Consider the following 205,440-nt stretch of genomic DNA (forward strand, 5'->3'; position numbering starts at 1 on the left):
TGAAGCACGAGAAACAGACAGACACCATTGGATGGAGAATGAGGGTCTTGTGGGGGGTAGGGGAGCGTGGCCAGGTCTCCTTGGGTCTTCGCTTTTGGCCAGGCCCTTCTGTAGAGCCAGGCTCAGTCAGGGATGGGCTGGGGGCCGACCAGCACAAAGCCTCTGCCCAGAGAATAGAGAGGCCTCTCTCTTCCCTTGCACCTCAGAGCCCCCACTGGGGCTGCTGACACGGGGTGAGGGGAGAGTAAGGGTCTGGGCTGAGGTTGCTGCCCCGGGGGAGAAGGGACTCTGGGCTGGCACCCCTGGTTATTCAGACAAGCTACTGCTGCTGCTGCTGCTGCTGCTGCTGTCACCGCCAACCCAAGGAAGTGGGAGACTGAGCTGACCAAAGGAAAAGGGGGATCTTCTCATTCCTTTTTCAAATAGCAGAATCCCCCCAACACACTGGCTTTCTTTTGGACCAAGGGTAAAGCGATCCCAGCGACAGCAGCCCAGCAGACAGGCTTTCCCTCCAGAAACTTCATCCCTAGACCAGGACGATCAGACCCTGGAGGCCCTGAGGGCACCGACCCAGGCAAGGGTTCCTCTCCACACCAAAACTCAAAAGAAAAAAAAAAGAAATGGGAATGTGTACATGGGCCGGAGACCCTGGGGTTTGACACCAGCTCCCGGACCTGCCAAGGGTGACTCATCCTCCTGGACCTTGGCACTTGAAGGATTCCCTGCTGAAATCCCTGTAACTCGTGTATGTGTAAAGACAGTGCAATGTTGTGCTTCCTGGGCCTGCAGAGCCACCCTGCTGCCCCCTCCCACCTGGGCCAGCCGCATAGCATCTCCCAGAACCTCCCGGATGCCACCTTGGGGAAGCGGCGAATCCCCAACTTTCCGGGGACCCAGCAAGACCCTCAGCCTTGGATTCATACCTAGATGCCCTGGATCCACCAGAAAAGAACAGAGGATCTGTCTGGTTTTCCCCTCACCTCCTCTTTTCCCTACCTAGTGTCTCATGGGCCTTACCTAGTTCCAGAGGGAGCCTCTGGTCTGTCTTTGTAGATCCAAGGTCCAAGATTATCTGGGGCATTAGGGGTAGTGTTTCCAGACCAGCACTCTGCTGGTTGCCATGCACTACAGGTGGAATCCTGGGGCCTCACCCAGCTGCCACATCCAGCTACAATTGCTTGTGGTGGGATTCCCCTGGCACTCGAGTCTTGCTTCTCCTCCCTTGGAGGAGCATTGGGCAGGGCAGAGCCTCCCCTGGGGAGGGCCTGGCCCAGGCTGTGGCAACCAAACAGCATATTCCAGCACTAGCAAGGAGTCTGGAGGGAGGCATTGACTAGGTTCTCACGTGGTTCCGCCCATCTGAAGGAAACCTTTGGCAAACTGGGAAGCCTTTAGGAGTATGCTCTTTAATGTCATTTCTAAGTTCTGTGGTTGGGACCAGGTACAAAAAAACAAAACAAAACACAAAACCCATCCGATTTCGGCCCATTGGCGATGGGCAGAGTGGATCACTCCCTCGTCATTCTTCCCTATGCCCAATGTCCTGGCAGAGGAGGCATCTGTAGCCAAACCTGGATCATGGCTCCCAGGGTGGGGCCCCTGCTGGAGGCCATGGGGGCAATGGGGGCCCCAGAAGAGCACTCTTTGGGAGGAGCAGGAAGGACCTTCAGTCTTCTTTGTGTCATACCTGAGCTTTTCTCAAGACTGGACCTAACTCAGCCAAGACCAGTGGCCCATGTTATGGACAAGAATGTCTTTGAAAAGGTACCAACGTCTGTTTGCAGCATAGATGGGGCAGAGAGCAGGAATGACCAGGAGTCGGGAGAGCACGGCTTAGAAGCATTCTAGGCTCTGGGGGAACTTGCCGGAGACAGATCCTCCTCTGGCTGCTCATTGAGCCCAGGCTCCCAGCACATCCTCACTCAGCAAGAGGGTGAAGGGGCCACCAGAAGCCTCCTGCCCTCCCAGCCTGCCTGGCATCCTGTGCCTGTGTGTGAGGTGGAAAAACTGGCAGCAACATATACACCAAGCCTGTGTCCTCTTAGAAAGCTCCTAAGAAAGAAGAGCCTGGTCTGGGCGCCTCATTCAGCATCTCTTCATGTGCTAGGTCCTGGCGAACACCTGGAATGATTCCCTGGCAGCAGGGATGGAGGAAGTTTGGAGGCACAGAGAGTTGGCTGCCGCCTGAGAGTTGGGCCATGGCTGAGAGTTGGGCCATGAAGGGCACCGGGCGGCATGAGGGGGAGGAGAGGAGCACGGGAGGAGTTACTCAAGCTGTAGCAAGGGTGAAGTCGGTGGTGGTGTGCAGCTTTGGTACAGCATAGGGATGAGCAAGGCTGGACCTGTCAGGGAGCTTTACTAGCTTTCCTGAGTTCTAGGCAATGCCTAAGCCCCCAAACATGTTTTGCCTCTGGAATGATTGGTGTGGATCAGCAGGAAATGGTCCTTGCTGCTCTTGTCTGGGAACGGAACAGTTTGGGAGCTTGGCTCCTTGCTGCTAACCTTATGGGACCAAGGTATGTTGGGCCTGGCACTTAGGGCTGCCTGGAGAGGGGTCCTTGGGACCTCTCCTGATATGACTTTGTAACCCTAGCCAGGAAGGCCAGGCTGCAGGAAGAGGAATGACCCTGTGAGTGCCAGCTGAGGATGTCTAGATGAGGCTGAAGCGATCTCCAGCTTCTCCTGGTGACCATGGCAGAGTCATCCAATAGTAGTGGGAGGCTGCTGCTTCTGGGGACAGAGTTCCAGACTCAAAAAAGGCCAGGAGGAGCTGAGGACATGGCCATGCCCGGATAAGTGCCAGCCAAGCAGGGCAGCCTTGACTGGGCCCCAAAGGCCTTGGTGATGAGCCCAAGCAGAGTCAGAACAACTGTATATCCTATTTTCCTATTTGCCCTTGCCCAGCGAGCTTTTCAGAAGGTGAGGGACCATGGACCCCCCTTGGCCTTCAGTGGTTAGTCCAAGATTAGCCCGCTGCAGGCTCTCTAAACAAGACTGGCTCCTCTCCCCACCTGAAGACCCCCACCCCAGGCTGTCTCCATGGGTAGGCAGTGCACCAACTGGGCTGCCCTGCCCCAGCCCTCCTGGCCCCAGAAGAGAGGGGAGGAGGCAGGAGGGAGGAGGGCCTCCTTCTCTCCCTCTTTCCCCCTCTCCTCCCTCCCCTCCCTCGCTCCCCAACAGAACCGTCGTTCACCTGGGTAAATTCCAGCATGTGACTCCAGCGCCCTGTCTCCCTGTTGTTACTTGTGTAAAATCTCTTCTGTCTTCTTTGATGTAGTCAAGAGAAAATTCATGTAGTTAATGTGAAAAGGAAAAAGCCCAACTGCTTCACAAGGAAACCAGTCAGTCATATGTTAGTGTGCGTGGACAACTCATGCTGTGCGTATGTAGCTGCTAGACCGGTCGTTACAGTTGTACTTGTCCCCACGTGTGCGTGTTGCGACGGCCAGGGGAGGTGCCCTTTGGCCTTTGGGCCAATTTGCTCCAGGTTAAAATGCAATAAACAGTTGCAATAAAGCACATTCCCTGTGTGATGTGGTATGGTGGGCCTGTGGGTATAGACAAGTGAGCCTCGGTAAAAGGGCAAGGTGGAATGTTCTATTGCTCCCCTCACCCCACTGTATCTACAAGGTAGGCTCTAGAGAAAGCGAAGGGCTCTCGATGAAGGTTCTCCACATTGATGACTGTAGGGGAGGCTATGATTCTTGGCAGGGTGAGGGGGACCTCAGGAAGAGACATCATTGGTGTCTTCCGCATATCTGGTTCTGAGGGAGAAAGTGAGGCCGGTGACTTAGCACAGCCCCGCCCCCACTCAAATTCAATACACATACTTGTCGTGGCATCACGTCCCTGATGTCATGGTCTTCAAGAATGAAAGACAAACATCATCATCATCATCATCATCAGGCTAGAAAAGAAGTAGGGACAACCTCTGGGGTCCAGACTCAGAGGAGAGCCTCCCTCCCTCTCTTGAAACTTTCCCATGGGCTGCTTTGGGAAACAAGCAGCCAGAATCAGGACTCAGACGTCCCCCTCTCCTTACAACCAAAAGAATCTCCTAAATACACACCCGGGGTCCCCACTCCCATGTCCTCCTGAATCCTGGGATGGAAGGAGCCCTCTGAGGCCAAATGGTGGGGACATACTAGATTGGGATGGAAAGTTGCCATTCCTCCAATAGAGGCTGGGACTGGAGGAGATGGTTCATACCTGTAAGGAATGATGGGGAGGAAATAGCAAAAGGAGACAAGAACTAGGGCATGGAAGGCATGGGGTGGGGGTAGGAATGGTGCAGGGATTCACCACTTCTCAGCAGAGCACAATTACTGAAGGCAAAGCAGAGGTTTGGCCTTGAATGGGTAGAACTACTTGCCCCAAATCTTTAAAATCAATGTTTTGGGATGGGAGGGGATAAAATCCCTGACTTTGGATAAAACTGCCTACCCAACCCCCAAACCCTTCCCTAGAGACTTTCATTGATTCTCCTAGTGAGGAGGACGTGGAAGGCACTATGAGAGGGGAGGCCAAAGATAGTGGGGCTGGATCTCAGGAACTTTCTCATAATTAGAACTATCCCAAATTCCTTAGGAAGTTGTGAATTCTCACCATCTAAAGGTGCTCATTCTGAGGCTGGATAACCTGGATTCAACTGGATAATCTCTGATTCCAGAATGTTTGAGCAGGAAGGAACCTTCAGAATACAGCATGATCTCCATTATAATTCAGATATTCTGTAACTGTCCCAAATGGGTAAACTAAGACCTATAGAGGAGAAGGATTTTGTCCAGGATTGAGCATCATCTTTCTCCCCAACAATGAATGATGGGAAAGACATGAGAGACTACTGTAAGGAAGGGTTGTGGGGGGACAATAGAATCAGTTCCAGAAGCTGAGCTTTAGGATGCATTTCATATCCACCAGGCTCTAACAGCTAGGTGGCTTAGTAATTAGAACAGTGGTCCTGGAGTCAGGAAAATCTGAGTTCAATCTGGCCTCAGATACTAAATAGCTGTGTGACCCTGGACATGACATTTAACCCTGTCTGTCTCAGTTTCCTCTTCTGTAAAATGAACTGAAGAAGGAAATGGCAAGCTACTCCAGTAATTTTGCCAAGAAAACCCCAAGTGGGGGATACAACTGAAATGGCTGGACAACAAACAAATGGCCCTAATACAGAAGTCCTTAGGATCAAGCAAGCACTAACATCAATCCTACACAAACCCTGAATCCCCTTCCCACTCCCATTGTACACAACTGAATCATGCTGCCTCCAAGGGGAGGGAATCCATGCTGCCTCCTTCCTCTGACTATCCATGATTCACCCCCCCCCCCCAGCAACATGGTTCGGCACCCTCCCTATCACGTCTACTCTGGACTCTGTCCAAACACGGAAGACGAGCAGGTTACACACCTCCAGTTCTGAAGAAGCCCCTTCCCTGCAACCCCCGTTCTCACCTGGGGCCTTGCTGAGCTGCCTGCCCACAGGGAACCACACATCTACAATGCGAGAAGCCCACACACAATCTCATGTGCTCCTAGGCTCAAGCCCACAAGATACCAAATTAAGTGGGAGAAGACACAAGCAGAATGAAAGGACGAGGATCCACAAATGATGCCACTCAGGAGGTCAGATCATGGGGCTCTGATCTCAAAAGGGTGAAAATCAGGATCAATGGGATGGCTCTCAGCTGGAGTCAAACAATACTGATTCCCGAAGCACAAAACCTGAAAAATATATGAGGAGTTTAGGGCAAATCAGGTCAGAAAAACATTAACTGCCTATGCTGAATCAGGCACTGTGCTTGATGCTGAGAGTACAAAGGAAGGCATAAGCCAGTCCCTGCCCTCAAGGAGCTCTGACTCTATTGGAGAAGACAGGCTGCAAACAACGATATACAAACAGATAAATAAGACTAGATAAATGAGAAATGATCAACAGAGGGAAAGCGTTGGAATGAAGGGAAAGTGGGAAAGGTTTCCTGTGCAAAGTTGGGTTTTAGCTGGGACTTGAAGGAAGCCAAGAGAGAGAGAGATGAGTGTGGAGAGTATTCCAGGCATAAGGGACAGGTCAAAGAAAATATCTAAAGTCAGGATAAGAGGGTCTTGGTCAAGGAACAGCAAGGAAACCAGTGAATGTGAGAAAATTGGAAAGGCAGGAGAGGGTTAGGTTGCTATCGGAGATTTCACTGGATCCTGGAAGCCCCTGGAGTTTTCTGAGGAGATAGATGACATGATCAGATCTAACCATACTTGAGGAATATCACCTTGGCAGCTAAGTAGAGGACTGTTGCAATAGTCCAGACAGGAGATGATGAGGACCTGCACTGGGGGGGGGGCACTGTCAGAGGAGCAGGGTATCAGAAAGATGCTGCAGAGGTGAAATCCTGGAGAGATGCTGGTGAAGTGGACAAGAGATGCTGCAGAGGTGAAATCCTGGAGAGATGCTGGTGAAGTGGACAGGAGATGCTGCAGAGGTGAAATCAGAAGGCCTTTAGAATGGCCTGATGGAGGTGAGAGAGAGGGAAAAGTATAGGGTGATGAGTTGGGAGCCCTGGGGACTGAGAAGATGCTGGTACCCTTAACAATAAGGGAAATTAGGAAGAAGGGAGGGTTGGGGGGTGTGTAAGATGTTCCTCATGCATCAGCCATGTGGTAACAAGCAGCTTTGAAAGTTGACACAAACCTGGGCTGCTTAGGAGTCAATAAATCTATCCATCCATGCATCAATATATATATTTATTAAATGCCCCCAGACTCTGGCCATGCAGGTACTGTGCTGAGCATATGCAACGACAGAAGTAAAATGTGACTGTCCCCACAGAACTTATATTCCATCAGGAAAACAAATTTGCACATAAAATAACTAAAAGGTAATTTGGAGGAGTATGGAAGTCAGGGGGAGGCATTAATTGCTGGGAGCTATCAGGTCCCCTCATGTAGGACTGGCATCTTAGCTGATCTTTGGATGAAATGAGGGATTCTACAAGATGGAGTTGAGCAGAGAGTACATTCCAAATGTGGAGGATAGCCTGTGCACAGAGACAGGGAATGAGACCCATTCGGCCTGGGACCCAGGGACCCACTAAGACCCAAATTTAAGGTAAAAGTCTATAAAAGTCTACCCAAATACTACCAAATATAATCCAAAAGTTCTGGAGATTGGAAACCCAAGCCTGGTGAAGCTAGATACTGTGGTAGATAAGAGCACTGGGCCTAGTCAGGATGATCTGAGTTCAAATCCACTCTTAGTTGCCTACTTGCTGTGTGACTTTCTAATCTTCAGCCTCTCCCTATTTATTTGGCTGGCTTCGCTCAAGAAAGGTCCGTCTACTTCCTCTCTTCTCACACTCCAGGTTCCAAACCTCAGCATTTGAATGAAATCATTCTCTCCAAAATTATTAATGATCTCTGAGTGGCCAAATCCAATGGCTTTTTCTCAACCCTCATCTTTCTTTACCGTACTGTAGCCTCTGACACTGTCAACCCCCCCCCCATTCTCTTCTCTCTAGGTTTTTAGAATGGCCCTCTCCCCTGGTTCTCCTCCATTGCAATTATCCTCTAATTAGACTCTAGATTTAAGCCTCTCCTCTTTAATCCTCTCTGTATTCAGCTGCCAAAGAGACCTTCCAAAAGCTTAGGTTTGATATCATTTTCTTTCCCCTCACCCCCAAGTTAGTGAACTCCAATGGCCCCCCCCCCCCCAGGATCACTCACACTGAGATTTTAAAACAATGGCCTTCCTGCTATTCTCTGCACAAGACCCTGCATCTCCAGTCTCTGGACATTTTTTCTGACTGAACCCTACACCTGGAATACCCTCTCTCCTCTTTTCTGCCTTCTGACTTCCTAACTTCCTTCAAGTCACAGCTAAAATACTACCTTTTAGAGGACTTCCCTAATCTCACTTAGTTCTAGTGTCTTCCATTAATTACCTCCAATTTATACTGTCTAAGTCTGTTTAGACTGTGAGCCCCTGGATGGCAGGGGCTGTCTTGAATCTTTCTTTGAACCCCATGGGCTTAGCACAGGCCTAATAAGTACCTAATAGTGACTAGTTGATTCTTCTTTTGTCTGACTCTCTGCAGTGCGCACTCTAGGAGAGGAGGTTGGGGAAGCCTGGATCCCCTGATTTTTTCTATGTGTGCCTCTCTCTCTCTCTGTCTCTTCTCACAGCTGAGTCTGGGGGTCTGGATCCCCTAATTCTATCTCTGTCAGACACACACAGAATGAGGCTGGGGGCCTGGATCCCCTAATTCTATCTGTCACACACACACACACACACACACACATACACACACACATACACAACTGAGGCTGGGGGCCTGGATCCCCTAATTCTATCTCTGTCACACACACACAGAATGAGGCTGGGGGCCTGGATCCCCTAATTCTATCTCTCTCTGTCTCACACAAATACAGAACTAAGGCTGAGGGTCTGGATCCCCTAATTCTATCACCCTGTCACACACACACACACACACCTGAGTCTGGGGCCTGGATCCCCTGACCCTGACTCTATCTCTGTATCACATATATATTTGGGGCTGAGGCCGGGAGGCTGGGGACCCCATGGAGCTGGATCTCTGGATCTAGGGTAGCTGACTCTCTCAAGCACACTGGAGGTGGAGGGACTGTGGGAGTCAGTGACGTCAGCCCCTCCGGGCTATTTCTGGCTTCTGGGCGGTTGATTCCAGCTTCTCTCTTGGCCTCTTTTCCTGAAACCATGTCTAAGCCTGGCCCACTGCCTGGGGTGGCAGGAAGGGTGAAGGTAAGGCCCTAAGAACTGCAGGACCTACCTGCCCCCTCCTAGAAGTCCTCAGATACAGGGCGTAAGGGTGGGGGCAAAGGGGACACCCACTTATCCCTGTGGCCACAAGTTCTTCCTCAGCTCGGGTGGGGGTGACTGCTGCCATTGAGAGACAGTTCTGGCCTCCGGAAGGCCGGTAAGGCTATCCCTGACCCTGTCATTCAAGGTCCGCCGGAGCCCGGCTCCAACTTTCCCACTTGGTCTACTCTAATGTTTGTTGACTGACTTGTATCAAATTGAATGTCCCATACGTGCTTCTAACGCAACACATCCTCAAATGAACTCATCCTCTTCGCCCCCAGACCCTTCCTCCCTCCATCCTCCCAGACATCCAGGCTCCCCCACCAGGTGATGCTTGGACTGGTCCTGCTCCCTCACACTCGCCACGTAGCAGATCTCTTGCCAAATCTTCCTTTCCGCCTTCACAAGATCGGCCAGCCGTGTCCCTTTCTCTTCACACTCAGGGCCAACATCTTAGTTCAGGCCCATGACATCCCAAGCTTGAACTATGGCAGAAATCGCCTTCTCTCTGGTCTCCTCAGCTCTGACTCCTCCCGCCAGGATCCACTGTCCACTCAGCTACCGAAGCATAGGCCTGACCGTGTCAACGCTCTGTCCAAGGTTCAGCAGCTCCCCAACGCCTCTGATAAACTCCCGCCATTAAAACTTTACAATCCGCCTCCAGTGTATCTTTCCAGACATGTCCCACAATTCTTATGTACTCCATGTTCCAGTCAAACTAACCTCTACCTTTCCTGTACATGACATTCCACTTCCCGAGCTGGCCCTTATGCCTCCTCATCCCTGACTCTGAGAATCCCCAGTACCCTTCAAGGTGCAGCTGCCACATCTCCCACATCTTCCTACCACAATTGTCAATGTTCTCCCCATCCCTCCCAGATTTATTTGGTTGTGATGGTGGTCTTAAAGCAGTTAGGTGGCACAGAGGATAGAGTCCCAGGTCAGAAATCATCAAGACCTGAGTTCAAATCCAGCCTCAGACACTAACTAGCTGTGTGACCCAAGCAAATCACTGAACCCTATTTACTCCAGTTTCCTCCTCTGTAATATGACTTGGAGAAGAGCATGGCAAACCACTCCATATCTTTGCCAAGAAAATTCCAAATGTGGCCACAAATAGCTGGACGTGACTGAAATGCCTAAACACTAATGGTCCAGCCAATGAGAGCATGGTCCTAGGAGTATGTACAGTGGAATCACATGGGTGTTTGGTGAGCTTGTTTCTAGAAGGGCATGATGATGCAGAATGAAGGGGTCTGGCCCTCCCCTTCTGAGACTGTGTGGAGATTCAGAGATGATTTACTATTTACTGCAATATGAGTCCCTTTGACGGACTAGGCAAGAACCAAAAATTACTTCAAAAGATATTAACTGACCTAAATGAACTCTTTTTTTCCTACTTATGTCCAAGTGAGGAGGAGGAAATGGTATAAGCCTCCAGGTACACAGAGATTGGGCTGGTGCAAAGATGTAGCCCAGAAGAGAATCAGCCTAGGGGTTCAGACACCATAACCTGCCACAAGGAGCAGCTATGGATTCAAATCTCTTTTCTAGGTTCCACAAACCCATCACTGACAGAGGTTCAGCTATTAGTTTTTCCAGGAACCTAGGATGATATTCATCTGGCCCAGGAGACTTTTTATTTATTCATTCATTCATTCATTCATTCAAGGCACTAGAGCTACCTTTTTCATCTTAATTATCAACTCCCTTTATAATCTTAATTATCTCCTTTTTTAGCCATTCTTAGATCACTCCCATTGGAGAGTTCATTCTTCCTGGCAGAAAAATCAGAAACAATGAGACTCTGGCTCCTTTCTGCTGACAATTATCATTGTCTTCTCCACCCCTAGCAAAGATCTGAGACTTTCCCTAGTCTTCCTTGCCCTCCTGAAAGCTCCTCCTTTGTTTTTCCTTTGCTTCTCTCAGCTCCCCTCACCAACTTCAGTCACTGAGGAAATGAGTGATCTACTAGCAAAATCTCAAAAGAAAATCATAGTTTAGGGATAAATTCAACTAAAATTCCTAGAAGAGGAAAAGGTTTTTTAAAAAGAGTTTTTAGAAGTTTCTTTTTTTAAAAAAATAAAATAAAAGCTCTAGAGGAAAAAATAGAAAATAAATGAGAGCTGTAGAAGAAAGAATTGAAGAGAATCATTTGGTTTTTATGAGTTCAAAATCCTTGCTCAAGTAACAAGATCCCCAACATAATATTCTTATTAGCCCAACTAAAGACCAAAGATATCAATGACTCCATGAAATGAGAAATATCAAAAGAATATATGTTTAAAAGGTTAAAAACTAGAAAATGTAAGGTACATCATAGACTTGAAAACAGATTGAAGCAGGGGGAAGTTTAAGAACATCACACTACCTGAAAGCCATTACCAAGGGGGAAAAAAAAGACCTTACACCATGTTTTGGTGGGGGGAGGGTTGGCAAGGCAATGGGGTTAAGTGACTTGGCCAAAATCACACAGCTAGGTAATTATTAAGTGTCTGAGATTAGATTTGAACTCAGGTCCTCCTGACTCCAGGGCCGGTGCTCTATCCACTGTGCCACCTAGTTGCCCCAATCCAGGAAATCTTAAAAGAAACTACCAAGAGCTCTTAGAACCAAGAAGGAAAATAGAAATCCATCAGTCGCTTCCTGAAGGAAACCTCCAACATTAAAATTCCCAGGAGCGTTATAGACAAAATCTAGAGTTTCCAGATCAAAGAAAAATTACTTTCAACTTCCAGAAAGAATTCAATGACCAATAAGCCACAGTCAGGATCACACGTGATTTAGTCATTATACAGGGGTAGATAGTTTGGTATACCATAGTCCAGAAGGCAAACATATAGGCTTGTTCCCAAAAATAACTTATGCAGTGAAATTGAGTATTATCTTACAGGGAACAAAAATAAATCTTTAATGAAATAAAGGACTTTCAAGTATTCCTGATGAAAAGATGAGAACTGTCTAGAAACTTTGAAGTTCAAACCCAGAAATTAAGAAAAATATTTAAATGTTAATAAGAACAAATAATCATAATGGACTAAATAAGGATAAATTGTTTAATTCAAATATAGCTGAACAAGTTGTGGTCTTGAAGTACAATGTCAATACTGTGTAAAGGGGGTCCTTGACACTTTTCTGGGTCCCAAGAAACTCTTCCAGAAATATAGTTTGCCTAACACCCCTAAGTCTGGGAACATACCGCCAAGGCTCAAATAGTCGACCCTGAGAGTCACGAAATATACCATAAATTTTACCTGAGATACACCTAATGTTCTTTACCTGAGATACACCTAATCCTTTTGCTATTTCTGCAATATTCCTGCTCCTTCCTAAAATGGCCTGCCCCCTCCCCAGGTGCAGCTGGAGCTATGAGATAATAAACTCCCACCCGGCCTACATCTCCCTGGTACATGACTGTCCTGTACCACAGGCAGACTCTGACCCTCTCTCTGGTGCGTGACTGTCCTGTACCACAGGGCACACATTAAGACCTTAGTCAGACCCTGACCCCTTTCTGTCTTTTATTGGCCTCCTATCTATACTATGTCATGTGTATGCAACAGTCTGATGAGGAAATATGTCTAACTGCTATTTCTGCTTCTGTACCTTGCTTGCCCCTCAAAATACTATAAAAAGGGGCACTACCCCTGCTCCTCAAAATACTAGAAATACCTTGCTCATTCTATTCTTGTGGTTGTTAGATTTGGGTTTAGCCCCTAATAACCCCCAGGGAAATAAAAATTGCACTTCTAAATTTCATTTGGTCTCTAACTTGCTTTTTGGGGTACAGCAGTCTGATTATGATGGTAAACTATTGTGCTATAGAAAATGAATTCAATGATATTAGAAAAATCTGAAATATGGAAGAGTGAAATGAGTAGAAACAAGAGAATATTGTATATAGTTCTAGCAATTGAGAATAACTTTGAGCAAATAAGTCGTTTTGACTATTATCATTTCTAGGGTGAGGGAAGAAAAAAAAGACATTTACCTGGTAATTATATTATATATTTAAAAAGAATAACATGTTGTACATAATAGATTTGCAGTTTCATATGAAATCATTTTTTAAAAATTATACTGTGTTATGGAAATGCATGTTTTATTCCATGAATTAAAACTAAGACTAATTAGCTAATTAAATTTAGACGATGGCCTTGGAATGATTCTGTTTATGTTGCATTTGGATGACCTTAAAAGAATGGAAAGGGAAGAGAAGAGAAACACAGTGGGAAAGGAAGAGAAAGGAAGATTAGGGAAAATTGTCTTCTGTGATGGAGGTGCACAAGTAGAAGTCTTATTTGTATTACACAAGGAGAAGGGGTAGGGGAGCAGCTGGAACAATTCTCACTCTCAGTTTCCAAAAAAGGAGGAACATAGAATCGAGTACAGAAATACTTTTCACTAAGCAGGGAAATAGGAGGAAAAGGACATAAGGGAGAAAGGGTAATTAGAGAGAGGAAAGATTAAGGGAGGAATTAATTCTAAACAAAACAGAGAATGAATGTACAAAAATATTTATAGCAGTTCATTTCATGGTGGCAAAGAATTGGAAATTGAAGGGATGCCCATCAATGGGGGAATGGCTGAACAAATTGTGGTATATGGATATGTCTTGATACTACTATGCCACAAGAAATGATGAAGGGGATGATTTCAGAGAAACCTGAAAAGTCTTATATGAACTGATTTAAAATGAAGTGAGCAGAACTAGAAGAACAATATATAAAATAGCAAAACTAAAGGCAAGCAATTTTGAAAGACTTAGGAACTCTGATCATTGTAGTGACCTATCATGACTCCAGAGGGCTAGTGGATGAAATAGTCTATGAACCTGCTGATATAAAGGTGAGGGATGCAGAATGTTGAAGTGCATCTATGTATTTAGACATATATTTATATATATATATACACACAAGGTATATACATCCCTGAGTGCATTCATGTACATGTGTACACATTTGCATGTGTGTATGTGAATACATATATATGTATATTTGTGAATATATGCAAATATGGGTATAATATATACTCTTATATACATGCACACATATCTATCTACATATCTATATGTCTATATTACTATCTAGATCTAGATCTATACCTATCTATCTCTCTTTTTTTTTCTGTGAGTCAGTGGGGTTCAGTGACTTGCCCATGGTCACACAGCTAGTATCAAGTGTCTGAGGACAAATTTGAAGTCCTCCTGACTCCAGACTCAACTAGCTGTCCTTTTATCTATTTCTATATCTCTGAGGAGTGGAAGGGCAGGAGCAGAGGGAGGAGAGAGGAGAACAGGAAGGATAGAAGGAGGGAAAGGGCAGGGGGAGAGGAAGGGTGGTGGGGGAAGGGAAGAGGGGGAGCCCTTGATGTTTGGGCCCTTCCTAGGTCAGGCCAAAGGCTGCCTGGAGTCTTTCTCCCTTCCCCTTTTGGAAGGCAAAGAGGAGAAGGAAGGGAAAGAGTCAAGAAAGGAAGCTAGTCTCCCAGAGATCCAAGCTCCATAATCAGCACAGCATGAGGGAAAGCACCTTGAATGTTTACTACAAGTGAACTTGGTCAAGTCACCAGACCTCATTGGGCCTCAGTTTCCTCATCTGTAAAATGAGAGAGTTGGTCAAGCCCAGGTTTCTAAGCTGGGTTTGTGAATTTGCCATTTTTAATCTGATAATCCCTTCATTTCCAACTAATTGGTTGTTTTTGTAGTCCTAGGTGTTTTATTGGGGTATAGGGTGTGTTCAAGAAAGACATAGATGTGAGGGCTGCTGAGCCCTTTTCAGGGCTGCTTTCTACCTTTGATGTCCACCTAAGTCACCTAACTCTCACCTGTGGCTCCAAGAAGCTGCGGCATGCACAGCAACCATACCCTGGTAAACCATTTCAGCAGGTGGGCTAAACCAGGTTAAGGGTAACTGAGGGAGTCTCAAGTTCATCAGTGAGTAGTGGGGGTTGTCTACCCCAAGCATGTGAAGTCTTCCACTAGTGGAATGGGCGGAGGAGAATATTTCATTCCAACAGCCATGAAGCCAGCTGAAGCAGGTGCTGTGGAGCTTTAGAACTTGGTTATACATCGAAGATGCCAAGGTCATCCACCATATGTAAAGCCATCACCAGTTGTCTTGTCTCTGTCTTGCCATGCTGGATCATGATGACTTTGAGAGAGTGAGGCAGATGACTTCATGTGGCTCTACCTCACTTAAATCCAATTTACACATTCAACAAAAGACATCACCTATAACCATTCCTCAAAGTCCTGTGGCAACAGGCAAGTGACAAAGCAGCAGGTGCAGAGACACTGGGAGCTGCAGTCACAACCCTGCACACAGGCAGCCGAGGTCATAGAATTGTTTCTCCACTGAGAGCAGCAGTGGGATTTGGCAGCCCCCCAAGTGTTTGAGCAGACCCTTTAAGGATCACACTGCTAGGGGGCAGCTAGGTGGCGCAGTGGATAGAGCACCAGCCCTGGAGTCAGGAGGATCTGAGTACAAATCTGCCTCAGAAGCTTGATAAATAATTACCTAGTTGTGTGACCTTGAGCAAGTCACTTAACCCCATTACCTTTAATTAATTAATTAATTAAAAAAAAAAGAATCACACTGCTCACCTCCTGGAAAAAGTGCCCTAAAAACGTCTACTTACCCAAATCTGGTCTGATTACCATGGCAGGCAGTAATCCCACAGTGTGGTCAAGACACAAAAAATTCTACAAAAACTTCTTCAAAGAAGAGTCCACTTATCATCATCAGTTCATGGAATGTGTGCACACTCATAGACAACACAAGATCCAATAGAACTGAAAGACAAACAGCTCTTGTTTCGAGAGAACTCAGCAGGTGTCATAACAAAATAGCAGCCCTGTGGGGGTAGCTAGGTGACCCAGTGGATAGAGCACCAGGCCTGGAGTCAAGAGTCCCTGAGTTCAAATCCGACCTCAGACACTTAATGATTACCTAGCTGTGTGGCCTTGGGCAAGCCACTTAACCCCATTGCCTTGCAAAAAATAATAGCAGCCCTGAGTGAAACAAGGCTGGTAAATGAAGGCCAGCTTATGGAGTGGCCACAGTGAAGGGGAACACCGAGAAGCTGGGGTAGGTTTTGCAATCAAAACTAATATGGTCAACATTCTTGAATGCCTGTCAAAGGAATGAATGACAGGCTCATGACAATGAGACTGCCACCTCCAAGAAAACGCCACACCACCATAATCAGTACCTATGCTTCCTCCATGATGAGCTCTGATGAAGTCAAAGAAAACTTTTATTAAAATCCCCATCAATGTATCAAAAGAGAACAAGCTCATTATTGTGGGTGAAGCCTCAGATTACCAGTCGTGGCAGAGAGTCCTTGGGAAGAATGGAGTTGGAAACAGCAACAGCAATGGTCACTTTCTATTGAAGACTTGTGCTTTTTGTGACCTCATCACAAACGCTGTCTTCCATTTACCTAAATGCAATAAAACTTCCTGGATGCACCCTCATAGACATGCACATCTAATAGACTGCGATTGTAAGGAAAAGAGACAGACAGGATGTGAGAGTAATAAAGGCCATGGGTGGTGCAGAGTGCTGGACTGAACACAGACCCATCCTCTCTAAGCTAAATATTCATATTCAACCAAAGCAGCAGCCCCAAGGCTAAATGACTACTAGAAAAATTAATGGCAAGAGATAAGAGTGTTTCTCTGAGTGGGAACAGTTTATTGCCAACTTGAAGGGAAATCTGAGCCAACACACAGTTGGCACCAGTGGAGCAGAAAAAGAGTGGGCAGCTTTTAGAGATCTGGTGTACAGCACTGCATTTGCTCATCTGGGCCAGAACATTTTGAAATACCAAGACTGGTTTGATGAAAATGATGGGGAAATACAGAAGCTGAAAAATGAAAAATGACAATTCCACAGGGTTTACTAGCAAGATAGTTCATCCATTTCTAAGAAGGCAGCATTTAGTTCCATCAAAAGTAAAGTACAAATGAAGCTTAGAGAGATGCAGGACTCTTGGCTCAGTAAGAAGGCAGATGAAATTCAATTTTATGCAGACAGTAACAAACCAAAATGCTTCTAGGAGGCCCTGAAGGCTATTTATGGGCCAAAGACATACGGTGCATCTCAACTACTCAGTGTTAATGGATCCATGTTGATCAATGATAGGGACATGATCCTAGGGAAATGGGCTGAACTCTTCCATAGTGTTCTGAACAGATGATCATCAGTCAATGCAGAAGCCACTGACTGCTTACCTCAAGTTGAAGTCAATCAGTCCCTAGATGAAGTTCCAACCGAAGAAGAGTTTTTGTGCCATTAGATGCCTTTCAAGTGACAAAGCACCTGGTGCTGATTCTATTCCAGCTGAGATCTACCTGGGTGGGGAGGGGGGGTCCATTGCTTATGCAAAAACTGACTGAAGTTTTTCAGATTATAGGCTTAAAGAGGTTATCCCCCAAGAATTCAAGGATGCCTCCATTGTACATCTCTATAAAGGTAAAGGAATAGATTGTCCTGTATCCTGTGTCACAGGGGTATTTTTTTTTTAATCATTGCTGGTAAGATTCTTGCCAGAGTTCTCCTCAATAGGCTGATCCTTCACCTGGAAGATGGTCACCTCCTTGAAAACCCAATAAGGCTTCAGAAAGGGTTGAAGAACAGTCACTATGTGCTTGCTGCCCGACAACTCCAGGAAAAATGCCAGCAACAGAACAGAGGTCTGTGTACAGCATTTGTAGATCTGACCAACCAAGGTCTTTGATACCATCAGTCATGAGGGTTTATGAAAAATTATGTCAAAATTTGGCTGCCTGGAGTTCATCAGTATTGTATGTCAGTTACATGACAGCTGGCTTGCCTGGGTTCTGGATGGTGGATGATGTTCTTTAGATTTCCCAGTCACCAATGGAGTGAAACAAGGATGTGTCCTTGTTCCCATGTTTTTTAGCATGATATTTTCAGCCAAATTATCAAATGCCTTAACTGAGGATGAACATGACCTCAAGATCAGCTTCTGCACTGAAGACAAATTCTTCAACTTGAAAAGGCTACAAGCCAAGACCAAAGTGGAGGGAGTGTTGGTTCAGGGTCACTTGATGCAGGCTCTGAAACTGAAATGCAGCAAAGTATGAATCAATTCTCTGCTGCTTGAGCTTCTTTAGTTCTAACAATTAATACCAAGAAAATCCAGGTGCTCCATCAGTCAACACCATAGCATCCATATGTGTAACCATCGATTACAGCAAATGGAGAAGTTTGTGGTGGCAAAGAATTGGGAATCAAGTAAATGTCCTTCAATTGGGGAATGGTGGGATTTCAGGGAAGCCTGGAGGAATTTGCATGAACTGATGCTGAGTGAGATGAGCAGAACCAGAAAAACACTGTACATGCTAACAGCAACATGGGGGTGATGTTCAACCTTGATGGACTTGCTCGTTCCACCAGTGCAACAATCAAGGACAATTTGGGGCTGTCTGCAGTGGAGAATCCCATCTGTATCAAGATAAAGAGCCGTGGAGTTTGAACAAAGTTCAAGGACTATTCCCTTTAATTTAGAAAAAAAAACTGCTATCTTATTGTCTGATCTTGCTATCTCTTATACTTTATGTTTCTTCCTTAAGGATGTGATTTCTCTCTCATCACACACAATTTGGATCAATGCACAACATGAAAACAAAGCAAAGACTGACAAATTGCCTTCTGTGGGGGGGGAAGTAAGATGGGGGAAAATTGTAAAACTCAAATAAAATCTTTAATTTAAAAAAATAAAAAAATTTTCTTAGAAAGACTCTGAAGATCACCTGTCAGAAGATTACAGATACTGAGGTCCTTTCTAAAACCAAACTGCCTAGCATTCCAACATTACTATAGAGAATACAACTATGTTGGGCTGGTCATGTTGTTAGAATGCCAGACGTTTGCTTGTCAAAAAACTATTTTATGGAGAATTCACACAAGACAAGGGCTCACAAGGGGGTCAGAAGAAGGGATACTGAGACCTCCTGTAGGCCTCATTGAAGAACTTTAGAATTGATAGTACAGCATGGGAGACACTGGCACAGGATCACCCAGCATGGCGTGCCCTCATCAGTGAGGGGGCTGCACTCCATGAGGAAGGCAGAATTGAAACAGCTCCAAGGAAACATGACATCCCTAAGTTTAGAGTCCCCACCCCAGGTGTTCACATGGACTATTTGTGCCCAACCTGTGGCAGAGCATTCTGAGTTCATACTGGTCTGATCAGTCACAGTCAGACACATTGTCATTTGTCTCAAACACAGTGATGTCATTTTGGTTTTTTTCAATAACGAAGGACGAATAGCAACCAACCAATCAATCTATATCTATATTATCTATTTCTATATCTATGCCTATCTATATCTATCTATACTCTCTATATCTATCTATGATCTTTAACCTGTTTATCTATGATCTCTATCCTGTCTGTCCATCTATCTATCTATGATCTCTGTCCCATTTGTCTGTCTGTCTACCTAGCTATCATCTCTATCCTGTTTATCTGTAGCTATCTACCTATCATCTATCATCTCTATCCTGTCTATCTGCCTATCTAATCTATCTAATCCATCTATCATCTATCTATCTATCTATCATCTTTATCCTGTTTGTCTATTTTTCTATGTGTATTGATGACAGGTGAGGGGAGCAGGGCCTCCCCACACAGGGAGAAAAGGGGTGTACTTAGTGAGGGAAGAGGAGGAGGAAATAGGAGGAAACTAAGGCTCTGTAGACCTTAATCCCTCTCCTTCCCCTGTGAGGCTCTGACCACAGCAGCAGCAGCAGCAGCAGCCTCCGAGGACCCTCCTGACCAGGCACCCCTGTGTCACCGAGTCCTTGGTACCTGGTCCGACGGTCCAGACACTGCCAAAAGCTGAACTTGTCCTTGCATTTGAAAGTGAGCATGGAGTTTAGATGGCTGCCCCTCTCCCCTATCCTCTTCCCCTTTTCCACCCCCACCCCCACCCCAGCTGGAGGCCTAGCCCTAGTCGGGCACCTGAAGACCCTCAGCAAGGAGCTGCCCCTTCACTCAGGAGCCTCCCTCGGTAGCCGCCTTGTTCCCCCACCCACACCCCAGGCAGTGTGGGAATGGGACTGGTGCGTGAATTCTAGTCTTAATGCTTCCTGATGGTCTGGCTGGAGCCTTATCCAAGAAGGGATTGTTTATAGGTATTAATAGCCTAGACAGCGGGCAGGAGTGAGACCTTCAGCATCCTATTCACACATCTAACAATTAGGAACAGGCAGTGAAGATTTTCAAGGCAGCCCAGGGAGAGAGCAAACTGTCTGGAGTCAGAAAGACCAGCATTCAAATTCAGCCTCAGATTCTTTCTATCTGTGTGACCCTGGGCAAGTCACTTAACCTTATTTGCCTCAGTTTCCTCATCTTTAAAGTGAGTTGAAGAAGGAAATGGCCAATCACTCCAATCCATTTGCCAAGAAAAAAGTCAAATGGGATCACAGAGTCAAACACTACTGAGCAACAATGTGTAGTTTATTTATATTGAATGTGACATGTGTACATGTTCATATGTGTCTGTATGTATGTTTCTTTTGGCCATGCCGATATGGAAATGTTTTCTTTGACTAAACGTGTTTGTAACAGGGGTTTTGTTTTTTTAATTCTCATTGGAGGTGGGAGTGGGGGAAAGGTAAACTTTTGCTAGTTTAAAAGATGTTTACTTAAAAAAAAAGACTAAGCTCTTTGCTTGAAGAGATTGTTTCATTCATCATATTCCTCAATAGTTGACTCAGTGATAGGCCCATAATAGGCACTTGATCATTCCGAAATGATTGTGGGAAGAGATTCTGGCTCTTCCTCTGGTCTCATCTTTGAAGGAGCCCCACCCCAGCTCCCCACCTGTCCCCTCCCTCATCATATGTAGCACTTAAAACTCTTAGCTTCAGTCCTCCTCATCTCCCCAAGCATCTCCAAACTTCTCACTGGGAATTCTACAGTAACGACCTAATGTATTCAATTAAGAGGAACTTATTAAACACCTACTATACGTAGGCCGAGTACTGTGCTAGATCTTGGTGACATACAATTAAAAAGAAGACAGGTTCCGAATCTCAAGAAAATTGTATTCTGCTAAGGTGGGGGTGGAAGTGGGGGACAATGCAGGGGACACAAGTGAGTAAATGCAATACACAGGTCCTATCATTTTGAGAGTATGTGCTTGGTAATGACTGGGAAAAAGGCGGGGTGGACCTCCTAAGGAGATGGCACCTGAACTGGGATTCCCAGAGGAGGGACAGAGAAAGAAAGGAAAGAGGGAAGGAGGGAAGAAAGAAGGAAGGAAGAAGGAAGGAAGGAAGGAAGGAAGGAAGGAAGGAAGGAATAAAGAAAGGAGGGAGAGAGGGAAGATGGAAGGAAAGAAGGGAAGGAATGAGGAAGAGAGAGAGGGAGGAAGAAAAGAAGAGAATGAAGGATTGAGGAAGGGAGGGAGAGAGGGAAGGAGGGAAAGAAGGAGGGAAACAAAGAAGGAAAGGAAAGAAGGAAAGAGGTAAGAAAAGGAGGGAGAGACAGGAAGGAAAGAGGAAAAAAGGGGAGAAGGAAGAAAGGAGAAGAGGGGAAGAAGGAAAGAAGAAAGGAAACAGTGCCTTTTAGAATGGGGAGGACTTTTGTTCACAGAGACAGGAGATAGAATGTTGTATCTAGGAGTTAACAAAAAGGCCAATTAATTTAAAATAGAGGGTATAAGAAGGCAGTCATATGAAACATTACTTTAGTTTTGCTCTTATTTCTTTGCCATCTTTAGGGACTTGAGAAAAGCATCCAGTGTATAGTTGTTTGAAAGGGGCGTTTAACAAAAAGGTCATTGCTTAAGGTAATTCTAGCATCCTGCTATGGGGTGAGAGCACATGGAAATTCTTCTGTCTTTGTACAAAGATACAGGGAGATAGAGAAGAGAGTTTGTAGCTATCCAAGGCTCCTTGGATAGCACCAGTAGGGTGCTTCTAGCTCATGGTTCAAAGGACTCTGAAAGAGTCAAAGAAGTCCAGTGGCTATTCCAAGGCCAGATGGGTTCCATCTTGTGGCTTTCCACAAAGCAATGGGCTGAGTGAAGACAGAGATTGTCTCCCATCTATTACCTTTGAAATCAAAATATTTGAGGGGTGATTGCCCACCTGTATGGTTTATCAGGTGCAGAAGAACAAGTGCAGGTCCTGAGGTTCCTCACATTAGCAGGAGGGAAGGCAGAACACCTGCAGGGTTTTAAAGCTTTTCTTGTGAGCTGCATGTTCTTCACCACCTCAGTGAAGAAACTGGAGAGTCATCCTCTGTCTGCATAAATTAGGGCTGCAATGGAGCCAACTTGAACCAGACCATGCTATCCTAGTTGTAAAATTTTCAGTGTGAGCATTTATACCTCAGGAATCAGCCAATATCACAAAGCAGGGCTTGGTTTATTATTCTGTTCGTTGTCTAGACAAGATGACAGAGGAAATGTAAACACTTGGGACAAAATCTTAAAAAGGGTGTTGTGGGCACATTTCCCTACTCCCCACCCCAGCCTGGAGAGCAGATTGTTAAATATACACCAGCACACCAGGTGATGTTTTTTGTTAGTCTGACCACCAATCTATGACCGAGTCATCTTTTGGGGTATTATAAAATTGCGAGGTAGATTAGAACGGCAATAAGATGAGGGCACGAACATCCAAACCCTTCAACTAGACCCAAACCAGAGATGGGCAATAAGGGGAAAAACTGGAAGGGACAAATTGGTCTGCATGGAGACTAGCTAATCCTGGCTACAGGAGCTAGAGCAACGTGAGCTCGGATCTCCACCTGGTGGCCAATGTGGAAACTGCACCCACCAAGAGAAAGGCTTGTCCATTTGCAGAATGAAGACTGGAAAGAGAAGGGAACTAGATTGTGGAGACCCTTGAGGACCAGGTTGGGAGGTCTGTATTTTATCCTAGAGGCAATAGGAAGCTGTCAAAGAATTTATAGTATGGTCAAGCTTGTCCTTTAGGATTATCAATTTGGGTGCTGTCAGAAGAGATTGGAAAGGGAAGGGAGTGGGGTTGGAGAGGAATCAGGAGACTAAGGCAATAATACAGGTTTAGACTAGGATACAGGTGGAAATAATAATATTAATAACATGTGATGATGTTTGTCTTTTGCCTTGAAGAAACCCATGACATCAGGGAGGTGATGCCATGACAAGCAAGTGAATTTGATTTGAGTGAGGGGCTATGTATGCTAATCAGTCCTCCAGAGCCATCTGGGTCCGGGGGCAGATATGAATCAGGAAGACTGAATATGTCCCTGGAGTGGAGGCAATCAGGATTAAGTGATTTGCCCAAGATTGCATAGTTAGGGTCAGTTTCTGAAGTGGGATTTGAACTCAGATCCACTGTACCATGAAGCTGCATTTAAGGTTTGCATAGCACTTTACAAATACCTAATTTGATCCTCATGAAAATCCTTGAGAGGAAGGTTAACATCCCTGTTTTGCAGATGGGCAAACTGAAAGGTTTAAGTGACTTGTCTAGAATCACCCTACTAGTATTTGAGACTGTATTTCAGTTTGATTACAATTTCCATTCTTGGCAAATGACTGGGGGGAGGGGAGAAGGGGAGTGTTGGGGAACTGACCCCAGAGTCTGGTTTTCTGTTCACACTCTGAAGAGACCCAAGACAGAAAAAGGAAAGCAGTCAAGTCCTTGATTTATCTCTAAACGTCATTTTGCTCCCCTCCAGGCTGTTAGAATGGCAACAATAGAAGTTTGTAGTAGTTTTCAATCTGGTGATTCTATGAGGACCCTTTCCCACAACTCATATTTGCCTTGGCTTGTGCCACTCTGGGCTTCCTTGGAGAGAAAATGGGAATCTTTCATAAAAAGTTGTCCAAACCTTTTTTTTTGGATCCACGTTACCCAAAAGTCATTTCTCTAAATCGTTTGACAATTTATAATGATTTAAAAATAACTCGGCAAGTTTTACAAGTAAAACACATTTATTTGAACATACATAAATCCACAGAGGGACCTGCACCTCTCTCTGAAGTTCCCACCCACTCTCTCCTTGGAGAAGAGCACAGGTGGTGGGTCTCCACTGGGAGAGTCTTGCAATCACAGCTTTTTTAGAGGAATTTACACACTATTGGGATTCCAAGTTCTTCTTTAGAACCAGGTCACCCTGGCCACCCATCTGACTGGCCTTTCTGAAGGTTAATCTGATTATATGTTCAGCTACTATCACCATACACAAATGACAGTTTAGGAGCAGGAGACTACAGAGACGGGAGAAAAGGGAAAACTGGCGCTCTGGGTTCAGGACAATGCCACCCAGACCTTGCAAGAAGAAATGCCTCAGTGGAGGCTTGCTTTGCAGGGATGGGCTCTAGGGGCCTCAAGGACCAGGAAACAACTGTACAGTGAGTGACAAATGAGATAAAGAGTGTCTGTCATTCTAAGGAGGTTAGGAAGGAAGCTCCAGGAGGGCAGGGATTAGTTAAGCGCCTGGCCAAGAGGAAGCTAGACAAAGCTTTAGGAAGCCACCCCTTACTGCTCTGATACCATGATCAGGATCTGAGGAACAGGTCTTCCCTCAATTCTGGCTGTCACCCTCGGCCCAAGATTGGGATCCCAAGCCTCTCACGGGGAACCACATGCTTGAAGAACTTAGTGGGCTATTGAGTGGAAGACTCAGAAAAGGACAAACACCAGACTCCAAAAAGGGTTCCTGAACAAGGCATCAAACACCATTCATTCATGGGATCCACTGTGACTCCTGCTCAGTTTTCACAAGCTGTCGGTACTTGGTTAGGAGTCATGTCAGCCCAATGGCTGGCTCCAGCCTGCTGTCCTGCCCGAAGCCTCCCTTGGGGTTTCTATAAGAAACATCATCAAAAATGGTGGAGACACCACATACAGGCTCTGGCTTCATGGTCCCCGTGGACTGTGTGAGGCGACAAAGTCAATGAGAGTGGTTGGATAAGACCCCATGAGCACAGATGTTGTGCAATTGGGAAGGTGAGCAAAGATCAATTCTCTAGAGATCTTGAGGAGACACTAAATGTAGCAGCAGAGGATGCACAATCTCAAGTATTTTTTGGAGGCAACTGGGGTTAAGTGACTTGCCCAGGGTCACACAGCTAAGTGTTTGAAACCAGATTTGAACTTAGGTCCTCCTGACTCCAGGACCCTGCACCATCACCTAGCCGCCCCAAACTCAAGTATTATTGAAAAAAAGACAACTGATTATTAACAGAGATACAAATATTTGCCTCATTTTCCACCTTTGGGCTGGAGGACACTTCCAATCACTCAGTGATCATAGAGGAGCAAACTGGCTTCCACAAGCCCCAGACTATGATGGCCAGCCTTCTCCTTGCCCCTCCCCAACTGGCTAAAAGTTGCAGAACATACAAGACCCTGTGGTGCTACTTCCTGTCCAGTCTCCACGCTTCTGTTTGCCCAGCCTCTAAGCCTGGAATTCCCTCTTTTCACTTCTGCCTCATGGAATCCCCATCTCCAAGACTCAAGCACCATCTTCTAAGAGAAACTTCCTACCACCCCAACCCTCACCCCCAGCCAAAGCCACAAGCATCCTGTCCTGGCTCCCTAAAAATTTTGAATTCTTGTCTAAATTCAGATGGGAGCCCCTTGAGAGCAGGACAGTTCTCTTCTCTCAACCCCCAGCCCTTTTCAAAGTGCCTGGCCACTAGGGAGGCACACATAAATGAAGAAGGCAATGTGGTGTCACAGAGGGACCCTGGCTTGGAAGCTCACCACCTGCCCCTCAGTCAGCTGTGACAACCAGCAAGTCACAACCTGGCTGAGCACCAGGATAAAGGGCTTGGAGCCCAGGACCTTGGACAGAGGAGTCCCCCTGTTCAAGGGAGTCCAAGTCTGGGTCCAAATCCAATCCTGCCGGTGGATGGTGTCCTTCCTAAACTGTGGCTGAACCTCCCACCAGTCTTCCAGTCACTGGGGTAGGGGGGAGACACCTAACCATCCACATAGGTCAGGCCAGACTAGGACAAACTCATCCATCCACATGCTCAGATTCTACTAGGCCCTGAAAGACGAGGAAGAGAATGCACTGGACATGTTGGGCCAATGGCCAACTTTTTTCTCTTCTGGTGGGACAAGAAGTCACAGCTGTCTCTTGCAACTGGAATGGAGAGTAATGGAGGTAATGGGAGAGGAACATGGTCGGGGTGGGGGTAGAGGTGCTGCAGCACATGATATGAAGGAATGTGGGGGGGGGGGGGATCACCTAGTGGGTGAGGGATGACCACAGACAGTTATCTATATTAGTCCCTCTGATTGTCAGGCCAAGGAAAGGCTGGGGTAGTCTGTCTCACTGGGTGGCCACAGGAATCATGTCCTGGGGTGCTTCCTGGTTCCCTGGGCCTCTCAGCTCCGTTGAGGCAGGGACCACTCATCCTGTTCACTTTTTGGGTGCCTTTTCCATACTAGGCACTCCCTTTGAGTAGTGACCCTCCCCCCCCTCCTGAGTAATGCTTACAAAGGCCCTAGGAAGGCGCCATCCCCATCCCCACATCTGGCTTAACTTTAACCTTAAGGTGGTGCGATTCACTGTCTTTTGGCCAACCCAGGATGGTTTGGGGCTCCTAAACTAGACCTGGTTCCTCTAACATTCTGATTCTGAAACCCCAAAGGCCTTATTTTTCTCTGCTTCCCCCTACCCTACTCTTTGCCATCTTCTAGGCCTAAGCACCAGGGCCACTTGAAACCTTGCTTGCATATTTGAAAAAAAAATATTTCATTAAAGGTACAGTCACAGGCAGGTGGATGAGGGAGTTGTGGACCTGTGGGCAGTCTAAAGGGCCAGGGTCTGGGCATCACAAGCCAGGATACACAGCAGAAACCTGCACTCACAAGAGATAGGACCTCACTTAACCCCTTAAACCCAAGGGGTACCCAGAAAAACCCCATGGGGGGACCTACCTGTCCCACTCCTCTTCCTAAAGAGAAGCAACCCCATGCCATGTTCCCCTTTGCCTCCAATACCCACTTCTGCCGAGAGAGCTGGAGAGCCTCCTGTACTATCTTTCAGCTAAACTTTTCTTGAGGCTCCATAAGCCCAGGCTCATCCCGAGACAAATGGGAGCCAGGAAAGCCTCAACCCCACCCCCCAAACCCTTCATCCCCCTCTCCATGGGCCTGCAACTTTGAGGAACCAGCCCTTGGGACACAGGAGAGGAACAAGAGGGTCATGCTTCCTGGAGCTCTGGCTGCCCTGTCTCCCTCTCTCCCTGGGGTTCATCTAGATTTGGGATGGAGGATACAGGTTACCCAGCAGCTCCACTCGACTCAAGACCACTTCTTATAGAGCTTCAAGGGGGATGAGACCTGTGGCCACAGCCCTTACTTGGGGGGCCACAGATGGCACAAATGGATGCTTTGTGGGCCCAAGGGTTAGCATGCCTGCTGCCAGGGGCCCCCATTCTCCCTGCTCCCCACAGAGATAGCAGCACACTAGTCGTTTCCATGAGCATATATTACACAGGTGGGAGGGACAGGGCCCCAGGCCCCGCAGCTACGTTTTTCTTAGGAGGTCCTCATGCGCCAGGGCACAGTCACGGGGCTCGTGCAGGGCTCTCGGGGGCACAGGCTCCTCATGCCCAGGGGGCTGCAGGTGACCTTTGCACTGTGGGGCCTGCTTGCTGTCACCGGCAGCATCAGGCACCTTGGTGCTCCCCAAAGCTAGTTCCTCCTCCTCTGCCCAGGGGCACTTAGACTCCCAAGATGGGCAAGGGGCAGGGCTGAGGCTAGGGGTGCTATAGGCCAGGGACTGGGGAGGGCTGGTAAGCTGTGTGATCAGGGGCTGATTAGGCTTGGAGGGCCCCTCCAGCTTGGATCCAGGTTGAATGCTCAAGGGGGCCTGGGACGAGACAATGTCCCTGCTGTGCCCACCCTCAGTCAGAGTGGGCATCTGTAGGGGCGGAGGCCAAAGCTGGCTTGGGCCTGAGTTGCTCCCAGAGGTTTGCTTTGGGAGAGAACCAAGGCAGGGGAAGGAGCTGGTGGGGAGTGGACTTCCTGATGGCCAAGGGCAAAGTGCTGGTTCAGGATGGGGCTGGGCCTGCCCATCACCTTTGGGGAGTGTGGACTCTGTGGAGGTTACACCCCAAGAACCCCCAGAACTCGAGGAGATCTGAAGAGACACCTGGACACCAAGGGAACTTGGGAGTGCCTTAGCCCCAGGGGCCTGAGTCTTGTCGGACCCCAGTTGTGTCACAGTGCCTGAGGGGGCTTCATCAGTCAGTGTCCTCATCAGGGTCCCAGGGGTGGCTGGGGGGGCACAAGCCCTGCCCCACGGGTCCTGGGACACACAGGGGCTTTCTTTGGCACTCTCTGGGGCCCACTGAGCAGGCAACAACTTGCCTAAATCCCCTCCTTCTGGGGTTGCCCGTGTCAAGGCCTGGCGAGGCCCCTGTCCTTGTCCATCCTGGCTGTTCTCAGAGCCGTCATCATCCGTATCTTCCTCGTCTTCTGATGAGTCTACCTCACGGATGGCCTCCTGCTTCTGCAGGGCTTCCCGACGCTCAGCCCGATCATGCCGGATGGTGCCCAGGCCACGGGAGCCTGCCTTGGGCAGTGGGGCCTTGTCCCCTGGGTCACCGGGCACCACCAGCTCCTTCTTCACCTCACAGGGGGGCAGGTCCAGACTAGGCTTGCGAGAGGCAGACAACTTCTTCTCTGAGGCCCCCAGGACCGCCCCCAGCTTCTCAGCCGACTGGACCCTCTTGAGGAGGGGGGAGCGTGGTGGTTCAGCGCTTTTGGGCCTGGAGATCTGACGGCCCAGGGGGGGAGAGGAGTGCAGCTTTCCTGGGAAGGCCGCAGGGCTGCTGGTCAGGGCATGGCCAGGCAGAGGAGACGGGGAACGCTGGGGAGAGGTGGCCTGAGGGGTGGGTGACGGAGTGTGGGCCAGAGGGGACAGGGGGATGCTGCCGGCCGATTTGCGCCGGGGTGAGCGGTACTGCCGCTGCAGCTTGGGGGCCAGGCCGTGGAGAGAGCTGGGGCGGATGTGGCCTGAGCTGGCTGGAGAGTTGGGCACACTAGAGCTGGGTGAGCTGCTCTGGGAAGAATTTCCACCTACTTTGGAGAAGAGAAAGAGAGAGACAGAGGCCGAGCCTCAGAAACAGGAGGGCTAGAGAGGAGCAGCTCGTCTCTTGCCCAGGGTTTTGCTCCCCACCCTCCAAGCCTGGCCTGAGATGGTACCATGTGGGGCTGCAGTGCCAGCTCTAGGCCTGGCCTTCCCAGGTCAGGGCCTCTTGGGGACAAGGCCAGATAGCAGGTACCTGAATGCACAGCTTCAGGGGCCCCTCGGTAGCCCTGGGTGGGAGAACGTGGGGCCAGGCTGTGGCTGTGGCCATGACCATGAGTGGGGGAGCCAGGTCCGCTCTCCCCAGAAGACAGGGAGCGGCTGAGAGATGACAGGCTGCGGCTCGTGTGCAGCAAAGATGCCTGCTTGGTGATCTTCCGAAACAGGGAGCCCCTCTTCCTGTTGGCAAGAGACAGGCAGCCATTCTATGGGTTTCACATGAAGACGTGTGGATGGGGATGAGGTCCGGGGGTCAACATTCAGGTCTTGGTGGGTGGGGAGTGGCTATGCGAGTGTGTGTGTGTGTGTTTAAGGGCCACAGTAATGAAGGTGAGGGGGAGGATGTGTGGATGGGGACAAGATGGTCCACACACATGTGCATGTCCAGGGCGGGGGGGGGGGGGAGAACCACACCCACCTCTCTGGCCCATCCTTGGTCCTGCTCTTCCGGTCTCTTCGGGCCATCTTGGACTTGTGGCTGCCCTTGCGAGCTGGGCCCACACGGATCGATGTGTTCTCAAAGGGTGTTGTTGAGATTGAGACCTTGTTTCCGCTCTGGGGGGCACAAGGAGGGAGGGGGTGGGTCAGTTGGCAGCAGCACCAATCAAAGAGCAGGTCTCTGACTATCAGGTCAGAGTGGGTCAGGCTCTCAAGAGAGCCCCTTTAAAGCAGTATATGACTAAGGAAGAGACGGAGAACATCACCAAAAACAAACTAGATGATTTCAATTGTTAAATTAAAAAGCTTTTGCACAGACAAAACCACTGTAACCAAGATCAAAAGAAATGTAGTAAATTGGGAAACAATCTTTACAACTAATGTTTCTGACAAAGGACTCATTTCTAAAATATACAAAGAACTGAGTCATATATTATTTTTAAAAAGCCATTCCCCAGTTGACAAATGGTCAAAGGATATGCAAAGGGAATTTACAGATGATCAAAGCAATTCATAGCCATATGAAAAAATGCTCTAAATCACTAACTTATTAGAGAAATGCAAATTAAAGCTTCTCTGAGGTACCACCTCACACCTCTCAGACTGGCCAATATGACCAGAAAGGATAATGATCATTGTTGGAAGGGTTGTGGGAAATCTGGGACACTATTACACTGTTGGTGGAGCTGTGAACTCATCCAACCTTTCTGGAGAGAAATATGGGATTATACCCAAAGGGCAACAAAAATGTGCATAGCCTTTGATCCAGCAATACCACTACTGGGTCTATACCCTGAAGAGATGATGAAAAAGGGTAAAAACATCATTTGTACAAAAATATTCATAGCAGCCCTGTTTGTGGTGGCAAAGAATTGGAAATCCAGTAAATGTCCTTCAATTGGGCAATGGCTTAGCAAACCATGGTATATGTATGTCATGGAACACTATTGTTGTATTAGAAACCAGGAGGGATGGGAATTCAGGGAAGTCTGGAGGTATTTGCATGAACTGATGCTGAGCGACATGAGGAGAACCAGGACACTGTACACCCTAACAGCAACATGGGGGCGATGATCAACCTTGATGGACTTGCTCATTCCATCAGTGCAACAATCAGGGACAATTTTAGGATATCTGCAATGAAGAATACCATTTGTATCCAGAGAAAGAACTGTGGAGTTTGAACAAAGACCAAGGACTATTACCTTTAATTTAGAAAAAAAAAAAAGCTGATATCTTACTGTCTGATCTTGTTATCTCTTATACTTTATGTTTCTTCCTTAAGGATATGATTTCTCTCTCATCACATTCAATTTGGGTCAATGTATACCATGGAAACAATGTAAGGACTGGCAAATTGGCCTTCTGAGGGGGGAACTAAGATTAGGGGAAAATTGTAAAACTCAAAATAAATAAAACCTTTAAAAAAAAGAGAGAGCCCCTTCACTTTACAGAAGGAAAAACAGAGGTCCCCAAAAGGAAAAGTGAAGCCCCAGCTGCCCAGGTGTGCCCCCTCCCAGCCTGGGACTCCACACTCTGCCCCAGTTGCTGAGATGCGTCACACTAGGAAGCCCTGAGGACACTGGCATCAGGAATGGCTGATGCCATTCTAGGCTGCAGAGAGGCCCAGCTCAGTCCATACATCTGGAGTGTTATGGGAGCCATGTTCTAGGATGGTGGCCATGAGAGGAGGGGAACACGGAGCAGCTGGAGGACCTGGGGTGGTCTGGCCTCAGAGGGATCAGGACAGCAAAATTCAGGGTCTTCAGTGGAGCCAGACAAGGACCCGGGGGTGTTTTTCATCCTCTTGATGCTCATCAAAGACAAAGTGTGTAGAGGATTAAAGTTGACTTGGGAGGCAACAACTGCCTCTGAAGGGGAAGTCTGAGAATGATTGGATTAGGAAGTGTAGAGGAGAGCTCCCAACCCAGGCCCGGGGTCCCTGGCAGAGGAAGGCCACCCAACCAAGGCCAGGCAGAATCGATTGCCCTGTAGGCTTGTAAGGTGAAGTAAAGGCTTGGGGAGGAGTTCCTGTGCAAGTCCTCCAAGTTAGAGGCTGGGACCATGAAGGAGGATGGGAAAGACAAAGGGCTGAGATCCCCAGAAGTGTAAGAGAGTCAAAATTCAAGAAAGGAGCCAAGAGAGGAACCTCCAGAGGCTCAACACAATTTCAGGGTCACAGTGACCTCCCAAGGATCACTGAGGGATGCTGAGATACCAGATCTGGCTCCAGAAGAGCACAGAGAAGGGAAAAGATCAGGGAGCATCCATCTAGAAGAGGAGTGCTCCTGAGGAAGTGCAGGGATGGAAGGAGGAAGGAAGGGAAGAAGAGCAGGAATGATTGTCACTACAGACCACCCAGATGGAAAGAGGAAATGGATGAAATTTAACCAACAGCTCAAGGACACTTCCATGATTCCAATTCCTGCTAAAAAGCAGGAAGATGGAGCCCTTGAGAAGGGGAAAGCCTGCTCTGGACCTGAATCTCACCAGCAGGGAGGAGAGAAGTGGGAAATGAGGGAATCTTAAGGGATGGGAACCTCTCTCAAGATGTGGTGAAATACACCACCTCCTCTCCTATGACATGTAGCCGAATGCTGCTGGATCATCGTCATCATCCTCACCACCACCACCACCACCATCATCATCATCATCCTCCTCACCAACATCACCATCATCACCATCATCATCCTCACCACCATCCTCATCCTCACCACCACCACCGCTACCACCACCACCACCACCACCACCACCACCACCACCACCACCATTATCATCATCATCATCATCATCATCATCATCACCATCATCATCATCATCATCATCATCATCATCCCCCACTAACATTACCACAATAGCTTCCATGTGCTAGTCACCAGGCCAAGGACTTTGCAAATATTTTTTCATTTGATCCTCTCAACCCTGGGAGGCAGGTACTGTTATGATACCCATTTTACATATGAGGAAAATGACATAAACAGAGAGTAAGTGCCTTGGCCAGGGGCACCCAAGTATTAAATGAATGAAGTCAGATTTGAGCTCAAGTCATCCTGACTCCAGGCCCTCTCCATCACTAGTTGCTGGGTCCTTTTAGTAAAATAATGCTCTTAATAAAACCTTTTTGCACCTTTACCAGAAGTCTAAATATCTCTAAAGGTTTCATAAAGGGCTTTAAACTAAGAGAGAAGCATCAGGGCAGTGAGCAATGTGCCTGGAGCAAAGTTCAGACTCTGGGAAGGCATCAGGCGGAGCGCCCTCCTCTGCCTGGAGAGCAATATGCTTGGGGCTCTCCAAGGAGGGCTCTGTCCCCTCCCCCATGATAAATTCACCTGAAAAAAAGCCCAAGTCAGAGAGATCTTTGAAGAGCTGTGTGTGTGTGTGTGTGTGTGTGTGTGTGTGTGTGTGTGTGTGTGTGTGTGTGTGTGTGTTTCTGTCTGTCGGTCTCTCTCAGATGAGATCATCAGAATAATTCATTACAAGAACTACTGAGTGGTCTCCGGAAGGCTCATGCCCCAAGGCAGAATTCTTTTTCTTCCCCAGTGGGTACAATGTGGTGCATGGCACCTAGATCTGGGGAAAGATTTCATAGGGTTCTAAGGAAAGACGGGGAGGATCCTGGAAGCCAAAATAAAGAGCTTCATGGTAGGTAGTCAATCCCCCAGTGGCCCAGTGCTCTCCCCAAGACCCCATGGCTTCCCCAACTCTAGCCCAGTCAGGGCCCTTTCCTCACCTTCAGGATCAGCTCTACTACCTCGGTGTGAACCAGCCCATGTACAGGCTCGCCATTGACGTGGGTGATGAGGTCACCCTCTCGCAATCCTGCCTCGCTGGCCGGGCCCCCGTCCTCCACATGCTGCCTCCAAAAAGAGACCATTTCTGAGTTCTGCCCTGCCTCCATCCCCACAGAGCCCTGAGATCCCTCTCTATGATCACCAACAGGTCTGATGGCCTGGGGTGCCTAAGGCTGCCAGGCCAGTCTCGGAAGTACAGCGGGGTAGATGGCCTGGGCCTGTTAGGCACCACCACCACTCCAGGGCCTAGTCCACCCTGCCCTGGGAATCTCCCCTTCCCCTGCGGACCCACCCAGCCCACCTAGTCATACCCAGACCATATGGTGCACAGTGTAGACATCAGTGTCCCCCATGTAGACCCGGATGGCTCGCAGGGTGAAGCCGTACTTCTTGGCAGCTCGGTGGATAACGATGGGGGGCTTCAGGTTGCTGATGGCTGGAGAGAAGTCTCTGCTTGGGGACGAGTCCCGGGATGAAGGATTGGATGACTGGGAGTGAGGGGACATTGGGCTGGCTAAGGGGGAACATCCGTGGTGGTCTGGAACAGAAATATGGGTCTAGTAAGTCATCTTCCTGCCTATCCTCCCTCCTCCTGCACACCTGAGACCATCAGTCACTGCTGCTTACCCCAGGGCCCTCCCTGAGCATGCATGCGTGCGCGCGCGCGCACACACACACACACACACACACACACACACACACACACACACACACAAGGTTTGGCCCCAGACACCAGGCTGCTCTCACCTGAAGGGATGAGAAGGGATAGGGCGGTGGCCGAGGCCGATTTGATGACTTTGTTGGCAGGCCTGGCTGTGCGCTTGTCTCCAGACTCCCCGGAGAGCAGCCGGTGGCGTGCCCGCCGTGCAGCCAGGTCACTGATGGCCTTGGGTGTAGAGCTCTCCAAGCCCTCGTGGCTGTTCCGGCGGCCTTGCCGCGCAGAAACACTGCCAGAACTCCCACCTATGGGGCAGCAGAGAGAGATCAGAGCTCTGCAGCCTGCCTCCACCCCAGCCCTGGGGCAGTTCTCTCACAGGTACCTGATCACCCTCCCCCCACCCTGGCATCTCAGGTAGTTACTGAGGGAGGGGACATGCACCTGGCTCCCGGTGTCCCTGGGTCTTCCGCTCACTTAGCTGCTCAGAAGTGGACGCAGGGCCGCCCTCTCTGGGCTGAGGAGTTGGGAAGGCTGTGCCCTCTGTCAGTTGCTGGCTCTGCCGGGGGCTGCTGCCCACCTCATCATTAGTGTCTGGGAAGCGGGGTGCATCCAGCAGTCCTGAACAGCGCCGCCGCACTCCAAGAGGCGGGCTGGAGTCACTCTCCGTATGGGAGGACTCAGACACCGAGAGCCGCTTTCGCAATCTGTGGGGGAGAACAGAGCCTGGCTGTGGGTTCCTGCCTCCCTCCCTGGGGGCATTCTCTTCCCCACCCTGAGCCCTCACACTCACATCTCGGGGGAGCCGATCACCCAGCCTCGGTCTTTGCCCTTGAGACCACTGAGCCCATCCAGCTTGTCTTCCTTCTCCTCACTGAGGCTGCGCTTTGTAGGGGGTGGGGTCCTTCGCTCCTCCAGCAGGGAGAGTCTCTCCAGGCTGCTGTATACCTATTGGGTGGGAAGACAGAAAAGGGCTCAGGCTGGAGGGCAGAGCATGGGTCAACCAGGTAAGGTGATCCAGGATAAAGCTTTCTGGGTCCACCAGGCAAAGGCACCAAGTGAAGGGTGATGAATGAGGGCCTGCTGTGGGAGTCAGGGAGTGGGATGGGGAGAGGAGGGAAGAGGAGGAGGCAGGGCAATGCAGTTAGCCAGTCATCCGACCAAGTTCTCGGGGTCCTTTGAGCTCTAAATCCTAGGATGCCCAAGAGTGCCAGGCTACCCTCTCCCAGGCCAGGGACAGCAGCTAACCCCAGGCCAACAGTCACTCCTTCCTCTCCCCTCCACTTGGCCTCTGTGCTCCCATTGAACTGGAATCCTCTTCCAGGGCCTTCTGGGTGCCCCTAGCCCATATCCCCCAGTCTGAAGATGACCAGCCCCAACCCCAATACCTTGCTAAATCTTGGTGAGCAGGAAGAGAACTGACGGATTTCCACGTGGTCATCATCATTGGCATCATCATCATCCTCTGAATCCACATGACGGTAACGTTCTGAGCGAGCTGGGATAGACACATGGGCAGGCTAGGTTGAGGAAGGGTTCTGTCCTCCGGGAGGCACCCCTGAGGGCTGGAGGCACCCTGGGCTCTGACCCCAATCCTAGAAGCATTTGGGGAAGGGGGTGCAGCTACAGGGAGAGGGTGTGGAGAGCCAGATTCTTGTCTTAGAGTAGCACCCCAAGCTGCCCCCCACCTCATCTAGGCTGATGCCCCACCAGGGGATGGTGAGAGGTCAGGGCCCAGATGAATGACATCCTTGGGTCCTGAAGGAGCTGGCACATTGGGAACCAAGTGTGAACACCAGAGACAGCAACCATGGCCTTGATTCCTGGGGAAAGTCTAGGAATGGTCCTGGACAGGCTGGTTGGAATGGAGCTGAGGCTCCAGCCAGCTGGGTCACCCAGGGATCCTCTCTGGACAGGGCTACGAACCCAGTATTAGAGGGGTGGACAAAGCCGGGCGGCTGGGGAGAAACATTCTAAGGGAGACAGTTGGGCAAGTCACTTCACCTCTGTCTGACTTTGTTTCCTCAGCTGTAAAACAGGGATAAGGTATAACAGGGAATGAGGATAGAATGAGGTCACTGGTAAAGTGATCTAAAGCAAACCTTACAAGGCTATATAAATGCTGACAACTACTACTGCTACTACTACTACTACTACTACTACTACTACTACTACTACTACTACTACTACTGCTGCTGCTGCTGCTGCCACCATCCTCATCCTCATTCTCATCCTCTAAAGACAGAGCTGGAAAAGAAGAACAAACAAACACAAGCCAGCTGGGGGCTCTCAACTGACTTCCAATCAATGGACTGGAAGGTGGGGATGAGCCCAGCCCCCATGACCCAGGACCCGCACAAATAGTGAGGCACCAGGCAGGCCCAGGTTCCAAGGTCTCGCTCCCTTACTGTCAAAGTAGCTTGTGTCATCCTCAGACTCCAGCTGTGGAATGAACTCCGCCTTCTGCCGCAGCAAGCCTGTCCAGTCCAGGTCCTTGAAGAAACGATGCTGCCTCACCTCGCTGGCACTGCCTGCAAAGGGGTGTGGGTATGGGCAGGGAGAGAGACAACAGCCACAGCCTCAGGACCAGGAAGGCACCTGCAAGGCTGGGGGGCAGTGAGCCCCAGGGGGCCTTTTGGTTGGAGTCCATCGGCACAGTCACAGGCCTGTCTCCTTCTGATGCTAACTCCTTGTCCAGTCCCCAGCTGTCACCTCCGGCCTACCTGTGCCCATCCTCTCCAAGGGGTTCTGGTGGAGCAGCTTGGAGGTGAGGTCCTGGGCATCAGGAGGGAGGGCATCGTCACCCTCAGGCCACGCTATCTCATCTGAGGAGAGAAGGAGGAGGGATATGTCAGTGGGAAGTATGGCAAGGGGTACTGGAAGGTGTACCCACCCTCAAGTCTCCCCTGCATAGGCTACAACTTACCACTGATCACCTGCCCAAACAGCTCCTCTGGAGTGTCCCCGAAGAAAGGGACACAGCCCACAAGGAATTCATAAAGAATGATGCCCATGGCCCACCAGTCCACTGGCTTCCCATAGCCCTGTCTCAGGATGACCTCCGGAGCGATGTATTCGGGGGTTCCACACACCTGGGGAAAATGTCCATTTCACAGTTGAGGAAAAAGGGTCTCAGAGGTCAAGTTTTTTCCACATGCCGCATGGCCCCTGACCCAAGTTCAACTCTTGGCTCAGACACTCCTAGCTGGGTGACCCTGGGCAAGTCACTGAACTCCCCTGGTCTGTTTCCTCATCTATAAAATAAGAACACCATTTGTCTCCCAAGATTGGTGAAAGGATAAAATGAGCTCCTGGTCAGCCTTCCCGTGATCACCAAACCTGGATTCAGACTCAGCTTGTCTCGGTCAACTCCAGGCCCCAGTGTTTCTAGAACAAACATGTTGGAACACTCCAGAACCAGAGGCCATAAAGGGGAACTAGGGACTGGACCTGGGTTCTAATCCTGGCTCTCCTTCAAAGTCACTGAGGGGCTGGGGGCAAGTCACTTTCTCATCTGGGACACTAAGCTACTTCTGGCTCCCAAACTCCCAATAGTTTAAGTAGTATCTGCCAACTTCAGTTAGCCTGGGCATGGGAGAGTGGGGTTAAGAAGGAAGAACAGCCTGGGGTCAGACACTGACCCCTTAGGGGCCCCCTCCCTGTACCAAGCTGGCTTGGTTTTGGGGTCCTGCTTGGCTCCTCACCCTCTACCACCATGGCCTGGGGTACTGCTCCTCTCAAGAGGCTGCTGGTCTCCCTTGCAGGGGGTGTGTGGTAGGGAATTTTTCTGATATGCCACTCTGCTACACATGGGGCTGTCCTGGCCTGCCCTGCCCTGCTTCAGATGCCCACTCAGCTAATCCCCACAGTCTGTTCACCAAGATGGTACCAAGAGCTGATTCACATGCCCACCAAATGGCTCAAGCCCTTATCCTTCTTTCCATCCCCTTCTGAGACAGCTTGAAGTGAAGGGCTGACCAGGAGTCAGGAAGACCCGGGGTGACCAGGCAAGTCACCCAACCTCGTGGTGCCCCTGAGCTAGCAGCATTGTAGAGTTTGGCAGAGTGGAGACAGTGGCAGCTTGGCAATCATGGGAACCCCTTGCTGCCACTTCCCTGCCTGTCCACAACTCCTCTTTCACTCAAAAGTGAGGATTCTGCTTCTCCCCAACAAGGGGCCCTTTCCCAGCAGACCTCCCCAGGCATCCCCTTCTGCTCTAGTGGCTGAGGGCCTTCCCTGATCTCTTTGGCGCTCCTGGTCTGCCCCCAAGAACCAGGTGCTTCTCCTGCAGGCCGGGTGAGCCGGAGACTCTTAAGCCCAGGCGTCCTGGCCCCTGGCCCTCCTGGCTACCGCCTTCTCCAGCCTTGCCTAGCCCCAGCTCCAGGCCCCCTATTATGGGCTCAGGCCAGGCCAGGGAAGCTCTTGGGGACCACATCGCATTGTTGACTGAGGGAGTTTGCAGTCTGTAAAGGCTCCCGGGAGTCCATCTCCCCCATCGTGCAGAAAAATTTGGAGGCCATAGGCTGGGCCCAACAAGCCAGTTCTGGAGCCCGGCTCCCTCTCCTCTCCCCACGTGTGGTTGGCATGCCCTCTCTGCCCTCGTCAGCCCCTGTGTTAGAGCTCCCAGGGCTCGGGCCTCTCTCATTCTGCCCAGATTGCAGGTCTGCATGGAGGGCACCCCTGTTCCATGGCTACATTCCCAAGGATAAGTGGGTGCTGCCAGGCTGAGTGTTTACAAGGTTTTACAGCATGGCATGAAAAGGCAGCCCAGCCTGGTGGGCAATGAGCTGGCCTCTGACAAGTCACTGATCTCTCAGCACTGAGCCACTCTCTGGGAATCTGAGTTTCAGGGGGTTTCCTGTACTACTGACTTTACAAGTGGAGGCCCTAGCCCTGTCCCCCCAGGCCTCACCTCTCTCTTCTCCAGTTTCTTCCTCTGTGCCAAGGGATCTGTGGGCTTCCTTACCTGCTTGTCCAGGAACTCCCGGGCATCCTTCTCAATGTGGCCCTCATACAGGTTTGTGGTCAAACTCATGAGGCCAATTTTGGAGAGCCCGAAATCAGTCAGTTTGATGTGACCCATGGATGTGATCAGGAGACTAGAGAGGAAGAAACAGTCCTGACTCAGGCCTTCCCCTGCCCTCTGTTGAGATGCTGTCCACACCCTCCACCTTCCCCCATCCCAGGTGAGCACCCAGCTGTGGGATGGCCCAGAAGGACAGCCGCAGCCAGCAGGGATGCACCCAGCCTGGGTTGGCAGGCAGCCCCCAGACAATAGCCCGTTACTAGCAGGCCAGAGACCTAGCCCACCAACCCACCAATGGTGAGGCAGGAGTGGCCTGGGGAATGGCCAGAGAAGGTTGGGGGCTCCTTACTTGTCGGGCTTGAGGTCACGGTGCACAATGCCATAGTTGTGCAGGTATTCTAATGCCAGCACTGTCTCAGCAAAGTACATGCGCGCCATGTCGACGGGCAGAGCGCCGATGTTCTTCAGCAGTGTGGCACAGTCCCCTCCTACAATGACATCGCCACACCACTGCAGCAGCTCAGATACCTCCCAGGGTTACTGAGATTCCAAATACCCAGCTAGGACAAATGCCAGCGGCCTTCCTCGGGCACCCATGCTGGACTAAGGGAGGACCCAGAAAAGACCAATTCCTCAAGGAAGAGCCCACACAAGTAGAGGAGCAGCTGATGGTGCCACGGACAGAGTGCCAGACTGAAGTCAGGAAGACCTGAGCTCTAATCTGGCCTCAGACCCTGCCTCGTTGAGGCAGCCTCTATCTGCCTCGGTTTCTTCATCTATTATTGAGGAGCAGGACAATGCCTCCTCCTTCACAGGGTTACTGGGGGGATCAGATGAGGCCTCACCCGAAGGTGCCAGAGAAATGCTTCCCCTCCCAACATTTATTCTCAGGCCGCCTGACCCTTGACCTCTTGGTCTCACTGGGGTCACTGACCACCTGCCTCCTGGAGCCCTGCCCCTCCCCCCGGCTCTTTTCCTGTTACAGAAGAGAAGGCATTCCATGTTGCCCCCTAAGGAGCAGCTCCCCTGGGCTTGTACCACACCAAGGAGAATGTGGGGATCCAGCCCCATTCTATCATCCACCGACCTCTCTCAGTGTGGCCATAACTGAGCTCCCCAGTTTCCCTCCTCACACCTGCACAATCTGTGGCTGAATCAATCACTATATCTCAGCCGGTCCCCTTCCCGTACCAGGCCCACCCTCACCATCTCCCCTTGGACTGAAGGAGCCTTCGGGCTGGCTCCCTCCAGAGTCTGTCCTCTCACCAAAGCCCCTTCCCCTAAGGCTGGGCTCCCCACAGCAGCCTCCCATCTGAGGCTGCCCAGACCCTCTCTAGGCTCATGTCCTCCTTGATGCTCCTCCCGCCCCGCCCCACCCTCCTACCTTCTACATACTCCATGACCATGCACAGGTGACGCCGGGTCTCAAAGGAGCAGAACATGCTGACGACAAAGGGGTTCTCGGCAAAGGTGAGGATGTCCCGCTCCACAAATGCCTGCTGGATCTGGTTGCGCAGGATGAGGTTTTGCTTGTTGACCTTCTTCATGGCAAAGCGCTGGCGGGTGGATCTGTGGCGCACCAGGAACACGGCCCTGCAAGGAACAACAGGGTCTCAGTGGGAGGACATCCCTTCCTAGAGGGCCCCTCTGAGACAAAGCAGGAAGAGGCAGAGGCCCAGAAGGCAAGAGCTCGGGGAGGTTTGAGGCTGAAGCTTCAGCCCATCAACTCCCTCCTCAATTCAGAGAGGATCGCCAGGTTCGGGGGGAGGAGGGGAGTCAGCCAGAGAGGAAGCAGAAGCCAGCCCCAGTCCCAGGGAAGCCCCAGGCAGAATCTAGGGCTGCAGGTACGAGGAGAGGCCACAAGATCACTCCAAGATACAAAAAAAAAAAGACCCCACCAGCCTCAGGGCTACTTGAAGCTTTTTATTAGATAGCTGGACCCAGGGCAGGGGAGAGGGGTGGCACTGACAGCTGGGGGAATCAGGAGAAGCTCTGGCACCAGATGTCAAGAGAGACAGAGGGGAGGAGGGAGGGCATTCCAGGAAAGGGGCACAAGTGCAAAAGCCTGGAGGTGGGAGATGGCCTTGGGGGAAAGATGAGTACTCAAGGGGAAGGGTGCTGCGGAGGCAGGAAAGATAGGTCAGGGATGGACATGAGGGAAGACAGTCCCCAGAATTTATAGGAAAGGGTGCAATATGGAGACTCCTGGACAGGAATCCACCCAGCCAGTCTTTTACTGATCCCCCAGGAAGTCATCCTCTTCCCCTCCCCACAGAAGGGCCAACCCAGGATACCAGGAGCTAGGGCATGGGTCTGGGTCCAGTCCTGCCCAGGGGACCATGGGGCCTGGCCCCAGACCCACCTTCACATGGCCCATGATGGCAGTGAGGGTCCCCACACACCACCCTGGAGGACCCAGAAGGCCCAGCTGAATGAAGATGAACATGTCTGAAGGGGTCTAGGTGGAGGCCAGAGACCCCATGGTTCCAGGGCCAGGACAGCCCACAGGAACCTGACTCTACCCTCTGTTTTTTGGACAAGACAGACCCACCCCTCCCCACCCCCAGTAACAAGACACTAAAGTCACTTGGCAATCACTGGCTGGGAACCGGGGAAAACCCTGGATCCAGGTCAGAAGCATTGAGGCTCCCCAGGCCTGGTGAGAACTTCAGAAAAGGAGATGTTGATCCCATTGAGAGCGGCCCTGGCTAAGGGGAAGCACCATGGAGCCTGTACACCCACCTGGCCCCCTCTTCCCCCTGAGAAACAGCCTCAGTGAGATACTCTGGAGGGTCTCCAGGCCATGGTCTGTCCATGGGAAGTCAGGGGAGGGGCCCTGGTCCTGCCTACAGGGCTCTGCTGCTAGGAGCGGTTCAGGTCAGGGGCAGGGGTCCATTACCCGTAGGCGCCATTGCTGATCAGCTTGATGGTTTCAAACTCCTCCTCAGAAGGCGTCTTCTTGGACTGCAAAACAGCCCCTCGGCCCTGGAACAGAACACTAAAAACTGGAGGATGCACCGGTCCGTCAAACCCCCTGGCCCAGAGCCCCCAGGTTCACACTCTTCTTCACCAACCGCACCCCTTAGGATAAAGATGCAAGCAGGCAGGCAGGCAGACCCCTGGCCTCTGGCCCCGGCCCCCTGACACTATGCTCTCCAAAGCAGCCCTGTGGTTGAGCCCCAACCTCCAGTTTCACTTATTTGCATTCTCTGCCTAGCAGAGAGCTCTGTGCGTGGGTGATCTCAACAAAGCTCACCCCCTCCTTCATTCCACCATCTCCCCCCACACGGTGAGACAAGAGACACGTCCAGGGTGGCAAGGCTCCTCACTGGCACCAAGCCCCTTTGTTGGGACGGCTTCCTTTCAGAAAGGGGCCCTAAGAAGTGGTAATGGTGTAGCAGCTACAGGAGCGTCAGGAAGACCTGACCTGACCTGACAAGTGTCTGTGACCCTGAGCAACTCATTTGACCTCTCTCAGACTCAGTTTCATCTCCCTTCCATAAAAAGGGCAGGGTTGGAATGGATGGTTTGAAGTCCCTTCCATCTCTGAATCTATGATCCCTCTCAGCCCCACCCTGCTGAACTAACCAACAAGCTCCCAAGCCAGGGTACCCCAAAGATCATTACCTCAACTGAGTCATCTGTCTCCGGGGTGTCTGGGCTGTCATAGCTGTTCAGCTGGGCCATTTCTGAAGAGAGAGGGAGAGAGGATGGGAAATACAAGCTTGAGTGAGTGAGGTTCATTCTTGACTCCAGGGCTCATCCTGACCATAGGCTCCTCTTCAGCCCAGACAGGCCTGGATTTGTTTGGAGTCAAGTCTGCCAAAACCACACAGCCCACTGTTCACGGGAAGCTGGGAGCAGCTGTAGGCTTCAGCTGGTGCCTGGAGGAGATTCCCCTTGAGGTTTCTTTTCCTGATTGACCCCAACACCCCCAAAGAAGCTGCAGTGGAGCTAATCTGAAAGGAAGTAGGGCTGGACAGAAGTTTCTTGGCTCAGGTTCTCACTGAGCAGCCCAGCCTCAGCCTCTCCCTCTTGCCCCAGAGTCAAGGGCCCAGTGGACATCATCACTAGATGTGGATGAGGCTCCTCAATCTCTCTCCCTTTCCCCCATCCAGATGTCCCTCTCACCACGGAGGCCGCACCATCCTCCCTGACACTTCACTCTTCTAAGCCCCAGATCCAAAATCTCTCTCCTCTCCAAGCCCTTCTCCCCATCCACCCAGCTGCCCCTCGGTCACCCCCAGCTCTCCTCTCCTGGACCAAGAAATGGCTTCCTCATCAGTCCTCTGGCTGCGGGCTTGGACCCTTCCACTTCACACTTCACACAACTACCAAAGGGGTGGGGATCTTGATGGCCCAGTGGATGGTGCTGATTGGAGTCAGCAAGAGCTGAGAGTGAATCCTGCCTTAGACCCAGGGGAAGTCACTTAAACTCAAGGCCTTCATTTCCTCATCTCTAAAATGAGGATGACAAGAAGTTCCGAGGAGAAACCATGTAAAGCACCACAAAAACACTAGCCATAATTATGAATGATGGTCTGGCCATGTCACCCCCTCCTTGTGAAGCTTCTGAGGCTTCCCTTGCCTCGAGATGACACATCAGTTGCCCTGGGCAGGGAGGCAAGGATCTCCCTCCACAGGCGCTGTTTCAACACTTCCCATCTCTGCGCCTTTGCCCTGGCTGCGGCTCATGCCTTGAATGCATTCCCCCTCCTCCCTCCCTTCACAAGCCCGCCCTGATGCCCTGGCGCTTACCCTCCAGAGGGTCCCGCGTGAGGCCCAGCTGACTGATGATGTAGCGCGGGATGTCACATTTGATACCCTGGCCCTCTTTGGCGTGACCTTCAGCAGCCTCCAGCAGGTGATAAAACTCCTCGGGGTCAAACTCCTAGAGAGTCAAAGGTGAAAGATGAGGCCCAGTCCCCACGCACATTTCAGGGCTCATTGGTCCTAGCCCCCACACTTGGGCCTCCCCATCCACATGCAGTGTCCATGGTCATGTCCCCTATAGCTGATGGGGCTCTCCCCGCCTCTAACGTTCTCGCCCTGGCTCTGGGTGACCTCGGCCGGGTCAGGAGCCCCTCGCCCAGCGTGCATCCCGGTCTCTCAGCAGGCCCCTCACCAAGCACTCCAGGAGCCGGGCCGGCCGGGCCACTATGATCATCAGTTTCTTCACCAGCTGGGTCACGAAGGCCACCTCTGTGCTTTCTGACCGCTCATGGGCCTGGGGAGACAAAGTCATAGACATGGGAACAGAAAGGGAAGGGCAGGGAGGGAGAGGGCCACCACCACCACCATCATCTCATTTCTCTAAGGGGTTTTAAGATTTCAGAAGTCCTTTACAAATCACTCATTTTAACCTTGTCACAACCCTGGAGGTAAGTAGTACTATTATCCCCATTTTATAGGTGAGAAAACTGAGAAAGACAGAGTTGAAGTGACTCGTTCAGGGACACAGAGCTAATAAGGGTCTGAGAGAGGATTGCACTTAGGTCTTCAGCACTCCATCTACTGTACCCCAACCAGGGCTGTCCCTGGTTTACAGGGACACTGAGGCTCAGGGATCACTCAGCATGAGCCCGGGTTCAACTCTGGCCTAGCCTGGCTTGTGGATCTGTCAGGGAAGGGGGTCCATGAGCCAAAGAGCCCAGATCCAGACACCCCCCAGGTGTCACCCTCCTCCTCCACAGCAGGCAATGCTTCACCCCAGGTCTGCAGCTTGGCCCAGGCTCTAGGAATCTGGGGTCAATGGGGCCACCAAACCCCCAGGGAAGGATCCCCCAGGCCACATGCCGACCCAGCTTTAAAGTGTCTGTTATCCACATCTGACTGCACTGGTAGATTTTGTTCAGGATTTCCTGATTCCACTCTAATCTGATTGAAATTGCAATCGGGGGTTGCGGGCTGGCCCCTGTCTGGCTCCTCTGGGCTGCAATCACAGCCAGCCTGACTCCTCCCAAGTCCTCCCTGGACACCAGCTCTCCCAGAGGGAAGGTGGCAAGCTCCAAGGTCTGAAGGCAGCTGTGTGTGTGTGTGTGTGTGTGTGTGTGTCTGTGTCTGTGTCTGTGTCTGTGTCTGTGTGTGTTTGTGTGTCTATCTGTGATGAGGATGACAGAAAAGGCATCACTGACACAAGAACAGCCACACAAACCAAAACCTCCCTTGCTTCACCAGGAAGCCCCAACAAGAGACTGGACCCCACTTCCTCAAACAAAGGGACCACCCTCAAACCCAGTTATAGACAATCAGGACACAGGACAGAGACACTGGTCTCCCAAATCCTCGAAGCTTTATCCTTTACGAGGCAGAAACACAGCACAAGCTCTTTTGGTGGCTGCACTCCACTGTCAACCCTTGGGACTGAGCTTGTGGTTCACTCGAGGTCCCAGATCTTTTTCAGAACAAGGGCTATTCCTCGGAAAATGAATCCTCCACACTCAACCCCATCTAAGGAGAACCAGCTCAGGCCTCCAGCCTACCAAGTCCTTCGGTATTATCTGTCTTCATCTGACACAGGAAAGGCCAGGCTGGGCGCCCCCCACCCCGAGAACTCCCACCACTCTAAAAGAGAGCTCTGAAGGGCCAGTCTGGGGGTTAGCTGTCAGCCAGGTGCACTGTGGTCCAGCTCCTGCGGGAGCCTTGTGCCTAGTGTGTGTCTAAGTTCAGGCTCCCTCCAGCAAGAGGAACATGGGACAAGATGCCAGGTCCTGGCAGGACATTTCCCAAGTCATCCTTTGAGTGAATCTGCCCCAGTGCTTTGCCAGGGGTCAAGGTCAAGATCAATGACCCCTGAACTCTAGCACAGCTGCTGACTCCCTGTGAAATCCTGGGGAGCAGAGGGTTCCCTTCCTCGCTCCAGGACTCAGTTTTCTCCTCTGGAGGACAAGGCTCTGGACTCAATTGCCTCTGAGGGCCCCCCTGCCCCAGCTTTCTACCTCATGGCCCCAGGGCCAGGACACTCACATCCTGCAAAAGCTTCTCCAAGTTCTCCTGTAGTTCATAGAAATAGCGGGATGTGATGAGCCCATCGCGGGATTTGTCCAGGCAGTCCCGGGCCAGCTCAATGACCTGATGATGGATGAAGCTCAGGGCCCCATCCGCTAAGGGCAGCACATTCTCAGTGGCATTTGAGGCTATACACTCTGCCAGTCGCTCTTCCATCTGGGCAGTGGCCTAGGGAGCAAAGGGAATGTTCAGAAACAACTAGCATTGCTGAGAGGATGAGGTACCAGGGACAGAGGGGGAACAAGACCCCCAGAGAATGAAAGGAGGAGACCCAAGAGCACCTCACCCCCACATTCCATTTCCTGTGGCTGACCTCCAGGTCTGGCATGTAGACCTCTCACCTGGATCAGGAAATATCCTTTCCAGACTTGACTCACACAATCCCTTCCTGGATCTCCACCGCCCCCCCCCCCGCCCCAATCTTCCCAATGTTTATGTTTTGATTCTGTAGATCAAGAAGGGCTTCTCAGCTCACAAATGCACTAAGACTTTGGGGACACAGACACACACAGACACACAGACACACAGACATACAGACACACACACACACACACACACACACACACACACACGACAAACTCAGTCTCCCCCAGCTAGATCATCAACTCTACTGAGGCAAGAAACAGCTTCCTTTGCTCTAGATACTGAAGGTCCCCGGGAGCCGGCCCAGAACAGGCAATGGCTGGCCTGTTCAACACTGCTGCCGAGGCCTCCCCCTTCACTCTGGGCAGGCCCTACTGGCCTCTCTCTTAACTTCCCCCAAAACTCTGGGCACCCAGGCACCTGCCTCCTGGGCAGGTCCTTCTCAGATCCCTGAGGGAAGTACTTAGGTGGCCTCCCCCACTTTGAATCTTCTCTTCTCCAGTTCAGACTATCTTCCTTAATCCAAGCACTTTCCCCGAGAGACCACTCTGCACCTCCCCTGTAGGATGCAGCTTGGGTAGACCCAGGAATGCATATATGGTCTCACCAGGGCCCTTCCTGCCTTCCAAGGGGCCTGGCCCAGTCCACAATGCCCATGGATCGCTGCTTTAGAGGCAGAGTGACCTAACACCAGCCAGCACCTTGGGACTGCAAACAAGGAGGTCCCTGAAGCAGGCTCAGCTTTCCTTCTATTCAGAACCCCTTGAAGTTCCAAGTGGCTAAAAGGCAGTCATTGGTTCCATCCTAAACAGGTCCTCTGGACCATGCTGTCTTTCCTCTGAGTCTCACCAGGAGCGGGCCCAAGTCCAGGAGTCCTTTCCTCCCCTGGTCCCAGGCTGCCATGTGGCACCATGGACTCATCTTGACCCTGCAGACCACTTAAATACCCTCCACCCCAAGCCTGGCCCTTTTCAGCATCCTGTTGTCTACATATGTAGCCAAGGAGTTGGACCACAGACACTCCAGAAGAGCCCTTCCAATCGACACTCCCAATCTGCTGGAAGCCAGAGTTCAGGACCCCATTCCAGGAGGGACAGCCCGCCATGGGCCTGAGAAGGGGTGAGGAACCTTTTGAACAGGGGATCACCCAGCCTCTGTTTGGTCTGCTGACCAGGTAGCATGACCCTCAGCTTGGTCTGAGGGAGATGGGGGAAGTTCAGGGCTGGGAGAGCACAGATGCCATCCAGATGAGGTCCATGAGGAGTCACTAATGTCCAACATCTCCTCTGCCCAAGTCACCAAGAGCCCCATATGGCCAGATCCACTGGTCCAAGCTTGTCTGGCACATCTCAGGGATGTGGCCACAGCAGAGGACAATCTTTTTACTTCTGGGGCTTCCTGCCATCTCCAGTCCCACCCCATTCACACTCTGGGGATCTCTGCTAGACCTAGCTGCTACACCCTGTCCCATTAAGACTGGATGCTCCTTGAGGGCAGACCTGCCTCTGCCCCAGGCTTTGGCATGCACGCGCATGCACACACATACACACGCCCCCAGTAGCACCTTACCTTGGGGAATCTTTCTTTGTACACATGATTCATCATTATTATTTCACTGTCAAAGGAGACCGGGGAGCGGCCAGGGCTAAAAGAGAAGGCAAAGAAGCAGCTGGCTTGCTGCACGGTTGAGGAGCAGGCAGGCTCCCAAGGCCAGAGACCAGCAGCTGCCCTTCCCAAGACCACCCCTCCGAGGTGAAGTTCATCCCCGGCCCAGAACCTGGGTGGGGAAAGAAATGCCACCCCCAAGAGGACCAGCCTTGGCCTAGAACAAAGCCAGGCTCAGGTCTAGGGGCAGGTGCCCAGGAGCCATTCTCCTTACAGACTGGCTCCTGAGGCAACACATGCCTTTAACCTGTTGTTTTGAGTGTATGAGAATGTGTGAGGAACATGTGGGGTTGGATATGAGAGGTAGAGGTTCTATGAGTTTGCTTCAGAACATGTGCAAGGCCTGAGCCGAGGGCCACCCGGCAAGATGCCGGTCACTGAGGCAGGGCTCACAGAAGTATCAGATCCCCAGCAGGATCACTCAAACTCTGCCCCTCAGCCTCAGTGTGCTGGGGTTCTGCCGTCCTCCCCTCCTGGCCCCAGGAGCCTCTTGCTGCACGGAGGCCTTGGAGGCGGCCAGGGAACCAGGGAAGAGGCCAGAGCCCCCACCCTAGCTGGAGAGGGCACCCACCTGAGGCTGCGCGAGCGGGGCCGCATGGCTGGCGACTGGCGGCCCTCCTCGTCTGGGACACTCTCACTGCTGAAATGCTTAGTCAGGAAGTGCAACTCATCTGCCGTGGGCTGGAAGGGCAACTGGTGCAGCTTCTCCTGGGAGGAGCAGGATGACTGTGGGACAAAGGAGACGTGGGTCAGTGTGGGTTTGGGGGTGGGGCCCAGCTCAAGACCCAGAGAGATAGCCTCAGGTTTGGGAATCCCTTCCCCAAGAGCCCTGACAAGCAAACCCTCACCTGGCCTGAAGGACCCAAAGTGGGGGAGGCCTGAAGGATAGACTGTGGGCAGCTACTCTCTACAGGGGCTTTCTGAAGCTGAGGTGAAAGTGGAGATGAGGGATGAGAACAACAGTGCTTCTGACCCCTTCCCACAGGACCTCCCTGGCTGCTGTCTCTGTATCTGGCCAGGCCAAGGGCAGTCCTGGAAGGTCAGCTGTGGCCAAGCCTCCCACCATACCTGCCTACCAACAGTTATCCCCCCCCCCAACCCTGTCAGTCTTCCCCCAGGGCAGCATGCCCACTGCAAGGGATTTCCTTTGGTTATGGGGGGGGGGAATGAAGGGAGACTGGGTGATCGTGGCTGCCTGGGACACAGATCTGACAGCAGCCAATCGAGTCCAGTGGAAAAGGGAGATATTTTTAGCCTTGGGGTCACTGGGAATTTTGAATGTTGTCCAGTAACTCATGGATCCAAAAAGATACCCCAGGGCTGACTCTGTTTGGGCCTCCTCAGGGTCCCCCAAGTAAGGGTCTGTCCCAACCCAACCTCTTCTCCCCCAACCCCCCTGCCCCAGTTCCCAGGGTCATCCTGCCCCTTTCCAATCCATAAGGGCAAACCAGGGAAGCTGGGTGCTCACAACCAGCTAGGTGCCCATAGTTCTGATCTTGGTCACCCAAGGCTTCTTCATAGTCTGGAGACATCTCCTCTGGCCAATTCTGGGCTCCCCCTAGGGTCCCAGCTCCCACTGCCCTCTCTGGAGTCTTGCCTCCAAGGAAGGCCAGGGTCCCAGCTGCTCTGCGGCAATCTCCCTCAGGATGCTGACCCAACTACTCAGGCTGCAGCACATACATGGCTTCCTGGGGCCATGCCTTGGTGGGGGGACAGCCAGGCTACCTTCTGTCTGCCTTCCCATAGAACCCAACATCCCATTCTACTTTATCAGGAGCTATCGCCCCCGTGGTTTCAGGTTCCTCCCTTCTCTAGGCTAGGCCACTTAAACAGTGAGGCTGGGGGGCCTGGGCCCCCGTGGGCTATAATACTGCCCAAGCAAGAGGTGGAGAAGGAACAGCAACCACCCCAAGACCATGCATCTGTCCTCAGGCCCAGCCTATTGATCCAAGTCCTTGGTCAGCTACTTCTACTGGCCACTGGAACCCTCAGCAGCCTGGTTTTGACTCGGCCTCCTCATGGCTGATGTACAGATGCCAAGCCCCCTCCCCCCCCACACACACACACGAAGTGTAAGAGGAGACTCCCACTGGGGCAGTCTTCAAGGGTCCCAGGCTGGGCTGCAGTAATGGTTTGCTGCTTAGGCTTCCCCTCTGCAGTCTCCAGGGCTATTACATTTGGGTCAGCATGAAGCAGCCCCTTTCCTGCTGGACTGCAGGTCCTTGGGCTGTCTTGGGCCTACAGAAAATGTATGTCACCCTTAAAGTTGTGACTTCTAGTTTCCTCCCACATCGACTTCATTTTCCCTATCTCCTACCTGGAAGAGGGGCCACCTCCCACTCTTCCTCCTCCATTGGGGCTTACTTGGTTCTGATCTTAATTCATTCCAACTTCCTTCTTTCAAGAGCTTCATTTCTCTTCTGGATCATTCTAGGGTCTTTGTTCCCTAATCTCAGAGGGTTCCTAGGATTCTGTCCTTCAGCAGCTAAGACTGAGCCATCTTCTGTTCCTCTTGCAGATTTGACACATTCCTCCTCCTGCCTTGATGGCCTGCTCTGACGGGGTCTCCACCTGGGCCCTTCCTGCTTCCTTCCCCCACCCAGAGTGGCTGGGTTTCCTCAGCCTCCGAGCCTCAGGCACCTTCCCCAGGGCCTTCTGGTTAGCCACCAGGTGCCAGCCTCCTTTCCTACATGTGGCATTTCTCTCATTATCTGTCTATCTCTGTCTCTCTGGCAGTCTTTGTCTCTGTCCCTCTATCTCTGAATCTGTCTCTGACTGTCTCTGTCATTGGCTCCCAAGAATTCAATTGTCATCTCCCTGCATCCTGAGCCAGTCTCATCCTTGCTGACTCAGCTCCCATCCGTGCCCAGCTGCCTCTTGGTCACTTCACATTGGACATCCCTTGTGTATCTTCAGTTTCACAAGTCAGAACACAACTCCTCTCTCCTCCCCTGCCTTCCCTGAGGCCACCCTCTCATCACAAGGCCTTGGGCCCTCCCCCCCAGAACCGACCAGATGCCAGACCAGGAACATCACCTCCTGCCCTGCAACCCCAGGCCCACCCCCCAACCCTGGTCTGTTCTGATGCCTATGATCACTCTCACTGGCTCCATCTTGCCTTTCTCCACCCATCCCACACATGATTTTGAAAGTCATTTTCCTAAGGATCCCGTCTGACCAAGTCACTTCCCTACTCCAGAACAGCTGTAAGAAAAGTTAACATTTCCACAGCAGGCTGTATAAATATCATCTCATGTGATCCTCACAACCCTGCAAAGTTGGTGCTGGCTGATAAGGCTCCCATTTTACAGATGAAGAAACTGAGGCAGAGACAAAGTGACTTGCCCAGGGTCACACAGCTAGTATGTGTCTACCCCTGGCCTTGAACTCGTCTCCTTGACTCTAGGTCTGCTGTTCTACCCACTGCCCCACTCAGTCACCTTCCCAAGAAGCTCCAGCAGCTCCCTAGTGCTTTGAGAGGAAAATACAAAGCCCTCAGTCTTTGCCTGCCTGGCCCACACACACCTCACCAATATTTCTCTACGTTCCTCCCACTCCCACTCACAACATCCACCCACACAACATGCCACCCAAAGTGGCATCCTTGCTCCTCGCCTCTGTACATACCTGCCTTCTTTCTTTTCCTTTCCTTCCTCCCTTACTTCCTTCCCCTCCTTCCATCATTCCCTGAGTCAGCCTCTCCTGCAAGTCACTCCCCTGAGTCCAAAACCCTTCCTTGAGTTTTAGAAAAGTCCAAGGAGAGGAAAGAGAGGGAGAGGAGCCCCCTTACAGCCACAGCTGAGAAGGCTGCAGGGGGGACCCAGGAACTTACAGAGACAGTAGAGCTAGGGGTGTTGGTTCCATAACCAGAGGAAGGAAGAGAGGCCAAGGACCAGCGCCGTCCATCCGTCCTGTGATAGAGACACATTAGTGAGACACCCCCAAGGAAGCTCCTGAGGACCCTCAGGCACTCTACCCAAGAGGCACCAGGCATAGTCATCCCTCATCTCTGCTTAGGGATCTAGGCCTGGGCAGGTTTGGCCACAAAGACCCAAAGACCAGCACCTAAACTGTTGGACCCTCTGTCTGAATCAGTTCAGACTGCACCAACATCTCTGGCTTTGTTGTGGCCACCATGGGGGCCTCCTGGGGAGGCACCATTGCCACCTGCTCCCCAAATGGCATCCCTGTTTGCCACCACCTCTGTGGCTACCAGCTCCAAATCCCCTTCCCAATTCATGACTGGGCTAATGGGTCCCAGCAACAGTAATCCAGGAGGACCCCAGGCATTGGAGAAGAGAGGACGCTAAGGCCCAGAGAGGACCAAGGGCCCCCTGAGCACGACTCAGCAGACTCAGTCTGTCCTCCCGGACAGCCCCCAAATGGGAACAGTCTGCATTTCAGTAAACACAGGAGAAACTGACCCTTCAGACTCCCCATGGAGTCCCTTAGTGTCCAACACCCCACAGAGGGGTCACCATCAGACAACATCCCTATCCCTTACTGGCTCCACTCCCTCCCTCCCCCTTCCCAGATGCCTCCCGCAGCCCGATGCAAGTACCTGGACATACTACTCAAAGCTGCTAGTCACACTAGGAGGGGCCCTCAGAGCGGCATCCTCAGTGTTTAAATACAAAAGCCCAAGACCAAGAGGGGAAAGAGACCCACCCAAGATCCAAGGTCGAGCAGAATGCACCCTAGGGAGCAAGAATTCAAGTCTGGGAAGTGGGGGGTGAGGGTGAATGACCCACAGCCCTTCAGCCAGAGCAGCCCTGTTGAGACTGCCCTCAGCAGGTGGCCGCAACAGCCCAAGGTCAGGAAAGTACCACCATGTCCCACACCAGGTCCCTACAAAGGGGGAGGGGAAGATCACAAAGCCCACTTTGGGCTAGTCCACCTTTAGGAAGCTGACCTAAGAGGGTTGTGACAGAGAGGTTTCCCCAAGACCTGGGCAGGGCTAGGGGGCAGAAGAGATATCCCCCAGAACTGAAAGAGTCCCTATCAAGGAAATCTTGGCTCCTTGGTACCCTTGAAAGGCAGTGCCTTTGGCTGTTGGCCTCTCCAACAAACCCTGGAGCAACAACCTAGAGCAACAACCTGGTCCAATGCCCCCATTTTACAGGCGAAGGTAGAGAAGTCCAAAGAAGGCAAGGGCCTCACAGCAGGGATTTGAACTCAGGGTACCATTTGCTGGCAGTTTCCCAGGGAGGGAATGCCACCTTGGACCCCGACAGAGCCTTGGCCATCTTGAGACCGACCTGGGAAGATGGATGTGTCTCACCTCCCCTACCCTACCCCCTGCTACAGGAACTCAATGGACCAGGCCAATTCACTTGTTCCCCAGATACCCCCAGGTTACCTGTCTGCTCTGTGTCCATGGCTGCAGGGGAAAAATTGGACAGAGGAATGAGAAGTGAGGCAGACTGGGGTCTGCATGCAGCCAGGGAAGCCACATCACCCTCCTCCATCCCCCAGAGAGTCACACTCCTGCCCTGGACCTGAGGGACTGTGTGTGGTCCAAAGAACAAAGGCTGGGGTGGGAGAGTCCAGAGCAGCTGAAGGTCTTGGTCCCATGCCCCCCCCCAGGACTTAAGGAGCCAGGAAAAGGGGTCTTTTGGCATACAGTAGGGGTCAGAGCCTGGGTGACAGAATGGGATTAAGGTAGATGTGGTATCCTATGGGGCTGGGGCCTCAAAGGCAACATGGGCTGAGTGGGCATGCAATTGTTCTCCTCTGGTCAGTTTGGGGAGAAAGGGTTCCATGCACACAACTGGGGCTGACCAGGGCTACCCGATTTTGCCTGACCCAAGGGAGAGAAGGCAAGTGATGCCCAACCAACTCCATTTGGGCCAGGCCTCTTGGGGCACCCTTCCCCCAACCCAGACCAGCTTACCTGCGGGCAGGAACAAAGGAAAAGTGTGGAGCTGGAGCATTTGGAGAGAAATTCCGGGGGCTGTCCAGAGGACTACCACCTGCAGGGAGAACAGCAGAGGGCACTTAGCTTGGGGGCTGCCTCCAGCCAGACAATGGAGGCAGCAGCAGAGGCCTGGCCTTTCCCAAACAAAGCTGACATTGCCCAGGAATCAGCAAGGCCCCCAGACACCCCCTCCAGGCCCAGGCCCAGCCTGTGCAGCCCTTGAGGCATACCACAGTTGCATTAAAGTTTCTGGGAGCCCAAATTGAGTCAGTCCCAAGACAGCCAGGAAACAGTGTGCCTGGTCAGGACAGGCTCTCCAGGCAGGGAAGGTCAGGGAACTCTGTCCACCATCAGATAGGAACAAAAGCAGCCGGTACCACAATCATTTAGGGGGATCCAAAGACAGCTCAGGTTCCCAGAAAGGAGGGAGAAGGAGGAGGAAGGGTCAGGCCCAGTCTCTGGACAGGGAGGTTGATTGGGGGGGTCGGGCAGGAGGAAGAAGCACTGAGGGCTGGGGATTGGGGGGGGGGGGTAAAGTTGTCATCTGAACCTGAACTTAACCTTCCAGGAAGGGATTCAGCAAGCAGGTTCAGGAAGGGAAGAGGCAATAAAGAGTAGGAACAAGGACTTATTAGCACCCTCCGTGTGCCAGCCCTAGGAGAAGACGCGGTAATTACTTTATCTTACACCTAAGAAAACAGGCAGATATTGGTGAAGTGACTTGCCCAGAGTCACAATGACAGGTCCTGAGAGGCTGGATTTGAACTCAAGTCTACCTGGCTCCAGGACTGGGGAGGCTCTAACCCCTGGATGACCTAGGTTCCTAGGGTTAGAGAAAGGGGGAAAAGAATCTGGTTTGGTCAGAAGTTGGAGAACATGAAGGGGAGCAGCCCAAGACCAACCTGAACAGAGAAACTGGAGTCAATGGGGGAAGCCCCAAAGCCTAGAAACCTTGCCAGAGCAGACCATGGAGAACTGGGGATGGATCAGAGAGCTGGGGATGGGGGAGGAAGAAGGGGGCCAGTCAGGAAGGCTGGCTTGGAGACAACATGGTAGCTGCTTCTGGACCTTCAACTGCAGTCCTATGGAGACCCTCTAATGGGGAAATTTCCTCCACTGATGCAGGAGCATCACGGTGCCATGGAAAGAGGCCTGATGCTGGAGTTAGAGAACCTGAGTTCAGATCTTGTCTCTGATTCTCATCCATGTCACCTTGGGACTAGCTGGTTCAGCTCTGGAGGCCTCAATTTAGTCTTTGCACAAGTAGGGACCAGCTCACTGACTTTAAAGGTCCCCTCCACCCCTCGTATCCTGTCTCCTACTAAGTCTGAGAGGGGAAGGGTCACCCAGCCCAGGCCAGCCTGTGGACAGGATGGCCCTTCAGGAGGGATCTGAAGCTCCAAGAAAGGGCTGGTCCACAGTCTATCCCCAAGTCAGGGTCCTTGAGAATCTTCAAGCTAAAAGGAATCTCCCGAGGTCACCCAGGTGAGCCACAAAACCTTCAGAGATGGGAAACTCACCATCCCGGGGCAGCCCATTCCCATGACTCTGCCCAGGACATGTGTCCTCCTTCTTGAGCATGGGTGACCGGGCACAGCCAGAGGGAGCGCAGCCCCACCAGCAGGGTGTCCTCCTCAGGCCAAGCTCAAATCTGCTTCTCCCTCTGGGACCAAATGGAACCAAACCCAGTTCTCCCAGCATATTGGCCCAGCCATTCTCGCCAAACTCAACACCCCTAGGTTCTCTCTGGGGGTGCCACCTCAAGTCTTAACCATTCTGCTGCCAACATGTACGGGGGGTGGGGTGGGAAAGGGCGGGCCTTGGCAACCAAATACACTGATCATCTCAGAAGCAGGGTGGCAACTTTTATAAGCCCCTGCCTACCTCCCAGAGGGCAAAGTCCAGGGAGAGGCATGAACCTGGCCCCTTGGCATAGAGACAAGAGGGCAGCCTGGGGATAGCTGGAGAGGCTGTTAGGAACCCAAGTTCCCAGAGGTCCTCGGATGAGAGAGAAAGCCAAGGGGCAGAACAGAGAGGGACTGGGCATCAGGTTCCACCTGCTCCATAACTTTCATTCATCCTGCTCCCTCCTGATAAAGGGATGGGAAGAAGCATGATTAAGCACCAACTATTTGCCAAATGCTTGACAGACAGCATCTGATTTGAAATCAGACACAGGTGCAGTGACTTGCCCAGGGCCTCTTTGTATGGCAGCACCAGCCCCTGGCTGGGAGCTCCCAGGATCTCCCTTCCTTGGTCCTCTCTGGCTGTCTCCAGACAGCGCATCTCCACTGAGCCTGGTGAAAGCCATCCCATTGGGCCTTAGGCAGCCCAAGCTGTTCGGGCTAAAAGAAGTCACCCTCCCATAACTAGGAAGGTCCTGGTCAGAACACTAAGGTACTAGAGGGGCAGCACCTGCCAGGACAGTTCTAGAGGGGCCATCCCAAAGTTGCTCCTGCCCCACTGCCCTTGGACCACAGTCAGAATAACTTGTATGGCCATTGTGATCCCCAAAGTGGCCCCCAAGGGGCTGCCCAAGGCCTGCAACCCAACTGCCTCGGTGTCTGCCAGCCCAGCAGATGAGGACAGGCCACCATCAACACCAAAGGCCAGCCTGTCTTAGCCAGAGGCTGTGGGCCTGAGATCTCCACCTCACTGAATTCTGAAGATGGAGTGAACGAGCAAAGGAGACAAAAGGAGAGGCCAGACACCCAAGCAGACAGATGAGGACAACGGAGGCTGTGGCCTCTTCTCAGGCCCAAACCACACTCTGAGCCAGGCAGGCCTTCCATTGCCCCAAAGAAGAGGCCCGGGTCTCCCTGCTCTCATGCCCCTGCATCTTCCTGCTAAAAAGTCACTCTGAGTTTTAATCCAAGCTAGGCCAAGGCCTGTCTGCAACACTGATTGATATCCCTTCCTTTTCTACCACCTCTGAGGACTCTGCCTCCGACCCAGAGGACAGACACTCAGACCCTACTCTGCCTCTACCTTACCCAGGTCCATGCGACTAGGGCTCAGTGAGGAGTGGGTCGGTCAGTACCCCACCTCACCCCTCTCTTCCAAGGCTCAGCCCCTTGGAGTCCACAGAGATTCCCCCCTGCTCCCCACCTTTTCCTTTCCCTCCATCTCCCATCTTCCATGATACCCCATTACACTCTAGGGCTACAGTGGACACAGAGTTGGTCAGCAGATGAGTTCAAAGCTGATCTCATACACTTCCTAGCTAGATGACCTTGGTCAAGGCACTTCATTTCTGCCTCAGTTTCCTCAACTGTGAAATGAAGATAATAACAGTAACTGCCTGCTAGGGTTGTTAAGAAGACAATATCTGTGAAGTGCTTGGCAAACCCTGAGCCTTAGATAAATGCTAGTTATCATTATTCTTGACTATGCGTCTTAGGGCAGCTGGTGGTGCAGTGGATAGCCCCACTGGCTACCCACTGGAGTCAGGAGGACGTGAGTTCAAATGCAGACTCAGACTCTTACACTCACTCACTATGTGACCTTGGGTAAGTCACTTCACTCTGACTGCCTGACATCCAAGGCCCTCTCAGGCGGCCCAATTCCTATTTGGCCTCTGGACTCAGATGACTTAGCACAGATCCAATTCACTCAGATCCAATTCACATGCTTGTCACAGCATCCCCCTGCTCTGATGTCAAGACCTTTTTCCAGAGCGAAGGACAAATGCCACTACCTTCTGCCAGAGGGATTTTCCTAAACCCATGAGACTCTCCTCAGTAAACTCGAGTGGTTCCCAATGACCTCCAGGATCAAACGTCAACCAAGAACTCTTCCCAATTGTACCCAACCTGCCTCTACAACAATTTGAGCACCTGGCTAAGCCCTGAAGCTGCAGACTCTCTGGCTCCAGGGGGCTCCCAGGCTGGTGCCCATGCTGGAACCCCATGTCCGGATTACTGCAGGTCACTCCCAGACCATTTCCATTCTCTGCACCTTTGCCTCCAAGGCTCTCTCTTCCTCCCCAGTCCTCTGTTAGACAGGACATCTCCTCAGCCCCAAGCCCAGTTAATTCTGTCTGTCTCCCCTCCAGAATAGAAGTTCTCTGAGGGATGGCTCACCTCTCAGTCTCTACCGACTGCTGCACTGAGCCCAATTGTCATTGAAGGCTGCCCTCTCTCCATCGTGATGGCCAATGATATTGCCACACCCTCAGGACCTTGGCCCCCATCTAGCCTGGTACTCTTCCCAAGCCCCCTAGCTGTCTGCTTCTGAGCAGGTCTTTCTTGCACCCAGGGCCTATATCTGAATCTGTCAAAAGACATTCTGACTCTGAAGGCAGCCCCTACCTCCTGGCCCACTAGCCCACTGGCCAGTCCCCTCAGCATTCTGTGCTAGCCCAAGGACTCTGGATATAGACCCAGTTTGAAGCAGCTCCTCCAGCTCCCAAAGCCAGAGGCTACAACCTCCAACCCAGGGGATAAGGGGAAGTACTCTTATGGCCAAGGTTTATGCCCCCAAGGCAAATCTTCCCTCCTGTCCTTCAGAGACTCACTAAGAGCCACAGGATGGATGGGAGGGAAGTATGGGATGGGAAAAGGTTCAATCAGGGTTAGAAGGAAACCATGCCCAGGAAAAGACAAGTAAGTACCTGGGACAGGCTGGCTCCACTTCTGGACCGAGGGAACACCCCTGGACTCCCCCGCCACAACTGGACATACTGACCAGGTTGTCTCTAGGCCTTCCACCAAGGACAGGACCCTGCTCATCAGGGCCGCAGAGGGCCCAGGGAATCCAAGAAGGTAGAGGAGCCCTGGCTGTGTGGCTGGGCCACACCCAGAAACTTTCTGGGAACAAGGTCCAACCTCAGCCCAGAAAATCACATCCTCCAAATGAGGGGGACACAAGGAGAGAGGAAGGGTCAGGAAATGTGTATGTAGGAGATCCAAAGTTCCAGGGCACTAAGATGCTCTCCCAGAGAAAGTACCCTCTCAGGACAAGAGCAGGAACTATACCCCCCTTACTCCCAAGGGGCCATAGCCTCACTCTTCTTCCCTCCACCCTCCTAGTCAACAACCTGGGACCCACCCGATACATCAGTCCAATCTCTCTCACATAAGATTCCAAGGTTCTACCTCTTTTAAGCTTCTCTGGAGCCTCATTCGAAGGGTTGCCCCCCAATAATCCAGGGCCTCCTCCTCTCTTCCAAGAAGTCCTGCCTCAGACGCCTGACTGCTATCCCTAACAACAGTCCCTCTTCTCACAACTACAGTCTTCACTCAGACTCACTAGAGATGATATCTAGGTCATTCCCCTCCTCAAAAACTTTCAAGGGACAGATTGACGCAGAGCCAAGATGCGGAAGTAGAGGACACACTCAGCCCGAAACTCCCACTTGGCAACTCCACTGCCTACACCTTCAGGTCATAATTCAGAGAGGAACACTTCCAGCCAGTCCCAAGAGATCCAAGGCCTTTCCTAAGGAAAGAACCAGAATACAGACCAGGAGAGCAGAGATGCCCCAAAACTAGCTCTGAAAACAGCAAAGCCAAAAAGGCGTAACCTGGGGATAATGTTCTTCCCCCTGTCACCAGGAGCAGAGCCCAACTTTAACATAAAGGTTCAAAGTCAAGAAATAGGTCAGAAAAATGGACAAACAACCAAAAAATAACCCAGGCATAAAAACCTACTACAGACAGGAAAGATACAAACCTAAAAGAAGACAAGGATGTCAATGAAAGCAAAGATTTAAAGAAGCAGGTTTCAAACACAAGTTCAACAAAAATTCCTTGAAGAGCTAAAAAATTATTTCCAAAAATCAAATAAGAGTAGTAGAGGAAAAACTGAATAAAGAAAAAAAGAGCAAGAGAAGAGAATTATAAAAAGACAATTAGGTGGCAAGGTGGATGGAGAGCTCCTTAAAAAGCAGGTTTGGCTGAGTAGAAAAGTCCATTGAAGAACATAATTCCTAAAAAATCAGAATAGATAAGCAAGTGGAGGCAAATCATTTCATGAGATATCAACAAACAACAAGACAGCAAAAGAATGAAAAAAAATAGAAGAAACTGTCCCACTGGGGAAAAAAATCCTAGAAAATAGATTGAGATTAAGAATTACTGAACTACAAGAAAGCCATGTTCAAAAAGAAAGAGTTCAGATATCACATTTCAAGAAATTGTAGAGGAAAACTACCCTGATATCTTGCATCCAGAGGGTAAAATAGAAATTCAATCTACCATTCACCATCTGGAAGGAATTCCATAATGAAAAGTCTCAGGAATATTGCAGCTGAATTCTAGAGCTCCCGTGTTAAAAAGGAAATAGTTCAAGCAGCCAGAAATTCAAATATCATGGAGCCATAGTCAGAGTTGCACAAGATCTAGCAGCTACCACATTAAAGAAGCAGGGCTTTGGAATATGATACTCCAGAAGGCAAAAGAGCTTGAATAACCTACTATCATCCTTCAGGGGTGGAAAACCAGCATTTAATGAAATAGAGAAATTTCAAGCATTCCTGAGGAAAAGACCAGAAGTGAAGAGAAAATCTGGTCCTCAAATACAAGACTCAAGAAAATCTTATGAAAGGGGCTGCTAGGTAGCGTAGTGGATAAAGCACCAGCTCTGGAGTCAGGAATACATGGGTTCAAATCCAGTCTCAGACACTTAATAATTACCTAGCCGTGTAGCCTTGGGCAAGCCACTTAACCCCGTTTGCCTTGAAAAAAACCTAAAAAAAAAAAAAAAAAGCTTATGAAGGTAAAAGAAATCCTAAGGGATTCCACCAAGTGTCAACTGTTCACATTCCTCTATGTGGAGGTGATGCATGTTAACTCCTGAGAATTCTATTATTCTTAGGATAGTTAGGAGGATTCTGCATAGAGAGGACATGAGTGAGTTGCTTACATCTGGATAATCTAAAGAAAATAGATGAAAATGAGGGCTACACTGGTAAAGGGAGAGGAAGAATGGGGAAAATCATTTCACATAAAAGAGGCCCCCAAATGAGAGCTTTCACAGTTGAGGGGATAATGGGGGCAAGAGGTGGTCAATGCTTGAACCTCACTCAGATAAAATGGTTCAGAGAGGGATAACACACACACACACACACACACACACACACACACAAACACACACAAATATTTCAACTGGGCATAGAAATTTATATTATCCAGCAATGAAGTAGGAGGGAGGAAAATTAGAAGCAAACTTGACTTTAGAGGAGGGACAGGATAAAAAGAGAGAAACACAAATAGAAGAAAATAGGTTTGAGTGAAATACAGTTAGTAATCATAACTTCAAATGTAAATAGGATGAATTCATCCAAAAACATAAGCAGCTAGCAGAATGGATTACAAATTCCAACAATATTCTGTTTACAAGAACTATACTTGAAATAGACAGAAAAACAGAGTTAAAATAAGGGGTTGAAGCAGAATCTATTATTCTTCAGCTGAAGTTAAAGAAAGAAAAGAGAGGCAAGGATAGAAATCATGACCTCAGGCAAAGCAAAGCAAAAATAGACCTAATTTAAAGAAGGGAAAACTACATCCTACTAAAGGCACCATAGACAATGAAGTAATGTCAAAACAAAGAAAAAAAAATATATATATATATATATATACACCCCCCCCCCAAACATAGCTTTCAAATTCTTAGAGAATAAGTTAAATGAATTATAGGAAGAAAAAAACAGTAAAATTATACTCATGGGATACCTCAACTTTCTCCTGTCAGAGCTTGATAAATAATCAAACAAAAAACAAAAAACAAAAAAAAAATGAGAAACAAGTAAGGAGGATCAATAAAATCTTAAGTTGAATATGATAGATATGTGGGGAAAAATGAGTAATAGGAGTAGTAACTATACCTTTCTAAATCATAATGCAATAAAAATTACATTCAATAAAGACTTGTAGAAGCAAAGATTCAAAATTAATTTGAAAATAAAGACTCTAGGGGCGGTTAGGTGGCATAGTGGATAAAGCACCGGCACTGGAGTCAGGAGTACCTGGGTTCAAATCCGGTTTCAGACACTTAATAATTACCTAGCTGTGTGGCCTTTGGGCAAGCCACTTAAACCCCATTTACCTTGTAAAAAAAAAAAAAAACCTAAAAAAAAAGAAAAAAGAAAAGAATCTAATCCTAAATAAAATGCTAATAAGGAGATTATAGCAATATACTAGAAAGATCATATACTATGAACAAGGTAGGATTTATTCTTCAAATGCAGAGCTAGTTCAATATTAGGAAATCTATAAGCAAAATTGACCATATCAATAACAAACTCATCACTGCAGATAACAAAAATTATTAATAACACTTGAAAGCATAGGAATAAATGCAACTTTTCTTAGGATGTTAAGAAGTATCTATCTACAATGCATAGCATGGAACCAATGTAAACACTAACAGAATGCCTTCTGTGGGGGGTGGGGGGAGGGAAGCAAGAATGGGGGGAAATTGTAAAACTTAAAATAAATAAAATCTTTCTTTAAAAAAAAAGAAATATCTATCTAAAATCAAGAGCAAGCATTATCTGTAATGTGGATAAACAAAAAGCCTTCCTAGTAAAATCAGGAATGACATGATGATGTCTATTATCACCACTATTACTCAATATTGTATTGAAAATGTTAGCTAGGGGTGGCTAGGTGGAACAGTGGCACAGCACCAGCCCTGGAGTCAGGAGTACCTGAGTTCAAATCCGACCTCAGACACTTAATAATTACCTAGCTGTGTGGCCTTGAGCAAGCCACTTAACCCCACTGCTTTGCAAAAATCCTTAGAAAAAATGCTAACTAAAGCAATAAGACAAGAAAAAGAAATTGAAGGAACTAGAACAGGCAACAAGGAACCATAACCACCATTCTTTGCAGATGATATAATAGTGTAATTAGAGAAGCAACTAAAAAAACTAGTGGAAGTAATTAACAACTTCAGGAAATTTTTAGAGTATAAAACAAACAAACCCACATAAATCATCAACATTTCTACATATTACCAACAAAGTCCAGCAGGAAGAGATAACAAGAGAAATTCCATTTAAAATTACAGACAATTTAAAATGCTTAGGCAACTACCTGCCAAGACAAATCTGAGCACAAGTAAATAAAGAGATCTAAACAAATGAAAAAATATTATTGCTTGTGGGTTAGTTATTCAGTACCAGACTAGTTATGTTACCAAAGAAGAGCTAGGAAAAAAGTAACAATTTGGGGGGGGGGGGTTTCTAAGGCAAAAACTTGCCCAAGGTCACCCAGCTAAGTATTAAGTGCCTAGGATCACATTTGAACTCAGGTCCTCCTTATTCTAGGACCAGTGCTCTATCCACTATTCCACCTAGCTGCCCCAAAAGTAATAAACTATATGTAAAAACAGAAAGTCAAAACTATTAAGGGAATCAATGGAGGGAAAAAAATCAATCAAGAAGGGATTTCAAACTGTATTCCAAAGTGGTCATCATCTCTACTGGCTAATAGATCAGGTACACAATACAAACTAGCAAATAACCGTGGAGTCCAGTATATGAGAAACCCAAAGATCCAAGTTTTGGAGGCAAGAATTCACCATTTGATAAAAATTGTTGGGAAAGTGAAAAGCTGGTTGGCAGCAGACCAGTATCTCACAACCATATACCAAGATTATGTCCAAATCATAATGATATCAAAAATAAATTAGGGGAGCATGAGAAAATCTATTAGTCAAATCCGTGGATAAGGTAAGAGTTTAATGTCCACATAAGAACTAGAAAGGATCAAGGGAACTAAAATAGAAAATTTTGACTACATGGAATTACAAAGTTTTGCACAGACAGAAATAATGTAGCCAAAATGAAAAGGAAGGAAGAAAAGTGGATTTTTTTAGAGTGGGGTGGGGGTGGGGGGCAGATTCAGCAAGTTTCTCTGTTAAAGGCTTTATCTCACCAATATACAAGGAATTGACCCAAATTGATAAAATTAAGAGCTTTTCTCCAGTTGATAAATGGTTAAAGGACATGAACAGGCAGTTTTCAGAAGTAACCAAAGCTAACTATAGTCATGTAAGAAAAATGAACTAAATTACTATTGGTTAGAGAAAGACAAAATAAAACAACTTTGAGTTACCATCTAACAACCATCAGACTGGTTAATATGACAGAAAAGAAAATGACAAATGCTAGAGAGGATACGAAAAAAAGGACATTATTCATAGAGTCATGAAATAGTCTAACCATTCTGGTGAACAATTTGAAACTACAGTCAAAGAACTATAAAACTCTGTAGACCCTTTGACCCAGCAATACTACTAGATCAGGATCCCAAAGAGATCATCAAAAAGAAAAAGGACCTATTTATAAAAAATATTTAGAGCTCTTTACATGGTGGCAAAGAATTGGAAACTGAAGGAATGCCCATCATTGAGAAATGGCTAACAAGTTATGGTAGAGGATTAGGATGGAGTGCCACTGTGCTATAAGAAATGTCAAGAAGGATGGTTTCTGAAAAGCTTGGAAAGTCTTATGGGAATTGATGCAAAATGAAGTGAGCTCAACTAAGAGAGTACAGTACAACAGCAACATCGATATTATAATGATCGACTGTGAAACTCATATCATGACAATGACTGAAGACAATTCCAAAGGACCAATGATGAAAAAAGCTATCCACTTCCAGAGAAAGAATTGATGGAACTATGAGTACATACTTTTTTTCCTTTATTTTTTATTTCTTTATTTTTCTTTCTCTTGGCTAATATGCAAATGTGTTTTGTATGACTTTACATGCCTTTTCAAGGGGTGAAGAAAAAGGTAAAGAATCTGAAACTCTAAATTTTAAAATATAAAAAAATTTTAAATGCAATTGGGAAATGTGTAATGAAACAAATATATTCAAGACAAAAGAACTTTCAAGGGTTCCCCCCAATAGCTCAGAGCTCCCACTCTCAGATCCTACCAGGTGACCCAAGTATCAGTGGGACCTCTGAGCACCCCAGGACTTTGACATTCCTTTCCTATGGTCCTTTCACATTCTACCAAGTACCAGATTTAATTCTGTGTATGTGGCAACCCCCAATGAGTTCTAAGATTCTTGGGGTCCAGTCCACTCTTGTAGAGCTTATACAGTAGATGCTTAATCAATGTTTAGCATTTCAGTTGCAGACTCTCTAAGTGGCAAGGGTCCCCTCAGGGGTCCCCAATCTAAATTAGATCTGCTACACTCTGAAAATTTGAGGACAAGGTCCTATCCTTCCTCCAACTCACACATTCTCAGTTTCCTTCAATTTGCAGCTCTCAAGCTCTTCAGTCTCCTGATCACCACCCCCCACACACACACACACACTTTGGACAGCTTCCAGCTCTCCACACTTTTAGCCCCCCTCCCAGGCTGCCAGTCCCACCTGATGGCAGGGGCTCCAGCTGCCCAAGCTTCTACTCAGAGCTCAATGTACCTAGCAGGAAGCCCTTGACTGAAGCAGTCTGTGGAGGAGCAAACTTTCACATGGGAATGGAACACTCATATCACAAGGACAGACCAAATGCAAGCACCATCTGGACCCAACCACTGCAGCACTGAAAATGAGGAGATCCCTAAGAGGAAGTCAAACACGGAATAGATGCTCTTGGCAAAGAGGCAGGGTTGCTACGGCAAACCATCCTATTCACTAGTGTAGTGAGTATTTCTATTTGCTACAAAGGGGAACCCAATTTGGAGTTGGGGTTAGAAGGACATTTCTTCATCAGTACAATATCTTTTTTTTGAGCAAAACAGGGCTTTCCTGCATTTATTCATAGTGCAACCCATTCCCAACCTCTGTCTAAGGGAGCCCAGGCAACAATCTTACCCCTCAATGCCTTGTGAGGGGGTTAAAAACAAAGCAGTATAAACCAGTGGTCAGCCTCTGATAAACAAGGCCTTTGTCTTCTTAGGCCTTGCTTGAAAAGCTCTCTTCCCCTCCCCTGCTCCTTCAAAGCAACTTACCTGGGTGGCCATGGAGTGGCGAGTGGGGCCGGGGCAGGGTTGGGGATGTGCTGGATGGAACAATCAGGCTCTTCCGGTTGCTCGTCCTACAACTGCAATGAAAAGAAGAATGTGAATAGGGCTGGCCAGTCATGGAGAGGGAGGTCACTGCTCTCCCCCCCGCCACCCTGCAAGCGCTCTGGCTGGCACACACATTGGACTGTTAGGTCCTATGTGACCAAGACTGAGGACAGAAACAAGCAGGCCAAAAGGAAGAGACACCAGGAACAACTAAGTAAGAGGGGACAAAAGGGAAGGGCTTGGGCAACAGGAAAGAACAAGTCAGCTGTTGCTCCAGAAAGCAAACCCAAATCTGTTGAGGTCCAGGTCTGCAATTTTCTTCCCCAAAATGCTACCTTAGATAAGACACATAAACCAAAAGGACAACATCACATTCAAATATGCTCCTGATACTCAAAAATGTAGAAAGGGAGCATGCAGCAACTGTGAAGATCACCATTTAATTGATGCAATGCAATTGCCACAGTCAACACACCAAGAGAGCCCAAAAACCACTCAGCTACAGGTCAGTCTCCTTGCCAGCTGAGGACACCAGTTACAAGTCCCACCTGTGCAAACCTTCTGGACCCAGCAATATCACTTCTAAGCCTATTCTGCAAAGAGATCAAAGAAAGAGGAAAAGATCTATTCATGCAAAAGTATTTATTAAAGCTCTCTTTGTGGTAGCCCAAAATTGGCAAATAAGGAAATGCCTATCAACTGGGTAGTGGTTGAACAAATTGTGATACGTAGAATGTGATGGAAGAACTGATGAAGAACATTACAGAAAAACTTGGAAGAGAAAGATATAGAGAAAAGTGTGCAGAAGTAGGAAAACTACTTCTGTAAAAACCAATATTGTAAAAACAACCTTGGAAAGACTTAATTACTCCCATCAGCCCAATAACCAACCATGATTCTATAAGGTTCATGAAGCCAGTCACCCACCCACCTCAAGATAGGAAAGTGAGGGACAAATATGCAGAATGTGACATACATCTCTACACATGGCAAACATGGGAATTTATTTTGCTTGTTTGTACATATTTATTAAGAGTTCTATTTTTTTTTTTGTTTTTTTCCTAGTAGGGTAGTGGGAAAATGGGAAGAGAGAAGAAAATAATTGAAAAAAATTAAATTAGTTCCTTTAGCTCCTTTGATCAATCAATAAACATTAAGAGCCCCTATGTGCTATACTAAATCCACTGTGCTAAGGATCAGATTAAAAGCACCAGCAACCTACCGAGAGGAGTGAATGCATCTATAGAAAGGATGGAACAAGATTCAATTGTATCAGATCATCTCAGGAACATTACAAGATGAAAATGGAAGAAATTCAACAAAGAGCTGGAACTAGACTACTTGGAAGGTCAGGGTTAGAAGATGGCTGAAGGGGGCTAGGTGGCACAGTGGACAGAGTACCAGCCCTGGAGTCAGGAGTACCTGAGTTCAAATCTGGCCTCAGACACTTACTAATTACCTAGCTGTGTGGCCTTGGGCAAGCCACTTAACCCCATTTGCCCTGCAAAAAAACCTAAAAACAAAAACAAAAAAAACTGCAGAGGGAAGTCAGCAGTTTTCCAAGTTCTCTCAACCCTCTTCTGAACAAGTTTTAAAAGTATATCAAACTGAATTCTGAGTGGGATAATAATTTTATAAAAGGTCCCAGTAAGGTATTTTATTTAAGAGGACAAAAATAGAGATCTATAAACACTGGAGTAGGACCTAGCCCAGAGCATGGCCAATACCCAGGGCAGAAGGAAGGCTCACCATCTGGTGCCAGCCCTGGGCATAGGACCAGGCCCCATTTGACAGCTCCATCACCAATGCCAAATTGTAGTGCCAGGATGGAAAAGAATAGGGGTCCTATCTTGGTAAGTACCAAGGCTCAAACCAGGAGAGCAGTGACCAGGCCTTTCCCTGGATGAGAGGAAGCATCAAAAATTTGCACTTGGTAGCACAGTGGATAGAGCACCAGCCCTGGAGTCAGGAGGACCTGAATTCAAATCTGACCTCAGACACATAATATTTAACTAGCTGTGTGACCTTGGGCAAGACACTACCCCATTGCCTTGCAAAAGACTAAAAAAACAAACAAACATAAAATTTGCAGGCTTCCACTGAAGTTCTCAAAGGAGCAAAAGGGCATATAAACCAGACATCCCTCCCCACCCCGAGGTGAGAGGAGTTCAACTCTAACATAAAGCTCAAAGTAAGAAACTAGTTGAAAAAAAATAAACAACAAAAAAGAACATGACCATAAAAAGCTACTATGGTGATAGGGAAGTTCAAGGCACAAACTCAGAAGAAGAAATAAATGCAAAAAGAAAAAATATAGATTAGACACAAACCCAACAGGAATTCTGAGAACAACAAAAGAGTTTTCTTTTCTTACTGATATTTTATTTAATTTTCCAATGATATATTATGAAATGCATATTCATAAATTACACAATTTTCTTCCCCCTTCCCCTCAACAGTGAACAGTCTAGTACACATTATACATGTATATTTGTTTTTAACATGCTTACATATTGGTCATTTTCTGTAGGAGGAATAAGGACTAAGGGGAGGAAAAAAGAAAACCATGGGATAGGAAGGAAAAATATAAAAGAAATGTTTAAAAAGTGTTCACTCGGGCGGCTAGGTGGCTTAGTGGATAAAGCACTGGCCTTGGAGTCAGGAGTACCTGGGTTCAAATCCGGTCTCAGACACTTAATAATTACCTAGCTGTGTGGCCTTGGGCAAGCCACTTAACCCCATTTGCCTTGCAAAAAAAAAAAAAAACCCTAAAAAAACAAATAAATAAAATGCATAAAATAAAATACATAGAATTATAAAATAAATCAATTAAATGTTACCAATACATTATAATAAAAAAGTTCACAGACTCCAAATTAAAAATCTCTAACCTAGAGGGAAGCAAAGCAAGAAATTTGTCTTCCCCAATTCATCATCTTCTTGAAAAGTCCTTCTAACAGAGTGAGTCAATGATTATGCCTCCATTCTTCCTTTGCCTCCCAAGTCTTTTCTCCAGCTCCCTATCTTCCTCTTTTGTAGTCACTGAGGCAACCCAGAACTAAACCCAATTCTTCACATGTGATGAGACTACAGGGGAACACAGGGGTACGGGGAATCTGTGAACTCTGTTGGGTAACAAATGGAATCTTTACCTTCACTCACCTCCAATTGAAATTTAGTGTTTCCTTTCATTAATTACTAATTTAAAAGTATTTCAAATATATGTAATATTTTATTTATTTAAATATATTTAATATTTTTAATTGAGAAAAGTCTGACTTCAGGCTTATCTAGATAGCCTGCCCAAGAGGTCCATGATACAAAAAAAGATAAAGAGGAAAAAACAGCCACAAAAATAAAAAAGCTGAAGAGTTCAAGGCAGCCAAAAAGGGCTGATCAGGCAGCATGTCACACAGTTATCCTGCTTGGAGCTTTGAGATCTGCTAACCTTCTGATCATTTTCTTTTTTGATCCTTTGAAAGTCTTTAATTTTTTTCACATTACTACAATAGTGCTGCTGTAATAGTAGAAATAATACCCCCTCCTTCCACAAAGCGAGAGAAACCTCAAATAATAAACAGATAAATAAATAAATAAAGCAGGGGGAGAAAAATGTATATTTTAGTCTGTGTTCTGACACCATCAGTTCTATCTCCGGGATGGATCACATTCTTTATCAAAAGTCCATCAGAGAAGTTGCTTCAGTATTTTTTCTCACAGTTGCTATTGCTAGCTGTATTTCCCTCCACCCTGTTCCTTCCCACCCCCATTTATTCTATTCTCTCTCTCTCCTTTCACCCCGACCCTCCTCAAAAGTGCATTGTATCTGACTACCTCTTCTATCACCTACAGCCTCCCTCTCCTCCCCATCCCCTTTCTCCCATTCCTTTCCTCTCCTTTTTTCCTCAAGGGTAAGATAAATTTCTATTCCCTAATGAGCGTATATGTTATTTCCTCTCTGAGTCATTTCCAATGAGAATGAAGAAGGCTCACTCATTCCCCTTCAACTTCCCCCTTTCACTCCATTGCATAAGCTTTTTCTTGCCTGTTTGGTGTGAAATATCTTCTCTCTCTCCTTTGCCTTTCTCCCACCACATTCCTTTCCCATTAACCCCATCTTTAATATATTATACCTTCGTATTCAGCTACCTCCTATGCCTTGTCATATATGCTCCTCCTAAATGCCCTAATTAATGAGAAGGTTCATACAAGTTATCAGTATCTTCTTCCCATGCAGGAATTCAGTTCTGAATCATTAAGTTCCTCATAGTTAGTCCTTCTCATCCACTCTCTCTATGCTTCACCTGAGTCCTGTACTTAGAGATCAAACTTTCTGCCCAGCTCTGGTTGTTTCAACAGAAAAGGGAATTTCATTGAATGTCCATCTTTTCTCAACAGAGGATTTTCAGTTTTGCTGGAGTTGATTCTCAGTTGTAACCCAAGCTCTTTTGCCTTCAGGAATATCATATTCCAAGTCCTACAAGTTCTTAATGTAAACTCTGCTAAATCCTGTGTAATCCTGACTGTAGTGCCATGCTATCTGAATTGTTTCTGGCTGCTTGTAATATTTTCTCCTTGACTTGGGAGTTCTGAAATTTGACTATAATATTCTTGGGGGATTTTATTTTGGGATTCTCAAGAGGTGATCAGTGGAGTCCCTCAATTTCTATTTTTACCTTCTGTTTTTAGGATATCAGGGCAATTTTCCAGGAGAATTCTTGAAAAAATTAAGTCTAGGCTCTTTTCCTGGTCATGACTTTCAGGTAGCCCAATAATTTTTCAATTATACCTCTCCTGGAGCTATTTCCTAGGTCAGTTGTTTTCTCATTTTCTTCTAGTTTTTCATTCTTTTGGTTTTGTTTTATTGTTTCTTGACTCAGCTCCATCCTACTTTTGAAGGAATTATTTTCTTCAGAGAGCTTTTGTAACTCCTTTTCCATCTGGCCAAGTCTGCTTTTTTAAGACTTTCTACTCTGCATGATCTTTTGGTCTGCTTTTTCCAATTGACCTAAACTAGTTTTTTTTAAAACTAGTTTTTAAGATGTTATTTTCTTCAACATCTTTTTATATCTCCTTGCCCAAGCTGCTGACTTAGGTTTCCATGATTTTCCTGTATTGTTCTCATTTCTTCCCAATTTTTCCTCTACCTCCCTTACTTTTCAAAATCTTTTTTGAGCTCTTCCATAGCCTGAGATCAATGCTTATTTTTCTTGGAGGCTTTGGCTACAGAAGCTTTGATGGTGTCATCTTCTGAATATATATTTTGATCCTCCATGGGACCCAAGTAATTGTCTATGGTCAGATTCCTTTTCATCTGTTGTTTCCTCAATTCCTCAGTCTATGACTTGATTGTAATTCTTCGTTAAACTGGGACTCTGATCAATGTATAACATGGAACCAATGTAAACACTAACAGCCTGCCTTCTGTGGGGGGTGGGAAGCAAAAATGGGGGAAAAAACTGTAAAACTCAAAATAAATAAAATCTTTCTAAAAATAAAAAAAAATAAAGTGGGGTTCTGCTTCCAGGGGGAGGAAGACACACTTTCCCAAGCCTTTGAGGGTTTTTGCAACCATTTTCAGGGACACCCCATCCCCAGGACTTCAATTCCTTCCAAGTTTTATGAGAGGCTCTGATTGTTCTCTTGGTCTATGGATGACCACAAGCACTCCCCTCTGCCCTGGAACTGTGAGGAGGGTCCCTGCTCTGCTATGGGTCCCAGACTGCCTCAGGCAAATCAACAGAATCCTGTCCCAGGGATAGCAGAGACCTCTGCAGTCTACACTGACCCCTTTATCGTGGGCTGAACATTTTGGAAGCAGCTGACTCCCCTGCCTCTGGTTTCCAGGACTGGGGCTGTTCTGAGGCCTGTGCTAGACTAAACTCTGTGCTAACTCTGGTGAGGCAGAGTTTTCTCACTGTCTTTCCAAGTTGTCCTTGGCAATTCCTAGGCCGAGAGGTCTAGAAACTGCCCCACAGCCATGGACTCAGGCCCCCACAGATCTAGGTGCCCCATGAGCTGTTCCTGGATGGCTGGAGTCGAACTGTGCCTCTTTCCAACCCTGGTGGAACAGTCCCTTCCTGCAGATCTTTCAAGTTGTCTTGGGTTGGAAAATTATTTCATTTAATCTGCCACTCCAGAATTTGGTTAGAGTCATAATTTAAAGGCATTTGGAGTGGTCTGGGGGATATTCCCTGGTTTCGTTCCACCATCTTCCCTTCTGCCACCTTACCTCACCATGTTCCTTTGGGAGATTGCTGATTTCTTGAATTGCCATGAATGCAGTTGGCAGCTTCACAAGAACACTGCCCTTAGATCTAGGAGACCTGAGTTTGACTCTGAGCTCAGACACTTAACAGCTCCGAGACCCTAGGCAAATCACTTCACTGCTGCCTGCCTCAACCTCCTCAACCATAAAACATGGGGGATTTGATGGTCTGCCTCAATGTTCCTGTTAGTTCATGAGCTGTGATCACTAGTGACTTGCAACTTCTCAATTTCATTCACTTTCTAGATCCCAAATGATCCTTGCCCTCCAAGGCTGAACAGAGTAACAACAAGACAAGAGTTCCAGGCCAAGCCACTAGAGACCTCAAAGGGTAGCTAGATGACACTGAGAAGAGTATCAACACTGATGTCAGAAGGCCCTGAGTTGAAATCTGGCCATGGGCAATCTCTTCACCCTGACAGTCTTGCATCAAGGGCCATCTCCAGGCATCCTGATTCCTATCTGGCGACTGGACCCAGCTAGCTCTGGAAGAGACAGTGAGGCTGGTGATTCAGCACAGCCCACCACCACCAAAATCCAACTCAAGTACATATCAGAGTATCCCTCCCTGATACAGTGGTCTTCTTCAAGAATGAAGGACAAACATCATCCATCATCATCAACAGTCTGAGTCACTTGTCAACTAGTTCTAGAATCTACCTCCCTGTTCTGTCATCCATATTTGGCAGAGACAACAATTCTCTAAATAACAGAGAAAACATGGAGCAGCAGCTGGAATAAGCACCAGGAGTCAGAAACACTTAAGGGCTGAGTGACCCACTACCATGGGCAGTTTCCTCAACTGTCAAATGGACACAAACACCACCTGGCCCTCACAGGATTATTGAGAGGCTCAAAGGCAGGAATGCTTACAGTGCTTCACAAACCTGGCCTTAAGCTAGAAATCAGTCACTGTGCTCATTCTCTGTGCTTACACAGCTGCCCCCCCCCCTTTTTTTCCTTTTGTGCATTGTCTTCCCCAATTAGATTATAAGCTCCTCGAAGTCAGGGATTGCTGGTCTTTTTCTTCTTTGAATCCCCAGCACTTAGCACAGGGCCTGGTCCATAATGGATGCTTAATAAATATTTATTGAAGTGAAAATTGGAAAGTCAACATGGTCCAATAGATAACCAGTCTCAAAGCCAGGAGGACTTGCCTTCAGGTCTCACTTTAGGTCCACAATGACTGGGTGGCATCTCTGTGCTTCTGAGAACTCTCTCAGAATATATGGTGCAGAAAAGGAGCCAACCCACATAGGTAGAGGGAGTTTCCCCACACCTATGACATTACAGGTTCAGTCCCTACACTAATCCTACCAGACCTAGACCACAGGACTGAGTCATTGACTGTCAAGAAATAATGTAAAATTCAACCTAGTAGGAATTTTTCTGAACCCCAGGGCACTCAGATAGAACCCCACAAACAGAACCCTTTCAGAATGGAATTGCTAGGTCTTGTGTGAATGATGAAGAGAAGGCCTGTAGGACAGGATTACAGAGTGTGAGAGGGGGAATAAAGAAGAGCCTGAACTATGGGTGGAACTATAGGAGAGATGTCACTGCAGGCAAAAATAATATTTGGCAAGTGACTGAACATGTGGGGAGAGGGAGAGTGTCTAGGGCCAGGTATATGGAGGATGCATCAACAAAGGCCACTGAGGAATAATCAGAGCAATAGCTGGTGAACTAGGAGGCATCAATGTCATAAAAACCTAAATTTGGGCCAAATCTATAAGATGAAATTTGGAAGAGATAAATGGAACATCTGGAACTTAGGTTCAAAAAATCAATTTCCTAAGTACAAGATGGTATTCCTCCCCCTTGAAACTGGAGGACTACATGTTGGATACAGATGATCACAAGAGGGTCCCTGAAGTCCTCCCAACTCTCGAAATCTGTGTTTCTGTGATTCTGTAGTAGGGCAGTGTCTCACCCCAGGATAACCAAACCTACCACATAGGATGAAGCATGAAATGATGATGCTATCTATCTAGGATTTCTAGGACACTTTCAGGTGGCCAGGGAAATGCATGATTCTTCACAGCCTGACAGATGTCAGTTCCTAGGCCACAAATACAAATCCCACACCTTTGAGAACTCTATCAATAAATTAAAATGTAAGCAGAATTGCTCTTCAATTGCCCAGGTATAACAATGACCCAAAAACCTTGTCAGACCAACATTTTTCAGAGATGCTGACATCCCAAGAGTGCAACCACAGGCAACATCAGAGAGCTGAATGGTGCTTGTCCTGTCCCCTAGAAGAAACAACTTTCTCAAAGGTCACAGAGGCAAGAGATAAGGGAAGTAAGGTAGCCAGAGATGATGTGACATACTGAGTCCCAGGTCTCTCCTGACTCTGGTCTAATACCACAGACCAGCTTTGGGAGGTTCATGGGCACCCTCAGGTGAGAAAGCAGCAAAAGTGGGGTAGCGTGAAGGAAATGAGCCAGGAGGCCAGAAAAGAGAGAGAAACCAAGATTGTGGGTGATCAGCTACCAATGCCAAGACACCAGAGATAGGTATAGAAACAGAAAGGTTCCTATGGGGACTGGGGGGTCTTTTGAGTCCTTAAGCTATCCTGATCAAGTTGCCTGCAACTCCTACAAACTCAGCAAGAATCCAGGGCTTGTGGTGAGAACCCACCTACAGAGCTGGGAAAAGGAGAAGGCACAGAGGCTTTGGCACCTCCCTGGTAAGAGTCATCTTGCCCATGTGGACAATCCTTTTTGCTGCTCCAAGATCCCTCTAGTGGTCACCTAGGAAAGGTCAGACCCCTGTATCGTGGGCTGGCAGTCCAGTCCACCATCCCCGGACCACGCCTGTGGCTGGCCAGAGGCAGCACCTCCCAGTTTTCTAAGGACTGAAGCTTCACACAGGGAGAGCAAGACTAGACTTCAGAGGACGCAGGCTTCTCCCCCTCATTTCACAAATGAGGAAACTGAGGCCTTGAGAGAGGCTCCTGGGGGGGCAGCAGGGGCCCGAGGTGGGCTTTTCGGCTGGGGTGCACCAATTCCTAGAGCCTGGGCCTCGGGAGGCTCAGCTCCCAAGTCCGGCAGGTTGCTGTTGGGAGGGAGGGGTCCACGCTGTTCTCCAAGGAGCAGGGGGGTTCTCCCCCGGACTGCCCCTCGGAGCCGGGGCCTCCCACCCCCTGGGGAGGTCTGGCCCTGGGCAAGGGCTGGGCCGCAGCTGCTGTCCGGCAGCACCCCAACAAGGAGAGGCCCGGGCCGGGGAGGCTCCTGGGGCCCAGGGAGGCCCCCACCTGCGGGGTTTCTCTGCAGGGCGCCCCGACGTCAGCTCCCCAGCCAAGACCTCGCCCCCAGAGGGGGAAAGGGCCAGCGCCCCCACCCTGGCCCTCCTCCCAGGGCCGGGGGCCCTACCTTTTGGAGCGCCGGAGGCGGCCGGCGGGCGGCAGGGAGAAGTTGGACAGCACGGTCCACGAGTCGGCCATGGCCGGGCGGGCAGGGGGCGGCCCAGGGGCGCCCCGAGGCCGGCCAACGCGTGGCAGCCTGGGAGGGGGCGGGGCGGCCCTCCCCTCGCCCCCAGGCCCCAACCGCGGCCTCCGGGAGCCCCAGGCCGCCCCGCCCCCACCGCATCAGCTGCCAATCATCTCCGGTCCAGATCGATGGAGACCCCAGGGGCCGGGCCCGGGGGAGGGGCGGGCGGCCCCGCCCTCGGGAAGGGGAGGCAGCAGGTGAGGGCCCCGCCGACCCCGCCTCAAGGAGGGGGCGCAGCAGCAGAGGGCGCGCCCCCAGAGCACGGGCGAGTTCAGGAGGGGGCGCTTGGGGCACCCCCGGTGCCTGGTTTCCCGTTGGTCCTGCAGTTTCCCGGGCAGAGGCGCCAGTCCAGTGTCAGCTCTGGGGGCGCACGGGGAGCCCCGGGAAGGCTTTCCAGTTCTCCAGCCGACAGGGAGCAGGGATGAGGCCCGGCCCGAGGCCGGGCAAGCCGGACCCCGCAGGACTGGTCAAGAAGTTTGGCCAGGATGAGGGCGATGCCCCAGGACGACTGCACAGTGCGCCCGGGGGAGGGGGCTCAGGGAGGGGGTTCATTTCTCTAAGGAACCAGTGAACGGGGTCTGCAGAAGGCGAAGGGAGAGATACCAAGGAGGCGGGGTAGCATGAGGAAGGTGAGAGGGTGGGCCCGCTCCACCAGGGGAGAGATGTGTGATGCAGGCTGAGGAGGAAGACGGAAGACAGAAGGCAGAGGCTGGCAGAGGCTGGCAGAGGCTCTCAGCCAGTGGGCTTCATTCAAAAGCCATGGGGGGGTAGAGGGCATCAGAGGAGCCTTGAGAGTTAAAGTCTGTGCTCAGTTGATCCACTGGGGTGGCAGAGAGGGGCTGCCTTGCTGCAGTGAGAGCCCAAGATTAGTTCTCTTAAAGGATCCAGGCAGCACGGATGCAAGATTTCCCAGAGTCCTGTTAAAGCAGCACACGGCGTGGGGAGGGGGAGGTGGGTGGTGAAAGTCAGCTAAGGCACCACCAGCAACAGTGTAAGGGTGCTGGGGGACTCACGCGCAGAGCCGGCTCCTCTCAACTGTTTTGTTTTTAGATCAGTCCCTAAAACAGGCTTTTACAGATACAGGCTTTCAATCAGGGATAGAATAGTAATTTTTAAAAAACCCATCCTAAGAGGAATCTTTAAAGCTGCAGGTCTCTGCATGGGTTCCAGCCTAGCTTGAGGCATTCTGCCGGCTGAGTTTGGTAATTCACAGTCCTTAGAAGGGAGGGGAGAAAGAAAGGGGAAAGCAGTGGTGATGGAAGTGCTTCTCTGAGCCAGATCCTCTCTTTTCAGGTGCTCCTCACAATAGCCCTAGAAGGGAAGTGACATTATCACCCTTTTTTACAGTTTAGGAAACTGAGGCAAACAGTGGTAAAGTGACTCGTCCAGGAGGCAGAAATGTCCAGAAAGGACATTACAGAGCAGCAGAGGAAACACTGGAGCTGCCTCAGGTCTCTGTCAACCACAGCCAACCCCTCCTCCTCTCCCCAGGTCATCGCCCCCAGGATACTCAGTGGCTCCAGATCACCTTGAGCATCATATACCAAATGCTTCCTTTGGGGCTCAGAGTCTTCAGAATCTTCCTCCCAGCGATGCTGTTCTCTGGGCTGTTCCTCACCTAAGACTCTTTCCCTTCTCATTCTAGCACCTTCCACTGTTGAATATATATTTCTCATTTATCCTGAATGTATTTTGTCAGTATAGAGTGCTTGCCTACTGTCTCCTCCATTGGACTAGGGGCTCCTACAAGAAGGGAATGTTTCTGGCTTTTTTTTTTTTTTTTTTTTTGGTATTCCCATTGCTTAGCAGGAGGCTGGTACATACGTGAATGTTGATTTTTAACCTTCTCTTTAGTTTTCACTAAGGAGACTGGGTCCAGAAGGCTCTCTGACTAGCTAAGAGCCAGGTCTGGCCCCATCAATCTCCTCTGGCTCCAAGTGCTGGCCCTTCTGCATCAGGTTGCCTGGGCCACTTTTAACATACCTCAGGGTTCATTTCAGTCCAAGTTTTGGTATCCCTTTTTATGGAGCAAGCAACTGGGAAGAGGAGAGGAGCCAAATGGCTGATACCCTCACTTTCCACTCTAGGTTGCTTTCTGCACCAAATATATTCTGGAGGAAGCAGCAGCCTTGCCTTTGGATGTGCCAATGGGTCCTCCCTCCCCCCTCAACACCAAGGCCATCTCCCAAATCACTATCCCTATTATGACCACATTTCCAGGCCCAGCTAAGTATTCCCAACATCTGTCAAAGGGAGATCTACTTATAGAAGACAAACAGATGTGACCTTGACCCCTTCCCTCCAACCATCTGGCCCACTCTGGCTTCATGTGCTTCTATACCCAGCTTCAAATGTTTCCCCAGTTATTAGGAATGATTGATTGAATGTGCAAAGTGCCATGCCCTCAAGGAGCCCAAAGTCTAACAGAGTGAGGCAAAACAGAGTAGACTTCAGCTGCAAGTAAGATGGAAAAACTTAGTGGTCCTTGAGCAGAGCAGATGGTCACTCATCTTCTCTGATACTACTGCTTCCATTAACACAAACATATCAGTTTCTGATGCTAGGTCACATGACAGGTCCCGGCTTTGAAAATGAACATTTTCTTTTTTGCCAGTTCTCTTCAAGGGTCATTTTCCTGGATGGCAGCTGGGGGTCCAGGCTAGAAGAACAGTCAGTGGTCTAAGAGTGGAACTCTTCCTTGGGCTCTTGGGCTGCTTGGTGGTGGTAGCAAGGAGATGGTTTGAAAGATGAATGGTGTTGGGGAGAAGTAAAGGTTGGGGGCAGGTGAAGATAAATAAATTTAGTTCTGGATATATTCAGCTTAAAACATCTCCAGAACATTCAATTTGAAATGTTCAAAGGGTAATGGGTGATGCAGCCCAAAAGGCAAGGGAGAGACTGGGGTTGGATGGACAAATCAGCAGAGAAAGGATAAGAAGTCCCTGGGAACTGATGAGGTCACCAGATGAGAGAATGTACAGAAAATCTTGAGACTGGACACAATCTTTGGGAACATCCACAGCTGATAAGTCAGCAGAGGTCCCCAAAACCCAGAGAAGAAGTACATCCAGGAGCAGAGGAGAAAAAAGAACATCCAGTGTTCCAGGGAGATCTAGAGGAGGCCCGCCTGAGAAAAGCCCCCAGATGATACCTATTTTAATTCAGGGACAACAGTTCAACCCCTCCTCCAGGGTACAGGCTGGCCCTAGAAAAGCCTGAGCCTGGTCCCAGGGGTCCTCCTGGCTCTGAGTTTGAGCCCTGACTACTGCCAATGCTTTCCTGTTCTCCAGTTTCACTGGCACTGAAACTATGCCAGGGGATCAGTCAGAAAGGTCAGCTCCTTTCATCTGACCATTTACAAAGTAATCTGAGAGGGACAATGGCAGCCAGGAACCCCTTACTTGCCAGGTGGCCAGGGTTTCACTGGAAAAAGGGCATGTATGTGGGGCACATGGGACATCATGGTATGGGGCACATGGGGTATCGTGGTGTGGGGCACACAACACCCTCTCAGGTATCACCACATATTTTAGAAGAATTGAGGATCATGTGGCAATGCCCCCCCCACACACACACACATCCTCAAGTAAGGTACAAGGTTGGAGGAGGCAGCAGGTGCCATTGTCCCCTGAGAGACTCAAGGCCACTTCACCACTGGTCTTGTCCCAATGTGTCTCACTTCCTCCTAAGAATAACAGAAGAAAGGGAACATGGAGACCCCTGGAGGTAAGACCTCTCAACTCCAGCTCGCCCAGGGCTGGAGGAGGGCCCTCAATCCTCAGAGGCCTTTGTTGAGGTCTGCCTCCTCTGCCTCTTGAGCTACAGCTTTCTGCCCAGTTCTTGGTTCACGCAACACCAAATCCAAGGCCATTCTCAGTCTTTCTCTTCCTTGACCCTAGACACTGACCCCTTCTACCCTCCATGTGACTCAGTTTCCAGCTTCTCCCTTCCCTCTGTTTTCACTCTTGTCACTCAATGTGACATCCCTAGGTGGTGCCCTCAATTCTCAGCTCATCTTTTCTATGTGCCCACCCTTGTCCATCTGGCACTGGTCCCAACTATATATCTCTAGTCTTAACCTTCAGTAATCACCAGCTCTTCTCTCTATTCCCACAAGGTCCAGCTATGAGACAAGCTCTCCACTTACAAGGCCCATAGGTAAAGTCCAACACAAACAACTTATACAGTAAGGCCCAGTGAAAAGAGCACAGGCTTTAGTTTCAAGACCCTCATTTGAACCCTCCCTCAAATGTTTACTATATAACTTTGTGACATGGGCAAATCATTTAACTTCCCTAGACCCCAGATTCCTCCTCTGACAAGAGACAGAGAGCAGCACATGGGCTCTGAGATCCTTCCTTGTTCTCAGGACCCAGGATTCATGACCCAGTCATCCTTACTAGCTTTAGATCTGTGATCCTATATTGTTCAGGATGCCCAATTCCCTTCAAAGTTTAGCTCATGCGCTGCCACCTCCTGGAAGTCTTCTCTGATTGGCCCTCCTCCCACCCCAACTGCTTAAGTCTCCCTTATAAAAATGACCTGTTTTTATCTTATGTACATTTTGCATCTATTTCCACATTTGTGTTAAAATTTAGCTCCTTAGGGCAGAGCTGGTCTCCCCTCTGTCTTTGTGACCCAGAAGCCGGGCACACAGCTCCACTGACTTCTCGACCTACAGACACTCTTCCTCCATGTCTTTCTCTGTTCAAGTCTCAGGGAAGTATGCCATCCACACAATGTCTCAACTTTGCTTTTGCCTCGTCTCTTCCTTGTTCCTCACATCTGACAGCCCTGACTCCAGCCCACTCCTCTCCTCTCCATCCTCACTGCCAATCTCCTTCTCACAAGGATCTCAGTAATTGGGATAGCATCCTCCAGATACTCAAGACAAAGGCTGTTCCTCTCTTGCTCAAAAGCATTTGATGGCTCCCCTTTGGCTAGAGGTTAAAGTTCAAATACTACAACCTCGTATCTACTTAGGTACAAAGGAAAGGACCCTGGATCTGAAGTTGGCTGGCTTGCATCTGAACTGTAGCCTTGTGCTAATTTATTTGTGTGAACTTGCATAATTCAGGGCAACTCTGGACCTCAGTTTCCTCCTCTGTAAAATGAGGGGGAAGGGTCAATGGTAAATGGTATACAAGGAGTAACAGAGTAACCAGTCCTGAGGGTGTTCATCATGATAAAAGGCAGTTAGCTTGCCAGTCAAGAGTCAAAGTAGGCTCTGGAAGAACTCTAACATTTTACAGGAAGACCCAGGGTAAGGAGATCTGGGAGGGGGAGAAGGGTCTGCCCAGCATGCCATTCTGTGGGCACTGCACTGCCCTCCTCAGTGTTTATACCCACAGTGCTGAGCCCAGACCAGTGGAGCTAGGTGCTTGGGGATCGTCTGTGCCTCAGCTTCTTCATCTGTGAAACGGAAACAATGCCTCTGTCACAAGGAGACTGGGCTTCTGAAGAGGTCAGTCATGTGCTAGAGAGCTTCCAGTCATGATGGTGGCCCCCCATCCCACAGGTCCAGGGAGACAGAGGGCAGTCAGATAGTTTGTTTCTACGCTTTCCCTGGTATCCAATGTTATTGCTGCGGAACAAATAAAGTTGATGAGACCCCACCAGAGGTCTAGAGAATGCCATGGCCCCAGAGTCATCCATTGTGATGAACATGGGCCATGGGTCTGGCACCAGCACCCAGCTCTGCAAGAGAAGCTGTCATCCTTGCTGGGGGGAGCACCTCAAGCACAACCCCTCCCCCAGAGTTGATTGCAGTCCATCTTCACCTTCTCATCCAAGGCCCAGGAAGGAAGGAAATATGAATTGTCCACTATGTGGGAGGTGCACATTCTGCTAAGTGCTTTCTCAACAGAATCTCATTAGATCATCATAGCCCCCAGGGGAGGAAGGTTCATCCTCTATGTATCTCATTGTGCTCGGTCCACTGTACTCCACCATAACTGGAGACCTTAGCACCCCTTCATCTGTAGCCACATAGCATCCAAGAACAATGGAGTGACTTAATATAGGCTTTAGAAGTCACAGAGGATCCTTAAACCCAAGGTCCCATTTCCTAAATGCACTCTTAGCTTCCATCTATGGTGACAATCCAACAAAGGACCAGCCCCATAACTGGCTGCTATAGTCTGGACAGTAGAGGTTTTTCATCCTCCTGGTTTTTCCTCTGAGAATGGTTAGGGCACACTCCTCACCCAGTGGCTGGGAGGGAGCCTCATTGCAAAGCTCTGCTAAGTGCTAGGGTGCGATTCAGTCAGTGCAAGGACATTCACAAGAGGAGCACAGTCCTGTGCTTTTATTGAAAAATAAAGATCAGAAGATTACACACAGAGGGAACCGATTTTCAACCATTTGGCATGCATAATTTTTTTATTTGAAAGTACATTTTGACTCCTTAAACTGACTAATGCAACATGTGCTTTGAAACTAAAATGATTTTTTCTCATCTCAGTATGGGCTATAATGAATTTCATTCATTCACCATCCCCATGGGTTCCAATACATTTCCATAAGAGCAAGGAAGCCCCTAACAAAGGCTCTTTATTTTATCCCTCGATGGATTATTAGTAATCAGAGGGTTATCAGATAAAAGTTCTCTCTACTGTCATGCCTTTCAAGGCTTCTTTTACAATCTTGGCATACCCATTCAATCAAGTTTTTACTAAATACGATAAGCTCAGCACAGAACTAGGTACTGGAGAAACAAAGTCAAACAAAAGGAATATTCCCTTCTCTCAAGGAACTGAAATTCTGCTGAAGGGAGGAGGAAGAGGCAGGGCATTCTCACAGCAAGGTAGCTGGTGGAGTTGTGAACTGATCCAACCTTTTTGGAGAGCAATCTGAAACCATGCCCCACGGGCTACAAAACTGTGCAGACCCTCTGATCCAGAAATACCACTGCTGGGCCTAGTCCAGAAATACCACCACTGGGTCTGAATCCCAAAGAGATCATTAAAAATCAGGAAAAGGATCCACATGTACAAAAATATTTATAGAGCTCTGTTTGTGGTGGTAAAGAAAATGAGAAACTGAAGGATTTCCATCAAGTGGGGACTAGTTGAACAAGTTGTGGTATATGAATGCTAAGGAGTTCTACTGTTTTTATAAGAAAATGAGCAGGCAGACTTCAGAAAAGGCTGGAAAGACTTATATGAACTGATGCTGATGAAGTGAGCAGAACCAGGAAAACACTGTACACACCAACAGCAACTATGTATGATGATCAACTAGGAAGAACTCCTCTCTCAGCAGTTCAATGATCAAGGACAATTCTAAAAGACTTGTTGGTGGAAAATGCCATCCATATCCAGAGAAAAAACTATAGAGTCTGAATGCACTTTTTAAAACTTTTTTTTCCTTTTTCTCATGCCTTTTCCACCCCTTTAGTTCTGATTCTTCTTTCACAACATAACTAATACAGAAATGTTAAACCTGATTGTACATTTACAACCTATGTCATGGGGAGAGAAGGGAAGGAAGGGAGGAAGAAAAATGTGCAACTCCAAAGTTTACAAAAAGATGAATACTGAAAATTACTTTGTATGTAATTGAAAAAATAAAATAACATTCAAAAACAGTGAAGGTAGAGAATCAGGGAAGGCTACCCCTAGGAGGTAGCAGGAGGTGGTATAGAAACCAAATACTTAGGGAAGAGAAAGTTTCCCAGTGCTGGCGGAGGAAGGAGAGCATGCCAGAAATGGAAAGACCGGCTACACAAAAAGCAAGCAGACAGGAAAATGTTGGTCGACTATGGGGAGTTCTGATTGGGTCAGGATGGAACCAAGAGCAGTTTCAAGGGCATCTGCACGGTAGACTGGAGGCAGATGGTAGAACTAGAGAGATGCTAGAGCTTAGATTAGCTAAGGGGACAGGGTTACACTTCAGCTTAGGAAAAAAAAACACTTTAGCAGTTTGGGTAGATGAGTTATAGGTCAGATATTGAGACACTTCCAGAGCATCCAATATGAATTTAGCAATGTGAGATTAAAAAGTCAGGAGGAAGACTGGGGGCAGTCAATATAGAGAGATGATCATGAAAGTCATGGGAGCCAATGAGAGACCAAGGGCAGAGTCTTGAAGATATGCCCATGGTTAGTTAGTAGGCAAGAGTCAGAAAGGATGCTGAGGAATGATCAGAAAGGGAAGAGGAGAATCAAGAAAGGGCCTTGAAAACTCAGAGGGAAGAGGCAAAAAGGATAAGGTTAGACAGATTTGGCAATTATGAAATGAAGTTAATTCATTTGTGTGGTGAGGCTGGAAGCCAAGTACATCAGGGTCAGAAGAGAACAAGAGAAGATCCAATAAGCTGAGAAATGCAGGAGTGACATAAGATGACGGCTTGGTCTAATTAAGACTTGTAAGCATGAGAGGGACGTGAGTATGTTTGAAGGCAGCAGGGAAGGAGCCAAGGTAGGAAGGAAGATCAAAGGCTGGGGGGCAGGGGTGAAAGTAGGGCAAATCTGCTGGAAAAGATGGGCCTTGGTAAGTAAAGGGGGGGGGGGGGGGTGGAGATAAGATGTGAGGGAATTCCAGGCAAGTGACCTCTACTTCCTCAATCAAGTCTGAGGAGAGGTCCTTAACTGAAAGGTGGGAAGGCTTGATGGAAGAAGAAACAGTGTGAAATAATGATTGGGGACCACATAATATCTCTCAAGGAAGACTAGAAGGATGCTCTTATGGGGTCCAGTAGAGATGGGGGAGCATCAGTATCCAGGGGGATGGTCAGTTCAGCTCCATCTGGCACCCCATGAGTGGATGCAGAAAAAGGCAGATGCTGGGGATAATCTCGGACTGGGGTGTGGCCAGGGTTAAGTGGTGAGAGGTCAAAGGGACAATGAAGTGGAAGATAGAGGGCATCAGGAAGGAAAATGAAACTGGATCAGGGTAATGGCCTGGAAGGAGGAAGGGTGGAGAGGATGAATTAAGGTCTGGTTGAGGAGGCAGAGACATGGAATGATAGGAAGTCCTGCCCAGGTGGATAGACCATTTATGAGTGATGCTGAGATCAAGTGTGTATCTGTCACTGAACTTGGCTAAAGGAGAGAACTGTTTTCTAAAACTTAGAATGGGATGAGCTTAACATGAGGATGACATTGAGAGGAAAGGGAGTGTGATGGTTCAGGAGGCATTGTGGGGTCTGACCTCAAGAAGAATCCCTAACACCACCTCCTACCCAAGATGGAGAAAGTCTAAACTTGAGATGTGGAAGGGGACAATCCCAGTCGCAGCTGTCATACGCCTCTGAGTAGCTGCTGTTACTCCAGGTCCTTATCAAGGTAGTCAAGGTCAGCAGGAGGCACAGCCTGGGGCTGGGGATATGACCTAGTAACACGCCTCCTCTCTGCCCCCAAAACCACGTAGGATCTGTCAAGAGTACTGCAGCCAGCCTGGCGAGATCCAGGGACCTCACCTCTCCCCTGCAACCAGGGGCTGCCTCAACAACATGAGTGACTAAGAATGCTGTCCACCACATCTCCAACAGGTTCAGAGAGGACCTGCCCTTCCTCTGGAAGATACCCTCAGGGCTTCTGGGGAGGGCTGATAACAGATAGGTATGTCAAATTCTCAAGTTTACATCTCCCATCTTCTGTGCATACCAGAAAGACTCACTGAGGTCAGGGCTACTATTAGTCCCAATTTGTAGATGAAATAACTGAGGGTCAAATTCAGTGAAGAATCAGAGGCAAAATTCAAACCCAAGTCTCAATGATTCAGTCTTACGCTCATAATCCACTAGGCCCTACTGCCTCTGCCTTTGGGCCAAGCAGAACAAGCCCACCCCTCCTCCACAGATATCCCCCAGAAGTCTTCCCTCTTCCGAGTGAATCGTCAGTTCCTACAGCTGATCTCTTCACAGCCCAATAGCCAGTTCTCTTATCTTGTCCACCATGAATGGGACACTCCAGTTTATCAGTGTCTGCTAAAACCGTGGTGCCCAGAGCTGAGCACAAGCCTCCAGATAAGGTCTGTGGAGGGCAGAGAACTGAGACGTTCTCTCCAACCTGTTCCTGGAATTATGGATTTAGAGTCAGAAGGTTCTATGGCTAAGAAGCCACGAAGTCCAAAGCTCTTGTTTTACATATAAAGAAACTGAGGCACAGAGGTAAGCAACTTGCTCAGGATCACAAAGCTAATGACTATCTAATGCAGGGTGGTTCTTGCCTCCCAAGTCCAATGCCCATTATTCCATGTATTGAAATATAATTTAATTTTAATTTTATAATAATTATAATTTTAATTGATTAATTTAAGTTAATTAATTTAATCACTTAGATGACTTTGCAGGACTCAAAGGATTTAAAGCTGGAAGGAATACAGGAGTAGTCCCATCCATTCACTTTCCAGAAAAGGAAACTGAAGCTCAGACAAGTGAAGGCTTGTCCAGGGTCACAAAATAGAAACCTCTCCATGGAGTCCAAGATTTCATCAGCTGGTGGGGGTTGTTTGACCACACTACCGACCCATGTTGATCTTGTGGTCCATTAAGACTCCAGATCTCCTGCAGATGTATAGTTACCTAGCCTCTCCTACCTCAGGGTAGCTCTACATGTATCTAGTGAGCATGAGCTCTCCCTTAGGATGCTGGCCACAGGCCAGCCCACAGTGCCCACTAATGGAAATTTCTGGTTCTCAGAATGAGAGGAAACCATCCTCTCCTACACACCACCTGGCTTTCCCCTCACCAGGTTTCCAGCCCAAGGACATCTTGAGTAGCCACCGCCTCCCCTCCGTGCTCCTTCATGAGTCACCTCTCTCTGGGCTCCTAGAGGCTGCCCACATGACTGTGAAGTGGCATAGGGTGTGCACTGGACCTCATGACCTGCCACACCCGGGCAGGGCCACAGAGCCCTCCCTTTCCAATCAGCACCCAAAAGCCTGTCTTAGGCCCCCATGAGTAGTTAGTTGTTGATTGATGCTCAACCAGGGATAGAGCTGCAGTGTCACAGTCAAGTTTCTGGGCATGTGAGATGGAGAGCAAAAGGGGAGCCAGTCTGAAGGCTACCCGAGCAACCAGGCAGTCCTCCACTCCTTTGGGCACTGGGCACCACTTTCTCAGCCTCTCTTAATTCTAATGCTTTCTCACTCTTGTTTCCTATCTGCCTAGTATAGAGCTTGTCCATGCATATACTTTTCCTTATTTTCTGGATCTCCCATTAGATTGTGAGCTTCTTGAGGGCAGGGAGTATCTTTTGTCTCTTTTTGCATCCCCAGCCTAGTAAATTGTTGGTGCTTAATAAATGTTTACTGACTGATTTCTGATGGAGGATTGATAGCAAAGATATGGACAAAATTCCCTAATAATAAGATAAACCTTACTTTAGCTGAGATTCAAAAACCCAGGCTGATGAGAACTCAGCAGGTTGCTCCAGAGCCCAAATGTCCCTCAGGGCTATTATACCAACTGCTCCAGGCATTATGAAGTCCTAACAAAGCACCCCCTGTACCACACAACACAGAGCATCTCTGAGCACATCCTAACCAACCAATTTGCTGAACATTATAGAGTCTTACAGCTGAAAAGGACATTGAATCTTAAGAGAGTCCCAGAATTGGAAGGCAAAACCTAAAACTTTACAAAAGACCCCAAGCAACAGAGAATTGTTTTTGGGTCCCCATTGCCTAACACAAGATAAAAACAGTCTGCCCTCAAAGAGCTTCTGTTCTAAGAGGTGGTCTACTTGGCCGTTCTTGGATCTGGCAGTTGGGGCCAGATGTCCCTTGAGGAAGGTTCCACTCGTAATGCTCCATCTTATGATAGCTCCAGGAAGAAGACACAAGTCATGGCAGCCAGGGGGCCCAAAGGACAGACAACCTATGTTAAACATTTTGGAAACTCTTCTAGTGCTATGGAAATGCATGCCATGTTTATTCCCTTAAGTGTTTGCTCCATTTTCTCTGCCAAGGAGAATCATCTTTGGCCTGGAAAAGACTGAACAAAAATATCTAATAAAGAGCTGACACACCCACAGTGAATAAGGGTCTAGAGTAAGGGAGCATTTGGCCTTAATGAGGTCATATCCTCTGGCACCAGGGCATTGACAACCGAACTGGCAAGGACACCGCTGGGCCACCACTGCCAAAGCTGGCGAAGGCCATTGAAAATGGGAGACGTTCATACTAAAGGCCTGGATGAGGGTCAATGGCCTGATTTTTTTTTTTTTAAAAAAGGAAAGAGCAGAGTCTTCCAACTCTATGTCAATGAGTTTGGATTTGATTCCTGGAAAATTCTGGGATATATTTTGAATGGAGCCAGTTAGTGAACATGTAGAAAGAGACATCATAATTCCAAAGAGACAGCAGCCACACCAGATTAACCTTGTCAAGGATCAGGGTATTTTAACAACCTCTTCTCTTCTTCCTCCTCCTCTTTCAGAATAGGAAAATTAAATCTACTGATTAACCTTTACTATCCTGTTATAGTGTAGAAGGATTTTTATCTGTAACCTGGCTGAGGACAGGCATCATGGGCCTGCTTGTTCTCTATCCCATTTTCAAAGAATGCAAAGAAGCAGGCAGGGAAACCAAACATCCACAGGGTCATAATCCAAGAGGAGTTAGGCCAAAACCCTGGACTAAAATTAGTGTAATATAAAAATATGACACTAGGGTACCAAAAATCAACTTCCTATATCTGAGAAGGGGAGGCATGGCTAGACAGTAGCTTGTCTGAGACAATCTGAGGGTATGAATGGACCTCTGGTTCATGACAGCCCAGAAAACTCTGGGGACTTAGGGAACCTAAGAAGAGAGAAGGCATCTCAGAACAACAGAAGATGATACTGCTGGCTGTCCTCTGGCCCAGGGAGGCCACACCGAAAGCCTGGTGTTTATCTCTGGGCTCTGGGAAAAAGAATGATGAGTAGGTATCAGAGGAGAGCAAACAGGTTGAGGAAGGCCCAGAGTCAATGGCAGAGAAGAAGCCTGAAGAAGAGATGATTGGGTAGATCTTGGAGGGTAGAACCAGGAGCAGGGGAGGTGGGAGAAGAGTAGTAAAAAGGCAGACTGAGGTTGGAGGTCATGAACAATTTCCTAACTGTATGAGGTCTCTCAGTGGTTTCAGTCACCCAGAAAACAGGGTCTCCCACTCCTTGGGAGTCTCAAGGCTAAGGTAAGGTTGTTGGACACCATTCTAGTCTCCCTGCTTCATATCCTGAAACTAGATGACCCTTGAGTGCCCTTCCAAGGATGAAGTGAAGTTGGGCTCCCAATGTCACCACCGCCTCTTCATGATCACAAAGTTGCTACATGTCAGAGGTAAGGTTTTCCTCCAGAGCTCCCATACATCAAAAGTCCATGCCTGAAGGAAGGACAATAGTTAACAGATAGCCCACCCAGAACTTCCCAGTTATCTAGGAATTACTGCAAATCCCAGAGGAAGGATGCTGGGTCCTGGGCACAGCTTCCAAGGAAGATTTATGGGAGGAAACAGAGGTCCTTTTTCTGGCAAGGGCTAAGTTGGGAACTGATTCCCTATTGGGGGAAGTGTTTCCTCAAACCTATGCCTGGATCACAGCATTCCTGAAAGCACACTCTCCCAGGAACTCAATTTCATATACTTTACTACCAGAGAGTAAACCCAAAAAAGATTTTTAATACCAGGATGAAAAGAGAACACATGGAGTGGAAATACTGGGGACCATCCAGTGCAATGTTTCCCAGATGCCAAAAGCCAGAGTGGAAAATGCTTGCCCAAGCTCACCGATGGGCTCTAGGGCCAGAGATCAATCAGTCAATGTCCCCCTCCTTTGGCAGAAAAGCTGGATCCCACATCACTCTCTCATGAGCTGGAAGACTTTAGGGATCAGTCTCCTCATCTGTCAAACAGGCAGGTTAAACTCTGAGAATTCTGAGGTCCCTTCCAAAAGATGCTGCAAGTCCATGGAAGGTAACACACCCAGCCAGGGGCAAAGCCAAGATGGGCATCCAGATCGCTTGCCTCCCTAGCCACTGTGCCCACCAGAAGTAGGAACCTCCTCACACCACCCCCTGGCCTCTCCCAAGAGATCCCCACTCTAGAATACTTTTCTGCTGTTTCCTGCCAGGTATTAAACACCAGTGTAATAGGGAAAATAGCATAATAGAACATTATGCCAAATACTTCCTTCTGTGCTGGCCTTGCATATCCTGTGGGTGTCTGATTTCTATCCCATTGTTATCTAGATAAATAGTTCCCATTGTGGGTCACCTGGAACCTATAAACCAAAGCTATCTCACTAGAAGGGGAGATTGGAGTTCCCATCTGGTACCTTTTGATATTCAGGTAAAGATACTTGGAGGCAGCTAGGTGACCCTGGAGTTGGGAGGACACAAGTTCAAATCTGGCCTCAGACACTTAATACCTAGCTATGTGACCTTGGGCAAGTCATTTAACCCCACTACCTTGCAAAAAAAAAAAAAAAGAGTTGATATTGATGCTATCCCAGGAAAGGGGGCACTGAAATAACAATTACCTCAACTCCTTCCCTTAACTCTACCTTTACCCCTTTCCCATCTGTACACCACCTATATAAACCCTGCCTTTACCCTAGATGATCACTTAAGTTATCAGCCCGGTTGCAAGAATCTTGCCCCGTTCCTAATTAACTTATTCTGTTCTCCCTCTTATGCTACTTATTAGCCCCAAAAGCTTCTCTCATTAGCCCAGCCCCAGTATCTTTCAAACTGTCCTTACATTTCTTCTTTGCTTTGCTGAGTTCCCTGGCTGCTATTTGTAATTTGCAGCTGCTTTTACTTTCTCTCTCTCTCAGCTTGCCAGATTTCATTAAGAAATCTTATGGCAGGGACAGCTAGGTGGCACAGTGGACAGAGCACCAGCCCTGGAGTCAGGAGGACCTGAATTCAAATCCAACCTCAGATAATAGTTACTTAGCTGTGTGACCTTGGGTAAGTCACTTAACCCCATTGCCTTGTAAAAAAAATTTTATGGCCTGAGAAGATGACACTGATAACTTACATGAATCTTCTCATTTATTAGAGCAGAAAGAGCACATATGACAAGGCACAGAAGAGAGCTGAATATAAATGTATAATATTTTATAAAGATGGAGTTAATGGGCTAGAAAGGAATAAACTGGGAGAAAGGGAAAGGAGAGGTAGAATGGGCTAAGATATTTCATATCAAAGAGCAAGAAAAAGCTTTTGTAATGGAATAGATGGGGGGAAGGTAAGGGGGATTGAGTGAGCCTTCATCTAAAGTGGCTCAGAGAGGAAATAACATAGACTCATTAGGGAATAGAAATCTATCCTACCCTTGAGGAAAAAAGGAGAGGAAAGGGATGGGAGAAAGTGAACAGGGGGAGGGGAGGGAGGATGTAGGTGACAGAAGAGAGGAAGACCGTGAGAGAGGGTAGACGGAAACAGCACACTTTGGAGGAGGGACAGGGTTAAAGAGGAAAGAGAATAAATGGGAGTGGGAAGGAATAGAATGGAGAGATGCAGCAATAGTGGGAAAAAATATCGAAGCCACACAGCTGATGGTTTTCTAATTCCTTTACTTGTTACTTTGAAGCTACAGTAAGATATAATAAACTTTCATGTCCCCATACCTCCAAGTCAGAAGAGTAAGTGTCTGTGTGGAATTCATTCCCAGCTTTCCAAAGAACCCATATTCTTTCTCACCTTCATCACAGGACCAAATTCCTTGGAGTGCCCGCCTCAGCCTGGTTAAAACACCCAGGAAGGCCAGAACAGACAGGCCTAAGGACACTGCACCCTACAGTCTTCCTTTACAGAGACTTTGATTCCATTTCTTGTATTCATTATTAGCCTTCCCCAAGCTCCCCGTGATGACTTCATGTGCCCAGATGCTCAGGAGAGCTCAGCATGTGACCACCTAGCCCATGAGTTTTTCATTGGGTGGTCAAGACAGACATGCTGCGCTTCTTTTCAGAAGTGATCTTCTAAGGACACAGCAGCCAGCACCCTTCTGCACCAGCCCTGGTGTCCCAGCCCCTGGGGCCGATACTGACCCTGCTGCTCCTGACCTGAGCCCTTGGCCTGCTCACTTGCATTTCCCCACCTCTCTCTGTCCTCCAGGACCCTGCCTCCCTGTCCTCATCCATGAGCCTTGGATTGTTCCCCCATGCCTGGAATGCTATCCTTCTTCACCCTGCCCTAGCTCTCTGCCCTCTTCTGGAAGTCTGCTCAAACCTTACTTCCTGCAAGGAGCCTTTCCTTGTTTTCTTCTCCCCTTCCCCAATTCCCTCCCCATGTTTGCACAGACCTCAGTATTTAGCCTAGGGGCTACCTGCAATAACATCTCAACTTCTTCCTGTGTAAAACAAGGGGGTTGGACTAGAGGTCCAGAAGGTCCTCCCTGCCAAACTGAACCCCCCTGCCCTGTGCAACACTCTTGGGTATCAGGGTCTTATGTTGAAAGAGGCCCTGGCTGGCAGTGCACAAGGAGAAGGGGCAATACCCCATAGAAATGGACCTTTTGCATGGCCTAAGTATCCTGGTCATACAGAGCAGAGATGTCAGTTGGCCCAAGAGACCCCAACACCATATGGGCTGGAGAGCTGAACCATGGAGCAAACCAATTCCAGAAGGGAAGGATTGGGGGAGGGGGCAAATATGGCAGAGGGAGGGAAGAAAATATAAGAGAACCTAAAGCAAAAAAATCTTCACCTGGGACATGCCAAGATTGAGGTCTGGTATAGGAAGGGGTCTCTCATTCACAGAAACAAGGAGAAAGGATCAGAAGCAGGATGTGGACCTAGATCCTGGGTCACCTACGACACCAGGCAGCATCCTACCTCCATATCCCAGGGAAAAGAGGAAAGGGTTGTTTTAGGCTTTTATAACTGACATTCACCTAGCACATCACATACCACCTCACCTGAATCAAACAACTACCATCCTAGGCAGATACAAAAGTCTCCATTTTTTATAGATAAGGAAACTGAGGCTCAGAGAGTTTTACTTAATTTGCTTGCCTATACAGGGCTTTGCTTGTCTAGATTTCTAGGCCTGTGAACTGTAAATTACAGAAAAATCCAGACTAGCAGAGCATCATAAAAGTGATGACAAAACTGGGATGATGACTGAGAAGAGGTAGGCATGTTCAAGAATTCAAAGGTGACACAGATAGATGGTCCTCTCTTCTACTTCCATGGGATGCAGGCTGCCCCAGTCTCCCCATTCTGAGCACAGTGAGATATCGTGAATCTTCACCTTCTCTACTCCCTATCCTTTTCTCATGAGTTTTGTCTCCCTTCCCTTATCCCATTCCGTTCCCACACCAACATCTGCCTCTTGTGGTCCCTAAATCCTGTGCTTAAAGTGTAATTGCACCCCTGTTTCCCATTGCCAATCATAGTCTTACCCAATTAACTGGTATACCTGCCCCTATTTCATAATTTCATACATTTATGAACAAGTCATCATCCTATGGATTAGAAGCCTAGTCTTGTATAGCCTGGGTTTCCTTTGAAGGTGACAGCCTGGAGAGGGCCATCTCAGAGGGTCACTGGGGGAGGAGAGGGGGAGGGACTCTTCTGCAAACCTCCAAACACATTGACTCCTTCTTTTGGATTCCTCTGGCTTCTTATCAGCACCTTCTGTCCCATGACTGAAGGCAGAGCCATAAGCTTCTCCAGTTAAGAGAGGGAAGAGAATAGACATCTCCTTTCTCACCCATCTATCCTCATATGGGCCCTTTTTGGCTTCTCCCTACCCCCAAGACTATAAGCTCCTTGAAAGAAAACGCCATCCTCTTTATGCAAAAGACTCTCCTGAGTCCCCCTCTCCAAATGCCTGTTGGGGATCTCAATAAGAATATCCCATAGACATCTTAGACTCAACATGTTCATCTTTCCCCTACCCCCCCCCACCCTGAAGGCTGTGCTCTTCTTAACTTCCTCATTTCTGCTAAGGGCACCATCTTTGCAATCTCCTATGTTTCTATTATAGCTTCAGTATTATCCTGGACTCCTAGTCCTGCTACCTCTTGCTGTTGTTTGTCCTTCATTTATGAACAAGATCGATGACATCATGGGTGATGACTTAGCTTGCTAATTAACTGGATTTAAGTGAGGCAGAGTTGCAGAAAGTCTTCAGTCTCACTCTTCTAAAGTCATAGAAGTCTGCCAGACAAAAGTCAGGGCAGCTGGCAACGGCCCAGGATTCAGCAGATGACCTTGACGTCTTCAATGTCTAATTAAGCTCTAAGAACTCCACAACACCTGCTTCAGCTGCTTTCGTGGCCATTGGTACATATTGTTCTCATCTGCCCATTTCACCCAGAAATATCTTCACGTGCTTGAGGCAAACATCCTCCTAACTCACTAGAGGATTCAAAGTCTGTAGATTACCCTCAGCCTGGTTTAGCCCGAGATGGTTTTACCAGGGTATGACTGCTACACATGCTACAACTTCTTAGAGCTCACTCCAACCTAACCAATCAATTGCCCCATGTTGCCATTCTCACCTTCACTCTTAAAGTCATGGCCTTGGCTCAGGCCCCCATCACTTCCTGCCTCTAGCCTCTCTCCCCCTCCAAGGCCATCCTGCACTCTGCTGCCACAGGGACTATCCTTTAGCACAGTTCTAACCATCTGACCTCTCCCCTAACTTCATCAGTTTAACCTTACAAACCATCCATGGAAGGCAGCTAGGTGGTGCAGTGGATAGAGCACCAGCCCTGGAGTCAGGAGGATCTGAGTTCAAATCTAACCTCAGACACTTAATAATTCCCTAGATGTGTGGCCTTGGGCAAGCTACTTAACCTCACAAAAATCTAAAAAAAAATAAAATAAAAATAAAAAAATAAATCTTAAATTTTGCAAAGCTTACAAAAACATCAGCTATTGTCAGGACTTCTTATAACCTAATGAAGATGAGCACTTCAGGGATAGGAAGCCCATCCTCCACCAATGCAGGCTCTCCACTGGGAGATAACGGCACTAACCATTAGGCCCTGGGTCAACTCATCAAGGGCAGGGATCCCCACAATTCCAACTAAGAGCCATCCCTCCTCTTCCTCAAGCCTTCAGGTGATCAGACAGCCTTCATATCTCATGATGACCTAAGTTCTCTGCCTGACCCCAATCTCCAAGCAGGGGCTGGATGCCCACTCACCAGGCAAGCTTCTGGACAAGTCCAGTCCAGACCCTCTGGGAGCAAAGGGAAGCTGCCTAACCATCCTGAGCAGGGGCTCCAGTCCTTACCTCCACAGGAACGGGTAGCAGCTTCCAGGACCACTCTGGGCCGGCAGGTTCAAGAAAAAGACAGGAGGAGCTGTGACAAGAGCACCATCAGCACTGAGAGGAGGCTGGGGGTGACACAGGGCAGGTGCCGATGCTGAAGAAGGTAAGTGTGGATGGACATCACTGTTTCCTCGACCAAGAGAAGAAATTCTGCCAAGGCATCCCAGCAGAAAAGGCAGGGTCAGTGACATGCTCTGGACAATCAGGGCCCATTCAGAGTCTGACCCTTATGACAAAGACCTAGAAAACTAAGGGGTCAAAACCAAGCCCCAAACAGGGGCTCATGAGCCCTCAAGTCAGGAGTCTACATGAAAGGGAACATGAAGCAGCACCATTCCATCAGAATGTGACCTCCTTGAAGGAACAGATCCTGTTTTGGCCCTTAGTTGTCTACCTAGCATTTTAGTAAACCAAAAATCAATGCTCATTAATTGACTGCCCCAGAGTCCTGTGTCATCATGCCAGGCCATAGTAGCCCTGATGTTTCTGTTGCTCAATTGATGGGTTTTCTGTTTAGAGGAGCACCAGGCTAGTCCAGATCTCTCTCTGTGTGACCCCCATGCCTAGGGGTCCTGACAAGTGGGGGGGTGAGGTCTCTAGAATCCCAGAGGGCTCCCTAAGTTGACCATCGATTTGGAAAGAGAAGTGCAAACACAGCCACAAGTTACCTGGCTGATCCCTGAGGGACAAACCCAAATAATGAGCATTCAGGCGGCTAAAGTTCAACTCTATTTTTTAAAGCAAATACTAGACTTAGTGACTTCAGGCCCTTTCGGATCCTTCAGCTCCCTCCGTCTCCATACCCTGTGCAAACCTGCTTGCTGCCCAGCAGGGATTCCAGGGTCATCTCCCTGGGATCAGACCCTTCAGAGCCACTTGTCCCTGAGGATCTGCTCCAACCAGGAGAACATTCCAAATGTGGAAGCCTGATTTTATCAAGAGAATTTATTTGGGTTGCCCCCCCCCCAAAAAAGGCAAGAAATTCCTCACCACCCACAAAAAGCTCCTGGTTGGGGGGGAGGCTCCCCAAGACCTCCACCCTGCCACCAGTTGGAGTTCACTCCCTTCTCCTCCTATAACTGTCATTTGCCCCCAAACATTTCCCATGGTCAATAAATGGATCCAATTTGTTGGAGCAGGCCCAGTTGAGCAGGGACTGTCCCAATGGAACTATACCCCAAGGTGGGTCATTATCCAAGACCTCAGAGAATCATTAACTCACCCAGTGAAGCTGGGAACTGGGGGTCAGGGACCAAAGGCAGTCCTCCTGAAGCCTGGGGGCCGAACCCTCGCCTCTGCTCCTGCTTCATGAACTACTTTCAATCTGGTGCTAAGCCCAAGCACCCCACAAGACCCAGAAAGACAGGAGACCCATCTCTGTTCCCTGAACTCTTGCCTCTCATTTTCCTGCATCAAACCTTCCCTGAAAGCTCCAGGGACATCCTTTCCATAAGGTCACAAGAGCTCCCTGACTAGTAATCTCTGCTTAAAGAATCCGCCAGCTTAGGAGGCAATGACCCACATACAGTCTGCCTTCTGGCCTCCCCAAGCCAACCCACCAATCTTGGGGAGCACACTCCTCTGTCTCCTGAACCAATGGCCACAGACAGACAGGAACCAGCCAGCCTCCCTTTGTTTAGCTGAGGCTAGAAGGGGAGGGAGGAGGGGCACCCAGTGTGGGGCAGGGGCCTAGGGTGCTGAGTGCCATCTCCTCAGTGTTTTCAGCTCAGACAGGGGAAGCCTCCTTAGCTTCCCCTTAAATCCAAAGTCTGCCTGGACACAGGAAGGGGATATTTGTTGACCATGTCACCCTGTAGAGTCCCTACCACCCCACACCATCTTCCTTACTGGATCCGAAGAGATGGGGCTCCCAGTCTCTCTCGCCTCCGTTTCATGCTGGCCCCTGCTGCTGCTGCCACTGCTGCCTGGGCACCTCTGGCCCTTGTTATATAGCAAGCTCGGAGCAGGGATTAGGGCGTGGGACAGAACCCAGCCAAGGCTCTGAGACACCCCCGGGCTCAAACCAAAGTACTTCACGGGGTGGGCCCTCCTGGCCTCAATCTCACATGCCCAACGGACTGAAAAGCCGCTTCCCTGGAGTCTCCAAAAACCGGAAAAGTGGCCCTGGCCGACACCGGGGGGAAAGGAGGCACAAACCTGCCAGCAGGGTCATCGTGACATCACTCCCTCTGGCTGGTGGCAGCAGCAGCAGCAGCCCAGGGCCAGGGTCTGTCTGGAAACGTCCCCAGCTCTGTGCCACTCGCCACTGTCCACACGTCAGGACAGCTCCCCTGGGGGGGGAGGGAGAAGGGGAGGAGGCCTGGCACAGGCTTCACATACCAAGAGGCAGACTCACTCTGGGACAGAAATACAGTTATCACTCACAGAAACCCAAGCGCTGCAGGCAGACCACAGAGCAGCTGCTCTGGGCAGAGGCTGGGGGCTGGATTCTCAGACCATTTTTGGAAATCAAAGTGCTCAAGAATTCGTGGCCTCCCCAGGCAGGGGCCCCCTGGGCCCCTGGCTCCTGTTGGAGGGAATGAAGAGAGGCAGGGAGGAACCCCGAGAGGGCCCAGAGCAGCTCCTCAAGGCCACAGAATGACAAGAGAAAAAAAATCTCCATTCTAATCCATTCCCTCTTAAGTGCATCCATGTGAACAGAATGCTCACACACTGAGAGAACTTGAGGATTTAATTATTTAAAAGCTGTGAGGTCAGTGGTGACCATATGACTCCCAATTTACAGATAAGGATACTGAGGCTCTGAAGTCAATGCCTCACTCTCCAGACACACAGTTCAGAAGCAAAGTGCTAGGTCTGTCTAATAGTCTCCAGCAATAAATATAGCAAACTTCATCAGCTAAAGTTTCTTGCTTAGGGTCTGGTTGTCAAAGGGTTAATAACTTCCCCTCCCCCCACCCCAAAATAGCCCTGGCTTGTGGCCTTGGGTGGGGCCCACCAGGATCCCAGTGATCCCCACCCCCTGCTCACATTACAGACCCCTTGGCTCTCTCTCTGCCATATAACCCCAGCAGGGTCACTGGCATCTTTCAATACACATACTCAGGGAGGAAAGCAGCAGGGAGAGCTGGGCCCCTAGTCATACAGCCCCAGACCAGGCCAGGGCTCAGCTCCAGGCCATTGCAAGCCCAAGATCACCAATGGGCATGGGCACACAATAAGGCCACAGGCAGAAAGGTCTTTCTATGCTGATCAAATAGGAGCCCAGAGGATTTCTGGGTGCTCTTGCAAGGAAGGACCCCAATGGCAAGCCAATGAATGGGTAACGAGTTAAAACCCTGGGCACCAAATGCTCCCAAAGCCTGGCATGGCTGGCCCCAGAGGCCCTTCCAGTTCCCAGTCAGATCTCACTGAGTTATTTTTCCCAAGTGAGCAGTAGCACTACTGAGGCTGGCTTAGGCCCTTTAATCCACTGACTACCAAGGACCTGGGGCAGGGACCACCTCCTAGAGCAAGCTCTTCTAGATGCCTCTGAGGGTTCTTTCTAGATCTTCAAATCACTTTGTAGTATAGACTTTTCACTTCCTCGGCCCCCAATTCCAAAGCATCACTTAAGTTCCCTGAGGGTTCCCCCAAAGTCAGCACAGGTTCTAGTCCAGAAGAGAAGTGCTTCGTTGGCTCTTCCCTGAATGACCTTGACCAAATCACAATTCCTCATCCACAGGATCAGTACACTTGAAATCCTACAATATTATCAATCATCAATCCATTCTCTGACAACCCCAGATATCACATGTGGACCCAGACCTGAGGACTGGGTTTATATGGCCCAAGTCTCTCAGTGGCCACACCTTTCTAGGCTCACATTGGAGAATATCTGACGTTGGGCAGACCTGCCCCCATTTACCCTTCCTTAGAGAACATCAGCACATGGCTTTGGCATAAATCTTTACAGAAAAGGTAAGGAGACCTCAGCTCCATGCAAGCATTTGGGCTCCCACAGAAAACCTGTCCTGGGCAGCACCTCGGACAGCGCTCTGGTCATGGAAGGGATTATCCAACTGAATTGAACCCCAGATTTAGGTCCCGAGTCATAGCTAGCCTTGCCCACACCTTCCATCGTCTCCAGTGAGTTGGTCTGCCATCTTGCCATTCCTCCTTCTGTCTTAGGGATTTTTCCTTCAAGTCCCTTTCTTTGCACCTTCTCCCTGCTTCTCTGCCCAGGGCAGCTAGGTGGCACAGTAGATAAAACACTAGTCCTGGAGTCAAGAGGAGCCAAGTTCAAATCTGACCTCACAGATTTGACTTCACTAGCTGTGTGATCTTGGGCAAGTCACTTAACCCTGACTGCCCCATATGCATGGCCATCTCCAGTCGTCCTGCTTATCTGGCCATTGGTCTCAGAAGACTCTGAGGAGTCACTCAAATTCTTCAAACAAGTGATGACAGTTCTTCTAGGATAGAGCAGACACCATTCATCCCATCTCCATGTGACCAGCCAAATCTTGTCCCAGCTTGTCCCAATACCCCAAGCTGATGAGATTCAGCCAGGGCAGGGCGCTGGGTGGTGGTTCCTAAGTCCTCAAGCATGGAAAAGAGCTCACTAGCCATGAGGGGAGGCAGGCTTGATCCCAAAGAAGTTATTTCTACCATGTCACCAAGGATCCCTGGATCCATAGCTAGAAGGAAGCTTAAGAGTTTGCCAAGAGGACCCAGGGGTAGGTTTGAATCTTCAATACCCCGACTCCCAAGTTCTGTGACTTTACCATATAGGGACATTTTGATACACTTCTGCCATCAGAAGAAGGGGAGGATGACAAGGAGCCCCTAATGACTGATGAGAGGGAGGCAGGGAGACTTTGCCTTGGCTATTGCTTTGGAGATCCTGGTTAATTAAATTAATATGTTCCCTAGTTAATTGAAAAACAAAATCACTTGTGCTTGGGAGCTGGGTTTTTAAGAGATGCTGAGCCCAGGAGCTGAACTAAAGGCAGGTTCAGGCTTCCTTCCCCTTCATCATCACCATCTTTTGTTAACCTAAGTTTTTATTGATAGCTGTTGCTTTTTACTTCATGATATTGTCTCCCAGTGGCTCACCCTCTCCCCCACACAATCAACCCATATAGAAAATAGACTTGTTTAAAGATCACAAAAGAGGGTGGAAAAATCAGCACAACCTATCAATAAAAGTCACAAAAGTCTGAAAAGCTAAGTAATCCCCATCCAGTCTACCTACAGCCTCTCCTCTCTCCAATCCATCCTCTGCTCAGCAGCCCATGACCCCCCACCACATACTAGAAACTCCTTTTTTTCCAGCATTTAAGACTTCTCCCAATCAGACTCCAGCTAATCTTTCCAGGCTGATGACACACAATTTTCCTTCCCCCAACACACCCCCCCCCTTCCCTTTACCCAGAGTCCCCTCCTCTTTAGGAGCTCTCATACCTGAAGACCACCACCATTTACCAGGACTCTCCCCCTGCTCCAAAGTTAGGTAATGTTTCTTTCCTATAGATTTAATTTTTTTTTTTTTAGGTTTTTGCTAGGCAATGGGGTTAAGTGGCTTGCCCAAGGCCACACAGCTAGGTCATTAAGTGTCTGAGACCGGATTTGAACCCAGGTACTCCTGACTCCAGAGCTGGTGCTTTAGCCCCTGCACCACCTAGCAGCCCCTAGATTTAGTTTTGATTCATCTGTGTAGTGCTACCTTTCCCTCAAAGCGAAAGCTCCATGGGCAGGGTCCAAGTTAAGATTGAAATTCCGGCTTCTCAGCCTTCCCAGGAGGTGGAGCATGAAGGCTGCTAAGAAAAACCTCAGAAGGATCTCAGGCCTGCAGCACCTCAGCACCTCCTGGACATAACAGATATGGGGGCTGAGGGGATGGGGAAAGGTGATCCCCCAAGAAATACAAATCTCCAAGTCTCAGTGAGAATCCTCCCACCTCCCCATGGCCCCAATGGCTGAGCGCCCCCCCTCCCCCCATGGAGGCCGACCAACCAAAGCACCCAGGAACAAAGCTCTCCCAGCTTTCAAAAATCACCATGGATGACCAACACCTGAGAGGTTTCAGAGTTATAAGGGGGAAAAAAAATCACAATGAACCTGTTCATTAATCAAAATAATGGCCAACATTTGTGTATGTTCACAAAGCAGTTGACAAATAGTGATCCACATAACTACCCTGTAAGGTAGATGTCGTTACCATGTTACAGATAAGGAAACTGAGGGTGAGAAAGGTTCAGTGACTTACTCAGTCACACAGTTCCATAGGGTCTGGAGCAAGATCTGAACTCAAGTCTTTCTAGTTCAAAGTCCAGCACTCTATCTACCACACATATCATGAAGGGGTACAGAGTCACCCCTGTTTTCCAGGAAGAACAACACCTCCCTCTAGCCTCAGGTCTTCCCAAACACCTCCTATGTGGAGCAACAGTCAGACAAGGTCACAGGTCATGTCCAGGCTCCCACAAGAAGCCTTCCAGTGCCCACACACAACCTGCCTGTCTTGACAGCCATGCCCATGCTATGTCCCCAAACAGTTCCCAAAAACAACAACTAGAAAGGAAGACCAAAGAGGCCATTGAGGCTGAGTCTCACATCTGACAGAAGTAGAAACTGAGGTCCAGAGAAGGAAATGGATGTGGGGAAATTTTAGTCCAAGGGCTGTTACCCAAGGAGGAAAAGGAACAGAGTTGAAAGAGGAGCCCATCTCCTGATGCTCATGAGCCAGGGCTAGTCAGGCCAGACTGATCAACCCACCCCCAGCATCAGAAAGGGAGGTAGAAGTGGTAACAATGAAGGTACTCACAAGCTGCCTCTTCTTGGAAGGCTCAGCTCCTTCTAAAAAACAAAAGAAAGGCCCAAGTTAGAGAAGAGTAGATCATCAGAAGGTAATAATGATTTACATTTAAATAGTCTTTTAAGGTTAGCAACATGCTTTACAAAAATGATCTCATTCAATTCCCATAATCACCCTGGAAGGAAGGTGACATTACCACCCCCCCCCCATTTTACAGATGGGGAAGCTAAGTTACAGAATGAGCCCTAAAGTCTTTCTGACCCTGGAACTAGATCTGATGTCCACCCAGTTGCCCACAAGTGCTTGTCTCAAGTGGAGCAGAGAAAAAACTGGGTATATTTGGCCTGGAGAAAAGAAGACAGACACTGCAGCTGGACCTGAAGGGCAGCCAAAGAGAAGGGGAAATCAGCCTGGTTCTGCCTGGCCCTAAAGGGTGATAGGAAAAAGGGTGATGGGGACTAGGTGGCCAGGAAGGAGAGCTATTCCAGGGTGGAGAGGGGTCAGCCTGGAGAGGGGCAGTTGCCCTCCTTGGAAGTTTCCAAGCAGAGGCTGGATGACTCCTCATCAAACCCACTAAAGTAGAGTTGTTTTTAGGGCTGGGATGGATTCGATAGTGCTGAGGCCCCCAGGGAGAAGGGGAAAGGCCAGCGTTCTAGGTCAAATAAACCATCTAAATACTCCTTCCCATCCTAGGTAGAGGAAGAAAATGATCAGACGTCTGCACAGTTCCAGTTGACCACCAGGGGGCGGCATCTCCACAGTCAAGAATCCTGCATCCGGCCCTAGGACCCGGGCAGAGCAGCAACCTGGGGTGGGTTCTTGCCCATCCAACAGCCCAAGTCTGGGACACTCTCTCTGCCACAGCCTCACCCACTCCCAGCTCGGGCACTATCTGTGGGAAGCCTTTCCTGAGCAGCTGGTATCCTAGCAGTTGGCACTCCCTCCCTGGAGTAAAACTTGGGTCTAAATCTGCACTTATATACTAGTGCTGGCCTTAGGCAGTCACTTAACCCTGCTTGTCTCAGTTTCCTCAGCTGGAAAATGAGCTGAAGAAGGAAATGGCCAACCTCTCCCAATACAGTTCAGAACCAAATCCACTGGGGCTGGTCCTACAGGCTGAAAGTGGACAGGGGCTGCTAAACCTTCTCCAAGCAAGCCAAGCTGCCCACCTATCACAGGCAGTCATGGCTAGTGAACCAACACCTTTATCCAAATAGAAATCAAGTTGCCTAGGTCAGAGTAAACAGAAGCACAGACAAAAGGAAATGGGCACCTCAGGGCCAGAAGGATCTTTCTGGAGACTCTGAAGAGGATGACGCTGGAGCACAGGGGGCCGCTCTGGGCCTGGGCTGAGCCAAGCCAAAGCTCAGTCCTTTTCTGCTTCTCTCTCAGGAGTCTGTCAGACTTCTGGAGAAACAACTCCTATACTCAGGGGTCTCTCTGCAACCAGAAACCACTCCTCCTCCTCATGATGCCCAGCCCAGAGGGTCTGGGGAGAAGGGCACAAAGTCAGTTAACTGTAAAAACTGGCCTACTTGCCCAGAACTTCTCTCCCCAGCTCCCTAAGGGTAAAAGTCAGGTGCAGATGTACCCCAAGGGTGCAGGCAGAGCTGAAGCTCGAAGGAAGCAAATCCTCTGATTGACAAAGGGCCAAACTACCCATCAGCTGTCTCCAGTTTCTCCTGGTAGTTAATGCAAAAGGAGGACTGGCTAGCCTTCAGGTCCCTGGCACCAAGGGTCCCATTCCCCCCTTTATCTTCTACATATCAAAAAGGGGGACAAAGAGCTCCCATTGCTACTGTGCTTAAAGGGTCACAAATTATTTCATGAATATTATCAGGGTGGAATATCCATTATAGGACAGGGGACAGACCCTCTTCTGATCACCAATTGCTGCCACTACCTCCTCACCTTGCAATTCCAAATCAATTTTTTTTCTTTGCACTTTCAAATGCTCAGTCCCAGTTCCTTCCCAGACTACCTCCCCTGCACAAGCTCCTCCCTTCCCCACCTTGGTGAACCAGTTCAGTAGTCCATTTCTCTAGTCTTTTGCCATCTTACTCTGCCTTGGATCACTTCCACCGTCCAGTATTACTTAACTTAGTCCCTCTCCCAATCCATCCCATCTTCTCTAGCACATTGTCCTTTCTATCATCCCCATGCAAACATTAATCTCTGATCTCTCCCTGTCAAGTGGCTCTTTTCCTGTTGCCCACAAATAAGCTCATGTCTATTCCCATTCTCAAAAACTCCTCACTTAGGGGCGGCTAGGTGGTGCAGTGGATAGAGCACCAGCCCTGGAGTCAGGAGGACCTGAGTTCCAATCCAGCCTCAGACACTTAATAATTACCTAGCTGTGTGGCCTTGGGCAAGCCACTTTAACCCCAATTGCCTTGCAAAAACCTAAAAAAAAAAATCCTCACTTCATCCACCCACCCATCCATCCCCAATAGCTATCCCATATCTCTTCGGCCTTGTGGTTAAACCTATTGAGATGATGATGCTCATCCTTATTTTTGACAAAGACTGGGAAATCAGGAAGGTGATGCCATGACAAGCACATTTAGTAGATTTGAGTGAGGAGGGGCTGTGCTAAGTCACCAGTCTCACATTCTCCTCCACAGTCATCTGGGTTCAATGGCCAGATATAAATCAGGATGACTGGAGAAGTTCCTGGATGTGAGCAATTAGGGTTAAGTGGCTTGCCCAAGGTCATATAGCTAGGAAGTGTCAAGTGTCTGAGGCTGGATTCAAACTCCTGTCCTCCTGACTACAAAGCCAGTGCTCTATCCAATGCACCCCCTAGCTGCCCTTGAGAGCAAACCTATTGAGAAGGCCATCTACAAATGGTGCCTCTACTTCCTCTCCTCTATCTTCTTTATTCTCTATGACTTTCAATTAACTGAAATTACTCTGTCCAAAGCTACCAAGGATCTCTTAGTAGCCAAATCTAATGATCTTTGCTCAGTTCTCATCCTTCTAGACCTCTCTATGGACATTGATACTATAGTACCCGCTTCTCCATGACACCCTTCTAAGTGTTTATGACAAAACTTTCCCATGGTTTTCCTGACTGCTCCTAATCTTCCCTTCCTGGGTCTACATAAAAGGTCACTCATGATAACTAGGTTTCCACAGGGATCTAACCTGGGTCCTTTCATCTCACATGGTGATGTTTTCAGCTCCCATGGATTCAATTATCATCACGATGCTGCTGATTCTCAAATATGCTTATTCAGTTCTAAACTCAATGCTGACCTCCAGTCTCCCATCTCCAACTGCCTACTAGAAATCTCAAACTGGATGACCCATAAACTAAATTATGTCCAAAACTAAACTCATCATTCCCGCCCCCAGACCTCCCCTCTTCCTAACCTTCCTATTACTGTCCAGTCACCCAGGCAAACTTGACCCCTCACACTCTTTCTCTTTTCTTTTTTTCTTCTTTTTCTTTTTTAAAAAAGATTTTATAGTTTTACAATTTTCCCCCTAATCTTACTTCTGTCCTCCCATTCCCCCATAGAAGGTAATTTGCCAGTCTTTACATTGTTTCCATGGTCTACACTGATCCAAATTGAATGTGACCTCATACTCCTCAATCCCCATATCCAACTTATGGTTAAGGTCTGTTGATTTTACCTTTGTAACATCTCTCCAACAGCTGTTTTTATCTGAAGCTGCCTCCCCAGTGTAGACCCTCATACCGCCTGTACAAATTCAAGACCTGCTGGGAGTTTTGCCTGTTGCAAGTCTCCCTACTCCAGATTATCCTTTTGCACAGCTGCCAACATGATTTTCCCAAATCACAGCCTGACCATGTCTCCTTTCCCCACCCCCTCCTCTTTTCTCCCCTTTCTTCTCTCTTTTCTTCTGTGTCTGTCTCTCTCTTTTTTTTTACCTCTGTCTCTTGTCTCCCTCCTGCCCTGCCATTCAGGTCCTTCATAACCCGCCTCTATCTTTCCAGTCTTCATGAACTTTATTCCCCTCCCCATACATACATACACACTTTGTGATGCAGTGACACTTGCCTTTCTTGTTGATCTTTGAACAAGATAATCCATATCTCTGATTCCTGGGATTTCTACTGGTTTTCCTCAATGCTGGAGGGCCCCCCCCCTTGTATTCCTACTTCCAGTCCCAGAAAACTTCTACCTCTAGTAGTAAGCTTCTCCCAACCCGCCATAATTCACAGTTGTTGCATGCTGCCTCTCTTGAATCCAGGACTGGTCTTTGCCTTTGTGTCCCGACACAGGCACAGTGCGTCCCCGCCTCACAGGAGCTGACCACTTCCTCCTCCTAAGTCTCAGAGTCAACTAGAGAGTGTTCCCACGTTCTTGGGATGTTCAAAAGGTTCTCCAGGTACCTCAGATGCTCTAAGTCTGTGGTTCTGTGAATTGGACACCCAGACCTGGACAAGCCTGACAGATCTGCTGCTCTGACCCCAGCTGAGACAGCACCCTGGGAAATGTGTGCCTGGTACCCTACAGAAGCTACCAAGCACACAGAAGAGAGTCCATTTCATTCTGCATAATAACTGTATTAACATGTATGCTGCCTCGAATTAGAAGGGCGAGGATACTTCCCTTCTGCTTCTGGGCCCCAGGGCCCAGCACTGGCATCCAGTAGATACTGAAGAGATGTCTGCTCTGATGAAAACCAGAGGAGTCCTCTCAGGACCCAGCCTGGGACTCAAAGATAGAGACAAGGTTTAGATAGAAGCCTGCCAGGCCAAGGACTCCGGGCAGGAAGGCAGCATCCTGCTTCAGTGGCTCCCACCTAATGGCTGAGATATATGAGTTTCCTACTTTCAAGAGGGAAAGGCAGTCCAGTAGGTGTCTTGGCCTTCCTCAGCCAAGCTTCCCTTGGCACAGCACCTGCTCAGACCCCCTGGAAAGTTCCAGCTCCCTCCACCACAGTCAGCTTCCTCCTGCTCAAGATTCCCACTCATCTCAGATTCCGACACCTGCTGGAGGCAGTGCCCAGGTGGCAGGAGAACGAGTCTGATCTCCTTCCCCCTAACATGGTCCCCAGGACTGCCCTGCCCCCAACCTGCATGCCTTGTTGACAAAGCTCCTGAGGTTTCTTCAGTAAGGAAGCAGGAAGAGCCCCAGAGGGAGCTGGGGAGGGGAGTCCACACCCCTCCACACCCCTCCTGCATCCTCCCTAACCAGCTCTCATCTGCTGGAGGACCAGCCAGCATCCTCACCCTACTCGCCCTGCTGCTCCCTCAAGTCGATTCAACAAGAATTTATTAAATTCCTATGGTGTGCCAGCCACATTGCTAGAGGATTGGGAAAGAGACAAAAGTGATCCCTCATCCTGTCCTCAAGGGACTTAGGTTCTAATGGGGTGACACAAGGGAGACATTATATACACAGAGGGTCAATGAAAAGGCATCTTAAGGGGCGGCTAGGTGGCGTAGTGGATAAAGCACCAGCCTTGGAGTCAGGAGTACCTGGGTTCAAATCCGGTCTCAGACACTTAATTACCTAGCTGTGTGGCCTTGGGCAAGCCACTTAACCCCATTTGCCTTGCAAAAAAAACTAAAAAAAAAAAGCCATCTTAGTGTGAAAGGCCACCAGGAGGGGACACCAGAGCAGGACTTCCAAGGAAGCCTCTGGAAGGGTTCTGCACATTGTAGTGGCGAATGAGCCAGCAAACCTCAGAAAACGGCTGACCCAGAAAGGGGGGTCCTGATACTTCTCCTGTCCATTGATACCCCCACCCCTCCCTTCCCTAGTAGCAACAGGGTCAGGAACCTGAGAATACTGCCTGCCATGGTATCTGCCTAGTTCTGTCAAGTACCACTGAATCTCCTATAGAACATGGCCCAAGATGAAATTATTGCAGTTAAGTTTAGGAAAAATTTCAACATCCCAAAAGCCTTTCCATACATCACTTTGGAGGATTCGGGATCTGTGGTCCACGACTCCTGGGGAAGGGGCTGGGGGACCCAGGATCAGTGGTTGATCACCATCACCACTCCTGTGGGAAGGAGCTAGAGGACCCAGGATACATGGTCCTCACACTGCACTTGAGGAAAGGTGGTCATTGCCAGGGGAGGACTGCAAGAGAGCAGCAGTCAATGAGGGTCTTTCGGGGTCCAGGCTATGAGCTGAGCATTTCCGCCTAGACTAGTAGCCTGGAGATACACACAAGACTGAGGCTGCTCCCTGCCCTCAAGTGGCCTGTGGGTCAGCAAAATAAGGCAAGGCAGCCAGCACAGGCATGTGACCTGCCTCCAGGGATGGCCCTGGGCAGACCTCCCAGCAGGGTCTGATCTCTCGCTCTCCACACATTCTGCTTTGGATCTCAGCTATTTCCTACACTGGACTGGAAGTCTCTGAGGGAAATGCTGTCCCTCACTTGGCCTGAGCTCCCCAGTAACAGAAACAAATGCATAATTCATGTGGCTTCATGGTGGATGAGAGCTCTTAAGAGCAACCAGCTGAAGCATAGGCCTGTACCCTGGGCCTGGAAATGAGGAAGACCCGTGTACAAATTCTTCTTTGGACACTTCCCAGATGGGTAACCTTGGAAAAGTCACTTAATCTTATCTTCCTCAATTGCAAAAAGGTATGGGATTTGAAGGTCTCTAAGATCCCTTCCTGCTCTCAATCTATGGTCCCCATTCAGCTTGGTTTGGGAGAAAGCATTTGAGGGAGATTCAGTTTACCTACTCCTCCAAGTTAGCTCCTATCACAGGTTTTCTTTTCAGTTCATGATCTGTCTTACCATAGAACTGGTAACACTGAAGTGAAACACATAACCGTTCATAATCTGGTGAGAGGAGTGTAAAATAAGGAAGCTAGTACTGAACTGCCTTCCTACCTCTGGTCCTAAGTGTGACCATGAGCAAATCACAACCTCTTTAAGTCCCCTCTCAGTTACTAAGTTAGGTGACAGTTCCACCGGTGGGGGCTCATTTCATCAGAAAAGGCCATTAGAGAAGCTTCTCTGTTGTTATGTTTGGACTCATTAAAGTGTTTCTGAAAGCTTAAAATGCTGTCCCACAAGCTGGCTGGTTGGAGTCTGACACCATCAGAGTTCTTGGGTAGGGCCCAACCACAAGCTGACATGACCCCAAAGCTATAAACAGAGTTCTGCAAGACCCAATCACTACTATCATCTGACTGAAGGGAAAAGGGAAGGCTGTGAAGAGAGAATATGATAGTTGGGTGCAAGAACCTGAAGGGAAGAGGGAGAAGCAAACTGGGAGGGGAAGGCACTTAGGGAGCTACTTTTTAGGCTGGCTATCAGGACTAACTTGCTGTCCCAAAGTGGAATGCTTGTAGACTGAAATGTCTGGAATGGGCTGCCTCTCTGGGAGGTGTTTCTCAGGAAGTCTCCAAGCAGAGAGAGGGTTCCATCCTGGGTCCTCTTCTCTCCTTCTGTACTACTTCACTTGATGATCTCATCAGATCCCAGGGATTAAATTACTATCTCTACATTGATGATCCTCAAAAAATGATCATCTGGTTCTGAGTGCTTTGGTGACCTTGAATCTTCCATCTCCAAATACTTTATGAGATGTCTAGTTCAGATGTCTATAAACAACTCAAACTCATTATATCCAAAACAGAATTCATAATTTTCCCTCCTAAACTCTTTCTTCCTAACTTGCTATTATTAGAAAAGGCAACACCATCTTCCTAGTCACCAAGGCTCATAACCCAGGTGTCATTCATCCTAGACCCCTCATTTTCTCTTACCCCCAATATAATCTATTGACAAAGCCTGTCTATTTCAGCTCTACAACATCTTTCCAATATCCTTTCTCTCCTCTGATTCTGCGACCTCTGGTACAGACACTCGTTACCCCCTGCCCAGATTACTACACTAGCTACCAGGGCCAGGGGACAGATCTGCCTGCCTTGGATTTCTCCACACTTCAGTCTATCTTCCATTCAGATGTCAAATTGAGCAAACTGATCTTCCCAAACTAGAGGTCTGACTGTACTCAAACACCCCTGGTTCCCTATCAAATACGAAACTTTCTATTTAGTATCCAAAGCCCTACAGAAGCTCACTCTTTCCTACTTTACCAGGCTTCTTATACTTTGCCCTTCTTCCTCCCCTATTCTCATATACTCTAGGGTTCAGGGACCCACAGCCTTTCCTTGCACAAGACCCTCCATCTCCCAGTTTCAGGTATTAGCCTAGAATGTTCTCCCTCCTCATCTCTACCTTGGGGCTTCCTACAGGTCCTATTTAAAATCCCACCTTCTCATGGTTAATGATCCCTTGATGCCAGGGCCTTCTTCATTTACAGTTTCTCCAGTCTGTGGCTTATTTATTTGTTTTCATGTTGTAAGGAGCTACTGGGGGTAGGGGGGGGGGGACGCTGCTCTTGTCCTTCTTTGTATCTGGCTCTCAGTACACATGATGCCCAGCACAGAGGAGGCTAAAATCATTGCTTAGTTACTGACTGATACAGCTGGGCATTGGGGATGCTATTGAGAGGCTTCCTGGGCAGGTGTGGATGAGCCTAGGTGCCAGAGGTTCCTTCCTTCTAGCGCTGTACTCCGGGGGGGGGGGGGGGGATCTGCCAAGCACTAACCAAATGCCTCATCTTAATAAGGAATGATGCAGAGGTCTACAAGATTATCCTCAAAGTGAGCCAATGCTAGTCTGGCAGGCCTCAGAAAACTGGAGTACAGAATGTGCAGTCGAACTGGATGGTCTAGCTGGGCCCATCCAGTGCCTACTGTGCACTGGGCATGGTGCTGGAGATGGAGAGAGACAGACAGAGTCAAGATGAGTAGGCCCTGTTCTTCAAAGGGTTACCTGTGGGGTCACCTAAAATCATTGGAGGGCCCTTCCCCTGCCCTAGCAGAATCCTATACCACAGAGAATTTCTTTTTTGAATATTCCAAATAGTCCTAGCAAAGCTTTGCCAAAGAAGGTCACATCAAACTTAAACAGAGGAGATGAAAAACAGAAACTGTTTTCAAGTATTTTGGAACTGATATTTAAAATCTCCTGTTTCTATTACAAAACAAAAACAGCCAAATGATAAATGGAAAAAACCGTTTAAAGGATACACCCACTACAAGTATCAATGGCTTGAAAATGAACACCAAGCACTTATTTATTCGGCTGTCCTAGATGCAGCCCCCAAGGTGGGTGAGGGGGCTCATCCTTGGACACCATGTACAGGATGCCTCAAGCTTTGGAACAGTTTCTTCAAGAGTTTCCCTCCATTATGTTTCTAGGTGGTCTGGTTTTTTTCCCTAATGATTTAGGAGACCCAAGAACCAAGCTCCAGTCCTCCCAAAGGAGCAAAAGCTCTTCCCCATAGACAGGTACTTCATTCTTTGTCTCTCCACCCTAAAACCTCCTTTCCAGAACAAAAGAAACCAGCCTGGAGAACAATCCTGCCCCAGGAAGGATGACTTCACTGTGGGCCCACCAAAGATGCTTCTAGTCTTTTCCAAGTCCTTCCCAAAAACAGTTTTTCTACCTTAACAAGAGTCCTCTACACAAAGTTTATTAGCAGCTTTTAACTATTAGGCTTAGGGAATTCTTGTGCTGTTGCTGGGCAAGAGTGGGCAAGAAAAGTTCCCACCATTTTCTTCCTTTTAAGGACTCTGGTCCCTCCAGCTGCACTATTTCCAAGACCCCATCACGGCTGGGTCCCAAGGTGACAGCTGTGGCAATAAGCCAATACCCTCCCTTCTAGAATCAAGGCTCCTTTCCCTTCCTGGGAACAAGATAGCCTCAGATGCCTCAGGCCCTTTCTTTAAACACATCAAGTGGCCAGGATCTGTCACCAACTGCTACAGGAAACCTCAGTCCCCAGGTCGGACCAAGCATGCCTTGGTTGGGCCCCATGTCCTCAAGACTGGAGCTTGGGAAAGGGTCAGGAAAAGGAACAATTCAACCCTTTTTGACATTTGCAAAGCACTCCAGGCCCCCATCTCATAGGAACTTCACAAGGGTTGGGACAGTTGAGGTAGAGACAGTGATCCTAAAAGAAGGAAGCTGAACTTGAGTCTTCTCTAAATCTATGACCCACCCAAGGCCACAAAGTCTACCTGCCCATATTGCCTCCTTCTGCTGTGCTGTAATGCAATTAAAATATTCACAAAATGTTTAAAAAGATAGAAATAATCTGATTAGATTAAATTTAGTAGAGAGAAACAGAAAAGTCCTACAATTCTGACAGAGTTTAAAATCTCTGTTTTGCCAGTACTGGCAGAAGAGTTCATGCAAGACACCTGAAGGTCTTAGTGGTCACCAGACCCAAAAAGCCAGACAAACTTGGAGCAGGGAGGACTCTGCCCACCATTCATAAGGGATGGAACACTGCATCTGTCTGAAGGTCACAGCCCAGGAAAGAGCATGGCCATACCCCAAGAAGGCCTGGGAATTATGACATCATAGGACCAATTATCTGAAGGATTCAGGAAGGGTTGAAAATGGAGTGATGGAGAAGATGAATATTAACCTGTTCAGTTGGGTCACAGTGGGTGAGACTAATCACAGCAAATGCAAATAAATTCAGAAAAATTCTTAATGTTTTGCCCTGAAAGGGAGCAGCATGATTTGGGTGAGGGGAGGTTGTGGTGTTCAGGTATGGAGACAGGATAAGTCATCTCCAGAGGGCAGAATCGGACAAGCTGAAGGACAGAATGACCAGAGATCAAGTCCAGGTACAGATTGGACTAGTTCTGGGCTAGTCCATGTCAAACAGTTGCCAGAACATGGCTTGGTCAAGTGGCTACATCAACCAAGTCCCAGTTCTCTTTCTAAAGAGTCCTTCCCCTCCTTCCTGGTGCCTATTCCCAATCACCAGGCTGCCAATTCAAGGGAGAAAGGAGGAGACTAAGTGGCAACTTGGATAAAGGCCAGCATATCCCTGAGGCCTCCCCCTGGAATCCATGACCAAGGAAGAAAACGAACTTTTCTTAGGGCTCCAAAATCACAGTCCTTATTAAGACCCTAGGCTGACCTTACAAAGTGGCTTCTCCCAAATGAGGCTTTTCCTAACATCCTGCTAGGGATGAAGGAGAGAGATGGAGGCTCACCTGCCTAAAGCTATTTGGAAAGAAGCATCACTGTTGTTATTGACGAACTGAAAATCTGCAGGATGAGAAAAAGCCCAGTTCCCAAAGTGGCTGGATTCCTTAAAATGATATTTCTCTTTCTCTCCTCTCATAACTCTAGGGTTAGTACTGAGGGGCTCAGGAAGAATATCTACTGGCAAAACAAACAAGTCCCTACCTGGTATGCTTCCCCATGATTATCAATTGATGTCGATTAGTTATCTAGACTTAACATGTTTTAGGAAAAAAAGTATTTAAGGTGGTAGAACAAGAACAATTAATACAATCTCATTCCTCCCCAAAGTCAGAGCCCACTCTCTCTCACATGTACACATAAAGCCCAGAAGAAAATGGCTTCAGGCTTGTAGACCACCTATGGAAAAGGGGTAACTCATAGCTCCAGGAAGTCCTCCAGTTAATTGGAGAGCTCCCCTGAGGTCTGGTGTAGTCTTTTTTGTTGGGCTTCTTGCAAAATTTTTAATCATGCTATCTCACCCATTCTGTCCTTGGTTCCCAATGCAGACATTGCCATCAGCTGATCTCGAGTCCCTGCTAGGATGTCAATGAGAATAGAGAAAGTCTAAAATACTTATCCTCTGAGTTTCCATGGTCTTCTTTTGTCTAAGGGGGGTCAAGAAAACCCAGACCATAGAAACACCAGGGTGAGCTCAGCTGCCAACACCAACCAGATCTTAGAAAGGGACCAGACCCTGGCAGGCACTGAGACTTGGTTCCTTCTGTCCATCTGGCGAGAAAGGCTCAGGTTCAACTGGAAGGAGGGGACAAAGAGAAGGAAATTGGGAAAATCAGAATTGGATGAAGGATGGGACATAAAAGCAGTGTTTCTCCACTTCTGACCTCTAACCAGTATTCAGAATGACTGGCAGGAAAGGAAGCCACAAGGCTATACTGAGGAGTCCACAGCCTCAGCATCCACCAGGGAAGAAGTGATTATGTTCTGGGCTTCCCACAAGGACAGGCAGACCTAAGCTGCTTACTGAATGCTTATGGATTTGGCTTGTTCATCTGACCCAACAACCAACAAACCATTACCGAGTTTGTCATATGTAGAACATAGAGCCAGCAGCTGGGACTGTGCCAACAAGCTTCCCTGAACACTCAAAGGGACTTTCTGGGCTAAGTCCTTCCATTTGGTTCATAGAGCCTGGCTCTGCTCCTTCATTTATCCACTCCTCAAATAGCTATCAAGTTAGCCCCAAAGCTTCAGGTCCCTGTGACCTGAACATAATATCATGGATGCCTACAGTGCTCATCTAACCAGGGAAACTGCAGAGCCGGGGAGTCAGCCTCCTCCCCCCTCAAAACCACCCTCAAATCTAGTCCAATGATACAACCAGAACAATGTTCCCATCCCAGCACAGCTTCCATCCAGAGTCAACATGAAGACAAAAGGGCAAGTCCTCCCCATCACCAACAAGTGCATCTCCAATGAGTATCACCAAGACAGTAGAGGTTGCCAGATCCAAGGCCAATCAATGCCCCAGGACTCTATTTGGGCAACTAATATCCAATACAACTTTCTAACTTCTCTTTATAGGTAATAAATGAAGTTTCTCATGGAAATCCATTACTCTGTCCTTACTCAAAAGCTATCACAGGATGTAGGCACCCTTGAGTTCTCGAAGGTCCACCATACCCTCTGTATTCATTGAGCATGGCCATCACTCAAATGCAGACTCTCTTTGCCCTCCTAAATGTTCCTGCTTCAGACTTCTCTCTACCCTGTTACTCATAAAAGTGCCCAGTCTCCCTAAGGCATAGATCTGATGTTTAACAGCCTTCCACCTGGCACTCAAGACCCTCTATAATCCACAAAGATTTCCTGAGTGTCTGTTCCTAAGTTCTGAGCCTGATCCAGTGCTAAGAATCACCAGTGTCCTCCAGTCTCCCTCTACTGAAGAGTTCACAATTCCCCTTCACACAAAAGTCAAACTAAATGATTAGCTTGCCCAGAGTTCTAAATCCCATCATCTTCTACCTCCACACCTTTGGTCAAGTCATTTCCCAAACCTGGAATACAATCCATCCTTGCCTCTGTCACTTCATGAAGGCCTTCTTGGGTCACCCAGTCTATACTCTTCCCTACTTTCCCATCATTTTGCATTTGTTTTATCTGAATGTGCCCTAAGTCCCTACCATCACCACCAAGAAAGGGGAAGCTGAGAAGTTCAAGGGGGCAGTGACTCACTGCACTGCAAAGGACAGAAGGGGCTCTTATCTTCCAGAATCTTGAATGCCAAGCTAAGAGCCCTGAGCAAGGGGAAGTCATGGGTGTTTCTGGTGCTGGCCAGGACCTTGATCAAAACAGTGACTCATAAAGATTCATCTGGGTGAGGGGAGGAAGGAGACTCAGGAGACAAGTTGGTTGAGTATTGCAAAAGGAAGTGAGAGGTGATAAAGACCTGGGCAAGAAGGAACAAGACTTGCCTGAATATTGCAGATGGACTGAGAAGGTAAAAGTGGCCTATAGCCCTCCTTCTAGCTCATCAGATGAGCCACTGTCACAACTTTCCCTGCAACTCCTAAGGGCAAAGTCTCCACTCCTGCGCTGGACAACATTTCCAACAACACACAGGTTCTACTATCATCCTCCTTCCATTTGTGATGAACCAATGAGGTCCCAGGAGTCTAGGCCTGACCCAGGGTCTCCCAGGAAGCAGCAGCAGGAGCAGCAGCTACGGTCCTTTCTAAGGCACTGTTCCCCTGGACATCAGCATCACACAAACAATCCAAGCCCTTCTCTGCGGCCTCAAGCCCCAACACACACACACACACACACACACACACACACACTGATGGTATGTGCACCCCCACATGGGTCTGTCTTCTAGATGGACTGACAATAGGTCATCACAATCATAGGCTTGGCCAACATCTAGTTCCCTCTCTTTACTCTTGATTTTCTGGCAACTTTTATGCTGGCTCAGAGAAATCTTTTGAAACTCCAATCCTTTGCCATTATTTCTGCTCTAGGCAAACTCTGAATAAGTGACTCCTCAGAAATCCTCCAGTTCAAATATCCTCTTGCCCAGAGCCACATCTACCCACATCTCCCCACAAGCACAAGCTAGCACAGCACCTGTTTGGGGATCTGTGGGCAGGAGGAATTCACCACATCCAGAGGTGCCTACTCCACTTCAGAACAGCACTTATTGTTGGTTAGGAGAACCTGCAGGTTCCCACAGAAACCTCTGTAGGTTCCCTGTGACTGGAAGGTCACAACTGTTCCTACAAAAACACATCCAGGAGCCCAGATGGAAGCCTCTGCCAGCCAGGGCCAGTAACCTGAATCACACCTGTGTGGACAGAGCCCCCAAGCACAAGTCTGGCAATGTCCCTCACCACCCCGCCCCGGTCCCTACGGGAAGACTCCAGAATAAAACATCTCTGAATCAAAAGGAAAAGGTTTGGAAAAAAGCCCTTTCTCCCCTACTTCCCACAAGCCCCAACAGGATTTCCCATGGGACCTAGGTGGTGGCTGTTCCCATGACAACAGTGGGGCACCACAGCTGACAGCACAAACAACCCTTAGTCTAACAGCCAGGAGAGTGACAGCACCCCAAAGGAGGCTGGCAGTGGAAGCCTCAAGGTGGCCTCCAACACAGGGTTGAGGTCAACAGCCACTGTCTGGGGGGGAGTGAGAGAAAAAGAGGGTAGCAGTGGTGGCGGGAGCAGGGGGCCCACACCCAGGGGAGGCATAGGGAGAGCAGGCTCTGCAGAAAAGTAGATAAGAAGGGACAGATATAACAGCCTTCCTGTCTGGCTGGCTGAAGGAGCATGGAGACCACTAAGGAAAAAACCAGAAAGCTGGTAGGAAGCCTTGGACTGGCCCCAAGGGCCTGCTAAAGAATGAGACTGACCTGGTAAAGTGGACCCCCTCATTCAGCATAATTTCCTTACAAGGTCAAGAAGCTTGAAGTAACCTGATGGAAAAGGAGAAGCCTGGGGATCCAGAAGCCAGATGAATGTCCCAGGTAGTCCCCAGGGCAGAGTCTCAGAAAGGACTTGATCCCCATCACTCAGCCTTGGGTGACACAGTCCAGAGAGAAGACAAGATCCTGCCAGTAATGAGTGGCCCTGCCTGGCTCTGTCCAGGGTACTAGTCATAGTTAGAGGGGTGGTCTGAATTTCCTGGATAATAGGAAAGCTCTGTTTGTTTATGGAGTTGGAAATTTATATGTCCACATCCTGTCCTTGAGCCATGCACTGTGGGAAACAGTCTTCCTCTTGAATAACTGAAGATGTCTCATTTCTTCAGGATCCCAGAGGAGGAGATGAGAGAGTGAAAGGTACAGGAGCCTGGATTGAAATTGGTCCAACCTCAGTTCCTCAAAAGGTCCTTTTTGACCTATGCAATGATCTGGACTTGTCATCTTTCCATATGCTTTTTACTTCTCTTTGCCTTTTTAGTCAGACACTGGTTAAAACTCAGCATAAAGTAATGAGAATTTCACCTGAGTCTTTCCTATTTATAAACGGTAGGGCTACTCTAAAAGGAAGACTATCACTGAAGGAGCCCAAGGGTCCCAGGCTAACCAGATGAGACCCATTTCCTAGAAGACTTAGAAAAGCCTGAGGCAAGAATCAGATCCATGAAGGACCAGAGTTCCTGCTTAGCAGGACCTAGGCCACAGGAATAGAAAATGGATGAAAAAGGGGCTACCCCCAGGCTGAGGGGTACAAAACAAAAACAGTCTGAAACAAATCAAAGATGAGTAGGGAAAGGGTATGAGCATGAAGTTGTTTCTACTGAGACCAAGTCACTGCCCCCTGAAAAAAGAATCATTCTTAGTGCTGGGACTAGAAGAACATGTGAAAGCACCCTTCAGATTTAGAGGGGCCAAGGGTGGCAGCAGGAAGGCTTCCTGCCCCTCAGGTCTTGAACTGGATAGCCATTACATCAGTGCTTCCAGCTAGACTGGGGGTGGGGGGTAGCATTGCTACCACAGCTATGTGTGAAGCAAAAGAAAAAAGCTGTTCATTGTGCCTGAAAAAGGGAGCTCAGAGAGACACTAGGGAAAAAAAAGGTGCAGGGCTCTTGGAAGTTCATGAATTCAGAACATCTACAGCACCCAAGGAGACAGAGTTTGGCGACAGTGCTGCCAACAGGCACCTTGGGAGCAGAGCCCACTGAAGCACCCTTCTGGGGGGGGGGGGTTCCAAGATTTTCAACACTGGAGAAATCCAGGATGATCACACAAGAACCCTGAGCATGCCAAAGGAAGAGCTGTTCAAGGAGTGGAGACACTAAGCCCAGAGAGAACACTCAGGGAGGACAGGATCCCTACCTTTACACACCTATAGGAATGTCATGGGGAAAGGGAATTAGCCTTGTTCCACTGGACTGCAGAGGGCAGAATTAAGGCCAAAGAGATCAACTGAGGTTCAATATAAAGAACCTACTGACAACAAGAGTGAACTATTTACTGCTTGGGAAAGAATGAGCTCCCTCATTCCTGGGGGAGCTATATATTCCTATAAATTCATATAACTACAGAATAGGTAAAACTGAAAAAAAGGGCATTGTGACTCAAAAGTCTACGTTCTCAATCCTTGAAACCTGTGTCGATACGACAAGAAAAGGGCCCATGAGGAATGTGCTCTAGGAGGAGTGTTTACACTGCCCCAAATAGGATTCCAGAGGCTGCTAGTAGGCAAAGCCCAGGGCTATATGTGCCTGGAAGGAGTAGACTTGTTCCTAAAACAACTGTGGCAAATCTTAGGCTCAGATTGTGTATGGTGTCAGTAGAATGTTAGCTCCCTGAGGGTAAGGTGCTTACTGTTTTTGTATCCAGGACCTAGCCTGTAATAAGTAAATAAACATTTGCTGGGAGAACAGAACAGATGGTAAGGAAATACAAACCTGAAGACTTTCTGACAATTGTGCAGATTTGAGATATTACTTAACTGCTCTCTAGTAGGTCTTAGGAGATGGGGTAGTCTAAGGAGAAGGTAGCCTCTGCTCTCTTGGTGATACCAAAGTCAGAGGATGAGAAGAAGTTTGCCCAGCCAGGGGCCTTCAGGCTCAGCCAAAGGCTTGTCCTCCACAGGTCACATTCATATTTAGAACTCAATGCCTCAGAAACAATGGTCTGCAAAATAACATTCACAAACATCTGACCTCCACAAAAGAATATGGGGAAGGAAAGACAAAAGGAAGGTCTGGGAAAGAATGCCTCACAGATCAGAAGGAAAGGCAAAGAAAAAGCAGTTGATCACACTGAAATGTCCCAGCAGTAGAAGCAGGTTCAGAAGTGGGCAAGGGTAAGCTGCTAGGTCTTGGGTCTGCTTAGTTCAATAGTGTGTAATCCCCTCCTTAAAGAAAGCTGCAAGTTTTAAGCCACCAGAACAAAAGAAATGTTGGCTCACCACCTGTACCTTCCCATCTCCCCTAAGTTTCCCAGAACACCTCTCTTCTACTCACCTGTAACCCTCTCCTCCGAAGAATACTGGAGTCATCCATCATGCAAATTTGGGCCACCTCTAGCCTCCCAAGGCCACTCCTCACTGCTGTCTGTCCAGTCCTCAGCTCAAAGTCAAATCCCTCCCCTTATGAACATGGCTCAGTCACATCCCAAGGGCTGGCAGACCTGGCCAAACTTTTCTCTTCTGAGTATTTTCTCCCTATCTCAATGATACGGCCAATATCAGGAGGAGGGGCCCCAAACCAATTAGACAGTGATGGGCCAGAGTCCCTTCCTGGAGCCACAAAGCAGCCCAGACTCTCCCACCCACTTCTCACCTCCAAAGCAAGACTCGTTCCCCCTGTCACAGAAGCCCACCTTCCCAAAGCCAGAGTTCGGCCCTGGTCACATCCATCCACAGGGAGAAAAGGATGGTCATACTTGAATCCTCTGGACAGGCAGGGTCCTCCCATTCAATCTAATAGCTTGCTCTTTTGTCTTCCTAGTCCAGGTCTGCTCTCATCTCGGTCATCTCCAGAGGCTGTCGGTCCGAGCCCAGCAAACAAACCCCAGGTCCCTGAGGTCACGTGGAGGGGGAGCTCTGGGCATGCCACAATTCATTCAGCCACTTTTGTCACCCCTGGCAGGGAAGCTCTTTCCCTTCCGATGGCCCAAAAAATTGCGGCGCTGAGGCTTTCTGAGGCTTCCATGGCTCCTAGTTTTCTTTGGTCATCGGCTGCTAATCTCCAGTCTAAGACTTGAGACAGGATGGGTTCCCTTCAAGACCGGTACCCGAGTGGACAAATTAAATTCCAAAGTGAGGGGGGATTCTCGGGGGAGAATTCCAAGCCTGCTGCTGGGAAGAAGCCTCCGGGTTGGCGGTCATCACTGAGGTCTCAGCGGCGGAGCGCAAGGGCAGCCGGCCAGGCTGAGGCTGCTCTCCTGGAGACTCAGCAGCTAGCCAAGGAGCAGCTTCCACTCCCTCATCATTGTTCTTCAGAACACGAGCCATCCACCAAGCCACGCCCCCAACCCAGCCCCACCCACCCTCCGGAGGGAGACAAGCCCAGCTCCCAGGGTCTGGGCCCCCCCAGCCTCTCCTCACCCCCTCCTCCCTCCTCTTCCCTCGTCCTCAGGTCCAGAGGTCCAGGGGAGGGGGCTTTCCCCAAGCTCCCACAGGCTCAGCCCCACATTTCTGCCAATCTAGAGCGTGGGCACAGCCCGGGCCAGCTTTCATTGGGAGGCCTGAGGATGCCACCTCGACCGGCGCTGCTGCCGCCTCCTCCTCCTCCTCCTCCTCTCCCAGGCCTGCTCCTGCAGCCTGCTCCCTTCCATCTGCCTGGGTCTTTGTGAACCTCCCCAGGCTGCTGCCAGCTGCTGGAGCAGACAGGCCATTTGCAGACTGGGTGCCTGCCCTGTAGGGAGGGGCAGAGCTCTTAAAGTCGCAGACCCTCAGCTCTCTGCCAGCCTGCCCGTCTGGGCCCTCAGGGTTCCTCTGGCTGACACTAGAGGGGCAGGCCATGGCAGGGTGGAGAAAGCCCTGGATTGAACACAGTTGTTGGCTTGACTGGAAGAGACTTCAAGGCCCCTTGCTCTCTCTGCTCCCCAATCCTCTCCTCTGGTAAATGCGGATAAGGGAGCAAAGGACTTGATCCCCAGGATTATCAATCCAATCTGAGCCTTGAGGCCTCCACGGGAGCCCCACCCCAAATCTTGGGGCACCTCTATTTCTGTCTCAAAGCCCAGGATTCTGCTGAAGAAGAGGTCAGGGATGGAGAACAAAGCAAAGTTGGGGGGACTCAACCCTAAAGGAGGGTTGCACAACCTCAGGGCAAACCTGCCAATACTGGAAACTCCCCAGACAGAACAAGCAGCTGCTCAGGAACAGCTCTGGGTTCTCCTCTTGCTAGAGGGTCACATTCAACATTCCTGCTCCAAGCACCTTCCTTGGGGTAGGGGGACAGACAAAATCAGCAAGGCAGAGTCAAGAGGGTGGAGACGGAAGCAGGACAGTCAGCTCCCCATCAAAAAACCTCCAATCACATCTAAAACACTATATTGACACAAATCCTAATGTGGAAACTCAAAACCAAATCAGAGCCGGACAGATTTCCAGCCCAGGTTAAGTATGAGGTGATAGGTCTACGGGCACTTGGGGGTTAAGGAGGAGGTGGTGCTCCAGGGAAAGAGGAGGTCCCAGCCCTCGACTGAGGCACTGGTAAAGGAACTGAATGGCAAGGCCCAGATTCAGGGCAGACCCAGGGTGGTCTTTATACCTTTGCTCCAGGGTAAGGTTCTGGACTGTGCACCAGGTGGATGGAGGCAGAGCAGCCTCTCAGTTCTAGATTCTGGCCCAGGCTGAAACCTCCTGCAGAAGAATAATCAGAGTAAGACTCCCAGGCCCAAGGGGATACTGCAGTTCAGAACCAAGCTTCCCATGGGGCTGACAAGGAGCCCAGTAGCAATCTGTCCAGTGATTGGACTCTCTTGGGAGCACTGAAACTTGTCAAGGCCCCAGTCCGAGTTGTCTCTGAAATCATGGCATAACAACACTCAACACCCCAAGAGTAGCAGCAAAATAAGTCTAGATCTTCCCTCCAGAAGTGAGCACAGCTCAGAATCAACATTAAGTTTGAAGTCAGAAGTAGGCTGGAAGAATGAACAAATAAAAAAATCTTCCCATAAAAATCTATCATGGTGACAGGAACACCAAGTTACACACCCAGGAGAGAATGAATCCAAAACATCTACCCCCAAAACCCCAAAGTAAATCACAACTTGGACACAACCGCAACTAGAGTTTCTCCGAGAAGTCTGGGATTGTTCTTCAGTTTACTTTAAATAAATGAAAAAAGTGCTATAGAAAACAGAAATGAGAGCTATGGGATATAGGACTAAGGAGTCAGAAACTTGCAAAAGAGATAGAAAATACTGTCTAAGCAGTAAATTCCCTAAAAATCAGAATAGATAAATTAAAGCCAATGACTATGAAAGACAAATACTAAAATCAAAAGACTAAAACTGAGTAAGTTATCTAGAAGCAAACACAACAGAAAAAAGGAGAAAAACTTCCTACTTAAAAGTCATGACCAAAAAGGAAGACCATTTTTTAAAACTTTTTTTTTGCTTTTAAATTCAATTTATTTTATTTTCCATTCTGACTTCTCTCCCCCACCTATTTCCAAGACAAGAAAAGCAAAACTCATTATAAACATATGTGATAACAACAACAAAAACTCCCACATTAGTCATTCCCAAAAGAAACAAGAAAAAGAAAATACGCTGCAATCTATATTCTGAGTCCATCAGCTCTCATCTAGAAGTTTCATCACGAGCTAGCCAAATTTCAAGAAATCTTAAAATATCCAGAGTTTGAACAAAGACCAAGGACTATTACCTTTAATTTTTAAAAAAAAGTTGTCTTATTATGTAATTTTGCTATATCTCATACTATATGTTTTTCTTCCTTAATGATATGATTTCTCTCTCATCACATTCAACTTAGAGCAATGCATACTATGGGAATGATGTAAAAACTGGCAAACTGCCTTCTGTGGGGGGAGTGGGGAGGAGGGAAGCAAGACTCAGGGGAAAATTGTAAAACTCACAATAAATAAAACCTTTCTAAATTTTTTTTTAAAAAAAAGAAAATATCCTAGTTTTCATAGAAGCAGAGAGTAATATGTGAAAAGAATCTATTGGTCACCCCCCCCAAAAGAAATCCCAAAGTAAAAACTTCCAGAAAACACAAAAAGACAAAAATCTAGAGCTTTCAGGTCAAAATATTCTTAAGTAGCCAAGAAAGAAAAAAAATTCAAGGGCTGAAGAGCCATAGCAAGGATTCATACACAATTTAGCAGCCACTACCATAAAGTAGTAGAGAGCTGGGAATATAGTATTCCAGAAGGGAAAGAATAAATGGTTACAATCAAGATTAATTTACTTAATGAAACAGTATAATCTTCCAGGGGAAAAATGAAATGGAGGACTTTCAAGAATACCTGATTAAAAAGATCAGAGCTACAGAAAAATGACAAAATACTCACTACTCTAGGGCTAGGTGGGCAGCAGACAGATTGGCTGGGTCTGGAATTGGGAAGACCTGAGTTCAAATCTAGCCTCATGCAGCACCTAGCTGGGTGAACCTATACAAGTCAATGCACCTCTCTTTGCCTTAGTTTCCCCAGTTATATATAAAATGGGGATAATGGCATGCCTCCCTGCCAAGGTTGTTGTGAGACTCAACTAAGATAACATCTGTAAAGCACCCAGCATACAGTAGTTGTATACATGTTGATTATTCTCTTTCCATTCCTTTCCCCACCATACTCTGCTGCTTCATTGTGTCTCTCACCCAATATGCCCCCCTGATCCATCCTCTTCTCCCATGGCCTTGACCTAGTTCAGTTCCTCATTACTTCTCCTCTGTCCCACTCAAAACCAAGAGAGAACAAGATGAAATAGAATAAACAAATACAAAATCAGCATAGACTGCTTCTATTCAGATATGAGATGATCCTCTCATCCCCATCACCATCAGGATCAGAAAAGGAGTCCTTGGAAGGCTTCTGTCACGTCTGAAGGATTCCAAAAGATGAATGGAAAGATCAGAGGAATATACTCACAGGGCAAGGGAAAGGAAGGTGAGGGGAAACCATCTCACATAAACAAAGGGTTCAAGTAGAAATGCTTACAAACAAGGAGCGAATGGCCCGTGAATGTCATTCTTATTTTATCTGAACTAGACCATAGTAAAAAACACATCTTTCACACAAACACACATACAACTTTCACACACACACACACACACACACACACAGAATAGTACAGAAATACATTCCCATTCACTGGGGAAACAGAGAAAGGGAGAAGGAGGGCAGATTAAGGCGGGGAGGGAGGGTTAGTCCTAAGTAAAAGTAAGGAAATACAAAAATATAACAACTCTTTTTGAAGTATCAAAGAATGGGAAACTGAAGGATGCTCATGAATTGGGGAAGAACTGAACAAGTTATAGCCTATAAATGTGATGAAATTCTATTGCAATGTAAGAAACGAAGGAGATGGTTTCAGAGAAACCTGAGAAATCTTGCATAAACTAATTCAGAGTGAAGTGAGCAGAACCAGAACAACTTACAATAATATAAAGATAGACAACTTTGAAAAAAAATTAGGGACTTTGATCTGTATAATAGTCAACTACCATTCCAAAGGACTGATAATGAACATTATCATCCAACTTGTAATAGAGAAATGAAGGACACAGAATGAAAAAATAACATATAGATTCAAATTTGTAGTTTCCAGACAGAAGCAAGCCAAGAATTTATTTTGACTATACATTTTGTAATGGGATTTTTTCTTTCATTCTTTAAATGTGGAAGAGGGGGTGGGGTGGAGAGGATACAAAGCAGATTTTTGGTAATTTTAAAAAATAGTTAATTTTACAAAAAAGACAAAATCAATAAATATTAAGTAACTATCATGTCCCAGACAGCTGGCAAACTAAATGTCCCCCAGTCCAGACTTGATCACTCTCCTTTTGCTCTGCTCCAAAGTCTTCAGATGCTCCAAGACCCTTTCTCAATAAAACACACCAAGTTCCTCAGTCAGGCCTCCAAAGCCTCTGTTCAATCTTCCTGTCCCCCACACCAGCCCCCATGTCTGGCAGGATCTCCCGTCTCCTTTCCCACCATCTATCAGAATTCTTGCCTGGCTCCAAGGCCCAACTCATGCATCCCCTACTCCAAGAAGCCCTCAGGGGTCTCAGGTCTTCTATTTTCCTTAATGTAAACTTCTGTGCACGTGCTGTGTACGATCAAGTCCCATGAAAGGATGGAAACACCTTGAGAGCAAGGCCTGTCATTGCTTTGTTAACCCCTATCAACAGGACGGAATCAAGAGGCTGGATAGGAGTCTGGGATCTGGGAAAAGAGGACAGAAAAGGTCAGTTCCAGGCTCCATCTTAGCAGGCCAGGAGGTACCTCTAAGATCAAAGCCAGCTTCTTCCACCCCTACTCCCCCAGAGTCTCAGAAGATCAGCCTTCAGGTCCAGGGCCACTGTCTGCACTTCACTGAAGGCTACCACAGTAAACTAGGACTGGACAGAAAGGCCTCTGAAAGGGGAAAGAATGCCCCTCTGCAGGAGCTCCCAGGAGCCTGAAGACACTGTCCCTTATCATGTCACCACTTCTTTTCCCATGTCAAACTGGAAAAAAACAGCCCCATGTGTCCCCAGAGCTCCCTGAACAACCAATCCATAAGCTGTTTTCCAAAGGCCCTGGGGAAAAGAGCTCTGGGAACAGAGTAAGAAAGACTTGGGTTCAAATCCCAACTGAGACAATCATGCAGGGCCTCAAGAGAGTCACTTCACGAGTAGGAGCCTCAGCTATCTCACTTGTCCAATGGCAATCACTGCTCTGGGATGCAAAGTACACTCCCAAGTCAAAGATATGAGTTCATGGCCTCACTGTCCAATACTTCCTGGGATGGACGAGCAGGACCACCCTCCATATGCCTGACTGGGCTCCCCAGAAATCATGAGGGGCAGCAGGCAGGGACCCTCCCCTCCAAGCTACCCTGATGGGACCTTTCCCCTCCTGGGGTCCCACACCACTCAGAGTGCATGCAGACTGGTGTCACTCAAGAGTCTTGACTCAGGATAGCTAGGTGGCGCAGTGGATAAAGGGGCCCTGGAGTCAGGAGTACCTGGGTTCAAATCCGGGCTCAGACACTTAATAATTACCTAGCTGTGTGGCCTTGGGCAAGTCATTTAACCCCATTTGCCTTGCAAAATCCTAAAAAAAAAAAGTCTTAACTCACTAATAAAGTCTAGTTCTGATCCAAAGAAAAATAGCTTTGACTGATTCATCTGATAGGTGGTGAAGCCTAGTGGGCAGAGTCAGCCTAAGAATCTAAAAGCCCAGAGTTCAAGTCCTGCTTCAGATACCCTCCTGCCATAGGAAGAGTATGTATGAGAATGACCCCAGCCCCCTTTGGTGGTAGGCAGTACAATAATAGACCCATTCTTCCAAAGAAGAGATGAGCTTCCTAGAGGAGCAGTGACAAGTGGAGGCTGGAGTCAGGAGCCACAGGAGGGCAGGTCACCACAAGAGTGGCCAGGGAGGATGCCAGGGACTAGGCAATAAACGCACTCCAGTATGCACCAAAGCCAGGAGGAGACACAACCAGCAGAGGAAAAAGACTAAAAATTCTCAGTCACCAAACCTTGCCTAAAGGCAGAGAGCAAAACCCTAGCCCGGATGACTTCTCAAAGCAAGGCCAGGATGGGGGCAGGGGGGAAGGGGGGCACAGCCCAGAAGCAGTTGCAGAGGCCAAGTCGACAGCCTGGGGTTCAAGCCAGCTCTCCCTGCATCTTTTCACTTCTGAAAACCCACCAGCCCCAAGGCCTCCACCCCAACCTGCCCTCCCCAATCACAGAGCCAATTTCCTGGCTTTTCCTATTAAGTAAAAGCAGCCCCAGATGATTCCACTGCTCAAGCAGAGTGATGATGTCCACGTCCTGGAGAGACAAGCTGGTAGGCCGGCACATATTGGGTATGGCTCCAAATGTCCCTGAAAGGCCAGGGAGAGAGATCCAGGAGGAACCCTGGGAAGCCTGGGAAGCCAGGCAAGGCAGCGTGAGCTTCAGAGATGGGGCAGAAGCCTGTCACCCTCAACCTTTAATACTCTCTTCTGTAAAATGGACACACAAGTTTCACTCTTTGCTTCATAAGAAATGACCTAAGCTCTGGAGAAGAGCAGAGAACAAGCAGGGAAAAGAAGGCCAGATCCACAGAGTGGCAGCGATGCCATCAAACAAGAACCCATGTTGACCTCAATGTATCATCTAACAACTCTGCATCTTCATCCTGGGGCCCCCACATGTTCACTTCCCTCAAATCCTCCCCAAGCCTGCATCTGGCTCTGGCCTTGATCCTGACCAGACACATTTCCTTGTGACCCTTCCTTCTCTGGGCAGGGCAGTGAGTACCCCCTAAATGACCCCACAGAGAAGCAACCTGGTCCAACTACCTTCTGGATGGCCAGGGGCCTGGGCAGCTACTTTCTCCAAAGCCCTGTGGTAGACATTGAAGGGGAGGGAAAGAAAACAAAGCCCAACCCAGCCCCCAGAGTGCTGACCACCCAACGAGACACAAACAACAGTCATAAGGCACAATGTGATAGGTCTAAGGGTTCAGGAAGGGGCTGGAGCTGCCCGTAGAAGGGAGGAAACTCCAGCCAACTTTCTGGAAGAGGGGACATGAAGGGCAGCTGGGACCCCAGGCATGGCAGGCATAGGTCAGAGACAGAAACAGGGAGGAAGTAGGGAATCACCTGCAGAGAGAGGGTAGTCTCAGAGAAGGCTGGCAAAGGCAGCTAGTACCAAGCCATGGAGGGCCCTGGGAATTTACTTGATGCCTCTTGTTCTGTCCAGGTCTGTTCAAAATTGAAGGGGACCTTCACTGCAGTGAACAGGCAGCTCTGCCTTCTGTGTCTGTGACACAGATGCTCTGGCCTAAGCAAAATTAAGAATAAAGAAAAGAGAATATAGAAAAGGAAGCTACAAGCTAGTCTCAGGGGCATCACTGCCCGTCCAGGCAGGAAAGGAGGCACAGCCAAGGCCAAGGGCAAGCAGTATCTTCCATGCTCTGGAAAGTCTGCAGAGGAGCACAGCGGCCCCATGGGCTTAGAAAGCACCACAAAGGAGGAAAGAAGCAGCTCTCTTCCCTGGGAGGGAGGGAGAACTGGTCCCATTAACTCTGAAATAGGCACAGGATACCAGAAGGGACTGCACCAGGCCCTCTGGGTCAATCTAAGTATGTCCCCCATGAGCTCCCAGAGGCCCCTGAGCAAGGCCACAAAGGATGGAGGCCTCATCAATAGGAATGAACTTAATCCTGGCCCTATAGCCACCAAGCCAACCTCCTTCTGCCTCAGTCAAGATCAGAGACACTAAATAGTGTCCAGTCATAGAGTATCTCCTAAGCCAATAGATCTGGGCTTAGGATGACCCATTTGGTTCTGAGAGAGGGAAGCCCCAAGGCCACAGTCCAAAAAAAGGATCAGAAGACTAGCTAAGTCTGCTGGACTGAAGAGACTCCTCCTGGACTGGGGCAAGCCTGGGGAGACTCTGCAGAGCACACCCCTGACTGCCTCCAGCTGCCAACTCCAGCTCCCATTGGCAGAACAGATCTCAGTCTGGACAAACCAATGCCCAAGCTCCCAGTTTCCAGCACCAGGCCCAACGAGGCCAAGCAAGGCCTCGAATGAGGGCTGGAGCACCTACTCCTTTCTCATGCCTTGCCGTAAGAAAAAAGAAAAGTGCTAAGCAGGTCCTTCAGCCTCCATACCCATCCATCAGAAAACTGGCCACACCACAAAAACGCAATCTCTGCCCTCCACAAACTGGCAACCCCGTCCACAAGCCAACCCCTGCCCATCTCTGTGTTTGCTGCCTCCTAGGACTACTCCCCAGGGTTTCCAAAGGCTCTGACAGGTAGATGTCCAGCTTCTGCTTGAAGACTCCCCCCAAGAAGTGGCCAGCCCCTCCACATTTGTGGGGCCTTGTCTGCAGCAGACACGGGATCACAAACAGACAAAAGTGCTTTAAATAACTTCGGGGGGGGGGGGGTCAGCCTGGCTAAATGACCACATACCCAGGATAGGTGAGGTCAAACAAAGACCTTCAGATGGTCCTTTGCCATAGCTGCCTTCATGGTTGGAGGCTTTCCTTTTTAGCATGCTTCTATGGGTCCGGGTGACTTTCCCAGAGTTCTTCAATTCTGCCCCATGGGAGCAGATCAGAGAGAACCTAATCATCCCTTCCCCCACATGCCAGTTCTATAAATACTGGAAGGAAAATCTCATGTTAGCCTTTGGCCTTGGATTCTCACGTCAACAACCCCAGTTCCTCACATACCATGGAATCTAGATCCTCCTCTGGACCCCTTCCTGGCTTGATGGGCAGCTTGGTAGCACAGACAATTACTAGCTGAGAGAATCTAGGAAAATCAGCTCACCCTGTGGCACGCCTTGGTTTCCTGATCTTTAAAATGAACTGGAGAAGAAAATGGAAAACCTCTCCAGTATCTTTGCTAAGAAAACTCCAAAAGAGGTCTCCAAGAGTCAGATACAACTCAACAAAAATGCCCTCCTAACTGGGAGGGTCACAGACTTCAGCTCTGGTCCATTGAGCAGGGCCATGCACATCCACAGACAACAGGAGAGTGGGCCACATCTGATAAGATAACCAACAGGCTACCCTACAAGAATTCTCTGATGCTGACAATTAAGATGAGGAGAAATACTACTTTCAAGATGATGGCAGCAGGAGGGGAAAAAGACTCTTGCTCCCATTGGCTTTGGTCATTTTAAAAAATGACCCAGAAACCTGTGCTATAACAATAGTTGTGGCTCTGATGGTCTGGCTTCCATACTAAAAGCCCCCCAATGTGGCCTTTGGATGACAAACTCCCCAAGAGCAGATCCTCCCCAGAAACACAGAGCTATGGAAGACAATGTCACATCATACTGGCCTCTAATATGTTTCACTATTCCAATTTCTTCCCTGGCAAAAAAAAAGTCCCCCCAACAGGATAGTCTCTGGAAAGGGCTATGTCTACATCATCAATGCTGGTGAAATGCTTGGCATAAGGCAGCCTATGAGAGGCACATTCCAGACCACAGCCCCCATCTGGACCCATGGCCCTTGACCCGTGGCCTACTCATCAGGGAAGATCAGTCATCTTATCTGTCTCCAGCCATGGACGCTTCTGGAAAGAGGCAGAGAAGAGCAACCTTGCTGACATCCCCACCTCAGAGGAGGGCCTGGAACGTGGCAGACTGCCTCATCCCCAGGGAACAGCCAGCAAGTCCTGGTACTGGAAGAAGAAACAGAGACGGAGTTACTGGGAAGAGGGGGGACTTCCTGCCAGGCCCACCAAGAGGCATCAAAAGGATGGACATCAACAAAGCTACTGCTCCTTCAACTCTGGTCCATTTGGAGATGGTCAAGGATGTTCTGGGCTGAGGGTGATCTGACCCAAGGAAAGAAAACAGATTCACCCCCTGGCCACAGCCACTTGGTACCAATATGGTTGCCACTGTTCTGCCCTGGGACTCAGACTGAGTCACCAGGAATGTTCTCTCTCTAGTGACCCTGAACTTCAATCACCCTCAAGCTCCACCTCCCCCAGGCACAGTTCTGTGTAGGAAGCAGATAAAGGATACATGCTCCTCCTGCCCAAATAAATGTCTCTTAAATGAATTGTACAAAACCATGAATAGTCCAGATAGGGCCAAGTACATAACCCATGCAGATTCCAGGCTCATCATCCTCAAAAGGATGCATTCTGTCTAGGAACCCCTCCAAGATCAGGGGTTCTGAGATCTAGAGAGGAAGGCACTTCCCAGGCCTCCAAGTCCAAATCTGAGGCCCCAAGAGGACTCACAGTCAGGTTCAAACTTGGTGCTCTTGCCACTGCAATGCACTGACCCTTAGTCAGTGGAAGGGTAGGTAGGGAATTTTAAATCCCACACATGGATGCTACAGTCCAAACACTCTTGATAGTCTGAGGGTTCTGGCACAGAAGAAATAGCTTTGTTTGACTGGCACAGGAACAAAAAGAGGGCAATAGGGGAAGAGGATCCGGCCCACTGGGCCATTCCACAGAGGCTGGTCATAAAAGAAACAAAGGCAGTTCTAAGGAGGACCACTTGGGAGTGAGGGGCAGAGTCTCTCACCCCATCACATGGCTGGTCCTGGCAGGATTAAGTGGATGACCCAAATATGTAAACAAATAAAGGAAATGCCAAACTGATGATCTCATTGACATAACTAGCGTGGGCTGAAAGCAAAGGGCCACTTCGACATTAAAAAAAGCTAAATAAACAGTGGGCTCCTGGCTGCTAGGACCACCCCAAGACTGAACATTTGAGTCTTGGAGGGCAAATGCCAGCCCTGAGCCACAGAACAGATTCCCCCCTTGGGTGGGAGAGAGGGGAGAATTCCAGGGAGGCAGAGACTGCAAGTCCAGCCAGCCACTCTGAGCAATATGGCAGCTCTTTGCCACCATTAAAACCTCCAACTTAAAATATTCACCTTTTTCACAAGACCTGCAGTAAGAACTTTCTCAAATGCTTTGCTATAATACAGGTGTTATCCTGATGCCAACTCTTCTTACAAAGGAAAGGAGAGTCTTTCTGGAAGGACCTGTGCAGGGGGACCAGGCCAGTTCTTGGACTTGTACACAGAGTTTCCTGAAATCAAGTTGACCTTGGGGAACTAAAAACTAAGAAAAGAGAATGATAAATTTCTACATCCCCCACAGTCACACCAGTGCTGGGGGAATCCAGAATGCTGCAAGCATCACCAGTCCCAAGTTAAGGGAACTAGTCACCTGAGCCAAGATGATTTCCTTTGTTACAAGAGATGGTTCAATGGGTGTGGGACAGTCAGGAGTCATTTAATATTCAAAAAAGCCTTCAATGTAAAAATAAAAGGCATCCAAAAAAGTTATTTCTTCAAATAGGCAAAAGACTGGTAGCTAGGTGGCGTAGTGGATAAAGCACCAGCCCTGGAGTCAGGAGTACCTGGGTTCGAATCCGGTCTCAGACACTCAATAATTACCTAGCTGTGTGGCCTTGGGCAAGCCACTTAACCCCATTTGCCTTGCAAAAACCTAAAAAAAAAAAAAAAAAAAAGTTCAAATAGGCAAAAGAAGCAAAAACGAAAAAATATGGCTAGGCTTTGGGGAAAAAAAAACAAAACAAAAAAGTGATTTGGGGCTTCCAACTTGTTTTTAGGAAACTCTCTGTGTACATCCTGGGTGGGGTGGGGTGAGAAGTATTCCTTCCCTGCCCTGCTCCCATCCAGAGTGCCAGGATCACTTCTTTCCTTTTTGGGGGGGGGGGGGGCTTATTTTTTTTGAAAGACAATGGGGTTAAGTGACTTGCCCAAAGTCACACAGTCAGGGAATTATTAAGTGTCTGAGGCTGGATTTGAACTCAGGTCCTTCTGACTCCAGGGCCAATACTCTATCCACTGCACCACCTAGCTGCCCCAGGATCACATCTTGCTGCCAATCATTTAGAAAGACTAAAGATATATCCACAGGAAGGTGACCATGAATGGTGAGGAGACTGAAAATCACAGAAGCACAGAATGAAGATCAAGTCAACCAACTATGTGCCAGTACCAGAGATGCAAAGACAGTAAAATAATTCCTGGTCCCAAGAAGCTCACCCCTTCCTGGGAACAGACAACAAAGCCCCAGAGTGGCCAGTGTCACTGGAGTTGCTGGGACAGAAAAGGAGCAAGGATCTTTAGGGCTGGAAAAATCCAGCAGAGGAATCTCTATGTGATTCTGGAAGTAAGAGTAAGGGGGAAAGGTGGCTATTGTCAGGCCAGATCTTTAGGAAGAGTCCTCGAGCAACCATGACAGCAAAGACAGCAGACAGGCAGAACCACCTGGAGGAAGCACTATTTCAGAGATAGGGGGAGGACCACCTCTACCAGGGGAATGGATGCATCAGAGGAGAAAAATCGGGATCTGTGAGGGACATTTTTAAGGGATAACAAACAGAACTTGGTCACAGGTAAGAAAGTAAAAAATCAAGGAATACACAAATTTGTAGAACTGAAAAGAAAATGGTGGTGTCCTCAATAGTAATAGGGGAGTTAGGAAGAGGAGAGGGTTTGAAGAAAAAGGGAAGATAATAAATTCAGTTTTGGATATGATGAATTTAAGAAATCCTGCCCAATAGGCCAACAGAAATGTGAAACTGGAGGTCAAGAGAGAGGTCAGGGCTAGATAAACAGATCTAAGGGAAATGATGATTGAATCCATGGGAACTGATAAGATTCCCAAGGGAGATACTAGAGAAGTGAAGAAAGTAGAAAACGGAAAAGGGTAAAAGCATCACTTGCACAGAAATATTCATAGCAGTCCTGTTTGTGGTAAGAATTGGAAATTAAGTGAATGTCCTTCAGTTGGGGAATGGCTTAACAAATTGTGGTATATGTATGTTTTGGAACACTGTTGTTCTATTAGAAACCAATGGGATCCCAAACCAGAGGGATGGGAATTCAGGGAAGCCTGGAAGGATTTGCATGAAATGATGCTGGGCGAGATGAGTAGAACCAGAGGGGAGGCTAGGTGGAGTAGTGGATAAAGCACCGGCCTTGGAGTCAGGAGTACCTGGGTTCAAATCCAGTCTCAGACACTTAGTATTACATAGCTGTGTGGCCTTGGGCAAGCCACTTAACCTCATTTGCCTTGCAAAAAAAAAAAAAAACCTAGGAAAAAAGTTAATGAGTAGAACCAGAAAAACACTGTACACCCTAACAGCAACATGGGGGTGATGATCAACTTTAATGGACTTTCTCATTCCATCAGTGCAACAATCAGGTACAATTTGGGGCTGTCTGTGATGGAGAATACCCTCTGTAGTTTGAACAAAGACCAAAGACTATAATCTTCAATTGGGGGGGGGGGGATCCCATTATTTTATTATGTAATTTTGCTATTTCTTATGCTTTATTTTTCTTCCTTAAGGATATGATTTCTCTCTCATCACATTCAACTTAGATCAACATATACCATGGAAACAATGTAAGGACTAACAGACTGCCCTCTGTGGAGGGTAGGGGGAAGGAAGCAAGACTAGGGGGGAATTGTAAAATTAAAAATAAAATTTTCTTTAAAAAAAAAAGTAAAAATGGGACACAAGTAGGTATATCCTTTCCCCCACATCCCAATAAGTTAAATGGAGCAAGAACCAGAGAACAGTTCACAATCTCTACTTCCAAGTGCAAAGAGGTTGTGGAATAGAGGGAATCTGAAGAGCTGCCTAAATGAAGCCACTAGACCCTGAGGACCAGCCCACTTAGGTCTACCCAGCCACTAGTCCAACAAAAGGAACAGACTAGATTGCCTGAGGTTCACTGAGCACTGCTCAATGACAATGAAATACCTTATCTTAAAATAGCTTTTAAAAAGCACACGAACACTACTGGAGGCTGAAGCTCAGAAACACCATCTGGTCTGCAGTTCTGGACAGAGAAGCTACTCAAGGCAGACAGGGCACCTCTCTTTCCAGTGACCTAGAGACAGGCAATGGAAGACCTGGGCCACACACACTCTCCTCTCTCTCCAATTAGACACTGGGTTCTGACATCCAGAAGAAAGGCCACATAGGTCATCTGGGAAAGGAGCAGAGTCAAGATGACAGGACATACTTCCCCAGACCTCTTCCTCAATGGCCTAAAATATTCACCAAGTCAAATTCTGAGCAGAAAGCAAAGGAAAAAGGTATCACTGAGTCATTCTTCCAGTCCAGAAGAACTTAGGGATATAGAGAAGTCTGGAGATGCTGGAATGAGGGACGGCCAGGAGCCCGGAACACTAGAAGGAAGTGGCCCAGGATGGTGGCAGCAGTGACATCGGGGAGCCTGGAGACCCCCTTATACTAGCACTGGCTGTAGGATCAGGTGTCCCTTGGCACTCTGTCACCCATAAGCTGGCTCCAAGGGCAGAGAGGAGCAGCCCTAGTCACAAGCAGGGGGCTCTACTTACATAAAGACCAGGAAGACAATCAAGAGACCTCTCCCCGATAGACACTAAATTAAAAGCACCAAAAACTATGAGGATCTGAGACTAAGTTCTAAAAGCAGCAGAACATAAAAGACAAAAGCTCGGCTCAGACATCCTGGAAGCAGCAGAGCCCAACATGGACATAAAGCTCCAAATCAAGAAACAGGCTGGACAAATTAGTAGCAGCAAACAATGACAGCAGCACCCCAAACCTAACTATAAAGTGCTTCTATGGTGACAGAGAAAAAGACAAAGACAAAAAAAAAAAAAAAGATCTATAAGAAAAGCCTCTAGGAAAAATGCTGATGGGATAGAAGCCCAACAAGAATTCCTAGAAAAGCAAAAGAAAGCAATTTTTATAAAAGAACAGAAATTTATTTTAAACATCAAATAAGAAGGATAAAAGAAAGGCTGAGGAAAGAAATGAGAGCAATACAAGAAAATTATGAAAAGATAATTAACACTCAAGGAAAAAACACCTTAAAAGCCAGAATGGGTCAAATAGTAAAAGAGTTACAAAAATTCACTAAAGAAAATAACTCCTTAAAAATTAGAATTGGCGGGCGGCTAGGTGGCACCGGCCCTGGAATCAGGAGTACCTGGGTTCAAATCTGGTCTCAGACACTTAATAATTACCTAGTTGTGTGGCCTTGGGCAAGCCACTTAACCCCATCTGCCTTGCAAAAAACCTAAAAAAAAAAAAAAATTAGAATTGGTCAAGTAGAATCTAACATCTCCTTGAGACATCAAGAAACAGTGAAGTCAGAAGATTAAGAAAAATAGTACAAAATATAAAATATACCAAGGAAAATAACAGACTTTGAAAAAAAAGATAAAGAAGAAATGGATTAAAAATGACTGAACTGGGGGCAAAGCCAAGATGGTAGTGTGAAGGCAGCATTTCCTGGGAACTCCTTCCCCCCCAAACTCCAAAAGCCAAAAAAAATTATGACTCTAGCCAAAATTGAGAGGGGCAGAACCCACAGAAAGACTGAGTGATACATTTTCCCAGTCCAAGATAATTTAGAAGTTCCAAGGGAAAGGTGGTTGGACCGGGGGTTGGAAAAAAGCCATGTCCACAGCACAGCCCAGTTCAGTCCAGCCCAGAGATCACCAGCAACAGCTTGAAGGGGCCGTGAGAGAACTCTGCTACACCAGAATGAGTGTGGAGTGAGGAGCACCGGCCTACTGGCTGCAGAATCTGCAGCAAGATCTGGAGAAAGCAGCCTGCACCCCCAGAGATGGTAAGGGGTCAGGGAAGACTGCAGGGATTTCGGCTGTTTGCCTACATTCAGATCCGGGCTGCAGTTTGGGCTTCCATGCTAAGATAGTAGGATGCTCCTTATAACTCCAGGGCAGAGGGAAGGGTGGGGCTCATCTACATATCAAAGCACAGGCAAGAAAGCATAAGACCTTGGCCCCCCCAAAAAAAACCCCAAAGCCTAGGAAGTGCTGTCTTGGGCTGAGGAAATGAGTCTCATGGAAGTTCAAAACACATACTCAGATGATGAAGCTTCCATATCCAAAATCTCCAAGAAAAATAGATAATGAGGCTCAGACTATGGAAGAGCTTAAAAAGACTTTGAAAAGCAATTAAGGGAGATGAAGGAAAAATTGGTAGGAGAAATGAGAGCAATGCAGAAAAATCATGAAAACCAAATCAACAGCTTGGTGAAAGAAATACAAAAAAAATGCTTTAGAAAATAATATGTTAAAAACCAGTTTAGGCCTAATGGAAAAAGCAAAACAAAAGGCAAATGAGGAGGATGCCTTAAAAAGCAGAATTGGCCAGCTGGAAAAGGAGATAAAAAAGCTCTCTGAAAAAAATAACTCCTTCAAATGCAGAATGGAACTAAAGAAAGCTGATGACTTTGCAAGAAATCAGGAAGAAAGAAAACTCTCCCCCAAAAAAGCCAAAAATTAGAAGAAAGTGTGAAATATCTCATTGGAAAAACAACTGACCTCGAAAACAGATCCAGAAGAAATTTAAAAATTATTGGGTTATGGGGTGAGTAGGTGGCGCAGTGGATAAAGCACTGGCCCTGGAGTCAGGAGTACCTGGGTTCAAATCCGGTCTCAGACACTTCATAATTACCTAGCTGTGTGGCCTTAGGCAAGCCACTTAACCCCATTTGCCCTGTAAAAACCTAAAAAAAAAATTATTGGGTTATCTGAAAGCTATGATCAGGAAAAGAGCCTAGATTTTGGTTTTCAAGAAATACAGTAAAATTGCCCTGAGATCCTAGAAGCAGAGGGCAAAATAGAAATTGAGGAAATTCACTGATCACCTCCTGAAAGGGATCCCAAAAGAAAAACTCCCAGGAATATTGTAGTCAAATTCCAAAACTTTCAAATCAAAGAGAAAATTCTAAAAACTGCCAGAAACAAACAATTGAACTACTGAGGCTCCATAGTCAGGATTACACAGGATCTGGCTGGTAGGGATTAGAATATGATATTCCAGAAGGCAAAAGATGTTGGTTTACAACTAAGAATCAACTACTTAGCAAAACTGAACATCCTCTTTCAGGGGAAACGATGGACTACCAATGAAACAGGGAACTTTTTTTTTTAGGTTTTTGCAAGGCAAATGGGGTTAAGTGGCTTGCCCAAGACCACACAGCTACGTAATTATGAAGTGTCTGAGGCCAGATTTGAACTCAGGTACTCCTGACTCCAGGGCCAGTTCTCTATCCACTGTACCACCTAGCTGCCCCCCGAAACAGAGAACTTTCAAACTTTCCTACTGAAACAACCAGAGCTGAACAGAAAGTTTAATCTCCAAGTACAGGACTCTGGTGAACCGTAGAGGGGGTGGAAGAGAAGGACTAACTATAGGAACTTAGTGATATTGAACTGTTTGTATTCCTGCATGGAAAGAAGATATTGTTAACTCATATGAACTTTCTCATTCATAAGAGCAGTTAGAGGAACATATATAGACAGGACATAGGAAGGAGTGGAATATAATGGTATAGTAAAAAAGATGGAGTCAATGGATGATAAAGGAAAGTAATGGGAGGAAGGGAAAGGAGAGGAAGAAGCTAAGATATTTCACATAAAAGTCAAGAAAAAGCTTTTTCAATGGAATGCCAAGAGGGAAGGCAAGCAGGAATGAGTGAGCCTTCATTCACAGAGATGGCTCAGAGAGGAAATAACATACACACTTAATAGGGTGAGGAAATCTATCTTACCCTAGAGAAAAATGAGAAGAAAGGGATGGAATAAAGGGGAATGGGGGGAGGGGGAACAGGTGATAGAAGAGAGGGAAAATCAGGGGAGAGGGTACTCAGATTCAACACACTTTTGGACAGGGCCAGGATGAAAGGAGAGAGAGAGAGAGAGAGAGAGAGACAGAGAGAGAGAGAGGGAGAGAATAGAATAAAGGAGAGTGGGGAGAAACAGAGTGGAGGTACAGCTAGTAACAGCAACTGCGGGGAAAATATTGAAGCAACTTTTCTGGTGGACTTACGATGAAGAAAGCAACTTACCCCAGAGACAGAGCCATTGGAATCTGAACACAGACTGAAGTAATTTTTTTTTTCTCTCTTAAGGTTTCTCATCTTCTTATGTGTGTGTGGGTGGGGGGGGGTATGTTTACTCTTATAACACATTCAATTTGCATCAATGTACAGCATGGAAATAATGTAAAGACTATCAGATAGCCTTTGGGGGGGGGGGAGAAATGGGAGGGTAGGAGAAAAATTGTAAAATTCAAAACCTTTCCAAAAAATGACATAATTGGAAAACAAATAAAATGTTAACAAAAAGGAAAAAAAATATTTTACTACCAAAAAAACCATTAACAAAAAAAAATCTTAGTTATATTTCAAAAAATTATTGACAGAAAATGAAAATGAAAAATGTTGAAAGGATTGTAGAAAAATAGGTATACTAATGCAATGTTGGCAGAGTTGCAAACTAGTTCAACCATTCTGGAAAGCAATTTGAAACTAGGGCCAAAAGGACAATATAATTGTGCATATCTTTTGACCAGAAAAATCACTACTAATTCTGTTCCCCAAAGAATTAAAAGAAAAAAGGAAAAGATTTATATGTATAAAAATATTTTTGTGGTAGCAAGAATTAAAAATTGAGGGTATGCCCATCAATTTGTGAAAGGCTTGAACAAATTGTCAAATCCTTTTTTTCATCTTTCATTTCTGAAGAGGATCAAAGATGTTTTAACTTGTTCATGAACTGGATTTAAGTGAGGCAGAATTGTACAAAGTCATCAATCTCATTATCTCTTTCAGAGTCTTCAAAATCTAGGAGCAAGACAAAATACCCATCAAGAAGAAATAGAAGAGAAATTTCATTTAAAAAAACTATAGGCAATATAAAATATTTGGGAGTCTACCTGCCAAGATACACACAAAAACAATATGAACCCAATTACAAAACTCTCCACACAAATAAAGACATCTAAATAACTGGGAAAATATTAATTGTTCGTGACTAGAGCAAGCCTACATACTGAAAGGAACAATACTACTTAAATTAATTTACTTATTCAATACCATGCTAATCAAACCCCTACCTTGCTTTACAGAATTAGGAAAAAAATAATAACATTTATCTGGAGGAACAAAAAGTCAAGAATATCAAAAGAACTGAGGAAAAATAAAGGCCCCTGTACCAGAACTCAAATTATATTACAAAGCAATACTCATCACAACAATCTGCTACTGGATAACAGAGTGGTTGACCAATGGAACAGACTAGGTCTTTAATATATACAGAAGCAAAATAGCAGAGGAACAAGTATTTAATAAACCCAGAGATTCCAGCTACTGGGACAAGGACTCACTATTCAACAAAACCTGCTGGGAAAATTGTAAAGTAGTCTAGAAGAAACAAGGTATACACATCTCACAATTATACGAAAACTTGCTCGAAATGGGTATTTGATTTAGACAAAGTATGCTATCATAAGCAAATCAGTAAAACATGGAAGTTTCTATGGACAGAGGAGGAGTTCAGGACAAGAGCTAGTTTCACAAGAAGAAAAATGGATAATTTAAGTTTGTTGCTGTTGACCTTCTTCAATGGTGTCCAACTAATCGTGATCCCATTTGAGGTTTTCTTAGTAAAAATGCTGGAATGGTTGGCCATTTCCTTCTCCAGCTCATTTTTTTTAACCAAATGAGGAAATTGAGACAAGTAGGTGAAGTGACTTGCCAAGGGTCAGACAGCTAGTACAGTCTGTGGCCAGATTTGAACTCAAGAAGAAGAGCCTCCTGACTCCAGGTCTAGCATTCTATATACTCTGGTCCCACCTAGCTTCTCTCCAACTGCCTAATGGAATCATGCTATGCTGTTTAATTTTTAAATAAGAAAAAAAAAGATGAAAGAGATGGTTTCAAAAAACCGAGAAAAACCTGCATGAACTAACACAAAGTGAAGTGACCAGAACTAGGAGAATAATTAGCACTGAAAGAGCAATACTGTAAAGATAATCATTAGCAACTTAGCAATTCTCATCAATACTGTACCCACCACAATTCCAAAGAACTCCTCATGAAACAATGCTGCCCCTTCCAGAGAGGACCAATGGAGTCCTAGAGCAGACTGAAGCATCTTTCTCTCACGTGCTCATTCTTTCTAGAACTTTTTCTTTCCCTCACCATCAACCTTTATCTCTTCCTCTCCCTGTTAATATGGAAATATTTTGTATAACTTCACATATAAAAGGATTATATTTTTTGCCTTCTCAACAGAGGAGGGGAGGGAGATAATTTAGAATTGAAAACAAAATTTAAAAAACTTTTTTTAAAGTTCACCCTCCAAGTTTGGTGTCATATAGAGATATGAGGAGCCTGTCATCTGGACCTTAAGTCAGTGAGAAAGAATTCTGACAGCAAAAAGCTCAACTCAGGTTCCTGGGGTATCCCATCAGAGATGTCCAGCACCTACTCCAGGCAAGGCACAAGGGAAAAGGGTAAAAAGTGAGGCAGCAGCATAAGCACTGAGGAGCATGATGAGACAGCAAGGTCATGAGAAGGTAGTTAAGGATGGGGAAATATAGCCATCTTTATGGACAGCAGGGTGCAAAAAGAAAGGAGGGGTATGACCGTATGAGCGAGAGTGGCACCAGGACCACCACATCCTCCTCTAGAGGGCTAGCAGGTCACAGTATGAGGCTGAAGAGCCTAAAGACAATTGGGAGCCACTAGATCTTCTTGAGCTGGTGTTTTAGAGAAGTGAAGAGGACTGGAAAGGAAGTCCAGAGGCAGGGGGACCCATCAGGAGACTATTTCAAGAACTACTATTTGGCCATCAATGGCTGATCTTAGGGCCTCACCCTTCAGCCAAGTTCTGATCCTAATGGGACTGTTGGAATATGAAGCCAGATAGGTTCAAAAAGAGATGTGTTTGATAGTTACTGGGTGACCCTGGGTAAGTCTCTTCACTACTTAGCTCAAGGTCCCTTCTAACTCTGTATTTCTTGTCCTGGGATCCTCTTCTCTTCATCTGGTTCATAAAAGAGCTCAAGAAACACATCAAGGGGCGGCTAGGTGGCGCAGTGGATAAAGCACCGGCCCTGGAGTCAGGAGTACCTGGGTTCAAATCCGGTCTCAGACACTTAATAATTACCTAGCTGTGTGGCCTTGGGCAAGCCACTTAACCCCATTTGCCTTGCAAAAAAAAAAAAAAAAAACACTAAAAAAAAAAACACATCAAGACTTTTGCTAAACATCAGATATGCTCCAGCCAGAGCAGCTGTGTCCAGAAAAGGAAAGAGATCAGTGAGAGTGGTCTGACCAGTGCTCAGGGAGGCTGCCTCTGCTTCTCAGCAACAGGGATCTCCAGGGGAGAAGTTACAGAAGTTCCGAGCAGCAGAGATGGAACAGGAATGATGTCTCAGGGATCAGCCCAAGGGCTGTAGAACAAAGGCCCTGGGGACATCTGACATGGCCCAAAGGTTCTGTTTCCAAGGTCCTGTCTTGCACCTGACCATGACACCCCTTCACAGCTGTGCCCACATAGGCCATCATAGGAGAAACACAAATTCAGGGCAGGCAGCTTGAATGGTCGAATCCCAGACCTCTCTCCAATGGATCTTCATTCTGAAGAGCAGCTGAGAAAACCGAAATCCACTTCCTATTCTGGTCAACCAAGGAGAATGATCTTCAGAATAGAATAGGGAAAATAAGGGCGGCTAGATGGAACAGTGGATAGAGCACCGGCCCTGGAGTCAGAAGGACCTGAGTTCAAATCCAGCCTCAGACACTTAATAATTACCTAGCTGTGTGGCCTTGGGCAAGCCACTTAACCCCAATTGCCTTGCAAAAACTTAAAAAAAAAAATAGGGAAAATAAAATTATTGAATAGTAAACAGAAAGGGAAGACAAGAGACAGCAAGATATTGCATAACTGCTCTCAGAGTGCTCCCTAGGGAGCATCAGGAATGTAGTCAACTGGTAGAACTAGGCAAAAGCTCTTTGGCCTTCCAGTAGAGAGTACAGAAGGGGGGGGCAGAGCCTGGATGACTAGACAGATCAATGGGGGAACGTTTGGTAAGATCCTCAGAGCTCCCTCCATAGCCTGGGCTTGCTCTACACTGTCATCATCGCTGACTTTCAGAAAGGTCTAAAGCAGGGACAAACAGATCAGCGTGTATAAAAAAGTTGGGGGCAATGGTTAAGACATTATGTAAGTGAGTGAATCAAGGTCCTTCATGGTTTTCAGCTGGCTAAAGACAAAGGCCCAAGTTAATGCAAATAAATTTTGTATGGCAAATACAGTAGTACTGCACTTAGATCCCAAAAAAGTGACTGCAGAAGAAAAGGAGATGCCATTATCTGGAACTCTAATGGGCAGTTGGAGACACAAGACTAGAGGTCAGTTGAGAAGTTAGGCAGGATAAGTAGATCAGAGAATCATTTTCCTAAATGATAAATGAAGCCATGGGTATTAACCAGATCAGACTAGGGAGAGGAGGAGAGAGCTTGATCTGTTATCACTTTAGAAGGTCACTCCAATATGCCCCCTTCCTTCCTTTGATACAGCCCTACCCTGGGCAGACCCTCAGCAACTCATGCCTGGACTATCTTCTAAAATGAATACTTTCTTGCTAACAAATACTTAGTTTTTCTCTCTCCTACCTCTCACTGAGAAAGAAAATTTAAAAAAATCTCAGTAACAAATAGATACAGTCAAAGCAAAACACTGCTTACCATGGTCTTGTTGGTCTCCCTGGCTAGAGGGTTCCTCAGAACAAGACGTCTTCATCTGGTCAGATGCCTGAGAGATACTCCCTAACACTTTCAGGACCAAACAGAACACCATCTTTGAGAGGCTTCCTCCTTTGTCTGACTTCCCCTCCCAACTCCTCCAAGCAGCCACCCCACCTCCTGGCTGTGTCCCCAGCCCCTCATGCTCTCCCACCTCATCATAAGCCTTGGATCAGCTCTCATCTTCTCCAGAGGTCCCACTCTCAGACAGCCGTCAGGGCCTCCCCCTCCAATTGCTTGACATTGAGCTAGTTCTCTCCCCCAATAAAATGCAGGATCCTCATGACTGGAGGTCCTATTTGGGGCTTCCTTTATATTGCCAATGGTTTGTATAATGCTGGCACCCAGTAAGAGCTTAATCAAAGCCTGTAGGATACAAATGCTAAAGGCAAAGGGGATCCCTGACTCTCCAACGGGAGAAAGGAGGAGCAAAGAGGAGCTTTGATCAAGGAAAAGATGGACAGGGATGGTGAGGGGCAAGAAAGGTGAAGACTGGCCCACGTCGTCCTTCAGTAATAATCCCGTGGCTTTTACTCTAGAGTGGAGGGAACAGGGAGAAGCAGATACAGTGAGCAAACATCAGCAGATGGAGGCCAGGGTACAGAAGCATGCTCTCAATGTGGGGGAGGGTAGAGAGAGCCCATCCACTTCCTACTATGTGCCAGACAATGAGCTTGGAGTTCAGGACCAAGAGAAGAAAAAGCACCCGCCCTCAAGACATTTACTTTTACATTAGACAAAAATAACTGGGACACAGAAAACAAAATAAAACTCTATGCAAACCACAAAGCACAAAGTAACCTCTGTTGAAGGCACAAGTAATTGGGGTGATAAAAGAATGGAGGTATGGCTAGCCAGCCCACGAGATAAACTGAGGCTGGAAAGAAGATAGATTAATACAGGTGATAGCAGAATGGTGAGGTGAGCAGGAAGGAGCCTAGAGACCTGGTTCTGTATGGGAAAAGTTACGAGAGCCAGAGTATCCAGGGAGAGATACCAAAGTTGTAGTGGGGGAGAGGGGAAAAACAAGTGTGGCGGTCAGGATGTCAGCATCCTGGTGGCCAAGAAGAGTAAGAGAGACAACTTAAGCCCTCTAAGGGAAACTGGGAGTTCCAAGAGAAAGAATAGAGGACAGGGGTGGCTCAGTGGCGCAGTGGATGGAGCACCAGCCCTGGAGTCAGGAGTATCTGAGTTCAAATTCAGCCTTAGACACTTAATAATGACCTAGCTGTGTGGCCTTGGGCAAGCCACTTAACCCCATTGCCTTGCAAAAAAAAAAAAAAAGAATGGAGGACAGCTAGTACTCCTTGCATTTGATCCTGGAGAGAATTAAGCAAAATTATATCCAAACACAAGGCAATAAAATGGTTGAATATTCTCAAAATTGCAAAATGCTCAGATTAATAAAGGAAGAAATTCAAGTTATGAATAATCATGTGAAAAAATTAAGTGTGTGAATGCAATGGAATATTACTGTACTATAAGAAACGATGAAGGGGATGATGTTAGAGAAACCAGGGAAGATTTGGATGCAGCGACGTGAGCAGAACCAGGAACCAGCAATACTATAAAGACAAAACAATGACCAACCCCTGGTCCAGACCTCCTGAGGAAACCTGCTGCCCATCTCCAGAGTCTAGAAATTCAGAGGCCAGAATGAGCCATGGTCAGTGAGGGAATTTACAAGTTACGTTTCATTTTTCTTATTCTTGTTTTCTTAGTGAGGGGTAAGGGGAACAAGAAGGGAGCAAGAGAATGCAAATTTGAAAATAAAATAAAATTTTAATTTCAAATACAAAATAAAAACAAATGTGCAGCTTAGCATTTGAAGTCCCTCACAATGTAGCCCTAATATATCTCTCCAGACTCAAGCTAATGTTAGCCCAGTCACACTCTCCTTTTTTAGCCACGCTGGTCAATCATTTCCCTCTCCAATGGGCCACTGAACAGGCTTTCTCCCTGTTCACCCTTGCCTCCTAGAATTCCCGTCTTCCCTTCAAAACCCTGATCAAGAACCATTTCCTACATGAAGCCTAGCCCAATTGCTCCCCTTCTCCCCAGTTTAGCACTATCTCCCCACCAACTTACTTTTTAGTCTCTTATTTGTGTCCAAAGAATTTCTCCCCTTAAAATGACAGCACCCTGAGGGTAAGGCCTGGCTTCTCTCTGGTGTTCCTTTTTTGCCAAATGGACTTGAGATTCATTTCTCTTGTTCAGTAAGTATCTCAAATTGTATGAATTCATTCAAAAAGGGAACAGTCGTTCTCCTACCTGACAAGCTCCTGTCTTCTGGCCTCTGTCCCAGAGAAGGAAAGTCATCCTTGGTCATTCCAAGAGACCTCACTGTCCTGTCTCTGACAATTACCAGGGGGTAGCAGAGCCTGGTCTACTCACCACACATCCCCATTCCCCACTCCAATCCCCCACATCCTCCACCCTCAATAGTGTGAGGTCATTCAGATTCACAGGATCCAAGAGCAAAAGTCTAGACCCCAAGGTACCAGACATCCAGTCCCAATATCAAGAAAGGGAGACCCAGAACATCCTGAGGCAGCTCCCTCTACTTTGGAACAATGCTCAGGCTTGGAAATCACTTCTAAATTACTCTGGAAACCTCTACCCACTGATCTGAAGAGAGCTCTTACATTCCCCAAGGAATGCTTCTCTTCTCCACAAGAAATGTTCCCATTTCCTCTGATTGGCCAAATCTTTGAGACTACAACCATGCAGCCCTCCTCTCTCCTGACTCCCAAGGTCCTTCCTAAAACTGGGGAGCCTGAAAATAAGCCAAGGACAGAAAGACTGTTCCTTCCTGGTTCCTGGAAGCTGTACCCTAGGTCATGGAGCCCTAGAGACTGAAGCTTTCTCAGAAGCCACACCACACTGTCAGCCCACGGGAGCTGCTGGTGCCCTCAGATCCCCAGATCCTTTTCAGACAAACTGCTAGTCATCCTGTCACTGTCCCCAAGAACCTAAAGTAGATCCCTTCTGCCTCAGGGACAAATTAACAGTCTCTCAACACTGTCAGCATGTTAGTCAATAGACATTTATCAAGCAAACTTTGTAGGATACAAAGAATGGCAAAAAGACAGTCCCAGCCATCAAGGAATTCACAATCCAATGAGAAAATATGCCAACAAATATGTACAAAGAAAATGCATGGAGGGAGGGCTTCCTACAGAATGTGGCCAGGAAAGCTGGGAGGTGGAGGTGAGCAAGGAGGACAGACCAGGCAGGGGGCACAGCCCAACAAACTGGGTAAAGGTGAGAGATGGATGGTTTTATTGGTGCAAGAGCCAAGAGGCCAGGGTCACTGGAGGGAGGACAACATGTTGAGCAGTCAGGTGTAAGGAGACTTGGAAAGGGAGGAGGGGACAGTTTAGGAAAGGCTCTGAGTACCAGAGAATTTTGTATTTGGTCCTGGAGGTGATAGGGAACCACTGGAGTTTACTGAATAAGTGTGTGATATGATCAGATCTGAGCTTTAGGAAAATCACTCTGGTGACCGAATGGAGAATGACCTGGAGTGTGGAGAGCCTGGAGGCAGCAGATCCACCAGCAGCTACTGTGAGGTGATAAAGGCCTACCCCAGGTGAGAGTACACTCAGAGGAGAGAAGGGGGAGAATTCTAGCGATGCTGCCCAAGTGAAATCCACAGACCTTGACAACAGCTCAGATAGTTTTAAGATGTCTCCTGGACGTCCAGCTGGAGAGGTCTGAAAGGCAGGTGGAGACAGAAGCCTGGAGGTCAGCAGAAAGGTTGGAGCTGGATAAGCAGGTAAGGGCATCATCAACATAGAAATGTCACATGAAGCTTCCAAGATCACCAGTTTTTATTAAGGCACTTTCTATGGACCAGACTTGAATGCTGTGCACACAAATAGAATCCAAGAGAGGCCCAGACCAACCTCTCCAGGACACTCTCTCTTTCCTCAGTCCCATCCATACTTTTCACTCACCCAAAGAGTGAAAGCTCCTTGAGGGCAAGTGCTCTTTTTCTCATGTATCCCCAGGACAAAACAGAAAGGCTCCTTCAAGAGAGCCCAATAAAGCTTAGGGATCAAGCTAGTTAGAGCCAGTCAATGTGAGTGCCAAAAGCAACAGGCCATCTCTGCTGCTCTGGTATAGAGCCCAGGCCCCTGGGGTAGGGGCAGTCACTTCAGAAATGCTGGGTAAACTGGTTCCACTACATTCTAAGAACTGTGCCTTTAGAGATCAGCAGAAAATGAAGCCCAACTTTTGGAGGCAAGTCCAGCAGGAGGCCCCAGCAACCCCATACCTCCCCACCCCACCACTATCAGAAGAGAATCAGAGACACTTCCCAGTATGCATCACTGCTGCCTGAGTACTTGCTATAAACCAGCCAAAAGAACAACCATTCATCACCCCTGGGGTCAAAAAAGAGTTGGGTAGACTTGACAGAGCAGGTCCTTCCTGTCCCGGGCTCTTCCCCCCCTGCAAATCCCACTCCTGTCCCACACACACACACACACACACACACACACACACAGCCTGGTCCATCTCCCAAATACCCTGTTCACACCCTGAGCTGAAGTGCCATGATTCCAAAGAAAGGGCCTTGGGCTCAAGCCATCAGGACACCAACAGAATGGAGAAGATTCAGGTGGCCACCAGAGCCGCCATTCAAGGATGTGCAAGGTTTTCCTGTTTGACAAGGATAAGTCTTGTTCCACACAGCCCCAAGGTTCTGGCTGGATGTCAGGAAACTTCCAAACCATGAGAGTCACCCCAAAGGAGAAGAGGCATTGGTTGCCTCTTCCTGGAAATCTGTGAGCTGAGAAATCTTTGGTCACAGAAGGGCTAGACAAGGTGAACTCCTTCCAGCTCCTGGATTCTGTGAGTGAATAGCTTCTGTTCCTTCCACAAAGCCTTTTAGGATGCCAAATGGACGCCTGGTTCTCTCTCACCCAGTGCAACCTAACATCCCCTCCCAAATGATTCATCCTGAACTTGCAATGACACTAAAACCCTGAGAAAGTTTTCAGACAAAACATTGTTGAGTTACCCCTCCCCCATCTTGGATATATTAACTGGCTCTTCTAAAATGAAACAGAAGAATTTCTTTTGATTATTAAAGTTAAACTCAATTTAAAATAGTCCTCTCATCTGTCAAGTGTCTCCTGCATCATGTTCTATCATTCAGTGTGTTAGCTAATCTAGCACAGCTTCCCAGCAAAGTGAATGAGCCACTATCTCTGCCTTTAAATTAAGGATAAAAATGTGAAACCCCACCAACCAAAGGACAGATCCAGGACACTTCTCTGGAGATCTCCTTCAGAGCTGAATTCACCCAAAAATATCATGGACTAGAACAGAGGTGTCAAACAGAGGTAACAGAAATAAATACAAAAACAGTACCACATAGATAGTTAATTTGCAATTTTCTAAGACCATCAATGGGCAATAGGGAGCCATTTTTATTTCAATTTGATACCACAGGTCTAGAACTCTCTACCCATCTTGTCCACAAGAAGAATAGGAGAGACTATATCAAAAGTATACCACCACACTCTCTGATCTACTAATATAAGAACCTGTCAAAAAAAAAAAATCAAGTCAACTTTCCAGAGCCCAGTCTGGCCATGGCTAGTTCTTTTTTTTTTTTAAAGGTTTTTTGGATTGCAATGGAGTTAAGTGACTTGCCCAAGGCCACACAGCTAGGTAATTATTACGTGTCTGAGTTCTGATTTGAACTCAGGTCCTCCTGACTTGGGTAGACTTGACAGAGCAGGTCCTTCCTGTCCCGGGCTCTTCCCCCACTGCAAATCCCACTCCTATCCCTCTGACTGACACACACACACACACACACACACACACACACACACACAGCCAGGTCCATCTCCCAAATACCCTGTTCACACCCTGAGCTGAAGTGCCATGATTCCAAAGAAAGGGCCTTGGGCTCAAGCCATCAGGACACCAACAGAATGGAGAAGATTCAGGTGGCCACCAGAGGGCCGGTGCTCTATCCACTGCGCCACCTAGCTGCCCCCCATGGATAGTTCTCTACATCCATTTCACACTGACTAAATGCTTCCTGGATGTCAGGAGACAAAGACAAAGGGAAGAGCAAAACAAAACAAAAGCAACAACAACAAAACTCCAAAGAGTTCATATTCCAATCAGGGAAACAAAAATGTCCATAACTAGACATAATTAGACTACTTCTTTTCCTTCATTTTCGGAGAAGACCTCACGTGCATGAACTAGATTGAAGATGGAATTGTTCTCTTTGGAGTTATTGAAGTCCAGTGGTAAGATAAAAATCAGGAAGAGTGACGAAGGCCTGGGATGCAGTGGATGACCTTGGTGTCTCTTATCTTCCCAGTACCTGCTTCAGTCATCTTCATGGCTTCTAGAATAAATAGTTCCTATCCATCTCTTCTGCCACCAGTGAAAGTCTTCATGTTTGGGAAAGACAACCCCCTAACTCATCCCATGGGTCTGAGGCCTGTCAGTTACCCTCAGTCTGACTTATCTCCTCTGCTAAAATGGTTTTACCAGGGTGAGGCCTTTGCACAACCTACAGCTTCTTGGAGCCACAGGTGAGAGTTGAGTGCCAAGTGGACAACAAAGGTAGATGAGCAGCCCTGAAAAGAGCTTGGCAAGTTCTCACACCAGAAGAGCTGATCCTCCCTGAACAACTGCAGATATTCATAATTAGATACATTCACAATAAATCCAATGTAAATGAAAAGAAATCTCAGAGGGAAAGAAAGCACTAGCAGCTAGGTGTGGGAGACTGGGCAAAGGGTCCTAAGCAGATGGAAGGGAGTGGAGCCTCAAAGGAAGCTAGTTCATGACAACCAGGAGGAAGAACATTCCAGGCAGAGGAGGTAGGAGCTTCGAAGGCAGAGTGTTGTGTTAAAAGACCCTTAAGACATGGATCATTCAGGTCATGGGAAGGAGTTTAGTGTAGATATATGGGACTAGCAGTAAAAAAGAACCAAGGATGATACTTAGATCAAAAGTCTAAATAACTGAGAGAATGGTGGTGTCTCAATAGTAATAGAAAAGTTAGGAAGAGGGAAAAGAGAATGAGTTCTGTGTTCAACTTTGAACTATGAGATTCCTCTGAGACAGCTACTTCAGGATGTCCAAATGGTGCAAGGTATGTCCAGCTGGTGCAAGGGACTAGAGCTCAGCAGAGCCAGAGAAGGTTGGATGACAAGATTAGGGAAGAATAAATATAGAGATGAATGATGGATCTATGGAAGTCATAACATCTCTGAGTGAGATAGTGGAGAGGAAAGGAAAGAAGAGAGCCCTGGGCACCCCTTCTAGTGAAAAAAATGCAACCAAAGAAACAGCCTTCACCCAATGCCTAGAGATTTGCAGTCTCCTCACTGCCTTCTGGTTGCCTGCCTTCTGGTTGCTTTCCTCCTGGGTTCCTCCAGCAAACTCCGTATCAGCCTTGGCCTCCTCAACCCATTTCACCCTCTGCCCCTCTGATTGGAAAGCTCATACCTCCTGCCCCCTGCCTCCTCCTCTCTGGTTTTTCAGTTTTCCTTTTGAGTTGTCATCACCCCCTTCAGGTGGAAGCAACTTGAGGGAAGGAATTCTTTTTTTTTCCTTCTCTGTGTCTGGCACAGAGGAGGCATTTAAAAATGTTTACAGACTATTATCTTAATTGACCTTCACCATCACCCAGAGAGGTAAGTGCTATTATGATCCCCAGTTGAGAAAACAGATCTTGAGAAAGCAGCAGGAGCAGGAGTTGAGTCTTCCTGACTCAAAGTCTAACCAAACTAGAAGAGAGAAGGGCCATAAACACCTGGAGGAGAATTAGCAGTGAGAGGGGCAGGGGATCTGCAGTTGGAGGCTAGGAAGGGGGCGAGGAAGTGAAACAGGACTCAGACTGGCGGCTGGAGCTTGCCAATCACTGTGATGGGGAGGCTGCGATGGGTGGGCAGGAGCAGCTGAGCATCAGTGGATGAGGAGAGATCCGCTGAGGAAGGTCATGACCTGACTGGTCAACTTGCCTCTCAGCATGCAGCTTCATGACAGGTGGTGATTTGTGTCTGGGAAAGGTCCCCTTCCCATAGGGAGGAGCAGAAAATCTCTGGGTATCTTTAGTCCACAGTCCATCATCACCATGCTACCATTGGAGAAGGCCTTAATAGTCATTCCTTTAATAAAAATTCAAAGATTTTGCCAAAATTGAAAACAAGTTCAACAGGTCAAAATGTGAGGGCTCCGCTCTTTTCCTATCCTCTGATGATCCTCCTGGGAATCCTCGATGGCAGGGGCTCCACAAGGTCCACTCTCCCCTCTCCCTCGCTATTCTTTTGGAGTTCCTCCCTCAGGCCAGCTCCACATGGCCATAGGAACAATGGATCTCTCCCGCTAATATCGATGTGAACATCCAGCCCCAGATCACAGAGGCCAGGAACACTCCTGCCCTTCATTTTACAGGACAGTGAGGCAGACAGGGCTTCATGATGCTGCTGACTTACTCCAAGTCACAGAGCTAAGGAGTGGAGCTGACTCCATGTCCCACTCTGTCCACATGTCCACTATTCTGCCTCTTCCATGATCATGAGACACTCTTAGATTCATCCTACTCCCTTCCTTGTTTCTGTCTTTGTCCATGTCTTTTTAAAATAATGCCCAGGGGCGGGTAGGTGGTGCAGTGGATAGAGCACTGGCCCCTGGAGTCAGGAGTACCTGAGTTCAAATCCAACCTTAGACACTTAATAATGACCTAGCTGTGTGGCTTTGGCCAAGCCACTTAACCCAATTTGCCTTGCAAAATCCTAAAAAAAAAAACAACTATATATAAACTATATATAAACTATACTATAAAAAATAAAATAAAATAAAATAAAATAAAATAAAATCATGTCCAAGACTCTACACCACAAGCTGGGAGCCAGGGAATGAACTGGGGAAGTCTGAGAGAAGCTGCCCCAGGGAAGGGGGGCCTCTCCCAGGGAGAGTCTTCCCTTAATCTCCCTCATTTCATGTAGATGCAGTCAGTCAAATCATGAGAAAGTTATCCTGCAAAAAAGTTGAAAAAAATCCCAGCAGCAGCCTTGAAAACCAACAGCCCAACAACTCAGCGATGCCTCAAGATGTCCAAGAGTTAATTAATACCTAAGATTACCAAGTGACCACTTTAAAACACCCCAAAGCCAGGGAACTTAAAACACTTCTGCTTTAAACCCCACTCTCTTCTTCCTCTCTCACTGATCTCCATCACCTTCAATGGTCTGCAATGACTGAATCCCCACACCGACAACCAGCCCTTCCCTCAAAGTCAAGCTCCAGTCTCCCATCTCTAACTACCTACTAGACACAAGACACCTCATAAAAAACTTTAATGTTAAATGTACAAAATAAAACTATAGCTCCTTCCCACCCCCTTCACCAACCTTCCCTATTACTACTAAGGAAATCCCCACCCTCCCAGGCTCCCAACCAAGATGGCATCCTTGACTCCTGACTTTTCCTCACCCCCCATATTAAAATCAGCTTCCCAATCAAGTCATTTGTATTTTAAAATCACTTCCATGTGTCCCCTGCTCTGCCAAGTCTCCCAGTTGCTGCCCCTCCCCAGCTTTCCAACCCATCCTCTAAGCCAGTGCCAAAGTAGAGCTCTGAGCACATCATCCCTTCACCAACTCAGTAAACTCAAGAAAGTTTCCCTTCAGTAGAGGATGAAGCCAACCCTGCAAACCATTATCCCCAGTCTCTCCCTACCTTGGCCATGCTCTCCTAGCCAAAACCTCTCCCCTCATAATCACTATTTGCTATTCACAATCACTGAATTTGAGAGCTGCAATTAGTCTGATCCATGCCCCAAAAGATGGTCCATCCCACCAGACCCAGCTCTGGATCTTTGCTGGGCTGTTCTCACCTTGACCTCTTGGTTGGAATCCCACTTTGTGGAGGACACCTCAAGCCAACCTCACTCCACATGCCTCCCCTCATTTAATCTGCACGTTTCTTGTATGGACCAATTGACATGTGGAGATGGCCCTTTCAAATGAGAACCTAGCAGAAGTGCCACTCAGAAGAGGACCTGGCAATGTCTGCAACCAAGACACTAAGTCCAGGTCAGGAACAGCCTCAATTCTCTTTCCTTAAGAGACATGCTCTTAAGAAGAAGTTTTTTTTTCCTTTTCAAATGTATTAAGATGCAATGGCATATCATGCTAAAAGCAACATTAAAACCCCAGCAGAGAATAAGGTTGGGCTTCCACATATCCAGCCCTGTCCAAGGAAGACAACAAAGACATCCTTCTAAGAGTCCTTCCAAGAGAAAGGTGACTCAGGTTAGCCATAGTTTTGCTGAAGAGGAAGATTTCTCCTCCAGTATCTTCCTCCTGAAGTAAGTGTGGTGGCCCACAACTTCAATTCCCAATGGTTGTGGGGTCCAGTCATTCACACATGAATTCCCAGTGAACTGGGCCTGGTGGGCAGAGCAGGGCAGAGAGGAGGACAGACATGGCATGGGAGATTGTCCTTTTGCAATGATGTGTGTGTACTCAGAGCTCCCCGAGCTCAGGGACTACCCCCCCCTTCTTGTCACCCTTAGTGACCAGGACAATCACTGGCACCCAAGTGGTAGGTACTTAGTGAATGAAGGTTGATCAACTAATTAACTAACAGAAACATCTGGAAACAACATAAAACCAACTGCCAGTCCACAGGACCACACCTTCCCTGCCTTTCCTTCCATTCAGGGAAGGTTACAAATGGTCTTGGGAAACAGTCTGGGTCAGGATAAACAGTCCCATTTTAAAGATAAGGATGTACCATCCAGTGGCATGACATTGGTTGTGATCCAGACCCAGGGATCTCCTTGATGTGTGGTTACAGATTGTCTTGGGAAGCAGACCAGGTCAGGACTGAGGGCATGGAGAAATTACAACAAATCACTAACATGTGGGGAGAGCTCGAAGGTTACAAAACACTCCACAAAGGTCTCACTCTGCTCCCAACAAGCCTAAAGGTAGGAGAGGAGCCTGGGCCTCAGAAACCTCTGCTATTCTACCCAGGGTTTGTTGTGGGGTCAGCAGAAAAGCCAGAGAAGAAACTGACTCCCTCCCAAGGTCCTGCCTGCCTGGGGTCCAAGGCAGACCTCTGCTGGCCTCAGCCAGGGCTGCCACAAGCAGGGGCCCAAGGCAGAGTGGAGGTACAGAACCCTTGCTCAATGAACTGTCAATTCAATGCCCATCTCTGAGTCCCTCACTCCTGAAGGGTCACGTTCAGTGACAGGACTCCTTTAAAGTTGTGGCAAACGAAGAGCTCAGCTCCCTGTGCATGCCAGGTTGACCCTGTTCCACCCCCCCCCAACAAAATCATCAAACCTAAAGTTCTAAATCACACTCACCAGACCAGCTGTCAGCGATGGGGCCGACTGGCCCAGGGATTGGTTCCTCATGCGCACCAAGTTGGAGGCTTCCCCTGAACACTGCCAAGCTGACTGCCCCATGCCACTGTGCCCACCACTGGATAATGGAAGCAGCTGCTTGCCTGCAAAGTGGAAAATTATTACAGCCTGGTAAAGGAGCTGGGGAAGATCCCATGTTAAATGAACACAAGGCTTTGGAAGGGCTAGAAGAAGCACAACCCCAAAGGGACTCTGAGCACCACCTTCAAGAAAAAGGTCTAGAAACAGGGATGTGACCAGGACATCAGGAGCTGGGCCCAGAGAGGAGGGTTCAGTCAACTTCCCCTATCCAAGTCCTGATTTGGATAGGGCTGTGCTGAGCTCAGGACACCACAGGCCCAGATACAGGCATACCAACAGGTCTCATCCTCAACTCTCTTAGGCAGCTAGGTGGCACAGTGGATAGAGCACTGGCCTTGAAGTCAGGAAAACCAGAGTTTGAATCTGACCTCAGACAACTGACACTAACTAGCTGTGTGACCTTGAGCTAGTCACTTAACCCTGACTGCCTCACATCCAGAACCATATCCAGTTGTCCTGATTTATATCTGGTCACTGGTCCCAGATGGAGGAAAAAGTGAGGCTGGTGACTTAGTACAGCTCCCCCAATTCAAAAAATCCATTTCATAGCTTGTCATGGCATCACCTCCCTAATGTCATGGCCTTCTTTGAGAATGAAGGACAAGGGGTGGCTAGGTGACGCAGTGGATAAAGCACCAGCCCTGGAGTCAGGAGTACCTGGGTTCAAATCCAGACTCAGACACTTAATAATTACCTAGCTGTGTGGCCTTGGGCAAGCCATTTAACCCCATATGCCTTGCAAAAACCTAAGAAAAAAAAAAAAGAGAGAATGAAGGACAAAAGGGACAGCTAGGTGGCACAGCGGATAGAGCACCTGCCCTGGAGTCAGGATGACCTGAGTTCAAATCTGATCTCAGACACTTAATAATTACCTAGCTGTGTGGCCTTGGGCAAGCCACTTAACCCCATTGCCTTGCAAAAACTTAAAAAAAAAAAAAAACAAGAAAATGAAGGACAAAATATTATATTGCCCCCAGCTCTCGAAGGGAGACATGGGCTAGAATGGCTCTCAAGCTGGGAAGCCCTTTTTCAAGGGAGCACCTGCTGGTCACTGGGGTTATCACAAAAACTCTCTGCCAGACTTACAGAAGCATCTGTCTATCCAACTCTTTCTCTGCAGTTTGACCACACTGCCCAATGGTCAAGGAATGAGCACATCAGCAGGAAGGGGGCCACACACCAAGGCAATCCCTGCACCTGGACCACAACCAATGCCATGCCATTGGGAGGGCATGTCTTCATCTTTAAAATGGGGCTGTTTATCCTGACTCAGTCTGCTCCCCAAGAACATCTGTAACTTTGCAGGGTCAGTCTAATATGAGCCCTTGGTGGGTTGGGGTTGCAATGACACAAACAAACCTAGCATCGGCTTTGTTACATGGAGTTTATCTTGGGCAAAGTCATTCTCTGTATGCATCTCCATTATCTAGTCAGTCCTGAGCACACAGTAGACACTTTGGTAATGCTTTTGCAGTGATGTGTGTACTCAGAGTTCCCTGAGTTCAGGGACTACTGCTCTTCTTGTCACCCTTAGTGATCACTGGTAGCCAAGTAGTAGGTAATGAATGAAGGCTAATCAACTAATTGATTGACAGAAACATCTGGAAACAACACAAATCCAACTGTCGGCCCACAGGACCACACCTTCCCTGCCTTTCCTCCCATCCCAGCAAGGAGCCAAGAACAAATGAAAATCTACCTCTGGCAATTCCTCAATGTCCCCAGTCAGAACAAGTTTAGAGAATCAAAAAAGTGCAGACACCACCCTCCTCCCAGTCCATTTCACATATAAGTAAAGTAAAAGGGACTGGCTGGTCACATGCCTAGCTGGGGAAACAGCTGAGGAGCCAGATATCCCTGGTCCTAGAGTTCTCCCAGACCCCACACAGTCTCCAAGAAAAGCAAACTAGAGTTCCTTCCTCTCCTTCCTCAGGAAAAGAGGGGCTCAATAGAGGTTACTGGCTCCAGAGGCTCTCAGTATGCCCACTCTGTAGTCAAGGCTGATGAGAGATGAATAACTAGGTGGCATAGTAAAGAGTTGGATGTGGGGTCAGAAGTTCTGGATCCAAATCTAGCATCACACAGATGCTGACTGACTTCCCTGGAGAACCACTGTGCCTTAGTTTTCTTATTTGTAGAATGGAGCGAGTAGCACCATCCCTCCTTCACTTGTAAGGAACAATTGAGAGAGTGATTCTAAAGCACTCTGCACACTTTACTTTGATCTAGCAATGCCAGCCACCTTTAATGCCCCCAGCCAGAATGCTCTCCCACCAGCTTTCTTCCTGCAGAACTTTTGCCAGTCCCCCCAGTCTCTCTCTCTGCTCTCTGTGCTTTCCTTCCAGATAGCTTGGAGCTAACTGGTTCACAAACTGGCTATTAGAATGTTGTTTCCCTATTAGAGCAGGAGCTCAGGGGCAGCCAGGTGGCCCTGTAGTCAGGAGGACTCAAGCTCAAATCCAGCCTCAGAAACTTAATAATTGCCTAGCTGTGTGACCTTGGGCAAGTCACTTAACACCAATGCCTTAAATAAAATTTTTAAAAAAGAGCAGGAGCTCCTTGGGAGCAGAGTTTTTTCTTTGTCTTGCCAATGCTTATCAGTCCAAGCCTGGCACATAGTAGTAAGAAAGGACTTCAGGGACTCACCTGACAAAGACAGGGCTGTGGCCAGGCTCCCTCGCCCCCGGAGTTTGCCATCATCCTGACTCAGCTGTCGATGAAGCTTGGCTTTTCCACTTGAGGAAAACAGGTCAGGATTACTGAGCTTCCTGAAGATCAAGGGGCTAGGTCCTCCAGATTGAAAATCCTGTTGGAGAAACACCACAAGGGTCTTAACTCCAAACTCTGCTGCAAAGAACAAGAGTACTATATCCCTGCATCAGTATTAAAATGGGCCATACTTCCATCCTGAAGGAAGCTCCCTGAAGCCAAACCTTGGTCCCTTTTCTGTCACTGTATCACTAAAGTCTAGCCCAGGGTCTGGCACACAATAGGTGTTTAAATGGAGGCTTAAACCAACAGAGAAAATATACTCTGACTCCAATTCCCTCCCAGAACCCTGAGGGGCAGAAAGAACAGCTTGGTCAAAGCATATATACTACAATAAACTACCTAGGCTAAGACCAACACCTTGCTGAACTGAACCAAATGAGTAATTTGCATTGGGGCATGTGCTGCAACTGTTTAGAGCTGGACTCAGGAGAGAACTGAGGAAGAAAAATGGACACCTGTCCTTAACAACAACTGGTCTCAGGATATGGGCAGAAAATCCTCTTTGTTGATTGTTTTGGTCATTAAAATGAACGGCCCTGTACCCCTGACAATCCTGTGATGCAATTAGTCTAAATTCTGAGGCTTCCATGTTAAAGAGGGGGAAACTGAGGCTAAGAAGGTATATGAGGGCAGCTAGGTGGTTCAGTGGATAAATCACCAACCCTGGAGTCAGGTGGACCTGAGTTCAAATCTAGCCTCAGACACTTAATAATTACCTAGCCGTGTGGCCTTGGGCAAGCCACTTAAACCCATTACCTTAGGGGAAAAAAATCTAAAATACATTTTTAGCAATGGGTTTATACCAGATAATAGCCATTTTAGTATAATTGTTCATGACATTGTCAAAAAATGATGGAATTTTTTTTTAAAGTGAGGGGATGGGGGTGGCTAGGTGGCTCAGTGGATAAAGCATTGGCCCTGGAGTCAGGAGTACCTGGGTTCAAATCCGGTCTCAGACATTTAAAAATTACCTAGTTGTGTGGCCTTGGGCAAGCCACTTAACCCCCCAGTTGCCTTGTAAAAAAAAAAGTCATTGGAAAAAAGTGAGGGGAGGCTAGGTGGTGCAGTGGATAGAGCACTGGCCCTGGAGTCAGGAGTACTTGAGTTCAAATCCACTTAATAATTACCTAGCCATGTGGCCTTGGGCAAGCCATTTAACTCCATTGCCTTGCAAAAACCTTAAAAAAAAAAAGAGTGACTGAGAGCTTGACTAACAATCTTAATACATCTTAATATAGAAATTTGATGGAGCCAATGCTGTGAAGGAACTGAGAGCAAAGTTATAAAGGCATAGTCGCAGAGGCCAAGACTGTAGAGGAGAGAATGTGCTCTGGGAAATGTTGGAGGTTTGTTCTGAACTAACTGTCCCTTTGTAGAAGTGAAGGGATAGTAAGTGATCAAATGGAACTGAAGTGCTAGGAACTGGCAGCTGATCATGGATGGAGCAGAGCAAGTGGAGGTTGAAGCCAACAGAGAAAATATAGTCTAACTCCAATTCCCTCCCAGAACCCTGAGGGGAAGATAGAATAGCTTGGCCAAAGCATATACACTACAATAAACTACCTAGGCTAAGACCAACACCTTATACTACACTACACAAAAAATTCAAAATGAGTATGTGGACTGAATATTAAAGATTTTCATGAAAAGATTAAAAGTGTTTCCACAGCAATAGATGAGGTGTATTTTTGGCCAGACAAGAAACAGAAGTAATAATTTTGATTACATGGAAATTGAAATTGGAAACTTTCTAGAAACAATAAGGAGTAGCAGTCAAATTGGAAAAGAAATGTGCATCCATTATCTCTCATAAGAACTTGATGCCAAGATATATAGACAACTGGCAAATATATGACCAAAGCTAGTCTACAATTGAGAAGTAGTCCAAGAATATTAACAGTTCTCAAAAAGAGAATTATAAATGCATTTCCCCTAGCTATCCCCCCATGCTTTATCCCCAACCCCTGGCTTCTCTCAAGTTCAAACTGAAACCCTTCTTTCTACAAGAAGTTTTTCCTGATCTACATTAGTGCCAGTACCTTGATTATCTTCCATTTATCCTGTATATAGATTGTTTGTACAAAGATGTTGTGGTTTCCTCCTTAGACTAAGAGTTCTTTGAAGGCAGGAACTATCTTTGGTCTTTCTTTGTATCCCTAGCACTTAGAACAAAGGCTGAAACAAAAATAGTTGCTTAATACATGCTAGTTGACCAACTGTTATTAAGAACTATATGAAAGAATACTCAAAATTACTAAGAATAAGAAAAATACAAAGCAGGGATACTCACCCCTCCCAACAAATAGACAAAGTGAACAAAAGACGGAAATAGTAAAAGCTAAACAGGAGATGGAAGATCAGCTGTCACAACTATCCAGGAAAGTGATTGCAATTATGCAAGAAAAGTGACCATACCATACTTATCCTTTGATCCAGAAGTCCCACTGTTGGCTTATACCCCAAGGAGGTTACTAAAAAAAGGCTTGATGTGCTAAAATATTTTAAGCAACATTTTTTGGTACACTGGAAACTTGAACTAGAATTCTTGTTAGGGAAAAATTGGAAACAAAATTGATGCACATCAATTGGGGATTTGACTAAATATATGGTGGTACTAGAATGTAATGGAATCTTACTATGCTGTAACAAATGTTAAATGAATATAGGAAGACTTCTACATGAACAGATGCAATGTGAAGTAAGCAGACACAGGAAAACAATATACACAATAACTGTAACAAAATATATGGAAAGAATATTAAAGCAACCAAAACTAAATGTTGCAAAAATATGAAGAACAAGTTTGGCCCCCAAAGAGTTATGAAAAGATACCTCCCTCATTCCTCCTGTAAGTATAGAACACTGCATATAAAAATTTTTTCTGCAATACTTTGATTTTGCAGAATTTTTCTATTTATAATTCTCTATTATAATGTGTGCATACTTGAGAGGGAAAGGAATACAAGGGTAAAATCTAGGAGACATAAAGGAAAGATAGAAATAATACTTTTTTTTTAAAAAACTACACCTCCTTCCTTTCACTGAAGAGGTAGGGAATTAAGAGTGGTAAATACTGTATAGACTATTAGACAGCTACACACTTGTTATAAAGAAAAGGTTCCTGGTCAGGGAATATATCCAAAAGAAATGTGACATAAAGAAAAAGATAACAAAAAATTTGTTTTAAAACAGGTCAAATAGGGAAGAGCCAAGATAGCAGCATGAAGGCAGGAATTCCCAGAAACTCATCCCCCCCAAAATTCCAAAAGCTGTCAAATTATGACTCTAGTCAAAATTTAGAGGGAGCAGAACCCACAGAAAGACTGAGTGATACAATTTCCCAGTCTAAGACAACTTAGAAGATCCACAGGAAAGGTCTGTTTCACCAGGACCAGGGGGATGGACAGAGACCGGGGGAGATGGGACAGAGCTGCAGCACAGCCATGTTAGAGCAAACCAGCTCCAGCCTGCCAGGAGCAGCCCCATGTGGTGCCTAGGTGCCAGAGGAAGCAGTTTCCAAACCTCTTGGCCCAGGGATCAAGGAGTGGTGAGAGAACTCTGCCGCACCAGAGTGAGAGAGGAGGGGAATGCCAGCCTCAGAGCAGCCCTGTGGTGAGAACCTGCAATGGGAATCAGGGAAGCCACCCAGCACCTCCAGAGTTCTCAGCCCACAGATGGTAAGGGGGTTGGGGAAGACTGCAGAGGTCTCTCTGCTGTCCCTGGGGCAGGACTCCGCTGTTTGCCCACACGCAGATTCAGATTGCAGTCTAGGCTCCATACCACCATAGACAAGCAGGGACCTTCCTCACAGCTCCAGGACAGAGGGTCTCCCCTCTGTGGTCATCCACATACCTGAGCACAGGCAAAAGAGCAGTCAGAGCCTCTCATAAGACCTTAGGGGAATGAAGGTTCCTGTGGATTGTCCCCAAAACACCCCACCAAAGTCTTGGAAGTGTGGTATCAGTTATAGGCTAAGGAAATGAGCAAACAACAGAAAAAGGAGAATTTGACCATAGAAAACTACTCTGGTCATATGGAGGAACAGAATGCATTCTCAGAAGATATCAAAGTTGAACCTTCTGTATCCAAAACCTCCAAAAGAGATATAAAATAGGCTCAGGCTATGGATGAGCTCAAAAAGACTTTTGAAAAGCAATTAAGGGAGGTAAAGGAAAAATTGGAAGGAGAAATGAGAGCAGATGACGCAGATAAATCATGAGAACCAAGTCAGCAGCTTGGTGAAAGAAATATAAAAAAATACTGAAGAAAATAAAATGTTAAAAACCAAAAATCAACACAAAAGGCAAATGAGAAGAATGCCTTAAAAAGCAGAATTGGTCAGCTAGAAAAAGAGATAAAAAAAGCTCTCTGAAGAAAATAACTCCTTCAAATGTAGAACAGAACTAAAGGAAGCTGATGACTTGGCAAGAAGTCAGGAAGAAATGAAACTATACCAAAAGAACCAAAAATTAGAAGAAAATGTGAAATATCTCATTGGAAAAACAAATGACCTCAAAAACAGATCCAGGAGAGATTTTTTTTTTTAGGTTTGTGCAAAGCAAATGGGGTTAAGTAGCTTGCCCAAGGCCACACAGCTAGGCAATTATTAAGTGTCTGAGGCCAGATTTGAACTCAGGGACTCTTGACTCCAGGGCCAGTGCTTGATCCACTGCAGCACCTAGCCACCCCCAGGAGCGATCATTTAAAAATTATTGGGCTACCTGAAAATCAGGACGAGGAAAAGAGCCTAGACTTCATTTTTCAAGAAATAATACAGCAAAATTGCCCTGAGATCCTAGAAGCAGAGGGTAAAATAGAAATCGAGAGAATTCACCGGTCAACTCCTAAAAGAGACCCCAAAAGAAAAACTTCCAGGAATATTGTAGCCAATTCTAAAACTCCCAAATCAAAGAGACAATTCTAAAAGCTTCCAGAAACAAATAATTCAACTACCAAGGTTCTATAGTCAGGATTACACAGGATCTGGCAGCATCTACATTAAAGCCTCATAGGGCTTGGAATGTGATATTCTAGAAGGCAAAAGATCTTGCTTTACAACCGAAAATCAACTCCCCAGCAAAACTGAACATCCTCTTTCAGGGGAAATGATGGACTTTCAATCAAACAGGACTTTCAAACTTTCCTAATGAAACAACCAGAGCTGAACAGAAAGTTTGATCTCCAAGTACAGGACTCAAGTGAAGCATGGGGGAGGGGTGGATAAAAATGACTAATTATCAGGAACTTAATGATGTTGAACTGTTTTTATTCCTACATGGAAATAAGAGCAGTTAGAAGGAGCATATATAGACAGGGCACAGGAAGGAGCTGAATATAATGGTATAATATAGTAAAAAGATGAAGTCAAAGGATGATAAAGGAAAGTACTGGGAGGAAGAGAAAGGAGAAGAAGAAGGGGCTAAGATATTTCATGTAAGAGTCAAGAAAAAGCTTTTACAATGGAGTGGAACCAGGGAAGGTGAGGGGGAATGAGTGAGCCTTCATTCTCATCAGAAATGGCTGAGAGAAAATAACATACACAATTAACAGGGTATAGAAATCTATCTTACCCTAAAGAAAAATGAGAGGAAAGGGAGGGGATAAGGGGGAAATGGGGTGAAAGAAGGGGGGGTAGGTGATAGAAAAGAGGAAAGATCATGAAGAGGGTACTCAGATACAATATGCTTCAGAGCAGGGACAGGGTGAAAGGAGAGAAAGAATAGAATAAATGAGAGTGGAGAGTTAATAGAGAGGAGGGAAATACATATAGTAATAGCAACTGTGGGAAAAATATTGAAGCAACTTCTCTGGTGGACTTATGACAAAGGCAACTCATCCCAGAGACAGAATTGTTGGAATCTGAACACAGACTGAAGTACTCTTTTCTTTTTCTCTCACTATTCTTGAGGTTTTTCTATCTTTTGGGGGAAAGGGAAGTTTATGTTGTTTACTCTCACAACAAGATTACTGTAATAATATAAATAAGCAAACCAGATAAAGTTTAAAACCAAATAAATAAATTTTAAATAAATAAAAAACAGGTCAAACACGGGTGGCTAGGTGGCGCAGTAGACAAAACACAGGCCCTGGAGTCAGGAGTACCTGGGTTCAAATCCGGTCTCAGACACTTAATAATGACCTAGCTGTGTGGCCTTGGGCAAGCCACTTAACCCCATTTACCTTGCAAAAACCTAAAAAAAAAAAACAGGTCAAACAAACAAAAAATCAATTTCATCTGTGCCTTTACCCAAAATACTGATCAAAAATGTTTTTAAAAAAAGGCAGTCAAGATGGTGGTGTTCAACTTGGGGTCTCCTCTGAAGACCTTCTAAATGGACAAAGAAACATAAATGACTCCTCTCTCCAAGTCTGGTCACTCCAAGCACTATTTACTCAAAGGGAACCTAACTGGACTTTTGTCCAGTCAATTTTTTTCCACCTTTTCTTCAACAACAGGAAAGCCTTGATTAGAAAAATGTGCTGAAATTTAAATAAATATTGTGCTAATGATAACATCATTTACAAAGCAGTTAAGTACTCGAACTGCAATGACCCAACTTGGTCCCAGAGAATCGCCCTTCACTAGAGAAAAAGGTGGGAGATACAGATGGGGAGGCTTGGGACCTACCACTTGGTCTCAGACACAATCACTTAGTCTGTTTTGAGCAACAATTCTTCTTTGCCATAAGGTAAAAAGGATCAACAATGGATTGGCTAGAAGGTTGGGCACAAAAAAGCAGTCAAATAGTAAAACTTTTCAATAAATAGTAAAATAAAATACAGAAAAAAGATGAAAACTAAATAAATTCAATGCTAACAATTAAATATTAGTAAGCTCTGTCTACAGAAATCTACTACCATGCCTATTTGGTAATTTTTTTCCAAAGAAGAAATGAGGTAAGAATAGATATGGCCTACAGGTGAAACACTCTGTGATCATCATGCTAATCTTGTTTCTGCATGGGGGCCACTAGGTGGCACCATCTTGCATAGAGCATGGGGCCTGCAAGCAAGAAGACAAGCTTCATCTCCCTGAATTGAAGTATGGCCTCAGACACTGAGCAAGTCACTGAATCCTGTCTGCCTCAGTTTTTTCATCTGTAAAATGATCCACAGAAGGAAATAGCAAATCACTCCAGTATATTTGCCAAGTAAACCCCAAATGGGGTCACAAAAGTCAAACATGACTGAACAACAACCATCCTTTTAACCAAACATTCTAAAACTTTGCCAAGAATCCAAGTCAACCACATTGACTGGAGTCTACAGACTATCCTCATCCATTTCTTTTAAAGTGAAATGACCCTACTCAGTACAGCAGCAACCTTTCTTTGTCCAGAGCAGTTACCCAATAACCATGTCAAAGGGACTGGCATTGCTCTTATTCTTGTGAGGAAGTCCTACAACATGGGAGTGTGGAGTTCATTGCTAATGACCAAGGAAACTGGACCACCCCAAGCTGTGTCATCTTAACTGACACAGAATGTTTAATCATTGATGCTGCAGAGAATCAAGTAGCAAAGAACCCCAGTCATAGATTTGATGATGCAGTTCTAAGTCAGACAAGAACTTTCATAGTGGTGAAGGACACAGACAGACCTATGGTCCAAGTGGACTACAAGGAAAGATCAAATGTTAATTTCTATGGTCTGCTGAAGTTTACCCTGGGAGTTGTCACAGTACCAGCCTACTTCAACAATCACCAACATTAGGCCATAAAAGATGTTAGAACCTTTACTGGTCTCAATGTGCTCTGACTCATTAGTGAGCCAACTGCTGTAGCTATTGATATGACTTGGACAAAAAGGTAGGTGCTGAGAGAAATATGTTGTTCCTCACTCAACTTTGGAGGTGGGCATTTTCAATGTCTCCATTCTTACTACTGAAGATGGCATCTTTGAAGTCAAGTTAGAGGCAACCATTTGGGTGGGGAAAACTTTGGCAACTGTATGGTCAATCACTTCACTGCCGAGGTCCAATGAAAGTAAAAGAAGAACATCAGTGAGAACAAGAGGGCTATCCACAATGTGTGTGCTACTTGTGAAAGTGCAAAGCACACACCCTCTCTTTCAATGCCCAGGTCAGTATTGAGATTGAGACCCTTTGGAAAGATGATTTCTATACTCTTATCACTCAGGCCCAATTTGAAGAACAGAATGCTAATCTATTCCATGGCACACTAGACTCTGGAAAAAGATCTAAAATATGTCAAGCTAAATAAATCACAGATTCACGAAATGATCCACTTGGATACCCAAAATCCAGAAACTCTGGCAGCACTTCTTCAATGGCAAAGAACAAGAACATCAATCCTGCTAAGACTGTGACTTGACAAAGCTGCCCAGGCTGCCATCATGTCCAGAGACAAATGAAAATTTTGCTTTTTCCCTTGGAACTGAAACAGCTGGTGGTTCTGATAAGACACAATAATACTACCATCTCCACCAAACAGACACAGACTTTTATCACCTACTCAGATAACTTACTCAGCTTTATGAAAGTGAGAGAGCAATGACAAAGAATAACAACCTGTTTGGTATGTTTGAGCTCACAGGAATTCACGACCCACCCATAGAGGGCTATATGGATAGAGGCCACAGGAGGCAAGGAAAAACAAGATCACCATCAGCAATGACAAAAGTCATCTGAGCAAAGACACTGAGCCTATGGTCCAGGAGACTGAGACATACAAGGCTGAAGATGAAAAATGAAAACACAGTGTCTTCCAAAAATTCTCTAGAATCTTAAGCTTTCAATATAAAGGCTACCATTGTGGATAAGAACATCCAAGGCAAAACTGGTGATAAAGACAAAAAAGAAAATCCTTGACAAACGTAATGAAAAATCAGATTGTTGAGGAGAAATTTTGAGCATGAGCAGAAATAATTGGGAGAAGGTCTGCAACCACATCGTTGCTACGTTGTACCAGAGTGCAAGGGGTATTTCCAGGAGGTGGGGGGGGGGGGAATAGAGCAACACCAACTAGGTTTTCTTCCAGACCACTATTGAAGAGGTTGACTCTTGGTTACAGAACAAAAAGCATCCCACACATGCTTTCTAAAAATGAAGGACTCCAATTTATAGTCATTCAAATACAACATTTAAACGACTATGCAAATTTGGACATTCTGAAATACTTAAAAGTGTGCAAAGAGAAAGAAATGAACAACACTGCATTTAATCAATTCTGTAAATAAGTGGAAATACAATTTGTGAACTGGAGAAGAAAATCTATTTAAAACTGACACTATTTAAAAAACAAGATGACTTTTGCCACTCTTCTGGTTTTTTAATATTTTTAATTTATTATTTATTTTTAATATTCTTTTCTTTTTAAAATTGAGGGTTCTTCTCAAATAATTAATTCTTCTCCTCCCTCCCCTTCCACTGAAAAGGCAATCAATATAGCAATTATATGTGTGAAATCATGCAAAACATATTTATATATTAGCCATATTTCAAAAAAAGAAAGAAAAGTAAGGAAAGTAAGCAAACTATACTTCAAGTTGTCACCACTAAGTTGTCATCAGTTCACTCTCTGAAGATGAATATATAATATTATATATAATATATATAATGTTATATAATATATTTTTCATCATGAGTCCTTTGGAGTTGCCTTGGTTTATCAGAGTAGCCTAGTCTTTCACAGTTGATCATTATTAGAATGCCATTAGTGTACAAAAAGATCTACTGGTTCTTCTCACATCACTTTGCATCAGTTCATATGGTCTTGCCATGTTTTTCTGAATCAATGCCCCTTGTCATTTCATAATGCAAAATAGTACTCCACACAATCATATGTCACAACCTGTTTAATCAATCCTCAATTGATGAGCATTCCTTCAAATACCAATTATTTGACATCACAAAAAGAACTGCCATATATATACATATATATATATATATATATATATATATTAACATATGGGTCTTTTTCTTTTACTTTTTTTTAATCTTTCAGGGTACAAATCTAGCAGTGGTATTACTGGGTGAAAAGGTATGCACAGTTTGAGAGTCTCTTGGACCTAGTTCCAAATTGATCTCCCAAATGGTTGAAAAAGTCTCCCAACTCCACCAAGAGTTCATTAGTGTCTATTTTTACCTCCCTTAACTTGTCCTTTCTCTTATCTCCTTCCCCTATTTCTCTATTTGTTAGTTACATTTCTATACAAAACTGAGTGTGGGTGCATGTGTGTGTGTGTGTGTGTGTGTGTAAATTAATATATTTGTACACACACACACACACACACACACACACACACACACATATTTTCTTGCCAAATTTGAATTCTGATGAGACTGAAGTTCAAGCATTGCCTGCCACCACCATTCATTTTTTCCTTCATTGCAAAAGTTTTTTCTTGCATGCCTCTTTATATAAGAAAGTTTACCATGTCTTCTCCCTTACCCCTTCTCCCAGGGCATCCCTCTTTCTCAACCTTTTATTTTTTTTGGGGGGGGGAGATCATTACACTATAATCAACTCACATCCATGCCTCCTGTATATATAAATTCCTTTTAACTGCCCCAATAATGAGAAAGTTCTTAGAAGTTACATGAATCATCTTTCAATATAGAAATGTAATCAGTTTAACTTTAACTGAGATTTTTATGAATATTCTTTCATATTTATTATATGCTTCTCTTGAGTCTTATGTTTGAATGTCAAATTTTCTATTCAGCTGCCGTCTCTTTTCATCACCAATACTTAAAAGTCCTCCAATTTTATTAAAGATCCATTTTTTTCTTCCTGAAGGAATATACTCAGTTTTGCTGGGTAAATTATTCTTGGCTATATAATCCTAGTTCCTTTGCCTTTCAGGATATATTCCAAGCCCTCTGTCCCCTAGTATGAAAGCTGCTAAATCATGAGTGATCCTGACTATGACTACATATTTGAATTGTTTCTTTCAAGCTGCTTGAAGTATTTTTCTCTTTGACTTGAGAATCTGACTAATATTCCTGGGAGTTTTCATTTTGAGATCTCCTTCAGGTGATCAGAGGATTCTTTCCATTTCTACTTTATCTTCTGGCTAAAGAATATTAAGGCATTTTTCCTTGATAATTTCTTGAAATATGATGTTTAGACTCTTTATTTGATCTTGGCTTTCAGGTAGTTCAATAATTCTTATTTCATCTTCCCAATCTATTTTCCAGGTAAGTTGTTAGTTTTATGAGATACTTCATATTCTTTCTATTTTTTTCAGAATCTTTTTTTGTTTCTTTCTTGATGTCCCATGAAGTTTATGAGCTTCCACTGGCAATTATAGCTTTTAAGGAATTGTTTTCTTCAGTGGATTTTTGAACCTTTTTTCCCATTTGGCAAATTCTGCTTTTAAAGGAGTTCTTTTCAGACGGCTAGGTGGTGCAGTGGACAGAGCACCGGCCCTGGAGTCAGGAGTACCTGAGTTCAAATCCAGCCTTAGACACTTAATAATTACCTAGCTGTGTGGCCCTGGGCAAGCCACTTAACCCCATTTGCCTTGCAAAAATCCTATAAATATAAATAAATAAATAATAAAGGAGTTCTCTTCTTCATTGAATTTTTGTGCCACTTTTACCATTAGGTCAATTCTGTTTCTTAAGTTATTATTTTCTTCAATATTTTTTGTGCCTCCTTCCCTCAAAATGTTAATTCTCTTTTCATAATTTTCTTACATCACTCCCATTTCTTGTCACAATTTTTTCTCTATCACTCTTAATCTTTCTTTAACTCTTTCAGGAATTCTTATTGGATTTGGATCCACTTAACATTTTTCTTTGAGGCCTTATTTGTGACTGTCTTCACATTATTGTCTTCTGAATTTGTGTCCTGGTTTTCTCTTCCACTACAGTAGCTTTTCATGGCCGAGTCTGCTCATTTATTGAGTCTATTTTTTTCTCTATAAGCTTGGGCTCTGCTCATCTAGAGACAAAAAGCAACTGTCTCAAACTTCAGGCTTTTGTCATGCTATTGTTTTCAGAGCTAGATTTGGGAATCTGCAATTTTTTGATGATTCCGAAGTGGTTTGATCTTGGAAGAGTGTTCTCTTCTGGTCAGTACTCTCCTGGTCTGGACTCTGGTCTTTATCCAGAAAGGATCCTAGTTCCCCCGTAGCCACAAGTACTAGCCTTCTTTTCCTTGGAACTGTGATCAGGTATCCTACTCCCTTGTGACCAGTCCCCAGCACTCCTCTTCACTCTGGAACCGTGATACAGAACTGTATATGAGCAAGAGAGTTGCCAATCAGTGCCTGCTGTATCCAGTGTCAGCAAAGGATTCTGACCAATTGTCAAGCTGAGAGCTCCTAAAGATGCTGCTACTGCTGGTGGTCTCCAAACAGGCTTCCATCATAAACTTCTTCTGCCAAGTTAAGTTTTCTTAAGCCAGAAAAATGTCTCTCCCTGACCTTTTGTTGACTCTGCCACAAAATTTGATTTGAGGTGTTTTTTAAAAGTTGTTTGATACCTAGTTGTATGACCTTGGGCAAGTCACTTTACCCCACTGCCTTGCAACAACCAAAAAAAAGATATATTTGAAAAAAAGAAAATTGAAGAGGAATATTTAAAGAGTTCTGCTAGTTTACCTCTCATCTGCCATCTTTCCTTTACAGCATTGAGAAGTTCTAACATGCATACTATGTGTACAAACAGTATTTTCAATGACATCATGCTCTTACCAGTGAGGGTCCTTCATTTAGCCTTACAGTCAACAAGATGAGAACTTTCTTCAAGTGCTTTTGATATGCCAAGGGAAATAATGGGAAGGAGAAAAAAAAAAGTACAGGGGCCTACCAGTACCAGATCTCAAACTGTACCACAAATCAATAATTATCAAAATGATTTATTTGGTAATGGCTAAAAAAATACAAATGTCAATCAATAGACCAGATGAGGCAGACATTATATCAAAGCAAATAAACATAATTAAACTCATGTTTAGTAAACCCATAGCTATTATTGCAAGAATTCACTACCAGACAAAAATAGGGCAGAAGTCTGATAGAAATTAGTTCTAAACCAGCTTTTCAAAGCACAAAATAGATCCATAATTTAAATATACAAGAGAATCAAGGACCTTTTAGATCTATGATATAGAAAGAGTTCATAAAATGGACAATTTTAATTATATAATATTTAAGATTTTTGCACAAAATCAATGAAATTAAAATTAGAAGGCAAACAAGTAACTGGAGGAAAAAATTTTCTGCAGAAAATTTCTGCAATGAAAGTCTCATTTCCTAAGACATATAACAACCAGAAGACAGTAAGAGTCACTCCCTAACAATTTTAGGGTATCTGCTATGGAGAATATCATCTGTATCCAGAGAAAGAACCATGGAGTTTAAACAAAGATTTTTTTAAAAAGTTATCTTATTATGTAATTTTGCTATCGCTTATATTTTATTTTTTCCTTAAGGATATGATTTCTCTCTCAACACATTCTATTTTGATCAATGTATAGCATGGAAACAACGTAAAGACTTTCAGACTGTCTTCTGTGGGGGATGGGGGAGGGAAGCAAGATTGGGGGGGAAATTGTAAAATTCAAAAAACAATTTAAAAAAAGAGTCACTCCCTACTTTAAAATGGTCAAAGGATAAGAAAGTCAGTTTTCGAAGGAAGATATCCAAATTGCTAAATGAAAACTGCTCCAAATTCACTAATAATGAGAAAAATCAAATTAAACATTAACATTCTACCTCATACCCATTAGACTAGGATAAGAAAGAAAACAACAAATGTTGCAGAAGCTGTAGGAAAAGTCATATTAATGATATACTGTGGAGGTATAAATTGGCCTAAGCATTCTAGAAAGCAATTTGAATCTATGCCCCTAAAGTGCTAAAACGGAAATTATCTTTTGACAGTGATACTACTACTACTACTACTACTACTACTACTACTACTACTACTACTACTACTACTACTACTACTACTACTACTACTACTACTAGGTCTCTTCCCAGAGAGATCAACAAAAAGAGGAAAGGAACCCAAATATACAAAAATATTTATAACAGCTCTTTTCTTAGGAACTAAGGTTTCCCTATCAACTAAGGAATAGCTAAAATCTTTATTCCTCTTGACCTCTCTTTAGCCTTGGGTCTACAGAGCTCAAAATCTTACAAAAATGAATGGTGAAAATTATCTTTACATATAATTGAAAAAAATAGATAAAAATGAAAAAAGGGGGGCACAGCTAGGTGACACATGGATAGAGCACCAGACCCCAAGGTCAGGAGGACCTGAGTTCAAATTTGACCTCAGACACTTATAATTACCTAGCTGTGTGACCTTGGGTAAGTCACTTAAATTCATTTCCTTGCAAAAACCAAGGGAAAAAAATGTTTCTATTTGAGTTTGACATCACTTACCTTTACAATATTACTTGAAGATCTCATCTTTATGATGATGATTCTCAAATTTAGCAGCTCAAATTTTTCTCCTAACCTCCAGTTTTGCACCATCAACTATTTATTAGCATCTCAAACCAAGTATCCTGAATATACCTTAAATTTCCCATGCCCCAAATCAGCCCCCCCTTTTTAACTATTGAGGGAGCCACCTCCTTATCACCAAGGCTCACAACCTAAGCATCATCCTCAACATATCACTCTCTCATTCCCCCTATCCAATTTGTGGCAGAGTACTCTCCATTCTATCTGAATAACATCTCTTGTATGCACCTCCTTTATGCCTCTGATACTTCCACCACTCTGATGTAGCCTTGTCACCTCAGTCTGGACTACTGCATTAGCTTCCTGGTTTCAAGTAAATATCCATTTTACTCTGTATTTATCTTATTTGCAAAGAGTTGTTTGCCAGCTGTTTCCCCCATTAAACTAATCTCCTGGAGAGTAGGGAATTGGTTTGTTTTCTTTTTTTTGGGGGGGGGGGGTAAGTGGCCTTTCTTAATTTCTCTAGCAGAGCACACGGTGGGTGCTTGATAAGAGCTTGCTGATTTGACTTGATAAATGAAATGGAATATTAAGGAGAAATGCTGAAAAAGATCATTTCCAAGAAACCTGTATTACATGGTACACAGGAAAATGAGCAGAGTTAGTAGAAACAAACTACACTTGAGAGACTTGTGAGCTCTGGTGAACACCCAAAGTCTGACCATGAGGTGGCAAAGACTTCTAATGAATCTGAGGCACTGAATGACACATCCAGATTCAGACATGGCTAATGCAGGAAACTGTTTTGCTTCATTCTGTATATTTATTACAAGAGTTTTGTTTATTTTGTTATTTTTTTTCACCTTGGGGGCTGATGGCTAGAGGAGAGAAAATAAACGTTTGTTAATTAGAAAAAAAAATTAAGAAAGAAAGTCCTTCAGACAGACCAAGGCCAAAGAGGATGCCTTGTGGATAGCCAGGAGTTCCTGTGAGTAGAGATGCCAGGCTGCTTGGAGCAGTGCACCTGGAGGAATAGAGAGGAGGAAATCTGACTGCTACACAGGACTATCAGGAGCAAAACTTTCAGTGTCAACCTGTGGAGTCCAGACTTCATGGACTCAAGACAAGGAGCACCTCTACTCCTTAAGAACCAATTCCAGGGCAATATCAAGCAACCAAGAACTTCCAAAGAATAGCTTGCCTACAGAAGATGCCCACACCAGGAAGGCCTAAGCCAAATGACCTCTGAGGTCCCCTCCAGATCGAAGGAGAGCAACAGGACATGAGAAGGGCTTTAGGAAGCTAAAACAAGCAAAACAGCAACAAGCAACCAGAGCCCGTAGTGTTTTATCTAAAGAGAAAATGCACAGTAATGATGCCTGGCCCTGTGGCCAGCCCAGTCATGCCTGGCCTCAACACAGCTTCTCCATCCAGCACTGGGGCCAGAATGATCATTTGAAGTTCTGACAGGACAGAGTACCTTGCCCCTCCAGTCATCCCCATTGGTTCCACAAGCAAAGAAGGGGGAGCTGTCAGTCATTCCCAAAAGCCCATGCAGATGACCCAGCAAAGCTGCAAAGGAAAAACTACTCACTCATGGTCCCACAAGGAGAGGATTAAATTAAGAAATGCCAAAGTCACTGCCTACAGGGCTAGGGACCAGTTCAAACTTGCCTCTACCAGCTGCCTCTCCTGCCTCACCTCACTATGACCCATGTCTAATCTCCTCCACCATAACCCAAGCCTATCCCCCTCCACCATGAACCATGACTCTCTTCTGCCAAGACCCATGCCTCTCCTCCTCCACTAGGACCCATGACTCCTCCCCACCATGATACATGCCTCTCCTCTGCCATGTTCCATACCTATCCTCCTTTGCCATGACTTATACTCCTGCTAAAGCTGTTCTTTTAAAGGTTACCTAGGACCTCCTAACTGCTAAACCAGATTTTCTCATTCCAGACCTCATTTTTCTCACCTTCTCTCCAACTTCTGATACTACTAATCATCCTCTTCTGGACACACTCCTCACTCCCTTGGGTCCCAGGTCACTATTCTCTTCTGATTCTCCTTAATGTCTGACGACTCTTCCTCCATCTTCTTAGCATGGCTGCCCCAAAATTGCTGCCTTGGCCCTCTATTCCTTCCTCTTTGGATGAGCTACTCTCATTTCATGGATGGAAAGATCATCTTCTAGACCTAGCTATCCATTCTTAATCTCTCACCTCTACTCTAGCCTCACAACCCTACCACAGACCTGCTAACATTTCCTCACACGTAACATGTCACCTCCCATCTCCATGCCATTGCACTGACTGTACCTCATATGGCTGGAGTGTTCTCCCACCCTCATCTCTGCCTCTTGCTCTCTCCCCAGCTTCCATTAAGAATCATCTCAAACCTCAGCCTATTCTGCAGGAAGGTCTTTCTAGATACACCTGGCTACTAGAACCTTTCTCCAATCTTCTCTGTGTGCATCCTGGGGGCAGCTAGTGACTTACACATTGTTTCCCCCATTCAAACATATACTCCTTGGCAGCAAGGACTATTTTTGCCTTTTTTTACAACACCAGTTTCTAATACATTGTAAATGCATAATAAGTATTTATTGATGAATTGATACCTTGATATTGATTGAATTATTCTACCTAAATCTAAACCTCAACAAGTCCAAATTAGAATTCAGAATTCTAATAGTTAAATTTTCATCTCCCATAAATTTCTCTATTTCTCAGAAATAACAGATTATGGTAGTCCAATGTTCAATAAATCCAAGAGCACAAACCACTGGGAAATGGACTCCTTATCCAACAAACTTCTGGGAAAAACAGAAATAATTTGCCAAAAATGGATTAAGGCCAGAATATTATACCATTTAACACAATAAGCTCCAAATAGATGGGCAATCTAAATGTAAAAGGATCATATCACTTTTTAAAAATTGAGGAGAATATATGGATAGGGAATAGGTCTAATTCTTAACCAGGCAAGGTATGGAGGGATAACAAAAGAGAAAAAAAAGATCAATTTTGACTGTCTAAAATCACAAAGATGGCATATAAACAAAAACAATGTACTTAAACTATGGAGAAAAATTACTGAGAAAAAAATTTTATATGGGACAAAAGATATGGATATCTAAGATATATAGGAAATTGCCATGAATAAGATCTAAAATGATTCCCTGAATAGACAGCTGGTCAAAGAACATGAATAATTTTGAAAATCTCTGCCTACTATCAACATTTTTAAAAAGCCTTCAAATCTCTAATAATAAGAAAAATGCAAATTAGAAAAAACCCAGGATTGTTGAAAACTACTTTAGCATAAAATTGAAAAAATAAATTAATTTTAAGGTTTAAGAGTTCTGCCACTCAAAAGTTTTGCCACTCAAAAGACTAAAGTAATGTTGCTAGAGTTATAGGATGACAGATTCACTATCAACTCACTATTAGTGGAATTGTGAATGAAGCCAAATGTTTTAGAAAATAATTTAAATTCTGCAAGAAAATTGACTGTATTGTTAACAATGCCTTTGCTACAAGTGATTTCATATCCCAAGAAAGCCAAATACAGAATAAAAGGCTCCATATACACCAAACTCTTCATAGTAGCACTTTTTGCAGCATCAAAAATCTGGAAACAAAGTGGCTACCTGTTAACCAGGGAATGGCTGAACAAATTGTAGTCTATTAATACAATGAACATTATTGCACTAGCTTATTTTTTACAAAGGTTTGCTTTTTCTTTTTTTAATTGTGGGAGGTGGGAGAAAAATGATTATTTATTAAAAAAATAAAAATAAACATATATTATTACATTATTAAAAGAAATGTTTGGGATATATACATATAACTCCTTTTGGAGAATGGCTAAGCAAATTCTGGTATGTGAATGTAATGGAATATTGAGTAATAACAAATGATAAAATGAACAGCATCAGAGGAAACCGGGGAGACCTGTATGCACATTATAGGGATAAACAACTTTGAAAGGCTGTAGAATTCTGATTGATGCAATGATAAATCATAACTCAAAAAAATAAAGATAAAAGCTGGAATTGTTAAGATTAGAAAGAGACAGATATTTTCAGTTGTAGATAATGGGAATGTTTGGCTTAGTTTCTTTTTTTTTCTTTTTTAAATATTTGCTGGGAGGGAGGATAGGAAAAAGAACAGCTTTTAATTTTTTGAAAAAAAATAAAATGAATGTTTGTTGAATGGACTAATGTTCCTTCCTTATTAAGAATTCCATTCTGTGTAGTAGTTTGTACACATTGATGCTCTATCTCCCACTCAACACACACAAAACAAATCTCTTCCTGTCCCCCAAGTCCTGTCTTCTCCAAACTAAACATTCTAAGTTCTTGCCACAGTCTGACAAATGACATGGTTTCCATCCAGATCCTGCATATTCCATCGAAATAAGTAATAGCTTCAAAAGCTATTGGACTAGCCACCAACACAACTTCTTTGCATATACTTAGAGCTATGATGATATGGACCCATAACTTTATAAGTGAGGAGGAACTACCAGAGTAGTAAACAGAGAGAGCATTGGGCCTGAAGTCGGGAAGACTTGGGTTCAAATCTTGTCTAAGACATACTATCTACAAAATGCTGGGCAAGTCATTTCACCTCTACCTCAGTTTCTTCTAATGTAATATGGAGATGAAAACAGTATCACCTACTTAGCAAGGGTGTTTCACAGATCAAATAAGATATTATTTCTAAAACCTTAGCTAAATAGCTGGCTAGTTCTCTCTTCACCAGTCCACACTGCTTCTCCAAGAGAGGGACATCTCTAAGTGGAAGAGTACTTAAGGAGAATCATTATTCCTTCCAACATCCTGTATGTCATGGAGACAGGAAGCCAAAACCCACCAAGGTCAATAATCCACTGCCAAATAAAAACGGTGGCAAACATACTATTCTATAAGGTAACTCCAAATTAGAATAAAACTGCCCATGGCAACAGACTCCCTCAGGATGACGAATGAATCTCCAAAGACAACAGACAACATCCTGTCCTCCAGACATGCTCCATGGGCTATGTCATCCCAAACAATCCCCCACCTCAGCTTCACTGGTGAGGGTCACTCGCCTAGTGATGAAGTACCAGGTCATCCAAGGGTTACTGGCACAATAACATGCCTGTTTTCTATCCACAAAGTCACTCCAAAAATGCAGGGATAGAGCCGACCTCGAAAGAAGAGGCCCAAGCACAAATGCAATCCCCACTCCGGAGAGCAGAGATCACTTGTCTTCGATGCCTGGCCAAACTGTAGGACATAATGATGAAAGATAGATTAGGAAATATCTAGAAAACAAAGCAGGCATCCCAAAGAATCAGCCTGCCTTCCTCAAGAAGAGGTCATGCTCAACAGCATTTTTTTTCTAATGGGGTTAATAAAAGAAATGCCAAAGATACAAAATACCTTGGTTTTAGCAAAGCATATCATGAAAATCTCTTATGCTAGTCTCATGGACAATCACCAAGATTTGGATCTGACAAAAATTCAATTAGACAGATTCTAAGCTGGCAAAATAACCAGGTCCAAAGAAGAGTCATTAAAGATGAGATATCTACTCTGAAGGAGGTCTATAGTGGAGTGCCCCAGGGCTGTGCTTAGAGGAAAAAGGAACAGACTGCAGATGACACACAGCTGAGAAAACACTTCATAAGTGAGGATCATTGTAATGTCTTACAAAGAAATCAATTCCCAAGCACAGAACTAGGGAGAGACAGGTGGTTAAAGGCAACATAGTAAGAGAATGACCTGGGGTTTCTGGTGACATGTTCAGTAGGACACAACTAAGTGAGAGCAGAATCCCAAATGTTGAGACTGCATTCTATGACAAAGCTTCAAAAAGGAGGTGGATGGACCTTGTTGCACACAGGGAGTTCCGCCAATAGAACATCGGCTCCTGGAGGGCAGAGACAGTTTCTTTCATTGTTTCTTCAGCCTACCATCAGGGCTGGAACATGGGAGGCACATGATAGGACCCTGTCCAACTGAATCATCTCAACTTAATTGTTTCATTTTACTGGGCCTGCAGATTCAAGAATGAAGCCAATAAAATCATCATTCAGAGAATTAAAAGTGGCTCCTAAATTACTTCACTGACTTGGCCCCTTCTCTGTAAGTAACTAAATAAATGGAACTCACTCCTTAAAGCTACAATTGCCTGGGGCTGCCATGACCCCAATCAACACAAGTCTACAAGTCCCACCGTAGCCATGGTTGAGCCAGGATGCATCATGGTCACACATCTGCAGGACTATCTTGGAGAGGAGGGTACTAGGTGGCTCCAGAAGGCAGTCAGGAGTCTTGAAGGGAAGCTGCCAAAAAGCTAATCAGGGCTTGATTCAAAGAGAAGCATGCTAACAGCAAGAGTATTTGCCCTCCTTGCAGGTTTTGGAACAAGGAGGTTACAGTGGGCACTTCAGGGGTGAAGCATATACTAGGTCTCTTCCTGCACTGAGAGGGTGGAACAGGCAATAAATGGGGGCTTCCATACCTGTGTCAAGTGCTCAGTTCATTCTGCCCTGACCCAGCCCCTTTGCCCAGAGATATCCGGAGGGGTGCTGCCCAGCAGGGGGCCAGGCTCCTCCCCCCAACTGTCCTGGGTCAGGAGTTCTGAACTGAGTCCATGGAGAGGCTTTCAGGGGACAGTGAATGGTGTCTGGATAGTTTAGTAACTGATTTCCCTTGTAATCTTAGATATTTTATTGTATGTACTTAAAAACTTCACTCTGCGATGGGTCTTCCTGAGACTGCCCAAGTGGGGATGAGTGAAGTATATGACATGTGCTAACAAGGTGAAAAATTGCTGGGACTCCTACTTCTGTGATTCTTCCAGAGCTTTAAAAATCTAAAAGCACCTCCAAACCTTCCACAGACTGAGAGCAATCTCAGTGATAGTAGACAATTAACCTATCTCTTGAAGGGATAATCTGTGCATCTGAGAGATGGGAGTTCAGAGAACAGGGAACAGACCAGTTTGGGTGGCCTAGGGGATACAGAAAGGGAAGAAACAGGAAATATGTGGGGAAAGGAAGTAGAGAGGAGGGAAGAAGCTTGTTTTTATCCTAGAAATATCAGGGAGTCATTGCAGGTTTCTGAGCTGCAGAGTAACATGGTCAGCCCTAGGTTTAAGGGAAACCTTTGGCAGTTTGAATGGTTAAAAGAGAGGTTTAGGGCAGAAAGGAAAAAAGTTACTGCCGTAGTCCAGGCAAGTGATGATAAAGGCCTGAGCTGGGTTTGCAGCTGTGTTAGAAGACAGACCCCCACCCCCCATGAAAGAGGGATGCTGTAGACCCAGAATGAGGAAACTGGGGGAGTTGACTGGGGGAGATAAAGGGAGAGAGAAGAATCAAGGACTCTAAGATATGGACTTGGGTGCTGGACCCATGTGGTTTTCATCCCTTGGGATCAGTCACTGGACTGGTTTTACCTCTTTGTGTGTCGGGGGCTCTATGGCAAGGGCTGGCACCTTAATTTTCAAAATTTCCCACAAGGTCCAGAAGCAGCACTGGCTGCCCAAGAGTAGCAAAAGCCCAAGAAAAGCAACACATTTATTAAGCACCTACTGTATACTAAGAGACAAATGACAGTTCCTTAAGGAGTTCATGATCTAATGGGGGGGGAGACACTATTCAAACAAATATGTACAAACAAGTCAAATAGAAGAAAAATACAAAATAATTCAGAGAGGAAAGGAGTTGGGATAAAAAAGCTTCCTGTAGAGGCAGAGAATTTAACTGGGACTTGAAGACAGTCCTGAAAGGCAGAAAAGGTCACATCTCAAACCCAGGAGACAGCCAGGGAAAATGCTTGGAGCTGACAGGAGAAGGGTCTTGTCAGGGAAACAGCCAGGATCAATGTGGGAGTTGGAAAAAAATCCCATCAATGCAGCTTCCATCCACTATGGGTGGGTAGTAGGCCTGGGTCAGGGCAAGAAAATAGCCAAGAAAAAGCCAAGGAACCCAAGTTACAAAAAGCATGACTCAGGCCAGACCTTTACCTTCCCTCCTACCATCTCCATTCTCCCAGCATGACATCCAATCTGCTTTGCCAGTGGCAGTCAACCATGGGGCAGCAACTGAACTTGGAAGGGGACTTCAGTCTACAGTCTTCAAGACTGGGCCAAGAACCTTTTCCTTCCTCCCTGGGCTCCAGGAGGTTGGATTATATGACCTCTGAGGTCTCTTCTGACTCTGACAGAGGCACAGTAGGGTGAGTTACCCAAAAAAGACTTTGGACAAAGAATTTAGTATTGTAGAATTTCAAAGCACTACACAGGTCCAAGACCTGCCCTCAAGCAGCTTCCATTCTAGGAGAAAACAGTACAGGACTTGGCTGTAGAAAAGAACACATCCTTGGGGCAGCTAGGTGGTGCAATGGATAGAGCACCAGCCCAGGAGTCAGGAGAACCTGAATTCAAATCCAGCCTCAGACACTTAATAATTACCTAGCCGTGTGGCCTTGGGCAAGCCACTTAACCCCACTGCCTTGCAAAAAAAAAAAAAAAAAGAACACATCCACCTTTAGGTCAAGGATAGTCATGATTGCAAGATATGAAAGGATTCTGCCCATCCCCATAAGTAATCCTCACTTACACTGATGTGGAGCTTTAGCTAAGATCTCCTGGGCTCAAATCCAGGTGCCACCACAGATGGGCTCTAGGAGTCAGTTCACTAAGGGTCTCCTCAAGAGAAAGTTAAAGATAAGCTCCCAGGAAGTTCCTTACTTAGATGAAGCCATGGGACCAAAGAAAAATGGTTTACAAAGTCTTTTCTTTGCCACAACTGGGGGAAAACCAAAGAAGAAAATGCTATCTGGTGAAATCAGAGGCCCTGAGCTCAAATCCCAGCTACCTTACGTGACCTGAGCAGGTCACTGACTTCTCTGGGCCTCAGTTTCCTTATCCGTCAAATGGAGCTGGGACCCAATGGCCCGTGAAGGTCCCTTCTGACTCTGAAGCTGTAAGAGGAGAAAGGACTTGGAGGCGACTCAGAGATGACTAGAATCCTAACATTCAGAAGCAGAAAAGCAAGAAGCTCCTGCCAATCTCTGCCTTTAGTGGGCAGGTTCTCCCTGGAGGTTCGAGGGCATCAGAGAAGGGCACTGACAGAGAGGGCCTGGGGAAAGGTCTTTGTTCCCCTCACCCGTAACAGGGTGCCCGGCAAGAGCAGGCTTGATGAATACTGCGGGGGCCCGGGGCAGTCCTGGCTGAGCTGGGCCCCGCGGGGCTGGCCAGCATCTGTCCGCGGCGCTTCTGGCAGGGGCGGGCTGCGTGCCCCCGGATGCCCCTCTCTCCCCTTCTCCCGCGGCCGCCAGTCCGGGCACCGGACCTCCCAGTCCCGCGGCGGCGCCCCCGGCTTGGGGGCAGGGCTCCCGGGGAGGGGCTCCGGGGCGCTGCACCATTTGGGGTCGGGGCGGTGCGGAGGCTGCCCCCGGGAGGGGAGGGGCCCTTCGGAGCCCCCTTACCTGGGCCGGGAACCCCACGGACCCCCGCCCCGTCAGCTGGGCTGCAGAAGCCGGGCCCACCCCTGCCCACGCCACGCCGCAGTCGGGGGTCACCGCCGAGGCCACGGCCCCCCAGCCTCGCGCCCCGATCCCCAGCCCGCCTACCTGCTCCTGCGGCGCGGGGGCCGCGGCGGCCGGGCCGGGGACTCGCGGCTCAGGGGGGGCCCCGGCCGGCCCGGGGGCCGCCGACTTGTCCCGGGCGCGGAAGCGCTTCATGGCGGCGGGGTGGGGCGCCCCGGCCCTAGCCCCGGCCCCGGCCCCGGCCCCGGCCCCGGCCCCGAGCCCGGCCCGCGGCGGCGGCGGGCCCCCCCACCATGGCCGCGCGGGGCTGCGGGCCGGCCCACGGGCGGGCCGAGGCGCGGGCCTCCGGCGCCCCTCCTCCTGCTCCTGCTCCTCCGCCCCTCTCGGTCCCGCAGACCTGCAGCCCCCGGGAAGGGGCGCGGGCGCGGGCGCGGGCGCGGGCGCGGGCACCGCCTCCCGCAGGCTGCCGAGCCGCCGCTCCTACTCCGCCGCCAGGCTCCCTCCCCACCGGCGCCCGGCCCGGAGGCCCCGCCCCCGCCCCTCGGGCCCCGCCCCGGATCCGCCCCCGGGCCGCTCACACGCACGCGCGGGGGACAAGTCCCGCCCTCTGCCGCAGCTGCCGCCCCTCCATCTCCCCGCCCCCAGCACGCGCACCGGCGCAGGCCCCGCCCTCCCGCCCCGCTAGCGCGGGCGCACGCACCGGGATCCCTCTGCCTCGCCCCCAGGACACGCCGACTCAAGCTGAGGCCCCGCCCCGCTCCCACGAGGCCCCGCCTCTCCCCGGCGCATGCGCCGGCCGGCCCTCTGACTTCCTCCTCGCGGCCACGCGCTTGGCCTGAGTCCGGAACCCGCGCCGGGTGGGGGGCGCCCCGATGCGCCCCCCAGCCCCCGCCTACTTGGCGTGGGCCCCCTTAGTGCCTCTGCCCGGGCCGGGCCTAGGAGGGGGTCAGCGGAGCTCCCCAAAATGTGTGTAATCCAGGACAGAAGGCTGCCCCAGAGCTTGGGCCCCCCCCACCCCCATGGTGCTGAGGGGCCTGAGGTCCAGAGCGGGAAGGACGTGCCCAAGGGCCCCCCGGCCTGAAAGGGGCAGCAGAGATGCCCCCAGACCCCTTTCTGAAGGAAATGCCAAGGTTCCCCAGGAGCTCTGAGCAAAGGGGGTGAAAGGGGAAAAGCTAAAGGCCCCGGAGGAGGCAGGGAGGGAGCAAGCTTCCTGCCGGGCTGCCAGGGGCTGGGGCCCAGAAGAGAGACCCCAGCCCGATCCGAGGCCCGGCCGGACGCTGCCAGGCGGCCCCTGTGGCAGGGTGCCAGGCTCCATCCCCAGGTGCCCTCCAGCTCTAAATGACAGGAGGGAAGTGAGTCACCCAGACTCAACACTGGGGAGCAGAGACCTTGACCTTCCCCATGGAGGGGAGAAAGAGGTGGCTGGAGGGGGGGAACGTGACCCAGCTGGCAGAAATGGGGAGCTCTGGGGGTCGTGGGAAGGCCTCACAGAGTCACAGATGGTCGGGCCTGGCGGGCCAACGACAGGGGCTCTCCCTCCCTGCTCAACACGCTCAACAAATGTCTGACTGGCCTCTACTTGAAGACCTCCGAGCAGGGAAGCCTGCCACCTCTCTGCTAGTCTGTGGCGAAAACCAGCAAGATATCGAGATTTACAGGCCTCAATCACTCTGGCTCTGTTGCATTGCCCCACTGGGTCCTGACTAGCTAAGTGTGAGTGGAAATAGCAGTTTTTGCTTTGGTCAAAAATCCTGAGGGTCTTTCCCCTTCCTAGTTTTTAGAGTTTTCACTTCATTTCTTGCCTACCTAGTCTTAATTACTGAATGGGCTTTGTTTCAGTACAACTGTTAAGACCCCTAGTTTAAAAAGATCAAGGTCTCCCACTGCATCCAGGGCATCTCCAGTCTTTCTGTCCTATATCTGGCCAGTAGACCCAGATGACTCCAGAGGAGAAAGTGAGGCTAGTGACTTTGCACAGCCCTTCCTCACTTGCATGTCAAGGCATCACATCCTTAATGTCATGGTCCTCTTCAAGAACAAAGGCTATGTGTGGTAGTATGTATGATAGAAGCTGCCCCTCTGCTGGCCAGTTAGGGAACACAGATCCTTTCACCTCCACTTTCTTTCCCTTCCCTCTCTTCTCCTTCCTCCCCTTCCTCTCCCCCTCCTCCGGAAAGTTTACCTTATATAAGTTTCTCATGAGGGAACCCACATACCTACATATGCATTTAAGCAATTTTGCTGAGAGGACAACTTAAAAGCAAAGTAGATTGAAATGGCCGTGACTAAATGTAAATGTTCAAAAAACAAAGTCAAAGCACAAGCTTGGATGTCCTGGAACAACACCTGGGCATGGAGTCCCAAAAACAATTCTGTTTTAGGTGAATTCAGAACCTGGGAAAACACAAAACTCCTTGTAGCCATCCCTGCCATTCCTAGAGAACTGCTGAAGTCAAGACAAACAATCTGGAGATAGAACAGTATAATTTTAAAGTTTTTCAAAGAATGTAACAAAGCATTTTTCGCACTGTGCATCAAGCAAGAAGCAAGCAGCATCTATGAGGCATAGACCCTGGAAGCAGATCAGGGTCTCAGTTGCAGCTTCTGGCCCACTCTAGCTATTTCTGACTTCTTGCAATATTTTCTCCTTGAATTGGGAATGCTGAAATTTGGTTATAATATTCAGGTAGTTTTCATTTGGGGATCTTTTAGGAGATGATCAGTGGATTCTTTCAATTTTATCCTCTGTTTACTTAACAAGATAGAAATCTTAGACCAAAAGGATTCCTTTTGTTCTGTCACTGATCCCACAGAATTTTCCAATTGGCTGATGATAACTGAGACCAGCAACAGTCTACTGGAACTTCCCATGGACAAAACCCACAGCATAGGAGTGTGATTCAGAATCAAATCCCATCAAGAATGGGCAGAACTCAGACTTTGTCCTGGATCAGAGCACTGAAAGTTTACAGATCCCTAGCCTTAACTATGCCTAAAATCCGGGAATAACACAACATTTAAACACTCCATGAAAGTAGCCAGAGCACTAATAGCCCAAAGTCAAGAAAAAGGAAAACTAAAAAATGAATTCCATCTGAGAGAAATTAATATTGTGTTATTATAGTCATAACTAATCATTAATTTGTGATTCATTCTTTTTCTCCTTTTTCTCTTAAAACTCAATTCCTAATGTTATCAGTCTCTGAAGGACATGGCTGAGTGATGAAATTACTCCTAGCCCCCATTTACCTAATCCAGGCCAGACCCCATCCAACTGGGAAACCTAATTTCTGTTCAGGGTATAAGTAGGATCTAGACTGGGGAAGACCCTTGCCTGAGGAATGAATGCCTGTCCTTGATTCTTTCCATTGGAGTTTAGTGTGACCCTAGTGCATGAAAGAGAAAACTAGCCATAAATGTCGGGATGAACATGGCTTCCCAAATTGCTGGAAGCTGCTGAGTCTTATGGTCAGGACCTCAGCAGGAGAAGCTGAAGACTTGTAGCCCACTTCCTCATTAAATGTCCACAAATTGGGTATGGGTTTCCCATCAGGAGACCTCCCTAGCAGAAGTTAACACATAAGATTTAAGGTGTCTCAGGACCTCCCTTAGCATCTTTGGTTACCAGGAGAAAGCACTATCAATATATTGATTTTCAGCTGACCTAATAAATTGATTATTTATTATCCAGAAATTTTGTCTCCCAGAAGATACTATTCATGATATACCTTATAAAAATTATAATGGTAATAGATAGTCTCACAAACCTAGAAGAAGAGAAAGACTCCAAAATTGGGGTGGGGGAGAGAAAGAACAGATTAGTCTATTATGCTTCTCCAAGCAGGTTGTTCCAAGAACTAGCAATTGGTGGGAGAATGGTTAAAGAATGGGGGGGGGGGGGTTGAGAAAGGATTAGGGAAGGATGCTTTCTGAACATGTTTGTCCTTCATTTTCAAAGAAGAGCACTACAATCAGGGATGTCATGACAAGCACATGAATTGAATTTGAGTAGAGGATGCTGTACTAAGTCATCAGCCTCATTTTCTTCTCCTGACCCATCTGGGTCCAGTGACCAGATAGGAATCAGGGCAACTAGAGATGGCCCAAGTTAAATGACTTGCCCATGGTCTCAAGCTAGTAAGTGTCAAGTGACTGAGGTTGGATTTGATCTCCTGTCCTCCTGACTCCAAGACTAGGGCACTATCTGTTGCAACATCAAGGTTTAGAGAATCACATCAGAGATAGTCAAAGTTAGCTCATTATTTGAGTAACATTCTGTTTTCTTAGCATTGTGCTCAGTTATCTTAGCATTAGCTCAGTCTCCCTTCCAGATTTAGATATGATAGCTTAGCTTTAACATGATTTACAGGATACAGGCAAGATTTCTGAGCAGATACAGAGTATGTGAAATAGCAGGGTGGTACAGAGAGGCACCAAACAACAAGCTTTTCAAGAGATGTGAGAAGAATATAACATTTCTTTAGAAAGTGAGCATAGAAAAGCTAAGTATTTGCTCTCTATCTAGCATTCCTTTGGCATCATAAAACAGTAAGTTAGGTAGCGTGGTAAATAGAGTCAGAAAGATCTAAGTTCTGGGGTGGCTAGGTGGCACAGTGGACAGAGCACCGGCCTTGGAGTCAGGAGTACCTGAGTTCAAATCCAACCTCAGATACTTAATAATTACCTAGCTGTGTGGCCTTGGGCAAGCCACTTAACCCCATTGCCTTGAAAAATCTAAAAAAAAAAAAAAAAAAGGATCTAAGTTCAGATACTTACTAACCATCTGACCCTGGACAAGTCAGTTAACTATGTCTGCCTCACTTTCCCCAATTATAAAATGGGGATATTCATGGTACCTAATTCCCAGGGTTGTTGAGAAGATGCTTGGCACATAGGAGGCATTTACTAGATGTTTGTTTCCTTCCTTCCAAAGCATCTATCAGCAAAGCCTTAAAGAAAAAACAGAACATGGGCACAAGTTCAACTAAAACTCATAGAAGAGAAAAAGCAAGGTTTTTTTATCAATAATTTTTTTATAAATGAAATGAGAGTGTTAAAGGGAGGAAATAGAAATGAAATGACATTGAGAAAAGAAAGGGAATTAATAGCTTGGCACAAAAGATGAAAAACCTTCCCCAAGCAACAAACTCCTTGAAAATAGAATGGGCCACCCTGCTCTTAATACATGCTTGTTGAATTGAATTGAATTTTTCTCATGAAAAGTAGAAGACATGAAACACTGAAATATTTTTGATAAGATTTCTGCCCACCTACTTTTCCAATCAATTTAAGGTGTTTAAAATAATAATAATAAATAAAGCTAGGTATCTAGATAGCATATTGTATTAGAGTCAGGAAGACCTAAATTCAAATCTAGTCTCAGAAATTACTACCTGTGTGACCCTGGACAAGTCAATTAACCTTTGTATGCCTCAGTTTCCCCAATTATAAAATGAGGCTAATGATAACCCTTGTCTCCAAAGATTGCGGTGAGTATCAAATGACATAATCTTTGTAAAGTATTTATCATGGTGTTTGGCACCCAGTAAGTGCTTGATAAATATTTGTTTCCTCACTATTTGTTTGAGTTTTTGTTAGGAAGAATCTATTGTATCCTAATAAAAATATATCAAAATATTTGTTTAAAACGATGAAATGCATTTCAAAATGAGCCAGAGATTTCAAAGAAAGAAATAAGCACTATCTAAAGGCAAATGAGAGGAAAAGATGAGGCTGGGGACCCTAAGCTAATACAGTTAACCTAAAAGGGTTTTTATTTGATTGTATATTCTAATTATAGCAAAGAGCGCTATCCTGTGAAGTTATAATTATTCATTTTCATAAAGCTCATCACTAGTATTGAACCTTTGGTCAAGAAGATCTAAGTTTCAATCCTACTTCAGACATTTGCTAGTCATGTGACCATGGGCAAGTCATTTGTCTGCCTCAGTTTCTTCATGTTGAAAGGGAGATAATAATAGCTCCTATCTTATAGGGATGTCATAAGGATCAAATGGCAACATATATAAAATGTTTTGCAAACTTTATAATGCTTTATAAATGCTATCCATTACTACCTATTATTATTAAAAAAAAGTCAGAAACACTAAAAAAAAAAGAAAGAAAGAAAAAGAAAATAGAATTGGCCAAATAGAAGCTAATGACTTTCTGAGGCAACAAAAAATGCTGAAATAAAGTCAAAAGACAGGGGGAAAAAAGAAGAAAATGTGAGGTATCTCAAACCCTAGAAACAGATTAAGGTGAAATAATTTTAAAAGCATTGGATTACTTGAAATCATAATAAAAAAAAGAGACAGAGCCTAGAATCATATTTGAAGAAATCATAAAAGAAAACTGTCCAAATCTCTTAGAACCAGAGGACAAAGTAGAAATAGAAGGAATCCACCCATCACCTGCTAAAAGAAATCAAAAATGAAACATAATTTTATTATATTATATAATAATATATTATACTATAATTCAGAATTACCAGGTCAAAGGGGAAAAAATTGCAAGCTCCCATAAAGAAAAAAAATCAAATACTAAGGAGTCACTGTCAGGATTATAGATGATAGAGTGCCAACCCTTAAAAAAAGAGCATTTAAAATTCTGTATTCTTACAAGGTTACAACTGAGTGGAATATTCCCAGCAAAACCATTTCAGGGTTACAATTCCTAGTGAAGTCCTCTCAGGATTAAGAAATATTAAAGAAAGAAGAAACTATTATTCCTAAACTATTTCTAGAAGAAAACCCCTTGTATTCCATACACACGGCTCACTCTCCTAACTTTTTGAGAAGACTATTTTACTGACTGCTAGGATACTAGACTTTTTCCCATGAAAAAAACCTTGCATTCCAAAGAAGCTCATAAGCCTCCTCTTGTGTGATGATAAGTAGACTATTGCTAGACCTTGCATTCCAAGACAAGTTACATTACTTCAATAAGATAGTTATAATCCTGAAGGTTATTCTCACCATCTGGATGGTGAGGTAATATTTTACGAAAATATTTCATTCTTTTCTTTGTTGCTGGGGTAGATTTTCACAAGCAGAATGTAACTCTGAAGACTAACCAAGGAGTCGACAGAGAGGGAGGATAGGGAGGAGGAGGGGATCCCATTAGGCCATATAGTCTTCCTTGACTGTCAATTTGAGCAGCTCCTTGATCTTCACTACCTTTGTGAGACTTGGAGTGTGCCCTTTTCTCAAGAAAATCCAAAATAAACTCTTTTTTTTTTTTTTGCTCAGAGGAGTCTTGATAATTTTTTAAGTGGATTTTTATCCCATATACAACCAGTTCAAGTCAAGTAGCTGTTAAATGTGGTGCCAACCTACACCAGCAGAGGGAGTTTCCTCTTCTGGGATTTCCTAATATCAATGAAATCACAAGTCTGGTTTCTGTTCCTCTATTTAATCTTCACAAATACCCTGTAAATTGGAAGAAATAAATATAACTCCCCCATTTTATAGTTGAGGAAATGGGTTTTAAGAAGTCAAGATACAAGGCAGCTAGGTGGTACAGTGGATAGAGCACTAGCCCTGGAGTCAGGAGGACCTGAGTTCAAATTCGGCCTCAAGCATTTAATAATTGCCTAGCTGTGTGACATTGGGCAAATAACTTAACCCCATTGCCTTGCAAAAAACTAAAAAAAAAAAAAGAAGAAGAAGAAGAAGAAGAAGTCAAGATACTTACTTCCTCATGGGCAGAGAGCAGGAAAGAATTCAAACCCAGGTGCTAATTCCAAGGTCAAAAATTTTTCCACTACTCCATAATCATCTCACATTTTTCTAATACAGTAAAACATATACATCCATATGAACCCATTTAACTCTTACCTATAAGATTATACTATAAATGCCTCCCACCTTCACTCATTTTGTTTCTCCAGCTATAGGACTAAACATAATAACTGTTGTTGATATTAATATGACAAGGACTTACAATTCAACAAAATCTGTTGAGTAAACTGTAAAGTAGTTTGACAAAAATTAGGTATAGACCCAATTGGTGTTGTACCGATTATACCATTATGAAAATAGGTATTGTACCATATACCAGAACAAGCTTCAAATGGGCAAATTATTTAGACAAAAAGGGTGCTAACATATACAAATGAAAGAGGTAAAGAAGGAATTACCCAACAGATCTATGAGAATGTGAAGAGTTCATGACCATAAATAGAGATGTTCACGGGAAGTAAAGTGGGCTGAGATTAAAGAGAAGAAACAGAAAGACCTTTAGGATGAGGAAGAGCAGAGGGGCTCTGCCCAGCTAGTATAAACTAGCTAGCAGGAGAATGAGGGCATTGGAAATCCAAATTTAAAAAAAAAAAGAGTGCTAAAAGGGAGAAAAGATAAAAATTTCTTGAAGTCCAGTCTTATTGATAATCTATAATGACTAAAAGAAATAATAAAAGTCACTAAAAAATCACCCATTATAGAAATCTACCTTATGGCCTGACTCAGGGTGACATGGTTTTAATGATATTGCAATCTCTAAGAAAAGGTTAGATGACCTCCCCTTCATCAAAGATGCTGGAGCAGAGATTCTGGCTCTGGAGAAGACTGGACCAGATGCCCAGGTTCAGGAAAGTAGGAAGAGAGGGGTTCATAAATTGAAAAGAGCACTGAATTTGGAGTCAAAGGTCTTGGGTTCAAATCCTGACTCTGACACTGAGTCCTTTTGTGATCTGAGTCATGGTGGGGCAGCTCCCCTCCTATTTTCCCCTGACAATCACCTTAGACTAGAAGGGATGGAATAAGTTTAGTTAATGGGGAGTAGAAGCTCAAGTTATGGAAGAAATACCTAGCTCCCTTGGTTCAAGTCAAAAAATATGCAATAAATGCCAAGTACTCAGTCAGATGATGAGAATACTAAGATAAGAACAAAACAGTCCCTATCCTCCAGGACTTTATATTCTACTGATAGAAAAACCACATTTATTGGAAAAGCAAAAACAAACAACACAAAGTAATGAGGGCAGGAGTGACCTGGCTCCTATGGGGTAGAACATTATCTCTAAACTCTATGTGACATTAGAGTCCAATGGAAGGCATCAAGCTGGGGAGCAGATGAGAATCTGAGGAAGAATAGAAAATACCTCTCCAAGGTCTAGCAAGCCCTCCCTACCACCAGGTATGGGTAGGAACAGCTGGAGGCTGCTTCAAAGCTTCCTCACCCCACTCCTAGCCCATTTTCCAGCCCAGCCTTGGTCACAGAGGGCAGGGTACTAGGTAAAGATCGGAAGCTTCAGTCTAGACAAGCATTTCCCTTCCTGACTCAGCTAGAAAAGAGGGAAGTATAGTACTCCCCTAATAAGAATTATTTGGGTTGGATTTTTTTCATTCCTTTCTGGGTTATAGGGAGAGGATATTGGAGTATATGGAAAAATTGTCTAGGGACCAGACAGGTCCTGATGACTTCATGAAGGTGCATCCTTAAGATCAGGGCTAAAGGAAAAAGTAAAATGGAAATAGATAATACAGGAAGATATTATATGAATCCTATTATCACCAGGGGTTATAGAGGGAGTTTAATTACCCATAAATACTAATAATAGTTTTGTTATATCTTGATGATTTTAAAGGCAAAAGGTAAAGAAGGAGGAGAGGAATGCATGAGGGGGGGAAAGTTAAAGGGAAAAGTTAGGAGAAATTATCTCAGAAATCAGGGTGTACTAATAGAAGTCTATACAATCAAAGAGAAAGGGATAGAAATAAGAAATGACACTGGAACCTCACCCCATTTGATTAAGTCAAAGGAGGCGTAACTGCATAGCTATAAACATTTTGCTCAACAAGTAAACAGTAGGAAAGGGGAGAAAGGTAAATGGGGAATAGGAGGATAGATTAAGGGAGAAGCTGGTACTGAGCAAAACAAATTCTAACTAAGGGTATACAAAAATTTCTAAAGCAGGTCTGAGATGACAAAAAATTAGGAAGTGAAGGGATACTCATCAAATAGAGAATGGCTAGACAAGTGAAGGTATATGAAAATGTAGAATATTGCTGTGCTATAAGACATGATGATGGGAGGGGACAGTTAGGTGGCATAGGCCCTGAAGTCAGGAGGACCTGAGTTCAAATCCAACCTTAAACACTTAATAATTGCCTAACTGTGTGACATTGGGCAAGTCACTTAACCATCTATTGCCTTAAATAAATAATTTTTTTTAAAAAGACATCCTGAAGGGGATGGTTTCAGAGAATCCTGGAAATACTTGTATGAACTGATGCAAAGTGAAGTAAATAGACCATATAAAATGATAACAATATTGTAAAGACAAATAACTGAAAAATTTGAGAAATTCCAATAAGCATAGCAATGATTCTAAATTCTGAGAATTCATGAGGAAACATTATACTTGGTTGCAAAGTCTAGATTGAGACCTATTTCTTTTGACATGACCATTGTTTTTCTTGGCAAAATATGTTTAGAACAGGGGGGTTTTATGGGGCAGCTAGACGGCACAATGGATAAAGCACCTGCCCTGGAGTCAGCAGTACCTGGGTTCAAATCCAGCCTCAGACACTTAATAATTACCTAGCTGTGTGGCCTTGGACAAGCCACTTAACCCCATTTGCCTTGCAAAAACCTAAAAAAAAAAAAAGAACAGGGGTTTTTGTTTTCATTTCTTTCCTAGTTAGGAGGAGTCAAGTAGAGAGAGGAGATAGGTTTTTTCTGATTGAAGAATAAAAAGCTTTAACATTAAAGATAAAACAAAGTATGTGTTTGGGGGAAGGGAGGGAGAAAGGGAAAGAATATGAACTCAAAATTTTTAAAAAATGAATGTTGAAAAAATTTTACATGGAATTGGAAAAATATAGCAAAACACATGTGCATAAGCCATTGATAAGTCACAATGTAGCCAGAAAAGAACAATCAGGATGGTGTAGGACAGACAAAATATAAGATACATCTATTAATTAATGAACCAACAAACATTTATTAAGCTCCATGTACATTTTTCTAAGAGCGCTAGGTGCAAAGAAAGCATAGGAGAGAAAACAATCAACTGGGTTCTTCCAATATTCCCCTCCAAACAACTTTAAAAATAACTCCTCCAATAGAATTCTGGAGTGGCAGAGTCAACAAAAAAGTCAGAGTGATACTTTCTTCCAGTCCAAGACAACACAGGAGGTCAGAAAGAGAAATCTATGACTTGGGAAGAGGGCTGGCCCAGAGCGAACATGGATGACATACTAGTGGTGGGACTGATGGGTGGTGACAAAAGCAGTAGAGGTGTCTGGAGATGGTAAGGGAACCCAACAACTGATCAGAAAGAGATTACAGGGTAACAGGACCAGACACTGTTTGGTCTTTTCTGGGTTATAGTTTAAGGGCAAAGAAGATCATTTTCATTCAAGATGAAGCAGAAGCCCTGAGGGTCAGAATCTTTTCTATCTCAAAGCATTAAGGACCTGAGGAGCAATATCAATGTAGTCCCAAGGGATCATGATCCCTTCTGGGTAAGGCCATACCTCTCCCTGGATCATACCACCTTGGAAGCACAAAAAGCTTCCAAACTCCCAGAACTATCCCAGAAAACAGCAGTGTGAAAAAACTTTAAGCTTGAGACAATGATTCTCCCCCTTCATGCTAGGAACAGCATCCCAACCTTCACATAAAGGTCCAGGGATGGCTAGGTGGCACAGTGGATAAAGCACCTGCCCTGGAGTCAGGAGTACCTGGGTTCAAATTCAGCCTCAGACACTTAATAATTACCTAGTTGTGTGGCCTTGGGCAAGCCACTTAACCCCATTTTCTTTGCAAAAACCTAAAAAAACCCAAAAAACATAAAGGTCCAAATCAAGAAAGAGGTTGGAAAATGAAAAAATAACAACAAAGTTGCTATATTAAAGGAGCAGAGGACAATTGAGTATAATCCTTAAAGGGAAAAAAATGGATAAATGAAATAGAGGACTTTCAAGCATTCCTAATGAAAAGATGAAAGCTGATATTTTTTTTTTGTGGTGGCTAAACATTAGAAAATAAGGGAATGCCCATCAATCGGGGAATGCCTGAACAAGCTGTAGTATATGATTGTAATGGAATATTATTGTGCCATAAGAAATGACAAACAGGATGATTTCAGAAAAAACATGGAAAGATTCTTGTGAACTGATACAGAGGAATGTGAGCAGAACCAGGAGAACCTATGCATAGAAAGAGCAATATATAGTAAGATGAACTGTTAGTGATACAGCTATTCTTATCAATACAATGATCCAAGATAATCTAGAGGACTCATGAAGAAAAATTATATCCTTCTCCAAAAAAAGACTGATTGCATCTGAATACAAACTGGAGCATACCATTTTTCTTTCTTTCTTTTTTGTTTGAGTGTTCTTCCACAAAATGATTAACAACGAAATATTTTCTATAATTGCACATATATAACCCAAATCAGCTTACTTATCATCACAGGGAGGGAGAAGGTAGGGAGGAAGGCATAGAATTTAGAACTCAAAACTTTTTTAAAATGTTAAAATGTATTTTTACAAGTAATTAGGTGAAAATAAAATATTATTTAAAAAGATCAGAGCTAAGTAGAAAATATGACTTTCAGATATGACTCAAGAGAAGCATAAAAAAATAAACATGAAAGACAAATCATACGGGACCCAATAAAGTTTAACTGGTTATTTTTCTAAATGGGAAGATACACCTATTTCATAAGGGCAATTAGAAGAATTCTACTTAGAAAGAGGGTGAAGGAAGTGGGAAGTGCAGAGAGGCAGCCTGGAGTCAGGCAAACCTGAATTCAAACTTGGCCTCAGACACTTAATATTTATTAGTTGTGTGACCTTGGGCAAGTCAAGTAACCCCTGTGCCTTGCAAAAATAAAAACAAAAAGATGCAGGGGTGAGCCAATTCTATTGAAATAGGATTAAAAAAAATAAGAAAGAAAAATGTCCTGGGAGAAGGATAAAGGTAGAGGAAGAATGGGGTAAATTATCTTACATAAAAGAGGTATGCAAGGAAGTCCTTTTCTAGTAGAAGGGTTGAGGAAAGGTAATACTTGAACTCTTCCACATTTAAATTGGTTCAAAGAAGGAAAAAATTAAGTGTATTGTTTTAAATGGCTCATGAATATTTGGTCCAGAGTGATAAAAATGTTTTTTTTAAGATATCTTAACAAATTGGCACACCTCTCAAGCTGGGAGAGAGGGGCAAGGAAATCGCAAAATGCAAGGTCTTTTATGCACTTTGAAAGGCCTCATTTCTGCCCCCTCATACCAATCATAGGCTGGGGTCACAGTCTAATTGTTACATTGATCCCCACACATTTCTCCCACCCTACTCATTATACTACAAAGTAAGAACAACTGTGTCATTGAGCATGCACAAAGGAGAAGGTCAAGACTCCAGATTAACTTAAAACCAGGCAGGGCAATCTCATCACTTTTTGATCAGATGGAAGCCATGTCTTTTGACTTTAACTCAGCTTCTTGCCCATAGGCAACAATATAGGGAGACCCTAGTCTTTGTAATGTAAACTAACAATCCTCCCTTCACACTCTTGTGGAACCTGAACACCCACATATTCCTCATATGTATGTATACATATATATTTATTTGTGTGTAATATATATATATATATGTATTCTCAATTAGTAATAGAAATCTTTACTGAACGGGGATGTGAGAGGGATAGGGCATGAGAAAAAGAAGAGGTAATAAAAAAGAGGGCAGAAAAAAGCAGGCAATGGTCAGAAGCAAAACAGACTTTAGAAGAGTAACAGAATACAAAGAGAGAAGGATAAATAGAAGAAAATAAGATAACTGTGAATGTGAATGGGACAAATTCACCCATAAAAGAGAAATGGAAAAACCAGGATCCAGCAATATATTGCCTACCAGAAATTCACTTGAAAGAGTGTTAAACACAGAGTTAAAGTAGATGACCGGAGCAGAATCTATGATGCTTCAGTGGAAATAGAAAAGGCAGGGGTAGCAATCATGATCTTGATAAAACAAAAACAAAAAATAGAAATATTAAAAGAGACAAGAAGGAAATTTCATCTTGCTAAAAGGAACCATAAACAATGAACAAATATCAATACTAAAAATATTGGTTAGTTCTTCTCCTTCATTATTGAAGAAGATCAAAACAATATCACTATGATGGAGACAAGTTACAATGTGTCTAACTGACTGATGAGATTAATACAAGCTCAGAATGCTCTATAGAGCATTTTTAGATCAGGCACAAGTAGTCCATAAGAACACCTGGGTTGGATTCTCTGAACTTAAAATATCACAGGTTTCCTCTGAGCTGGCTCCATTCTGTCTTGTTCATAGTGCATAGCATACTCTAATGAGGCTCTGCCACTCTAGGCAATGCCGTATCAGTGTCTCCCCTCTACTCAACCATTTCCAAAGTTCTTAAGAGAGACCTTGAGAGTATCCTTGCATCACCTTTTCTGACACACACCCCTGTGAGCACTTGCCCTGTGTGATTCCTACATAAAATAGTATTTTTTGGAGAGTGTATATTTGGCATTTGAACATTGTGGCCAGTCCATCAGAGTTGTGCTCTTATCACTGATGTTATTCAATATTTTACTAGAAATATTAGCTCTAGCAATAAGACAAGAAAGAGAAGTTGAAGGAATAAAATAAGCAATGAGGAAACAAAACTATTACTCTTTTGATGACAGTATGATGGATACTTAGAGAAAGCCTGACAATCAATTAAAAAACTAGTTGAAACAATTAATAACTCCAGTAAAGTTCCAGGATATAAAATAAACCCACATAAATCATCAGAATTTCTATATATTACCAACAAAATCTAGTAGGAGAAATAGAGAAATTCCATTTAAAATAATTTCAGATAATATAAAATACTTGAGTCAACCTGTCAAGACAAACCCAGGGATTATTTGAACACAATTATAAAATTCTTTTCACATGAATAAAGACAAATCTAAACATTTGAAAAAATATTAATTGATCAAAAGTCCTCTTCCACTCCTCACTCTTGATCATTTTCCATCATGTCCTTGTCAGGAGCCAGGTCTTATTGATTCCATCTCCTAGACATTTTTAGTGTCTGTCCTTTTTTTTTTTCGTTTACGAGGTCACCATCCCACTCAAGGCCCTTGCCTGAACTATAGAAACAGCCTCCTAATTGGTCTCTGCCTTTCTTCTTTTTATCTTTTTTTTGCAAGGCAATGGGGTTAAGTGGCTTGCCCAAGACCACATGATTAGGTAATTATTAAGTGTCTGAGGCCAAATTTGAACTCAGGTACTCCTGACTCCAGGGCCAGCGCTCTATCCACTGAGCCACCTAGCCGCCCCTCTGCCTTTCTTCTTCAATCCATTCTACACAGAATCAAAATAAGTACTTATGAAAGATTTGGCTACCTCCCAAAAAACTTGTATAAAAGGAGGGAAAAAAAAATTAAGAACCAGATAGAGTCTGAAGGAGAGAAGTCTAGAGGAAAGAGGAGAGTCATAAAGTCAAAAACCGGAAACTCTTAGAGCAAGCAGCAAAAGGAGGAAGAGAATAGCTATGATAGAACTTTGACAGAGAAGTAAGATATTTAGGAGTGCTATTGAATCTAAAGTTATGTCAGAGCAGAAGACCTGGCACCACTGATGTCCCTACCTACTCAAGAAGTAAGAAGTCCAAAGAAAACGTCATCTTTATCCAAAGATAATATAATGTCTGTTATTTTATTACACAATTATTTTAGGGTTCCCCAAATCTCTGCCTAAATATTAGGAAATTTCCCAACTGGGAGGGCTCAGAGTAGTCATAACTAAACTTATTCCTTTTTGGTTAAAATAAACAAGACCCTCATCCTAATCATATGGACCTCAGGAACCATTATATTTGCCCTTAGATTCAAACTATAACAATGGAATATTATATTTAAATTCAGACTTTGGAAGCAATAACACCCTCTCAATCTAGGAGAATTTTTCACTTCCTATTTCATCAGGTCTTCTTACCCCTATGCAGGAGGTAGCAAGTCAGTGGGACTGGATATACTTGCAGATCCCCTGCCATTCTGAGATTCTGATAATCTATAAATTTGGGCTATTTGTGATTCCCAAGGCCTGGTCTGGGCAGTAATCAGACTTCAGAGATCTGAAGATAATAAAGGACTAAGGCATAGAACAATCACATTTTAGCGAAAGAGTCTAGAAAAAGTTGGCATGAAATTCTAGAAGTCAAAGTATCATGACCCATTTTCTCTGCCAGAGAGGATTTTGGACAGTAGCTGGAGAAATATCATTTCTTTGGTTGCTAAAGGGAAAAATCAGTGACTTGTCAACAAACCTAGAAAATGAGACTTTCCCTTTCTGCCTCTGACTCATAAGAAAAGGAAGTTCTTTAAACCATTTCCTGATCACTCTTTCAACACAATACCATCCCAAATTCTATTAAGATTTCCTCATGAAATGAGACCCTGTGACCTTTTGATGACTACATGATGTACCTAAATGTTTACTACTACTTTGCCCTTCAACTGCAATTTAAGCTCCTCATCTACTGCCTAGATGAAGGGCACTCAATCTTCAGACAGAGCTCTTTTTTGGAACCTGATTCTATAACTATATGGGCTTCAGGACCGATTCTCAGCAGTTCAAACGCCAGAATAGTAATTCTTGAACAGTGGAAGGTAGGATTTGTGCCAGTACAAGTGAGCTTAGGGAATAACCAAGTACATACTCCAAGAACGTTGGAGACAAATGAAATTGCAGAAATGGACATGTATTTGGTGGGGTTTTAATTCCTCATCTTTGACTAAGTCTAGTATCACATCAATGTGTCATCCATTCAAATAGGGAGGTCTCAGCCCATCCCCACCTTCCTTAGACTGTCTGTCTCTTGTGTATATATCCCCACCATAAAACCTTTACTGGGCAAGTTCTGGGGCCTTGTAGGCCTCCTGACATTATGAAATCCTCTTCTCACTAAGTGATCAACCTACTTCCCTTTCCTGTCACTCATTGCTTTGGTAATATCTCACATGGTACTTCAGTTGGGCCAATCTTGGTGATGGTATGATATAGTCTTCCCAGGCCTAGCATGCCTTTTACTCTCACTGAGTAATCTGAATTCCCAAATTGAGCAATCCGAATTCCCAAACATGGTGCCTCCCAGAAAGAAAATTAGTGAGGATAAGATAAATTGTTTATTAGGTCATTCCAAACTCTGTGGAGTTGCCTAAAGACTGCTCTCTTCCTCTTTGTCATTTGGGAACCCAGTCTATTTCCCTTCCCCCATGTCTATTAAAGACACATATCCTGTAAGATCAGATCTATTGATGTGTCTATCCACATCATGTTAATATTCATGAAAGATTCCTTGAAAAATACAATCATATAATCTAGATGTGGCCCTCTTTGTAGTGACAAAGAATTGAAAGTTGAGAGGATGACCATTAATTGGGAATGGCTGAACAAGTTATGGAGTATTATTGTTCTATAAGGAACTATGAATGGTTGGACTCTAGAAAAACATGGAATGAATCACAGGATCTGATGCTGAGCAAAAGGAGCAGAACCAAATGAACATTCTACACATTAACAACATTGTGAGTTGCTCAGTTATGATGGATGCAACTCCTCTCAGCAGTTCAGAGATCAAGGACAACCTTGGGAAGCCTGTTATGGTCAATGCCATTCACCACCAAAGGGAAAAAACCATGGAATCTCAATGCATACTATGTTCACTTTTTTAAAAACTTCTCTTATGTTTTTCCTTTCTATCTCATGGTTTTCTTTCTTTTTCCCTTAGTCCTAATTCCTCTTAGGGCTAATGACTAATACATAAATATGTTAAACACAAATGTACATGAGCAAATTTGCCAGACTATTCACCACCAAATGGTGAGGAAAGGGAAGGGAGGGTGGTAGAAAAATGTGCAATTTATGAATATGCAAATAATGAATGTTGAAAAACTAAAAAAACTAAAAGTAAATAAATAAATAAATTTTTAGGTATTTTTTGCAAGGCAAACCGTGTTAAGTGGCTTGCCCAAGGCCACACAGCTAGGTAATTACTAAATGTCTGAGACTGGATTTGAACTTAGGTACTCCTGACCCCAGAGTCGGTGCTCTATCCACTGTGCCAACTAGCCACCCTGATAAATTTTTTAAAAAAGAAAAAAGGACCAGGAAATTAGTTGGCGCAGTGCATAGAGCACTGGCCCTGGGGTAAGGAGCACCTAAATTCAATCCAGCCTCAGACACTTAATAATTGCCTAGCTGTGTGACCTTGGGCAAGTCACTCTTAACCCCATTGCCTTAAATAAATAAAATTTTTTAAAAAAGAGGGGCAGCTAGGTGGTATAGTGGATAGAGCACTGACTCTAGAGTCAGGAGACCTGAGTTCAAATTTGTCCTCAGACACTTAATAATTATCTAGCTGTGGTACCCTGGGCAAGTCACAACCCCATTGGCTTTCAAAAACAAAACAAGGGGAGGCTAGGTGGAACAGTGGATAAAGCACCAGCCCTGGAGTCAGGAGTACCTGGGTTCAAATCCAGTCTCAGACACTTAATAATTACATAGCTGTGTGGCCTTGGGCAAGCCACTTAACACCGTTTGCCTTGCAAAAACCTAAAACAAATAAACAAACAAACAAACAAACAAACAAATAAATAAACAAACAAACAAATAAATAAATAAATAAAGACTTCAGGGAACTCCCTGGAGTTGGCACTTAGGAAAACAATTCCTCCAGATGTTCCTGTTGGCAAGTGATTGCCTCAAGATCCAGAACATTGGAGAGGTTCCTGAAAGAGATCTATATTCACTGAGGAAATTTGGCCTGACTATCCATACAAGAAATACCAAACTGAAGAAATTTCCTACCGCCATCAAAGATCTGCTCTTTCCCCAACTTCTTCTCTCCCATGCCCATTCAGTATTAGATTCTGTTATTGTTATCAATGGTTCATCATTATAAATACTTAGTCTAGAGTGATTAAAATAGTTTTTATTCTTCTCTGCAAAGGACCATCTCTCTTCTAAATGAAAGAAGGCCCTGAATTACAGTAATGTTGAGTCTTATATGCAGTTCAAAAGGCTTATTCCTCCCCTTTGTGCCAATCATTGGTCAGGGTCACAATCTAATTGATACATTCCCCTATATGTTTTCCCTACCAACTCATTATATTAATGAGCACAGGGGAGTTGACAGTAATATGCATGAACCTCCTTGAGCAGGACCCTAGGTCAACTGGGAACCAGATGAGGCAGACCTGATCTAATCTCAGGTCTAATCAGGTCAGGGGCAACTCCTTTGTCTTATACTCATACACCTGCCCATTGGCACCAACTCAAGCAGACACCAGTCTGTAATGTAAACTAATAACCTCCCCTTACATTGTTGTGAAAGCCAAATACCCACCACCCCACATTCCTTACAGTTATATACTCTATTCACTTCTTGCACCTAAATATTTCCTGTGCCCTAATTTTGACCTAAACATAAAGAAGCAAGGAACTGGCTAGAAATAAGCATAAATGTAAATTAGGTAGAGAGCCAAATGTCTGAATATTAGGAATTTTCCTAACTGGGAGCTCTGGGTTATTGCAATTGTACTGCTAACTTTGCATCTGATATAAACTCTATAAAGTATCTGGGGAGGCTAGGTGGCACAGTGGATAGAGCACCAGCCCTGGAGTCAGGAGGACCTGAGTTCAAATCTGGCCTCAGATACTTAATAATGACCTAGCTATGTGACCTTGGGCAAGTCACTTAACTGCATTGCCTTGCAAAAACAAACAAACAAAAATAACATCTATAAAGTATTAAAAGCGTGGACCTGAGGGGCCAATATGTTGCCCCTAGTTTAAAAAAGGAAGTTAATTGTTGTAACTGATCATTGCAGCTGATTACATCTCTAGAGATAAGGAGGTAGAGAGAAGAAGGAGTAAAAGGCATTGGCAGGCCAACTGTCCCCTTCATGGGGATACCAACAATATCTGGGTTACACTGGTTTCTTGGAGTTCATTCTGGTCATTGTTTCTTATGGCATAGTAATATTCCATTCCATTCTTGGCCTATAGTTGGCTCAGTTGGCATAAAAAAGAGCTGCTATGTCTACTTTTTTAGTGTATATGTATACTTGGGTACATGCCATGGAGTGCCCCCACATTAATTCCAATATGTTATGGTAGATCACGAAGTCAGCAAGATCTAGGGAGATCAAGAAGCCAGGAAGAAAGAAAGGCCCGACTTAGACTCACACTGTGTGACTCTGGGTGAGTCATTTAACCTCTTGTTGCTCTGGACAATTCTAAAACCAGAAGATGCTACCTGCATAGGTAGAGGAATTTTCCCGCAACAGTGAAATCACAGATCAAGTCTCTATCCCTACTTCCAATTGCTTGAGTCTTGAGGGAAACAAGACTTTATTCAAAGCTAAGATGAGAAGGGAGAGCTTTCCAGGCAAGAGACAAAAGGACAGAAATGCAAATGGAGAATCCTATGGAACAGCTAGGAAAAGAATTTGGTTGTACTCTAGTGTGTTTGAAGGGGATATAGGTGTAATGAGATTGGGAAGATAAAGTGGGGCCAAACAGAGGAGGTGGCTCTTGAAGTTGATAGTAATAGGGAATCACTGGAGCTTTTTGGAGAATCTCCCAAACCTGGAAAATTCTCCCTTCTCACCTCTGTGATTTAGGATCCTTGGCTTCCTTCAGTACTCAGCTCCAATCCTACTTCCTTCAGGAATCCTTCCTTTGTACTGCAATTGCCTTCCTATTGAGATTACCATCCATGTACTCTGTATGTATTTTGTATGGACTTATTTGTTTGCATCCTCATTAGAATGGAAGACATTTGTATGTACTTGGTAACATGCACCTACCCTTCCCCTGCCTTCTTAGAAAGGACCATGTTTTTCCTTTTCTTTTTAAGTGCTTGGTATACAGTAGGTAATTAATCAGCACTTGTTAATTGATGGGTGGTTCATAGTTTGATACTTGTAGAAGCAGGCTTATTGTGTATAATACAATATATTCTGCCACACAAGGCAGTCAAGCCAGTTTAAGTGAAAGAGCCAGGAACCCTGAAGGAGACATAGGAAGGAGCAAAGAGCAGTACCACCTAAGGTGATAGCCATCTTCCTAGAGACCCTAATGGAGAGAGCCCAGCACCTTGACTTAAGAGTCTTGGGAATAGCCAGGCTTCCACTCAGGCCCCTCTGTTGTCCTCCTGAAAGCCCCAAATAGAATGCTCTTATCTTCAAAGCCTCAGCTCTGTCAAATGACTCACCATCAAAAATGGATAGGATTTTATGAGTGAAGTTGCTCATTTTTCATCCTTCATTTTTGAGAACAGATAACATCACTGGTGATCTCTTGACTTGAATATGAATTGGATTTCCGTGAGGTGGAGTTGCACAGTCATCAGCCTCAATCTTCTAGAGTCTTCAAAGTTCAGTGGTAAGATAAAAATCCAGATGACCTACTATTGTCCAAGATGCCATGGGTGACTTTGGTATATCTGATGGCTGATCAACTTCTAAATGCTGTTCTCATGGCCATTAGAACAAATTGTTCTCATTTGTCCTTTCCACTGGGAAAAATGCTTAGGGTAGACATGCTCCAACTCACTGAAAGGTCTGAGATCCATTGGTTTCCCTGATTCTGGCTTAGCTCCTTCTGCTGAGATGGTTTTAGCTGTGACTGCTATGCAGGCTGATACTTCTTGGAGACTCAGATAAAGGTTAGTAGACACCAAAGGTGGAAAAGCAATCCTGGAAGGGACCTGGCAAGCCCTCACGCAAAAGGTGTAAGTCTCTTTATTACTTCACCAGTTATGAGTGGAATATTCCCAATAAAACCTTCTTAGGGTTAATATTGCTAGTGAAGTCCTCTCAGGGTTAAGAAATATTAAGACAACAATGATGTGCATACCCTTTGATGTAGCAATACCACCACTGGGTTGATATCCTGAAGAGATGATGAAAAAGGGTAAAAACATCACTTGTACAAAAATATTCATAGCAGCCCTGTTTCTAGTGGCAAAGAATTGGACATTAGGTGAATGTCCTTCATTTGGGGAATGGCTTAACAAACTGTGGCATATGTATGTCATGGAACACTATTGTTCTATTAGAAACCAGGAGGGATGGGAATTCAAGGAAGCCTGGATAGATTTGCATGAACTGATGCTGAGTGAGATGAGCTGAACTAGAAAAACATTGAATATCCTAACAGCAACAAGGGGGTGATGATCAACCCTGATGGACTTGCTCATCCCTTCAGTGCAATAACCAGGGACAATTTTGGGCTACCTGCAATGGAGAATACCATCTGTATCCAGAGAAAAGAATTATGGACTTCAAACAAAAGCCAAAGACTATTACTGTCAAATTAGAAAAAAAAAGTGTTATATTATTATGTAATTTAATTATCTCATACTTTATTTTTCTTTCTTAAAGATATGATTTCTCTGTCATCACATTCAACTGAGATCAATGCATAACATGGGACCAATGTAAACACTAACAGAATGCCTTCTGTGGTGGATGGGGGGAGAGAAGAAAGAATGGGGGGAATTTGTAAAACTCAAAATAAATAAAATCTTTCTTTAAAAAAAGGGAAAAAGAGAAACATTAAGAAAACCAAACCATTATTCTTAGATTATTCTTAGAAGAAAGACCTTGCATTGCAAATGGGACTTGTAATACCACCTGCTATCTCTCTCTCTCTCTCTCTCTCTCTCTCTCTCTCTCTCTCTATATATATATATATATATATATATATATATAAATATATATATTAGGGTTTTTTTGCAAGGCAAATGGGATTAAGTGGCTTGCCCAAGGCCACACAGCTAGGTCATTATTAAGTGTCTGAGACCAGATTTGAACCTAGGTACTCCTGACTCCAGGGCTGGTGCTTTATCCACTGCGCCACCTAGCCACCCCACTACCTGCTATCTCAATAAGGATATTTTTACTAACTTGGAGGATAGTAGACTGTTCCTAGACCTTGTGTTCCAAGACAAGTTCATAATTTTATGATAATTCTATTTTTACTAGATTTAGACATTGCTTCAATAAGATAGTTATAATTTTTTTTTTAGATTTTTCAATGCAATGGGGTTAAGTGGCTTGCCCAAGGCCACACGACTAGGTAATTATTAAGTGTCTGAGTTCGGATTTGAACCCAGGTACTCCTGATTCCAAGGCTGGTGCTCTATTCACTGTGCCACCTAGTCGCCCCTAGAGTTATAATTCTTAATGTTATTCTCACTATCTGGATGGTGAGGTAATATTTCATGAAAACCTTTCATTCTTTTCTTTGTTGCTGGGGTAGATTTTCACCAGTAGAATCGGTTAGTCCGAAGACCAACCAATGAGTCAATAGACAGAAAGGATAGGGAAGAGGAGGGGATTGCATTAGGCTATATAATCTCCCTTGAGACTAGTTTACCTGTCAAATCTATGGAAAGGGGAGCAGTTTATGTCTATGGAAGAGATGGAGAACATAACTAAAAACAAACTAGATGATTTCAATTACATTAAATTAAAAACCTTTTGCATAGATAAAACCACTGCAACCAAGATCAAAAGAAATGTAGTAGACTGGGAAACAATCTTTACAACTAATGTTTCTGACAAAGGACTCATTTCTAAAATATGCAGAGAATTGGGTCATATTTTTTTTTTTAAAAAAGCCATTCCCCAGTTGACAAATGGTCAAAGGATATGCAAAGGCAATTTACAGATGAGGAGATCAAAGCAATCCATAGTCATATGAAAAATTGCTCTAAATCATTACTTACTAGAGAAATGCAAATTAAATCTTCTGTGAGGTACCACCTCACACCTCTCAGACTGGCCAATATGACCAGAAAGGATAATGATCATTGTTGAAAGAGTTTTGGGAAATCTGGGACACTACTTCATTGCTGGTGGAGCTGTGAACTCATCCAACCTTTCTGGAGAGAAATTTGGAACTACACCCAAAGGGCAACAGAAATGTGCATCCCCTTTGATCCAGCAATACCACTCACTACTAGGTCTATACCCTGAAGAGATGATGAAAAAGGGTAAAACATCACTTGCACAAAAATATTCCTAGCAGCCCTGTTTGTGGTGGCAAAGAATTGGAAATCAAGTAAATGCTCTTCAATTGGGGAATGGCTTAGCAAACTGTGGTATATGTATGTCATGGAACACTATTGTTCTATTAGAAACCAGGAGGGATGGGAATTCAGGGAAGCCTG

General features: G+C 46.2%; 1 protein-coding gene across 12 annotated transcripts; it reads right to left on the reverse strand.

Moving 5' to 3' along the window:
• Nucleotides 1–24,555: 24,555 nt before the first annotated feature.
• On the reverse strand, nucleotides 24,556–181,457 carry MAST2 (microtubule associated serine/threonine kinase 2). Of its 12 annotated transcripts, none has more exons than XM_074221541.1 (31): nucleotides 181,311–181,457; nucleotides 157,164–157,323; nucleotides 154,377–154,519; nucleotides 101,724–101,755; nucleotides 94,916–95,104; nucleotides 65,913–66,004; nucleotides 53,971–54,049; nucleotides 53,437–53,457; nucleotides 51,910–51,988; nucleotides 48,649–48,803; nucleotides 47,982–48,057; nucleotides 46,008–46,217; nucleotides 44,167–44,268; nucleotides 43,800–43,932; nucleotides 42,669–42,730; nucleotides 41,941–42,026; nucleotides 40,426–40,634; nucleotides 39,391–39,529; nucleotides 38,982–39,114; nucleotides 36,942–37,107; nucleotides 36,739–36,840; nucleotides 36,424–36,546; nucleotides 35,404–35,513; nucleotides 34,809–34,963; nucleotides 34,460–34,722; nucleotides 34,108–34,323; nucleotides 33,672–33,898; nucleotides 33,300–33,422; nucleotides 29,550–29,686; nucleotides 29,109–29,311; nucleotides 24,556–28,902 (listed from the first exon to the last, which is right to left on the reverse strand). In XM_074221541.1, exons 1-31 carry the CDS (start codon nucleotides 181,419–181,421, stop codon nucleotides 27,347–27,349), a joined length of 5,592 nt encoding a protein of 1,863 aa, XP_074077642.1. In that variant the 5' UTR covers nucleotides 181,422–181,457; the 3' UTR covers nucleotides 24,556–27,346. The 12 variants fall into 12 exon arrangements, with proteins under 12 accessions (XP_074077642.1, XP_074077641.1, XP_074077645.1 ...); XM_074221540.1 differs by having other exon boundaries at nucleotides 24,556–28,905; XM_074221544.1 differs by lacking the exon at nucleotides 94,916–95,104.
• Between the last annotated feature and the right edge of the window lie 23,983 nt (nucleotides 181,458–205,440).

Source organism: Macrotis lagotis, chromosome 2, assembly GCF_037893015.1.
Source record: "Macrotis lagotis isolate mMagLag1 chromosome 2, bilby.v1.9.chrom.fasta, whole genome shotgun sequence".
Lineage (NCBI taxonomy): Eukaryota > Metazoa > Chordata > Mammalia > Peramelemorphia > Peramelidae > Macrotis > Macrotis lagotis.

Excerpts from the sequence above, each read along its gene's own strand:
- MAST2 (XM_074221540.1), bottom strand. The coding sequence starts at position 181,421 with ATGAAGCGCTTCCGCGCCCGGGACAAGTCGGCGGCCCCCGGGCCGGCC. Across the intron at positions 46,218-47,981 it reads ACAAAGAAAGATTCCCCAAG|GCCACTGCCCAGATGGAAGA; the intron begins GTAAGGTGCTAC and ends TTTGCTCCCTAG. Across the intron at positions 29,312-29,549 it reads ACCAAGGATGGGCCAGAGAG|GAAGAGGGGCTCCCTGTTTC; the intron begins GTGGGTGTGGTT and ends TCTTGCCAACAG.